Source organism: Catharus ustulatus, chromosome 28 (genome assembly GCF_009819885.2).
Source record: "Catharus ustulatus isolate bCatUst1 chromosome 28, bCatUst1.pri.v2, whole genome shotgun sequence".
Taxonomy (NCBI): Eukaryota; Metazoa; Chordata; class Aves; order Passeriformes; family Turdidae; genus Catharus; species Catharus ustulatus.
This window is the reverse complement of record NC_046248.1, coordinates 214,298-499,081: the sequence shown is the minus strand read 5'-3', so window position 1 is coordinate 499,081 and position 284,784 is coordinate 214,298. Positions and strand designations below refer to the sequence as shown.

General features: G+C 45.5%; 7 protein-coding genes and 1 long non-coding RNA gene across 31 annotated transcripts; 6 read left to right on the top strand and 2 right to left on the bottom strand.

Annotated features, from left to right (window-relative positions):
* Positions 1-48,857: 48,857 nt before the first annotated feature.
* On the top strand, positions 48,858-57,492 carry TMEM45B (transmembrane protein 45B). Of its 2 annotated transcripts, none has more exons than XM_033081754.1 (6): positions 48,858-48,875; positions 53,172-53,373; positions 54,223-54,435; positions 55,468-55,652; positions 56,580-56,725; positions 57,375-57,492. In XM_033081754.1, exons 2-6 carry the CDS (start codon positions 53,190-53,192, stop codon positions 57,490-57,492), a joined length of 846 nt encoding a protein of 281 aa, XP_032937645.1. In that variant the 5' UTR covers positions 48,858-48,875; positions 53,172-53,189. The 2 variants fall into 2 exon arrangements, with proteins under 2 accessions (XP_032937645.1, XP_032937644.1); XM_033081753.1 differs by lacking the exon at positions 48,858-48,875 and adding an exon at positions 56,848-56,850 and having other exon boundaries at positions 53,190-53,373.
* A 5,428-nt stretch (positions 57,493-62,920) lies between these two features.
* On the top strand, positions 62,921-70,037 carry LOC117008144 (transmembrane protein 45B-like). 4 transcript variants are annotated; one of them, XM_033081744.1, is made up of 6 exons: positions 62,921-62,987; positions 66,382-66,580; positions 67,260-67,472; positions 68,101-68,285; positions 68,907-69,052; positions 69,290-70,037. In XM_033081744.1, exons 2-6 carry the CDS (start codon positions 66,391-66,393, stop codon positions 69,417-69,419), a joined length of 864 nt encoding a protein of 287 aa, XP_032937635.1. In that variant the 5' UTR covers positions 62,921-62,987; positions 66,382-66,390; the 3' UTR covers positions 69,420-70,037. The 4 variants fall into 4 exon arrangements, with proteins under 4 accessions (XP_032937635.1, XP_032937636.1, XP_032937634.1 ...); XM_033081745.1 differs by lacking the exon at positions 62,921-62,987 and adding an exon at positions 63,751-63,827; XM_033081743.1 differs by lacking the exon at positions 62,921-62,987 and adding an exon at positions 63,883-63,947.
* A 12,070-nt stretch (positions 70,038-82,107) lies between these two features.
* APLP2 (amyloid beta precursor like protein 2) lies at positions 82,108-131,246 on the bottom strand. Its single transcript, XM_033081494.1, is given in 19 exon segments — positions 82,108-83,655; positions 84,403-84,558; positions 85,006-85,080; positions 85,893-85,975; positions 88,675-88,710; positions 89,204-89,374; positions 89,905-90,004; positions 93,752-93,880; positions 94,332-94,490; positions 95,648-95,722; positions 96,306-96,421; positions 98,386-98,553; positions 100,106-100,323; positions 101,183-101,352; positions 102,845-102,957; positions 107,553-107,682; positions 109,064-109,237; positions 131,006-131,164; positions 131,166-131,246. Coding segments are annotated over 19 exon segments (2,415 nt in total). The 3' UTR covers positions 82,108-83,553.
* Positions 131,247-132,803: 1,557 nt separating this feature from the next.
* Positions 132,804-149,331, bottom strand: LOC117008186. Its single transcript, XR_004420281.1, has 2 exons — positions 149,245-149,331; positions 132,804-136,362 (listed from the first exon to the last, which is right to left on the bottom strand). It is a non-coding gene; the product is annotated as an uncharacterized LOC117008186 (long non-coding RNA).
* Positions 149,285-206,250, top strand: PRDM10 (PR/SET domain 10). Of its 14 annotated transcripts, none has more exons than XM_033081832.2 (27): positions 150,125-151,906; positions 153,169-153,250; positions 156,158-156,237; positions 158,105-158,224; positions 160,428-160,617; positions 162,349-162,516; positions 164,048-164,107; positions 168,661-168,780; positions 169,732-169,939; positions 170,319-170,560; positions 172,776-172,979; positions 175,438-175,510; positions 176,144-176,261; positions 177,215-177,344; positions 185,215-185,439; positions 187,946-187,957; positions 190,449-190,796; positions 195,677-195,832; positions 196,525-196,704; positions 197,573-197,683; positions 198,678-198,878; positions 199,411-199,554; positions 201,430-201,600; positions 202,829-202,969; positions 203,587-203,758; positions 204,719-204,831; positions 205,579-206,250. In XM_033081832.2, the coding sequence occupies exons 5-27, from the start codon at positions 160,525-160,527 to the stop codon at positions 205,813-205,815; spliced, it is 3,627 nt and encodes a 1,208-aa protein (XP_032937723.1). In that variant the 5' UTR covers positions 150,125-151,906; positions 153,169-153,250; positions 156,158-156,237; positions 158,105-158,224; positions 160,428-160,524; the 3' UTR covers positions 205,816-206,250. The 14 variants fall into 14 exon arrangements, with proteins under 14 accessions (XP_032937730.1, XP_032937729.1, XP_032937727.1 ...); XM_033081830.2 differs by having other exon boundaries at positions 152,810-153,250; XM_033081829.2 differs by having other exon boundaries at positions 150,125-152,978.
* Positions 206,251-210,038: 3,788 nt separating this feature from the next.
* NFRKB (nuclear factor related to kappaB binding protein) lies at positions 210,039-228,162 on the top strand. Of its 2 annotated transcripts, none has more exons than XM_033081712.1 (27): positions 210,039-210,098; positions 210,206-210,373; positions 210,772-210,912; positions 211,325-211,526; positions 211,617-211,744; positions 212,846-213,020; positions 213,213-213,314; positions 213,873-213,946; positions 214,354-214,438; positions 214,674-214,854; positions 215,052-215,160; positions 215,600-215,726; positions 216,702-216,767; positions 217,698-217,777; positions 217,858-217,898; positions 218,323-218,380; positions 219,177-219,351; positions 219,680-219,786; positions 220,234-220,357; positions 220,741-220,817; positions 221,435-221,655; positions 222,163-222,442; positions 223,093-223,311; positions 223,728-224,504; positions 225,350-225,456; positions 226,204-226,339; positions 227,055-228,162. In XM_033081712.1, the coding sequence occupies exons 3-27, from the start codon at positions 210,790-210,792 to the stop codon at positions 227,178-227,180; spliced, it is 3,900 nt and encodes a 1,299-aa protein (XP_032937603.1). In that variant the 5' UTR covers positions 210,039-210,098; positions 210,206-210,373; positions 210,772-210,789; the 3' UTR covers positions 227,181-228,162. The 2 variants fall into 2 exon arrangements, with proteins under 2 accessions (XP_032937603.1, XP_032937601.1); XM_033081710.1 differs by having other exon boundaries at positions 218,320-218,380.
* A 6,713-nt stretch (positions 228,163-234,875) lies between these two features.
* ST14 (ST14 transmembrane serine protease matriptase) lies at positions 234,876-256,879 on the top strand. Of its 6 annotated transcripts, none has more exons than XM_033081784.2 (20): positions 234,876-235,027; positions 235,520-235,681; positions 246,009-246,168; positions 246,383-246,510; positions 247,031-247,101; positions 247,488-247,648; positions 248,088-248,123; positions 248,392-248,629; positions 248,765-248,904; positions 249,310-249,407; positions 249,860-249,969; positions 250,778-250,908; positions 251,167-251,271; positions 252,296-252,403; positions 252,762-252,875; positions 253,059-253,187; positions 253,565-253,751; positions 254,392-254,666; positions 254,962-255,098; positions 255,624-256,879. In XM_033081784.2, exons 2-20 carry the CDS (start codon positions 235,676-235,678, stop codon positions 255,783-255,785), a joined length of 2,496 nt encoding a protein of 831 aa, XP_032937675.1. In that variant the 5' UTR covers positions 234,876-235,027; positions 235,520-235,675; the 3' UTR covers positions 255,786-256,879. The 6 variants fall into 6 exon arrangements, with proteins under 6 accessions (XP_032937675.1, XP_032937673.1, XP_032937674.1 ...); XM_033081782.1 differs by lacking the exon at positions 234,876-235,027 and adding an exon at positions 235,038-235,334; XM_033081783.1 differs by lacking the exon at positions 234,876-235,027 and having other exon boundaries at positions 235,371-235,681.
* Positions 256,880-264,480: 7,601 nt separating this feature from the next.
* Positions 264,481-275,120, top strand: LOC117008000 (serine/threonine-protein kinase pim-1-like). The gene is made up of 11 exons (XM_033081500.1): positions 264,481-264,494; positions 264,765-264,923; positions 267,858-267,919; positions 268,796-269,046; positions 269,157-269,207; positions 269,413-269,779; positions 270,383-270,559; positions 270,815-271,072; positions 271,173-271,334; positions 271,644-272,096; positions 272,502-275,120. The coding sequence occupies exons 1-8, from the start codon at positions 264,481-264,483 to the stop codon at positions 270,919-270,921; spliced, it is 1,188 nt and encodes a 395-aa protein (XP_032937391.1). The 3' UTR covers positions 270,922-271,072; positions 271,173-271,334; positions 271,644-272,096; positions 272,502-275,120.
* Positions 275,121-284,784: the final 9,664 nt, after the last annotated feature.

Genomic DNA, 284,784 nt, shown 5'->3' with positions numbered 1-284,784 from the left:
GGAGTGTGCAAATATATATTTGTGTCTCTGTCTCTGTGTGTGTGTGTGATTCTAGGTGTGATTCTAGTTTGCAGAGAAGCTGGATGAGCTGCAGGAGCACAGCCGGTGGGGGGCTGTAGGTGTTGAGTGAAGGACCAGGATGGCCTCAGGTTTCCCAGCTCTCATGTCTCTGTTGCTCCACCTCTCTGAACTGTTTTGTTCCCAAGTGAAATTTTCCTCTCCACCTGATCCCAGGATATTGCCAGGCTTACAACTTGGTATACATGGGGGGATCAAGTTGTATCGTAAAGTTGACAAAAGTGACAATTTTGTATATTTTTCTCCATCAGTTCCACATTGCTGTGGAAGCTTTTTGACTAATCCACTCAGATTTGGAGTTAATCCTCCTGCATTTGGAATATTTGAGTGTAGGTATTTGAGAGATTTAAATGGACACCACTAACCCCTATGGGGTTTCATTTCTTAACATACTTCAGAAACTCTGTCTGTGGAAGAAGATGAGATACAAAGGCGTCTCTTTTTTTTTCTTCTTTTTTTCTTTTTTTGTAGCAATCTGCTTTGATTTTACTCTCTTTAAAGCGTGAAATCAAGAAAACAAGAACTCCATGGCTATGATTTTAATGTTTTGACAACTTTAGTTAATGAAGAACTTCTAAGAGGAAGTGGCCATTTTACAGATATAGAAACTAGAGGCACAAAGAGATGAAACACAGTTCTCAAAATAACAAAGACAAAAGTGGCAGGACTGCAAACCCCAGGGGTCCTCTCTGAGAGCAGCAAGAGTATGGACATGAGTTCAACTTCTCATAAGAAATGTATTTTAATTCTTTTGAGAGGCTTTGACTGGAGTTTGTCTTAAATTCTCCCAAATTTATGTGCTTTTGGTGCACTGGGAAATATTATAACAGTCTTTATTTTTACTACCTTCAATTCAGCAGGTGCAGGATGGGAACAAGCTGGAGAATTCAGGTCTGGAGCTGGATCATGACACCCCACAGTCGAGTGGAGTTTGCCATCAGGGGTGAGCTGGGGAAGGCACCCAAAGCTGAGTGTCAATAAAATCACCCAAGTGCTTCTGTGGGGTTGTTCTTCAGTGCTGGAGAGGTTCAGGTTGAAGCCACCAGCTCTTAGTGTCTGAAGTTGGATTCCTACCTCCAGTGAAACCTTGACAGGCTTTGTTGTCCAATTTGGGTCTGAGCCACTTCAGATACAGCAGGTCCCACCACTGTGTTGTTGTAACTCATCTCCAGGCCACCTTGTCAGTCATGTTCTTGAGCCCAATGAGCCATTAACAGTGGATTTCACCAGGATTTAATGGATTTAATATCATCATTTCTTGATGGACGTTGCTAATGATTTACACAGTTTTGTTTCTCCTCCAGTTTAGGTGGTAGTTGGTTCATTTTGTCAATTCTTTGTTGCTTTTATGGTACACAAAAAATGAGCCCTTTCAAGACTGACAAATCGAAGGTGAGGAAATGAACTTTTTTCCACTTTTATTTTTTGAAATTAAAACAGATATTTTTATTCTCATTTTGATATTTTGATTCTCATTTTATTCTCATTTAGTCTCTTGGGCAATGCTACACAACAGCAGCTTGAAACATTTCTTCCTTTGAACAGGCTTCATCCCACCTGACTTTGACCATCTTGAAGTTTGCTGTTAAGTCTGAGCTGACCATCTCCTTCCATCTGTGGCCCGTGTGGAGAATGAGACAATTTATCCTGTCTCCTGTATCCTCTCTCCTGCAGAGGAGAGTCATTCTTTGGAGACACCAGTTAAGTAACTGTACACAGCATTATGATCCTTTCCCTAATCTCCTTCATGTTTCTAGTTAACAGCTGAAGCCACCAGACCTTGATTTGCATGGAAATTGATGACCACTGAGCATTTTAAGCAAAAAGCAGATGTCTTAGAGTTAGCTTGTAGTTGAAGACTAGCACAGAATGCTCTAGGGGAAGGTGTCCCTACCCATGGTAGGGGATTTAATGAGAGGGTTTTAAGGTCCCTCCCAACCCAAACCGTTCTGTGGAAATGGAGAATATGGAGTAACATGGAGCAGTTTAGAAAAGTGGCTGACTCCAGTGTGTCCAGCATGTGTCACACTGGCTGCCAAGGGGAATACGAGGAGCAGCTCAGACTGATGCAGAGCAATCTTTCCTCCTTTTCCTGACCTCCAGCAGCTGGCTTAACCCTGGTACATGACACCATATCTGCCTTCCAAATGCTCCTTACTCCTGGCTGTAATGACCCTAGGTATCATTACCCACAGAAATTACACTTTGGTTCTTGGGTTTCAGAAGCATCGTCTGGCAGGGAGTCCTGCTGCCTCATTAGGCTCTCAGTGCACCCTTCCTCCTCCCTCCTGTGCTGATCTGCTTCTTGCTCATCGAGGACGGGGACAAGGACATGCCCTGGGTAACTCCTTGTGTGCCTCCAGGTCACAGTCCTGCCCTCCTTCCCTTACCTGGCATTGTGTCATTGTGCTGTCAGTGGGTGAGAGGAGAATTTGAACCCATCATCTCTGTAGTGAGTAGGGTTTGTAAATAATAAAAGTAAATTTTTATCCAGGTTTTTTTTCAGGAGCCCTTAGTAGTTTACGTCACAGTAAAAACGGGAAATCTCGCTGAGCAGGCTGTGAGTGGTGATGCTGTGCTCAGCCTTTGTTTTTAACTTGGGGAAATAGAGAGAAATCAAGGTGCTTACTGAGGTAATAATCACCTGCTGTTAGAGCCATTCCATTTGGAAATAATCGCCCATGCTCAGGCGGTTTGAATGGAGGCAGGGTGAACATGGCAGAGTTTGAACAAAACCTTTTATCACAGGGCTGGACTATGCCAAGCCCCCTCCAAGAAGACCACTTGTCAGGGAGTTCATCAACTCTTGGGCTCCCTTCAGAAACAAAGAGCTGAAATTGCAGCCTCTGGAGAATCGTGTCTTTGAGGACAGGGTTTTTCCTAATGAACGTGAACCTTTTTTCTTTATTTTGCATTAAAATCTGAAATGGCATGCATCTACTGGATTTTCCCTAATGGAGAGGAGGGATAATAGAGACATCAAGGGAGACGTTTTAACAGCGTGGCTAATTGAGTATGGAGAGTGTTCCCAGGGTATGGTGGAGTTTCCATTACTAAAAATATTGATATCCAGGGCAAATTTCTCTTCTTAAGAGATTTCCTTTGGTTAAAATTAATTCTGTGCTTGTATTCTAGGGAAGATGAAAAGAGGGGATCATACTGTTTCCCCCTCATGGTGTTACGTTGCCTCCCAGCCTGACCCTGCTGGGATAACGACAACTGTTTTGGAAAAAGATGGGATAACTCCCAGGAGCTGATGGATGCTCTCAGCTGGGTCTGTGGCCAGTCCCAATCCCCTGGCTGCATGTGATAGGGGATCCATAATTCCTCTTTCCTACAAAATACCCTGGAATTGCTGCGATGAGAGAGGCTTAATCCTGTCTTGGCACTGCACTTGTTTCGGGCGTGCCTCCATGGCAATCTTGCTTTATAAACAGAGGCAGCAGGATTGCCAAAGTCACAGGCAAGGAGCATTTCGGACCCCTGACATGGTGTCACCATATGTGAATCCACCAAAGATGAGGAATGGATTGCACAGAGCTCCTCTCATCTGTAGTCCCCAGCATGGCACATCTCCATCAGGTTTTTGAGATCAATAGCAGGAGGAAAAGAGGGAATGGACAGACATCTGTAGGTAGGGCAGACTGGAATGATGTAAAATGCAGAGAAGGCAGCATCTGTTATTATTGGGGTTCGCATCTCGCCCCATATCAATGTTTCCAGAAAAAAAAGCAGATTAACTTTTCGTTTCATTATCTTGCAACATCCAGTTTCCAGCATTCCCAGCACCCAAGGCCTGGAGTTTACAGCTGAAAAATTGACAGGTTTATGAAGTTCATTAGCCTAGCTGGTCAGAGCATCGTGCTAATAATGCCAGGACTGCAGGTTCAATCCCAGTATGGGCTATTTGCTTAAGAGTTGGATTTGATGATCCTTGTAGGCGCCCTTCCAACTCAGAATATTCTGTGGTTCAGATTTCTTCTGGAACCAGGAATGTTTATCCAAGTGTAAGTCTGATAGGAAATACATATCTGGAGGCGTGGTTGTTGTTTTCTGGTTTGTTTGTTTTTTTAAAAAATTAAGATGGTAATCTGCATTCCATTGGGGCAGGAGAAGGGAACAGCCCCTCATTCTTTTCACCTGTTGCAGTAACTTGAAACTTTTGATTAGCTGGAACCCCTGGTTCAAGAACAGCTCAGCGTAGGGCTGTACAGGAACCAAGAGATGTGGTCAAGTTGTATTTTCAGTTGATGTGAATCAGTGGGGAATCACTTATACCTTCTGGGCCTCTGGCTGGGGATTACGTGTCACCTTCTGTCCTCCCTGTGAGAGGCTCATCCCATGAAGGATGAGCCATGACCTGGAGATGTTCCCAAGAAAGATCAGGGTCACACACAGCAGCTTGTGGGAATTTGCAGCTCTTGATGCCATATCCATGGGAAGTTCTTTGTCTTTCTGTTTTGGAGAGGGAGGGGGAGAAGAGAGCACTCCAGTAGCAGAGACAGCAATGCCCTGGGTTTCCCAGGCTGAGGGACAGGGTTGAAAATCATGGTTTGGACTATATAACTACAAGAAAGGCTGGTGCTGGGGAACAACGTGCAGATAAACACTGGGAAAGCCCCATGAATCACGAGCCTATGAACTGAATTGTTACAAACATTTTGGAGAGGAAAAAGAAGACTCTTAACTGGTGAAGCCTGACCTTGGCAGAAGAAATTGTTCCCATCTATTATTTTTTGAGGCAGACAAAGGCTGAAAGAAAAAGAGAAGAGAAGATAGAAACCACATACAAACATTAATTAATGCTCTCCAGGCTTCTTCTTCTTGGTCATGTCAAACCTTTAATCCCTGGGATTTAATGATACTGTGGCTTTTTATTCATCTCCAGACACTAAGTGTGTAAAGGGAGTGCTGAGGAAAGCCTTTGCATCCAACTCCTCCAGTGGGACTGCCTCCATCCCACTGGAATGCCAGTGCCCCAGAGTGCCTCCACTTAAACTCACCTTTCCTGTGCTTTAACCCCTTCCCTTTCCTGTTTGCAGCAGGTTAAGGGAGTGTCCACAGTCTGTCACCTCCATGGAAAGGTACTAATTTTGGGGCATGTATGATATCCCCTTCATCCACACATAGAGAATCAGGGAATCATTAAGCCTGGAAAAGCCCATCAAGACCAACCATCCTGACACTCCCCCCAAAATGAGTGGTACTCCAGAGTACACAGCTACCCCATGTGGGTAGCACAGGAGCTCCAAATGTGTCCCTGCCACGTGGGTGAAGCACTTGGTGGCTGCTGGCAGGGCAAGCTGGAATGGATTTCTTCTCCAGCGATTACTGCTGCTCCTTGGCAAAGGGAAATGCTCCCTTGCTTGAACCCTTGAGGTTAAGCCACATCATTCCTGAGTGACATCCAGCGCTTAAAGGTGCTGTCAAGAAGATGACACAAGAATTTGTTAAGAAACTGATGTTTCCCCTCATCCCCTGCTGTTCCTCGGGGCTCATAGACACCCAGGCTCAGGAAGTGGTAATGAGAGGGGAGGAATTAAATCACATTCCAGCTGCCCCAGAGCCAGCACGGGGGACTGGCTCCTGCTCTACCTGGGCTGTGTCCTCCATGGGGCAGAGAGGGAAGGCAAAATATCTGGGCACTTTTTCTGACTATATCAAATCGTTTAACCCCAATTATTGTAACTTATGGGACCCCAAGAAACTCCGGTGTTTATTCCTTAACTCCATTTTGCAGATGAGTGGCTGAGACTTGACCACCCAGTGTTTCCCAACCTGACTCACTGTAGCAAGTAACAGATAATAAGATAATAACAGTTTTAAGAGATAGAAAAGAGCACATTTCCGTAGATATTTCTAAGAGCTGAGCATGTAAGAAGTGTGCATCCCACCAACAAGGAGAGAGCACTCAGGAGAGGACACTCAGCCTGAAAGGGTCTCCAAAAGCTTTGCTCTTTTTTTCATGTGCAGAGCAAACCATTAATTTTTTCCAGTAAATAATGATAGTTTGGGGTTAAGATTTATGGTACGGCTGTTAGTATCTTGATGGTAGATAAGCAAGACTATTTAGCTGTTGCCAAAGGTGGAAATTCATAAAGATGATGGAAGAGTTTCTCCCCAGACAGCACAAAAGGTCACTTGTTTTTTTACTGAATATCTCATTGAATGGGCAATGCTGTCAATTTTTCTCTCCTCTCTTTTCCCTTGGCACATATGGTGTACATGACTCTGCTTCTCTGGTTTTATGGGTTAACAAGGGTGCAGGAGAGGTACTTCTCATTTATTTTCTCTCCCTCTCTATTTGTATTTCTCCCCTGACATCTCTCACTCAAGTTCAAAGCTTCCAGCCTAAGCACCTTGGTACCACCTCGCTGCCAGCTCCTTCCCAGGCTCTTTCCCATCCAACTGCTTCACCCCACTCTGAAATGTTTAGATGGTTTTTGCCCCATTGCTTGCTTAGTCCACGGGTTCCCCTCAAAAACAGACATAATATTTCTGTTGGGAAAAAATCCTGAAGTGGGTATTTCAGTTCAAGATAACAATAGCATTAATAAAAGGAATATTAATACTAGTAGTAATGATAATAATGATAATAAAGGAACTTCACAGGAAATTGGGTGTTTTGGCTGAATTTTTTCCACCATCTGGGGTCTCAGGTGGAGCCTCGAGAGCCACATCCTGCCTTGTCCAGAACTCCCCACTCACAGAGCCTGTCCCCAGGTGCTTGGGAGCAGAGATAAACACGGGAATGAGCAATAAACAGAGGTGACCCAGCCAAGCAAAATAAAGGAAGAAAAAGCCCCGATAATCATTTTTACTTTGGAAAAAAATATTGGAAAACACATGCTGAAGAGATGGAAAGTGGGATGGAGCTGATGCTTGGCTGCTCCAGGCACAGTGACAGGGGTGGACACAGCTTTAGGACTTTGGTAAGGTCCCTGCATGTCCCTGCAGGTGGAATTTTTCCTGCTCATGTCCTTCATCAGTGAGGATGCACACTGGCTTCCCAAAAAAATGATCTCCTGAAAGGTAAGTGGCCTCTAGGAAAGGGGGTTAGCCCCATGCCTTAGACATTGCATTCACTCTCTGGAAAAGTGAGACTCACAGCAGCAGAATCAAAAAATCAAAAATTCCCCCTTTTCCAATCTTCTGCTCCAGCAGAAGGGAAGTAGAGGGATGGCACAGCCAACCTTGGATGCTGGTGATGCACCTCTGCCAAAACCTGACCCTCCAGCTGTGAAGTGCTGTCTCCTCTCCTCTCACAGGGGCTCCTTGTGGCTTTCAGACTCATTTAATCCATTAAATAATTGTAACTGCTTCATGAATAGGCAAGAGAGAGCAAAATAGTGGTTTTTTAACCTTTTCCCACAGCCATTGGGTGTATTTTGGATTATCTGAGCAGAAACCCCATCAGAAACCAATCTGGGAGGGCTGGAAAGTGGGGCCATGTCAAGTGTGTGCTCTGGCACAGAGCATTTGGTGTCGGGTACTTGATCACACCATCCCAAAATCTCTGGGTGATGCAAGCCAGGAACAGTGGATGGATTCTTCTTGCACACTTTCTTGGAAATTGCAGCCAGAATGTGCTATGGAAGATGGGAGAGTTTGGAGAAGACATGCAGCAACCCAATAACAACCTCAGGTAAGACCTTTTTAAGCAGAATTATTTCAGGATCTGGGTCCAGTGCTTCAACTCTCATGTTAGAATGGCCTTTAAAGAAAAATGAGAGAATTATGTACTTAGCAAGGAGAAAAAAAATAAAGGATAGATGGATAAAACCTCATTTTGCTTCAAATCCATGAGCAACTGATTTGACCTCCCACGGAATATATTCTACAGAGTTTTCTGTGCAGTGTCTGTGTCAGAAGATGCCATGATGGCACTAACTTGGTATCAGGAGTGATGGACCACTGCAGGTTTTTTGTTCTAGGGAACTCATGGTCTCAGTGGATAAAGCAGGAGGAGAGAAGGAAGCATGGAAAAATGACTCCTGCAAAGCCATGCACCGAAAGAAGGCTCCAAGACATCATCACCCACAGGGCTGGTCAGGTGCCTGGAGCATGGCATCAGGAGGAGAGGACACAGCTCTTTGCTGTGTGGGTGGTCACCACATGGACAAGGAATAAGGTGAATACAGCATCAGCTGCCCACACCATGTCCTCCTTGATCACAGCTCTCCTGCCAGGAACAAGGGATGGGAAGAAGCTCTTGAAGGATCTCTCCTTTGCCTCACCACTTCCCTCTCTAGTGTGATGGACCTTAATTTTCCTACCAAATTTTTGGGGCAACCATGTCTTTCTGTCTCTTACCCCAAACCTGCACACCAAACCTCTGTTCTTCAGAGGCCAGTTAAGAGCCAGGAAGAGCTTCCCTGAGGCATAGAAACCCTGAGTGGAGCACTAGCCCTGCCCGCTCCTGGATGCTTTCTGATAACAATGTTTTAATAAAAGATCTGTCACTCAAATATTATCATTAAAGAAAAATGGAAGGAAAAGTAATTAGACCCCTGAGCCCAAAGGGATAATGTAAAAAAACCCCAGACTTACAACCCAAGAAACAACATAGGGATTGAGAGACCCTAAGCTTGAAGCTAAGCTTCAGAATCTCCTTGGGAATTATTTTCTTATCCAAAATCCATAGGGGTCCATGATTCATATCCTGATCCTGCTCTACAACAGCAGCTGGTACAAGGTTGATTCAGATGTTGAATCCTTTCTCTGTCCTCTACCATCGGGTTTGAGCTGGGAATGGAGCAGTGAGAGGAGAGCCAGGAATGAGTGAAGGATCCCGAGTTGGAGCTCATCATAGCCCAGAGCTCTCATTCCCACTCGGGTAGTGGTCCCACGACACAAGGCCTCTGGTAGCTCTAGGATTCTTTTTGCTGTATGTTGAGTATAGGTGTTCATCCAGAAATCCTTTGCTCTAAGAGTCATGGGATCTCCTGAGAGCCTTTCTTCTTGGGAGAAGAGAAGAAGTAAATAAATCAGAACGTCTACCTCTTGCAGTAGGTGGGAAAATCTGGAAAAGGTGCCATCTATGAATGAAGAACTTAGGAGACAACCTTTATTGTGTTCAGGTTCTGTTGGCTTTAAAGCTGATCTCATTCTCTGTGGCAATGAGTCACAGGGGGTTGAATTTGTGTGGGTGTCAATTAAAAAATTTCCTCTGAGTAAGGAGAGCAGGGTTTGGCAAGTGGGCTCTTGGTGTTTTCTCCTCTCCTCCCACACCAGGACAGCATTGCTCCCAGAGGTGGAGGAGTGAATCATTCTGTCTTTTAATGCCACTTCTGCATCTTCATAACCCATCCCCAGCTAATTATTGCTTAAAACCCATTTGGCAGAATCCTTCAAAAATTATTTTTTGCAAAGGTTTTCCAGTAGGAGAGGAGTTTTCAGGCTGGGGGGGCAGAGGAGGGGTTCTTTCGCTCCTTCCCTCTTGGCCAGGAGCATCTCCTCCATCCAGTGCATGCAGTTAATTCAATGGTGAGAGAAAGAAAATCCTGCTGGGGTAATTAATCAAAACTCAGGCCTCATATGGGTTCTGTATCTGCCCTCACTGCACCTCGGGCAGTTCCACTGTCTGTTTGTAATGTGCCTCATCCTGTGAAATACGAACTTGGGTGGAGTTTCCCTTTTCACCCCTTTGATTGTTCATCTGGAATCCCAGGGGACTGGAAATGAAATACATTGGCTTAAAGTGATGTTCCCCAGATCAGCCACTGGATCCTGGGAGGATCCCCTGGGGCAGTTTTCCACCAGGTGGGAAGAGGGATGTGCCTCTCTGCTGTGCTGACCCCTGTGAAGGCAAGCACATGCTTGAGTCACTCACTTACCTTTATTTGTGTGATTTAGTGCAATAAATCATGCTTGTCTTTTCCAGGCTCCCCCATGCAATCCGGACACTCTTCCATCATATTTTAAAGCCTGGAGCTGAGCTCCCATCAGCCTGCACTGCCTGGGGACTCATTTTACCTGTTGATAGACATCTGCATTGGCAGCACTCATCCCTGGCAGGTGAAGGTTCCACCTTCTGCCTTGCTGAAAGGTCCAAAAGGGAAAGGAGAAAAAAAATTGAGAAAAAAAATAGACTCTACTCAGCTTCTTGGAAAGTAATTTCCATTGACAAATAGAAACATTAAAGCAGGTCATTTATTCCTTGAAGAAATCAGTGTATTGGGTAAAATTTCCACTGTTCGTAGGAAGGTGTTTATGGTTAAAATTTTTTTAACATAGCTAAGATAACAAGGCTTTATCCTTCCAGCCCATTTTCTGTGAAAGAGAATTCAAATTACAGTAATTTCATGACTATAAGGTGCAACCTTTTGACTAAAATTTTGGTCCAAACCCAGAAGGGCACCTTATAGTCCGGTGCACTTTATATACGGACAAAGTTGGGAAATTTGCCAACCCGGAAGTGCGAGCGGTGAGAGCTGGCGGGGCCGCGGCCGGCAGGGGCAGGAGGGGGGCGCAGCGCTGCTGAGCGGCAACGGCCCCCGGCACCGCCGAGCGGGAGAGGCGCCTGGCACCACCAGGCAGGAGAGGCTCCTGGCATTGCCGAGCGGGAGAAGCACCCGGCACCGTTGAGCGGCGCAGGTGCCCAGCACCACCGGGCGGGAAAGGTTTCTGGCACCGCCGAGTGGGAGAAACGCCTGCCACCACTGGGTGGGACAGGCTTCCGGCATCACCGGGTGGGAGAAGTGCCTGGCACCGCCGCGTGGTTCCGGCTTCTGGCACCGCTGCGTGGCTCCGGCTCCCGGCATCGTGGCGTGGCTTGGGCTGCCAGCACCGCAGGGCGGCACGGGCTGCTGGCACCGCTGCATGACAGAGGCACCCAGCACTGGCGGCAGCCCCGAGTGGGGCCGAGCCCGCCCGGCCCCTAGCCGAGCCAGTAAACCCCGCGATCGCGCGATTCTGTTACTAATTCGTTACTTTTTTGAGTGCGGCTTGGATCCTCGCTGCAAAAAAAAAGTGCGCCTTATAGTCCGGTGTGCCTTATATATGGACAAAGTTTGGAAATTTACCAACTCCCAAAGGTGCGCCTTATAGTCGTGAAATTACTGTAATCACTTCCATCTCATCCTCACAGATGTTATTTATGTTTCTGTTGGGTCCAGCTTGGTGGAAAACCACCATTTTAGGTGCTGTCTGGCAAAACAGCAAACAAGATGCCTGGGAATCCCCAAAAATCATTAAGCTCCATCCTTCCAGGACACAGAAGTTGTCTGGTTTTGGTTGTTTATCAGATTAGCTATTCTGGAATAGCGTTGGTTGGAACGTTTGCATTCTAAAAGAAGTGTCTTTTTCCCCTTTATTTTAGTACAGCCCGAAAGACAATTTCTCAATACCAGCATTGGACAAGTCCTCACCAAGGTTGTTACACATCATCATGCATAGTAATATTTCCTTCGGGGGCTGGATCTTACATTCCAAGATTTCCAGGTCTTTGACTGTTCATAGCACCTTCAGTGACATGATTAATCTTGTTTACTCTCCTTCATAGAAAGAGGGAGAAACTGGTACAGCAGTCCAACTTACAAGAGGACCCAAAAGCAAAGAATCATGGAATTATTTAGTTGGAAAATCTCTAGGAATATCAAGCTCAACCATTCCCCAACACTGCCAACTCCACCACTAAATGATGTTCCCCAAGTGCTGCATCCATACAGCTTCAATTCCCTCTAAGGATGTTGAGTCCTGGATCGCCCTGGGCAGCTGGTGGGCAGTCCACCAGGGCTGGACAGCCCTTCTGGGGAAAAAATGTTTCCTAATATGTTACCTGAACTTCTCCTGGCACAACTTGAGGCTGTTTCCTCTGTCCTAAACCATCGTGTTTGGTTTGTGTGACAGCCATGCTGCTCCATCTGTTACTGCAGACCTGTCCATGGCCTGTTCGGGTCTGTGGGAGGGGGGTTTGAAGAGCAGTGATTTCCCCACCCCTCTGAGTTCCTCTGTGCTGTGCCAGGTGATGTTTCGCCTGGTGGCACATGTAAATACTAGCACAAAACAGATGGAGGAGGTTGCCTGCTCTGACTGAGCACAGAGCTCTGTTGTGGTGCCTGTTGCTATAAACATGCTGGCGATTTGCACAAGTATGTGACATTGTAAAAGTTCCTGAAAGATTTTATCTGATTGGTTTTGGCTCAAAGTCCTTTATTCACATAGAAATGCCAGGTAGAAAGACAATACGTGTGTATCCATGTGTATATTTTCAACTTCCTAAATGCCATCAAATTGGAAAGGGAGTGTGTTTGCTTTACTCAAGAGTTGAAGACAAGGTAAACCAGGAAAAGCCTTTCATCTTAAAAAAATATGAATTATAAATGTTGCTTCTCCCTGTGCAGATTGTCTGAGTGATCTGTAACAATCTCTTGTACCTCTGAGTTATTTTGACTTTAAAATATTAGTTCATAACAAATCTTGAGTTGTCAGAATTAAAAGATTCTACAAAATAGCTTCAAGGTTACATAAACAGAGTAGCTGGGAAACAATTAGGCAACACATATTCATCTGGATAGCAAAGATGTTTATTTTTAAAAGAAATTTTCCACCTGAATACTGGCCCTCTTCGCTTTGGGAAATGTTAATTTAATGGGATTGGAATACTTTGTGTCAGGAAGGGGAGGGCAAATGGCAGAAAAGAGAGGAGCTGGGGCAGCAATTGCCAAAGACATGTTTAAGGAGGTTTTAATGAGAAGGAACTGAGGATGGGTGGGAGCTGGGAAGGATGAGGAATATAAATTAGGGTGTGCTTGAACTGGGGGAAAAAAATCAAGCAGAGAAGGTAAGTGAGAGCTACTGAAGGTAAAAGGAGCTGGAAAGATTACCTAAAAGGAAAATCTAGGGTCAAAAAAAACCAGATATGGGTCAAAAGAATGGAACATGAGAATAAATATGAGGGGGATGGGGAATGGGTTCTGGACTTTGTGCTGGAGGGGGAAATGGATTAGTTCAGCACAGGGCTCCTTTGGAGACAGTGGGTGGAGGAGTGACAAGGAAGACAAGATTTATCTGCAGTGGTGAGGGGAACCCATTCCCTCTGTCCTGGTTGGATTTGGGTCCCAACACCTGTGTAAAGAGAAGGATACCCTGCAGCTGGGTGTAGAAAGGACAGAATTAAGACACTGGTTGTGCCTGATGAGCTCACAGGGTTCCCGGGGAAGGAAAGTGATGGGTGAAAATCAGAAGGAGTAAATTGGTATTTGCAATGTGAGATGGAGGAGGCTACTCTGGAATAAATAGTTGGAGTTTGGGGTGAGAGACCTCTGCACTTAAAATTGCTGTGCTGGAAGAGAGGGCTGCTCTTGAAGAGGCAATAGGGGCAGGAGAGAATGTGAGTGTGAGGAACATAGAGCCTGTGGTGGGGACGAGGGGGGCAAGAGGAAGGAGGGAGACAAAGAGGAGGACTGTGATGGGACAAAGCTAGTAAGAGGACACCTGGCAAATTTCTCCATCCTTCAAGGCCTTCTGCAATAGCCTTTTCTTCCTGGAACAGAAAATCTTGCTGCACCAGGGTATGTGCCAGAGCGAGGTGCCCCTTTCCCCAAATGTGAATGTTATCCTGCTAAAGTGACTGGGATCAACAACAGGAGGTACCTCTCACAGTGCCCCTTCCGAGCCAAGGCTCCAGCTGCTTTCTTTCTTTATTATTTTTCAGGACATTTTTCTCCCCAGCTGCAAATCTGCGTTCATTAGATCAAAGTCAGCACAGCTTCCTAGATGCTTACAGGAGTCGTGTATTCACGACCTAATTCAGCAAAACACTTAAGCACATGTCTGACTTTGAGCAACTGAACAGGGCTACTGTGTAATTAAAGCTAAACATAACTTGGTGTCTCGTTTATTGAGGGCCTACTCAACTAATTAGTTAAACCTTCCATGAAAAGTCACCAAGATCCTTAATGAAGCAATGCTCCACAAACAGCTGCTGTGGGACTCTGCCCAGGTTACATTATCTTGTTTGCAGTTTAGATGCTTGAAATATCTTTTTTTTTTTTTTTTTTTAACGTGTGTGGAGTTTAGTGTTTATGAATAGATACCCTCCAGCGAGGTACACTAAAGCCACCAAACATTAATTGATTTAAATCCACATGGCACCTACCAGGTAGATGTGGTAAATCACAGTTTTCAGGTAATTAAACACAACCCATAAATCACATTGGAGCATGTGAACCCAGCATTCAGTGTCAATGCTTTTTAATTAATATTGTAAAACAATATTTTGGGCTTAGATCAAGTGTACGGGGCGGATAACATATCAAATTATGGCTAATAAAGCATGAGCAGTAGGAATGGCACTAGGAACCAGTAGCCTCTGTGATCTGAAATATCCCAGTTGCACCCCAACAAGGGGCCCTGCCTTGGAAGGTGGAATGCAGTGTTATTGCAGGGGGATTAAGGCTGGGCATTAGACTCTCACTGCTCTTGTAACGCTGGATTAATTAACCAGCAAGCAGAATTATCTGCCCCCAGATCCATCACCTGCTAAAACGTACCAGCAGGTCATGAAAGATTAGCCTTGGGAGGAAGGCAGGGAGGGAGGGAGGGAGGGAGGGAAGGGGTGCTGACTCTGTCCTTCCTCCCAGTGTCAATATCTGGGTTGGTAGTGGGTTCCCCAGCCTTGGCTGTGGCAGGAGGGGCAGCCTGGAAGAAAAAAGCAGATTTATGGCATGTAAGGAATGGGGCAGATTTTGAAAGTAACATGAAGGAGTGGGCTATTGGTGGGTGAGAGACTTCCTGTGACCCCAGAAATCCAACCATGATTTGAACTCATCCCACAGCATGGGCAGCACATGAGGGGGAATTCTGCCCATCTGCTCTGGGGAGACACCTGCCTGCAGAGCTGAATTCAGCTCTGCAACCCCAAACAGTAGGATGTGGAGATGATGGAGCAAGGATTGTCCAGCCTGGAGAAGAGAAAGCTCCAGGGAAAACTTAGAGCCCCTTCCAGGGCCTGAAGGAGATCCAAGAGAGATGGAGATGGACTTTGGACAAGTGCCTGGAGGGACAGGACAAGGGGGAATGGCTTCACACTGACAGAGGGCAGGGTTAGATGGGATATTGGCAGGAAATTCTTTCCTATGAGGGTACTGAGGCTCTGGCACAGGGTACCCAGAGCAGCTGTGGCTGCCCCTTCCCTGAAACTGTCCAAGACCAGCTCGGACAGAGCTTGGAGCAGCCTGGGATAGTGGAAGGTGTCCCTGCCCATGGCAAGGGCTGGGACTGGAGTTTTACGATCCCTTCCAGCACAAACTATTTCAGGATTTTGAGTGTGATACCGTGTTCAGAAGGCAAACTCTGGCACGATGGGGTGACCAACCTGGTTCAGTGGTGCTGGAGACACTCCAGGGCCCAGATGGGTGCCCAGGATGCCGAGGGTGAAAGTCAAATGTTGAGTGGCACATCCCAAATCCTGCAAACCCCTTTGTGATGTCCTGCCCAGGTTACAGTAAATCCCCTCCTGTGCATAGGGACTTTGAGGTGGATTAATGAGTGGAAAACCTTTCCTTAGTGAGTGTTTGCTGGGGCAAACAGCCCGTGACCATTTATGGTCTAGACATCCCACTTGGTGCAGGAATGCTGGGAGTCTGGGATAATTGAATTATGTTGCATTTGGGAATTATTGAGCAATCAAGAGGAAAAAAAAATTGAAATGTCCTATAAAAATAATGAATGCTTAATGTTAACAGCCCTGATTTTTCACCAAAAGATTCCTTTTTCAAGCAGAAATCCTTGCTGATAAGTCAGTGCTTTGCAGATAAAGCCATTAGCTATAACTTTTTTTAAAGCCACTGATGTAGAAAAAGCCTCAAATGTTGAAAAAGGATCAATCTGAGCCCTTCAAAATGCGTAACTTTCATATTATGAGCTTCTTTTCTCCACAAAAAGGAAATAACTTCATCTCTAAGCCAGTTACTAGTTTCCTTCTGTCCACCTCCAAACTCTCCCATGCTTGAAAAACCTGTTCTCTTCCCACAGAGCATTTTAATTCCATCAGGCCAGCGTTTCCCAAAATAATGAGCATTTCTAGGGGCTGTTATGCTGGTCTCCTATTTAAATTTGCATCTAATTGATTTCCTCATCTCTTTCCTCTTCTCACTCAGCCATTTAGTTATTAAAAGTATCCAGATAGTCTTTATAACCCCTTACACACAAATTATCTGTAATTTATTAAGGATTAAGGTTTACCTAAACCCCACTACTTTAGTCACATATCCATTACATCACTCTGGATTTGTCTTAGAAGTGCTTTTTGGCTTGCTGAGCTCCCCGTGGGAGGAAGCTTAAGTTCAGACCAAATTTATCGTGTCCTAAATGCCTGGTGGGAAGGAACCAGTGTCGTCACTCAAGATTTCCTGCAGATCCCTGTGATTTAACAGGGCTTAAAGTCCACCATTAAAAATTCCCAGGAATTTATTGTGCAAGTGAAATCCTGACCCAATTATGTTGGTGGCTCAGGAGTGGGTTTTGAGGCAATGCAGGTCCTTTGGAGTCAGGAGGGATGCGATGCTGTCCCAAATTAGAGTGGACTATTTTGGAAGGGACATGTCCAGGAATCCTGGCTCTAGAACTCTCCTCTTCCCTTCCTTGCAGAGCTTTGGCCCTCCTGCCCTGCTCCTCACTCCTTTTCCTCTTCTCCCTTTAAGTAGCAGCTCTGGGTCGTTGGTTTTCACCCTCATTCCTCAGAGCCGCTCAACCAGTCCTCCCACCTGGAAGGCAAGTGGGAACAAAAAGGCTTTGTGTGTTTTCCAGAGGACTGTCAAAGCCCCATGGCATAAATATTATTTGCCTGAAAGGGAAAAGGACTCTAGAAAAAAAAGGTAAATAAATATTTTTGCCTTCCTCTCTTACACCTTTGTTTCGTTCCTTGATGTGTTTGTTGTACAAGCCTAGTGCTCACTTACTGTTTGTCTTGCCAAGGGGTCTTGAACCATTTTCCTCTTCCCTTGACTTTTTTGTTTGCTTATTCTTTCAGTGTCCTTGTGTGAGGAAAAGGTGAACAGTCCTCTGGCCTTTGAAATGCTTCTGCAGGCCAGGTTGGACAGGTCTTCGAGCAACCTGGTCTTGTAGAAGGTGTCCCTGCCCATGGCAGGGGGTGGAACTGGATGGACTTTAAGGCCCCTTTCAACCCAAACCACTCTTGGGGATGCTTGGGGAGGCTGGCCAAGAGCATTTATGTTTGAAGAGCTTTTCTCTCAGGTTCACTGCTCACCTTGATTATGATGCTGCAGCTGGATGTTGTAATTAGGAGGTGTCGATTGAGACACATCCTAACATTGAGGAACAGACAATACAGGGCTTGGAGAAATAAGTTTCAGGTTATTTCCTGCATTTCCACTGTTCCTTGTGCTGTTCCAGGCACATTTTCTAATTTCTTTTCCATGGGCACAAAAGACTGGAAAATAATTGTGAGCAATAGCTGCTTTTCTCCTTTCATTCTCTCTCCTTGCACATGTGAAGGCTGTCTGCTCCCTCTGTGCTCCTCTTCTGAAGAGGGATTTGCTTGTTAGGGTTAGTGTTGTCTCAGTGCTTGGCACAGAGGGGCTATAAGGCTCTATGGGTTCCACAAAAAACAGCATAACTCATAGTGCTCAATGTTCATGTAGCTCCAAGAACTGGGGTATGAGGAGAACTTTCTGCCACAAGTTGAGCAATGCTGTCACAATGGTGGTGATTCTGCAGCAGAAATGTCATGCCAGAACCTCTCCTCTCATTTCTATTCTCCCCCATTTTCCTGCTCCTTTCCTGTCTTTTTTTCTTGTTTGCTCCACACCCCCTGCCAGCAAAGCAACAAAATAAATCAGCCCTGGTGGCATTTCCTCACTCCTCAAGAAGTGATGTTAAACCTCCTGCAACCTGCCAGTTCAACTCAAAGGTGGCAGGACTTGAGGTGTTACATTTAAACTGCCAGAGGGCAGGGTTAGGTGGGATATAGGGTAGAAATTCTTCCCTTTGAGGGTGCTGAGGCCCTGGCACAGGTTGCCCAGAGAAGCTGTGGCTGCCCTATCCCTAGAAGTGTCCAAGGCCAGCTTGGACAGGGCTTGGAACACCCTGGGATAGTGGAAGGTGTTCCTGCCCAGAAGAAGGGATGAAACTGGATGGGCTTTAATGTTTCTTCCAACCCAAACCATTCTATAATTCTATGTCACCCCTTCTTAAAAGGGGTGAAATGCTCAGCAACAGGTTGGCACTAACCTCCTGTGCAAATCCTCAGGATGGATTCAATATCATCACAGATTTTTATTTTCCTTTCTTTTTTTGTCCCATGAGTCAAAGCAGCAGTTTGGGGCTGCTGAAGGTTGGGCACGACTCATCCCCTGTGTGTGTCACACATCGCCTTTCCAACTTCCATCTGCCATAGGGCAGGACTAAATATCTCACAGAGCTTAATTTTCTTCCACAGCACTAAGTAATTCACACCCCAGGGCTTCATGGTTCCTGTGCACCAATTTCCCACTCCAGGGCTTCCTGTGGATTTTGTGGGCACTGTTCATGGAAATGGAAGAGTGGGGACAGATAGGAAAAGAGGGAGTGACTTTTCCCCTCTCCCTTCCCATTTCCTGAATTTTTTCTCTCTCCAGGCACACATGTTGGGGCAGTTCACACCGATCTAGGTGAAGAGCTGGGAGAACAGAAGCCCAAATCTCAATTACCTTCCTCCTCGTCCGTTTGCACAGGATCCTTATCTCCCTCTGCGTAACTCTCTGTATTTAATTATACTTAGTGATAATACTTCGCGCACTAAGTGCACTATTAAGCAATTCCTAAGATAAGTAGCTTTCTGGAACCCAAATTATGATTAGATATTGGCAATCAAGCTCTTCCACTCTTCCTCTTGGGGCTGGCCTGCCAAAGACAGGCTTTCTTGGGTAGGCAAGACACAAGATCCATGTGAGAAGAAGAAATTTAGATAAGAGACTATTCATGGGTAAAAGTTGGCCACACAGGGCTCCACGAAGCTTTTTCAGTCATGGATTGGGGGTTGCTTTGCTGTTCCAGGCTGGTCAGGTGCAGCTAAGTGTCCTCCACAAGTGTTACACATCCCAATCCATCCAGTTGTGGTGGCCACGAACTTCTTGCAGCTCTGAGGTTTTGTGGTTTCCCATGCAACCTTTGCCATGGTGGGCAGGATGGGAGAAATTTCTGGCCACCAGGTTGTGGTGTTGGGTTTGCTGCAGCTTCACGCTCTGAAATTAAAGATCAGTGGAAATTACTTTCTTCCATTTCTTTGCATAGTTTATGTTCCCTGATCCTCTCACCATATCTGTTGAGCTCCTCTGCTCCCTCCCAGTATATAGAATCCTAGAACAATTTAGGTTAGAAGGGACTTTAAAGACCAGACAGTTCTTACCCCCTGCCATGGGCAGGGACTCCTTCCTCTAGAGTAGGTTGCTCCAAGTCTCGTCTTAGCAGTGCTGGGAAGATGAACTGAAAGTTTTGCAACTTGGTGAAGGCTTTGGCAGCACAGAAGGCTTTCGTTTTTCTGGGTGGGTTTCTCCTTGCCTTCCTACTTTATCTGTCCCAGATATAGCAGGGGCAGGGTGTGGCCCAGAGGGCTGGCAGAGGAGCTCCCTGATATCCAGCAATGGGGTGTGACCAGGCTCTGTGGTCAGCCCAACTCTTGTGGCAGTCTTCCCTCTTTTGCCAACAGCATTTCTGGTGCCATCTCAAGTTATCTCTGCAGTTCCCTCAGCCAAGTGATCCCCCACCCTGAATGCACACATGGATCACTATGCTCCCATGGCCAAGGGATTATGGAGACTGCTTCTAATTCTGTGAAGGAAAATGCTGTTTGTAAGTGTAATTGAGAGGGTGGCTTTAGAGTTGATGACTCTGAGCTCATGTTTTAGATGTATCGTGTTTCACCTCTTTCAAAGCATTTAAGAGCTTATCAGAAAAACAAATGTCATTGCTCAATCTGCTCAATCTGTCTATAATGCAACTTGCTGTGTCAGTTCCTTCCCTCCAAAACACAGTGGAAACAGATTTATTTTGCTTTCCAGGCCCTCCAGAGGTGACGGCTGCCCTCACGTTTAGTGTTAATGGATACACGTGTGTATTTGTGTGTATGTAAGGTGCATGTGTCCATGTACCTGCTAAGAGTGTATTCATTCACTCTCCAGGTATTCCTGGTGAAACAAATATTTAGTCTTAGCTGTTCATAGGAAATCTTAAATCTTGGCTTTGCTATATAAGTGCCTCTGCAATTTGCACAAGGACAGACTGGCTCAGTGCAGCTGAACAGTCTGTAGAGCAGGTTTTTCTCCCCATCTTGATATTCATGATTAGCTCAGTCCTGATATTTGCACTTGAGTGTGTGGGAGTAGCTTAGATAACCCCCAACTTTTAGAGCTTTCCACCCTCTATTAAACCATTGTCACATCTGTCTGTAGAAAAGGGGTAAGAGATTCTGAAAGAGGGTGGGTCTAAGTTAGATATTGGTAAGGAATTCTTCCCTGTGAGTGGGGGGTGAGGCCCTGACACAGAGAAGCTGTGGCTGCCCCATCCTTGGAAGTGTCCAAGACCAGGTTGGGCCGGAAGCAACCTGGTCTGGTGCAAGGTGTCTATCCCCATGACAAGGGGTGGGACTAGATGAGCTTTAAGATCTCTTCCAACCCATACCACTCCAGGATTCTGTCTACTGAGGCTGTCCAAACTTTAGAGACCTATGTAAATCACTTGCAGTGGCTGCAGTTTGCAAGTATTAAACAGGGATTTGGGGACAAAAGGGCCAGACCCCTAAAATTTGATGCTGAATTTGCTGCTTGAAGATGATTTACAGATTTGGAAGTGAAGACCTCTCTGGCAAAGATTAGTAATGTCCCTGGTAAAGCATTGCTTTCTCTCTTGAGGATTAATTTTAAAGTGGGAGAGCCCTGGTCTGGCCACATATTTATCCCACAGTCAAGACCAGGTCCTGCCACGCAGCTGAGCTCTGTGTACCCAGCACTTCGTGCCCCAGCACCACCCTCTCTGCTCTGTGCCCTCCTGCAGCTCCATCATTACCTTCCTTAACGAAGGAGCAGTTTGATGGCAAGCAAATCATCAGGTTTCGCACCCCACTTCCCTTTGGGAGGGTAACATTTGTGAAACAGCAGGGAAGGTGAGAAGATAGGGCTCAAAGAGCTGTGCCACTGCTCCCCAGAGTGCCAGCAATAATACACTTTTTGCCTCAATACCTTGCATTTTGTGAGCTCATTTTGTTGCACTTCTCACAGCATTCTGCAAACGTTAATTAATTACAGTCTCATTGCATGTCTGTTAGATCCATATATTTATAGATTAAAAACTCTCCATCCCCAAGCACTCTGGAATCTGTTAATCATTGAAGGCAAACAGCAGGCCTGAAGAGATGAGCTTTGCTGTGAAAATGCTGGGAATAAACACAAAGATGTTCCTGTGAGCAAGGCTCTGGGTTAGGAATTCAGTTGAGGTTTGATTCCTGCTTCTGCAAACCAGATCACTTGAATCGTGCCATGATGTAAATTTTTTTTGGAGAGGATGATGGTGCTCTGTCTCATCCCCTGTCCAAGCACTGTGGTGTGCTCTCCTAATGTGCTGTGGCACAAATTAAAAGAGATTCATTCAAACCACAGCTGAGACAGTAACTTCCCGGACCACTTCTTGTTCATGCCAGGCACGATAGTCTGCGTGAAAGCATCCTTTTTCTCTCCATCTCTTGTTGTGCTCTTTGCACTGAAAGGTCTTTGGGATGAGAAGAGACCATTCCTTATTCTGTGCTTGCACAGCAGGGAAATAGTTTTGGGGTTTTTTTTCTCCATGGCACCATTTGATGCTTTAACCTTCCAGCTTTGAGCACTGAAAGTGCAGAACATCAGTTGGAGAAGTTTTGCTTGATGGTGAGCAGTGAGGCAGGCAGAGGTAACAGCAGGATTATCTGGGTTGACTTTATGTCATCTCCTTGCCACATGAGTTTTAATTCCCACATCAGCAGGGTTTGTTGAACTGCACAGCACAGCTGCATCTGCAAAGGACCCCCCAACTGTCAGACTGGGCATCACTACTGAATTTGGGAACAAGTTTAGCACCCTGGGCTTTCCCACTGTACTCAGGTGTGCTGGAAATTAACTGACCTGGTATTACCCTGATCCCCTCACTGCCCAAGAGGTTGGATCGTTACATGGACATATTTCTCAGGCTCTGGAGAAGTCCCTGGAGAGAAAGCAACCTGGGAGATACTGGGATAAAGCCAGCAGCACACCTCGAGCAGGTTTCCACCCAGGGCTAACGCAAAGACTGGGCAGAGCTGAGGGTCTGGTCATCTGGTCATCTGAGGGCTCTCACTGACCTCACTTCCAGCCTGGTCCTCCTCCAGCACCAACAGGCCTCAGTGCAGATGCCCTGAGAGGCATCATAGAGGAGCAATTAGCTCCTGTGAAATTTTCCACCATTAGGAACAATGGCTGGCTTAGTTCTCATCTGATTGAATTAATGATATTCTAACAAGTGACGTTTTTTTCCTTTTAAATTCTCTCATTTGGAAGGAATTGCTTGTCATAAATTACACTTATAAAAATTAGGCTGGTGTTTTGTATTGTTTACAACAAGCACTTCAGGGTTATGGATGTTACTCATTGATTTATAATGTTTAATTCTTCTCCCTTTCTTTCTCCCTCCTTTGAGCTGTTCATAAATCAAGCAGCCCTGTCAAACCTGTGTCAACATTTCACTCAGCCTGCAAGTTGCAGGCAAGTTGGGACAGTGGATGTTACAGAGAAGGTTGACTCTTCTCCTTCACTGTCTCTCCCATTTTGATGAAACAATAAAAAGGTGAGGCTGGCACTTACCAGTTATTTCTGAGTCACTTTTAATTAGGCCTTTTTCAAACACTCCAGAGAACAATGTTGGAGGCAAGTGATCCAAACAACTCATGTTCCTGCTTGTGCATTTGTGGGTTAGGGCAGCAGCTGCAGTGGAATTACACTGGGAGGCTCGACAGGTGTCTGATGGTCCTGGACCAAATCCGGATGATGTCAGACAGTCTTATCCTGGCAGCCTCCTCTTCCCCACCAACCTGGGGTCATAATTTCAAAAGCCTGGGGAGGTGGTTGGATTTTTTTAAACGGTTCTCCAAGAACTGATGGGACTTTCAGGAGCATCCAAAGTCAGGTTGAGTCCCTGGGGATTTGCAGGTAACCCAGAGCTGGTGCTTGGGTAAACCCCAAGAGAAGGAGAATTAAAGGGGTTTCAGTAATCAACACAGAATCCTAGATTGCAGTGAGTGGGAAGGGACCTCAAAGAGAATCTAATCCCAACCCCCAGCACTGTGGCTCCAATATGAGGGTTTCAACATTGTGCAAGTGGTCTCTGGTGTAAAGGTCTGACATCTGACAAAAATTAATGGGAATTAGGGACTGAAGGTCCTCTGAGAGCCTCTGGCAGCAACTTGCTTAGTCCTTTGGAAAACTGGGAAGAAAACCTTCCTTTCCCCAGACATACTGCTAAGAAACAGCAGAGGTCTGGCAAAGAATATCTGAAGATGTGGGTGCGTTGAAAAATTCCCTGAATTAGGTCATGACTGAGCATGTTCAGCCCTTTCCTCTCCTCAGGTCAAATATCAGGGAGCTGCTGCACCCTCAACATTGAACTGTCACTGTGAGAATTCCCTGTGTCTGACCTCCAAAAGTCAAAAGGTTGGTAGTGATGTTCCACAAAATCCATGCTACAAGACGAACACAGATGTTTCTACTGGGATTGAATGTAAAATGAACAACCACGTCAGCAGGGATGGCTGTCCCCTGTTTCTCCCGCCCATCTGTGCTGTACACACAACATTATCCGTGCTTTGGGAGGAGCAAGGCTTCACATCTAGCCCGAAGTGCCTGCTGGATGCTTGTGTACGTTTGTGTGTGTGTGGATACCTGGGATAATTCCTGCCCACACCATGCTTACACCAGGCGATTTTACCAACCGGCCCCTTTGCTAAGCAGTAGGACTCACCCAGCTGTAATAACAAAAGTAAATAAATATATTTTAATGATCCAATGGTGGTAATTAACAATGCTGAAATACAGATGTCTCCCTGAAGAGCTCACGAGGCAGCCGATTGCATAAGCTGCCCCATTATGTGGATATGAGTTGATTATTAAAAGAAAACATTTAGCTAATGCAGAACAGGATATTCATCTGCTATTACATAATGGTAATAAGCAACTGGATCCAGGCAGAAATAGTCTTCCAGCCCTTACCGAATGCCGAGTGAAATGCATTTATGGCCTCCACTGTGAAATAGTCCTCCTTGTTTTTCCAAGAAGAGGAGAGATCTTTCAAGAGATAATAAATAAAATAGACTCTAGTCGCTTTAACATGAAGCAAGATGAGTCCTCAGGATTAGTTTGGATTAGTCTGTTGCCAGTGGCATGGAGATTTGGCACATGGCCATTTATTCACCTAGAAGACGTACAGCTAATTGGAAAAGCACCTGTGAGGAGATGTAGCTCACCACCTGCACTTTGCTGAAATAAAATAAGCCTACATAATTGCCTGTATTACCTATTAATGTTATGAAATCACCCTGAGGCATTTTCAATATTATTATTATTATTATTATTATTATTATTATTATCATCTCCTCTCCCCCCTCTTCTTCCTGAAGTATTTATGAATCAAACTCTGGTCTCTTGCAGTTTCCTTGGAAGTCCCAGGATTGTGCAGCTGTATCAAGACCAGGACTGCTCTGATTCACTTGCTTTTCCCTGCAGGGGGATCCTAGGAAATTAATCCTTCTTGATAGGGAGATGAAATAGTCTGACATTTAATTCCTTTTTCTCATGGGACACAGCTTCCTCCTGGTCTCTACCTTTTACCCCCCAAAAAAGTCTGGTGGGGGTCTTTTGAGTGCCGTACTGGTTGTTGAGATATCCCAGAGGCTCATGATGATAAATGAAATAACTCCTTGTTGGCTTTTTTTGTTGACCCTGGCCAACAGCACAGGATGGACTTTTCCCAGACACTTGGCAGAAGCTGTTGAGAGCTTGGTGTGCTTGGCTGGTTTGCAGGAGGGCAGATCCCTGCCTCGCAGTGGGTGCATTGGGAAACAGATTGGTCACATGTAGGGGAACCCGGTGCTGTAAATTGCAAAATCTGTGTGCAACAGAGGGTGACAGGCAGGTGGTCACAGGGACTTCCCTGCTTAGAACAGCTCTGCTTCTGGCAGTGCATTAAAAAACCACAGAGGAAAACCTGCTGCTGCATTACTGCGAGGGAAGTGAAGACAGAGCTGGGAAGACTCACAAAGAAGAGCCATCAGAAATTCCTCCTGTTTTATCTTCACCTCCTGGAAACTTAGACACAAAGTTGAGCCACAGGCTTAAATCACACCATCTCAGTGTGTCTGCAAAAAAATAAACAAACAAAAAAACAACCAAACAAAAAACCAAAAAAACCAAACAAAAAAGCAAAGCAAAAAAAAAACCCCAAATCAAAACAAACTAACAACAGAAACAAAAAACAAACAAAAATAACAAGCAAACAAAACAAAACAACACAGATGAAGAGTTTCAGGGCATTTCCTCGGCTTTTGCACATCCTGATTGGAGAGAAAGGACACCTGAAGTTCCTGTGGTCAGAGACACTATGACAAAATGTGGACCTGGTTTCTAAAAATTCAGAAACCTTGTTTGTTCCCAAGTTAGCCAAAGTGTTTAGTTTTGCTCCAATCATGAAACCTTCATCCTCATGGGCTTCAACTTGACTGAGCAAACCCAGTTGTTCTTTGCCATTTCACATCAGAGGGAGGAAAGTTTCTAATTACTGTCCCTGGTTGTTAATTACTGCAGCTCTGTGTCGATAATTACTGATGTTACTGCACAAATTATTGTGTACTTTTGGCCAAAAATCATCAGTGTCAGTGGGAGGATTATTTTAAGCCCTTTTAGGGAGTGATAGAAAGTAAGACAGAGAAGCCTCCTGCTCATGGCATGGAGCATATTATAGGCAGGAGATGGTGAGTTTGGCATGTGAGAGAGGATGCAGAGTGAAATCTTGGGTTGAAAACATAACAAACAGGTTTCTGCAGACACCTGAGCTCTTTGAACCACTGAACTTGTTGAAGTGGCTACAGTGGGTACCCAGAGAAGGAAATCTGAATTTTTTCCTCTCTTACATTGGGGAAAAAAGGTTTTCTGCAAATAAATTATTTAAGTACGAACAGGTCAGCCCTGGCTGTGGAACCTAGTTGATGTACTCTTGTCCCATGGGAAGGGATCAAACCAAGTCCCACCTGTTGACTCACTGGTTGGACCAAGAGATGACCTTAGTGCACCTCTTTGAAGCTCAGAGAAGAGCTCCAGTGGGGAAGAGCCTCCAAATCCACCAGGCACATGGATAATGGGTTATTGCCACATAGCCTGAGAAGTCCTAATGTGTGAGGGGTCCTCTGAGATGAATGGTGTTCGAGTGTGCTTGCTGGGGGTCTGTAGGGGATTGCTGTTCACCTCATCTTGTGCCCAGCCACTGGCTTGGCTCTGCTGCTCACTCTCCTCTGGACAGGGCCTTTCCTGGGAGATGCTTGGAGGTGCCCTCCTCCCCAGGCATGTGTGCACAGGGCAAACTCCAGTTTGGAGCTGGATTAAAACATGCTGCTTCTCATGTCCCTCCAAGTTTGCACTTTGTGGGTTGCACTTAGATGTAGAACCCAAGGACACCAACAGGATCCCCAGGGGATCTGCCTTGCACAGCTAATCTTATCTCAGGTATGTGGGCAGGACTCGGAATCGCAGAACGGTCTGGGCTGGAAGGGACCTTAAAGCCCAACCAGTGTCACCCCCTGCCATGAGCAGGGACACTTTCCACTAGCCCAGGCTTCTCCAAGCCCTGTCCAACCTGGCCTTGGACACCTTCAGCATGGGGCAGCCACAGCTTCTCTGGGCAACCTGTGAACCACAACACAAGGTGCCCAGCATAAGTCTGTAGAAGGCACCAATGGCATCTCAAGATACATCCAGGCAGGAAATCAGAGATGATTAAGCTTTAGCAGTGTTGAATTGCCAAGGTTCAGTCTGAAGAAGACTGCAGGGAGATCTTAGAGACCTTTCCAGTGCCTTTAGGGGCATCCAATAGAGATGGAGAAGGACTTGGGACAAGGGACTGGAGTGCCAGGACAAGGGGGAATGGTTCTTCACTGACAGAGGGCAAAGATAGATGGGATATTATGAAGGAATTCCTTCCTGTGAGAGTGGTGAGCACAGGTTGCCCAGAGAAGTTGTGGCTGCCCCATCCCTGGAAGTCTCCAAGGCCAGGTTGGATGCATCTGGGAGCAACCAGGTCTAGGAAGCAGTCCCTGACCATGACAGTGAGTTGAAACAAGACAATCTTTAAGGTCCCTACCAATCCAAACCATTCTGAGATTCCAGGATGACCAGCAGGAAGGTGGCTGCAGCAAATCCATTTAATCCAGTGTTTGCATCTCATCTGTGGGACAGTGAGGTACTCAAGGCCAGTTTCCACCTTGCAGTTGACCTGCTAAATTGCCACGGCTCTTCTCCATCTCTGATACTTGGATCTCACCTGCATCTTGGAACAGATCCACAGCTACCAGGAACTGACTTACACACACACACAAGTTCAGCACTTCATACCAGGGAGACTAGAACTAACCACTGTGGGCTAAATATTCCATAACTCAACTCCCTGCCATTATTGTGCTAGTCTTTTTCTTCCTGAGGCTCCTAAGTATTTTGGCTCTCGTTATTTTAATTGACTTCTGAAAAAAGAATGGTATCAAAACAGGAGCTCAGATTGCTGAAGTTTTGTGCAATGAGTGATTATTTTGTATGTCGAGATATAGGTATGTATAAATTCTTTTTTTTTTTTCTGCAAAGGGAGCAGTTCGATAAATAATTAATGTTTCCCAATCCTGTAGTTGTTTTTCTTGCTGTAAAAAATTAATTGGTTTTCCATCATCTGTTTCCCTCTGACCTGGAGGTATCTGGCACAGCAGCAGTGCCCCTGCTTAAACACGCTCCTTATAATCTTTGTCATGCCCATGGTGCGGAATCTGGGGGATAAACAAACTAATCAGAGATATTCGAGGCACCTCCAGGAAGATTTAGTCATCGTAACACTTTGCGCTTATGCAGCATCCATCCGTCTGGGAATAATTAAGCCTCTCAAGCCCTGATGAGGTAAATGCTGTGCTCACTGCTGTGGTGGCTGGTAAACAGAGTCACAGAGAGGTTACATGGTTTGCCCCAGACCACACAGAAAGGCAAAATGGTTCTGAGGTAGAAAATGCTTTTGGCACCACCAGTTTACAAAAAAGTAACTGAAATACGGAGATGGATGAGGTGAAATGACTAAGAGATCCCAGACAAGCCTGCAATGAATTAAGGACTAACTTCTGCTCTCTTGGCTGGTCATGCACTTATGACCTGACCCACTGCCTTTTCTCCTTCAGTGGGAAACCACCAGGGAGAATACATGGGCTCTGTGGGAGCACAGGCCCTGACCCCTCCCAGGGGTTATCAGGGTCAGTGTGCTCATATCACACAACAAATCCCCCTCACAAGCTCTTGCTTGAACCTGGGGCCTATTTGGGCTTCACTTTTTTGCCCCATTGCTGCTGAATTCTCCCCCTCTTAACCCCAGACCTATATAATGGCAACTCATGCTAGACCCAGTAGCAGCAAGGAGCTCTGGCAGGAAGGTGGCATTTGCTTATCAATAAGCACGTTTCATTTAAATTTTTAGAGAAAAAGGCATTTTGGGAGGAAAAAGGACTTGTTCTCACCACCTGTCAATTTTTTTCGATGCTTCAGGGCTGCTTTGGTCCCAGTCTGCTCCCCAAAGCATTTCTGGTCCCTATTCTGGTCCCCTTTGTAAACACTGTCATCCTTTTGATCTTCTGTGTCTTTCACCTTTCAACCCTTTTTGACACAAATTTTGCAGGTTAGGTGAGGGAAATGGGAAGCTCTTAAAGTCTTTCAGTGCTGCCTCTGACAGCCCTCAGGTGTTTGCTGCAGGGTGACTTTGAGATATGCTTTCTCCTCACTTACTTTTCCTCTCAGCCATGGGCAGATGCTGAGCATCGCTTTCACCAGGTGGCATTCAAAAATCATTCCCGGGCGCTCCTGCCCTTCTCCCAGTAGCAATGCTCTGCCTGAAGCCTTTGCATGCCCTGGGTGCAGGTCATGAGAAGGAAGAGGAGGACTGCTTGCTGTAGCAATTAGCTGCTGCCGCCATTTAGCAGGTAAAACCATAGAACTGCAGGGAGAAACTAAGTACTGGAAAGCTGAAAAATGTGATATTTGCTCCTAATAATTCATCTTCTGGTTGCTTTCCATCAACTGAAGAGTTAGTCTCGGGATCCAGTGTCTCCAATGTCATAGCCATCTCCATCTCCTGTGTCTGCCATCACTACTGTTGCTTTACCTGTGTCATGGAACTTAAAAATGGGATGAAAGGTTCTATTTCAGGCTTCTGTGGTCTTGCATTAGCTTGTGCTGTCACTCCCATTTTTTGTGGGAGACTGGAAGGCTGAGTTTGCTTCGGTGCCTGGAGGAAAGCAGCTCACTGTGTTTTGCCAGGGGGATTCACTGGTTGGTTGTGCATGGATAGAGCCTGAAAGAGTTAATTGATGATGAAACAAGAGCCAGTTCAGCCTAGGGGAGCCAGCAAGTACAAGCATTTTCCTAATATGAAGCTTTGTTTAATTACATCTGATGAAGGTTTCGGCAGGAGCCACTGCCATTGCGTTTTCAGGAGCAAATTCTTTCCCTTTGATTTGTAATCTGCTCACATCCCTACCAGCCAATCTTGTACAAACAGCCCCATGGGCTATAAAATCAAATGGAAAAAGTGGGCTCACATGGCACAGCTCAAGTCTGAGCTGAAAGGGCAAGACAGGGAGGGCAGGGAGGTTACAAGGTAAAGATTCATGCTCCAGATTGTCTCTGCATGTGTCCAGACTGAACCCTCACAGTTGTCTGGAGATCAGGTCCAAAGCCCAGCACCTCTGAGACCCACAAATTCATCCAGATGGTCCCAGGGTGCCCCAGCCCCAGAGGAATCACAGAGTGGCCCAGTGTGGTGTTTTGTGTCATCTCACACAGCAAATTTTCGTCAGCCTAATCCCTAAAGCAGAGCTTCAGCCTGAGACATCTCTGTAAAGCTGAATCAGGAGGGGCTGAGGCTGGTTCAGAGCACAGATATGGTGGCAGAAACACGAACTGGTTTGGGTTGGAAGGGACCTTAAAGCTCATCACATTCCAATCCTGCCATGGCAGGGACACATTCCACTAGCCCAGGTCGCTTCCAGACCCATCCAATCTGGCTTAGACACTTCCAGAGATGGAGCAGCCACAGCTTCTCTGGGTACCCTGTGCCAGGACCTCACCACCCTCAGTGGGAACAATTCTTTCCAAATATCCCTCCCATCCATCCCTGCCCTCTGGCAGTGGAAGCCACCCCTCCTTGTCTTGGCACCCCATCCCTTGTCCCCAGTCCCTCTCCAGCTCTCCTGGAGCCCCTTTAGGCTCTGGCAGGGGCTCTGAGCTCTCCCTGGAGCCTTCTCCTCTCCAGCTGAGCACCCCCAGCTCTCCCAGCCTGGAGCAGAGGGGCTCCAGCCCTCAGAGCATCTCCCTGGCCTCCTCTGGATTCACTCCAGCTGGTCAAAGTCCTTTCCATGCTGCTGGAGGCAGCTCTGCAGGTGGAGTCTCATAAGGGCAGCATTGCAGCGGGGGAGCCTCTGTCATACAGAATGAATTCCAGCACATCCCTCATCCAGGAGCAGGAATGTTAGGCAGATCAATGCCCTTTTCCAGAACAAAGAGAACAAGAGCATTTACATCCCAGTATTGGGCACCTGGGATGGGCCAATCCCTTCCTACAAACAGGCCACTCAGACAGCAGAGAAGCAGGTTTGGGCCAGCAGGTTATAAACAATGGAGTTGCTTGGACCACCAGTTTATCACCAGTTTATAGGTATTTCTTGGCCAGCACAAGTCAGACAAGCTGAAAGTTTTTAACTCAAAAATGCACAGATTATTTTTCCCTAAGTACATCGACCCTCCCCAAATCACAGCTGATTTTGCAATCCAGCCAGCAGGAAATGGTTGATATGGTCACACTGATTTCACAGCCAGAGCTGTACGAAGCAGAACGACGCAGAGTCCTGAAGCAGGTGCAAAGGAGAAATACTTTATTGCAAAAACCAAGCCTTTTTAAATAGCCCATTATCAGTTACATTCCACTGAAGTATAAAAAATATAATTCAACCAACCACATAAACCACAATGTGAGCATGTAATGGCAATGTAATTTCAACTTTATTCCACCTCTAATTCAGCTGAGTCACTTTCCCATAGTCCTTTTCTGCTTAGCCAAGGTCGCAGGCTTTTACAAGGGTAACAAGGCCCTTATTTTATAAGGCTTTACCTATATGCAAAAAGAAGCAAATGTAATTGGCATCAATAACTTCTTGCTAAGCTCAGACAGGCAAAGAAAAATATTGATTCCTACATTAAGCCAAAAGCTTTGAATTACTCTATAGTAGCACATTTGAAGAGAACATTTTTCTGGAAACTGGCAGAAGTACCTTGTGCTACATGAACTCTTGATTACTGAATTACTTTGTCTTTTACCACTTACATCTTACTGCTACTCCTGCTTCAGTTTTCTGTCCTCAAGGGACTTGGATCATGATCCTGCATATCATGAAGCATGAAGACAGCAGCATTTGCTAGTAGGAGCTAGATCACAGCATCATTCCCCATGGGAAAGCACATCTAGGAAACTTCACCCAGACAGAGAATTCATAGGATCATCCCAGATATATGTTAAAACATAAGCAGAAATTACATATGATCACATAAATAACTGCATTCTCTCATTACTCATACTTTGCCTTTGTATTTTTTCACCTTTTATTGCTGTTTTACAATAGTAGCAGAGTAGTAGCAGTAAATCTACAGCACCTCTTTCTAATTATATCTTGATTTAATTATTGCCCTTCTTCATGTCTCCATCCTAATGAGGTTTTCAGGTTGTGACAGTTGATGATGAAGTGGCTGGAGAGGTGTTATCTGCTCTTTACCTGAACAAGAGCCATCCAAGCCAGAGACCAGAGAGGGCCCTTGATAGGGTGCAGCCTTGCTCTCTCTACCTTGCACACACAAAACAATCCACATTGTGAAACGCCTGTTGGAGATAAAAAAATTGAACAGCCACAGGGCACCCAGGTTGGTGGATGGGTTCCAGAAACATTAGGTCATAGATTAATTTTTTTCCCCCTCTCTCCCAAAATACACTCCGGCACTTTTCCAGCAAACAGCACAGTCCTCCAGATTTTCTTTCATTTGCTTTGTTCTCATCACATTTCAAAATTTTTCTTTATTGATTTTTCTTTAAGGTGGAATGGGTCTAGAGGCAGGGTCACTTATTTCCTTCCAGCCCCCCCAGCCCAAATGAACATCCCTGAGATCAGTACATTCCTACCAGAACAAATTATACTTTCTGTAAGTGCGGTAGATACCTTGCTGTGCCTGCTTGGCCTCTTCGGCCTCTGCCACTTGGGATTTGCTTTCTGTTGGCATCCCAAAGGCTAAATAGCAAGTGGAGAGAAACTTGTTCCATTTAAATACTTATTCCCTTGGAAAAGCCCAGACCCGACTAACAGTTATTGCAACAAAACTGTGGAATTCGCCCATGGTGCGTTACCACACCAGGCAAAATCTGTTGCAAATGCAGAGCAATGAGATTCCTTTCAGCCCAAATGCTGCCTGAACCAGGAGCTGAACCGAGCTTTATAATGCACCTCCAGTCTGGAAAGTGGGAGATGTGATGTGGTTTGACAAGGACTATGGGAATCAGTGGCAGAATTCAGGGGAAATCCACCAGTAATAGAGTTGGCAATGATCTCAGAGTTCACTTTGGGTAGCAGTGCAGAGTCAACAATCTTGTGCTGGTGCGTAAGTGCAACAGTCTAATTTGTGGCTGCTCATAACTCGTTCTGTCCCTAATGGCAGGGTGACATCATTCAGCTCGAGTAAGGAATCACATTCATAGACCAGATACATCACTGGGTGTTCAGTTTCAGAACTTCTTCTAAAGTCCAGTGAAGATTTGGGGTCAGAGGCTGCATAACCATCCTAGTTCTTATTTCTCAGCAACATTCCTGCTGTGTTTTCCTACTTTAATGACAGATCAAAGGAAAGAGGAGGACTGCTTTTATAATACCTGCCATTGACTTTAGTAGTGCAAGGTCTGCAGACCAGTTTAAGAATATGTCTAGCTATAAATATTCACTTCAGTCCCAATATTGACAGTATTGTGGCCAAATGATTTATTGCCAATTTATGAAGCACAGATGGAGAGCAGCCTTGAAACTCCACATAACTTACCTGCCCCACGTTTGACAGTTTTGTCTATCCTATCCTTAAAACCCATCAATTGTTCAAATTCCATATTTTCAAATATTTTCTCTTTCTTTATTATACTTAGATGTTTCTCAAAGTTCAGTCTGAACCCCTTTGTTCCATTTTCACATATTTCTTACTCAACTTACTGAGAGTCAATAGAGGTTATTTCACTACCCTACTTAAATATTTTTGCACGGCTTTAGTTAGCCCTCCCTCTGTAGCCCCCCTTTCTCAGCTGAGCAATACCATCTTACTCATTCTTCAGATGTCACCAATACTCTGTTGCACAAAATACACAGATGATTGTCCTCAATCCACACACTGAAATTTGTTTAAATCGAAGTAGATAATTGAGTCTTGTTGGATCAATATCAGGCAATGATCTAATATATTGACTAGAGATCTCTATCTGGGTAGTAATGGGTTAGTCATAATACATGCAGGAATGATAGGGCACCTGTGGCCAGATCCAACCTGGGCTTACACCATTTTATCCAGATCATCCACATCCATGATTTGGGTTCCCTCTGAGCCCACAAGGACTTGCCCAAGGATGGGAGTAACTCAAAAAAATGGTAAAAGGTTGCTGGTGTCAAAGATGATCAGGGCAGTTTGAATTACCTCCTGTCCATCTACTGTCTACAAAGAGAGGCCAGATCCTGGGGTTAAGCAGGATAGCATGAACTTGGTGAGAAGCATGGGATTTGGGAATGCTTTCACACCTAGCAAAAATCTTCCCCAAAAGTCCCTGCTCCTTTCATCCTTAGTCTGGGCTGAGCAAAGTTCATTAAGAACCTTTGCAAAAAAAGTTGTGTTGCATGCTTAAATCATCAAATCTAGGAGCTCAAAAGCCACAGAGTATCTTCTGCCACCTTAAGTAGTTGGTGAGACATGGGAATATGAACACGACCCAAATAGCCTCAGATATACATGATGTGGATTTAAGAGAAGGAAAAAAAAAAGATATTAGCACACAAAATATTAAGTCATTCATACTTTCTGCAATTAATTTATCTGTCATCAATAGACTCATAAACTATTTGACTTTATGACAGCTTGGAAAGAGAAGATGCCAACTTTTCCTGCAGGTGTGCATCTGTTTGGGAAGACACCAGCAATTGTACGTGCAGGGAGAGAGGATGATAGAAGAGAGACAGAGGGGTTGTGAAATAAGATGAGAGTGAAAGGCTTGGCAAAATGCTGGCTTGCTGCATTTGTCCTCCTTGGACATGGGAAGAAAGGGTTTGCAAAGCCCTGGCTTCAAGCCGTGTTACCAAAAGTAGGTTGAGACCCCCTCACTGTGCATTTTTATTGATCTGGCTTCAGGAAATGAACATATAAAAAGAGCCCAGGGCACTACAGAAATGGTTCAGCACATTTCCAGTATTCAATGTGATACTTCAAATATTTATTGAGGGACAGACACCAGGTGCTTGCACACTGCTGTGATGGTAATTCAGACTAACTTCATAGGATGTGAAACCTTTCTGGGTTTTGCATAATTGCTCTTTAGAGCTTCTCCCTTGGCACCTGTGGGGTATCTCCATGCTGGCCCTGTTTTATGGCCATGACTACAAGGCTTTGGGGTTTGGGAAATTGGGAAGATTATCCAAGTCGAGGCAGATTTGATGAGTCCTTGTAAAAGTCAAGCAGGGGTGGGTGAATGGATGTTATAAAAACACTAGATAGTACTGTGACTGAGCTCCCTGCCTCCTACTAGGCTGAAAATATGCAATAATCCCAAAATATGCTGTTTTATCTTATTTCCAGGGTTTTTTCTGAGCCAGGGTGACATGGCATTGAGGGGATGGGAGATGATCATGGTCAGTGGCCTTGGGGTTTCCAAGTACCTCCAGGTTAAACCCCTCTGTGGCAGCAGCTACTACAATGTAAGTCAACTACAGGCTGCCTTTCCTGCAAGAGCTGAAAAAAACCTGGTAGGCAGGCAGTTTCATCCCTTTCCAGAGTGAAAACTCCCAAGACCTATGATGGGGGAGGCCTCTGGGCCTGGAAGAGGGACCTGAGTCTGCTCTTTTCCCTGCTTGTGCTTGGCTGGAATTTGTGTTTTCCAGATCTCAGTAAGCTGAAAGTTCCTATAAAAGTAATTCAGTGGCTTTATAGGATAACTTGGGGCAAAAGTTTCTTGACCTCCTTTTCTCTTTTTATTGAAGTTAAGTAGCTTTATTAAGCAGAAAGGTTGTGGTCCCCACACTGGGTTCATGTACTTCCCTCATCCCCTGGAGGGAAACTGTGAGGTTGTGGCAATTTTTCCTCTCTGGCAATTTTGGTTGCATAAAGTTCCAGATAAACACCTGCTGATTTTTCTTCATACTTTTTATTTTAAAAACAAAACTGGTGTTTGGATGGATCTGATGCTCAGAAGATTGAAACAATCCTGCTTTCGAATGGTGAAAAGCCATTCATTGCTCACTTGGTGCAAAAGGGGGAAAAAGTAAAGCTATTACAGCCACAGAAAGGAGTAACTGGAAATGTGGAAAAGTCCTGATTTGAAAGCACTCTTGAGAAGAAAAGTGGACAATGAGTCTCAAACGCCAAGGAAAAACTAGTAGTGAGAAGTGCCCTGGTTGTCTTTTAGCAGAAGAAGAAGGGGGAAGGTAAGAGGGTACACTGCTGGGGTTTGGATTCCAGAATGGGGAGACAGGAAAAATCCACAGTGAAAAAAAAAAGAAATTAAGATATGGGCTTATGAAGTAATGAGGATGCTTCATTTCTACTAAAGCTCAAGCAAAGCTGAGGGTGCTTTAAAGTGAAACCGTCAAATAATTTCAGTCTGTGTGGTCTTTTGACAAGGGCCTGGATTGTCAGGATAAGGAGGAATGGTTTTAAACCAAAGAGCGTAAGTTGAATTTGAGAAATAAATCCTTCCCTGTGAGGGTGCTGAGCCCTGGCACAGATGGCCCAGAGCAGCTGTGGCTGCCCCATCCCTGGAAGTGTCCAAGGCCAGGCTGAACAGGGCTTGGAGTGACCTGGGCTAGAGAAATGTGTCCCTGCCCATGGTCCCTTCCAACCCAAACTATTTCACAAACCTCTCCCATTTGTATCAGCCATAGAAATCTGCAGGGAACCACTGCCTCCTTCAGTTGCCTCAGCTCTAGTAGCACATCCCACCCTCAAAAAGGAATTCAATAAAAATGTGGGGAAAGGGGGAAAAGTGAGGAACCAACACAAGGAATTTCACTCCACAAATAGAGAAAGATCTTGAACGTGCCACTGGCGTGTTGCTGCAGACAGCTTAAGCCGAGAGAAAATTCTTTGGCAGTGACATCAATTCAGCAGTAAGTAATGCATTTTCTAGGGCTGAGATTCAATTTAAGGTCTCTCCAGTGAATGGAATGATTGAATGGTACTTGAAAAAAAAATCCAACAAATGAGACTTATTATTAAGCTATTGTCAGCCCATAATTTAAAAGTGGAGGGTTTTACCCTCTTTTTCCATTGAAATGTGATTTATGCACTGAAGTCTGCTAGAAGTGCCTTGAACTTGGCTTTCTCTAGAAATCACCCCCATCCACCAAGCATAGAAGTTGACAAGAATGGGTTTAGTGCTGGGTGACTCATCCAAGGCTCTGAGGATCTTGAGCCCCTCCACCCTCACTCCTTCTACTTACAAGCTGGACCCAGCAGAAGCTGCAGATTCACTGAACACCAAGAAAAGGGACAATTTGGGGGAAATAATATGGAAGAGAATAATCCTTTTTTTTTTTCTTTTTTTTTTTTTTTTTGGTAAACTGGGCAGTTTTCAGAAGTCAGTGTTTTACAACCTCCCTAAACCAAAATCTACCTGCAGAGCTCTGGGTTTAATAACCCCCAGCAAATCTCTCCTCCAGAATTTGTCACATTTTTTTCCCTCTATAATAAAAAAAATAGAAATTGCTATAATTTTACTGAGAGGTCTCACTGCCTATGAATTAAAAACTAGCCTGAATAAAGCACTGGTGAAAAGGCAGTAAAAAACAGTTTTGTAAAAGCAAGGCAAAGGCTTGAAAGTTTATTTTGTTGCTGAGTGACTGGAGTTAGGCAAAACCAATCCCCAAAGGTTTTCTTGCTGGTGATGCAGCTCTGAGGATTGCCAAGTACATACCCAACGGAGGACTACTTTTCTAAAAATAGTGATTAGGTCATTAACTCTATCCCTCTGTCTTGGTCCAAATAGTCTGGAGTGGTGGGAAAGGATGAGGGGATGCCACTGAGCACTTCTCACAGTTCTGTCCTCTTGTCTCCTGCAGATGAGGGCTTGGAGGGAACCTGCTGTGACCTGTTGACACCATCACATCCTCATCATTAAATATGGTGTGGTTTAGACAAAGGAGGGGAAATGGGGAGAACCTCAGATTTGGGGTGTTTTGGGGTGAATATGTGTATACTGTGCTATGTGGGTGACCAGAATCTGCCTATGGCTGGGAAATGGAGTTTCATGTCATCACTGTTTGAAAATTAGCTCTTTAATCAGAACTGGTCATCTTGACTGCATCAAAGGCAGGGAGAGAGAGAGGTTAAGCCAGTAGCACATCCTGGGTCTGTCTGACCATGGTGAGCTCATCCCTGGTGATGCTCAGTGGGTTTCACTCCTCTGGGTATCTGCTGGTGGATTGAGATAGGTTTGTAATGGATTCAGATGTTTTGAGGTGGTCTGCAGGTGGATTGAGGTGTGCTGCAGGCTTTCCCTGGGCAATCCCCAATTGTACAGTGACATCTCTGTGTCACTTGACCTCTGAGCAATGTAAAACCCAGCTACTGAAGGCTTCTAACCTTGCAAAGTCTGCCTGAAAAATCCATAATCTTGGTCCAAGTCAGAATCAGAAGTCTTGCAGACAGGTTTAGGAGAGCCTGGTTCAGAGCCAATGCAGCCGCTGCCTTTGGAGAGGGTAATGTGAGGTACAGTTGGAATGATCTCTCCCAGACATGATCCTTCAGGTTGAGGTTGGAGCACTCCGTGGGACAGGACATAGACGCAGTTTCCATAGCTGAGCTGCAACCCACTCCCAACGTGCCTTATCTTCATCTCTCTCTGTATCTATTCACATGCAATCAAAGCAGAGGGGTTAGGGATTAAACCTGCTCTGACTTACCCTGGGGGAAGCAACAGCTGGGTGTAGAGTGTTTGTTTTGGGTGTTTGTGCCATGGCAGAGAGAGAGGAGGCTTCAATGTGAAGTGGCTGCGAAGTAAAGCACAACCAAGCTTCATGTCAGGGCTCAGCTTTGCTTGACAAGTAATCTCTAATCCTTCCTCGCTTTGCTGATGGCTTCTATGAACACTATAAGTGGAAATTCTGGGCAAAAATTATAATGCTACTGCCAGGATTAGATCAAAATAAAATAGGAAAATCCCATTTAGGAATCAACTACCACTTGTTAATTCATCTCGTTGCCATGGACCCCATTTGTCCTGCCTTGTGCTTCAACAACTAAAGTATCCTGGTTTTTGGAATAATTTGGATAAAAAGGGGGTGGGATGAGGGAAGAAATTTGCTTAAAAAGTAAGTCAAAGGCTCTGACGTGTTCTTGGCTGGTTAAATTCAAGATGAGGCTTTTAGGCTTCCCGCGGGACCTCCCTTTCACAGCTCCCCCCTAATCCTCTGGAAATCGCCTGTTACCTACAGCTGTTGGGTCACCAGATGAACTATTTGTTCAATTATTCTTGGTCGTGCTGGCCCAGGCTGCCTCAAAGCTGCCGGCTCCAACCCTCGGGCCACTTCAATCGCGTCCGGAGGAGCCCCAGCCCGTTTGAAGCCCTCGGTCCTGGCCGCAGGAGCGTCTCCAGTGCCGCCCCCGCATCCCTTTTTATCTCTGACATCCCGAGAGCGGCCGGCGGTGCTCCCGGGCTGCAGGGCCGGGCTGCGAGGGCGGCTCCGGTGTCGGAGCGCCGCAGTGAGAAAATAATTACAAATGAAAGAGAAGATTAGCAGAGGCTGTTGAGACAAATGCTGCCGAAATGGTTTCTGGAGCGCCGGCGGCCCCTTCTAACGGGAGTGATCGGCTGCAGCTGCCGTCCCTGTGGCCATGCGGAGAAACGCGGGTCCCGCTGGGATCCCGGACTGAAAGCCTAAAACCTGGCAAACCTCAGCTCAGAGGGATGAGATGACGGACCGGGGCAGCTTCACGTCATGCAAATGGACTCGTAATTAACACAATTTTTTTCCCACCTTTGTCTGCCCCCTCTTCCTCCGTCCCCCAGTCAGAAGTGTTCAAACCCGCCTAATAAATGGATCACAGCTGCTGAAAGACGGCTCTTGCTTGGCTCTGGGAATCCTCAGAGTTCGCATTGCAGGGGATCTTTGTCTTCAGCCTGTTTGAGATGTCATGAAGTTCCTAAGTGGTTTGTACTGGCTTCAGGAAAAGTCCCATTTCGGTTTGTCAGACTTCCACCTATTAAACCAAATGGTTAGGATAGCACATTCACAGTTATCCAGAAATTCTGGGTGTACAGGACATGCAGGAAAAACCTTGATGGTCTCTAGATGAGACCTGAAATAGTTGACTATTCATGAAAGGACAGGAGATGTCTTTGGGAAGCCATTCCTGGTGGGTGCAAGGCTGAAGGCCTCCCACACATCTGCCTGTGCATGGAGTATTTGATTGACTTGGAGGGTAAATTCACTGCAACAGCCAAGGCAGTGGTGCCACACAGTAAATAGAAAGGTCACGGGGATGGATATGCTGCTGAAGATCTCTGGAAAGCTAAATGTGGGAAGCGTACAGGCAATGGGTTTTAGTGGCTTGCAGAGAAGTGATGGAAAATAGGGAACTGGGTGATAGATCTGGAAGAGTTGTCCCAGCAGGGCAGGCTGATGCCCCATCCCTAGAAGCACCCAAGTTTGGAGGTAGCCTTGAGCAACCTGGAAGATGCCTCTGTTCAGGGCAGGGGAGGGGAATTAGATGATCTTTAAGGCCCCTTCCAAACCAGTAATTCTGTGGTTCTGTGATTGAGCTGTCAGTGACCATGCTGACCCTGGGGTACGACAGTCCTTCTCGCATGAAGGCAGAGCAGCAGAATAAGAAGAGGCCAAGAGTCCTTGTCTTCTCAGCCATCCAGCCCTTTGCTAACCAGAGGGAATGACAGGTTGGGCTCTGATAATATTCTAATCATCTGCTCTTATATTAGAAGCAACATCAAAGTTTTCTTTCTATTCCTGGATCTATGGAGAAGTTCTGCCTGGATGGCCAAGGCATGGCCAAAGCTTGGCTATCCCATGGGATTGTGAGTTGTTAGTGTTCCTCTGTTCTTCCAGACTTTGAGCTTTGCCCTGGTGAGCAGAAGTGTCACCTGTGTCACTGTCAGAAGTGGTACAGGACAAGGAGGAATGTTTTGATGAGATGGATTTCCCTTTGTGTTCATAGAATCCTAAAGTAAATGGTTCTTGTTTCAACCACCTTCCCTGGGGAGGGACACCTTCCACTATCCCAGGTTGCTCCAACCCCCATCCAGCCTGGTCTTGGACACTTCCAGGGATGGAGTAGCCATAGCTTCTGTGGGCAACCTGTGCCAGGGCCTCAGCACCCTCACAGAAAAGAATTTCTTCCTAATAGCCGATCTATCTCCTCATACGTCTCTGTTTCCCCCATTTGGGACTTGCAGCACCGGAGCAGAGGCAGTGCAGCACCCCCTGCTTTGCTTCCCCCCTCTCCAGTTTCTGAAGTCAAAAGAAATGTGCAACCTCACCACGTCTGCATCCCCCACCCAGCCCCGCTCTTGCTTCCCTCCACCTCCCACCCCTTCTCTCTCCATCACTCCCAGGTCTCTTTCAGCTGCTCCTCACATCTCCCCAGTGCACCACTTGCTCTTGAAACATATGAAAACGGCATTAGCCGGTCCTAGGCCAGCCTGGCTCCTTTCCCCGGCCGAGTGGCCAGGCCAGGACAGGCTGGCGCTGGCACATCCCCGCCTGGCACTTTGAAGCGCCCGCCCGCGCTCGGCGGGGACAGCTGGGGCGTGCCACAATCCCCTCGGCCCTTTGGGCTAAGCCGGGCGTTTTAAAATAGTCCCCCCTCCCCTGCCCGGCCGTGACAACTGCACAATTATTTAATTATTTCAGACGCTGTTTATGGACCCGCGGCGTAACCGGAACCCGCGGAGGAGGAATGGAGCTGAAGGGGGAGAAGGCGGCAGCCCCAAGTGGGTTTCACCCTAATTAGCAGCCCCCTTGTTTCTCACCGGCTGCTGGAAAACTCATCCATGCACGTAAAATCTGCAGCAGCAAAGAGATCCGTGGCGAAAACTGGCATTTTGTCAAATCCTTGTTTTTTAAAGGATGCTTTGAACCCTTTACATTTGTTTCAGGGTTCCCCAAAAGGCAATTCCACCTCCTTTCTGGAGAAGAGATGCTGCCAGGTGGGTCGGGAATTGCCTTGGGTAATGCCTCTTCTTGTGCCTCAGTTTTCCCATTGGCAAAACAGGGATGTGATGCCCGGTATGACCCCGGGAAAGTGGGGGAAGGACCTGGGACAGAGCTGGTGTTCCTGAAACCAATGCAGCAGCCCAGCTGCTGCCCAAGTGCCTTTGGAGAGGGAGGAATGTGACAAAGTGACACAAGGAGCTTCTCACATCTGCAGCAGGGCTCCCAACAACTCCAAAACAGGGTTGCAGCCCTTCCACCACTCCCCCCAGGCCTTCACCCTCGCACCCCATAGCATCCCTCTGTGATAGAATGGGATCCTTTCCGTGAGCCCTCAGCACCACCTAGTGTTCCCAAATATTCCCTGGGTTCCGTTCTGGTCACCGTGTGATAACTGGTCCCCAAGGCTGGGGCAGCAGCCCACATGCTTACATCCACAAAGAACCCCTCCAACCCCCAATTCTCACCTCTCTTCAGCCATTTAACAACACAAATCCCAGTGCAAGCTCTCAGCTGTGAAGGCTGCTCCCAAAAACTTCAGCACCTGCTTCCCAAAGCATCCTCCTCTATGGTGATGTATTTACAGGGAAGGCTGGATTGCTTTGACATTCAAAAGTGCTTCTGCAGAGATGTGCTGGTTTGCAGCACATCAAAGCTGTGTTTCCATTGCTTAAAAGTCAATAAATGCCAGGTGTTGAACTTGCTCTTCTTCCCTGACCCTAGGTATGGTTTCTCGTGGTATTTTTTTTGGTGGTCATTCAACTTTTAGGATTGGAAATTAAATAAAAGGCAGTAGAAGTTATAAATGTTTGCTTGGGAAGGATAGTTGGGGCAGGAGTGGTGGAGAGGAGGACAAGAGGGAGGAAGATTGTAAAGATGATGACCACAAGGAAGAAAAACAATTAAATGTCGACATGGATGACACTTCCCAATTCTAATTTCAAAAACTAAGGGTTCTGTGTTAACATGTCAAGGTGATGAACTGATTTTCTCTCTTCTCAGATGAAACTACCCACGACATCTGAACCTTCTGGTCCCTCACAGCTTCACGTCCCCAATAGCCTCACTGTCACTCAGAGACACTTCTTCCAGTTCCAAGTGCTGAAGATGAACGAATTCCTCCCCCCATATTCCTCTTGCTTTGTTAGGTGATCTGGGTATGGGCAGCAAAGCCGAGCCTGGCTGGGGAGGTGATATTCCTCCCTCTGCCACCGAGATGTGCCCTTGCTCCATCACTGCTGAATGGCAGCTGGATGGAGGGGGAAATCCCCAAATCAAACCTGCCAGGTGAAAATTTCATTTTGCCTGGCTCCCAGGGACAACGTTGATGGCACAGCCCTGAGGACTGTCCATCTCCCCAGCTCCCCTGCACCTCTCCTCCATGTGAGGTGTTTTAGGGGAGCGTTTCCTTTCCTTTCTACTTCCTTTTTTTTTTTTTTTAAACTGCTTATCAGCTATAAGTTATTTTTTTATCCTGTTAAAATTTCCAACAGAGTTTGGCCACTTTGTGCTTCCTTTTGGGTGCTGTTTTCATCTTTAGCCTTCACCACCTGTCTCTGAACCTCCCTCTCTGTTTCCTGTCACTGTTTTCTCATGCTCTGCCTTTTCTTTCTCTTCCTCTCCTTTTGTCTGGCTACACAAATTTCCTTTTCTGTCTCTTATTAATGCTTTTGCCATGTCCAAGCATGCTACAGTTCTGGCCTCCAGCTAGGATTGATGCAGTTGGAATCACATTAGGGCTAACTCCTCCCTGCTTTTATTTAATTCTCGCCTGTTCTTACCCAGCTAGGGTCTCGGATCTTTTCACAGGATGTGTAACAGAAACACTTCTGGGGTTTGTCTTTGTTTATGTCACCTTTCCTTGCTCAACTCTGCCCCAAAACAGTCCCTTTTGCTCCTGGCTATGCACAGATGCCATTTGCTCTCTGCAGCTGCAGGTGTGCCGTATTGGATTTATTAATCTCCTCCTTCTCCCATTGGCAAAGTCCTTCCTTGACCTCCTTGCATGGGAACCGGGCATTTGAGAGAATTGGGTCACATTTTGGGCAGAGTCTGGTGGGTCCTTTGTCATCTCGCTGGGGCACTTTGCACTCCCCATCTTGGACTGAAGTGGCCCACAGAGAGGAATAATTTTAGGTGATGGTTCTGTGGAGCAGCTGCAGATCTCTGCCCCTTCCCCTGTTCCAAGGTGCTTCAGCATCACTGTAAATCTGGGTTGCACACAATGGGTGAGCACTCAGGTGACAACACTGAGGTGGGAGGATGCTGTGAGGGATCATTCCCTGGGTACCAGGAAGGCTTAGGAAGGTGCCACCAGGAGGTGGCTCACTTAGAAATGGGAGCATCCTAAATACAAAACCTTTTGCCTCTGCATTACACAAGCAGGTTTTGTGGGTGCAGGAGGAGGGGAAGGAAAATGAGACATCATCATTTTGCTTGGAAAATACATCGATATTCCAGCAAGGGATGAGGTAAATATCTGTGTCTGGCCAGTGTGCCAGCTTGCTTTCCCATTTTCCTGCCTTTTAAAATTGCAGGCAGCCTGTGCAGCTCCTCTCTCCAGATATGTGGCCACATGGCAAGTAACTCCTTCCACCATCCCCTCTGCCAGCACAGGAAAATGAGGGAACTAATTTCCTGGCTCTGACACTCCATCATTTCCCCCATTTCTCAGAGCTGTTAGTTCTGAGCTCTCTCTGAGCATCACTCCTACAGCATGCTCCAGCCTGCATCCCACGCTGCATCCATGGAGACTGCAGACAGAATACTGAGATGATTCCCAGAGAAGTACACTTCTGTTTTCTTGGTCATTCCCAGCTTTGCATGTGGATGTGAAAAGACTGCCAGGGTGTTATTTACTGCCAGATCTCCTGTGGATATGTTTTGGAGCTGCGGCTCTGTGTGAGATAAGCAGGGAGAAAATAGACATCAGGAGGTGGAAAATTAAGGATGGGCAGGACACAAAAGAGCTTTTTTGAGGTCTCAAAAATTTCTAAAATAGGAATTCTGAATTTTTTTTTCAGGACCAATTTCATGGGAAGGCAGTAAGATTTAGAAAAGCTGCTGATCAGGACTGTTTTTTAGGCTGAATGTGCTGATCAGAATTCCCACCTCCAGTGATAGCCCAGTGCCTGTGGATGGTGAGAGCCTGAACTGGACACAGGTTTGAAGAGTTTACAGCCTTTGCATGTTGTTGCAAGGCTGTCTAAGGAACTGTGAAGGTTTTAAGAGTGGCTGAGCTCTAGGAAGTTATGGCTACAATTTGGAGATGACATCAGGTTTTGATGTGTCTTATCAGGAAATGATTGTTCAAACCTCTTGGAAATGAGACATTCTGCTAGGGTTCTGTGTAACCCCAGATCAGGGAGGGTCTTTACTACAATAAATACACCCAGAGAGGTTATTTGTTTCCTTAGAGTAAGATCCAACCCCCTACACACCTGTGATTTTGTTCTGCAAATATTTGAAGGTGCAAATTTCCTGGTAGCCAAGAAACACCAACATGACTCAGCAGAGCTTTGGGTGAGAACAAGCTCTCATTTCAGAGACAGGTTTAACTAAAGGTTTAGTAGCTAAACTCAGCCTTTCTTACGTAACAGCTACAGCAACTTCATCACTCATGACCAAGACTTTTCCAAGGTTTTTTTGGGGGGGATTTCATTTGCATTTTTGGACATCCCCTGGGGATTTTTTCATGAACTTGTAGCAATTCCCAGCTAAATTATTCTTAATTTTTCTCAGGCCCTCCATCTAAACAGTTGTTTTCCTTCCATTTATTCCTCAGCCTCAGTTTTGGTGGTAGTTTTCTGGGGGGTAAATCCTTGTATGTGCCTGGAGCAGGGTGAATGTAAACTCCTCAATTAATTCTCATTTATTCCAGGGTTTGTGGGACACAAAATGTCATCAGGCTCCTGGGACATTTGTGAAACAATTTAATGAAGAGACAAGAAATACCTGCAGCTTGGCTTTTGCCTCTGGAAAATTTGAATTATCCCACCTGAAAAACAGAGAGTTTGGGCATCCAACCCCACCACTGATAAAGGAGAGGATGACTGTGTAACTTCCCTTCCAGTAGAAGTTACCTCTCTGGGAGGGGAGAAAGGATAGACTCATTGATAATTCTTTATTATTTAAGAACTTATCTGTTTAAATAACACTGTGGGACCAGGAGAGGGAATAGATTTGATGTTATATCATTGTTTCAATAAATCAAAATAGTAATATAATAATAAAAGAAAAAAACAAGTTTGGCAGAAAGCACTTCTAAACCCCAAGTCAATTATAAATCTGGGTGGATATATTTAAAACATTAAAATCTGGTTTTCTTACTACAAATTCCCTGTGGCAGGTATAGTTGCTCTCAGTGCTGTAGGTAACTGCACTGCTCCCTAAAAGTGAAACACCCAGGGCTGGAGTACAGAAGGTCCTGTCAGAGGTTCCTTTACAAATAGCCATAATAACGCTTCCCTCCCTCCCAAGGGTGCCATGAGGGTTAATTATTTAACATTTGTAAAGCACTTGCAGAACTGGAGATGAGAGTGGAAAGTATTATTAAGGATAAACTCAGTTTTATAGGAGGCCTGGTCAGAAAATTGCATTTGGATTTGAAATATGGGTTATGAGTGGAGATCCTAGGAGGGGCATCCATCAAACCTGGGAAGCATAGAAAATGGAAAATGAAGTGCTTTGAAGGAGTTAATCCAGTCAATAATTAATGCAGTGTTTTGGGCATGAGGGGTGCAGGCACCTGGGAGTGGGGAGGTAACATCCCTCACATCTCCCCTGTATCCCACCCTGCCTGAGGTGGGTAATGGGGAACTCTGATGGAAGGAAATTGAATCATTGTACAAAATCTGAGAAAACTAAGATCTGGAGGGGAAAAGTCTTGAGACAGCCAGAATTCAGCAAAACATGGATTACTTTTGTGGGGGAAAACTGCAAATTAAAGCAGCTGGTGCACCCAGGAGTGGGGGGTTTCTGTGTCCAGGGTCACCTTTCCCTCCCAGCTGGGGACTGAGTGGGAGGCAGGGAGGAGGCAGGCGAGGCCGGTGCCACAGGCAGGGGAGGAGCACAGATCACCTGGGAACAGGTGCAGCACCAGGATCGCCAGGACAGGTAAGGCTCTGCTGGCACGGGGGGGAGGTTTGCTGGGAAGGGGCTGGCATGGGGAGGGGTCACCCCACACCATGGGATGGGAAGGGACCCCCTGCCTGCCCTTTATGGACCCCTCAATTTGGCATCCAAGCTCCATTGGGAGAGAAGAGAGGGGTCAGGATGGGTGAGGCACTGCTTCCCCTGGGAAAGCAAATTTGGGAAGAGATTGAAGAGTCATCAGCCCACGGGGTGTCCCCCTGCTCTGAGCTTCCCCGGGGAGGGGTTCAGAGGATTGGCTGCTGTCCCTGCAGAGCTGGCAGGCAATGGGACAGCCCAGCAAACCCGCGGCAGCCTTTTCCAAGGAGGAAGTTGAAAAATAAACATGGTTTGTGGGGCCCCAAAGCAGGCAGAGGTGAGAGCAGGTCCGCCTGGAGGCAGCAGGGCCTCAAAACCCCCTCACCCCTTTGCAAGGAGCCCTTGCTGGCTCCCTGCTCCACTCCCAGCCCAATTCAATGGAAACCCCTCTGCTTCACAGCCACCGAAATTGCTGCTGCATGCACTGAACCAAAAACTCCCTCCCCACCTTCCTCTGCCCACAGAAATGCTTAGGAAAGTCACTTCTAGTGCCTAAAACCTCACAGATTGGATTTATAGAGTCCCAGAATAGTTTGGGTCCGAAGGGACTTGAAAGCTCATCTCGTGGCACCTCCCTTGCTGTGGGCAGGGCCACCTTTGCTGCAGGGAAAGATTTCTCTCTCTCTTTTTCTTTCTCTCTCTTTCTCTTTCTCTCTCTTTCTCTTTCTCTCTTTTTCTCTTTCTCTCTTTTTCTCTTTCTCTCTTTTTCTCTTTCTCTCTTTTTCTTTCTCTCTCTTTCTCTCTTCCATGCTTCCTACCAGTTTATCATTAAAAAGCTACCAGCCCATCACCTTGGCATCACAGGGTGTGACAGCCAAGGCTCCAGGTACTTGTGGGGGGGATGTTGAGGACCACAGCTCTGGGGTACCCAGGGACAAGCTGTGGTACTCAGCAGGCTTAGGGTTATGTGTCCTATGGATATTTTGGGTATATATTGCAATGGAAATGGTTTTAATCCTTTGTCTTGAATAGTTTTACTTGTGGGATGTTGAACACACACAGTGCTTAACCTGTGTCACATTCTGCGGCAATTGGGACAATTTGAGGACAAGCATTCACCTCCTCTTTGGAAAACACCCAGAGAAGTTGTGGAATCCAGCAATGTTGTGGCTTTCCCACCCCTAAAAGAGTTCAAGGCCAGATTGGATGGGACTTGGAGCAACCTGGTTTAGTGGAAGGTGTCCCTGGCCATGACAGGGGGTGGAACTATACTATCTTCAAAGTCCCTCCAACCCAAACTGTTCTGTGATTCTAGGATTCTATAAATACTGATTTTTATGGCATTTTTGTTGGTGATAATGCTGGGTTTGAGTTTATTTTGGGTTGGTACCTGTGAGGAGTTATTGGAGTCAGGGCTGCCCCATCACATATTATGGAGCAAGGGAGGCAGTTCAGGGCACAGATGGCACTCACCACTTCAGAAAGCAAATATCTTTACCAATCTCTTTGCCACCATGTAGAGGCAAAGAAAAATGGCTTTTGAGATGGCAAAGTGCATTTTCCCCAGCAGATAATTTTAAATTTAGACCTCACTGTCTTAAAACCACAAATAAACAAATGCAGGTCACAAGAGAAGGAATGACAATGTGCCCATTCTGAGCCCCTGTAATTAGGTTTTGACTAATTTATTTTATTTCTCGGCTTTCTTTGCTGGGATGTAGCTTCTTGCTGCTTCCCTGATCGCATGGCTCAGAGCAAGGATAGGGATGGAGAGTCCAAACCGGGGGCTTATAAAACAGGAGACAAATGGAAGCAGCATAAGGAAGAGGAAGGAGAGAGCTATATAATCTCTCCAACACTAGTTTTTGTATGTCTCTCCCTCAGTGTCTCTTTCCAGGTGGATCCATTGCGTCTATTAAATAGACCTCTAGTCCAGCATCCTGAATTTAAAGCTTTCATCCCTGTTTGAACTTGGACATTGAACTTTCCCATTTCAGGAGGATAGATTATCTCAATTTGTACTCTCTGTCTGTAGCCACTGTATAAGCTCCTGCAGTACCTGATGGTCCTGCAGATACTTCCTGGCAATTGAGCCTAATAGTTTCCAATGATGATGATGATAATTTTTTAACCTGAGTTCAAACCCCTTAAGGACCCTTTAGAGGCAGAAATGTTGCTGTCCTGCTTTTGCAGCTGCAGCTGAGTTCACCAGTATAAGGAAGATGATTGCTCAGTGTCACTGTTAACACTCCCTGGTGTGGACAGAGACATAGGGAAAAGAGAACTCAACAATAATGGGATGAAATGGTTCAGAGTGGAGTTTTAGCCTGACATTAATGCATTAGGGATCCAGCTCCTGCAGGAGCTAATGGAGGTGCTGCTATGATTATAAGTGCCTCTGCAGACAAATAAGACAATGCTGGTAATGAGTGAGGCAGCTCAGGATACAGGAGAGCTTATCACTGTCAGTGATGCCTCTCCCGACACCTTTTGGGTGTCTCCTGCTATCCCTCTGTCCTCAGAGGCAGGGATATCTCACCTCTTGTCTGGACCACTGCCATCCTTGTCAGATGCTGAGGTTGGGCTGTGGGGTTATGTTGTATTCAGGGAGACACACAGGGGACATGCAGGACAGGGAAGGGGCTGACTGAGGATGGTTTTTTGAGCATGGCACCTCAGCTGCTGTCAGTCTGTAGGTCTGGGTTTGATTTGCTCCTGTAGCTGCAGATTCAACACAAGAGCCCCTCTGGAAAGCTGGAAATAGCTTCATTATTTCCAGACACACATCTCAGTGGCATTCCCCACCTCAGCCTGAGCTCAGCCTGAGTGGTTTTTTTGCAAGTCAAGACATTTCTCCTCTTCCCCAAGTCAGGCTTTCCCTGGGGACAATCCCTGTCACCCACATATGCTCTGGGAGCCAAGCACAGGTCCTGTGGTGAGCTTTGGTATGTCTGAACTGCCTGATTCTCACAGGTTGAAGGGCAAAGTTAATTGTAGGGATGATGACTGTCAGCTCTTCCCACTGGTGAACTTTAGACTGTAATTTCCTAGCTGGGGAATGTGGAAGTGATACCCTGACTGAGACACTATCAATGGACTTAAAATAACCCAAAAACAAATAAACAAACTAACAAAAAAAAACCCCTCTGGAAACCAAATGACGCATTTGAAATAGTAAAATGACCCAAATTTTGGCTAAAAAGAGAGATTGTGGCTGCTAGGGTAGTGAGATGAACGAGGGGAAAGTCTAAATTGGGCTCTCAGGCTCCTTACCATCCTCCAGATGCCTCCCCAGGTGGTTGGGTGCATTAGCTATAAACCAGGAAAAAAACAGCTCCTCTGGGAAGTGATAAGAGCAAATGAAACAGTAAATCATTAAGCAGACACAGCATAGGGTGCCATAATAAACAGGGGCAAAGAGCACAAATGACAAGCCAGCGGGGACACAGGGGGCATGTTGCCAAACATGGCTGGGTGATGAGGGAAAGGACAAAGTCACCTTCAGCAGGGATGCCCTGGAATGGTGGCTGTGGCCACCAACACCAGCACCCACTGGACCTTCAGCTTGCTCTTTTCCCTGCTGATTGTAAGCATGTCTCATTTCCTTAGGAGCTACAGGGATAAACAAGAGCTGGTTGCCTCAGGGCACAAACATAACTGTGGTTAGTTTTTTTCCCCTGTGTTCACCCATTGCATGTTTTCAGAGCAGGAGGAGAAGCAGGAGAAATAGTTTTGCTGATCACGTGTCCCAGGTGAGCCACGTGTTCCCTGCTATCAGGCAGGAACGGAGACCAGCAATCCCAGAAGAGTCTCCATCATCCCCTGGGCTCAGCCCAGATCACATAAGCACTGTAAAGTGGCTGTGCATACCCCATTTAGCTGATCTTTTAATTGTGATTGATCAGTGTGTCCTTCAGGTCATCCCAGTTTGATTGCATCGATCTCAGGTAGAAAACCATCAGGCCCCACTTTATATCAGCCTTTACTATGTAACTGCAAGAGCTACATCAGTTATATATTTGACTGTATATTTCTGTGGTCATGTTATAATTGTAGCATTAATACAGCGGTTATGGCTGCAATCCTTCTTGTTGTGGTATTCTGGGATGGATTTGGCTCAGCTTCCAGTTTTTACCCTGATAATACAATCCCTCCTTGTACCTAATCTAAATTTCCCCTCTGTCAGTTTAAAGCCATTGCCCCAATTTCATGTATATTATGAGATTCTCTACTCACCCAGAAAATACAGACTTTTCAGCCCATTCCATGGCTTGGGAATGTTGCTCCCTTAATCACAGGAAAACAGGTGGAGGCTCCCATTCCCCAGTTGCCCCTTTCAAAGGACTACAGAGATGATTGTATTAACCCACTGGACTATGCCAATCCTGCTGGTAAACAGCATCTTGCTTTGATTTTGTTTAATTACCCAATGCACCCATTGTCAATAGATCTTTCCTTTTAAGTCATGAAATAAGGCATAACCCTGCAGTGCTAGTAGTGACCTGCAAAGCTGCCAGCCCATACCATGCCCTTTCCATGCACAGCTTTTCCACTCTTGGATTAAATCCCCCCTAAATTCATCTTCATGAACCCACTGGATAACTCAGAAGTGCTTGGTGAAGACAGGATGGAAACCAGCCTGGTGGCACTGCAGGGACATCGGCCCCATGTGCTGCCATGTGTGGCTGTGTGTAGCAGAGTGATGTTTGCACACAGAGCAATGTTTGCTTAGTTCGAGCTGTTGGATTAGCTGTTTGGTTAAACCAGCTCAGATCAGGCAGGTTGGTTGCAGGATTTAGGAGATTTGTTTTAACCCAGTGGATTTTCCTGCTCAGGGACAAACTCCTGTGGGAGATGGTATCTGCACTAGCCAAGGGCTTCAAGGGATGAAACGAGATGTCCCTGGAACAAACCAACTGGAAATTAGATAATAATAAAGCCAAAGAAACAGCTCCCTTTTTCCAAGGCTGACAGCATCAACTCATGTTTAAACCCACATGCAAATTATCCGTTGTGCAACAGCAGAATAAGATCATTTTTGGTTTCTATTTTCAGCATGTGGGGACTGAAGCCCCAAATGCTGCTGGGGAAGGCAGTTTCAGGATAACCAGGATGTCTGGGATGGAAAGGTCAGATCCAGCTCCATGTGGAAGGACAGCATGCACTCTGAAAGGGAGTTTCTTCCCAGTGTTAAGTGTGGATTGGCACAGAGAAGTTACTAAACAGAGAAGGAAGTCCTGGGCACCAGCAGCACAGCCTTTGTTATCAATTAAAACATTCCTAATGGCCCAGCCTGACACCGCCTCACACCAAGGCAGCCCTCAAACATATGGTTGAGCTCACATGAAAGTGCTGATCAGTTCTCAAGCTAATTAAGCAAACAGCAAACAGGAGCTGTCTGGGTTTAATTGCTGTAATTCTCTCAGGAAATGGGTCCCCCAGCATCCTGCAAACCATGTGTGTGTGTGCTCTGGCACAGAGGCTTCAGCAGCGTGGTGCAAGTCCTGGTTTAGGGATGCTCAGGAGAGGGAAGAAGGACTATGAGAAGGTCAAGATGCAGGGAGCGACTTGATTTGTTTGCCCAAACCCACAATGTTTTGTTTCCAGCAGCTTTTGGGGTATTTTGAAGGTATATTTAAAAAAAAAAAAAAAAAAAAAAAAAGCTTTGGTTTGTGGAATAGATATGGGATATTTTTCACATATTTTTCACTTCTTCCATGGCCTGAAATAATTCCAGAGATTTTAAAAAATTTTGGAGTTCTGTGGCTGTTTATGGAGCTAAAGAAACACTCTGCTGTTTACCCCTAGACATTCCTGTTTTCCCTGTGTATTATCTCTCCTACCTGGTCCCAAAAAGACTACCCTGCCCGCAGCAGATTCTTAAACTCATACTTGCAGAAGAGCAAGGAAAGCAGAGGGATCCTTGGAATTAAAGGTTCAGACTGGGATGTGTCAGACATTTCAGCAGATTTGGGGCCTTTTTGAAACAACTGTGGCTTTTTTAGACATTTCCTAATCTTGGGGCAAGGACCTCAGAGAGGTCCCAGGGGTTCCCAGTGCCCCTTCCTATTCCTATGTGCTTTGTCAAGCCTACTCCAGTCCTCCCTGAAAGGAAAATCCTCTTTTATCCCCTGTGTTATGCCAAATAACTTGTGTAAATTGAATAATGACACTGTTTTTCTTTGCCTTGTAGTCAGAGGAGGTTGACAGGATGGCGAATTTTAAGGGTCACGCACTTCCAGGCAGCTTCTTCCTGCTCTTTGGGCTCTGGTGGTCAGTGAAATACCCACTGCAGTATCTCAGCCAGAAACTAAATAAGAAATCCCACAGGACTCATTATTTCCAGCGTGTGGATGCCATTGAAGGGGGAATCAAAATCCTCTTTTCTCTAATAGGTAAGAGTTATATTTCACTTGCTATGCCAGTATTCACCTAGCCTGCAGTGATGACTGCACAGGAGCCCTGACTCCAGAGTAAGTGGTCTAGATGTGGAAGGAATTTTAAAGCTGATAAAGACCTCTTAGATCATTAAGTCCAACCCCTAACCACTACCAGGTCCCACCATTAAACCATGAACCTGAGCACCACATCTACATGTTTTTGGACACTTCCAAGTACGGTGATTCTAGCACTCCTCTCAGCAGCCTGGAGGCATTCTTGATGTCCATCTTGACTTGATCTCTGGTATAGTTTGATGTGGAAAAGTGAGTCTCATACCCCTTCCCAAAGCCAAGCTGCCATTAAACATAGGCCTGATTTTTCCATCCAGTCTTTTCTCCGTAATGCAAACTCACCAGCTGCTGCTTCAGAACCCCCAGCAGCAAGGAGTAGTCTCAACCATTGCAAATGAACCCCTATGGTAGGACTCACAGCTGGTTTGTGGACCAGAGAGGATTAATGAGTAAGGTTTATTTCTGAAAGGTATTCCTTACCAACGCTGTTGGCATGGAGAATGAGAAGAATGAGAAGGAGATAAGCAGGAAAGAAAACTGCAGTTGGGAAAAATATTTTTAGAAAAGTTTTGTGAAAAGTAGAGGTGGAGATGCTTTTGCACCAATGAATGTTACGTTGATTTATTGTAACCAATGAACAAAGTATAAACTTTGTAGAGAGTATAAAAGACAGCCGGTTGTTGTAATAAAGGAAATATCAGCCTTCTGAAATGTAGTGTGTCTATTCGTATGTCGCGCCTGCTTCAACAGCGACAAACCCCCAGAAACTCCATGCTCTTGGGTGTCCTGCAGGGATGCTGGCAGAGCAGTTCGTCCCTGATGGTCCCCACCTGTACCTGTACAGCGGGGAGAAGCGCGACTGGGTAAAGCTGATGAACTGGCAGCACAGCACCATGTACCTGTTCTACGGCCTCTCTGGGGTGGTGGATGTCCTCACCTATATGTTCCAGGTGGTGCCACAGGGTCTGGATCGCCTTATGTTGTCCGTGGCCGTGTTCGTTGAAGGTTAGTAGAAGGTGGTGCTTTATCTGGGGAAGGATATTGGGAACCAAGTCAGAGAAGGACTGAAATTTGCCTGACCAAGATATGGCTCCAGATGCCTCTGGAGATAGGACATGTTGTAGGGGATATATTATGGCAGGCTGGGATGGAATGAGATGGGAAATACAGTCACAGATAGGTTCTGGTTTGGGATTTCTGGGACTACTGTGGTGCAAAGCAGCAGAATGAGATTCCTTGTTATGATGAATGGCTGGTGGACTCTGCATTCCTCTGCCATCGACAGGCTGTTCTCCCACCCCATGTTCCCACTGAGAGCCATTAATTGCACTGCAGGCATCATTAGCCTCATCTGCTTACATGGCACGTGGCAATTTGAAGTGATTTATTTTGGCTTCAGCACATCATGAATATCATTCCGTCCTCAGTCTGCCATGCAAGTCACCAGCCGGGATTCCAGACCTCTCTTGGATCATACAATCATATAAAGACTTGGCTTGGAAGGAAGCTTAAAGATTATCTAGTTCCAACACTCTCTCATGGGAAAACAAGGTCTCATTTATACGGAACCCTCCTTAATGAAGGCACAGCTCCTGTTACTTTTCCTTTCCTGATCACAGCAGTTTTTGAGGCAACAGCAGCAGAGGCAGCTCCACGTGCACAGTTTGGCATGTGAGACCAGGAAATCTATCATTTACAGCTCCCAAAAAATTGTGAAGTTTAGCAATAGGAAAGAAGGACACAACAGAAGCCTGGCTAGAAGGGAGGGGTCGTCTGAAGAGGTGATGGCACAGATGTGGGAAGAAATCTACCCTGTCCTTGGTCACTGTATTGCTCATATCCCCCTGCCCCAAGGTTGGACATCCCATCCTTCCAGGATGCTGGGATGCTAGGAGGCCTAGGGGATGGTGCTGTGTGGAGTCCCTTCTTTCCATGATGGCCTGTCTCAATTTGCCATCCAGGCAGGTGATTTACTCAACTCTGTGGCCACAGCTGTTGGAGTTAATGCTGCTGTAATCAGGGCTCATATTTTGGCAGGTTGTCTCTTCTATTACCACGTCCTTCACCGCCCCATGCTGGATCAGCACATCCACTCCCTGCTGCTCATCGCCGTCTTTGCCGGGGCTTGCAGCATCCTGCTGGAAGTTTTCCTGCGTGACAACATCATCCTGGTGATGTTCCGAGCCAGCATGACCATCGTCCAGGGAACATGGTTCTGGCAGGTCAGTTCTGCCTTCCCAGAGCAAGGAAGTAAAGGGAAAAGAGGGCAACAATCATATCTACATCACGTATCAATCACACACCTCCCAAGGATTATTTTGCCAGGCTCACTTCTTAAATAGCTCATAACCCAGAATGAAAATTTACTTATCGTGGGTCATCTCTGATGGCTGCTCCTGCTGCAAGAGCTGATTGTTTTGGCTTATTGCTTCTCCAGGGGGATGAGTGAAAGCAAGTGAGAAACACTTTGCAGTACCTAATGACCAAGTAGTAATTGCTTGATGTGTCTAATGCTCGCTGCAGCCCTCCCTCTGGTTTAGTGGAAAGATACAAACTCTACCAGCAGTAAAACAGCTGAGTTAAAATATATCCAGCTGCTTGCTTTGGTAGGAGTTGGGAAAGCAAAGAAATCAGTTGGAGATAATTGCTCTCAAGACTAAGCTGTTAAAAAAAACCCCAAATAAACAAAGAAACCAAACCAACCAACCAAAACCAAACCACTTTGTTTTTTTGAAAAAGAACCCTTCTCTTTTTCAAGCTGCACTAACTCAAACCAGCCTTTATTCAGAGGTGGAAAAACTGGGCAGAGCTTGTAAAATACTAAATCTGGAGTTTTTAAAGGATGGCTTGGAGTTTGGAATGCTGAGGGACAATTGCGTCTGGATATTGAACAGAAAAAGAGATATCTTGGGCACAGACTGGCTTTGTGTGGTCTCTCATTGCAAAGATGGACTTTACTTTCTCAGCAAAAACCTCTATCTGGGTCAGGACTCAGGTTCCTTGGTCACAAAATGAATAAAGGTAACTCTCTGTGAAGGTGATAAGGCTCTGGCATAGGTTGTTTAAAGTCCCTTCCAACCCAAACTGTTCTGGGATTCGATAATTTTTTTCCCAATGTAATTGTTCTACCAACTTCTTGTACTCCCCAGATCGGTGTTGTGCTGTTCCAGCCATGGGGAGGTCCAGTGTGGGATGAGAATGACCACAGCAACATCATGTTCCTCACGATGTGCTTCTTCTGGCACTGGGCAGCTTCTGTGGCCATCCTGACTGTGAACTACACCCTCGCTTATTGGTAAGGCTGGGACAGGAACCGGGGCAGGTCTGGGATAGGCAGGCAGGGTGGGATGTCTGTAGTGAAACCCAGCCCTTCCTGCAGTACAAAATCACAGCTGAATAAGCAGTCCCAGACTACAGCAGGTTTAGGGCAAGGTATTCGTTGAGTGCACAGAATGCAAAACAGTGTCAGTGAGAGACACGGGCATTAAACAGGGACAAGTCAAACAACTGTGTCCCTAGAGGTGCTCCTGGAAGTCACACTGCTTATTTTCCTCTGCACTGAGTGTTGAAGTCAAACTTTAATTTGATAAAGACATCAAAGCATTATTAGTACCCCCTGACACTTCATCTCCTGCCTTGCAAAGACTTCAAAGCCATTAAAGATCACTAAATTCTTCAAGGTACAAAAGCTAAGACATTACCAGACCCCAGTTTGACTTTTCCAAGGGGATGGGAAGATTATCCCACTTTGAGGGACGCTCTGAGGGATGCTCTGTGAGCTGCAGAATGGATAGTTCAGTCCATACCAACAAATAGACTTTATACAAAACAAAAACCACTCAATCCCTCATCAACAGCATTTTTGGACCTCCAGAATGAGGGTTCTGGTGAGTGGCATTAGGTGGGGATTTTTCTAATAATGACTTATTGTTCCTGTGCTACAGCTGTCTTCAGAGGTTCAGGAGAAGCAGTGGAGAGCCCTACATCAGCCTGGGGGTCCGGCAGCAGAAGTGTGACAGCAGCTCCCAAGCTGCCTTCTTGAATTGCTCTGAAGAAGAGTGAAGAGGGTGCAAACTCCTGCTTCAAATCTGTGAACAGTCCTTTTCCCAGAAGAAACAAATCTAATGAAATATTTTTGTTTTGGAAGAGTGAGAGATGCCCCCGTGGTGCTGCTGGGAGGAAGGCTGAGCACACAGGGGTGGCTGCCCTCCATCCATACCCAAATACCTCTGGTTCAGACATGGGGACAGCTTGAAGTGATTTTTAGCAACAAAACAAAAAAATGGAAATTCAATATGACAAGACTACTTCATCCTGTGGGCTCCCCCATGTGTTCCCATAGGGATGGAGGGCATCCTTTGGCCAGCTGACTTTTCCAAGAGCCTGGAGGCTTTGACCTGCCGTGATTGAAGTCAGGGAAATCTCCAGGCTGGGTCATGCACATCTGGAGCAAGGCATGCCCCCAAGGAGGACAAGTAACAGAGTGTTTAATGTGAGATTATGGGAATTTATGCAACACCAGGGCTTGATTGTACACAATACAAATGTTATTACTGAAGCTTTGAAGTAAAGATGGGCTTTGTTAATTGTTTTCACATTCACTTAAAGGCTAAGAGAGTAAATAAATATGAAATAAAAATTCTCACTGAGCTGATAGCCTTACATTATATAAATTATAGAGTGTGTAATAATAGAAAATTCCATCCCTCAGACCTGCAAAGACTGAAGGACTGTAAGATACATGACTGTGCAGTAGGGATTCATGAAATGTCCCAGTTTTCCACCAAAAATAAACCCCTTCAGCTTGGAAAGCAAGATGAAACAGGTACATGATTTGTTTTTAGGCTGCCTTTGCTAACTAATTTCTTGCAAAAAGTGACTGGAATTGTCGCCTCCTAGACAAGAGGGAAATATGCTAGTGGAATGGGGATTAATATATATACACAGTAATTTCACGAGTATAAAGTGCACCAGATTATAAGGCGCACTTCCGGGTGTCGGCAAATTTCTGAACTTTGTCCATATATAAGGCGCACCAGACTATAAGGCACACTTTTTTTTGCAGCGAGGAGCCGCGCAGCACACAACAAAGTAATGAATTAGTAACGGAATCGTGCGATCGCGGGGTTTACTGGCAGGTGCTCAATTTGCAAACATTTTCACAGATTGGTGTAGCCTTTAAACGCAGCCCCAGGTGCCCTTCCCGTGCTGCGCACCCCGGCACTCCCGCCCGTCCCTGGCGCCGGCTGGCGCGGCTCAGCCGCAGCTCCCCCTCGCAGCCCGGCACTGCTGCAGGGCTGTTCCCCCTTGCGGCTCGGCTCACGGCTCGCACTTCCTAGTTGGCAAATTTCTGAACTTTGTCCATGTATAAGGCGCACTGGATTATATGGCGCACTTCTGGTTTTTGATCAAAATTTTAGTCAAAAGTATGTGCCTTATAGTCGTGAAATTACTGTATATATGCATCTATATGTATGAATAAATAAATTAACCACAAGCACAAGGTAAACTGCCATTGTTCATGTCTCAAACCCCAGAGCTGGAAGGATGCTCTGCACTGAGATCTTCTCCCTGCTGTGCAGTGGGGGATGGATCACAGGAGCTTTTTGTGATCATGTTCATGACTGCACAGAAAAGCAGCTTCTGGCAGGTCCAAGGGAAGGCAAAGCTCATTCTTTAACCCTTTCCCCCTTCTGCAAAGAGCCAGTCATAGACTACAGAGACTGCAGCCTGGAATTTATTGCTTATTAAGAGCACTATAAAGAATAGCTTTCCTTGAATGACAGTTTTCCTGTATATCCCCTGCTAAGTTCGTTTATTTTGCAACACTGGATACTGGGAGGTGCAAACAGACTGGGCATGATGAGAATGAAGCAGCAGAGCTGCATCTTGCATCTCTGTAAATCCATCTCATAAACTCATGACTGGGTCTCATGAGTCGTAGCCATTGAACATGAGAAGCATTTTGTAGGTATCTTTTTTTCTGCCAAGGCAGAATAGTTTTTCCAAATATCACAAATTCCTCTGGTTGCTGTGGGCAGACACAACCCATTCTGCAGATGCCACCTGCTAATGGCAGAGACCCACTCCCCACCGTGAGGAAGAGGATGAGTTGAGTTAATGGGAGTGCTGCATGACAGAGATGGATTCATTGAAGAGCAAAAAGGCCTTGTGTGATGCTCTGAATTATTTCTAGTCTTTTGTGAATTATTTTCTTTTAGGAAATAGCCCAAGCATCACTATTCCCATTAAACAGCCAGAGGAGGGCAGCAGCTGCAGTTGGAGTGGGAACGGATCCAAGCTGGATGCAGTCATATTCCTCCTTCCCACCCGCAAAAGCCAGAGGGTTTTTCCATTCCAGGGCACACAAATGACAGCTGACTTTGGTTTTTAAAAGCACTCCTTTCTTTTGGAAGTGGAATAGGGTTTATTTAATTCTTCACAGCTCTTAATCAAGTTGCCCTCTCCGTTCCCCCCTCCTTTCTTTGGTGCCTGTCACTGTATTGTGACAAAACACCTTTTCCCTCCACAGCACCTGGTGTCTGGAATAGTTTCTGTTTACCTCATTAACTCCCTGCTCCCAAAAACATCCCAGGACTGTCAGCAAAGCACTCACTAATTTGTTTTCCAGTTCTGGAGCACATTCTTGTCCAAGGTATGAAGGTCAGCAAATGAGGAGAGGTCTAGCCTGTTATTTAGGAAGAAAATACAGTTTGGGTTCATTTCTGCACGAGAATTAATGATTTTCATTTCAACTAAAACCAGTTTGTAAATAGTTTAGGTAACCAAACAAGGTATGAAGGTGTCTGAATCAGTGGTACAGAGATGGTTTATTATGTAGAGGTGCAAACATTGTTACCTTTATTGCGTGAGCTGTGGATATTTTAGGACAGTCCTAGATGAAGACTAGCTTTTAAAACAACATCAAACAGTTGCTCTGGATCATGTTTTTCAGCATACAGTGTTTGGATGTGATGATCTTGGAGGTTTTCTCCAACCTAAACCATTCTATGATTCTATGAACTGAGTTAAAGTGTCTCTGTACTGGACCCATTGGCCATGCAGCTGGAGTGGGCTGGGGGTGTGTTTGTACCCATATCCACACTGATTTTAAAAAGAGCAGGATGCCCTTGTGTAACTGTGGCCTGATGTTCGATTTTGTCACTCAGATGTCCTGCTTATCCACGGCCGGAAGGAGCTGTTGATCCCAGAGCCCAGACAACACCCCCAAAGCAGCCAAAGGTCCTGGCAGCTGCTCTTCCTGCAGCTGGAAATACAAACCCTTCATTTCATCAGGAGCCAGCACAGCCCATCCACGAGCCACTCATTCCTCAGAGATAGGATCTCCCACTGCCACTTCTACATGAGGCTGAAATGAAGGCGTAGTAGCAGAACAAGCCCTGCCTCTGCTTTTACCACTGGCTTTACCTCCTGTTGCCTGTTTATGAAATCTGGTGTTAGCATTCGTCATAATAATAATAATAATAATAGTACTTTGCACTTCCCAAACAACCATCCATCTGCAGCACTCAAGCTGCTGGCAAACCTTTAATTAGATTGTACCTCCTCCCACCCCCAGGAAGGGGACAAACATTATCACATTTTTTCATTAGCACTGGGGCTGAGGATGAACCTTCAGGGAGATGATGCAGTTACAGCTGAGAGAAAAAGAAAAAAACAAAAATATGAAATCAAATTCAAATCAGGGTTTAGCATGAGGAGCTGGAGAGGGTCAGATGCAGCTCTGCCATCCTCAGTCTTTACCTAGGAGTAAGAAAGGGTATGTTCCCCAAGGAACTGAAATGGAATCACACCCATTTGTGCTCACAGTGATTTTAGCATGCACAGACTGTCAGTGACCTGCTAGGGGATTTTGGGGGATTTGCTATCTTTTCTCCCAACCACCTGTCAGAGTTAATTCCTCATTATTCCCATGGGGACGGTTTAAAAGAAACCACCTTTTCTCAACTGTTTAAGGCACTGAAAACTTTTTTCACTGTCTGTACCTTAAGTTGTCCTTTTTATAGAAGCTTTCTCTCTGGCCTTTACTGTTCATTGGCCCTTTATGGAAAAAGCCACATTGATCCTCTGTGTAGATACTTTCCAGCTGGGCCTTGTTTCCTCCCTTCACTCTCCAGCTGATGCACTCCCATCTCCTTTTCCCCCACTTTCTCCAAGGGCTTGACTCCTACTTCTTGAGAAGCAGCTTCTTGCCTTTTCTTACCCTGGGGTAGTGGTTTGTAGAGGTGAGTGGTTGTAAAAAGGAAAACTGAACTGAAAGAGGCTCCCTGTTAGTAGGTAGTACTGCTGCTTTTTTCTCTGAAAAAAAATATGGTTTTTGTCCTGCATTATTTTCAGGGGTAGGTCTGTAAGGAAGAACTCCAATGAAGGTTGTATTTCTCCCTATGCTTGGATTTAATGTTGTAAGCTTAGCTAAGTTCCTAAGCTAAAGCTTGGGTAAAACTGGATTTGTGGAAGCCCCTTTGCTACTGTGAGCTTCCCAGGACCCTTTTGCAAGTGTTCTCATTCATCCCTGTTGCACTCATCTCAGGCACTGTTGGAAGTGAGCAGTGATGAGTGTATGGCACAGCGTCTTGTTTTCTTTCCTTCCTCCCACTTGATATGAAGATAATAGGAATAAAAGGCTCCTGGCTATGGTGGCTTTTCTGGCTGTGCTGGACCACAGCCCATCACCCTGGGGAGGCTGCTTTGTTTCTGTGCTGCTCGAGCCTTGGCTTTCTGTGGGGTGATGGCTCACGTGTGGCTCTGGGCAGGGCTGGTCCTACAGGCTTCCTTGGGGTGGCTTTGGCAACATGAGTGAGAGGAATACCCAACTTCCTAGGGGAACAGCTGGTTTGGGAATTCGGCTGCCCCAGGGTCAGGGGCTTGGGCAGTGCTCTGGGGTGATGCTCAATGTTTCTGCAACATCACCTCGATGCTGTGAAAGAATATGGGGACATTTGGGTGGCCTGAGGTATTTATTTTCCTGAAGCACTTGCACTGCTCATCACTGTCCATCTATTGGGGGAGAGAGGCCATGGCCCCCCACTTCTCAGCTGCTATGGGCTTGTAAAGCTCACAAAGATTCTGCTCTGGTTTGTGAGCTGCTTGCCCGAAACCTCCTGCCCTCAGGCAAATTTTACAAGATTGGATCCCCTAAAAGTGTTATCATGTCCCTGGCAACCCAGTTCACAGATTTCCAGTAGAGCCTTGTCAGACCTTGCTGTTGCCTTATTTCTGCTTGGCTCTTTCCCCTGTCATCCCCAACAGCTGAATATACATGGTTGCCATGGGAACAGGAATTGACTGCTTATCCTGAATTTTGTGGCAAACTCCAGGAGAGTTGTTGGCTGTTTTTTTAGCAGACAGGAGGTGGCCCAGGTTGTGAAAGGTGGTTGACTCAGGGTGCTTTGAACTGGCCCACGGGATGTTCAGCTCCAAACATCCTGTCTGAGGGACACCTCCCCATGGTGGCTTCTCCCTTTATCTGCCCCTTCTGAGTAATAACCTCCTTGCTGACACATCTCAAGAGGGAGAAGGACAGGCAGGAGTCACAGGTAAATCCTTCTATCCATACATTTGTGAACAGCTGTGCCATGGGATGGACATGGCTGCTGGAACTTGGAAGGAAGGGATGTGGGGAGAACATCCATGAGAGACAAAGGTTCACTGTGATGACAGCTGTGGGTGAGGCTGGTAGAAGTGTTGCTGATGGTGCCAGTAATCTCTGGCTTCAGCCTTTTTTTAGCGGGGGTTATTGTGTTTTGGAGCCGCACCTGAGAAGACAATGGGAGTTCTTCAGCCTGAAGAGGAGAAAGCTCTGGGGAGCCTTAGAGCCCCTTCCAGTGAATAAAGGGACCCCAAGAGAACTGGAAAGGGACTTCTGGAGTGTCAGAACAAGGGGAATGGCTTCCCACTGCCAGTGGGCAGGTTAGATGAGCTATTAGGAGTAAGAGTGAGGATGGGGAGGCCCTGGCACAGGGTGCCCAGAGAAACTGCGGCTGCCCCTGGATCCCTGGAAGTGTCCAAGGATGGAGGAGGATTCACAAAGGGAAGACCCTCCCAAATGTCTGCAACCAGGTGCTGAGCTTGCCCTCTGCACATAAGTTGGTTGTCCTGGAATGCTGATGGGTGCTTGTAGCGAATGCTGGAGTATCCAGAAGGACAGCAGCAACCCCCTCCACTGCAGCAGGTGGGGTCAAAATCATGGATGGTGATGGATCTGGACCTGCAGGGAGAGCCTGGAAGTTGGGCTGGAGTGCTGTCCTTCACAAGCCAAGCCTGAGGAGGCTGGAGCAGTCAGGCAAGGCTCTGGAAAGACAACAAGGCAGCTCCCAGATGGCGATTAAACAGGAGCATCACAGCCTGGAAGCTGTGGAGAGAGAAGGGCAGCTCAGGTAATAACTTCTGTCTGCAGCTGTATTTCAAGTGCTCTGACAGACAGAGCAGCTCCCAGGAGGAATAAATAACCTGGTGTCTCTGCTCTTTGTAGCTGCCACTTACTTGGAGCATTTTCTGTGAGTGTGGGCTCCAAAGTTGGAGTGGGGAAAGATAGTGGGTCAGGGGTGTTGGGGTTGAGCTTGTTGGGCTGGGCTGGTCAAGGGGCTCTGTGAATGTGGGGAGTTGTTCTTCTGTGCTTCAAATACGTGAGCTGTGCAAGTGGACTGTTGCTTGGAAATGTCTGGGTTTTCTGCAGAATAGTGGCTGTTTTGTAAGAGGAGGTGAGATTCTTTGGTTTTTTGTTTTTGGTTTTTTTGGTTTTTTTTTTTTGATGATTGAGTGAGTTACATGCAAGCTTCTGATTGTCTGATGGTGGTTTGGGACATCTCTGCTACAAAAGGAATGCTCCAGGACATGGCTGGACTCTTGGAAATGTTCCAGGCCAGATTGGATGGGGCTTGCTTAGAGCAACCTGGTCCAGTGGAACATGTCCCTGCCCATGGCAGGGAATTGGAATGAGATGAACTCTAAGGTCCCTTCCACCCCAAACCATTCTGGAATCTGTGGTGGCTGTTTCCAGTTGCTGGGAAGCAAAGGAGACTTGTGACACCTCCCCAAAGCCTTGCAGAATTGGGCTGTAGAGGGGCTGCAAAGCAAGAGGGTCCCTGGCATTGCAATAAAGAGTGAGGCTGCTCTGCTGGGGAGAGGGTTGGTCAGGGTAGGATATTCCAGGGACTGCTCTGAAAAAGCAGATTAAGTGTGCTGCTAACTCAGGCCAAGAGGGAGATGGTGAGTGGATGTGGGGTGACAGATCCCTGGGTTAATCCCAGATGCTGGCATGGCTTGGAGCAGTCTCTGCAGCTGCAGGTGGGACACATTTGTCATTTCTGGGCTCTGGGATGTTCCTATTCTCCTTCTCTCCTCCACTTCATCATGTCAGATTAATGCTCCTGACATGTCTCTTGATGAGGGTATGCTCCAACTTCAGGCTGTTGCCCTTGCAGTCACAAGTAGGACAATGGTGAAATTTGGTTATACATCATGCAGTTATACTATGCTTAAATGTGCTTTATTGTTAATGACTTCGGATGTAGATGTCTGTACAGGGAAGTGTCCTGGCCAGGGTGCCCAGGGTATAATCAAGAAAGATATGGGTTCTCCTGGGGCATACGCCACCTCACCCTGATCAGGCACCCAAAAGAGAGCAGAGAGCTATCCCTGATTCCCCAGCTCCTGGATGGGATGTTTCTCACCTACCTGAAAGGCTGTTTAGTAATTTCTATCCTGAAAGGAAAGATTTGAGCCTTTCCCAGACTGCTTGTGTTCCAGAGATGCAAAGGATGACAATAATTTCTACATTCCAATCCTGTGTTTGCCACAGAGAGCTGAGCCAGTCTGACCCATGCTGGCTCTGCAGCCATAACCTGGAACGTCTGGCAGAGCTCTCTCTCACCTCAGGCACTTGCCACGCCACATCCTACCCTTGTTTTGCAGGACCTAATTACTTTCTAGTGTGGGAGGACTCGGAGAACATGCTGGAGTTGTTCATCCAGCCTTTATGATTTGCTTTGGTATTTATAAACACAGTGAGGATGTGATTTGTGATGCAAGGGCAGGTCGGTGTGGAAGCTTTGGGATGAGTAATGCCTTCCTCTGTGCGCATCTGAGCTGCAGAAAAGGACCGGAAAGCCGATGAGGAGGAGAAAAGTGAGTCCTCCTTAGGTGGTAGAAGCTTACAGAGAGCAAGGAGGGAGGTCTTTCTGAAGGGAACAGGACCATCCCCAGGTAAAACAATGCTAGAAACACTTAGATCATTATTTGTTCCTTTGTTTTCTTGCTACACTGGGACTTTTCTAAAGAGTTTTGGTATGGGCTGAGATACTTTGCAGGATATGAATTTGCTGTACCTTTGCTCCTCTCCATCCTTCTTGGTTGGTCCTTTAGGCATTGATCTGACTTAGTCAAGGCTGTTTTTATGTCTTTAGTCTTCTAGCTCTTCCTATGGAAAGGATATCTCTTGTGTCAAATCACCTAGGTGCCACACAAAGGTTGTGTGGAATATGCATGAGGTTCTTTTTTCAAATGTTAATGGTTCCTGGGTTGCCTCCTCCCGAACAGCCCAGAAGCTCTTAATCCAGCACTGGATTCACACCCTGCTAATTGTGTTTGGAACAAGTTTATAGTCTAAGGAAATAATTATCATGTTGCTTTTTATTGGTAAAAACTTGGTTGTGTTTCCTCTTCTAATAGCTATTATGCTTTCTTGGGCACTACTGTATTGTTTTCTGGCTTGAAGTCCTGATGATTTTATGGGCAACCGCATAAATACGCATATCCACAGTGGTGCACAGAGGCAGTTTCACTGAGCTGATATCCCACTTCTCATATTCCCTGTTTGCAGCTGAACCATGTGCACCTGCTCTGTCGGGATGTGGATCCCTGGGGATGCTGAGCAGCCCAACAACTCCCTTGGGAATGCTTTAAGCCCTCAGGCACTCTTTGTCCTTGCAGGTCCAGAGAATGAGCCCAATGCCAGCAAGTTTTCTGGGCAGTGCCCTCCGGGGCACTTTTTTCTTGGCCTTTGGCCTGTGGTGGTCAGTGCGGTACCCCCTGAAGTACCTGAACAGGAAAGGCGCTGTCGAGGGCCAGCCGGGCCGGGGGCGCGCAGAGCTCTTCGAAGGCGCGGTCAAAGCTTTCTTTGCTCTCGTAGGTAAGAGAGGGTGACGATGGGTCTCTGCCCCAATAGCTACTAGCACAGTAGCAAGTCTCTCCCACAACACTGGGTCTGTTTGTAGTGGGAAACATCTGGCTTGGGAGGGCTTGGCGACATGCTTATGGCACGCCCTGGGACAAGGAGCTTGCTGTCGTTCTCCTGGGCAAAGACCACCACAGCTTCACACCCGCACAGGAACATTGCCTCAGGGTTGAGGTTTCCCCATGTATAAGGAAACGTGACTTGTTGCGATGAGGGTGGCCGCAACAAAACTTTTGGGTTCAGAGCATTGAGGGTTTAAGTGGCAAAAATAAAGGAGCAGGAACAACAGAGTTGGCCAAAAACTAAAAAACTTTAATGGAAAATAAAACAGGGACAATGCCCAGAAACCGAACACTGTATGGGGACAAATTCCGAGGACCTGAAACAAGGGGGTGGGGGGAGGGGGGTGTGACAATATATACCCTCGGGGGGAGAACTTTCTAGAACTATGACCATATAAAGGGAACGAGTAACCAATAGTGGAACAGACTGGGGGAAGGACAGTTAGGTTTGCCAAGTTAGCAAATGTTTCCCAGGGCTTGAGCTCAGTGCCTGGTTCTTTCTTGGTGAAGTCTGGCTGACTCTGTGTCCCTGCCAGGCCAACTCCCACAGTGACTTTTCTTTCTTTGGCCAGGGATACTGGTGGAGCAATTTGTGCCCTCTGGTCCCCACCTGCAGCTGTACAGCCCCAAGACACACAGCTGGACTGACCTCACCCACTGGCACTACTCCACCATCTACCTCTTCTTCCTCCTCTCCGGCATCACCGACGTGGTCTCTCACTCCCCGCTTAAGCTGCCCCCTGGTTTGGAGCGGCTCTCGCTGACCCTGGCTCTGCTTGTGGAAGGTGAACTGCACCTGGTCCTAGGGGAGAACACAGAATAAGGAATTGCTGCAATGCTGATGGGTGTGACAGCTCCTGGGCAGCCTGGGGGCCACAAAGGCAGGCCTGGAGGGGGTGTCGATGCACAATGGCACTGGCTATGTGACAAAGCCACCCCCTTCCCTGCTCCTCCTAAATATGGATCCTGCCATAGCTGGATGCCACAGGGGATGTTTGAGAGATCTGTGCTTCTCCTGGAGCCCAGCAGCTCTCTCACTCTGGAGTTACAAAAAGTGTCATTGTCCCACCTTCGTTGGATGCAGAGGGACAGAGCCTTATACAAAGGTCCCCACCATATTTTGAGCTCAAGGTGTCCATCCCTGTGCTCTCCTACAGCCCTGGCACAGGGATCCCCACAGGTACAGTGGCACAGGGACCTCCACAAGTACAGGGGTTCCTCAGGAGCAGAGCCAGTGCTGGAGCTGTCTGGTCATTGAGGAGGGAAGGTGGTGACAGTAGCTGGTGGCTCTCTGGTTCTTCCCCCCAAGAAAGATCACTGTGAGGCCTGGAGCATAAGAGTGAGTTTTCAGATGATTTTATAAAATAACAAATTCCAGAGTGTCCTTTGCTAACACCGGGTGAATCTTGGCAGGTTTGCTCTTCTGTTTCCGTGACTACAGTGATGCTGTGCTGGACCAACACCTCCACTCCCTGTTGGTCATGGCTATCTTTGCTGGAGCTCTCTGTGCCTTCCTAGAGGTGTTCCTCCAAGACCATATCATCCTGGAGACCTTCAGGACCAGCACCTTCCTTCTCCAGGGCTCTTGGCTTTGGCAGGTAAGAGTGTACCCAGTGTATTCTCCTCAGATATTTGCACCCAGGAAGGCAAATGGAGTGGGGCTACTCTGCCCCTTTAGGCATACCTGTTGGGGTTAAACTTGTTGGCTGTTCAAATATCTTTCTAAATAAGAAGAGGAAATGAGGCTCAGTGCCAGAGCTGCCATCGTGAAGAAGTGCATGTGTAATGTAGCAGCATGGACAGACCTGGAAATGAATGGAAAATGGAAATTGGAGCCCACAAGGGAAGGAAACCACAATCATGAATTTTTATTAATTCTATTAAGTCCATTTTCTTCCTCTGTTGGTCCTAAGTAACTGGAAACATCTCTCATGCAATCCCCCAGCTTTTGGTCTAGGTGGAAATGCACAGACTGGCAATGTCACCTTTTTCCAGGATGCTGGGCTTGCACTTCAAGCCCCAAGGATTATCTGCAGAGAATCCATCTCCTCCTGACACCCTTGTGTCAGTGGTTGGGGAAGACAAGGGCAGTGCCCCAGGTGTCACTTAGGGTTGTAGTGCCTCTCGCCCGCAGCCACCCACTGCAGCAGGTGGGCTAAAATCAGGAGGAAAACAGGAGGCATGTTCTAAAGCCTGACTTCTTTTTCATCTGTGACCAGATCGGGTTTGTGCTGTCCCCTCCATGGGGAGGACCAGGCTGGGATGACAGTGACTCCAGCAACCTCTTGTTCCTCACCATGTGCTTCTGCTGGCACTACATCGGTGCTCTCGTTGTTGTGGCCACCAACGCTGTTGCATCCCGCTGGTATGAGGGGTCCTGGCACAGTGCATGGGCTGGGGTGGCCAGGAGCAATACCCACAATCAGGAGTGGACTGGGAGATCCATGCATGTGGGTGTCCATGCGATTTCAAGCTTGACTTGGCTTGGCTGGAAAGGATGGGCTGTGTGCCACCACAGGGCAACCTTCCCAAGCAGGGTAGGGTGAGCCAGTTGCTCTCACTGCCCACAAGTCCCTGACCATTGTCACTGTCTCTCCTGCAGCTGCAATGAGTCCTGCCAGCTGAAATTTGGGGACATCGACGTGGAGTTGGACTGTGGCTTGTGCCTCCGCAGAGGGAAGAAGAGCTCCAGTGGCGCCTTGCTGCCAGAGAGCAGCTCGGATGACAAATGAGGCTGTGATGGGCTTGGAAATCTCTTCCCTGGTGGTTTAGAGCTCTTGAGATGAGGTGTTTAATTAACTACAGCAGCACTTGACAGTTGAGCATCAGAAGTAGGAGGCGGGACCGCAAGGCAGAGTGTGGCAGGGGATGCAAAGACTTTCCTTGTGCATCCCTGTGGTAGCCACGAGTTCTTAATTCTCTGAGCTGCAGCTTAGGCTGCAGACTGCAGGACTGGTTTGCTGTTGGAGTCCAACTGATGTGGCAAATCTGACTATTCTTTTTAACATTTTCCCTTCTGCTTCCTCAGAAGGGAGGCAAGCTAGTGTTCAAAGCTCCTGGTGGCTGTCGCTCACTCTGGTGTTAATGGAGAGGGTTTTGTACAACGCTGAATGTACAGAGTATCTGTGATCACCAATAAAGTGCTTTAACACATCTCCTCCATGGATCTCTTGAACTCCATGCTGCAGGCAAAGGTGATGCGGGTTTCAAAATGGTTTGGGCAGTGGATAAAATATGAGGGGTGGGACTGTGTATATGATTTAACGTGGACAAATCTGCCCCGGGAAGAGTGGCCAGTGGATGGAAAGGCACATGAGCCAGGGGTTTGTTGTTCCTGGGAGATGGCATGCTTGCTGGGCAGGGGGCTTGCTGAAAAAGAGACCCTTGAAGAAAAATTATGGTTTCAGCTGGTTGGGAGTGGGTGTACGGATGGTCTTGGTAAGTCTCTGAGAGCCCTGCAGTGACCTCAGTTTTTGTCCAACACTTTTGGAGCTGGTCACTTCCAAACAAACTTCCCAGTTAGGGGTGTCTGTTTTTCTGTTGGGATGTCCTTTTGTTTGCAGCAGAACAGCGTGAGAAGATCCTTCCTGCGGGGAGATCAAGAACAAAACCAAATTTAAAAGATAGCATTAGGAGGATTAATGAAAGAACATCACTAATCATCATTCAAAAGTTCATCATCAGCATCTAAAATGTTTGTGCCATGCCCTTGGCTGAGGGCTGGGCTGGGTAAACAGGGAAGTACAAACAGCATTGATTTTATTATCTTCCAACACCTTTTCTATATTCCCGTAAGAAATGCAAGAACCAGTTTAGTCTGAACACATCCCTGCTGTGCTGCACAGGCTGGGAGGAAAGAAAAATTACTCCTAACTCAAAGCAGTTGCAATTCCCAACCCCATGGGAACTCCCTGGAAGAGTGAGTACTGCCTATTTAATGTTTTTATATTTGTATTTTATTTTTGTATTTATTCCTATATTTTCTCCTTTTGAAGCAGGGCTGGAAGAAGACCAATGCTTGGTGTCCAGAAAAAAGCCTTGAGGAGAAGAGAACACCAAGGAGGTGCAGTATTCTGGGCTCCCATGTTTGGCACCCACACACAGCAGATGGTTAATTGGGATTCTGAAGCAGGCTGCCCTCCTGAGCAATGGCTTCTCCAGGATCTGGTTGCCTTTAAGTCAGGCTCATGTGTATTCCCAGTACTGGAGTGAGAGCTTGTATTGTGCTCCATGGGGGTGATGTGCTCCCATTGTTAACAATCCTCCTGGGACTAGAGGTGGGGTCATTGTGTCGAGTTGTTATAGACTGGCTGCCACTAATGGGTAGCTCAGGGCAAAGGTTACAACCTGGTGTACTGAGCTTCAATTGAAAAGAAGGGGAAAAACAATCTCTTTCCCGTTTGATCAACTGATGTTACTTTTTTTCTGGGTGTTTTCAGCCCAAATGTTATCTTTACAGCACTGAATCTCCTACTGAGGGTTTTGCTGCCTAAAATGTCAGTTTTGTTGGTGATGTTTCTTCTTTCTTTGAATAAATATAAGTTAAGAGCAAATAGTAATCATCCTGTTGTGTGTTTTGACAGGTTCAGTGGGATCATGCTCTAAGCTCAAGAGGGTTTCTTTGAACAGGGCACCAAAATTACCTGTTACCGTGTTAGGTGATAGAACTGCCCCAGATTTGAGATGTGACTAATGTTTGTCATAGTAGGAAGAAGATGAGGTTGTTGTGGCTGTATTTGTTGAACAGTTCCCAGCTAGGCCGAGTGTGGAATTTATTTTTCCTGTAACATCTTCTCTCACAGTGAAGCCTGAGGGGGATAAAACTCAGCCCATGGCAGGGGATTGGAATGAGATGATCTTTAATATCCCTTTCAACCCAAACCATTCTGGGATTCCATGACTAGACAAGGTGAAGTGATCAGCAAAGTTCCCACTGTCCACCCAAAACTGCTGATGGTTGTGTGCTGGGGACACAGGTAACCCTGAAATAGTGGGAGCTGGAGACGTGCTCCATGGCAGTCCCTGCCTCTCCAAGATGGGTTAGGATGTGTGCCTGCGTGAGTTTAATGACTAGGGGCCTCACTGTTTATCATACATAGACCTGACAGATGCTGTTCCTGTTATTTTCTGACAGAACATTCAATACCTTGTGTAGCTCCTGTGGTCTGTCTGTACTGTTGGTCCCCAGGGAGATGCAGAGATGCGGATGATTTTCTTTTTCCATGGCCTGTGGGCTGTGATTCCCTGAAAATACCATGGCCAGAAAGTGATGCTCTATCTCTTTGTTCCGCACATTGTTAATTTTTAAATAGTGCTGCACAAGCCAGGATCTGAGGTAATTCTTACCTGCATTTTACCTTTTTTCTTGCCTATTGGCACACAGAAACTCTAAGGATGGTGGTTTTGATGACAAATATTCTCTGGTCCACAGTTAAATTTGGAGAATTGATTGAGGTATCCAGAACACACATGCTGAAGTGTTTGGAAGGAATAGGGACTTTTGCACTTCCAGATTGAATTCACAAGTTTTCTCACAGCAAGGGCTGTGAGAGTGTCATAAGTTTTCCCATTTCCACAAATCTGCTGCTGCTGGTAAATGTCAGAAGCAGGCTTCTACCCCGGAGGAACTGGCCACAGAAGCCTTTGGTGGATGTTTGAGTATAATTTGGGTATCCTCTTGCCTCAGCCAGAGGGAAGAGAAATTTCTTGAGAACATATGGAAAAGTGCTGCTGGATGAGCTGAGGTACTTTACAGACCCTCAGTACTCAGATGTGTATGCAAAACCTTTTATTGTTATTGCTGAGAGATTTGCTGGAGATTCATGGTTTTAAATTGAGTTGAAATAAGCACTTTAAGCACCACTAAAATCTATTGTTTCAGCTTAATTACTAAGCTTAACTTCCAATCTTGATGCAATTGCTGTTCAGAGGAAAATTGGATTTTCTAGGTCACTCATCTCTTCCAGAACTTGCAATTTTTCATTACTTTTTTTCCTTTTTTTTACACTTAATTCATTTCTTACCTATTAACTCAAATGATTTAAGAAACAACAGTCAGTAGTACATGGTTATTTTCCTCTGAGGATGCACAACTTGGATCTCATCCAAGGTTGTGGTGAGGCTGCACCTTGACGAGTGTGTTCAGGTTTGGGTCCCTCACTACAAGGAAGACATTGTGGTGCTGGATATTGCCCAGAGAAGGGAACAGGACTGGAAAAGTGTTGCCAGGGTGGGGGAAGGTTTCCAGCTCTGGCTGGAGTAGTTTTCTTGGGAGGCTGGAGGTTCTTGGATGTGCCTGGGGGATGATCATAAAGTGTTTGATGGAGAGGAGGCTGCACCTGCTTCAAGGATGCTCTGGGTTCCAGCGAGAGTTACACTGTGTAACAGGGGTGATAAACCCTTTGTTAATTGTTAGTGTATTTCCACTGTACTTCATAAAGCTTCAGGCCACCAAACAGTTTGCTGAATGCTTGTGTATAATGAACTGCTCAAATATAATGAATCTTAAGAGTTAGAGTGGCCTTATAGAAATACATAGAATTTTCCCCTGGATTTAGCAGCTGTGGAGTCTCATAGTGCTCACATCACTCACCTCTTTCCTGACATGTCTGTGAATTCCTGGTCGGTATTTCTCTTCCTGGCACTGCTTTGAAAAGAGATACCAGTGACTGTTTTGTGGGAGGAAATAAAATCTTAAAATCCAGGTGTGCCAATGTGTTTCACCAAATAAATTTATATAAATTTATATTAAATATATTTTTTATATGTAAATAAAAATATATTTATATAAATATATAAAAATATATTTTATATAAATTTATATTAAATTTATATAACCTTAATAATATTTATTTCCCCTGAAGGCTATGGGGAGGTTCATGCACTGTGTGACTACTGAGGCTGGTGTTAGGATGCTTCACCGTGCCGAGCTTCTGCTGGTTCTATGAGGTGTTCTGAGTTCACTAGGAGCATCCTTTTCATCACAGCAGAGTCTGGCGAGACAGTTATTACACATCCTACTGATCTCCAGAAAGAAACATAGAAACATCTTTGGTGTAACTGTCTAAATCTGGTGAACCTTTTGTCCTCAGGACACCTCAGCAAACCTGAGCTCTTCTTTGGAGTCTCCAAACGCAACAGGAGCCAAAGCTTCCCTCTGCCTTCTTGCCTCAGTTTAAAGTTGGATATAAAGAAAGGTTTTTTTCTAATGCTAAATATCATTATCCAATACTTTCCTCTGGTCTGATTATGTGTTCTGGGTAGACATACCTACATATGGTGATAGCGTGGTGGAGGCATGACTTTACCTGTGTTAGAAGATGAGTTACCTGGATTTGAACCATGAGCTGCCAGCACTACTTGGAAACCAAGCTGAAGCCTAGTAGAGCAAGACCTGGAAAAGCTGCTCTCCAGAGCCGGTGCTGGGATGCTGAAAGAACAGCAGCTGCCTCTTGTTCATCTTCCTACACTGGTGAGTTCAATTGCCCTTCATTTCTCAGGGTTATACGGTTGGAAAATCAAGTCTATAGTTCTTGCACTGATATGCGAGTGTAGAGTAGAGAGGTGTTACTTGAAACTATCAAATAACATAATTTTTATTTCATTTGCAGCATATTTGTGATTAATCTGTTCTGCTGTCCTGAAGTGTTGCCCTACAGTGTGCTACCAGTACTCCATCAGCTGCTCCATGCTCTGGTGAGTGCTGTCACTGCCATGAAAGGGTGGAAAAAATGTCCTTTCTTGCTGGGTTTAAGTACAGTAATTTCATGATCATAAGGCGCACCGGATTATAAGGCGCACCTCCCGGAGTCAGTAAAGTTCACAGCTTTGTACATTATATAAGGCGCATTTTTTTTTGCAGCGAGGATCTGTGCTGCGTGCAGCAAAGTAATGAATTAGTAACAGAATCCCGCGCTTGTGGAGTTTACTGGCAGGTGCTCAATTTGCGAACATTTTTCACAGATTGGTGTAGCCTTTAAAGGAAACTCAAGAACCCTCCTCGTGCTGCGGGCCCCGGCACTCCCGCCTGCCCCCGGCTGGCGAGGCGGGGCTCAGGGCGGCCACGGCTCACACCTCGGGGTTGCTGCGGTTCAGGGCGGCTTGGGGCTGCCAGGGGCTCAGGGCAGCCTGGGACTGCTCGGGGCGGCGGGGGGCTGCCTGCTCCCTCCCTCCCCATGCGGCTCCTGCTGGCTGGGGGCTGCCCGCAGCCGCCTGGTCCCTCCCGGCTCCTGCTGGCCAGGGGCCGCCCCCTCCTGCCCCCCGTCGCAGCCCGGCCCTCCCGTGGCGCTGCGCCCCTCACGGCTCGGGCTCACAGCTCACACTTCTGGGTTGGCAAATTTCGCAATTATGTACATCATATAAGGCGCATCAGACTATAAGGTGCACTTCTGGGTTCAGACCAAAATTTTAGTCAAAAGGGTGTGCCTTAGAGTCATGAAATTACTGTAGTTCTTTTTTCCCTGCTGTGGGCTACTGGCATCTGGTGGACATGGTGCTGCTCTTGCTTCTTCCTCACTGGGAGACTCTATTTGCAGCACAATTGACAAAACCTACCTAATTCTGCACTTTATCAGGAAAAGAACTCTGCTTGACCAAGCTGTGGCACAGCTCAGGTGAGGGCTAGGTCATAACTAATTTACTTCACTAACTTAACCTTGGCCCCCCAGCAGTGTCACGAAACAGAATTTTTTATTCTTAAATAAATGTGAAACTGATTTAGTTTCTCTTAAATTCAAAGTATTTGTTTTAGATTGTGCAATGTTCTACACAGGGCCAGGCATTTGAGTTTATTTGGTTTTAAAGAGAGTTTTAGCAGGGTTTAAAAGAGGAGGTTTGGGGTTTAAAAGAAAGAGTTCTTTAGATTCAAGAAGTTTTTGTATTGTGCTGTAGTTCTGCTTTAACCTAATATTGTATCAAAAGCCTTTGGAAGGTGGGAGCAGAAAAGAGAAGCTGGCCCAAAACCCCTGTCTTTCCTAGGGTTCCAATGAAGAATGGAAGATGCTCAGCTGCTGGTTTTAATTATTGACTGAAGGAAAACTAAGTTACAGTGTACATATCTGTGTACAGTTTAAGTTTCCTGATTGTTCTTTAACAAATTCCAGGTAAAATTTGAATTTAAATGGCAAAATAGGAGCTAGAGATACACTTCCCAGCTTAACTCCTGGAGGTACAGCTGTAGAGTTTAATTAACCAATTGATTAATTATCACTTAAGCACATGGATTACTTGATTGAGCTTCTGTAGAAACCAGTTTTATATTTTCTATCAGCTTTTACAGTAGAGCTTAGAGCCTCTCAGACAGCACTGCATGTGTAAACATGACTGTAAAGGTGTTTTGTGGGCCAAGAAATTCCTGTTCTTCTTTGGGAAGAGAAAGTTTATTCTGTGTTTTGTGTTTAATTGGAAGAAGAGAAGCTTCACAATGAAAGATGATTTAGACCAAGTGCATGGGCTCTTTGTTCAAGCAAGACATGACACCCTTAAAATAATTTTTTAAAATAAAGTAAGTTTTGCTTTACTTTTAATTTTTGCTTTAAGCTTTGCTTACTTTTATTTTTGCTTCTTGTTATTTACTTTAATTTTCACCTTTTTATTTTTGGGGGGTTTTTCAGTTATTTTTATAGTCACTCCTACTTTTTATTTTAAAAATAAGTCTGTATTTCAATTTAAAAAAAAAATTTAAACATCACCAGTTCCCCCCAGACTTGTCCCACCTCAGACAAAATCCAAACTGCTGAGAAAAGTTCTGCCCTGATGTTTACTGCTGTAAAAATGAAAATTGCAGGGTCTGCCCTCTCCTAGAGTTTATACATTTGAAAAAAAAAAAGGCCCCCCACGAAAATAAGTAGGACATGAACTACCTGGAAGTGTGGTCCAGAAAAAAATCACCATTATTTCCATGCTGAAGCTCCTTTTTTGAGCAAGATATTCAAAATATACCAATAAAGTGTTGTGGTAGATGGACACATTGCAGGTTATATATAGTATACATTATATATATATATATATATAAACAAATACATATATACATATATGATAGTCTGTAAAAGTAAAGAACGCTTGAACATCCTCAAATATGCAGTGTCTTGGAAAAATATGAACTGACAGCACAGGAATAGATGCACCATGTAAACCTGAGTGTGATTCAGAGCACAAACTGGACCATTGGAAATAGAAGTATTCTCTGCTTTTTAAAAAACAAACTTGAGCAAATAGGCCTGAAATTATATTACAGGGACTTATCTGTGGCTTTTAGTTCTTGATGCATTCTGAAAAACAAAGGGTGCTTCAAGTTCAACCCAAAAAGCTGGTTTTGGTGTTCACTCTTCAAAACAAGGAGAAAGCAATTAGCAAAAGGTGAAACAAACAGCATCCCTAGAGCTATGAGCAGAGAAAGGAACTAATTAATAATCCTTTTTGTACAGATTATGTGTTTAAGTAACTAGAATAGCAGAAGGTTGGATCTATGACCAAGCCTTGGGATAGTCCCAGTCTAGTTCTTTGTTCTCAGTACCTGGAGTGAGCTTCAGTAATTTATTTGTGTCACCAGCAAGGGGTTAACCCAAAATTCAGTTCTCAAAAACCTCAAACCACTGGGAATCCATCCCAGCAGAGAATGGCTGGATCATTACTTTACCTGCAGTTTGTCTTTCCCAGTGTCCAAATACTCACATGGCCACGAGGAGTGTTTCCTTCCTTGTTCCTGCTAAAAACTCATGTCCATAATTGCACCTTCACAGGATAACACAAAATCTAAAACAGATGGTCCTGTTACATCCAAAAAAGTGACACCAAAATGTGGCTCAGCAAAGGCTGAGCCCCAGAAAAAGGGCTGCACGCAAATGAGTTTGCCCAGAGGAGGCAAAAAGGAATATTTCCCTGCAGCCTGCACTCAAAGCAGAATAGGGATCCCCTTTTAGACTTTCCTGGCCTCAGATACTCACATTGATTTTCATGCCCCAGAGCCCATGGATACGGGCAGGAGAGCTGCTGCTGAAAAAGACAGCATTACATTTGACCACCCAGAGACCTGCTCTGATCCAAGCTGGGAGTTCAGTGTGATGCCCTCCAGAAGTTTCTTCCAGCCTTCGTTTCTCCATGAGCCTACATCAGCTTCAGGATTACTCCCTGCCACCACACTGAGTAAACAATTATTCCCTTGCATTTGGTGAGGCAGTGCCAGCCCCGGGAGAAGCAGCTCCACTCTGCTCTCCACTGTGGGAAGCAGAGGCCCTGGTCAACACACAGGAGAGCAGCCTGACCCCTCCCCTACACACATACACCCTGTAAACCCAGGCAGCAATACCAAAAGCCCAATCTGAAAGGCCTTTTTTCAACCAGGCTGCTCTGCCAGATGTTCACAAACACACCTGGAAGCACCAAGCCCAGCTCCAGGATGGCAGCTCTGTGCCAAGTCCCCATCCCAGCAGCCACCCAGGGAGCAGCTGGAGGAGCCAACCCCTCTGCTCAGAAGCCTTTACACCACTTTCTCCCTGCAGGTGGTTTCTCTGAAGTGCCTGTACTTTCAGCTGAAAAAATAAATTCACCCCGGCACCATCCTAGAGGCTGGAGTTGCCCTCTTTTTTGAGCTTGGTGTAGACAGAGCCCTTCCTCTCAGAGCCCTTGCAGGACGATACACCAAACAGCTGCTATGATATAATCCAGAAGGGATATTAAATCCAAATCGACCATCTGCATCTCACTGACACTGTCCAGAGCACCAGAACTAGAAGCACCCTCTGCCTCCTCAACATCAGAGCAATATGTTTCACAGGGAGAGATTCTTCACAGCCACACACATGGGATGAGTAGAAAGTTCAAAGTCAGGAGTAAACACATTCAAAATCTCGGGTATTTCACTTCCCGCTGAACAGTGAAGCAGAGGAAAGCCTCTGGTGTGCAGGCAGGGACTCAGAGGAGGGAATAGATGTGCTCCCTGCCAGGAAATGTTCCCAGGGAGCAGGTGAGGAGGAGGAAGAAGGAAATCCCTGCTCTCATATGAAATGGGTGAAATGCTCCTGAGAAGTTCCTCCCTTCAGCATGGCCTATAGCCCATGTCCAGAGGATGGATTTGGACCAGCTCACGTTGCTGTGGAGGCAGCAAAGATGTTGAGGATGTCAGGAGGATCAGTTGGATTCAGGTAAACTGACTCCCCTTGCTCCTTCTGCTCTTATATTCAGGGATCATACAAGGAAATCTAAGGCATGGAAACAGAACTTCGGCTAAGGTTTCTACCTTCCCACAGCACAGCCAGGCTGTGATACCAGAGCTCCATGAAGCTCTAACATGGGAGGATGAAGAAGCATTCAGAAAACTGGGATACCCCCAAGCTGTTCCAGTCAGACACAGCAATTCAGGTATTAAGTTCCACAGATTCTGTCTCACAACCTCATCCATTTCCTTAAGAGTCTTCACCCCCGCCCACTGACACACACCAGGGCAAGATTTTAGGGAGATGAGCCCACTTCCCTCAGGTCCTGCTCCTCCCACCACCTTCAGCCCCATACTTCAAGCACCAGTCTGTTCAGAGATGGGCCCAGGGAACCTCCCTGATGCCATCCAGAGACTGATGATACTAAAACAACCAGCTCGTTCAGCCCACAACCAGTTCTCAAATTGCTCTCAGGAACACAGTGCTGCTGGAAATAAAATTTTTCATTAACCCATCCTGGCAGCACACACAGAGCCTCCCGGTCAGGGGTCAAGTGGTCCTGCTACAAAGCACAGTCTCCACACAGGTGGAGACTGGTATATGCAGCAAAATGCTCACATTTTTAGCCCACTCATGCCTGCAGATCCACATATACATTCATTAAACACTTATCTCTGTCAGGTGCTGTGCTCAGCAGAATCTTCTCCCCACCTCTGCAGCAAAGCTATCAGTGCCTACTGGGATCAAAATGTGAATTTATGGAGAGGCACCCAGAAGATTAAGGATGCTCTGACTCCTGCACTGGAGAAAGTTTTTGAGCCAGCTGCTTTACAGTTCCCTGAGGCTTCCATCCCATGATGCTGCTAAGGATCACAGCCAGATGGTCCCACTGAGACCTGAAAGCAGGAACAGCTCCACTCAACCCTTGCTTTCCATACCTTAATCTACTATGTCCTATAAAAACTGTCTTTTTTTGGCTCATCACTGTTGCCCCTCGCTGTGCACATCTGGCAGCCTTTGTCACAACAACAAAGCCACTGATGCCACTGACTGAGTTGCACCTGCTCTGGAGACCACCCAAATCCTGTGTGGTACCACCAACTTTAAGCACCACACTCAGGCTGGACCAAAAGGACATCTCACCTTGAGACTTGCAGCTCTCAAACATCTACCTGAAACAACCTAGACCAGAGGATCAGGAAGGCTTATGTACTCCATCAGGTGAATGTAACCTTTTGACGGGGCAACAGGGAAAGGCTCCAGGCACTGTATCACCACTTGCTTGAGCTCCTCATGAGCACCTTTAATCTCTTCTGTTGGCAAGGGCTGAATGATAAAAACTACACTTCACACAAGAGTTGCTCTGCACATCAGAAACAAGTAAGGCTGGCAAAATCAATCCACCCACGTTCCATCCACTTGATCCTGTGCACAGAAGAAATCTGATGTTCATCATTGTGCCCTTGCAGGAGGGCTACAAACAGCTCCAGGAGAAGAGATACAAACTGACCCAGCACTTTCTCTGCTCAGCATTCCCAAAGCCCCCTGTCAAACATCCTGTTTCCTTACCACAGAGTTACACTGCTCCTCCTAAAAGCACTTTTTCTTTAAAATCAGTTTTTCTGTTGAAATGCAGCTCTCTACAACACACTGCAAGTCTTCACCCAACCAACTGCTCCACTGTGCTCTGAATCATTTAAGCATCTTATTGCCACAAAACAGCTGATATTTTCCTGAACCACCCTGTCACTTCTTTGCTGGGATTAGCCCCTCCACTTGCACAGCTGATACAGGAACACTTGGGACATGCCTTAGCATCCATCTTCAAGCATGTAAGTTTGAACACGATTTTTCAGAAGCTGTGGTCAAAATCTATTCTAAAAAAATCGATCCCAAGTGCTTAGCAGTCTGTGCCAAAGCATGGAACTAATAGATGTTGATTCCAGACTGATGCATTTATTTTGCAGGACTAATAGAATTTATCAAAGGAAAAATCTAATACCCAAATTCAATTCTGGAATTCAATCTGCAGCCTCTGTAATTTGTTTCACTTGCAGGTCACCCTACCTGAGGGTGCAGTCAAGAATGGCTTTGGGCTGCAGATATGCTTTGGCATCACTTAAATTAAATTTAGTTTAAAATCAAAACTCTTTCCCAAGTAGTTGTGACAAGCCAACAGACAGCATTTTTCTAGGACAGCATCTGCTCTTTGCTCAGTGTCTGAATAATTTAACCAGAATATGGAGGTTCCAGTGGAAACAAGGAGCCCATGTTTAAGGAGAAACAGGACATGCAAGTGCTTCCTGTTCATAATTGCTAAACCTTCTTGTTTTCCTTCTCTCCCTCTCTTCCCTCCAGACCTACTGGGAACTGCACAGATCAATACAGAAGAAAATTAATTCTGTCTATTGACCTCTAAAACAACATTCAATTGGCAGTGACTCTTTGGACATTTCACTGAGATAAGAGAGGAGGAATCTGTGCTTGAGGTCACACTTCAAAGGAGAATAGAGAGGAATGACACATGAGAGCAGAAACAGCTTTGAGCTTTACAGGCTGTTAGTTACAGGTGTTCTGCAAGAGAGACTTAAACCAAACAGTTATTTCCCCTCAGAAAACAGCAGCAGCAATACAGCAAGCACTAACTTTCATTAGCTGACTCCTGCCCTGGGCTCTATGACTTTAATTATTTCAGATCTGGCCATCCACAAGAAGAATCAAAAACTGTGTCACAGAACTGTGAAGTCTTTTTCCATGACCTCATATCTAGGAATTTTAAGACTGCCCTTCTGCCCAACCCCATTCCTGAGGTCTGCGGGTGTCACAGGCTCTGAGCACACAGCCAGCACAGGGTCTCTGTGGCTCCCAAGGAAGTGCAGGTGGATGGCCAGGGACAGAACAACTTGTCACCACAGACAGCCTGGGTTCTGCTTGCTCCCACAGGCTGTGCCAGCAGCCACCTGCATCCTGGGAATGGGGAGAACCATATGCAGGATCTTCCACAACAAGCAAGAGGCAGTGGCAGCCCCAGCTCTCCCTGACCTGCACTCCAGTAGCTGCTTTAACTCAGGATCTGGCCTTTGGTTTAGCATCCTGCCCCCTCCTCTCCACAAAGGTCATCAGAATCTGGAAATACCACAAAAGACTCCACACATCAGTACCTGTACAGTCAATCTCACCATCAGGGAAAAGTCACCACAAGTTCAGCAGGACGTGGTGGGAGAAGGGGGAATTAGAGTGACCCCACGAATAAAGAGAAGAAACAGTCTGGAAGTTAAAGTGTTTATTGATGTGTTTAAACTTTGTACATTCCCCACAGACCACACTAAGGAGTTTGCAGGTAAATCTGTGCATAGTGGGAAGAAACACAGAAAGGGAAAGAAAAAATAAAAGTCACAGGAAAAATAGAAAAAATACACCACAGGTTACCAGAACCCCCAGATTTTTTAAAAAAAGCTGTGAGCATTAACACCAACTATACAAGCATTACAAAGACATGATGATGGTGAGTGGAACAATGCCCCTTTTGGTCTTCTTGGGGCCTATGCATCCCATTTCCCTTAAAACAGGCAGCATCCCCTTCCCAACATGTCACTCTCATCCCTCCTCAGCTGAGAGAGGGATCTGTGTTTGTCAGCTCCCAAGGTCCCAGTTACTGCAGTGATTTATCATTTCTGGCCCAACACCATCCAAGGAGATGCAAAGGCTCAAAAACCTGCAGCTCTTAACTACTTACCATGTTGGTGAGGCAGGAGAGCTGGGGAAATTAGGAAGTAGTAGCAAGAGGGGGTTGTTAATGCCAGGTGAGTATTGAAGGAAACTGGCTGAGAAGAGAGGATTTCAATTCAATACCAGAACTTCCAACTCTAGAGCAGAACTGAATCTGGAAGAGGAATGTACAGACCCCAGTATGCACAAACCGTGTTCTAACATTCCACTAGAATAACTATAAAGAGAGATGCTAGAAGCCTTTTAACTCCTTGCCTCCAGGGAGTCCTGATTCCTAGAGCCTGAGCTGCTAAGCAGCAGGGTGCACACCACTGGCATATGAAGATGGGGGATTTTTTCTGGTTTTTTTCTCTTTTTTCTTTTTTTTTTTCTCTTGTTATAAAGAATTTTGTTAGTTACCATTCCCAATTGTTTCCTTGCTTATGCTGTAATAGCTCCTATACCTAAATTAATCTCTTTGCAACTCCCAGTGAAATTCACTTAAAAAAAAAAAAAAGGAAAAAAGATTAACGCTTTATACATAAAAGCCAAAATTACTGAAGAGCCACAACTGTTTCCTTTTTTCAAGGTGGGCTGGTACAAATGACCCTCAATATACAGGTGGTCTATCAGAAATAAAATCAACATTTCCCATTTTTTATATATAGAGCTTGTATCAGACAACAGTACAACAGAACTGGTATTTTTCAGATTATTTAAAAAAAAAGAAAACTACATCTCAGTCAAATATCTGCAATAGATCCATTTTTCCCATTTAAGGAGATTGATATATCATAGTGTTATATTATCATTTCTTCACCCATTTAAAAGAATGGAAATTGCAACTCTACAGTAGTAATTATAGTCTTAATGATCCAGGAGTTCTGAATGTAAGATGAAGTCATCTTGAAGTAACTGTTGGTCAATAGTTGATCCAAAACACTGGACCACTTTGGCCCTTCACCCCGCACCTTCTCCCGTCGGGGCTATTCTGTCTTCATCTCTTTTATATCTGCATCTGCTCCAGGTATTTGTAAGTGGGATTCTCGTAGCCATGGTTTTGCATCTTGCTCAGATGCCGCTCCTCAGGGGTGAGCATCGGGTCCACCTTTGGAAAAAGCACAGGATACCGGTCGAGGAGACACTTCCAGGATTGATTCCACAGAACAAGAGGCAACAGACAAACACTGAGTGAGTACTGTGGTGAGCAGTAAACAGGGGAAAAAAGGTAAACTGCAAAATGTAATGTGTTTAATGGAGCTGCTTGTTCAGGAGCTGATGCTTCCCCTGTGGGGATGTTTCACAAATCTGTCATTGCTCACTGCAATGACACTGCAAATCACAGACCCACTTCTCTCATTAAAGAGCTTATTAGGATCTCCTGCATAGGACAAAAGGAAAAGGAGCTTTCTCTGGATTCCATTAAGTTGTCATAAAAATGTGCAAGGAAGAAGGAGCTGCTCTTCACCATTTGGCCAATCACAACATCTTAATTGTCAATTACCCAGGAGGACAAATTGCTATGGATTGACTGACTGACTGCCCTGCTAAAGCTATTGCCCGAAAAGCTCATTTACTGCTAAATCCTACCCTGAGCCAGCCAGTGAAGCCTAACTGAATCCTATCTGATAAGCAAAAGCAACTCTGGAGTGGCAGGTGCCAGCACAGCACACCCAGGACTGGCAACTGCACACTGAGGAACGAGCCATGATGGTGTCAGCAGGGACAGAGTTAATTCCTACCCAGCCAGAAGCAGAGCTCTCCATGGCCTGGCAGCTCCTGCCATCCTCTACCCCCACACACATGTGATTCAAAAGTGACTATTTTCATCTTCACTCATGGAGCTGTTTCTCACCTCCACAATTCCATGGCTGATGGTCCCATACTGCCTCTTCCTCAGCATCACCAAGCTGATGACTATAACAGTAGCTATGGCAACAGCAATCACCAACAGCCCAATAAGGGCACTGCTGCTGAAGCCGAAGTCATCACGGAGGGAGTTGTCATTATCCTGGAGGAAAGAAAAAGAGCAGGCTGAGGAGGAGCAATGAGGGAGACGCACTGCTGATTGACCATCTGTGGTATCAAGATACGATCAATTATACCCAGACAGAGAATATATATCATACCTAAGTATTCCACTCCTAAATATTTCACCTCTAAATATTCCATTAAAAGGATAATATACACAAAATTCTTTCCTCACCTAGTAGCTTTGGACAGACACTGGCCCACATCACTTCCCTATCCCACAAAACACTTTTGCAGTAGGAGTCAAGTTAATATCTAACGTGTGTTCATTGTTCACATCTTTATGCAGAAGGGCTGTACCATGTTTCACTCTGCATGGGCCCCCAGAGCAGCATCCAAGCACCAAACCCTGAATTCAGTAAAAATGGGAATCAAAATCCAGCTTTAGAATTTGCCCAGTCCCTGGATTCAGCAGGCACAAACATACCGGCTCATCCACCAGCCCTCCAACACGTTCTGCGTTGAAAATCATCTCCTTCACATCAAGGGTTTCATCAATTACCTAAAAACAGGCACAAAAGTGTTTTATGGAAGGATCCACATAAAACAGGAAGGAGAAGGAAGAGGAAGACAGACAAGAGACCTTTAATGAACACTAGCAAAGGGTCAGGACCACTTACCATCTCCCCTCTGCTCTCAACAGCATGGAATGTTCTCCAACTCTTGTACAGCCTCCAGAGATAGTCTGGAGGTAATTAATTAGCTGTAATACTAATCTCAAAATAAAGCCCCAAAGAAAAAAAATCTTGCTAACTCGGACCCAGTATTTCTGTAAGATCTAACCTGTGGCTTTAAAACAGTATTGAAAGCAAATTCAAAAGTTGACGTTTTAATTTTTTTAAACCCATAGAACTGAGGTGAAGTGGCTATCACTAGAACCTAGAGAATTCTTAACACTGTGGACAGAGAGAACTCCTGCTAGATTGCTCACCTTCAGAGGAAGGTGAGGCCTCCCCTGTCATGAAAACTAAGTGGGAACACAGATGGAACACACCAGCATTCAGTGTGCTCAGATAGTAAGCTACCTAGTAAAAATAAAGGGACAAAGGGTCTCTGCTTGGGAAAACCATTCCAAAATCAAAGAGTTCTCTGACTCAGAGATCTGAAGCTCTTTCCTTCCCTCCCCCCTCCTACCCTTCTGATGCTAATCAGTATTAAGAGCCTACAACAGTCACCAAACTAACTCCCCCACACCATATGGATAATGAACACACTGACATTCTGTGAGCTGGAACAAGACATGGAAACAAGTCACTGCTATTAATTAGTGTCCATGGCAGGTTTAGTTTCACAAAATAAAGGTGGAGAGCTCACCACATTTTCATCCACCTTGTTCTTGCTGTTAATCACTTTTTCTTCAGCACCAATCAGCCCATCCAGCTCGGTCATGCCAGAACCTGCACCAAAAGAGCAAGGAGAGCCCATCAGCCCTCAAGTACATTCTGGAAGAGTCACCTACTCTGTGTAGAGCTGCCATGGATCGTGTGTTTAACTGCACAGACTGCTGAGTATTAACCTGTCCTCATGCTGCTGTGTCACATGGCAGTTCACAAGCTACAGTGACAAGTGATTAGGAGGGCTGTTAATGAGGGGAAATGAGGTGGCAATGAGAGGAGCAGACAGGACTCATCACCAAAATCAGGCTGAGGTGTCAATCCAGACAAACCGCACTGTTAAGTGCTTCTGTTAGATGGCCCCAGACAAGCCATAACACACAGTGAGTGCAGTAACAGCTGCAGATGTCACCCCAGGTCCCCAAGACCCCTCCGTGACCCTGGACACAAGCAGACACACATCCATCTGCCAAGAGCCAGCACACAGGGAATGCTTCCAGCATCACCCATTCTGATGGAATCAGGCACCTCAGGAATGAGAATTCCAAGGTCACCCAGCACAGCTCTGCAATGAGCTGCTGTCCCATACCTGGCACAAGCCCAGAAACAATAAATCCCAGGGCAAGGGAGGAGCAGAGAACTATACCAGCCTCTGTATCAGAATACTACTACCCCATTTCCAGGCTGGAACCAGCACTAGCTCAATTAATAGAAGGCATAAACTGTTTTGATCCAAAGCATTTATAAATAGATCAGATCAGTATGCGTTCAGAGTCTGATGCAAACTGCCCTGATCTGACAACACAGCATGTTAGGAGAACACCAGTGCTCTACTGGCAGTAGGGACAACATAATGACCTCTGATGCATGAGAGCAAAAACAGGATAGTGAAGCCTCAAACCTGTAGTGGGATCTTTCCAATGACATGGGGGAAATTCTACTACAGCACTTCAGGCTTTGCTGGTGACTGCAAACCCCCTCTTTCTGCACAAACTGCTGAACTTGCAAGGTGTCCAAGCCATTATGTCAACTGCTGCTGGAATTGGCAGCATGTTCTTTGATGAGATGCAAGGAAAGGCTACTTGGATTCAAGGCAAGTTTTTACAGTGACAAGTTTGTACTGCCTGAAAATGCCACAGAAATAACATTTCAATATGAAGCATCTCAGGTTTTAGTGCATCCCATTTTTCTTCAGAGGCAGTAATCAGATTCCAAGCACAGCCAAGACTGCCAGTCTGACTTCTCACAACTGTCGAAAGCAGGTCATGTTATTATGGAAGTCAATGATTGGGATTTTCAGGAGAAATCAGTCACAAATAGTTTATACAGAACTACTGTATCAGCTTTTGGCCTATAGCTGCTTTATTCCAGTCTCAGGAGCCAACTCAACACAGTCTCCAGGACTAGGAGTTCAGCTCCTGCACTGAGCTCTGCTATTTGTCTCAGTGCTGTACCAAGTAACAAACCCAGTTCTATGTAGCTCAAAGGCATACTTTAAATTATATACTTCATAGGGGAAAAAACCCAAAAACACATGCCTGCACAAAATCCCCTCACCCACCCTGCCAACCCAAAACTCCTTCAAAGCCCTTGAGCAATTCAATGAAAAGGGAAGGGAGAGGAGGAACAAGTGTAGGACAATTGTTGTCCCCAGGTCATCAGAGACTCTTAGATTTACCCAGACAGGGAAAACTAGCACAATTTTATCATCCAAGTCAACAAAGCAGTTGTTCAATAATTTAATAAAAAAATCAAACTAAAGTCTGTCCCAATTCTTGCCAGAGCAGTCAGCTGTACACTCTTCCACTAGAAGGATGAAAGTGACTTACATGTGCAGAGAAATGCAGATGAGAATAGTTTCAAGCTATTTGGCCTTCACCATGTTACAGAACTATGTACTCACGTTAAATAGTTATTAACAAAATCTTTTGCTTTCCTTTGAGATCTACACAATACATTTGGAATCAAAGGCAGATTAAAACACTGGGTTTACTCCACACACAGTTCATGCAGCACTAGCCTGCAAGAGCCTCCCTTCTCTACTGATCGCCCTGATTCTGTACCATTAACAGAGACTTTATTTAATGCTAATATTTCTATGCTGCTCTTAAACCTGCTTTTTAGCCAGGCACTGAGCTACTGCAGAATTAATCCTGAGTTAAGGGAGAAATGGAAAGCCACACAGACTTTGCTGGTATGGAGAGATGCTACTCGTGGGAAGGTGATGCCAAGGAAAGCACAAACATGGAGGAGGAATCCCCTGATTTATCTGTCCCACACTAGCTGTACTCCATAAGGACATTTAGATGGGAAACAGCCTGTGTCCTGAAGAACACAGATTCCTTGTTTAGTCATGAGGCATCAAGGAAAGGTTCTACAGGAGGCAAAAGAGCCTCTGGACTATTCCCCACCATCACAGCAGGGTTTAAACTGAGAAGTGCCACACATGGAGAGATGCAAAGCAACACTGCCGACACTGGCCATAGCTACCATTCCCAAGGGCTAAGAGCCACTCCAGGCACTCTGAGACCCTTGAGCCCAACAGGGAAAGATACACATACACACACACACACAACTAGATGCTCAGACTAGCTGGTTTCTTTAACACTAGACCTAAACAAGCAAAACTGAACATTACTGATCTAAGTGAAAGCAGGGAAATGAAAATCAAGGTGAGTATGGAACTAAAATGAAATTATCAAATACACTGAGGAAATAGGAGAGTGATTGAAAGCACTGTGAGGGAGCAGCTTAGAACCAACCTTTTTTCATTGGATGGTACAAATCCGGCTGAGGATCTAGCAGGAAGGGAAACAAAAACAAAAATAGCAGAGAAAGGAGATTAAGAGAGAAAGGAAAAAAGGCTTGTGCATGATTTCTGACTCAGACCCTGGGAAAAGCTTTTAGTCTACAGCTTTAAGCTCAGGACTCTGTTCAAGCATTTTTAAAATAAATACACACGCACACACCAGCTGTCAACACCCAATGGTACAAAAAAATAGATATATGTATTAAAAAAAAAAAGGGAATTCCTTCAGCCGGTCACAGCACAGAGATTTAACGTTACACAAGAACATTTCTCTTAAAGACTGAAAATTAATTCCAGAGTCAAGACACACTGTAAAAACTTAACACTTGCTGCAAAATGAAAAGAGAGGACAATTTTGCAAAGAGAAGGTCAAGGTGACTGCTTTACTCTACATCACCCAAAGGGATGGAGCTTTCTCTGCTCCAACTGAGACTACTGTTCAAGGAAAATCACCAGTGAACCCAATGCTCAGTTCTACATACCTTCACTTTCAGGCAAGGCTGGGAAGGTTTTCACCTGGAATGGGTGGAAAGGTTTGCCATCCAGGGGAATTTCTTCACTCTCCTCAGAGCTCACTCTGACATCCACCTGAGACTCAGAAATGGAGGATGTGAACTGATCCATGTCTGCACGCTGCTCCTGAAGCAGCTCATCTGAAAGGAATAAGAGGAATTATTACACAAACTGCATGAAACCTGGCAGCGACAGAGAAGGGCAGATGGTTTGAACCAGGCTGAGGCAGGACTGCAGGGGAACACTGCTCTCAGGGCTGCCAGGTTATTTTATCTTGCATATCTCATCTGGAATTCTCAGTAAAGGCGTTGGTTAGAAATATATTCAAATAAAGGCCAAGAGGTTTGATGTGGCAAGTGGTTTTGGCAAGATAGGATTAACCTCTAAAGGGAGAAAAAATCTAATGTTTTTTCACGGATCTTTTTCATCTCCCCTAGAGACAGTTTTGCTGTTCTGAACATTGTTGATTTTTTTTTTTTAATGGACAGTGAAAATTCTTGGGAAAAAGCTATTCTGACTGCTATTTTGTAACATCCAGATAGTATCTTCCCTGAGCCCAAGTTCAAGCACTTGTTGCCAAGGGTACCCCCTCAAAAGAGAAAATTATCCTTTGGGAGCTCAGTAGATATAAGAACTTTACACAGCAGCATAGGGGCTGGCACACACTCACCAATCTCATCCTGGATTTCTTCAGCCACATATGGCACCTTGTAGAGCAGAGACAAGCTTTGATTCATCCGTTCCTCAATCACATGAAGATGTGTCATCACCTGCAGATGTAAAAGTGTGTTGGAGTAAGCAAAAACTGTTAGTCACTTCATAGTACCAGCTTCTTCCTTACTCAATAAAATATCTATTACTGGTGCATCTGCCATGGCAGGCAATAGCGGACACAGATCTATCTAGCCCAATTCTGTGACCGATGCTTCACTGGAACTGGCCGTCTGTAGAAGGTGCTCTCAGGAGTTTGGGAAATGTAAATAAGAGAGGATTCAGCTGGCTCTCACTGTAACCAGCTCTCCAGTGGAAACACTAAAATGCCACCAAAGCTGGTATTTCCCATGTGCAAACATAGCCATAATTCATCTCCTGTAGCAGCCTTATTAAATGGATTATCACTACTGACTGCTAGAAAGATACAGGAAAAAGGAGCAGACAAGATATCTTATCAGCTCTGGTTTCAGAACAAAGGTGCCTTTCAAATCAACTGTGGCATTACATTTGTCCTACACCCACTCATTGGCTGCAGTGCTCTCCTTTCCTTTGAGAAATGCATTCAAGCTCTGGGCAAGCTCAAACCACTCCTCCCAAGCACATTAAATCCAGTGGTGAAATCAGGCCTGACCTGAAGAGGGTGCTGCATAATCAGGGATCAAGGAGTGCAAGAAAAACATTTATATGGATGGCCAAACATTGCAAAAAGCTAGAGTCAGATGGACCTGTTTCACAGTCTGATGTGTGCCTGACCTTTAAGAGCAAGGATGAAAACAATTTAATTTTGCATGTGGCAGCTTGTCAATCAAAGAAATTGACTGAGGAGCTTAAAGTGCATGTGAAAAGTAAAGGGAATGGAAATTGAACTGTACCACCCACATCCCTTGCATGTCAATTTGTTGACACTGCAGCCTTCAGAATGAATTAAAGACTGTTTAGGGGTTAGCTTAAGAACACAGTTCACACACTCTTCTAGGCTGTGGCAGCAGCAGAACAAAGCACTGGGCCAGTCTGTGCTTCACCTGTCTCTGAAAACATGACCACAAATTCCACATGGAGAGTCAAGCATCATCACAGCCACCACAGTTGTCACCATATTTGCCAAGAAGCCCACAGGCAGAGGGAGACCAGGAGACAGGAGGTGAATGTTCACTACCACTATCCAGAAACAAGGTCGAACCCATGGAATCTGCCACCTCATAGTGTGAGGTTTGCTTCTGGAAAATCACTGTGACAGCATTCTACCCCTCACCAGAGGTGACAGTAGCAGGCTCCAGCTGCTGTCCTACCCTTAACCCAGGATATTACCACCTCTTGATTATACAGATTTTTCTCATTTTTTCCTTGGTGCCTATTTCTTCCTCTTGGCGGCACTGTGCTCCACTGCACTGTCTCCCTGCAGCTCTCCATTCTTTCTTCTTTCCTATCTTTTGTGCACTGGAGAATTCACAGATACTCCAAAGCAGCATACCAGCCATAAATTGGGACTAGGAAAACATTGCTAAAGATGCAAGAAGACAGGGAGTTCTCTGTGAACCTCAAAAAGGGTATACACTTCCAAACATATCTTTCAGTGTTAACAGGCCATTCTTGATGTGAATTTTGAATCAGTTGGTCCATTCAGAACATCTTCCAATATTTTAAAACAAGTGAAAACAAGTATCAGTCTAATTCCAAAGACTTCTGAGTATCTGCAAGTACTCTTGCAAGTACAATGACCAGGTTTGAAGTAACATATTCACATACACTACTGTTGCAGAGGGAAAAAGATTTTCTGGTTGTTCAGAAGTAAAATACAGTGTAATGGTGTAGTGGGTCTAGCACTGGCAAAACACCAGTGCACCCACCAGAATTATTTACTCTGCTGCAAAATAAGTATTAGGAGGAAAGCAAAGCAGGCTCAAAACTTTAAAGGGTATAAAGAAAACTTTAGTAACAAAATTAAAAGAAAAATAGTAAGAAATCAGAATAAACCTTCAGAACACTTCTCCTCCCAACTTTTCTTTCTTTCTCCCACTGAGAATGCAAAAAGACAAATTTGGTATTTTCAATCAGTTTACCACTTTCAAAATAATCTCTCTTCAGTCCACTTAGGGAGAAGGAGTCTCTCCTACCATGCCATGGACACTGCTCCTCAAGAAACAGTTATCTCGTGGTTTTAATTTTCACAAATAGCAGCTGCCTGGAAATCCGCAATTGTCAAGTCCCTCCCACGACTGGGTACTTTTCCCACAACTACCACCATGGGTCAGTTCAGCTTATTGGGGTGCAAGTTTAAGGATGAGCTCTGCTAGTATAGAAACAAAAGATTCTCTTCTTTTCTCTCTAGGAACAGAGGTTTTCTTCTTCTATCCCTGGGGCAAGGTTTCTCATCTCTCTACTCTCTCTCTGTTCAAGCTCCTCATTGGATCACAGCTACTTTGACATCTGCTTGCTTCAACATGGGTGCCTCTACTCATAGCTGTGCTTACAACGCTACATCCCCCAATGCATTCCATGAGTTACGGAGGGGGGAAAAAAAAAACGGATGTATCGAGCATATCTTCATCACAGTCTTACAAGAGAATTTGAGTCCAAGACTAAGGCATCTCCTCAATCTCCTCCCATCTGGGATTTGACTCCTTCACTGACCTCGGTGTCTCCATGTTGTGCTCTTCACGTGACTTCACCTTTCCTTTGTCTCCCCCTCGAGAGAGGATTGATGGCTGCAAGTTTCAGCTGTGCAATGACAGTCAGGATCTCGCCAGGGCCTGCACAGGGCCGTGTGATCTCTGCCAGGCCCCTGCTCTGCCTGCATGGATGTTTGCCAGCCCCGGCCGAGGGCAATTCCAGCTGCGGGGCTGTCTCCACATGGGGCTGCACAACTGCCTCTCTTCTTGGCTGCAGGGTTGCCCACAGTGCCAGCAGGATGGCTCAGCAGCTCACAGCCGGAGCAGGGCCCAGCTCGGCTCAGCCCAAAACTGTGCCGGCCTGGCCCAGCGGCCATGGTTGGAATCAGTAGCGGCCAAATCTCGGGTGGAGCTGGCCAGGTCGCAGCTGAGCCAGCCCAGTGCCCAGTTACCTGGTCAAAGGTTGGAAGCCACAGAACTTTTCCCAGGGTTTGTTTTTAAATGTGATTTCACAGGAGCATTCGGCTCTCTTAGGTGGTTTAACAGGGTGCAAATATTCAAAACTAGCCAGCTGATTGGTTCTGTCAGGTCCAAAGCAAGCTGTTAGCAGTCTTTTTAGAGAATCTCTTCCTGAATTGATGGGTTTTCTCTTACAAATGGTACAACATAAACTCATGAAAACCAGACTTTCTGCTAAAGCTAACAACATTGATCAAGCGCTTGAACAGGGCTATGAATCATGCTTTGGAAACCTGGCAATAGCTCTGCAGAGCCATGAGAGAATTCCCACAAACCCCAAACACAGGCACTATAGTATGAAGAACAACCCTAAGGAAGGAAACACATAGACACTTGGAAGAAGTGAGGAAGTCCAGTCAAGATAACCAAGTCCCCAGCAAATAAATTTCAGGGGTACTTGATAAATGGAAACACAGAACTGATACTGACCTAGTTCTAAACCCCTGAGCTTGTTACTGCGACCAACAATGTACAAAACAGAGCTTCAATTTTTAACACTGAGTCAGGCGCTGAGGAAAACCACACTGGGAGAGTCTCTGGTGACAGGAAGTAAGCACAGGAGGGAGAGCTCCGCAAGGATGAAGTTGCTGTAGTACCCAGCAACACACAGCTTCCAGAGCCTCTGACAACCATGGCTGGGCAACAATGGCTCCCTTGACAGAAACCCCCTCATACCTGAGATTTCATCTGTGCAGCCTTCTCTGGATCCACTGCCAGGACGTGCTGGTAGTGGCGGATGGTGTGCAGCCTGTCCTTGTTCTCAGCACGGACATAGCGCTTCAGGGCCTGCAGGATGCGGTGGGGCTGCAGGACGGGAGCAGGGAACAGGTCACTGGAGCACTGGAGTCAACTCAAACCCGCAGTTGAAAACAGCACTTCAGATGTGAGCCTACTTTGGTGCTGGACAGATCTGTCACATGCACTCATCCTCTGGATTTTTAAAATTTTTTAAAATTAAGCCTGTTTCACCCAGAAAACTTAATTTTAAGTCTGTATGACTCAGAACACCACACCTAATGAACGGTGCCTTACGACACCAAACAAAGCAGAGCTTTCTTCCCCAGGCAGGAAAGAGAGGGAGTCAATTACAGACCCTCTGCTAAGTCTGCAGCACCAACTTCCACAATACAGAAGCCTTCCTAGGAGCCAATTCCCAGCTTCTGCAAGTCACAGGCAATCTTTTCACCAGGCCATTTCCACCTGCCATCGTACCCAATGCTATCCTACTGGAAAAATGAGTTGGGAAGCAACTCACTCGTGGTGGGTCAGCCTGCAGGGCTGCCAGGTAGTTCTCCAGGGCGATGCGACGGCGATCATTCAGCATGGCTTCCACACGAGCCAGGTGAGTCTCCACCAGCTGCTGCTTCTCACTCGCTGCTTCTTTCTCCAGAGATTTCACCATGGCCTGGAAGTGCTAGAACAAAGAAAGTTATCTGTGTGAAACGCACTGTGTCACCAACAACTCCTGAAACTCCTTAGAACTAACAAAGACTGTCAAACTCCATATCCAACCCATTTACAGTTAGGAGAGAAAGGCATGGAGAAATGCTGATGCAGATTTCATCTCTGCAAATTCAGTAATGATAATCTGTCTTCCAAACTTCCTCCACAAGCCATTTCAAAGGTCTGAAGAGTGAAAAGGACCTTGCACATAAAGACCATGTTGAGGTTGGGAGATACAGGTTGTGTTGAAGAACTGATAAATATTAACTCTTTCCCTTGACCCTGCAATATGAAAACAGGATTCATCCCTTCAGCCTGGAGCCACTAATTTGAATTCGCAAAAATTTACAACAGAATTGCATAGGGATTTTTCCATCAGCACACCTTCAGATCCAATCTCGCTGTATTCTTTTAGAAAGGTCATAACCCTCATTTCCAAACCAACCAGAACAGTCCACTAAATCTTATGTTTCAGGAGAGATAATGACAAACTTTTGGATTTGCACATAGTTCTAAACAGGGACTTACACTAAAAATGCAGATGGAAAACTGTATTCAGGATAAAATCCAAAGTGGGCTTAAAAGCTGGAGTCAATCACACAGTTGTATATTGGTTTGAGAGAAATTCACAGAGTTGTCACTGCCAGTAGAGTCTTCCCCTAATGATCCCACACTGCAATCTCTCATTAACTTCACAGTCCAAGTGAACTCTCCTCATAAGGCACAAGATCAGCGTTTTTGCACCAAACCAGCTTCATCTACCATCTAAGCTGTCTGCACTAAGTCTGCCCGAGCAGGAAATGTGCGAGAGCTAGAGCTGACTGTGAACCGGGCTCTGAGGCCAGTGGTTAGTGCAAAACAGGTCAAAGGTTTGAAATTACAATTTGGCTCCACTGTTGCTACGCTGGAGGAGAGAGATCACTTTCTACTAATGTCTGTAAGAAAGGACCTGGCATAGTATCAGATCATCTCTAGTTTTAAGAACAAAGTAAGCAATTGAATCAAACCTCCTCTAAAAGGCAGGTGTTCACAGAGCAAGAAGGCTGCTCCTGCATCTCAGCTGTCTTCTGGCTCTGAATATTGCAACCTCTCTCAGTAACTTTCCCCTTTAGGTCCTTCCACTCTTACCTGGATCAGAGTCTGCCTTTCTGCCTTGGGAAGATTTACAGCCTGGTGCTCCGCTTCCTCCCACTCCTTTTTCACCTGGATAGGGAAAGGACAGAATACATGAACATGACACAAATTTAAATCTTACCTTTATGAGTTGATTCGCCTTCACATGCAGATCCTAGCACAGCCTGGTTGGGTTTTGAAGGCACAAAAGAGTTGTTGCGGGGTTTAAGCCTAGCACTTAATCCCTCTGAGTAACAAGCCAAGCTTCACAGAATCCCAGAAGGGTTTTGGCTGGAAGGCATCTTAAAGCTCATCTTGTTCCACCCCTTTCCGTGAGCAGGTACACCTTCTACTAGACTAAATGGTTCCAAGCTCTGTTCAACCTGGCCTTAAACACTTCCAAGTATGGGAAATCCACAACCTCTCTAGGTAACCTGTGCCAGGGCTTCAGCACCCTCTAAGTATTTCTTCCCAGCATCTAATCTAATTTCTCTTTCCCAATACCAGAAAAATAAAAATCAGACTCCAGTGGTGTGGTCATACTGAAAGAAACACACAGAAGGTTGGACACCGGAAAGCAAGTCACTCCACCACCAATTTTTCCAGTAAAATGGGGGTAGCAACCCAACACACTAACAACAGCACAGCACAAAGCCTGAAGGCTGACACTCACCCGGTCCATGCGGTTGTGGTGCCTGACTTCCAGCTGCTCCTTGGCCTTCTGGAAGCGGGCATGCTCATTGTCATCAGCAGGGGTTTCAAAATAGACATCCACATCATCAGTTGGCACTGCATGAAGAGGGAAGGGTAAGCAGAGCATCAGAAACCGAATCCTGGATTGCAGAGGACAAGGAGAGGAATCTCCATGCCTGCCTAATTAATAGTCTGGCAAGCTGAGCCTACTGAACCACCACCTTTCAGAGTCTGTTTTGGAATCTTTACGGCGCCAATTTCCTGTCCAACATAAGCTCCATCAGCCCAATTGGTAGCGATGACCACAGCTCCCAACACTGTTTGGCCTGTACAGCGCTGAGGTGAGCAGCACTCAGCTCCAGAAACACTGCACCTGGCATGGCAGGACAAAGAACTCCTTTTCCCTTCCCTTCCATGTTGGCTTGGGATGGCTTAAATGACATCCTGTGCATTAGCTGTTCGCTGACAAGCTGGCTCCAGACATCATTAATACGATTAGGGAGTTTGACAATAAATCTGCACAAAACCAGTATTTTACACTTCAAACCTACCTTCCCTACCAGACGCACCATGCAGGACTTACAGGCAATGATATTAGACAAGACAGCAACAGAAGGAGGCTCAGTGTGACAAAGTGACTTGTCCAATACACTGGATGGTTTGTAACTTCAAGACATCCAAATTCAACAAGGGAAAAAACAAAATTTCAGAACTGATAAACTTCAAGCATCTACAGCATCCACATCAGGGGTTCTGTATTCCATATACTGCAGTTCAGAAAGCACTGAAAGTGCTCCTGATACAGTTTTAGGAACTACACATCCCAGAGCCTTTCTGAAAGATCTGCGGCAAACACGATGCACTCTGTTGTTGCCCATTGCCCTTTGCCTGAGGAAAGGCACAAAGGGACAGTTAAGACAACCTGCCATCCATATTAGTTATCTGGATGGGAAAAACTCCAGCATGTCATTAAAGACAGTATGCTTCAGAAAAAAATTACCTGGCACTTCAGCATGAACACTGGGTAAGAGCTCAGCATGCACTACACCCACCAACCTTCCCTCGAACTAGGGGGAAATAATGACAACATACAACACAGGCACTATTGTTGCGTGCAACGGACAATGTCATATCAGTCCCATATTCTGGTCCTGCTCCTGGCATTTCTGAACCAGGCTTGGACACAGAGAACTCTCTTCCCAGCTCCAAATCCTTCTGTAACAGGACAATCTTTTGCACAAAAAGCTCTTAACATCCACATCTTTTCTTTCACGGTCTCAGATCAGCCCAATCTAAAGCACTTGCATGAAGCACATTTCGTAAACAGGATTATGGCTGTATAGTCAGGCTGCCAAGCCCCAGATAACACAAAAAGCCTTTCAAAAGCTTTAATGGTAGCTGAAGTGGAAGTGCTGGAGTTCAACAATAAGATTAATAAGGAGGTTAAAATGTTTTTGGTAGTTTTATCATCTGACATAAAAGCCAGCTGAAATTTGTGCCAAAAACCTTAAGCACTCAAAAACACAGAGACTGAGTTGTGATTTGTATTTCATACCAAGCTGAAAATGGGAATCTGAATTCTATACTACTGGTCTGGTCTTTAATTTCCAAAATTAAAATAGCAAGAAAATGCCTACTATCAGGAGAACAGTAGCCTGCTTTTCAGGACCTGCTGTCAAATGTATGCATGGTAACACAACTGGAGAAAGCAAGGGTTTCCTTAACACATATTCTGATTAAAAAGCCAGTTAGGCAAGAGGTCAGAGACAGCCCCTGGTCCCTGCTATAGATCTGGAGGAGGACAGCTGAGCCCTTAGCAAGAGCTGCAAGTCACCAGCGAGCACAGACAGCATATGGTGAGGGGCACTTTCCCCAGCAACAATCACCCTATGTACCTAGGGAGGCAGAGACAGGAGGAGACTGCTGCAAAGGGACAGACACCAGAACCAAAGGGATAAGCTACAGATGGGTCCTCTATTACCCAAGGGAAGGAAGAGGAGACACCACACGCCAGACAGACAGCGGCCAGCTGCAAAAGGCCAGTGGGAGGCAGGACTTACTCATCATTTTACACACAGCCATACAATACTCCTCTGACTCAAAATTGTTCCTGTTGCCTCCGCAGCCTCCATATATAAAGCGAATGCATTTTCTCTTGTTAGGATCGAAGTACCAACGAGGCATCACAGCCCGGCAGGGCCCTGTCATGGCCTCCTGGGAGCAGACAGCTGTGTGGAGACGGGTGAGAACATGAGCTAGTGAGGAGCACAGGCCTTGCCGAGCGATTTACATGATGCAGAGGTGGCTCTACTTCACCCTTTCCTTTGAGGCACCGGCCTCAGCATTGCTGCTGCACCAACCCAAGGGCTTCTGTCAGTTTTGGGGGGTTCAACATTCCAAAGCATCCATCACAAGTTGGTGAGAGAGATGCCTGCACGTGGTGCTTTGGAGATAGCCAAGCAGCTCACTCTGTCTCTACATGGAGCTCTCATCCGTGAGAGATTTCTCCAGAGCCAGCAGGAATCTGTTCTGCTGATACCACAGCATTATGCCCTGGGTGGTCCAGTGGGAGAGCCTCCACTCTATAAAACCAATGGCAGCATGGAAAGCCAGTCAATTAGGGCTGCTTAAAGCATCAAAGGATGTCCAGTTCATAGCACTCCGCCTGGACAGACACCCCACATCTTACAGGGCAGGTGTAGGAGTAAATGAAAAAGCAGGCTAAAGAAAGGGAGTTATCTCCTGCCAGACTCAAGACACTGAGGTGTTAAGGTTTGAAACATCTATGCACCAAACATTAAAACTTAATGTAGCCATGGCACAGGGTGAGCGAGCAACAGCAGCTGAGCTGTTTTGAGGCAAGAGAGCAGATACAGTGTATAAATTAGCAACTGTTCATGGTACTTCAGGAAAAAAATATGTATACCCCCAAAACAGACACCCCAATCATATTTCTCCAAGCCTCTTACAACACTTGCAGATCTGCAACAGCCCTGTACACGTATGAGTTTAGCCTTGTTTCAGCAAGGAAAATTATCTGCAGCATGCTGGCATTTTACCAAAAAGAGGCGAGAACTGCTGGCAATGATTCAGTGATCTGTAGCTAATTGAATTTCATTCCCTCTCTGCTCCTCCCTCCTCTGCAGACATTTCCACATGCAAAGTGGACATCACATAATGCTGAGGCACCACACTATGAGCCTTCTGCAAGGGCACCTACCAGCACAGTAGATTCTACTACTGCAGAAAGTATACCTTAACACATAATAAAGTTGGGTCAATTGTGCTGGCTGGTTTTCTTTTGTGGAAGAGAAGTGTTTATGCAAGGCAGCACCAATGATTAGATGGCACCTCTGCAGAGTATGTCCCACCACTTTCAGCTACCTCATTTTAAGCTGGTATAAACCACCAGATTTTAAATTTACAGTGCACCCCAAATGGCCCTTGAAGATTTTCCAAAATTTGCAGATATGGCTTTTCTGACTCATCACTGCGCACCTTCATGAGGTGGCACATTCAACATGCCAAACACTGGGCTTCCTGCCAGCAGAACTGCTGTTTACTGCAGAACTGTATCTAGAAACATATGGCCCATGCTCTAGAGAGTTAATTTCAACACTTGAAACAAGCATCATCAGCTTTCCTCTGTTTGCTAACTTATCTGGCAAATAAAACTTCCAAGTGGCACTTATTGACTTGATCAAAACTCCATCACTAACTGACAGCCAACAGGAATGACCTTAAGGGAGCAAGAGGCCTGTAGTCTAGAATGTGTCTTACATTTCATGTCACTGCTCACTTCTTTTTCAGCCATAGCCTTGTCACTGCTGGGCTCAGTGGGGGTCTCTTCATTGTAGTCGGCAAGCTTGTAGCTGTCATAGTAGTAATCATGGTCTTCCACCACATCCTCCTCCTCTTCCCCTTCATCATCCTCATCCTCATCTTCCTCCACAGCTGTTCCTGTGAAGTCTTCTACACCTGCCTCTGTAGGGAACTCACTGGAGGGACACAGATAAATTAGGGAGTAAAGTTAAGGTTAATCACTTGGAGGTATCAGAGTACTGGTTCTTTCCATCTGTTCCAGAAACATCAAAAATGGGAAAAATAAGTGTACCAACTATTGATTAGCCCATCACTCACAGCAAGGGCACATTCCTCACTACAGACAATCCTGCTGCTGCAGGCAGAGTTTCTCCATGGCTCTGGCTTCATCTGACCTCTTTCCATTTTTCAGTAAGTGAAAGTCTAATCTTGGGGCAAGTTCCTACTGCAGAATCCCAGAACAGTTTGGGCTGGGAAGGACCTTAAAGCCCATCTTGTTCTACCTCCTGTCCTGGGCGTTCCACTGTCCCAGGCTGCTCCAAGTCCCATCCAGCCTGGCCTTGGACACTTTCAGGGATCCAGGGTCAGCCACAGTTTTTCTAGGCAGTCTAGGGCCTCACCATCCTCACAGGGAAGAGCTCCCTTCCAACATCCCATCCAACCCTGCCCTCTGGCAGGATGAAGCCATCCCCCTTAGTCCTGCCCCTGCAGGCTCTTTTCCAAAGACCCTCTCCAGCTCTCTTGGAGCCTGTTTAGGTATTGCAAGGGGCTCTAAGGTCTCCCTGGAGCCACCTCTTCTCGAGCCTCAATGACCCCAACTCTCTGAAGGGATGAAGGGAGAGCAGGTGTTTAGCTCCTCCAATAAAAGGGGCACTGCAAAGTCAATTGTCCTCTTCAGGATCAGAACACTCCTTTAGGCAACTCAGAAGCACAGAAATTTGCTCAATCCTCACAAGGGAGTTACTGTGTGAAATACTCCCAAGCAGCAGCTTCATTGTACAAAGTTGTCATTATCTACACCAGTAAGAATTCTACCTCTTGTAAAGGTCATAGTCTTCATCCTCATCCTCTTCCTCTTTGGACAGAGCCTCATCCACAACCTTAGTCTGAGGACAGCACACATATTCTGTTCCGTGAAACTGGTCTACTCCACAGGGCAGCAGCATCCCATAGCTATGCAGGATCATTCCTTCTGTTAGACAGGCCTGAAAGGGGAGCCCATTCATGTCAGTCCAACATCATGCCCTTCCCTTGGATAAAGTTCAAGTCAGCCTATCAGAGATCCCAAGAATGGCTTAAGTTTTACAGCAAAAACAACAGCATTATATGACCTAAATCTGAACATCAGAGGAAAGTGGATTTGAAACTCATACTGCAAAAAAAAAAACCCCCACAAAACTCCCAGATTCAGAAACATCCAGTACTTCCTGGTGTTAACATTTCACACCCTGACCCCCTGCTGGTTTGTCAACCTGGCAAAACTCAGGGGAAAAAACCAAAACACTTTGTGTGCCAACTCAAGGGATGTGAACTTGAAAGAACCAGAAAGCGTGCTTGCTTTTCTGGGTTGGCCATTTTATTAAACTTTATCTATTAAACTTCATATTGGAGCAAGTGAATAATTGTTCAAATGGACTTTGTGTCAAGATCATTTTGCCATGCTGCAGATGAAAATCAATCAGATAATTCAAGAAAAAGTCAAATGTAAACTATGCTTAGACATTATGTCTATACACTTCTTAAGCTAAGGAAATACTTGGCTTTAAGGTGCCCAGAAAAGAATGAAGAAAAGCTTTATTATACCCATCAGAATCCTTTTGTGCTTTGCTTTGTTACAAGACTGATTTTAAATGAGCCAAATATTACGGGAAAAGTTCTCCAACTACAGTTAAAGTAAATGATTTTCCAATTTGCTAGACATTAACAAGTTTACCCTCAATTAAAAGACAATTCCTCTAGTACAGCTTTGTTTAGACGGATTTTTGCTCACAGGATTTTAAAGAAATAGGAATTTTAAGTGGAGTATCCTTAACCTCATCTGGTTAACAACTGGTTTTGTGTTGCTGTTTCTACAATTGCTGCTTCTACAAAATAGAAAACATGCACATTCCGTCATGATCTTGTTTTTATTACCCCAGATTCAAATAGGAGTGCAGAGTTTTTGCAACAGTTTAGCTAGTCAGATAAAAAAAAAACCACAAAACCACTCCCCCAAAACCATGGGCTGGATTTATTCTGAGAATATAATCCATCTCTTATGTAAAACCTCCACTTTCAGTGCCAACAACACTCAGATTACTCCTAGGCAAGCCCTCCCAACCAAATCCCCAGCAGCACAAGTCACATTAAAACAAAATGTGCAAGAAAAATAGGGACTATCCTATGCCCACTGTATCTCCCAGGAAAGAGAATAGAAAGAGGGATGAACCATTGGTTAAAGAAGTATACCAAGGAGCTGATTTCAATTCCTAGCTCTGTGATATGGATAAGCTATTTAGGACAGTTTTTCATGACAAATAACTCAATTTCTACACAGGGCTTTTAAGTCACTTGAGTACTTTTAAATTTTTATTTCCTTGCTGTCTGCCTCAGTTTACTGAGTGGAACATGGGAATAGCAATACAGAGACAAACAGTGCTATACTCCAACACTACAAGCATCCAAGAATACACACTGCTGTCCCAGTGGCTCCATTACCTCCTTTGCCACAGTGTGCCAGTGCTGGTGGCTTTCACACACATCCATGCGCTCCTTGTGGAAGAACCGGCACTTCTCAGGAACCAGCAGGACGTCACTTACAAACTCACCCACTGAAAAACACAACAGCCACAGTTCACACTCTTCGAGCTTCCAAGAGCAAATAAAGCCTCCATCAGAACACCCTCAAAGTGCACTCTGTGCATGTGTGAGGCAGTTTCAGTTGAACCAGGGAGAAAAAGCAATTTAAGTGGAGCCATTTTGGTGCACCAATACAAGTTTCCCGGTCAATGCAGCAATTAAAGTACTGGGTCTAGCACTGGCAAAACACCAGTGCACCCACCAGAATTATTTACTCATTTTCTGCTGCAAAATAAGGATTAGGAGGAGAGCAAAGCAGGTTCAAAACTTTAAAGGGTATAAAGAAAACTTTAGTAACAAAATTAAAAGAAAAATAGTAAGAAATCAGAATAAACCTTCAGAACACTTCTCCTCCTCCCAACTTTTCTTTCTTTCTCCCACTGAGAATGCAAAAAGACAAATTTGGTATTTTCAATCAGTTTACCACTTTCAAAATAATCTCTCTTCAGTCCACTTAGGGAGAAGGAGTCTCTCTTACCATGCCATGGACACTGCTCCTCAAGAAACAGTTATCTCGTGGTTTTAATTTTCACAAATAGCAGCTGCCTGGAAATCTGCAATTGTCAAGTCCCTCCCACAACTGGGTACTTTTCCCACAACTACCACCATGGGTCAGTTCAGCTTATTGGGGTGCAAGTTTAAGGATGAGCTCTGCTAGTATAGAAACAAAAGATTCTCTTCTTTTCTCTCTAGGAACAGAGGTTTTCTTCTTCTATCCCTGGGGCAAGGTTTCTCATCTCTCTACTCTCTCTCTGTTCAAGCTCCTCATTGGATCACAGCTACTTTGACATCTGCTTGCTTCAACATGGGTGCCTCTACTCATAGCTGTGCTTACAACGCTACATCCCCCAATGCATTCCATGAGTTACAGAGGGGGGAAAAAAAAAATCGGATGTATCGAGCATATCTTCATCACAGTCTTACAAGAGAATTTGAGTCCAAGACTAAGGCATCTCCTCAATCTCCTCCCATCTGGGATTTGACTCCTTCACTGACCTCGGTGTCTCCATGTTGTGCTCTTCACGTGACTTCACCTTTCCTTTGTCTCCCCCTCGAGAGAGGATTGATGGCTGCAAGTTTCAGCTGTGCAATGACAGTCAGGATCTCGCCAGGGCCTGCACAGGGCCGTGTGATCTCTGCCAGGCCCCTGCTCTGCCTGCATGGATGTTTGCCAGCCCCGGTCAAGGGCAATTCCAGCTGCGGGGCTGTCTCCACATGGGGCTGCACAACTGCCTCTCTTCTTGGCTGCAGGGTTGCCCACAGTGCCAGCAGGATGGCTCAGCAGCTCACAGCCGGAGCAGGGCCCAGCTCGGCTCAGCCCAAAACTGTGCCGGCCTGGCCCAGCGGCCATGGTCGGAATCAGTAGCGGCCAAATCTCGGGTGGAGCTGGCCAGGTCGCAGCTGAGCCAGCCCAGTGCCCAGTTACCTGGTCAAAGGTCGGAAGCCACAGAACTTTTCCCAGGGTTTGTTTTCAAATGTGATTTCACAGGAGCATTCGGCTCTCTTAGGTGGTTTAACAGGGTGCAAATATTCAAAACTAGCCAGCTGATTGGTTCTGTCAGGTCCAAAGCAAACTCCCAAAGTCCTTACAGGGAATCACTCCTATAGCTCCTGGATTTTTCCTTAACTAAAAACCAAACTACATTAAACCACGACAATGTGCCTTGAGGGTTTGGTATATTCTTAAATGAGACAAGTCATACCAGCTCTGAAAATTATTTGAGAATCTAAAGAAAAACAGAGTCTCAGGGATTCAAAGGTAAAACCCTGACCATGGGGTGATCCCTAAATCTGAACTGAAAGCAGAGTTTATAGTGGAAGTTAATAAATATTTGTTCTTCCATGAAAGCATTGCCTAAAAAGATTTCATCCAAATCTTTGTGAAGACTGTGTCTACACCAGCACGTTTCAAACTACTTAATCACCTATTTTCAAATGAGTTGCATCATACTATAGTTCCTTCATGCTGTCTGCTGCTGTAACAGCCTGGAAATTTTAATATGCTAAGTGTATTATCTGCGTTTTCAGTATTTGAGCAAGTCTCATTTGGTTTTGTTTTTTTCCAGATGGTTTAATCAAGATCAAGTGCAGCACATTCACTGCCCTAACCAAAATACAGAGGGCTGGAAAATAAAAACTATACAGCCTGAATATCAGAATACAACCAGAGTCAGGAAATACACTACATTCCAGTATCTAGATAACCACAACCTCACCAGCAAGGGAAAACTTTGACACAATCTTCCTGCAAAATCCACATGCTTTTGACGAAGATAGGAGAGAATCTCTGCTGTACAGACTCTACTTTAGTTGGACTTAAAAGTTATTTAGCCTAAATTTCTACCATCACTCAATTTGGTACCAACATGTACGAATTAAGGATCAGAACTAAATGAGCATCACTTCCCGTTCTCACCCTGGACTGTCACTGGAATCCAAACGTGACATTTTCTCCCAGCTGAGCTTTCTCTTTCTTTCTTGCAGATTCAAATGCTGCATTCAGTAATTTTAAAATAAGGAGAGAGCTAGATACTCTCAGATGACCAAAAAAAGATCTTCAGCCCGAGTGTTTCAAAGCAGCATTCCCCTGCACAGATGACCAGAAGCTTTAGGAGTCATTTGTCAAAACTGGAGAAAAGGTTTTAAGTCAAAGACTTCTTCTCGCAGTGTACAGAAAGCAGAATTCTTTGTCCAACCAATCTTTCGCACTATCTTTTCAAAATAAATTTTAAATACTGATTGCATGGCCAATTTTTTTTGCAGCTCCTTACTGTTGATACTAAAAGATCATGGACACACCTACAAAATATGGAGAAGTTAAGTAGTTTAGACTGCCTGATAGTTGAAGACGATGAAATCAAATTACCTTCATTATCCCTTTGCAATTACTTACACTTTAAACTAACAAACACAGACTGTATTTTTCCCATTTTGTTACCTCAAAACAGGCCAGATAGAATTTTGAGTTAATATCTATCATCAAAAGTTTAAATGCTTCTGGTAAGAAAAGTAAAACTGAGCAAATTTTAAAACCAAGAGACTGTGGTTCTGGGGGTTGAGGCAGAAGACTGATGGATTCTTCTCTTCACCTTCAAAGTACAAAGGAGTTTTCCTTGGTGGGCAGAGGCAGAGAAGATTGAACAGGGTATGGTGATGGGATCCTACCTCAAAGTACTCTCTGCATTAATGTATCAAGGAAAACACAACCAGAAAAGGAACAAAATCCCACAGTTTGACTATAATCCCAGAGAAATGCCTCATCCATTTACAACAAGCAATTTGTGGAGTGCTAAAGACAAAGAGATTTTATAGATATATGTACTCTAGACTTGCAACTCAGATCTGAAAACCAAAGCTGCCTCACAGGCTGGGGCCTGCAAGTCAGGAACACTGTGAAATACACTAATGATAAACCTGAATAAATAGTTTAATGCTTATCAAATTTTGGGGCAGTGTCAGTAAAATTAGCTTATTTCTCAGCTGAAGAATAGGCTTGTGGGAGGATTATTTCTAAAAGAGATGACTCTTTATAAATCCAGGGATCTTGCTTTCATCCTTATTTCCATCAGAAGGTCTCCCCATGATCTCAGTTGCTTCCCAAACCTCAATTTCCACATCTATAAAGAAAAGCACCTTTCTCCCAGGATGTGCCCACAATAAATTTTATGTTTAATGAAGTGCTTTATGATTGTCTAGTGGAAGGCATTACATAAAATACAAAGTACATGCATGGTTCTGCTGCTTTGCTGGTGTTCTCCCATGTCAATCACACAGTAACCCGAGATACGGACACAAATTATGAAAACTGGTTCCTACTGAATGCTCCCAGCAATCAGACTCTCCCATGACCTCTCACAAGTCTTTTCCAGCAGATAACTGAAAAGAAAGTGAGTCAGCTGAGACTAAGCTCACTGCTAAGAGCACATGTGGGGCAGCACAGTGTCACCCACAACCCACAGGTCAGAAGTTACAAGTTAAGCAGTTAAAACATACTGCCTGATTCAAGTGGGTGGGGAGATTCTGGAAAGCACCATGAAATCCATCACAGTTTATCTCATTCTTTCACAGTTCAAAATGGGGACAGGGGATACAGCTGCAAGCAAAAGGGCCTCTTTGAAACAGTAAAGTTTAAATATAGTTATTGAAACAGAATAGAGATCTCTTGCCAAGACCAAGCAGGAAGCCTGAGCACATTGAGCATTTAAGTCTCCAAGGCAACAAAATATTAAAGCTTCACAAAAATAGGATCAAAGCATTAAATCCCAGTGTCTTTGTGGTACTCAGATACAATAGCCTTCAGGTTTTTATGGCAGTTGCAGAGAGAATGGGGATTTGTTTTTCATGCCAGGCACCATTATTCTACCACAGCTGTTACCAAGCTGTCAATTTGCTCCAGAAAGGCAGAGTTCCATCTTGTGGAAAGAAAAACATTTCAGTGGAATTGTGGAAATGACAACCTGACACAAGACAAGTCTTACAAACTGAGTTGTTTCCTCTGTAAGAATCCAGAAAGCAACTCCTTGCTTCTCCCACAGGAATGCACAACACACCCACAGCACACACTCACCCAGACACTTGTAGGGCACAACGATGTGAGTGTGGTCCTTGCACTGCTTCTTCCCACGCTTGCACCAGCTGTCAATGCTGACAGGCTGGTTGGCTTCTACCACGTTGGTGATCTGAAGGTCTGGGTACATCTGGGGAACAGCACAGATACAGAGGTTTCTCTTCAGAAAGGACAGAGAATGTGAGGAGCGGTTCCTACCATAGTAGTGAGGCTGATTCTCTACACAGGAACAAGTTGCAGTTTACACATGGACATACACTCTGCTCTAGATCAAGTTCAGAAAAGCTGGAGACAAAAAAAACCTCCAGTTGTCTGTCACACAGGGCATCAGAAATAGATTTCTTCTGCTTTGAAGCAGAAGAAATATTTTTCTAATATTCTAATTAATTTTTCTAATATTCTAATATTTTTCTAATATTCTGGCTAATCTGAACATGTCACTGAGAACAGCCGTATTCTACCTAGAATAGGTGTCAGGGTCCATTTTACACAACAGGGAGCAAATACTGGTTAACCAGCTCAGAGGCAGAACATTGGGGTAAAGCCCTGCAAACAGGTCAGGGCAAGAGTCCTCACTGGCACTAAGATGAGAGGTCTGGATTTGCACAGCAGTAGAAGAGGAGCATTTGGGTTTGGAGGAGATGTAGCTGTTTAATTCTTTCTGGAGCAGCAGTCACCAACAAATAGGGTGTAGTAACATCTTCAGACTCTCTCATCACTTGTCAAGTTATGCACCCACCTCCTCAGGTTTCCTCATGCCTGGTCCATTTATGATGTATTAATTTGATCTTTATGCCCTGTTCAAGTTCTTAAGCCCAGACACTGACTTCTATTTAGGCTTCTACCACATGAAAAAAAACGTAGTCCCAGATATACCAGCCTTGTAAAACAGTTTGAAAAATCTTCCAGCCTAGTCATGATACATTCTGTTTCTTTCCCATTTAAAAAAAAAATACATTGCTTGTGGTATTTCTTGTGCCTGCCACTGAAGAGGAGCAATTAAAGACACTGGAAAAGACCAATATGTTACAGTGTATCTGGTACTCACTAGCAGACAATTATACCTTCTTCAATAAAGTCTGAAGAGTTTAAAAATACTGCCAAACTCTGAAAATATTTTTCTAATATTCTGGCTAATCTGAACATGTCACTGAGAACTGCATAGTTGTTCTACCTAGAATACATGTCAGGTTCCATTTCACACAACAGGGAGCAAATACTGGTTAACCAGCTCAGAGGCAGAACATCGGGGTAAGCCCTGCAAACAGACAAGATACCTCTGACTTACAGACCAAGGACCTTCTGTGGCAGTGTGAGCTGATCTGAGGTAGCTTCTAAATCCCACTGCAGTGTCCTCCCTGCTCTTTCTGGACAATAACAGGACAGTGCAGGGAATTGGACTAGGCAAAAGCAAACTCATCTCCTGCAGGGTTAGTTTGCTTCCGAGCAACTAAATTGGAATCCAATTCCTTCACAGTAGTGAAGATTCAGGATTACACAGAAAATCTCACCTCTTGGCAGTATTGCAGAATCTCCTCCTTTCTTCCAAAGCAGCTCTTGGTCCCGGAAGTGTCAGGTTCCCACTTCCCAGTCTGGATGTTCACATGCATATTTAGCTTCCCGCAGAACATGGCAATTTGAGGTTCTGCCACTGCAAACCCTGTCCCAGCATTGGCTGCAAGGGCCTGTGAAGACAAACCAGAACAAAACACCTTGACTGCATTATCTGATCAAAGGCTGAACAACTCAAAGAACCAGAAACCTTCTTGCATCTTCTCAGACAGCTCCTGCTTGATCAGGGTATCAGTGGAGGATATCTTGCAAACTATCTTATAACAACTTGAGATGCTGAGCCCACCCCAAGTTTTCACCAGCAAGGCGTTTGTTTTCCCAAACGCTATTTTTATAATTGAAACAATAGCTCACCAAACCCAAGAATAATTCTCACTGAAAGGCTGCACCTACATAGGCTAAACAAGATGTCTGAAAAACTTACTAAATAACTAATACTAATAACTTTTAGCAAAAGGACCTTGGTGAGGTATTAAGCAGGTATTACTACTACCAATAAAGTAACTGCGTCCCACTGTAAGAATTCTGCTCAGTGTTAAAAGCCACGTGTTCATCCTAGTATCACTGAATATTTGGGATAGAAATACCTAGGATTTTTTGCTCAAACAAATAAAGATAGTTTCTGCTGAATCAGAAAAAACAGCTGTGACAACCAGCTTCTCAAAGTCTGTTGTGTCCCATTCAGTGCACTCTTACGGGGCGTTGTTTCAGATGTGCGTTCTGTGGACTTCCCAGACTGTACCAGCAGACAAGAACCTGACAGGCCAGGTCCACATTTGGAAAACTGCAGACTGATCAATGGAAACAAGGTCAGAGTCCCTTTCTGAAATCTTGCTGGCTAACCAAAAGAGGAAAAGAGGAGTAAATTACATTGCAGACTTTTTTTTTTTCCTGAGAAGACCAAGTGGACGCTAAGAGCTGAACACGCTCTCCTTAAATAACTACTAGCTGTTGTAAAACAGAAAGAAGTACAAGGCACAAAAACCCAGATGAACTCCAAAAGCTATTTAAGGTGTTTAGGGAATGGGAATTCATTTCAACTACTCCAGATAGAAATAGCAATGCACAGAGTCTGCTGGCCTTAAGTTGCTTTTCTGCTGGCAGGTAACACAACCCCAGGCTCCCAGTCCTGCCTTCATATTTGACTTTTTGTGTACTGGAAAATGCATGAATTAATGTGGGCACTGTTCATTCCCTAGTGTCTGCAGCCCCCCACCAATTCATATCTGTATTTGTATGTTTAAAGGAAATAAAGGAGCAAAGAGTAGAATTCAACTGGACAACATCTTTGTGCAGCTCTTAGTTACTGGGTATTAGGAAAAAGAATAACCCCATTACAATTAGATCATTTCTTCCCCTCCCCTTATCTCTCTGCCTGGAGGTAAGACATTTCAACACTCAGCAAGTCAAGGATTGTTTAGTGCTGAACACAAGATTAGTGCTTGGGGGAGAAAACCAACCTGAGGCACTAAAGCATAAAGTCAACCATTAACTGCAGAAAAACGAGCCCTTGAGTTTTAAGTACTATTCACCCATGCATCACTTGAGAGACAGTCTTATACAATTGGTTTCTACTTACTCTGACCCTTCCAACCAACAGGTGCTCACGACAGCATAGCACAGACCACAAAGTAATGAAATACCAAAATACATGTAAGAGATAGCAGCACTGATGTCCCAGTATCAAAAGGCTGACAAGTTCACATATATTTTCCAGTTTACTGTAGGTATGTTTGTTGTACACCCTGTCCTAAGGAAAAAAGTCATGTAGCCCAGGTACAGGAGGAACTCTGAGGAATAGAATAAGGCTGGTAATATGGTGCATTAACTTGGTTCTTTCAGAAATCAAGCTTTTAATAAACATCTTACAAGCACACACAGCAGAACCTGTGACAAGTCTTGCACCACCCTCCTCCCTGATGTGTCTTTTCAGAAGAAAGAAGCAAAAGTAGAACGATCCTTCAGAACTCTCTGAACATACACAAACTTTTTAAGAGGCCCTTTTTACCTCTTGCCAAACAAACACCACTTTGGTACCAACAACCATTTTCCAGAGAGCATGGAACCTGACACACTAAAAAAAAAATCTCAAAACAGTTTTGTTTGAAGGCAACATTACAACTTCATCCAAGTGCCACTTCTGGAAAAAAATGAAAATAAATGTAAGAACAAGAACCCAGGAAGCAATAATCCCTGTAAGAAAGAATACAGGGCACCAAAAGTGAATAAATGTATGTGCTATGATGGCACTGATGATGCCTAAAACCTGGCTCCTTCAAAGCAAACTTAACAAGTCTGCAGCACAGTAAAGGAACTTCCTGAGCAGGAGAGTGCAGGCTCCGTGAGAGGCAGAAACATCCATAAGTAATCCATTCATCACATCTCCTGCATGAGCAAAACTCCTGTTCAAACACCTATCAATCTCCTGAAATCATGACTACCCCGTATTTACATACTGATGTGAGCCAGGGTTTGTTTTTCTCTCCAGCTCGCTCACTGCAAAGGTATCATTCTCCTCCTTCTAGGATTGCTCACATAGCTTGCATATCAGTCGAGTGCTGTTACCCTAGCTACCAGAACATGCTAAGCTCCAATTCACAGCTGAACAAATGAGACTAATTGCTTGATTTCATCACTTTTAAATCAACCAGCAGAAATCTTCTCTTGAATTGTGCTGTTGGGTGAGTTAATTATCTTCAAGATACACCAGTTGATTCTTTAACCCCAGGACCTGCAAGGCAAGATTTTTGAGCAGCGGGCTTCAATTTTTCCTCCACCGGCAGTCCACTCCAGCCCTCAATCATATCAGTTATTTAATTTAGAACTTTCATCTCATTTTAGCCGTAATGAGAGAATACAGGACTTCCAAACTTCATGAAAGCCACACCTTTAACACTGAGACCAAGTAAGTTTCTGGTATTTCCCACAACTGCCTTCAGTGTATGAAAACTGGAAGTGGATCCCTCAAGCTACACTCAAACATCACTCTGCAAAAGGAAGGCAGCGGAACATGTAAACCAGCATGAAGCTTGGGATAAAGCCATGTCCTTAGTTAAGCTCTTTAGTACTTCAGAGAATTCACCCATTCCACATTGCAAAGGGATGAACAAACCGACAGCACATTCTTCTGTGGGAATTTCCCAGCCATAAATGGAAACAGCTGCTTCTTTTAGAGCTAGGGAGCAACTATCCAATCCCTTAAATAAGAAGCCTGACAGATTGGGAGGGGCAACATACATGAGTTGAGAGAGAGAGTTCATCCAGTTGTGTACATCCTTGCTGAACATTATTTTAGTAGCTATTATACTATTAATACAAACCCATAACATGAGAGCAAGACAAATGTTATTTGAGAAAAGATTGTTCCATAAATTGTTACTTTCCTCACTGGAACTTACATTTGCAAGATGTTTCAGGAGAAACTGGGCTCTGCCTTTTGGTATAATTCTATAATCCCATTTGCTTTCCAAGACCAAACAAGTTTTTGATTCCATAAACACAAATCGTTGGCCAGTTAATGTCAGTTAAATTCCTCGCTCTGCCATCCAGTGACTGATTTATGGTCCTGAAACACTGGAATTCAAGCCTCTAAATCTTCATTTTCTCTGATGGAAGTGTCTGCCCAAGTATTCTGGCTTTTATTTACTACTAGCCTCTTCAGCTTGTGACACAGGGTTTGATGTATGAGCATTACCTACCTGGAAGCCTGGGCTCCAGGTTCTAAAAACGATCATATCTGTTCTTCCTGCAAGCATACCCCATCGCAAAGGAGGGACACAAGTCCTTAGTAAAATAAAGAATATTTTACATCTACCCCTGGAACATAAGCAATACACTGCAGTTCTGGGTATAAAGATCTAAACATGAAAACCACATCCATGCCCTTTGCCTTTTATTGCCAGGATCTGCTAAACCTCATCACAACAAAACTTATTTCACGTGCCATCCATATAGCTCCCTATGGAATGCTATTCTGGAAAATCTTCTGGTATGCTGCTAGGGACTTGAGGATTGAAGGGTGATTGAAGTTTTTCTCTTGTGAAGAGAAGCTGATAATTCACAGAAATTAGTTCCTGAGAGCCTTCCTTAATAGCACAAAGGTATCTGCAAAGTGTCATATTTAACTGAATTGTGCATTTTTAGTGAGGTCAAACATGACCATAACCTCGTCCATTCGATCAGATTAGCCAGAATGAGCCTTTATTCCAGCAAAACCAGTATAGATGGGAGCTTTAGAAGCATGGAGAGCCTGTGAGGAAAACCCACACCACCCACAATCTCCATTAGGCTTCCTCTGCAGCAAAACGAGTAGCTCTCTGCCTAAAAACGTGGAAGATTAAGCTGTTTTAAGACTGAAACTCCAACCTCCAGCATTTATCAGCTGCTGAAGAAAGCTCCAATGGAAAACTGCAATGACTTGATGGCCAGAGAAGAGATAGATTACTGGCTGCTGAGGGCATACCCTGCCTTCAGTAACAAGGCAGGGCCCCCTTTGTAAGATTCTCTACAGGACAGATCAGATTTCCTGCTCATGAGAGCTACATGTATTCCACAACCAATTGCTGTTACACTGACAAAAAAAAAAAAAAAAAAAGACAGGCAGCACTTGGAAAGATTACTTGCGCTGCTTGTTTTTAATTAAGCGAAGGTCCTTGAAAGCAGTACTGGTTATTAAATCAGTGTCCAGGAGAACCACACGGGACTTCAGAACAGGCTGTTAAGCACTGTCCTTATTCAGATAAATGATGCTGCCCACCTTAAAGGAAAGGAAGACATTTTTCTGGATTTTTTTTTTTAAATTACATTTCCTACTCTGAACAACTCTGCAAATCTCTGCAAACCTCCCCATTTCAGAGCAATACCCGCAGATATGGAGGATATATATAGTGAACGCTTTCAAGACCACTGAGGAATTCTAACAATTCCTTTGACACAAAAATGAGCCCTGTTACCTTACCAGCCTTCCTATGAACACAACCCTCCATGGCTACTGCTTCTGAGTGTGTGAGGATTCTAATGCTGTTCCTTTCTGGACTGAAAAATCAGTGTGAACTCGACTGCTTCAGCTGCACTCCCCTCATATTACTGCTGCCTCCAGCTGATGTCCATGGGCCTTTTTCCTTCCACAAGGAGAAGCCAGCCCTTGGCAAAAATGAAAATTAAGAAAAACTGCAGTCACAAACTGAAGCTATTGAAAGGAGAATGGCTGGGCTGGCATTGTAAAGTTCAGCCCTCCTGGATCACAACGTGCCACAAGGCCCCTAAATCTAACATTCATTGCCATGAATCTCACCTGGGAATTAGTGGTAAGTCAGTATTCAGAAAACCAACACTTCAACTAAAAAGTGAGGGAAGTTAGCAGAAGGACTTTACACACAAGAACTTCTGGACAGAATACTTAAAATTCCCCTGGTTTTGGATTTCTAACTTGTAAAACCAAGTAGAGCTCTCAATTCATGCTTCAAATGGTTTTTCATGCTTTGTTTTCCTTAGCTCCTCTTCCTGCTTTTATTCAGCAGATAGGTGGCTTGAACCCAGGAAGGCTAATGAATGCCTGACACAGCAGGCAGTAAATCTACAGACTAGCAGCTCATCCTAGCTTTATTGCTTTATTTTTTTTTAAATTGCTGATAATTACAATAATGCACATGGGCAGGGGTCCAAGACAGGAAGAATTACTGTCTGCAGGCAGATCTGGTGTGAGCTGATAATACCAGCCTGTGTTTGCTTTTGAATTTAAATGGCAGAAATCTCACTAAAGCAGTCTTTGGCTTGCTTTAACTTGCTGGAAGGGGTGGAGTTCTCATCTGCTTGTCCTTTATTGACTTTTGTGGTAGAGGAGTCTGCACCAGCAGAGAACTGGGAGCCAAGGCAGGAGCTGCAGTGGTAGCTGGGGTGCAGTTTATATTTAGATGCCTGTGTTTATGGCCAACATGAAGCCTTGAACACTCGGAAGTTCAGTGAAAATAATTCATGTACTTCCATATGTGCTGACAGCAACCATAGGATTACAAAGACATGCTGCAGCCTGAAACATTCCTTAACTGCTTTTCACATTCCACTGCCTTTCTACAAGGAAAAAGGGAGACTTCCAAATACCTTCGACTCATGGGCAGCCTTTTGCCCCTGGAATTTGTACTCAGGAGGTATCAAATTATTTCCCCTCCCCCTCTAGTTTGTCATGCTCCATAAGGGCGTACATGAGTCGATGGGCATGTAATCTGCATGTGAGATATTTGCACTGTGAACTGCTGCATTTCAATAGGGAGTGCCACACTGCCGGCAGTGCTGGTGCACAGCTAGGCTGGGGGAGTGGTGATCAAATCCAGGAAAGTCACAACTCAGCACTGCCTCAGCTTCCTGAAACTGCTTGTGTAACACGGTTGCCTTTGGCATCCTCTTTTCTATCCCTGGAGAGACAAAGTTCATAACAACTCCACTGGAATATTCCCTGAACAAATGTTACTGTACCCAGAATTGTGTCCTCTGAAAAAGATTAATTTCAGGGCCTCAAACTTTCAGAAGTACAGCTTGGGTGTAATGGCTGGGACTGGAACAGTTTAATACAAAGCCTCCTTAAAAATAAGGGCGAGAGAAGAGGAAAGCACAAACACTGATAATCCTCACACAGCACACAGGTAGTTCCAAATAGATTTAATCAGCTATGTTGCTTTCCACGTGTCACAAGGACATCAGGGACAATTTCCAAGCTGTGTCAGACAGACACAGTCACAGTCACTTCCTTCCCCTTGCAGCAGAACACTGTCACGGCACTATTTAAAGTTCCCTTTTTACAGCACCACCCTAAGTCCTATCCCAGCACAGGGAGCCAGGCCTATTTATCACTGGGCTAAACTGAGGCACAAAGTCAAGTGACTTGTCTGAAGTCACCCAGCAACAGGCTCAGTTTAATGATCTCCTCACTCCAATCTGTGTCATCACTGTGTCTTGCATGGCCCTACTAATTACTGCTTTCCCACATTAATTATTTGGGCATCTAAGGCACAGAGACCCAAGATGTCCTGTTAGCCAGTCAGCAAGTGAAAACATGAGTCCAAGTTAATGTTTTCACATTCACTAATATTCTACCAAAACAATGGCCATGGGGCAATTTTGCCTTCCTGGACTACCAGAAGGGAGATCCAAACCAAAGCTTAATGACAGCAGCTATGGCTTCATGGTGTTTGAAAAGTTTAACTCTCAGGTCTTTCTTTTCTGAGCTGACTGTTGATATAAACCATCACTGCTGATACCACAAAAGCATCACTGAGATCAGCACATATGGAGGAGTACTGAGAAATGCTATTTTGTAATTAACTTCTCCATGGTTTGATATGAGAATTCATGCCATCTTAAGACACTTCAGCTACACAAGAGTTAGGGAATGTAATCACTATAGTTATCAGGATACAGATTCCATAATATATAGGAAATATGTATTTCATCACTTCAAAGCAATTTGTTCAAGGCAAAAGTAACTCCTGGACTAAAACTCATCCCAAGTCACACACCCACACAAGTTCTCCACTAACTTCCCTAGTGGCCAAAACTGGCAGAAAGGAGACAGAATAATTTGTTAACATTAGGCAGACAGAAAAATAAACCCCTTACTGCTGATTCAAAATTATTTAGCATCCCAGGAGGGAAAAAACCAAAATTCCTTCCTCAAAACAGCACAAACATTTGTTTTACAGATCTTGTGATGCTCACTGGGAGTTGCACAGAAGAGCCAGTACAGGAACCTGCAGTTCCTCACTCTATCCACTTGTCTGACCACTAGGCTGACTCCAGATAAAAAGGTTGCACAGATTGTGTTTTTATCTAAAACACAATGATCCAAAAGGCAAGCAGGAAACCGAAGGATGCATTTCAGAGAATTTGAAGTGGCAAGGAAAAATTCCTGAGGGGGGGCGTGGGGAGCAAGATAAAAGAAGGATAACAAGCAGGAATGTGGTTTGCAATGCAATCTGAGTTTGGTTCAAGTATCCAGCCCCTTAGAGATGGTTTTCAGCATCACTGATTGATTATTTGTGTGCACAGACTGCACTTGTTTTTGAACATGATAAAATACTTTGGATTTTCAAGCCCTGCAATTTGGCTACACAGCAACTTCCTGACAGCACACAGGAATGATTCAACAGGTCCTGCTCTGACCATGCTGGAGCACTGCGGGTCATGCCTATTGCTTTCCACCCCTAAAATCACGATCTTCTCAACCAAAACTCCAACCCAATTAATCGGTAATTCTGTCCTGCAAACAATTCAGATCTTCAGAGTAAACCATGAGGTTTTTAAGTCTTCGCTTTCCAAACCATGCTAATGGCCACCTTTTGAAAACTGGAAACCACAGCTAAAAAACAGGGCTGCTTTTGTCCTTGCTGCTGCTCCCTGAGCTCTGCCAAGCTTATGCTGATCCAGACCAAAATTAACAAGTTACCAAAAAAATTATGGAATAGCCTTGTTTCCAGCATAAAAACCAAGAATACTTTAAATTTTTAAAGTTCACCCAAAAGCACAGGTTACTTCTACAAGTTTTCAAGTCTATGAAAATAGTCAGTAGGTAGTACTTGTTCCTGAGAATAGGACACTCAGGACAACTCTGGTTTCCTGGTAAATCTATTTTAAAATAATGGAAACTGGGATTTTAAACCAAAACTACCTTCCCATACACCTCCTCCTGTTACTTATTCAGAGTTGGTATGGAGCATCGTTCAGGCAGCAGCATACATGACTGCTCACATACAAAACAAAATCTTTGAAGAACCTTTAATGTCTAGGTGTGCAGAAATCAGTGCTTTAAAGAGATTCCTATACCAATGCTATAAGTTTGTTCAGCTCCAGTAAATAAGATCTTTTTCCTTGAAGAAAACTTCAACATGAACAGTGTACCAAGAAAGTTTAGTTTACAGTTAGCTGCTCATTAGGAAAAGTTCCAACTACTCACAGCAAAAAAATTAAAAATTAAAAACAAAGCAAGAGAATTAAATTAGTAAAACCATCTCATCAAAACAGTCTTCCATTTTCCTGACTGCAGTTACTTCTGATCCCAGCAATAAAAGTGGTGAAAGGCTGTCAGCTGCCTTCCACTGCTGCCAACAAACTGAAGGTGAGGGAACAAGACCTCAAGCAAGGGCAGAACAAGGAATGCCAAGCACCACCCTGGTTGAGTATGGAAGAGGCTGGAGTGCAGGAAGAAGGCTCTCAGCAACACTTCTTGCTCCTAGAAGTCTGAGGGCAAAAGATTCATTGGTTCATTTTTAAGCTTATCACACACAGCCAACCAGTCCTCAAAAGATCCTGTGACTATCAGCAGAATTCAGGCTCCAATCTCCCAATTTACCTTCTTCCAAAGCAGAGGATGAAAAGTGGACTTCCATCCATTCCCTGGAACTCAAACACCTGGATTAAGCAGTCTGACACACAAGAAATCAAATGACAAAAAGCCTTTTGAAGTACCCCAAAATTTGTCAGCAACAGGGTCACAGAAAGTAAAGGACCTCAGCAATGGCTTAATGTATTTCAATTCTTTTCACTCTTTAAAAGCAATCCTTAGTAATTTAGCAGCATTTTATTTCTGAAGTATTAATTCATCAGCTGGGGTTTAACAGTCACAGCACTACCCCACAGCTAGGCTTGCAAACAAGCTCTAATGGACATATTAACCAGTTCCTTCACAGGAAACAGCAGAGCTCTACTTAGAGCAGCTGCCTAATGCTATTAGAAAATTAGGTAGTAATTTATAGAACACACTCAAGATGGCTGGGCTGAGATGGCCATTACTGATTTTGTTGATTCAGAAAGTAAAACTAGCTCCACAGAAGCAAGCCTAGAACCTCCAGTATTTCAGAGCTATCACTGCAGAATATTTACCTGGCTTTGCATGAATGAACACCTGAATTTCTTATGCTGAATTTTACAGCTCTTCACTCTATTGAGCTATATCAGATTGTGTAGCACTGCATGGAAATAAAACAAAATGGGAGAGGTGATTTTTATCTTTGATAAAATGAGACTGTAACTTGTTAATAGTGTCTCCCAGGTTCCAGTGGAAAGAATGAACCCTGTGTACACTGATAATTTTTTATTTGATGTTTCTTTATGCATTTTCTGAAAAATTTCAAGGTAGGGGAGAGAACATGGTTCTTTTCTGTCTGCTTAGCTGAAATACAATTGACCATAAGATTAGTGGAAGCATTTACATGCTGCAGCTGCACCCACCTGATGGTGGGGTCCTTGATGATTTTTAAGCAATCTGACACTTCACTGAGGGCTTCTAAGCACAAAGCCATCAGGTGCTGAAAGCTTTATTCCAAAGGTGGAAGCAAAACCTGCCTGTTCTCCAACAGGAAGGGAAATTGCTCTCTGAAAAAGAATGGGCAGAACAGTTTTACACAATCTTGTTATGCTTTAAAGAGGTGCTATCCACGGAGAATTTCCATCACTTCAACTGATATTCCTCCTCAAGGTCTCTAAATGTACTAGTGTTTTTTGATTTGTTTTCTAAACCCTTTGCTCAGGCTATCCATCATAGCAGCTGCTTTTTTTTCTTTTAATTACTTTTTGGTATAAAGAACAGCTGGAAGAACTGTTCTGTGAAGATATGTTATTTTGAACACCAGCATTCCAAACAATTCTTTATTTTCCTGCTTGGAAAAAGCTATCAGGCAGGGTATGAAGTGACTATTGACTTTTACTTCGAGATGCTTTTCCTTCACCTGCTCAAATGCTCTTGGGAGACACGCTGGAATGAAAAAGAAATAAATGGCCAGCTTTCCAAACAAGTTTTACTTTCCTTGACCCCACAAGCAGACAAGGACAGTAATGGAAATGCTGACTTAACATGCAAATCCAATTGTTGGAATGGTGGTTGGAGGGTAGATTGATCTGCCTATTGATGTAATTGGCCACTCACCATTTTCCTACCCATGGGCTGAGTCATTTCAGTACTGCTTTCTCAAAGTCAAAGGACAAAAATGTTGCATAAATTTTTAACCCTGGGGAATGGTGGTTTTATGTTTCACTGGTTGACTTCAGACATGGCCCACTAAGGTGTTTTTTTCATTCAGAAACCTGGCTATGCACACATCTCAGCTGGAAATATTAACTTTGCCAGAATCTGGCAAATCCCTGATGTGGATTAGCCCCATAGAATCTATTCAGATGTCTCAAATTATAAGAGCAGCACACCAGAAAGCTATGCTAAAATCATAGCCTGATGACACAACAGCATGAGACAGCCAGAAGCATACCTCATTCTAATATTCTTTGGATATCTTACAAAAAAAAATCCTTGAGAGCACAAATGAATTCTTTATCAGACCATGCTTTAATTATCCTGGAGGCTGCCTCTCCCTGCACAATTCCCAGCCTGCCTGGACAGCAGTGGGACCAGTACTGCATGGATTTGTGTTATGAGGCTGGGACCATTCTGAGAATATTGCACGGAGAACTTTTGTATCTCACTGTAGTACCTGTTGGAGGAGGAAAACAGGTTTGGCAACCAGCACAAAATGGATTTGTGGGTGTAGAGGCTGTGTGGCAATTCTATGGCCTGGACAACAAAGGCAAATGGATCAACTATTCAGTCACACAACTGCATTAGAGGCTGCCCATATTTTCATAGTTATGCCTCTCAATTAAAGGATGTGAATGTTAACCCAGAGAGGTTGGAATAAATAAGAACGGTCCTCTGCTTTGGGTTGTTCCCAAAGTTAATTCACTGCAGGAAGCATCCTAACTAGTAGTGCCAAGCACACCCTTTTGAGTGGCACTCAGGAGTCAAGCTGAGGCAAATGGGACCAACTATCCATTCAAACACAGCAGAGAAAAATGAAAGCAAAAAAGTGTGTCTACAGAAAGCACTAGGCCAAGCATTTCCATATGCAAACTAAGCCCTGTTTTCATCTTTCTGTGATATGAGCATTTCAAATCTGGCTCAAGTTAAAGATCTTCCCATTCTGATGCATTCCAACAGACTGTATCACTCCAGCATGTTCAGTCTGTCTGTATCTTTACTTACAGGACAGTTGGTATATTCAGCAGCTTAATGACTATTTTAATCCTCTTCATCAGTAAAGAGCATCATCCTGGACATGCTGGAGAGAGGGATTGTGAGATGGATGCTGCTCAGAGATCTATCTGAAGAGGCACTCCAAAGCACAGCAGGCACTCCAAGGCAAATATCACAAAACAAAAAGAAATCTCTGCTTTGCTTGATCTAATGTATCTAAAGCTTGCTGTTATCAACAGTAAAAATCAGCCTTCTTATGGCCTGAGAAACAGCTTACAGCAGGTCAGCAGCATCCTCTTAAAAAAATAAAGGACAAAGGACTCTTAGTGGCAATGGATCACCAAGACAACATGAGGGGAAGAGCTGCTGAAAGTTTAGCACATTAAACCCATCTTTGCTAATGCTGCTGCCAGCTGTGGCTAAATGTTTGTTATGCCACCAGTTATAAGATCAAAATAAATGTAAGAATCACAGCCTAATAAATAAAATAACAGAAAATTATTCGTAAAGTTACCAGCCACCTAAATAATGAAGAATAATGATTCACATTTTTGCAAAAATCTTTAAAGACAGTGACATAAAGCTCAAAAAGCCAAACTGAAATTAAGGACAGCAAAGCAAATGAAATAAAGTCATCTTTGCTTTTGCCTGGAGCCAAAGGCCATTTATGGTCTTGGAAAGCAGTGCTCCTCATGTCTCTGCCACAGCATACATGAAGCTTGAAGCTCAAAACTTTCCTGGGCGTCTCCATAATATTCTTCCTTGGAGCAGCCAGTTTAGAAGTTAGCACACACACCAGTAAAAGTATGACAGTGGCCATTTCAGAACAGCACCGCTCCTGAAATCCATCAGCATCTATTACAAAAGGATTACAATGCTGCATTCTACTCAGGGCCCTGCAGTGAAAGAGGGAATTAGCATGCTGTAGATGCTCTGTGAAGGCCTCCCATATAGTCATACTTAGAAAAGTATTCTCCTCATCACACTAATTCCCATGTGAAGCAAGTTGCAAAAGCTTGCTCACTAGAATGGAGCGCAACAAATCCATCCAAATCCAGGAATTTCAGCCTCAACTCCAAAAATGCCTTTTGCCTGTACTGTGGATTTTACATTTAAACAAATTTGAAAGAAGATTTCCTGCCATTTAAAAGCCCTATGATGTGAGGAATCCAGCTCTTTTAGTTCCTCTTCCTGGCAGCCACAATGCAAAGGGGAAGACCTGTTATACAGGGAGAGATCAGCTGGTTTATGCTTATTTCTTCGTCTCTTAACCTGAGAACAAACATATGCTCTGCAGTAAGATACAAGGATTTAAAATTAGGGATTAATTAAAAACACCATGCATAAAACACAGAACTGTGGATTCAAACACAGGTAATAGATTTCAGCTCTTGTGATTAGTGCAAGTCCTTACAAACTCAAACGTGCATACAAGACAAAAAGTGCATGAGCACATAGGCAGAAGGAGAGGGACTGAACAGGTGACAAGCAGTGATCCAGCCCACAAAGCCAGCTGTGGACAAGGCAGGGATACAGCAGCGCAAACCCTTCCGTTACATCCAGCCTTTGCTCTGGCAGGTCATTCATCTCTGCCTCAGCTATTGGGAAATTGCTTCCGAGAAAGCAGTTGTGCCCTAAACAGGACATCCACATACTGATTGACTTTGTTGCAGGGCAACTATTGATGCAGTTTGAACAAGACAGCATTTATCAGGAGTGACAGGGGCAGGAACATGCTTTTTTTCCCCTTGTTTCCCCAGTGTCTCTTGCAGTGACACAATGCTCTGTCCCAAGCCCAAACTTCACACACCCACAGAAGTACCACAACTCCATTCTGCAACCCCCTCAAGAATCTCTTCAGCCTCTCCTGGGATCTGGCTCTTGCTCAGGAAAGCCACAGCATCATGTCCATCCATGCACAAAGGCTGAGCTCTAATACATCAATACACTGCAAATGCAAAATCTCAATTTTTTTGGCTGGTTACCAAGGGAAAAACCTTCTCCACCACCTGACATTTCCAGCACTGAGGTTCTACTTAAAGCCTCTGAAAATTAAGTGGTTATTGAAACCCTGCAACACAAACTACTTAGAGGCACTTAAATCTTATCCCAAGTCCAAATGGGAGCTGCAAGCACCCTGCTCCATCCAAGAGTAATAACCGGTTTACACGATAACATGCACCCTCAACAATTTTTCAGTCTCCTTTTTCCTGGCGGGCAGCACATTTCAGCCCACGCACAAGCACTGCTGTATCCTGCATTTCAGAATTCATCCTCGACCAAGGCTGCTAAGGCAGGCTCAGTGCTCTGCTCGGATCCTGACACCATTTCATTCTTCTTTAGGGTTTCTAAACATGTTTGTGACCTTGCAGCATAAAACAAAACACCTATCAAATTCAATTTCTTCAGTGAGCGCTTTAATAAATTATGCAGGGAAAGACTCACATTCAAATGCCAATACACTCTCTGGGAACACCAACCACAGGTTTGAATCAACATTTTGCATTTAATCTTTTGAGATGAAGACATACAAGATGAAAGCAAATCTGCTCCTCTCTATATCAGGTCACAATTACTGTAAGACAACCAGCATAAGAAGTCAACCAATACTTGGTATTAGTGAATTATCCTAATTCACGCAGATTCCTCTAGGATCATTTTTGGCAAGTTACTAGGCCTGATACGAATGACAGAAGATTTAATACTGATTAAAAAAAACAACTAAACTTAGACCTGGCAATGTGTCATGTCAAATCCAAAACCATATAGAGAATTTCATGATTAAAAGCTTTATGCTAGAGGGTACCATACGTCTAAGCAGAGACAGCTTCTGTTGTGAATACGCAATCCAAATCCGCTTGGAATCCAACAGGAGTGCGTAATATTTTTTGTAACAGATGGTATGGGTAAGATTTTTCTTTTTGTTGCTGTCATTTCATGCTATGCAATGACATCATAACTAGTGGGATTCATCAACACAAAATCCAAAAGAAAAGGAACAAAGCTTTTGACACAGAGTTGGAGCTAAAAATAACATAAGAGCCTTTAAAGAAAAGCCCAAAGATTAAAAATGCAAATATTTGGCTTTTGATTTAAGCATGTCAGTACTGAAGTCAGCATAAGGCAACTACTGGAACATACCAAGTAGTTTGCTAAACCACTGTTTCATCTCTGCAACATCACCAGGTGATGAGTTCACCTCACTGGCTCCATTTAGAGCTTTGTGGTGACGAGTTAAAGAGCCCAAGCACAATATCTTCATGAGAAAATGCAAGCCCTGCTATAGCAGAGTGTTAACAGAATAATAAAATTCTCACTAATGCAAGAATTGAAAGAAACCTGACCCACACCTCAGAACATCTCAGACATTTGAAAATATAACATAATCAGAAAATGTTTGTTGGAGGAAAAGAAACCTAAATGAGAACAGGAATTTTCAAGGTTAAACACTGTTTTTATTTAAACAAGAAGTCCTCCATAAGGAGATGGTAATTAGCTAGTCTTAAATGGAAATTTCACTGAGTATCAACCTGCTGTTAGAGTCAGGTACAGCACGGCCCCAGATAGCTCGGTGTGCCCATGAGTGTCTGCCTGTCCGTGTCCTTGACCTAGATCAAAATAGACTTTGCACTGCTGTAATTTTGTTAGAGAGAAGCTTACTGTATGAAATTACCTAAATGTATCCCTGTCACGGAGCCAGAGTCTGGGATCTGAATGCTGAGGCATGTTTATCACCTGCTGCACCTCAGCATAATACCACGGGGTGGTGACACTGCCAACAGCTGTAAGACACCAATGACTCAGTGCCTCACCCTGAAGCTTCTCCAGCACAAATGGGAACCAAGGCACAGCTCCCACCTTCTGTGGGTTTTGTTGCATTTTTTCAGGTTGCATCTAAGTTATGCTGGCAATTTTAATGCCCTTCATACTTGGTGGCTTGAAAAACTTGAGCTCAAAGTCATCATTTGATAATGATTTTCCATTAGTCTCAAAGCACAGTGAAGCCATCCAAGCCACACAATTATTGATTTGTCTTCTCCATAAGTGTCTCTGAAGCTCACAGGCTGCGTGAAATAACTTCAGACCCTGCTTCATCAGCTGAAGGCCTTGTCTAGCCACAGCATTCTACCCCACAGCTCATCTGTGCAGGAAATCCTGGCACTAGAAATAACTGGCGATACTTTTGAAGGTGCGGAAGAAGAATCCCCCAAGAAGGCCCTGGCAAAGAAGACTAGACTAAACTGATCTGCAGGCTGAGAACTAAAAATTCCCTCAAACCACTCCTAATGTATGTTACCGCACAACCCAACATAGTCATCTTGAGAAACAAATCATCAGGAAAAAAAACAGCTCAAGTGAAGCCACTAGCATTGCAGTAAATACATCAACATCAGGACAGCCCAGCTGCTCCAGTCCTCACAGATTACTGGGCTATCTTGCCAGAAGACATCTCTAAATCAAAGGAACATATACATATGTTCATGAACCAGGACAGCCTGTAGCAGAGAACAAAAAGCTTTCTGGACCATGCTTCACCCAGCAGTGAGTTTTCCTCAGGAAAAAGAGTGCCAACATGTGATTTGACTTCCCATTGTCACCAGAGAAATGGAAAGTGAACTAATTCACCAAATGCCACACAGAGTAGCAGCATTTGATTGTGCACACTAGTTAAGAGTGACTAAGAGGCTACTGAAGATATTAACCAAAATTAAGGTCTGCAACACATTCATTTGTCCAAGAGCATTATCACAGCAGGCAAATATGACAACAAGGAGTTAGAACTCAATTTAGTTCATCTACATGTTGATCTTTCAAGAATAAGGAGTACATCCTTTTCCCCACTGGCTGTATAGAAAACAGCCCTGTAATACCTCCAAATGAAGAGCTGGTAAGAAGCTTAGCCACATGTGCTCCTGATCAGGTGGACACCTGATTACATAAAGCCAAACAGGCTGGGTTTGGCTGCTAGAGAGATTAGTTTAACATCATTTGCAGAACATTGGCATTTTGATCATTCATCTCAAGTTTGACCTTAAAACTCCCACAAATGCACGTAAAGACAAAATTCCGCATTTTAAACATCAATCCTTCTGAGCATTAGAACTTACAAACATTTAAAAGCCAGGCTAAAAGGTGGATTTCACCCCTGTATTCTTTGGTACGTGGGTTTTCCATGTTCTCACAAAAAGTAATATAGCTTAGAGAACACTCAATCGCAAGTATATATTTAACTCCAACTGAGAATGCAGATGGAGGTGCAAGTAGTAAATCTAGTGCTGAACAAACTAAAAAAAAGTGTCATTCACAAGCTAGGTTTCCATGTGAAACGTGTGTGTGCACATGCATATATATCTCCCTGCTTACAGTTGCAGGAATTAATAAATTAAAAGAAGTCAAATCTAATGTTAAGAAATTGCTTTCAAAAAAAAAACCCAGCCAAACTATGTCTCCCAAAACACACTTTTCCCTGTGCACTGCCCTTCACAAGTGAGAGTGCTGCTTCTACAGCACCAACCCTGAATTATCACTTGCCCTATACAAGTAACAGTATTAACAGGCCAAAGTTACTCCTATCCTATTGTATCTGAGGAGGAGCCATCAGCCCTTCCAAACAAGAAAAAACATGTAATTTTGGTTAATTCACAATAAAGAAAACCTGACCATTTACTCCACTCACATCTTCCTTCTTACTACTGTATAATTCACACTAGTAAGCACACAATAAGTATATATCTACATATATGTAGATATGTATATTTACATATGGAAATTCAGACATATATTTACATATATGTATGTGTGTGTATATATATCTGCATATGGAAAAACTGTCAGAGTTTGCACAACACTGTCATCTCATTTCTCCCCACAAACCTGATTTACTGGCACCTATAGGAAAAAGCTGAAAAGGAAAATATCCAAAAGCAAATTATAAAGTTAATATAGCTAATGCATAGTCACAGAGCCCTTAGTACTGCATTTAAGAGACCCAGCAAGTAAAACCCGTGGTAGGAGATGACATTTCACTGTGACAAACTCACTGCAAGTAGAGAAAGCAGAACATGCGCATAATGGGTGCAGACAAGTTTTGGAGAAAAAAAAAAACACGGAGGCAGGGGGCATAATCTTGGAAGTTCATGAATTAACAGCCTCACAGAATCGTTGCCAGGCCATTGTGAGTATCCTAAGTCCTCCAATTAAGAGCAGGCATCATCTTAAATTAACACCATGTTTCAGAGGTGTTGAAACAATGACACCAGGTTCTACTGCACAGAAGAAGCACAAGAGCAACAGTCTGAGGGATTGCATCAATTTCAAAAGCCTGAGGAGTTCAGGAACAGTGTGAAATGCCCAAGTGTAGAAAGAGAGGGAAAGGCTTTTCCTTCTAACAAGAAATAATTGGGGATGGTGTATTTCTCCTCTATTTTCAGCTGAGGAAAAAGGCTTTGGTTTAAGTGCATGTGTAGAAGCTGATGCTGCAAAGTGACTTATGCTTCCACGATTGAGCCCATATGCCTCCAAAAGACACACAGAGGTAAAAGGAATGGCAGAAGCTTTACAAGGCACATCCTGTGCAGAGCACAGGAAACTGCACTAATCCTTCCCTGCACTCCCAGGTGCTAGAGGAACACCAGTGTGTAATTATAATACAGCTAAAGCCACCTACAGAACAGCTTTTCAATAACTTGCAGGTAATGCAATGACCACATTAACAAAAAAAGTCATTAAATCCCTGGTAGAGCTATTAATGCCTAAATAGCATTTAACAGAGGTGGTAATTATTTCACAGGTGAAACAAGGAGAGCTGAAGGCATCCTCCAAAAAGGAGCACTTACCTTCATGTGCCATCTTACAATGCAGCAGAAAATCCAGAGCCTCTCTGCAGTATCAGATTTGCTTTATTTCCATATCTTTGCTTCAGAGAAGCTTATTGAAGCTTAGAAGAGGCACTGCATATAATCACTCTCATAGGAAGCTGCATTTCCTAACACTGAGAAGCAAAGTTTTAGGAACTGAGAGCAAACTAAAGGCCACCGGCTCAAGACTGGAATTTTCCTGAGCTGTTTCTGCTCAGGACTCAAACACCGAAGTGGAAATTTCCCTAGGTGGAGTTCTTTGTTCGATGCAGCAGGCAATTAGAAGTCCCCAAGGTCTGCAGAAATGGCACAAGGCTGATATTTTTGTCAGGGAGAATTTAAGTAATACAAGACAAAAATAATAACATGAAATTCTGCTGCAAAACACACCTTTTTTTTTCCCTCCCCCAAATCCTGGTGATTTCAAGTAGGCAGGTAACAGATATAAGCATCCAAGAGAGGTTTGGAAAAACAGCAAACCTTATTTAAAAAAAAAGCAGTATCAAGTCTGTATTGCCTTAGATCTGATTACACAAAAATGCAAAGTAATAAAAAAACCTCTGCACCTTTAAAAAAAAGCCTTGAGGGCACAGCAGAAGTAGCTTATCATTGGGATACAGATTGAATTAGCATAGATTTATTTTCTTTTTCCAGTTAGCATCAGTGTCCTGTTTGAGGTTCTTGGCGACTTCACAAGCAAAACAAGTAAAATTCAGACACATACTGCTATGGAAATACATTAATTGCTGGGATCCATGGCTTCTCGAAACGCTTTTATTCATATTCATTTGGAAGAGCGACTGTACGAGGTTATCTGCCATCCCCACACTACGATCTGAAAGGGATCACTGGCACCAACCCTTGAGAACACCCTAAAGCATCAAGAGTTCAGATACAACAATTTCAGAGGAAAAAAAATAAACTGCCACTCCCCTTGCTCTGGGCAGGACAGAAAGAAAAACAGATTGTAGTCGATAAGATGATTACCGGGCGTTCTAGGGACAGGGAATGAGAGCTAAGATAATCAAGAAATAGAAAATCTACCTAATGGGACAGTGCCAATCCAGCTGAACTAATAATTGCAGACATTGTTGCATGTTTTTCATAAATTTCAAATGGCATCTTGGTTATTGAACAAAAGCAATTGCTTGCATATTTTTCATCACATTATCTGATAAAATCCAGTAATGACCACAGTGTAAGACCCAGAACAGAACCACTTACTTCCTAAGCTCAGCATCAAGAGCTGTTCTTGAGCAAATCTGGCAGCAATAAAGACTTGAGAGCTGCAGTCCCCCCACCAAGACAACGAGAGAGGATGCAGCAAAAATAAGGATTAAAATGCCACAATTGACATTTTATGCCAGCAGACAAAGGTGGATATCACGCCTTTCGAGGATGCAAACTGAATTGCAGGAACGTTTTCATTTTAATCCTTCTCAAAAAGGTCAGCGACCCCCTCTCCGGGGCTGCTGGCCCCTCCTGGACTGTCAAGGTGTGATACGGCCGCTCTCCCTCTATGCCTGTCCTGGGATGGGCAAAACCCAGGATCTGTTTCATCACACAGACAACAGGCTTTGGAATAAAATGACAACTAGATTTGTTTTCCAGGCTGATTTTTCATGGCACATGTCCCTAAGCAGCAGATTCCAGAAGGTATGTGCATAGCAGCCAAATCTGTCTCGGATGTAGGAGAGGAAGTGACCTGCAACTAGAGGAGGTGCCAAACAGGTGCAAAGAGATTTGCTCAGCGGCAGCCAGGACAGTCCCCTGCAATCAAGGCAATGCCAAGGAACCCGATCTGGGCATCAGCTCCATGCTCTCAGAGCAGCTCCACCATCCCACCATCCTTCCTGCAAGATAACCTCCACACGAGTGGTTCCACTAATAGTTATCAACCACGTTCCATTGATTTACAGGAATTTAACCGAAGGATTGGTACAAAGCATGTGGAATACTATTCCTCAATAGCAACCAAATAAGCAGAAATCATGGACTAGACCAGTTCCACACAATACACATTAAAAGTACCCAAGAACCACGTTTACTCCGAGTTAGGAATTATCACCAGCTTAGAGCTTTGGAATTTTGTGTCCTGCTTAACCAAGCTTGCTGTAACAGCCACAAGCCTGTTCTTTATCCAGCCCTAAATAACCCGGAACCTCCCCAAGACAGATGCAGCTGTTTTGCATTTCCAAACAACATTCAGGCATAGATTATTAAACTCTGTTTACATACCATTTCTGAAGCTCAGCACATACTTTGCTCCTTGTTTTGCTTCATCCCTCTCATAAGACAGGTTATAGCATCAAGTTTTTAAACGCACAAGATTTTTCTCCTACTCATCTTGTTGTCTGGAGAGCTAGATTACTCCGAGATTTTGGATTTAGGATAAAGCTGGAATTCCCTTTGTCCAGTTATTTTCATACATGCAAATACAATATGTATTTCATACACACAGAAGTAATATGTACTCGCATATGTGTCCGTGTGTGTATATACATATATATACACACACAGACCTCCATGGGCATCTAAGCCATTTCTATATGAAATGCATAGCCTTTATACTTGGCTGAAGCATCTTCCCCGAAAAACGAGGTACCAGTTCCAACCCAAAGATTTATTTCGGATCCATCAGCAACCAAATGTATTCGTTTAACCGAGGTTTTTCTCTAGGGAATGTTCCTCTTACAATCTTCTAAGCTTCTGGACGCATCTGAAGCTGGCCCCTCCTGCTCCCGTGCCAAGAATGCCGAGGTCACGTCCCCAAGAAAACAGCCCCAAGCATCCCGGTGAGACGCAGCTCCCTTCCAGATGAGCGGCCTGAGGGGTACGGCTTCCCCGAAAACATGGGGAAAACACAAATTCATCACCCCGGAAAGGTCTCGGAGAGGCTGGACAATCTCCAGGTGGCTCCACACCAGCAGAAACACCCCGAATACCGCTTACCTCCCGCCTGCGCATCGGGTACCCCCGGGAGAGCCCTGTCCGCCCCCGCACCCCCCACACACCTCGATGTATCCGGCGAGCGCGGCCGTGGGCCCGAGGAACGCCAGGAGCAGCCGAAGCACAGAACCCATGGCTACCGCCATCACCCGCCGCCGCCCGAGCGCAACTGCGGCCGCAGCGCCCCCGCGGGGACCCGCCTCGCCAGGCCACGCCCACGCCTTGAGTGACAGCTGCGCGCACCAATCGAGAGGCGCCGTGTAGCCGCACCCCTGCCACGCTATCAGCCAATGGGACGAGGTGCATGGCGGGGGGGCCGTCCCCCGGCGGGAAATGGCTGCCGGGAGCCGTGAGGGGAACAGCCGGAGCTGGGGCGTGGCCGCTCCTTGTCACCTGTGGCACCCGGGGCTGCCGCGGAAATCAGTCCCCAGGTAAAACTGCATAGCCGGGACCCGAAAGGGCCGTGGCCTGTATGGCCGTCTGTAGGCTAAATGCATTATCTCATCAATGCGGTGAGCAGAAACGCTCTAGGGTAATAAAAGCAGGATGAGACGTTTTCCTCATCTAAAAATAATACAACGATGTTTCCCACTCGAAAAACCATCTCTACATCTATCCTCGAAGTCTTAAAGCCCTTGACCCATGTGCAAGCAGCAAGTTCTCAGCCCACCGAGTTTCATAATAAAACTCAACACGTGTTCTTCTTTATTTTTTGTTCCCTTAAAATGCAGCTATTGAATGATAAGAATGATAATCGTTGATGGATTCATCTTGCTGCCAACACTGGGTGCTCACCAGGCACTACCTGGAAGACATTCACGTGCTGCCACACATGCTGTTCAGTAAACACAGCACAGCTCTCCATAAACTTTAAACAACATGCACGTATTTAATTAAAAAACAGACACATCACCACCACCTCCAGTTTGTGTTTCTTTTCAATCAGAGCATGGGAGCAATTCTTTCCAGTGCAGATGTTCTGCCACTCCTGGTACTGCTATTTCAGGACACATTTCTGGCTTTAAAACCAGATTTTTGTGCCAAATTTGCACTGAGGATATTTCAATTTCACCTTGTCACTTAGAAATTTTAAGTAATTAGAATTTTAAAATAAGCAAACCCTTCAGGAACAAAGTAGATCTACCAAGTGCAGTTGCTGATACCACAGACCTTGTGCCTCTGTGCAGAGCATTTATTAGCCCCTTTTCTAAGTTTTCTCAATGGAAATGTACATCAGTCAGTTCAGGGATGACAAATGCCCACCGCTAAAGATCCCACTGGTTTCAAGAACATGAGATCTTTAAAAACACCAATATATTTTAGACTCCTTGGATTTTTTTTTCACACTGACATGCAGTGAGTCCATTGGCATTAAATTAGAAAAGCAGTATCATGGAATCACAGAATGGTTTGGGTTGTAAAAGCTCATCTCATTCCATGCCCTGCTATGGCCATGGACACCTTCCACTAGACAAGGATAGAATAGATAGATTCCATATATTTGCTTTCATTTCTGTGTGAAGATATGGGTGCTCAAATGGGATGGAAAAGACCTTAGTATAAAATGTCACAGTTATAAAAAACTTCCATTCTAAACTTCCATATTCTTTACTGGCTCTTACAAGTGCTGTTTTCTGAAATGGGAATATTGCTGAAATGTTGCAGATGGGGTGAATCTGTATGACAGATCAATAAGCAGTTCAGTTTTAATTAAAATTGCTGACCAGTCCATTGGTCACTTATTATAGTCTCTTTCTTACACTATTTGAAAACCCTTAAATCTCTTTTACTGCAGTCCTCCGGCATATATAATTTTCTTTTTAGCCTGGCCAAGTTCAGTTGAAAAATGAAGTAACAAGTTGCTTTTGAAAATGGACACATTTTAATGTAAATATTTTAATGTGCAATATGAATACAGCAATAAACAACAAGACATTCTGAGATAGGCTTTTCCTTTACTTAAAAAGCAGGGATTTTTTTCCTACCCAGTCCAAAATGTACAAATTCCTTATAAATCTTTGGGTAGGGGCTTTCATGCAAGGCTGAATTTATATAGTATTTAAAGTGCAACATCAATTAATTTACTTTTAATATTTATGTAGTGCTTAGTGAGAATTTATGTTCACAGCACTGAATCCAACAGTGTTATCCTTGTTTTTCTGAAAAACTTTAAATCTGGTGACTCTTGTGGAAGTCTCTCAGATAAGTAAGAGGTAAAACCTCAACTACATTCTCACATGCTCCTAGTCCTGCACTGCAGATACACCAGTGTGTAAGAGCTGAAGTCTTGCAGCAAGGCTGCAACACAGGATATTCCTCTTCAAGAGCAAGGCCATCAGTGCTCAGTTCACTACCTAAAAAGCAAGTGAGAAATCAAGGTTTGAAGAATAACACATTTCCCTTCATACAGAGATCAGCCCCACCAGGACAAAAAATCCCCAGAAAAAAAAAAGGTTTAATCTCTCAGATCTTGGTCATTCCTTGGAGATGATCAGGAGCTCTACATGTAACTAAATTTATATGACTGCAGGGTGGCAGGGAGAGAGATTGAGATAAGAGCCTCCAGCAAGATGCAAATTGAATTCCATCAGTTGGAAAAAACCCAAAGGCTTTCAGCATGGCAAGGCTTTGGGGATGGCTGTTTTCAGGTGCCTCCTGTCCACACAGAAGCAGCGGTCACTGCAGGCATGGTGACACGATGGCTGCGTTTAATTCAGTGCACAGGTCTATTTCAGGTGAGCACTGGTACTTGTCTATTGCCTGTGACAGCAGCACCTCTTTGAATCAATGCTACAAGGCTGCAGCATTCCCTAGGACACCTCTTCTGCTGTTAAACCTGTTAGGTAGGTGACAGCTTATATTTACTTCCAAGAATCCCATCTTACCCAAATTCTGGAGCTCTTAGTGCCCTTTTCCAGGACATCTGTGCTAATGAAGCACTGAGAACCTCATCCTTACCTTTGGCTGCCAATGTTTATTCTGTAAGAAAAGTTTCAAGTGAAACCCCTTTTCACTTGCAAGATTTCACTTGGTTATGATTACAAAAATGTGCTCTGTAAGAGTAATGTTAAAATCATGATAAAAGGAGCAAACAGAAGTCATCAAGGAATGAATTTGGTACCATTAAAGTCTCTAGGAGCAGCAACTTAAGTAAACTGACGCATTAAGATCCTGTCAGTACCTGGAGAATGAGTTCAGAGGAGTGAGGAAATCTTTGAAGATTCCCACCATTCTTTTAACTCCTGAAATTAAAGCATAAAATTAGTCTAGCCAGTGATTTGTAGTCCTGTACAGATAAACTTGATTGAAGATTTAAATGGTGGTTCACATCATTTGTAATTGTTCTGTGTGACAGGTATGTGCAAGGTAGAGCTTGCAGAAGTAGCATTGAGTCAGTCTGGGGTTTAGGAGATAGAATGAAAACTGAACTTGGAAACAACTAAAGAAAGTGGTGGGATTAAGCAAAGAACTCCCTATTGCTTTTTATTGGAGTATCATAATCATACTCCAATATTATTACTGCTGAACACAATTCAGCAATATAAGAAATGTATTAAGCAGTGCTTCTAGGAAAAATATAGTGCACAACTGGCACAAATGATGCCCAACTAACTGCCCAAACTCACCTGGAGCCATCCTGCCCTTCGGAAAAGACCTCTACCTGTCACCAAGGCTGTGTAAGGGGCAGAAAGCAATGCAAAACTGTTATTAGCCAACTCAAACTTGATCCAACATCCAGCTATTTAAGTGCCTGTGGGACATAATATTTCTCCAGACCCATAAATACCAGAAGATTCCCAGCCTGGCTGGAATTGGACACCTGTATTTGGCTGCAGCACTTTTGTGGGGAAGTCCAGGGTTTCTGCACCCTTGCAGGTCAGCCTTCCATCTGTGACTCAAAATGACAACACACAGGGACAAAATGTAGGAAGTCTAGCAGCCGTGAGATGAAGGAAACTGCTGAAGAAACTGGGCATAAGATATACAGTGAGAAAAAGATGCTCCCTAGAAAGAGGGTAACAAAAAATGCAGAAGCCTTGAGAGGCAGACAGGAGCCTAAAACCAAAAAGGTGATTTTCAGGGGAATACGGTGAAGTTAAAAGAGTGAAAGGATGTAGAATAACTAAGAACAAATGCATTGCAAGTTGGGGCCAATACCATAAAAACAGGGATAAATGGAGTAACTGCAGACGTGAGGAAAAGCAGCACAGAAATCTGTGAAGTGACAGAGTAAATGGTGCTGGACAGCAAGCCTTTATGTTTCTGCTCAGAGACTTCTTTAAAAGGGATTGGTGAGGAAGGGAGAAAATCTACCCTTCATTATACCAATAAACCCTTAACTCTTGATGGCCATTTTCCCACTGCTCTGGTCCATGCCTGAAACAGTGTCATTCATCTGGCTTCCACTGAGGTGTTTGAAGTGGGCAGATCTGCATAGCAGTTTGTGCTGTGTTCATCTCAAATAGCACAATCCTTGCCTACAGCATGTAACAGACTATTAAGGAAACAAGCCTGGTATTAATACTCCTGTAAAACTGAAAATTTCAAAATAACCCTTCTGTTAGGTTTGGAGATATTACAACTTTGCTGAAGCACTAGCACAGAAAGGTGCAATTGCCTTGGAAAATGAAAAATGCATCAATCCAGGATGCATAAGGGCAGCACATGTGGCTGCTAAAGAAAGCTGCTGCTCCTTCAACACTCTGCATATGAATTTCAGCATCCAGAAAATGTGCTAAATCTATGATCTCCTCTCGTTTCTAGATGGGAGGCAAAACCAATGGTGAACTTAACTGGACAGTTTGTTTTTCTGAAGACAATCCAAGGCAAAAGCAACATCTGAGAGACACAAGGAATCCATTTTGGAATAGAATTGCACATGTGTAGAATTCACTTCCCAGGAAAAGAAATTACTTCTGATCATTCAATAATCATTCAATAGAATAATGAGCCCACACTCAGGATCCCGAATGCAGAAATAGCAGAGACTAATCACCTTTTTAGCTAATACACAAACTGGGAATTTGTGCTGCTCATTTTCTCTCCCCACATGAATCTGAGGCTTTGAGCACTGGCAGGATCTCACTTGAAGAGCAGTGCCTGATGCTTCTCCCAGGAACTGAACACAAACATTGAACCTGACACACAGAACTCAAAAGATGGAGGGTATAGAGGTCTACAAGTAAAGGCACAGTAAAAACATGGTGGGGAGAGAGGAAGGAGAGGCTGCTTTGCAGAAAATATTTAACTCTCATCCTCTTGCTTGGTGACACATCTTCCTGCAATGGCATGCTGTCTCCTTTATCTCTTCTAGTCCATCTGTGAACACTGAAGAGGGCAAAATCAGTCATCCATGTATCAAGGCAACCAAACCATTCCAACTTTAATAAGCTGAGCCCCACAGCTGTGGTAGAGAAGCCATCTGAAAGAGAAGAAGCCCACAGTTAAAAAGAATCTATCAACAACTGATATTGGCTCATTATGGTGCTGAGATTTCTCCTGTTGTCCTTGGACGTTTCTTCCCTCACCCCTCCTCTACTTACCCATCTCAGTCATTTCAGCAGTGTGAAAGGTTGTTAATTTTATAGAGGTCTTTTATGAAAGATGAAAATTCAAATATGTTATAATTAGCTGCAGTTCCACATAAGTCAGTATTATTGCAGCTTTTATATTAGATCCTAATTTGTCCCACAAATGTATGTGTCAAATATTACAGTAGAATGATTAATGACATCAGACATAATGGAAGGATTAAGCATTGATGCAGGAGACTTGCTTGAGAAGAATAATTTTAACTTCTTTTCACTCAGAATTTATTTTTGTCCTCTACTGTAAAAGAAACCTGAAATTGAAAATAAAAATGGCTTGTGTTACTGGCAAGCAACAGAAGAGATCTGATTCATGATTTAATTCTTCATTCAGTACTCATTGGTAGATTAAAAGCCAAATCATCGTAACAAATGGCACAGCAATGAACAACATGGAATATAAAAACCTCAGGACTTGTCCTGCTGAATAAATGTGGAATCATTTGCATCTTTGAAGATAAGTGTAATTCAACAGCTAAAAACTGATCCCTCCCTCTGCAGTCAGGTCTGATTCAGCACCCATTCCATCAGGCATCCTGGAATTGCCTGGGCAAACAAGCTGTTTCATGGTACACCAAAGTTGACACTTTTTTCACCCACAATCACTTGTTTGAACAGTTACTCAGTTTGTAAGAAAAGGGTGTATGAGGAAGGAACTTATGACACAGGAACAGGCAATAAGGAATTTAAAATGTCCAGGAGACACATCATGTCTGATAATAAGAACTACTGGGAATATAGTTTTCCATCAGCTGCATGGTACCTTTAAGTGGTTTTTTTTTCCTGTTGCACTTAAAAGCAGAATAACTCCAAAAATCCCCTCCTTACTTTAACTTGGTATCAGCACAGAAGGCTGCAGTTTGCATTATTCTATTTAAACAAATATTAAGTCATTTCCTGTTACAATCATCATTGGGGCCTCACAGTTCTCAAACATCAACATCCTTCTTATTTCAACACAGGAATATTGACTTTAGGTGCTGGAAATCCACACCTGGAGACACAGAACCTGCAGCTTTGCCCTCTAGCACTATCACCAGCCCAGACGCTGGGAAGCAGCTGTACAATCTTTCCTCAGTAGCAGCCTAGTCTTCAACTGAGAGTTGGAGGAAAATCAGTAGGAAACAGGAATTCCCAGGCACAGGAATTCATATTTGCAGACCTTGCTCTACAAGTTTTTTATTTCAATCCCCCAAATACACCCAGGGCTCTACAGGACTATTGACTTACAAACTCATTCAAGAGAGAGGCTTCGTATTGTGCTCCGGGGTTTTTATAACCTTTGAAAGAGAGTTCTTTGGAGTGCACAAGAAATGAGATGTAGCAGTACTTTGGCAGCTTTTTAACTCCTAAGCCAGCAAGAAGTTTGAATATAGGTTCTCTTGGTGATAAGAAATAAAGAAATACATGTATTTGAAGTCAGTGTCAGTGAATAAGGGCAAAGAGCAGGACACAGCTGGAAGAAACTAGGACATGTAAGTAGAAGCTGAATCCCAGTGTCTCCAAGGGAAGGAGGGGACTGCCTACAACTTCCACCCCAAACCCAGTGTGTGGCCTGAGGGGGAGAACGGCCTCTTTCTGAATCACTTTTCTCAGAAGATGAGTCAGGTCCTGAGAGATCTTTAACAAAATCCCTGTCCTGCAACTTTCCAATAGTCTTTTCCCATATCTTGCAAAGGGCTGAATTTGAAGTTGCTGCTTTTATTTTACCATGATTTTTCCTTATGGAAAGAGAGAACAGCCTGAGCCTTTTGCCATCGCATCTTACCAAGGCTTGAAGATCCCTTTTCTCCCCGAACATTAAAGACATTTTGCAGGAGAGCTTCACATTGATATCACTGTATTCAGCATTTTTGGAAGCAAATTACAAGGCTTCCTCCAACTCGAGGCTTTCCTGCCTTGTCCCGATCACCTGGTTGACTCCCCAAGTTCTCCACCAAGATGTAGCTCATTGGCTAAGTTACAGAAAAATACTCTTAAGTAGAGCACTATTGAGGTTTGAGTTTTCACTTTAAAATGCAAATAGCTGGTAGTTAATTCCCTTTTGGGATTTAAGAGCTGAATTTAAAATGGGGAATGATGATAAAAAAATATACATCAGAAAGCACTGCAGTATGAGTAATGAATCGTTTGCCACATTAATGCAGACTCTTGAGGTCAGCAGACATCTTCACTTTTCTGTATTTTAATAGTTTCCCTCAAAACTGCTTCTGGCTAAATTCTTCCTCAACATACTACCTGGTACACTCTCAGTGGACAACAACAAGGGCAAAATTTGACCAGGTTTTCTATTTCTTAAAATCTCACAGATCAGCATTTAAACACATCAATATTTTACTGGGTATGATAAATAACACCCTCATTTCTGTTAAGAAGTCTAACAAGACCTTTTCCACGCTTACTGAAAATACAGCTGGATGACAGGCCTATTTGCTAGCTCCTTGTTGACTGGGAAGGCTAAAAAGCAATCCAAAAAAAGTAGCTGCTTAGCAAAGATGTTAAATCAATATTCACTATCCAATTGCAAAGGTCTTCCATCTCCCTTTCTCCCTTTCTTTTTCATATCTACCATTTTACTTCTAACAGGGGGAAAATTAAGCATATAATTACAGTAATTTCACAATTACAAGCTGCACCTGATTATAAGCTGCACGTTACAATACAGAGTGTGATAAAAGGTATCTGTTCTATCACCATCTGTTGAGGGTGGGGGCAGTGATCCTTATCTCTGCGGTAGATATTCTGCTAATGGGCCATCCATTGAAACCAGGCAGGGCAGTGTTCTTTATCTTTTCACAACCCATCCTTCCCCCAGCCAGTCATTTTCTGCTCATGGCCATTGAGTCCCACTGTGGGACTGATAAAATTACTGCATCCCATTGGAAGTTGCTCCAGCCAGGGGAAAGTGCCCAACATTTCTTACCAAGATAAAAACAGAGGTTTTGGGACACTAAGGGAGCCCCTTCTCCACTGGACTCCAGAGGAAAACTGGATTTCTCCACATCACCACTGGACCTCCAGAGGGAAACTGCACCTTGTACAGGAGCACTGCTCCAACTGAGCCACATCTGTCACTGCAGGAGGATGCAGCCACCATGGAATGGGACTGCTGCCAAAACCCTGCCTGACGGGTGTCAGGTTGTACTCTTACTGTGTCAGGGTTTGGGGTTTGTTTCTTTGTAGTGCTGTATTTCTATTTTAATTTCCCTAGTAAAGAACTGTTATTCCTAATTCCCATATTTTTGCTTGAAAGCCCCTTGATTTCAAAATTATAATAATTTGGAGGGAGGGGGTTTACATTCTCCATTTCAAAGAGAAGTTCCTGCCTTTCTCAGCAGACACCTGTCCTCCAAACTAAAACAGCAACTTTTCGTTCTTTGTCCATCTATAAGCCGCACCTGATTATAAGCCACATTTTGGGTTCGGACCAAAATTTTAGTCAAAATGGTGCAGCTTATAATCGTGAAATTACTGTATGTCCTTAGAGCAATTTATGCTTAAACATATAAACACACAGATACACCCCTGCAACTTTACAGGGACCTGGGGATGCAAGTGCTCTAGTATACATTTAAAATTCAGAGTGCTCCACTCCTTACATCATCAGGCCTTAAGTAAGACAACCAGATTCCTTCTATTTGTTCTGTCTTCTGGAAAATATATCTTTACATAACCCTTCAAAAGAATCACTTCTGTGCTCCCGAACACTGACACAAACACCTCTACCAGTTTTCATAAACTTTATCTCAGCAAAGGATGGAATTGCATCAGCATGAGATGAAAACTGCAGATCACAGCAGGCAACTGCTAAGTTCCTGGTCTATGTTTAGAAGGGTGTAAATCTGGGATCAGGTTGATAAACTAGAAATTATTTGTATTTGGATACAGTTCCTTTGACACATGGGTGCAGAGCTGTGGCAGGAAGCACATGTGGGGGGTGAAAAGGGAGCAGCCCCCAAGCCAGGTGTTTGCTTGGACAACACCATTTTGAAACAGGTTATGCTCTGTGCTAGAAAAAGCACATGGGTAGATCTCTTGGCAGGGTCAGTAATTAAATATCTGTACCACCTCAAAGCCTAAAAGACAATGACTTATGCAAGCCTTATTTCAAGCTTTCCCTCTGTCTGTACAAGAATATATCAAATAGTCAAACTTTTAATTTTTGCCCTTTTTTTGTTTTGTTTTGTTTTTCTGTACACTGCAAACTGTCCCAGTTCTCCAGGCTGTGTTCTCTTTTTTTTTTGTTTGTTTCTTTGTTTTTGTTAAACTGATTTCAGTCAAACCCTAGATCTGAAAGTCCCCAAACAATCAACAAAGAATGTATTTCAGTGAGTTAAATTTGAGAAGTCACAATAAGGGCTGTGGTATGGTACTATGATATCACTCACAGAGGACTGTTACTTCATTGTGAATGGAAACAGCATCTGGCATGGGGCAGGAAATCATTTACCAAAGGAGCATCCAAGACATAGAGCAATGAAAAATAAGATTCAAATGAGTTTATGGCTATGTAAGTTGTGGTCTTTGTTGGGAAGACGTTTCTTTGAAGTCAGGAAAGAAAAAAAATTGCACATAATGTCTTTTTTCCACCTTCAACTCCAGTGTTTGCCAATAGTTTTTCAACAATTGCATGATTCACTATTGAGTATTCCATGCTGAGAGAAGCCAGCACAGCACAGGGCTCTTTCATTCCTTTTTATTCCTTTTATTTTCATACCTTTTTATTTCATTTTTCTGTTATCAACCAACACGTCAGCTGTGAAATAAAACCAGAAGAAAAACTTTGAAAGGAGCTAAATTCCCAGCAGGTGTCACAAAAATGCTGAATTGACTTTTAGTCTTAATTACACCTTCCATGTGGTTTCGCTGTGTTTCTGTTGCTCTGTACTAAATGAAATACTGTTATTTTAAAATACTTTTTTTCTACACTAAAAAAGAAAGTGAACAGGTCAAAATATAACTAGGTAAGTGATGGAAAAAAAAAAGAGTAACAGGTATCACCAGCACAGTTCCTCAAAGTTCTGCAGGGAATTAAAAAGGAAAGAGCACACAAAGGGAGCCAGGATGTGGAATTCAGTGCAAATATGAATACCGGAAATCACAGAATCCCAGAATGGTTCGGATTGGAAGAGACCTCAAAGCTCATCACATTCCACACCTGCCATGGGCAGGGACAGCTTCCACTAGACCAGGCTGCTCCAAACCCCATCCAACCCGGCTGTGAACACTTCCAAGGATGGGGCAGCCACAGCCTCTCTTCTCTGCTTATTTACACCCCTTTGAGGCTGAGGAGAACCACTAGGATGTTAAGCAGCTCGTTCCACTTTTAGGGTATTCTCAGGTGAAACAGAACTCACCAGGGAGATGAATTCAGCTCATACCAGACCCACGTAGTGAAAAATGACCTTGTCATCTTAGGCCTATTCCTGTCCTAAGCCTTCCTGAATATCTCAGCAACTATGAGAATAACTTTCAAGATAATCTTACCACAGCAGCAATGTCATTTCACTGTAAAAATTGGCTTCTGAGGGGCTGGGCCTGCAGCTGGCAAGTCTCTTGATTAAAATTACTTAAATTTTGCTTTGAGAAATGCCTCTGCTATTACCATGCTCTATTCTTCAGGCAAATTCACTAAGCAGCAGATTTTGGAAATCAGGGATCAAAGTCTGGGATCTTTTGATAAACCTAAAGTGTTCAGATCCTACCTGAGCTCCCAGTGGAGTGTACTGGCTTTAGAGACAGTCTTCCCAAGCAAACAGATTTTAGAGCCCTGGGAAATATCAATTGTACTCTAACAGCAGAACTCTGGAAACAAGTCTCCAGGGGGATCTCTGCAAAATGAAGGCAGGGCAAACCCAATACGATGCAGTACACATGAGCATTCTCAGATGGAACTGCAGCAGACCTTTCATTGTGAACTGCAGCCTCATGCTCGGGCAAGCAAATCTGGAATTTTTCCATTATGTGCAGGCTGGGGTTACAGGAGTTCAGCAACAATTTAACAATTCCACAGTAGCAGAGAAATGCAAAGTCCTGTCACAACTTTATCATGTAAATCTGCTGCTTTGAAGAAAACACCTTTATTTTGGATCAGGGTTGCCAGGTGCCTGGGCACACCTGGAATACGTAACATTTGGGTAACATCCTGGATACGTAACACCTGGATAACATCACCGGAGCTTTGATAATGAGGATTACATCCTGAAAAAAGACTGGCTCAAAATAATTAGGTTATGTTCTGTTCACTAAAATAGTTTGGGGAAGCAAATTTGTTATTTCTTCCCAGGCTACAATGTCTGCATCCTTCCCCCAGCGTTGTTTCACTGAAGCACAGCAGAAGCCCTGCCAGCATTCCCTCTTCTGGGCAGCTCTGTGCAGCTCTGTGCTTTTCCCCTGAACAGCACATTCTTATGTTTTTCCTGTCTGTGTGACTACAGAAGTTTCTTATTTGTACCATCTGCACCCAGGCAGAGGCTGCAGCTTCAATCTTAATGGCTGTCTGGGATGATATCATTTGGGTTTTTATCAGCTTCAGAGATAAGGGCAGCATTAACTCCCTGAAAAATCCTTGCACTTGCTCCATTTGATTCCTCCTGGTCTCCTAAACCAGTTGTTTTCAAAGGCATTCAGATATCTGTCTACAGCGTGGGTGGAATAAACTCACCTTCCAACTCAGTTAAGTTGGAAAACATTCCCTCCTTTTAAACTAAACACTCACTAAACAAACATTTCTCTTCTATCCAGACAACTACCTTCTTGAAGGACACATCCAGCTGCAAAAATACTTTGAATGCAATCCAAAATTGCACCAGTCCCAGGGTCTGCTCAGACAGCACCTGCTGCAGGGTCACAACTCACAAAGGAAACCCCACTCCCCAAGATGGTGACAAGCAACATAAGCCCACTCACATGCCATAAGGGGGGATTCTTCCACTTAAAATTGAAGAACACTGTAAGAAAATGTCAGCACTGGTTTTCTTTCCAAAGACCTAATTTTTAATATGTTATGATAAAACAATCAAAGAAGTTCTTAAGACCATGGTAAGTAAAGGCTTGAAATTAAGAAAAAAAACCCCAATCACAACTGTATTTTTTTTGTGTGCAGCAGTCATATAAGCTGTTAACAAATAAAATTATACAAATGATACAAATATTTGATTTAAGACAGACTCAAATTACACCTTTATGGAAAAAAAGCCAAGCCAACTTCTCCAAGAGCCCTTGGCTAAATTAGGACTAAGATCTACCTTCAGCATCTGAACAGCAGTACAGCACTAAGTCAGACTTCAGAGGCCACTAATAAATTCTCCTGATCCTGAGCAGCTTCACCTAGGACTATCCCCTTACAAGCACAGGAGTCCTATTTAAGCTGAGCTCAGGGCCATTGCTTCTTGTTCAAGTAATTCTAGAGGAGTATAAAGTTTTAGCTTAGTATCAACTGTAACTGGCTATGGATTTTGAATCTGTGCTATTGCTCTAGGCTAGCTAAATTACTAATGGATTTTGTCTTACTTTTATTAGCAGCCTACATCATGACATGCAAATTTGATTCTAATTTTGGACTCAGGTCTGCCTTGGCCTCTTGAACTTGCCTGCTGACCTGTATTTTTGAATGCTCTCAGGATGCCATCTCTAGATGAACCTTAGTCATCTTCTATAGGTGCAGAAGTATGGAATGGGAACTGGTGAGTATTTCCACAAGTTTGGAAATCCGGACATTTAGGTAAGAGCTGGAGATGTCCCAGGGGATGTTTTTGGCCCTTAAAAATCAACCCATTTCTAAAACTGCATCATCTATAATGAAATCTCTGTAAAAGTTCCGTTGCCCCACTACAGCAGAGGGGCTGGGTAGACAACTGGGAACAAGCAATGTGTTAGACAGGAGGAAACAAAGAAACACAGTTTGTGTAGTCTGACAAAAACCTTGGGGAGGATGTGACTGCTCTCTACAAATACATCAGGGGAGTAAACACTGGGGTAAGGATAAAGACCCTACTTAAAAGGCATAAAATAAGTGGGAATAGACTTTAGAAAAAAGAACCAACTTATCTTCAATGAAGTTTTTAGTCTTGTTCAAAACTGCAAGAACAAAAGTCTCCATTTCTCATCAGGGAAAGCCTACTCAGGTTATACTGAGGTATCTGTGATGGAGAGGACTTGGTAGCTTGGAAACCTCTGCCAGCTCCTACATCCATGAGAAAGTCAGACTTCTAATTTCTAACTTTTGCAGAAGGAGGAAGACTGACCATCTGACAGATAAGTATTTTTACCCTTATACATACTGAAAAAGAATACAGTTTTCCCAGCTAGGAGACTTACTTTTAGCTGTTGTATAAAAAGCCAAGATAAACAGAGTATAGAGTTAGTGCATGTACTAAATTAAATCTTAAAATATTATTTTTAAAAAAGAAAATGTGGCTGCTGTCTAAACATCTACCATAAGTTAACACTGAATATGTTTTTATTTTTATGCCTCTTTTATTCATCTACCAAATGCATGCAGGAGCAGGAGGAAGCTCTCTGAAGATCCCTTCTTTCCCAACAGAGCTGGGGGAAACCTGTCATCCATCTCATCACCATGTTTTGAAAAAGGTTGTCAAAGGCTGCGTCAAATCCTTTCCCAGTGCTGGAGACAAATCTTCTGGAAAAATTAAAAATCTTGTATAATACACTGCAGGAATAATTTTAGTAGAGAATATTAAACCTTTGTTTAACTATCTGGTGAACTCAGAAATATCCCAAAGCATGAAGAGTTTCCTGAGTCATTCTGGCCTGCTTAATGGAAAGGAAACCCAAACATCCTCTGTGTTTACTTTGCTGCTGATGCACAAATTATTTCCTACTAATGGCATTGCTTCTACACAACCAGAGCTGGGCCATGGAGACACCCAAACTCCAGTGGGAAATCAGCCAGTAGTGTTGGATAATCAGCAGTTTAGTGCTGTCAGGATCATGGTAGCAGAGATCCTTCCCAGAGAAAAAATGTGTGCAGTAATCCCAGCTAAAGAAGTAGCTGACTTGGATTTGAACTACATCTGTCCAGCACAGATTTCTGGGAAATGCTCCAAGAATGAACAAGTCTGGCAATGCAGAGAAGAACTGGGTCACACTGGAGTTCCTATATTTGCCTAAACTGGGCTGACTGGAACCACAACCTGCTGCCTGTGGAAAGGCTGGGGCTCCACAGGAGCAGCCAAGCACAAGAAAAAAAATCCCCTTCTAACCCTGCAAAATCTTGCAAAGAGACAGTTTGCAGCAAAAACTGTGAAATGCCAAACTCCCAGTTGATTTCTGTCTCCTTTAAACCATGGGATCTCAAGGAGTCATCAGGAGCAGCAGCTGTCATTATAAATATTGTTCTAATGGAGTCAGTGTGAATGGCAAAATATTTTCCCTGCAGGCATTTTGGCATCAGGACTCACTTTTCGTATCCCAACATCCCAGCAGGGCTTTGCTAAAAGGATTTTCAGCAAACTGAAAAGCTGCTTTTTCCTTAAACTTGCTGTATCTTTTACCAAATGACCAGTGAAAATTAGAGAGCAGGGGGCAGTGATGCAAGTTGTTTCCTGCCTTATTTTTGTGCCTCCTTATAATTAAATATTGGAGGATAAATGCCACTTGGTTGGGGACAAATCAGGCAAAAAGAGAACCAATAGTGAATGCATGAGGTGAAATGCTTCAGTTAATGGTATGTTTTTAATTTAAAATAAAATTTAAATTTTTGAGTTGATGCAGATGCTATTACAATACACACAAACTTTAGTCAATTTTTTTTCTTGCAGTTAAAGGAATTAATTCAGCATGTTAAAAAAAAATACTAATTTTCTGGGGGAAGAGTGATCCTGAAAACCAAAATAAAATAACTTTATTGTACTTGTATGTTAATTAAATTTATTGTGACTTACTCCAAACTAGTGAATTCATGTTTTGTATTCTCTGTGCAGGATGAAAAGCAATTACATTTCAGTTGCATTATAATTTAGCAGGTTGTAACAGACACAGGGACAGAGCTGAAGTTTTTCCATCTTCTAGATTGGAGTTTTAAATCACAGCCAGCTGCTGACTTGCATGGGGGTGGGAAGTGGATGCCACAAAGCATAGCCCAATTCCATGTGCAGTTTAATTTGGGAATCTAGACCTAAGTACCTACTTGTCATGCACAGAATGAGACACAGAGGTCACCAGGGCCAGGGAGGCAGTGGCTGCTTCTATAACTCAAATGAGTTTAGAGCACTTGAGCATTTTTCTTTGTCATGTTTAATCTCTATGTTCCTCAAAATGGGATTATGTCATGGAGAAAAATCCAATAACCCCAACAAAACCTGAAACATCCATACAGATGCGGAGAAACCAGAAAAACGTTCTAGGGGGTCCGAGAGAGGGTTGGGGAGCAGATTTAGGGAGTGGAGTCCAAGTGTGGGAGGTTTATTTTTAAGGCATAAACTTAGGAGTGGTTTTTTCTAGGTGAAAGGAAGGGGTGAGGAGGTTCAAGGGAAAGAGGGCAAAAAAAGATACTCATGAGTAAACTAAATGGGGTGGAGTTCCAGTGTGCTTTTCTACCTGGAATCTGAAAAGGGAGGAGAAGAGAGTCAGTACACTTGCTTCCATGTGTGAACGTTGGAGTGACCAGAGAGAAGAGACAGAACAGGCAAGATGAGAGAAATTGCTGCTGCTGCAGCATCCAAGTGAGATGATGCAGGGATGGAGACATGGATCTGATGACCTGGGAGCTGGGCAGGAAAAGAGGATTTTCAGGAGGGTTATAGCATCTTCCAGACTGGAGGTGAAGGGGGTATTTAATGTAGTTCACTTGAACTACACAGATTAGAAATAAGTAAATTAACCTCATGTGAAGGCCTCTCTCTCTGCCAGCACAAGGCTGTGGGGAAAACAAAGCCTGCACTGGAGCATCAGAAACAACACATGAAATGTGGGAATTACAATAGGCATTATATCAGATGCCGGATACTGCAAGGGATGAATCAGAGCAGCATCTGGCAGCTTGGTGCAACCATGGTAAAGTTGCACTGATTTGACTACAAACGGATAAAAAATAACCTGTGAAACAACTTCCAATGTGAGCCCTGTTTCAGGAAAGGGCACTATTCTGTATTCCACCATGAGACTACATCTCTTGCACTGGAGCCACCAAGTCTTCAAAAATCTTAGGCAGACTTGGAAAACCCAAATAAAAATGCACTTTGATTTTTTAAAAAGTAACACATGCAGCTTTTAAAATTTAGAAGAAATAAACCAGTTTTGTTTGCTTTTATGTATTTCCTTGTAGCACTTGTTTCCCTGAAGTTTCAGCACAGTATAATCAAATTGAAACTGGTTCTATGGACAGAGAAATAAATTGCTTCCATGACTCCCATAATATAAATTAAGGCCACTGCCAGGAGGGGAAACCCCAACAAATTTCTAAATTAAACTAATTCTGCTGACTTGAGGTGTAAAACCCATATCTAACATTTTAAGACCAAGTTCATAAACACAATTTAGAAAATTTGTATCTCTGTGGGCTGGTTTTGAAATTTTAATTGCTTATGGAAGAGGGGCATGATTTCATACACGATGCAACGGGATGATTTCAATTTGCAACTGCAGCTCTTAATTTAAAAGACTAGTCCAGGCTTTAAAAGGACAGACCTAATGGAGAGTTACACTTAATGGCACCAAGATCTCACAGAGACTGAGCAGAACCAGTTCTGTAAAAGTAGTGATTAATATTTAACCCAAATTTCCCCTTCCTGTCTCCTGGGATTTGGTCAGTTGGCCACAATGGCCCATTGCGGGATCTGTAGCTGCCCACACTGCAGTGAATAGTGGTTTACACAGTCCATAAAACCATTTAGCATAAAACTAAAAGGTTCTAAACACAGAGACTGTCTGGCTTAAATATCCACTGACCTACTTGATTAAAGAGCTACCCAAGTATGTGCTAATGGCAAATGAGTGATAACAAAGGGATGTTTTTCCTTGCCACCATAATACAAATAGATAAATACTAAACACAAGTATGGCAGTAGCCGCACTGGAATGACCAAGTAGTTACATTTTTGAACAACAGCAATTATTATCCTTCTTTAAGCAGACATTTAGGACTCAGACACGTGTACCACGAAAGAAATTACGTAGCAACATTTAAGGCAGAAGGAGCCCTTTAGTGGGCATTTTGTCATGGGTTGATATTAATAGCTCACGTTTCAGCTTTCAGTTTATCAGCTTTAAGTAAAATTCCAGCGGAATCCGCTGTTTTTGAGACGACTCAAGGTAATTATGTTCAAAGGGGCTGCAGAGCATTGCTGATGGGAGCCCACGAGAAGTCTGGGTGTCACCTCCTTGTCCAGGAGGGAGCGGGGGATGGGCCCGGCCCTACCTGCCCTGGAAAATTGGGAGCGAGGGGTGCGGGTATCGCCGCTCTGCCCCTTCCCGCCAGCAGGGGGCGCCCGGCGCACCCCCCCACCCCCCCAGCAGGGGGCACTGCCCGCGGCGCCCACACCGCCTCCCCTGGGGGGGCGGAGCCCCGCAATGAAAAGCGCGCTCTGATTGGCGGAGATACCCGTAGAGGGGATAAGAGCGGGGCTCTGATTGGCCGCTAGCACCCGAAGGTGGGAGCAAAAATCCGGCAGAGGACCCCCCTATCCCGCTCCCCTCCTCGCGGATCGGGGTGTCGTCGTCCCCCCCCCCTCCCCACCCCCCCCCCGATCATCGACCTGAGCGCTCCGAGTCTTTCCTTGGGGGGGTTATGTGCCCCATCGTGGCTGGCGCAGACGTTTCAGCCAATCAGCGCGCGACGCCGCGGCTTGTTGCCAGGCAGATTATGGTAATGAGGCTTGGGCGGCCACCCCACCCCCCCCCCCCCTCGCGCTCTGCAGCTACCATTGTGAGGTGAGGGCAGGTGGGGGGGTTCAGGGCCGCCGCGGAGCCGGCGGCGGCGGCTGGGGCGCGGCACCCGCACGGGACCCCCTCAGGTAACGCGATGGGACGGTCCGGGAGGGCAGCGCGGCCCGGGGAGGCCGCGGGGACCCGCCGGGGATTTTAGACTTGTTGTTTTAGTCGCACCCAAGATGGCGCCCGGTGCTGGCGGTGCGGGGCCGGGATAAACCGTTCGCTCCCGCCAGTGGGGGGGGATTAAGGGGAAGTAGGGCGTCCTCATTCCCCTTCCCCCCCCACCCCGCGGGAGAGGTACAGTCCGCTTCCCCCCCTACCCGCCCCAGCCGGGATCCCCCGACCGCCCCGGACACGGGGAGAAGGGGGTGTCCCCACCCTTGTTCCCCCCTCCCTGCGTGGTACGGTCCGGATCCCGGCACCTGAGCAGCGGGGGGGTGCCGAAGCCATCTTTTTGCCCCCCACCTTCCCCCCCCCAGCACTGCGAGAGGGTCTCATCTCTCCATAATTCTGGGCCGCTCAGCCCAGCTGCCCCGCCCTCGACGACCGATCCGGCCCGTCCCGTCCGCTCCGGCCGCCCGCCCCTGTCTCCCCTCGGCCCTCAGTGGTTTGGGCTGGCTGGCCGCCGGGCGCTCTTACGAGGGGCTGATGGCGCCGCTGCCCTGAGGCGGGGGCGTGTGGGGGGGGGGCGCGGCGTCGCATCGCGCCGGGGCGCGGCGGCGGGAAGCGGGCGGTGTGAGTGAGGGGGACACTCACGCCTGCTGATTGGCCGCGTGCCTCGCGCCCCTGCCTCCTATTGGCTTAATTAGGGGAGGGGGTGTCTCATCCCATCTTCGGATTGGCTGTTGATGGCCGTGGAGACTATATTAGGGGGTTGGGGGTAGGGGTCCTCCAGTCTGCCGTGTGAGGGGCAGTGGCGGGGTGTGTTTTTGGGGCTCTACCCTCATGAGGTTCTCGTGCCCCAGGGTGCCCATTGCACATCAGTGTGGCCTTAGCAGGGCAAGGCTGCTGGCTTGAGGCTTGGTGTGGAGGGAAGTTAGGCCCTTCCCCACTGCCCTAAGGTGATTTCACTCATGAAGGACCTGGTGTGAGTAGGAGTAGATGCTGCAGTTGGAAGCTGTGGGGTTCACTGCTCTCCTTACAGTGGTCTTGGTGCCAAAAACACTTTCTGTGATCTTGGGTACAGTTTTAGCAAGTGGATGCTTTATCTTATGAGTCTCTGGCTCTGTGAGTGTTTGTGTTGAGTTGTCCTGCTTTCCTTCCTGTGCCCCAGTTCCATTAAAAGTGAGTTGATGTGAGTTTGTTGCATGGTTGAGTTGGAATGGAAGAATGAGGTCCTGATGATGTGCCTTTCAGAATTACTCATCCTAAAGGGGTAGTTCTCCTTTTTAGGGGTATTTCCCTGCACAAGAGCTATGTCTGATCACTATTTACCTCTCAGCTGTACATTGCAGAGCCTCAGGAGGGCTCTTACAGGGTCCCTAAATTAGAATTTAAATTTGATTTAGGCTACTGACAGTAGTCATGGTCCTGAGAGTGAAATGAAGGGTCGGTATTTGTGATGCACTTTTTGGTACATCAGCATCAACCTGTTACTATATGGTTCTTACAGACCTTTAAAGAATGATCAAGTGCAAAGCTGGATGTGTAAAATGCCTGTCGATGTTTCACTGTGATTTTCAGTGGGAGTAAAAAATATACTGAACTTTTGCTTTCTTCTGTCAGATTTTTAATAATTCAGGTTTTTTTTCTTGTAGTTCAGTTAGAAGATGAGATGCTAATGAGTCACCAGCTGATTTTACAAGAGGATTCTTTGCATCTTTTGTGGATACAATAAAATAATTGTTAGTCTTGACCTTTCTAATGCCTTCATTTTTAGGAAAAGTAGTACAGGAACGTATATTACACTAGTTTGTCCTTGGATGGAAAACTTCTCTCTGAAATTGTGATGGTTTTTGGCACTTTGCTACATGGATGCTTCTCTTTTGTGAAAAGACAGCTTTATTACATTGTTTATACAATGAGATGTCAGTGTAATTATTATTATTATCTGATAGAATAGTTGACAATTTGATTTTAGAGAGAAATGGGTCTGTAGTATTGTCTGCTCTCCTCTGACACCCTTAGTCTTACCATTTGCAGAAAATCCCTGGATGAGCTTTCCTGGGGTAAATTGCCCTGCAGTGAGCAGTCACTTCCAGTGTGTTCCTGACCACCTGCAGCTTCTGCAGCTGTGTACACTGAATTCTAATGGACTTCTAAGTGTATCTAATTAAGGAGGCTGGTTTTGTGTGGTGAATTTTGTTTGGACTCGAACATGAGATTCGGTCTAGTTGTCACTCTTATCTCCTGCTAGTAAAACATGCAGTTGTATTGTAGCCCTGATATGGCTCTATATGTCAGTCCCCACCTGTTTGAAGGTGCAGGTACTCCATTTGTTCTCTGGGGTAATGGAGAGCAGCAGCTGTTCTGAAGGAGCCATCTCAGGTATGTGTTTTTATGTGCAGAAACAAGGTAGTTTTCTTTTTTCTAATTTTATGACAGGTGATTTAAGTTCAGAGGAAAGGTGCAGGGGGGATGGGAGAGGGAGAGAGGAAGCCGCACTATCTGCATGTCGGAGGGGAAGAATCCCCTCCAACTGACAGCTCTTTTGGGAAGAGTTTATTGGAGGAGGAGAAGGGATGGGAGACAAAAAAATTGGCAGGAAGAAGTTGGAGGGGGAATGGTTTGTTTTCTTTCAGTAACCCCTCACAGAGCCATCTGATGGTTGTGTGGGCAGAACTGTAGAAGACACTGATACAGACATTTATTTTCCTTTTATGTCATCCTGTACTTTAAATGCATGTGTTCCCTGCTTCCTTGCTTTATCAGACTTCTCTCTCTGTGATTTATAAGGCAGGGTCACTGCCTCGAGCAGCTTTAGCCCAAGAGCTGCAGTATGTGATTCAACAGCCCATGATATCACAGGGATCTCAGAGGATGAAACACTGGGACAACAGCAACATGAGGAACATGGCTGTAGATTAAAGAAGCTGAGAGTGGGAGGCGGAAGTTGGTTGCGGGAGTGGATATTTAGATGTTGAGCAAATGGGAAGAGAGGTGACTAAAGAAGAGATTTGCATATGTAGAAAGTAATAAAGTTGTCTTTGTCTACTGAGAGAGGGGACAATGTGAGAAACATTTTATTATACAAGAATTAAGGCAAGAGAGATGTCCTTGGAGCATCTCTGAGTAGGTGTCTAAACCCATCCTCCTAGTCCCTAGGAGGATGTTAACCTGTGCTCAGGCTGGATTCTCTCCTGTATTCTGTGGTAGAAATGGATTTTCAGCTACTTACCTGCTAAGTTGTGAGAGAATAGTTACATCAGACTGTTGTACTGTCACCTTCAGTGCCTGGGCACTGTCCCTTTAGGATAAGGACTGTAACATGTGATGGGCATAGCAGCAGAGGACTGGCCTTTGTCCAAGAGATCGCTTCCAGCTCGTTGTTGCTTTGATGATGGATGTGCCGTAAGGATATGGATATACATAGATTCATTGTACACAATGACAGTAAAAAGTGAGTTGGTGTTTGGCTGAGCTTTTCTATTAATTATACGACAAAATAAGTTGAAGCCATTTTTCCCTGTGTGGAAATAAGTAATTCTTGCTGTCCCAGTTCTAGTATGATTCCCATTTTTAACTCGCCAGTAAAACATAAATGTTGTTTTATATCTCCTGATTGACAACATTCGCACAAAATGCACCAGGGCCAGAGTTCCTTGATACAGTGCCTGTGATGGATGGGAATGCAGAGGAGGTGACGACAGTGCTGACTCAGTCCTCGATGAGGTTAGAAGCCTTCTTGCTGCAATGAAAGCATGTTCCTACTAAAGGATCTCAGGAAATGCACTGGCTCTGTCTAGGCAAACTGGGATAATTAACTTTAAGTGTGGGATAAAGATTTTTGCAGGCACATGTGGTGTTTCTTTTGAGTACAATAAATCATTTTCATATTAAAAGCTGGAGGAAGACTCAGTTGTAAAACCCCTTTTGTACCAATCTTACTGCACTTGCACATGGCTGGGGTGACGCACAGTTATCAGTGAGCTAAGTCATGGGAGGATTAAGCCAATAGTCCCTGCTGTTATTGCTGCAGGGGACCTCAGGCTATGGCAAGGCTCTTTTACGCTGGGGAGTAAATCACATTAGCTGGTTTATGCACCATTATTGCAAAGTGGGTTCTCGTTTGAGGTACTGAGTGGCCTTATTGCTCTCTGAGCAGGGAGGTGGTCTTTTCCCCTTGCTCAGCTTTAATATTCCCCCTTTCTCATCCTGGAGAAGGGACAAAAATGAGTGTTTGGCAGCCTCTGGCTTGGATTTTTCAGCAGAATGCCCTTAGTGAGCCTCACAGAGGTTGTTGCAGATGAAGTCCCCAGAGATTTTGTCTCTGCATTTTCTTTTGTCGCTGCAGCATTGAAAGAAAGTGTCATTCTTTAATAGCAGGTTTGCCAAGAAAATATGATTATTCTTGATTTTAGTTTTTTTTTGGTGGTACTTTTTTCTGACTTTCAGAGCTTACCTTTGAAGCCCTAGGTGAGTTCACTGGGTTTAACTTGTGTTTAAAACACTTAGACACCAAGTACAAACCAGCAGTGACTTTGCTGTAAGTACAGTAAATTCACGAATACAAGCCACACTGAGTATAAGCCGCATCTCTGGGTGTTGGCAAATATTTCGTTTTTTGTCCATAAATAAGCCGCACCTGAATATAAGCCGCTCTGTCATTCGCAGCGAGGACCTGCGTGCAACAAAGTTGCCAAATAGTAACAGAACGGCGGCAGGGCGGGGTTTACTGGCTCGACTCGGGCTGTGCAGGCTCGGCCCACTCGGGGCTGCCGACGGGGCCAGGTAACCCAGCCCGGCGGGGCCACTGGGGGCCAGCCACCGCTGCCACTGGGCTCGGTCACCACGGCCCTGCGCTGCCCTGTGGTGGCAAGCAGGGATGGAGCCCCCCGCCGCGTCCCAGAGCCGCGGCAGTGGCGGCCCGGGTCCCCCCCCTCCTCCCAGAGCCGCGGCAGTGGCGGCCCGGGTCCCCCCCCTCCTCCCAGAGCCGCAGCAGGGGCGGCCCGGGTCCCCCCTCTCCTGCCCGAGCTGCGGCAATGGCGGCGCGGGCCCCCCCCCGTCTCTCCCCTGGGCTATGGCAGAGGAGGGAAGGAGAGACCTCTCCCTCCTCTCTCCCTGCCCCCTGTGCTGCCTGCAGGCAGCCAGGCTCCACCCGCAGCGCTACAGAGTAGCAATTTGTAACAATCGCAAAATGCCGACTTTGCAACTGCTCGGCTGGGCACTCTGGCTGGCACTTCTGAGGTTGTAAATGTCAGAAAATTATTCACATATTAGCCGCTCCTGAGTATTAGCCGCATTTCCGGTTTAGGAGCAAAATTTTAGTCAAAATGGTGTGGGTTGTATTCGTGAAATTACTGTAGTTTTCTCTTACAGCCCCCTTCACTCCTGAGTGTTTGTGGGGGGATCATGGATGCACCTGTGAGGGGCCACATGTGGAGCTGTGATGGCTCAGAGTGCCTAATGCTGAGGCAGCAAAGCTAGCAAGGACATTGCTGTTGGATAGGCAATGGGGTGCTTTGCCCCTCTGAGCAGTGCTTTCCTATCCTCTGGAGCTGAATGCAGCTGCTGATTTAATAACAGTTCCAGAGAAAACCCCATCCCACAGGAACAGGAGGGAGGAGTTGAAGAATGTCGCAGAGGTCAAAAGGAGGTTTTAATAAAGATTTAAAAAAAAAAAAAAACTGAAACTGTCAGACAATGACATTGAGGTGCTTTCCAGGTATCAGGTGCAGCAGAAGTTTTGTCATTAATGACATTTTCTAAACTGGATGTAAAATGCAAAAAGCTAAAGAGAGATTACTGTAGGTCTGTGACAGCAGTAGGTTTCTAGAGGTGTTGAGAAAAGGAAGGTGAATGTAAATAGTGTCCTGAGACAAACCTGTGCTGTCCTGAAGGGATGGTTAATTTACTTGCGCAGCTCAGAATGAGCTAATGTTCCACTAGAGGAGATATTTCAAAGTCACAAGAGCTGTGCTGGTTTTTGGATCATGTTGTGATTTGCACAATGTACGGTGACAGACAGTCACTGCTTTACCACGGCCATACTGGAGTGGTACTGGACTATATTTGTACTCTCTAGTTATGCCTATTGCTGTTTCAGCTTGTGTTACCACCCGGCATGGACAGTGTGTGAGGCATGCCTGTTATTTGGGGAGGAAAAATGCTGTGTCTGCAGTTACTGTAAATGTTTTAACACCTCCCACTGGCATTGCTTCTTGCTTGTGTTTGTGATGCACATTGTGTTGAGTGAAAACATTGGGATGCTGGTGGAATTTTGGGTGACTATTGGGTGATATATCATAATTGACTAATTTTTCAACTTCCAGAAAAGTGAAATTTCATCTTCAAGTTACTGAAATAACTATGCTATCAGCATACAAAAGAAAAAAAAAGATGGTATATTGGATAATATTTGAGCCAGGCCTCTTCTATTTTGTAGTGGAGAGAATATAGTTGTGACAAACATAGCACGTAAATTTAATGTAAGTTTAATCAAACTGTTTGGATTACTTTTTTACTAAACCTCTACATGGATTTTTATTACAAAATGTAGCCTACTTCATACTGGGGAAAAAACTGACTTTATCCTATCCCAATGCCTTTTATCTTTAATTATCTTTTTTTTTCTTATAGGATTTCTACAATTGAGTTTGAATTTCTGTTACACAGATTTTTATGGTAATTACTTGGACATAGCAGAGTTTCCTGTTGAGGTGCATGTCCTGGTGTTTATTTAGCTTGTCTGAAAATGTCTGATGTGTACTATACGGTGAGAAAAATTTGCAAAGTTGCAAAGGATGATCCATGGGCAAACAGTGTGGAGAGCAAGCAGAGAGCGCTCCCTGCATGCCAGTGATTTGGCAATACTTATGTCCAAAATTTCACATTTATTTCTGCTAAAAAACTACCAAAGATGAGAGAAGACCACAGGGAAATTGTTAAAGTTTCAAGACACTGTGGCTGTCAGTATCAGGGCTGTAATGGGTATTGAGAGCGGGATCTAGGAAAGGAAGTAAGATTGTGCAGGATTAACGAGGAGCAGCATCCTATGGAGAACCAGTGAGCAAAGTTAGCTTGGTCTTCTTGTCATCAGTGTCAGAAAACTTGTCCAGGTGTTGGTGTTTTGTGACAGGGATACTGTCAGTGGCTTTGGATAAGATTTTTGCAGCTCCTGGCCTTGACTGCAGGGCTTGTTTCACAGCTGAATTTCAGCACGTGCTCCTGCCTCCCACCTTCTTTATTGCTCATCACTGGGATCTCTCTGGGATGTGGCCTGTCTCCTCCTGCATTGTCTTTGCTCTCAGCACATCTGTTATTCCAGGGAAAGGTACTTTCATTATTCCATTTTCCAGTGAAAGTGTATTTTCATGATTATAGACATACTGAGGAAACGCATACCAGAGGCAGATTCTAGGATGAATTTGGAAGTACAGAAGTTGAAAGCATCAGCAAATCCTGCAGTTCCTACTATTGTCCCATATTGCTGCACAGTTGGCTGAGTTGAGCTGTTTATTATTTTCATTTCTGTCAGGAACAGCAATAATCAGACTGTTTATAGAATCTGCAGCACTGGGGCACTTACAGTAAATTCACAAATACAAGCCGCACTGAATATAAGCCACATCTCTGGGTGTTGGCAAATATTTCGGTTTTTGTCCATAAATAAGCCGCACCGAGTATAAGCCGCTCTGTCGTTCGCAGCGAGGTCCCGCGTGCAACAAAGTTGCCAATTAGTAACAGAACCGTGGGAGGGCGGGGTTTACTGGCTCGGCTCGGGCTGTGCAGGCTCGGCCCGCTCAGGGCTGCCGACGGGGCCAGGTGGCCAAGCCTGGCGGGGCCGCTCGGCACGATCGCTCGGCGCCACCGCTCGGGGCCGGCCACCGCTGCCACTGGGCTTGGTCACCCTGGCCCTGCGCTGCCCCGCGGTGGCAGGCAGGGACGGAGCTTCCCCCGCTCCTACGGCAGCAGCGGCGGGCGGGGACAGAGCACCCCGCCGGCTCCCCGAGCCGCGGCAAAGGCGGCACGGGGCCCCCGCCGGCTCCCCAAGCCGCGGCAAAGGTGACGCGGGGCCCCCGCCGGCTCCCCGAGCTGCGGCAATGGCGGCGCGGGGCTCCCCCGTCTCTCCCCGGGCTATGGCAGAGGAGGGAAGGCGGGAGCTCTCCCGCCTCTCTCCCCGCCCCCCGTGCTGCCTGCAGGCAGCCAGGCTCCACCCGCGGCGCAACAGAGTAGCAATTTGTAACAATCGCGAAATGCCGGCTTTGCAGTTGCTCGGCTCGGCACTCTGCCTGGCACTTCTGAGGTTGTAAATGTCAGAAAATTATTCACATATTAGCTGCTCCTGAATATTAGCCGCGTTTCCGGTTTGGGAGCCAAATCTTAGTCAAAATGGTGTGGCTTGTCTTCGTGAAATTACTGTAGTTTGGCTCAGCCATGCTTTTTTTTCCTCCCCAAGATTTTAAGTTAGTGCTAACTTTCAGAACCATGAAATGGCTGTCTTCTGCTTTCCTTCTTTCCTTTCCAACTTTATGGTACCTTTTTTTTTCAGCGATGAATCTTAATACCCAGTCTTGTCTTTTAAAGGCCCTGCCTGAACCCTTCGGTCTCCTTTGTACTCAAGTTGTAAGTTATCTGTGCCAAAATGACACTGCAGGAGTGAGTCAGCATCTTCCTTCAGACCTTCAGTGTCTGCTGGTGGGGAAGGTCAGCCAACATTTCTACTACTTGTTGCACCATGTGGAATTAGCCAGAACTGTACTTTCCCCTTAATTCAATTAGTAGTTAATGTAATTGCATTCTTTTTAACAGGGTAATTATATTTTTTTTAAAAAATCAAACCACCTCAAATTGAAACCTCTAATGTTTGTTTTTGTTTTTCATTTTCTAAGCCGTTAGATAATTGATTAAACTTCTGGCTACTGTTAGCGAAATTACCTGAATTGCCTCTTGGTTAATAATGGCAGTCTAGGAAAAGAGCTATTGTGGATAAACCAGCTAAAGAATATCAACAGGATAGGCATTTGATTTTGCGAAGTTGTTCACAGTGTGTTAATGACATAAATGCTGTCATGCTTCATATGGGTAGAGGTCATCATACACCTGATGTATGTATATAGTTATATATTCTGAAAGAATATATACCTGATAAAATGAATGAAGGAGGTCAGTGAATGAGGTAGGAATAGATAGGAGAAAATTTAATACTTAATAACATAACAAGTAGCTAGGAGAAAGGTTCTGTGTAGGGATGGATGGTATTTATTATAATCAGCGCATGTGTCCACTTGGATATGTAAATAATACTTATCTGTGAATTGCCCTGACTTTCCACACTTGGAGAACAAGGTTAGTGTTTATCACTCCTAAATGTTTGCTGCAGTTAATTTCTTCATACTAAGCTCTGGCATTGAATGCTGGTACATAGATCTCATTTTAATTTTTCTCCTAAGTGTTTTTTGCGGATGTTTATTATCAAGCAATATTAATGGAGATGAGATTTCTGTACCTGTATTCCCATAACTGGAGATGTTTGGATCTAAGAAAGTTAGAAGAGTTCATCAGTGTCTGCTTTTGTGGGCCCCATATGTGCTAGGTTGCTCAGCATAAGACAGCAAGTGTTAACTCCAGTCACTAGTAACAGCATGACTTGTTGTCTAGCAATGCCCAGAAATATCTTTCCCACTGTTTTTCTTTGTTTATATGTAAGCAATATGATTTTTTTTTTTGCTCCACCACGCAGTTCAGTGACATTAGTCTGAGACTTACCTGCCCTTGTGATTTATCCATGCCTGCCAGGCCCAGTGGAACAGTCGGTGCTCAGGTCTGCACAGCTTAGTCCTTGCTGGCAAAATTAGGAGGAGACAGAAAGTGCCTGCTGCTTTTTTTACCTCTCCTTATCTATTTTTCAGTTTGTCAATGACAAGCCAAATGCTAGCATTTATAGGGATAAATTATGACTAAAATAATTTGCATTTAAAATGCAAATGAATGAAAGCATCAGCAAGGAACCCGCTGCTTCCTTCCTGATGCACAGATGGATACTGGCGTTGGATCAGCCCAGCAAGGCACTGGATATAAAATAAAGTTAATTGGAGTAGCTGAGAAATGAAATGGGCTCAGCCTCATGCTAGTTCCTGGCCTGTGATTTAATACGGCATTAGAGACGAAGGATTGGGAAGGTGCTGAACCACCAACTAAACCAATCACCAGAGCTGTAAATTACCCTTCTGGGATTGCAATGGCAGATTGAGAGGCCCCAATAAAATTGCAAGAGGTTAATAAAACCAAGCTTGGAAGCAGTTTGTCAGGATCTTTGAGAGTTTAAGTTTCATAGTTCATTTTTAGTAGTTGGCTATTGTAACACTGTATTAACCTGGGTGTGGGGATTTGTCCAAGGTCAAATCTGTGTGTATGTGGAAAACCAGTTGGTGCTCAAACAAAACCTCATTCAGGCAAACTGAGAAACTGGTGATGCATCTCTATGCATAGTTCTTTCCTTGTTGGAAGCCTCAGGTCCATTTTTTGCATTATTTATTGATTTCTATGCCTTTAGGTGCCAAAAGGACAATGAGGAGAAGGTGGTGTGGATGGCCTGTGGCCAAAGGAAAGACATACAGAAAGAATTCAGTGTAATCTTTCAGTGCAATCAGTGCAATGGTTGATTCATATCCTCCTTAATGGGACATGGAAAGTGGTGAACAGCAGGACTTGACATGCTCAGTGAGAAAAGATTTCTGTTCCCCTATTCCCATAACTTAAGGTGTTTGGGTCTTGTAGGAAGTGTTTGTAAAGCCAAACCTGCTTTACTCTGTTACTAAAGTGTGGTAGCTGATAATAAATCCTTCGTAGCTCTGTGCCATGTGTCATGTTGGTCTTAATGTCTGTTCTGATTTTTTTTTTTTTACAGACATGTTGCTGAACATCACCTCGTCTTCTGGAAGCAGAAAAAAAATGAACAGATGAATCTCTTCAGCCAGACATTCCTCCAGTAGATCTTTCTCCTCATGGAGCACCCAGGCAGGGAGGAGATGGACTTGAAAGAGGAAAGTCCTCAGGTGTGGACTGAGTCTGCAGCACAGGAACAGAACACTGCTCAGGTGATTAGTCAGAGCTCTGCCTCTGCTTAGGTTGGATTTGGATTGGTGGGGAGGATTAGTTCCTGTTTGGCCCTGATTCAGAGTCTAGAAACTCAGCTTTCATTTGAGCTGAAATACAAACATTTCTGTGGTGATTTGGGGTTAAAGCTTCAGAAACTGAGTTGTGCAAACTGCAGCAGTAAGATACAGAGCTCTGAAATGTGATGAACAAAGTCAGGCAGTGGCTATAGAAGTTTGTGTCCAAATATATTTATAACCATGTGGGAGAGTAAAGGATGTTCAGAGTAGTGAACATGAACAAAATCTGTGCTCTGTGGCAGCTGCTTTTGATGGCATCATTCAAATCAGTTGAAACTGTGGGTGGACCTTGGGGAAAGTAATACGAGCATTTTTTTCCAGCCAGACATCTGGGTATGAGGAAGGGAGAAATGTTAATTTTAAGTGACTAATGCAGTCAGGTTCTGCTGTATTCAGTTTGTCCCTCTGCCTCTGAGGCAACGCAGCTGGGAATTTCTAGAATTCTGTGAATTGATTTGCTCTGTTAGGTATTGGTAGGAAGTGGGTGCTGCATGGAATTTGACCCACAAGCTGAGAAATTCTGCCTCTCTTGGTAATTTCCAGCTTTGAAATTTGCAAAGAAAGGCAATTCTCAATGGCCTGTGTGCCCTTCTCTCTACAATTGAATAACCATGCTGCTGTTTGTGCATGGCAGTTTTAAGGCTTAATGAATATTTGCATAGTGCTCTTCAAATGTGAAATTGTAGTGTTTGTGAGAGGTTTATTGTACAGAATCAGCACTGAACATCCATGGGGGGAGTGCCAGTTCTTGTCTGAAGCATAAGCTAAAAAGTGAAACAAAATAAAATACGTAACTGTGGCATCATTTTATACGAAAGAATTTTATGTGACTGTGAGCACTTGTACTCAAACTAGGTTTGTCCTGTTTTTCCCATATGCTGAAAATGCTTTTCAACATGTAAAGGATGGAAAAAACTAAACATGTTCCTGTTTTCACTGGAATTCAGTATTCTGGCTCATTTAATATAGGCCTCTGATCATCAGTTATGATCATCATGTTCTGGTAAAATTGACTTGCTTTGATTTAAAGTGCTGTCCTAAACATGATTTTTTCCAGTAGTCCTTGGAATCTGTGCCTAATGTTTTCAGGTATGGGTTTGTCTGTTTAAATATTTGAATTTTCTACTGATGCTGAACATACATACTACAGAGAAACAGTCTAATGTGCCCTGCTGCTGCCTCTGAGAACTGCAGTACTATAACTTGAGGAGTATGACAGTTAGTAAGTTCTGTTAGCCTCTCATCGGACAGTAAAAATTACCTTAAAATACAGAACTAGCTGAATGAAGTCATTATCATAAATCCTGAAAGGGATGTAAGCATAAAGGGAAACAATATTCCATTAAATTTAATAGATACGTTGTTCAAATATAAGCTTGTTCTCTTACAAATTTTCGAAGTATCATGCAAGAACTAAGTATGGGTGTAGCAATTACATCTTGAGTTGCAATGCAGAGTAAAACCAGAGACTGATGGGAGTTGTGTGCAGATTTCTCTTGATAGACTAATTGAGTGAGATTTGAAATAGATTTTTCAGTGCATTCAGATTAGTTGGGGCACAAGTTCTCTCTGCTTCCCAAAGCACCCCATGACTCTGGTACTGTGTCCCACTGGCCTGTGTTGGTGCGAGTCCAGGCTCTGTTTGTTCCCCAGGTGCGCTTTGTCCCCGAGGGGGGGGCAGTGGCCCAGATCATGTACAGTGACGAGCAGGAGCGCGGCCCCACGCAGCAGGTGGTTTACACGGCTGATGGCACCTCCTACACCTCTGTGGACACCTCGGAGCACACCCTCGTTTACATCCACCCCGTGGAAGCTACACAGGCACGTGTGGTTCTGAGCCCACCCTGGTTTTGGCACCTAGAAAACACAACAATCTTGTTTGGGATGAAAGCCAGTTACCAGCTAAGTGGTATGACTGGAAAATAGCAGGCAGTCGCTCTCAGCAGTTTTCTCTGCCCACTGCTGAGCAGGGATTTCATGCTGTTCATTTGTTTGATGTGCAGATCCGCTTATCAAAGGATGGTGAGGCTATGAATTATGAATGCTGGTTACTTTGCTGAAGGTGGATGAGATTATAATTTACTCAAAGAGTTTTCTAGAAAAAGTATAATCTCACCAGAAATTCTGCCTCTTGTATCCAATAAAAAAGCTAAAAGCCATCTATGTTCCTTCTGGGAGAGTGTTTTTGTGTAGTACAGCTGTCATAACTGATAGTTACAATAACAGTTGTGTATTTTTGCAGAGCATATCTGTTTATTCAACGTAATTTTGTAGTCTCTGCAGAGTTGCTGATTTTATAGGCCTTTTATATTCTTTTTCTTTGGCATAATCATATCAAATAGCCTTTATTCCCTTGCAGCACATGTTTGTATGGGGTCAATATGCTATGCATCTCTGCCTCTGTGTGGACAGATGAAAAAGGAACAGGCTTGCTTTGTCGAGAGTGTTTTATAATATCTTTACTGACAGGGCAGATTAACTGTGCTGCAAAGTGCATGTACCTGACACCCCCATCATGCTGGCAGGGCCTCATGTGGCACAGTGTGTCTTGTGCAGCTCTCAGCTGTCCCAGAAAACCAACTTCTATGTGAAGGGATGTCCTGAGAGAGTATCTCCCAGGAAGTTACTGGCCAGCTAACTCCAAAACTCTGAATACTGTCATTGTGTCAAAAGATGTGTAGTGCTCTGACACTCTTCTGCATCTAAGATGAAATTGTCACAATGCTAAAGGAATTTGTATTATACCATTCTTTATTTTGTTGTAACCAGGTTGCTACAAGGTCAGATGTTTCAAGTTTTGGCTAAGTAAGGCTAGCCTCAGTCAGTCCTTAGTCTTGCTTTTCCTGGGATTCTGTCCCTGTCCTGACTATTCTTGCAGACTATTGAAGTGGGCATGGCTTCTATGAAATTAGACAGCATCCTTACCATGTCAAAGTCCTGTATAGTATGTGCGTGATAGTCCCTCAAAAGAAAGCATGCAGCAGTGTTGTGAATTTTCAGGAAGAAAAAGCTCACAGATATCTTCTATCCTTAAGTGTTAATTGTGATTAATTGTAATTAATTTTTAAGTGATTTTGGTAAATAAAAAAAAATAAACCCTGTGAAACACTGTAGCTGTATAGATGCAAAGTACCACATCAATATATTAACTCTTTATGGAGCATTACCTAATTTTTAATTTCTATATGTGTAGGTCTGCTTGGGTAAGTTGAGTTTTCTGTGATAACAGGCAGGTTAGAAGCTGACAAAGGCTCAAATGTGGGTTATTTCATTGTGACAGGGTAACTTTTGTGTGAGTTGGAAGTAAAAACCCCCGGGGGCTGGTTTGATAAGCCTTTTTCACTCTGTTTAGACTCTGTTTACAGATCCATCCCAAGTGGCTTACGTCCAACAAGATGCTACCACTCAGCAGGTAAGGAAGAGATATTATTCATTTTGGGCCTAAAACCGTGAGGGAACAGTTAGGGAAGGTAAAGGCCCATTCATGTGGTGATGGAGGGTACTGGGCTGTCTCTGAAGTTGTCCAGTGAGAATCTTGTGCTGTCACCCTGATCAAGATCAATGGCCAGCTTGAGCATGAATGACCGTAAGAGTTAAGAATGATTTTGGGTTTATTCTCTGTAATTCATATTCAACAAGAATTCTAGTTTATTGTCCCAGATAGTCTAAAAAGTCTTTCAACAGTGTCCCTGCAGCAGATGTGGCTGATGTCATCTGAATGTACCATTTTGGAAAGACTGGGTTTTCAGCATTTTCATGTCCTCATACACCTTCTGGTCCAAATGCCTTTAAGTCCACAAAGGAGTCTCAAGGGATAGAAAAATTGGATTAAATTCTAGGTTTACTAGAAACATCACAGGAAATTAAGTGCAGATCCTGAAAAAGTTCAGTGGCTCGCTCCCTTATCACGTGTGCTGGGCTTACCAGTGTGAGGTGGACTGGGAAGAGAATAAAACTGCAGACCATGCTTATAAAGTTATGATGAATTTTCCTTATTCTTTTTACATCCATCATGGATGGGGAAGTTTTGTTGTTAACTCTTACTAGTGTCTTTAGGCACTGCACTGTGCAGTAAGTAGACAGTAGACAGATCAGATCAGCTGTAGACAGGTGCTTTCAGATCTCTCTGGATGGCATTCTCTGCTTGTCATAGACTTACTGCTTGGTGGATCTTTAATGGCATGTGTGAATGGATGTGTTTGGTCCAAATAATCACCAAAGCCATCATTAAAATGTGTGTTTATCAACAGTCTTGAGACAAAGTGAGGGATTGAATGTATGCTGAAAACAAATTTTCTTGCTAGAAGACCTTCTAAATGGTTGAGGCACAGATGGGAAGCAATGACTGGCACAATAAAGGTGTTACCTGTCTTCTCATTCTTCTCTTTCTCTGGAGTTTTGTTCTGGAATTTTTTGTTCCATCAGTTTAGAAGCCAAAAATTCCTATTTAATTGTCTTAAAGCTCATTTAACAAATAAATGACTAGTGAAAAATAGATTAGTTGTGTGCAGTGCAGATAGCAGTGACAGAGGTAATCTGCTGTTATCCCAGAAGCACTTGTCTGTGTCCTCAGCCTGTCCTCCATTCTGCACTGTCTCCAGCACTGTCTGACAGTAGTCCTAACACATGTATTAATTTTTTGGTGAAAGGTTAATCCCTCATTATGTCAACTCCTGCCTTTGCAGCTGTTTTTACATCAGCATTTCATGTGGGACATCCCTAAACTGACAGTTAATGATAAAATAATAATTAAAGCTTCTCTTGTCTTTCAGAAGAAACTTTATTGTAGAAAGAAAGTGGTTTATAAAAATAATGCCCATAATCCATGCAGTGCCTGACATGGAAGTGCAAGTAAGGTTATGTTTGGTGTGATTAGTAGTAGGCAATGCTAATAGGAGGTACAAATAGATGCAAGTCTGTGTGACCTGCTCCTTGCTGGCACACTGGAGGAATAATGATGCCTCTTCTGTTGTCACTTGGCATCAGAAGTGTCAATATCACACACTGTCATGGTGACTTCCTCCTCACTGTCACACCATTCGTTGAAGTCTTTTTGCTGTACTTTTTCAGGAATTTCATAAATTATTCTTAATACCTCTTTAAACAAAGCAACTAGTTTGGAGTTCAAACATTATATTTTGTTGTCTGCTCCCTTACTACTGGCCCAATTCACTGTTCTCAGTTTTATCTGATATTTATTAAGCACCCTGAAGAGAGGCAAGAGCTTGGATTTTAGCATAAAAGCTACTTAACAGTCAGAGGCACAAACTAGAAGCCAGATGATGTCAGCTGTAGAGAAGGATGAATAGTCACATGGACTAATGGTGCAAATTCTTGTATAGATAAGCAGGAAACAAAAGACAGGAAAAGTGATTCCTAGGGTCTTAGTTGTGCTTTGTTTTATTGCTGAATGGATGAGAACAGTGTGGTAATATGCATTAATTGCATTGGTTGTTACAACACCAAAAAAAAAAAGAGTATGTAAACAAAATATGTAGTGTGACCAAATGTAAAGAAAAGTACAGTAATTTCACAACTATAAGGCGCACCCTTTTGACAAAAATTTTGGTTCAAACCCAGAAGTGCGCCTTATACTTCGGAGCGCCTTATATGTGGACAAGTTCAGAAATTTGCCAACCCGGAAGTGCGAGCTGCGAGCCGAACTACGGGGCTTGGTGGGTGGGTGTGGGGGGCGCGGCTCACGCAGGGCCGCGGGGCTCAGCACGTGTCCTGGTTTGGAGGACAGGTGTCTGCTAAGAAAGGCAGTAACCTCTCTTTGAAATCGAAAATGTAAACCCCCTCCCTCCATATTATTATAATTTTGAAATTAAGAGACTCTTTGGCAAAGATATGGGAATTAGGAATAACAGTTCTTTACTAGAGAAATTAAAATAGAAATACAGTATTACAAAGAAACAAACCCCAAACACTGACAATGTGTCTTGGGTTACAATACAGGATGTGATCAAAGTATCTGTTCTATCACCATCTGTTGTGACTAGGTGGGGCGGTGATCTTTATCTCTCTGGGAGATACTCTACTAATGGGCCATCCATTGAAGCCAGTAGGGCATTGCTCTTTATCTTGGCACCCCCCATCCTTCCTCCAGGGAGGTATCTTCTGCTAATGGCCCATTGAGTCCCACTGTGTGACTGATAAAATTACTGCATCCCATTGAGAGTTGCTCCAGCCAGGGGGGAAGAGCCAAGCCTTTCTTACCTAGATAAAAACTGAAATTCTAGGACACCGAGTAGTCCTTTCTCTACTGGACTCTAGAAAAAAACATGATTTTTCCACATCACTACTAGAGCTTGGGAAGGAAACTGCACCTTCAACTAGACAACTGCTTCAACTAAACAACATCTGTCACTGCAAGAAGACTGCAGCCACTGTTCAATCAAACTGATACCAACACCCTGCCTGAGGAGGTGTTAGGTTGTACTCTGTCAGGGTTTGGGGTTTGTTCCTTTGTAGTAGTGTATTTCTATTTTAATTTCCCTAGTAAAGAACTGTATTCCTAATTCCCATATCTTTGCCTGAGAGTCCCTTGATTTCAAAATTATAATAATTTGGAGAGAAGGGGTTTACATTCTCCATTTCAAAGAGAGGCTCCTGCCTTTCTTAGCAGACACCTGTCCTCCAAACTAAGACACAGAGTACAACCTGACACCCCATCAGGGTGACACCCGTCAGTCAGGGTGTTGGTAGCAGTCCCATTCAATGGTGGCTACAGTCCTCCTACAGTGGCAGATGTGATTCAGTTGAAGCAGTGGTCTTGTAGAAGGGTGCAACCTCCCTCCGAAGGTCCAGCGATGATATGGAAAAAAAGTCTCGTTTTCCTCTGGAGTCCAGGGAAAAGAGGGCGACTTGGTGTCCCAGAATTTCAGTTTTTATCTTGGTAAGAAATGTTGGGCTCTCTCCCCTGCCTGGAGCAATTCCCAGTGGGATGAAGTAATTTTATCAGTCACACAGTGGGACTCGATGAGCCATTAGCAGAAGATAACTCCCTGGAGGGAAGGATGAGGGGTGCAAAGATAAAGAACAATGCCTACTGGTTTCAATGGATGGCCCATTAGTAGCAGAGTATCTCCCACAGAGATAAGGATCACTGCCCCACCTGGTCACAACAGATGGTGATAGATTAGATACTTTGATCACATCCTGTATGGTAACCCAAGGCAGCACAACTGGCGCCTTTGTTACTAATTGGTTACTTTGTGTGCGGATGCTCGCTGCAAAAAAAAAAAAAAAAAAAGTGCGTCTTATACTCCGGTGTGCCTTATATATGGACAAAGTTGGGAAATCTGCCGATGCCCGGAAGTGCACCTTATACTTTGGTGCACCTTATACTCGTGAAATTACTGTAATTGTTGGGCTCTTCATGTTTGAGAGCTTGATCTTCTCATTATATCAGTGCACCATCTTGATTTTTTTAATGGATTCTGGATCATGGAATCACTGAATGTTTTGGATTGAAAGGGACCTTAGAGATTGTCTAGTTCCGGCCCTTCAGCCATTGACAGGGTTTACTTGAGGAAAAAAAAAAAGTCATAAAAAGAGGAAATGTTTCTTAGTCCTTCTCTACCTTTTCTCTTGAAAACAGAAGTAAATTTGGGCATAGAGAAAAAGAGACCCCAAATCACTGGTTTTGCCAAGAGCTGAAGAGCTCCTAACACCTGTTTTTAGTGCAATTTGAGCCCAGGCTAGGTAGGACCTTAATTTAAAAATGTGTAATAGATAATTCACAATTTGCAAAGTCTGTGGATTTGAAGCCTTCCCCTTTGTCCCAGGAGCTGCAGGTCCTGTCCAAACCCATCATCCTTCTTTGAACCCCAAAAATCATGGGAATGCCACAATTTTTGAGTGAGTGCAGGGCTCAAGGGAGCTGTGCATGCTGGGCTCTGCCCGTGTGTTAAGTGACTGATGGAAATGTTGCAGTGCTAAAATGAGTGCCTGTGATTTTAGGTAACTGTGCTCTTGCCTGCTGCTGCTCAGAGCATGAATCCCACCAACCTGTCTGTGCTCGGCAGCGTTGCTGACCCCCCCCAACCAGTGGCTCTGGAGCAGGGGCCACAAGCAGATAGAGTAAGTTGCCAGGCACCCTTTCCTTTTCCGTGTACAAATGCACTGATTCCATTGCTCCATCATCTCTGGGGATGAAATGTGGCTGACTGATCCGGGAGGAAATGTGAGAAAGCTGTAGTGCAGATTTGTACTGTCTTCCATAGTCTCACCATGGAATGTATGGGGGCTTAGGAGATCATGTATTTAATATACAGAGAAACCTGTATATTAAAGGAGCAGCGACCTTAAAATTCTGTCAGTGCTGAAAACTGTAGTTAACAGAAGGTGTAGTGCTGACTGTCATAGCAACATCCACTGGGTTTCCTTACCATTGTTTCCAGACAGCTATGCTGCATGTAATATTTCTTGTTCTCTACCAGAGAAATCTGTGTGGCTGATGGAATATGTACCAAACTTCAAATGTTGCAGTTCTCTTAAGGAAGGAGAGGGCTAAACTTGAAAATTAATGGAAGAATGCAATGTCCTCAACTGTTCATGTTCCATTGTTTATATCTAGTCTCCACATTATCTCACCCCTTATTGACCTCTGCCTTTGTACTCTGGAGATTGCTTTGGTTGGATTGTAAAGAGAAGATCATGTGCCAAAAGTTCAGGATTCTCTCACTTGTACAAAAGAAGTTAAAATACAGCTTTAGGCTCTGGGTAGTATCCACAGAGCCTGGACTTTGTTTTGAACTTCCTGCAAGGGTCCAGTACTTCTGAGTTGAGTTTCTTCTGAGAACTGAGTTCTTGACAGGGTAGAGCCAGGACATAATACAGATGTTTTGAGTGAGGGCATCAGTATCAAGAGCCATGCAAAACATTCCTTGGCAGTCATTTAGTACCATCACTTCTCCTCTCCATTACTAGAGGCAGCAGGGAGGGTAGACTAGCAAGGACCTTCATCACTTCACTTTTCTTTGTGGTTTTCTTCATGAATCAGCTTGAATTGTTTATGAATTTTCTGCTCAGGCATCATTACCGGTGCATAACCAGGTGTTACCTCCCATGGAGGCTGTGGATGGTTCTGATCCTTTAGCACCTCTGCAGAACGAAATGGAAAGGATAGAAACAAAAGAGGAAGATGATGAAGATGAAGATGAGGATGAAGATGGGGAAGACACTGACATGGATGAGTGGGATCCAGATCCACCTCGTCCCTTTGATCCCAATGATTTGTGTAAGCATGTGCAGTAATATATAGTGTACTGCCTGCCCTCACCTTTTTTCTTCCCTCTCCATCAGCCCTTTAGTAAAGAGAGGAAAAAACTGTTCAGATTTTAGCAGTAATGAGTATATGTGAGTCTTTATTCCTAGACATGTAAACTCAACTTGGGCTGTTTTACTGAAAAGGCAAAATTCTGTCCTTAGTGAAGTTTCCACGCTGCTTTGTTCCTATTTTGCTGGACACTGGCCTGTCTACTATTTTAAAATGTAGACAGACTATTGGTATAAGTGTTCCCACAGCTGAGCCAGAGATGTTTAGAGAGTGATAAGGCTGTCTCTGAGCTGGTGTGTGTCTGCCTGAAAGTCACATACTCTCTGCCTTTGTGTTGCAGGGTGTGAAGAGTGTAATAATGCACATCCCTCAGTGTGTCCGAAACATGGACCTTTGCATCCCATCCCAAACCGGCCTGTGCTGACCAGGGCAAGGGCCAGCCTTCCCCTGGTGCTCTATATAGACAGGTTTTTGGGAGGTGTGTTCTCCAAAAGGCGTATCCCAAAGCGTACGCAGTTTGGGCCTGTGGAAGGACCCCTGGTCAGACAGACTGAGCTCAAAGACTGCTATATCCATTTGAAGGTAAGGGTGTGAAAAGGAGGAATCAATTTGTGCCTCTGCTTTGATTTCCATTAATTTGTCACTCTGCCTTGATCAATTCACTTGAGATGTTTTGTTATTTCCATCTCTGAAGGTAACTAAGAAATACCCAGATTGCTTTGGCTTCAAATCTACTCTGTTACTCAGGATGACAAACTAATCCTGGTGAATGTTCTGGCATTGTGGTGGTAGGATACACATAGATATACATATATATATATATATACACAGGGTACGTGACATGGAAGGCAGTGAATTACTCTCACATTAGCTGAAGCAGCATCTGGACATAAAAACAGCAGCCCCTTTGAGGATGTTCTGCAGTTATTCTTTTGTGTCATATTGTACCCTCAGTTCAAAATATTTATCTTACCTTTCCCTTCATAAGATGTAGGGAAGAGGAGATATTTTTATTCCCTTCCTCTTGCCAAGTAGTTGGCATGAAGTAAAATGGATTTGAGTGACTTATTCACTTACTGGTTTCACTATTAAAAAATTGGTCCTTTATTTGTTGGAGTTTAGATCCACAGTCTTAGGAGGGCTCTGATGGTCAGTGTCTGACAGGCAAGTTGTGACCATAGGCAGATTCAGCAACCAAGAGAAGTTCAGCTAAAGAAATACTGCTTCCTACTTGAGGCAATGTCATGAGTCAAGAAATGAAAGGAAAAGAGGGTCTGTCAGTTAGAAACTTCTGACAGATGTTTCTGTAGCCTACTAAAGCTACAGCTACTTATGAGTCATTTGTTATAGTCACATGTTCATACTGTGCCTGACCCCTTTAATGAATGATTCTTGTCCGTGAAAGCCTTGGCAGGATGCATTGTGCCTCCCTAGTTAATCTTTACGTGTTGCTAAATATTTTTTCTACCCCTTTCTGGATCCATGTTAATAAAGAGAGGAAAAATAGCTATGCCTTCATTGCTTCCCTAATGTAACAGTTGCATGGGCACAGTAGTTTTCCTAGTACAGTAATTTCACGAATACAAGCCGCACCAATTTGACCAAAATTTTGGTGGAAACCCGGAAGTGCGGCTAATATTCCGGGGCGGCTAATCTATTAACAAAATTCTAAAAGCTGCCAACACGGAAGTGAGAGCCCGTGGCAGCCCCAAGCCAAGCTGGAGCCCGGCCGGCCCCGGCAGAGGTGGGAAAGCCTGGCAGAGGCGGGGCCAGCAGTGTGGGGGCGGGCGGCAGAGCCTGAGCCAGCAGGGCGGGGGAGCCCGGGAGAACTGGGGCTAGCAGTGCAGGGGAGCATGGCAGAAGCAGGAAGGCCGGCGGGTGGGGCTGCCTGGCAGCGGGGGAAGCCCAGCATAATCGGGGCCAGCAGCGTGGGGGAACCCGGCGGTGCGGGGGCCTGCAGTGCCGGCCAGGGCGAGGAAACGCGGCGGCGGTGCAGACGGGAGGGGGCGGCCGGCGAGCGTGGTGGCGGCGGCGGCAGCCCTGCCGGCGGGGCGAGCGAAAGCGGCGCTCGCGAAAGCGCCGCTCGGGAAAGCGCCGCCGCTCGCCGCGAACCGCGAGCCACGAACCGCAAGCCGCGAACCGCGAGCCGCGAAAGCGCCGCCGCGAGCCGCGAACCACGAGCCGCGAAAGCGCCGCCGCGAGCCGCGAGCCGCGAACCGCGAGCCGCGAAAGCGCCGCCGCGAGCCGCGAAAGCGCCGCGGGGCGGGCGCGGCGCGGGGCGGGCGCGGCGCTCGCGAGGCGCGGCGCGGGGCGAGCGAAAGCGGCAGCGGGGCGGACGGCGAGCCCGGCGGCGGCAGCCCTGCCAGCCGGGCGAGCGAACGCGGCAGCGGGGCGGTGCTGACGGGAGAGGGGGGCCAGCGAGCCCGGCGGCGGCGGCAGCACCACCCGGCCAGCCCCGCCGAGCCGTGGCGCTGAGCTGGGCCACCCGGCCCCGTCGGCAACCATGAGCGGGCCGAGCCTGCCTGGCCCCGCCCCGAGCCAGTAAAGCCCGCTATGCCGCGATCCTCTTACTAATTGGCCAATTTGTGAAAGCTGCGCACGGATTCTCGCGACGAACGAAAGTGCGGCTAATATTCGGGGTGCGGCTTATCTATTGACAAAGACAGCAACATTGTCGAGGCACCGGGGGTGCGGCTTATAATCCGTGCGGCTTGTATTCGTGAAACTACTGTAATTCAAATTCTTTTGAATGTGCTACCAGGCAGTTACAGTCACATGTAATTGGATTTTGCTACAGGTTTCTCTTGATAAGGGTGACAGAAAAGACAGAGACTTGCAAGAGGACCTATGGTTTGAACTTTCCAGTGAGGCTCTGTGTAACTGGATGATGTTTGTACGTCCAGCTCAAAACCACCTGGAGCAGAACCTGGTGGCCTATCAGTACGGCCACCACATTTATTACACCACCATTAAAAACGTGGAGCCCAAGCAGGAGCTCAAGGTATGTCATTGCTTTTGTGTCAGGTTTCTCTGCTTCTCCTGATTAAAAAGTATCTCAAAAGTTGCTGCCTAATAAGTGCCAGAAACTCTTTTTGTGAATAGTTTTAGAGTTTTTTTTGTCTGATGGCCTGGATTGAATGTCACTGAAGTCAGTAAGTAGTTAGTCACCAACATAGGTATTTTAATGACCATTGGCTCATGAAGAAGTTTAAAATACAAATATGTAAACTATTTGTCTCTCCCTGTCGTGCTTTACACAGTATATGTTTTGCCTATTACAATCTAATTTTTATTGCAGCAGTTGTATTTTTTTAATTCTGGATGCCCTTCCCAGTCAGTTAACCCTGTGTGATCCTGGCTTGTTTTCTGGTGCCTTAAGTGATTATGGTTTCTCCTCTTACCTGGAGTTCCTGGAGCTTTTGAAACTTTGCATGTGAAAAATGATAAAGAATATTGTGACTTTCCTGTGGTTTGCTTTTTCTTCCCTCTAAAATTTTATTGATTACATTGAGCTCAAAGCAGCGTGGCTGGCTGAGATGGCCTTAATTTTCAACATTTTTGGAGCACTGGGAGAGGGACCAAAAAATTTTGGTATCAGGGAATTTTGTTGTTCAGATCTCTTCTTGCATGTAGATTTCAACAATTTGTCTGGAGAAACAATTGTTTAGTAAGTGTAGTTACTAAATCAGGGCAAAAGGCTGCTTAATACCCTTTAAGAGCAGGACTATGTAATATCAGTCCTTGGTTTTTTTTTTTTTTTTAAGCTGAATTACAGTAATTTCACTATTATAAGCCGCACCATTTTGACTAAAATTTTGCTCCCAAATCGAAAGTGCGGCTTACATTCAGGAGCGGCTTATATATGAACAAATTTTGGAAATTTCCCAACCCGGAAATCCAAGCCAGCAGCAGCCCTGAGCCAGAGCCGCCCAGCCCCAGGTGGCGGGGCAGCGGTGGCACAGCGGCACCACCCGCCGGGCACGCCCCTCTCCCGCTTCCCGGCAGCATTGGCCGGGCACGCCCCTCTCCCTCCTTCCGGCGGCAGCGGCCGGGCACGCCACTCCCTTGCCTCCCGACGACAGCGTCGAGCAGGGCTGGGGCTGCTCCCTGGCAGCCGCCCCGAGCAGGGTCGAGCCAGTAAAGCCTGTGATCCCACGATTCTGTTACTAATTGGCAACTTTGTGAAAGTTGCATGCGAATCCTCACTGCGAACAAAAGTGCGGCTTACAATCCGGTGCAGCTTATTTATGGAGGAAAAATAAAACGTTGCTGACACCCCGGAAGTGCGGCTTATAATCGGTGCGGCTTGTAATTGTGAAATTACTATACTAGGAATCTTAAAAATCCATTTTAAGTGTATTCAAACATCATATTCTCAACAGTGAAAACAATTTGAAATCAGACTTTAGATCTGTGCTGACCTCCCTGCGGGAGCATAATTTTTCTTACTTTGTTAGTGTCTTTTGGGGTCAAATGGTTTGCTGAATGAAAGGCTTGGTAATGTGATTCCTTCCCCAAGTGGATGTAGAGCATTCATGTATATTTTGTCCAGAGATTTGAGTAGTTGAAGCTGGGAAGTTCCAATTTGCCTGCCAGGTGTGTAGTCCAGGAGCTCCAGGCTTTCGTCTTTGTCCAGCTGGTGAGATTCCTGCAGAGTGACGCACCTGCTGGAGAGTCTTTGAAATCGTACTTACCTCTGCCTGTGGCCCACTGCAAGTTCAAACTTGTTTGAGTTTTTCATGCTGAAAAATCTGTTGATGCGTTCTTTGAGAAATCTCTTCTAAAATCCACTTTTTTTCATCAAACAGATGAAATGATGGAAGAATTCACAGCTAAATGTGAGCATCTGCTTCTAGGCTTTAATAAACTTTGTCTTCCTGCCTCTTGTGGTTGTCTTTGCTGAAGGCTTGAATTCCTTGTATGACAAAAGTGGGTCCATCCTGCTAGTGCCTGGCAGATCTTTGTTTTGGAATGCAGGACTATATTGCTCCAATCCTTTAGAAGCATTTTAAATGACTCTATGTGGATGGTGCTGCTTATTGTTTATGTAAAGGAGAGCAGGAAAGAAATGGGAATTCCCCCAAGATGATAACCTTTGCATTCCTCTTGGTACAAGTATCAGTATTTGCTGATATCCTTCCTTTACAGTCATGTAGCTGGGTTTGAAGAGATTGATCTCATTTCCTGTAGAGCTACTGGTAGCCGTGTGCAAGATTAGCGTTTGTGTTAGGAAGCTAAACCTTAAAATTAAATGGATATACTTCCTGAGCAAAGCTCTTTCATTCCTCAGTGGGGGCACATTGATCTTATCCGACTTTATTATTGAGGATGAAATGAGCAGTAAGAGTTAGTGATTGAGGCAAGTGAAGTAAATGTATTGCTTAAAACCCATTTTCAAATAAATTTCCACTAGTTTTGGCTCCACCTAAGTGTCCTATTACCTTGTGCTCCTGCTGCAGGTGTGGTATGCTGCCTCCTATGCCGAGTTTGTGAACCAGAAGATCCATGATATAACTGAGGAGGAAAGAAAGGGTAACTTGGGATCTTCTGCTTTCAGTGTGCCGGTGGTAGCAAATTGTACTCCTTTCTTTCAAGTATAGCCTGTATAGCACTCCCAAATTTTTGCTGGGCTGGGAAAAGTTAAACCAGATCTAGATTGTGTTATTGGGGCTTATTCCCGATAACTCTTCTTATTAGAATATTACTTTAAATTAAGCCTTTGCTTCAGTTTCTGGGATGTATTAGATTGATTCTTTCCAGGAAGAAGTCTGTTTCTGTACTCACTGTCTACTGTGTGTCATAAACTGAGGTGTGATTGCCTTAGATTTAGAAACTTCCCTTGATCTCCCTTAACTTAAGCCAGTGGCACAATCCTGTAGGCTCTTCCATACAAGGGTGAATTTCAGAATCTCTCAGTTTCCAACAGTGTTGATAGTCCATGGGAATTGTCCCTAGTGATCTTTCTGTGTCTCTGTGATGAGCTATGGTCATGGCACAGCGCAGAGGGCATAAAAGCACAGACCAGTGGAGCAGGGCTGGGTATTCTGCAGCTTGTCTAACCTTTAGGGGAGAAATATGGCCCACAGAGGATAGAGAGCCTGGGGGCAAAAAAATTAGGTGTTTAGTTGGTGATGAGTGAAATGGTGTTATTGACATTTCTGATAGTGCTCAGGGAGCAGGAAAAGAACTGGCCATGTTACGAGTGCAATCGGCGTTTCATGAGTTCAGAGCAGCTCCAGCAACACCTCAACTCCCATGATGAGAAGCTGGACTTCTTCAGCAGGTACTGAGCCTTAGCTTCACTTGTAGATCACTGTGGTACTTTCTCAAACTTGCAGAAAGGAAGGTCTTTGTCCTGCAAATCTAAGTGACCAACTCAGGAGAGATCAGCTCGGCACCAGAAGGAAAAATCATGGCAGCAGGAGGCTGACTGGTATAAGAGATCCTGTGAAAGAAACAGCTTGAGAGAAACCTCTGTTGAAATTGGGGAGGTTTTTTTTGTTTTATGCCTTTTTTTGACAATGACTTTAAATAATTGTAATGTTTCAATATCATAGTTATTGAAACACTGTGTTTCTCAGATGTATGGAAGTACAGAGCTTGGAAAACAAGGCTTCTAGTGCCTCATTGGCCTGGTAAGATAGTTTATCCTGACATATTAAAAACTGCATCTACAAATACCTGTCACAGCACAGAAGACATCGGTGCCTTCTTTCTCCTGAAATGTAGCAAGTGACTCTGTTTTGTTTTGCTTTTTTGACACAATATTGTTCCCTTCTGTTTAGTGCCTGACATCAATGATGGAGTGCTTTTTGGGGAGGGATGTTATGGCTTCAGATTTTAAATGGGTTTCCATGTGCATTTGTTACATCATTCTGAAAATGTTTCCAGCACACTATAAACTGGGGTGTTAGAAGTGGGAGGCTTGGTGTGGCAGAGGGCTGGATGGAAGCAAGTAGTCCTCTTAGTCCCATGATTACTGATAAAAATTTTAGTGTGTTCTGAACCTTGGTTTCTCATAAAACACAAAGTAAATAGATACCAGACAGAAACGCTTTGTTTTTGCTGCCAGAATTTCGTCAGTTTTTATTATTTACTGCATTTTATTATTTACTGCATCATTGTTGCTGAGTTTCATGGGTGACTAGGTATGCTGAGAAAGAAAGTATAAAATCAGTGGAGAATCCAAATACATCATTTTTTGTGTTGAACCTGGAGCACTCTTGTATTCTGCAGAGCCAGAGGTCGAGGTCGTGGGCGAGGGAAGAGGAGATTTGGACCTGGCAGACGCCCCGGGCGCCCTCCCAAATTCATGCGCATGGAAGTAACCAGTGAAAATGGTGAAAAGTGTGAAGAAGGGACACAGGTATATTTTTGGAGATTGGAGGGCAGGGGGGAATAGCACATGGAATGTAAACTCTTGACTAAAAGAATTTGGGGCATCAGCGCATACTGAGCGTGTACTTTGAACTTACACATGAGTAATTCTTGGTTTCTAACTGGAATACTTTGCCAGGAGTGCACAGTGCTTCTCTTCTATAAAACCTGTAAAATCACTTGGATTTCTGCAGTAAGTTTCACTCCAAAGCACTTAGCAGTGAGGTGGGTTAGAGCAGCAGTTTAGCAGCCTCCCAGAAGTAATTTAGACAGTAAAACTGTAATAGGAATTTAGGTTCCTGTTTGTCCTTTCTGGAATGTGAGATCAGCCTGCTCTTACAGCTGTTAGTGGTGGAATCAAATCAGTTTGAGATATGATTCTCTGTCCTAACAGAAGGGCTGCCTGTAGGCAGGCTTATTGCAAAATGTTCTTTTGCTTGTAGCTGTTGGTTATATTCTGCAGGGACATAATATGATGCATTTAAGTAAAAAGCTAAATTCTCTGATGCTGACCATGATTAGGTTACCACTAAGTCCTTTTATGAGAATGACAGGAGGGACCAGTGCTCTGGTTTATGACAGCTGAAAACTACTATCTGGAGTGGTAATTTTCCTCTGGCACCTCACTGGGTCGTGGCTCTATGCTGACTCAGAGGGAGGGATGTGTACTCTCCCTGTGAATTCCTGCTGCAATGCCCTAAATACTGCTTTAGGTGCAGGCAGTGATGAGCTCACCCTCCCTACAGGCTGACATGACACATACCAACCTCATTTAGACAAATAAACCTAATACTGGACCCAAACCCTTCCCTCTGGGGAGATGGTGCAGTCCAGTGTGTGAGTGGCCTCTGGACTGGAGGTGGGTTGTGTCTTCCCAGTTTGGATCATGGCCCAAGGCTGGCCTTGTGTGTCTGTGCAGTGGGACAGGGTGTTGTCCCAAGCTGTTGGAGGTGTGCTCACCTCACTACAGCTGGGCATGAGTTCTGCCTGGCAACTGGAGAGTCAGGATGCTGGGAGCACAGCTAATTGTAAGCAAGGTGGAAACTTGCCACTCACACCTGGGCTGGACACTGAGGTGGTGTATTTTTTACTAAGGGTCTCTTTCTGGTAAGCACTCATACTTTGTAAAGGCCTCATTCCTTGGTTTTCTTCTCCCACACTGGCTTTTGTGTTTTGATAGCACCAGCCTTCAGCTAACATAATTCAAGATTAATTCTGGTGCATGTTCCCTAGTTAAGTTTCTTCAGTTGCATTATGTGGTGTCAAATAAGGATGCATGTGTGTTTTTTCATGTAATAGAAGATTATTCCATTCCAGAAGAGTTATTGAAACTTATAGAGAATGTAGACTTTTGGCATGTGCTTCCTGCTCACAATACCTCCCTTTTATGTTAATGCAAAAGGGGAGGAAAAAGAGCTTTGTATGATAGATGGAAGTGATGTGTGCAGAGCTGGAAACTGGATTTTAAAAAAACCACATATAGTGCCCAGTGTAATCACCTGGTTTGTCCAGTTCAGCCTTCCAGGTAGTTTGTTGGAAAGGAGAAGACACTGCAAAATAACACACAACGATTCAAAGCAACAACAGCTTCCGTGAGAGAGAAGTCCTCTCTTTTCCTGGGACTGCACTAGTTAAAGCAGAAATAGTCCTGAGTGCAGAAGAGCCTTCTTGGCTATTGTCTTGGTTTGAAAGACAGGTGTTTCTTTAGAAAGGCAGAAGCCTCTCTTGAAATGGAAAATGTAAACCCCCTCTCTCCAAATTATTATAATTTTGAAATTAAGGGGCTCTCAGGCAAATATATGGGAATAGGAATAACAGTTTTTACTAGGGAAAAAAAAGAAAATAAAAATACAGTAATGCAAAAAAAAAAAAAAACCCTAAACCCAAAACACTGACAGTGTCAGAATACAATCTGACACCCTGTCAGTTAGGGTATTGGTAGCAGCCCCATTAAATGGTGGCTGCAGTCCTCCTGCAGTGACAGATGTGGTTCAGTTGAGGCTGTGCTTGTGTAGAAGGTGCAGTTTTCTGCTGAAGGTCTAGTGATGATGTGGAAAGGTCTGGCTTTCCTCTGGAATCCAGTGGAAAAAGGCTGCTCTCGTGTTCCAAATCTCAGTTTTTATCTAGGTAGGAAAGGCTTGGCTCCACCCCCAGCTAGAACATCTCCCAATGGGATGATGTAATTTTATCAGTCATGCAGTGGGATTCAGTGGCTCATTAACAGAAGATATCTCCATCTAGAGCTAAGGATCACTGCCCCACCTGGTTTCAACAGATGGTGATAGAATACATACTTTTGGTTGCATCTTGCTTTTCAAGCCAAGACATTATCTATCCCTTATTCCATTACCATCTGCATCATACCTAAATCAATTACCTCTTTAAACTCTACAGTGAAGCCTTACGCACATTTCTCACTTAAGATTAGGTTTCCCTGCAGTACACAACGGGTTTCTCCATCTCTCTGCATTACCCACCAAGTGTAACCAGGTCCTTTTGTCTTTACCTGAGGTGGGACTAATCCAAACAGTCTTTCCTAAAATACCTTTCATGTGTACCACAGGGACCCTATCTCCATCCACTGTGTGCAAGGGTTCAGACTGGGAGGAACAGCTCGATGGATGGACTCATGGTTGTTGACCATCCAGGTGGCCTTTGCTAAGTTCATTTCCCAATTCTTCAAGGTTCCCCCGCTAAGTGCCTTTAGGGTGGTCTTAAGTAGTCCATTGCACCGTTCAGCTTTCCCAGCAGCTGGTGCATGATAAGGGATATGATATATCTATTCAATGCCATGTTCTCTATCCCAGGTGTTTATGAGGCTGTTCTTGACATGGGTTTGTAATTATCTCCAAAATCCCAGGGCAATTCAAGTTTCCAGTACAGGCGTATTGTGTGATGAGAGCAATCCACTTGCTCCATGTGGTGGGTAGCGGGAATCTTTCCTTTAAACATCCATCTCAGCACCAGTAGTCAGGGTGCCAAGAGCAGTTGTGCTTCCATGCCAGTCACCTCTGAGATAACTTGGACTCCTTCATAGGCAGCCAAGATTTCCCTTCCTATTGGAGTGTAGTTGACTTCAGACCCTTTGTAACTTCAGCTCCAGAATCCCAGTGGTCGGCCTCGAGTCTCTCTGGGCACTTTCTGCCAAAGGCTCCAGGACGGTCCATAGTTCCCAGCTGCAGAATAAAGCGCATTCTTCACCTCTGGTCCTGTCCTGACTGGGCCAAGGGCTACTGCATGAGCGATCTCCTGCTTGATCTGGGCAAAGGCTTGCTGCTGTTCATCACCCCAATGGAAATTGTTCTTCACGGGTGACCAGGTAGAGAGAGCTTGCAATCTGGCTGTACTCAGAATGTGCATTCTCCAAAAGTCTATGGCACCTAGGAAAGCTTGTGTTTCCTTCTTGCTGTCAGTAGAGACATCGCAGTGATCTTATTGATGACCTCAGTGGGGAGCTGGCGCCGTCCATCTTGTCACTTCACCCCCAGGAACCGGATCTCTTAGGCACTTTGCTCTTCTTGATGGTGAAGCCAGCTCCCAGCAGAATCTGGATGATCTTCTCTCCTTTCTCAAATACCTCCACTGCTGTGTTGCCCCACACAATGATGTCATCGATGTATTGCAGGTGTTCTGGAGCTTCACCCTTTTCCAGTGCAGCCTGGATCAGTCCATGGCAGATGGTGGGGCTGTGTTTCCCCCCCTGGGGCAGACGATTCCAGGTGTACTGCACACCCCTCCAGGTGAAAGCAAACTGAGGCCTGCACTCTGCTGCTAGAGGAATGGAGAAAAATGCGTTGGCAATGTCGATGGTGGCATACCACCTTGCTGCCTTGGACTCCCAACTTGTACCGGAGTTCCAGCATGTCTGGCACGGCAGGGCTCAGCGGTGGAGTCACTTCATTCAACACACGATAGTCCACAGTCTCTCCATTCTCCATCAGACTTGCACACGGGCCAGATGGGGCTGTTGAAGGGTGAGTGGGTTTTGTTGACCACCCCTTGGCTCTCCAGCTCACGGATCATCTTGTGGATGGGGATCACGGCATCTCGATTTGTCCGGTACTGCCGGCGGTGCACTGTTGAGGTGGCAATTGGTACTGGTTGTTCTTCCACCTTCAGGAGTCCAACAGAAGAAGCATTTTTGGACAGTCCAGGCAAGGTGTTCAACTGCTTAATGCTCTCTGCCTCTACAGCAGCTATTCCAAAAACCCATCTGTATTCCTTTGGGTCTTTGTAATAGCCGCTCTGGAGGAAGTCTATGCCTAGAATACCCAGTGCTTGTGGGCCAGTCACAATTGGATGTTTCTGCCACCCTTCCCAGTCAGGCTCACCTCAGCCCCCAGAAGAGTAAATTCCTGTGATCTTCCCAATCACCCCAGCAATGGAAACAGGTTTTGCCCCCACATGTCCTGATGGTATTAGGGTGCATTGTGAACCAGTATCAACTAACACCGTATATTCCTGTTGCTCTGATGTACCACACTATTGGATCCACACCATCGAAAGGACCCTGTTATCCCATGCCTCTCCCTGGCTAGAGGCAGGGCCCCTCTAGCTCTGGTTAGCATTTCTTTCCTTGGCATATATAGTAGAGGTTCCTTCAAGGGGATCTGACAGATCATCCTCCCTTCTGTAATACCTGGTAGCTTGGTTATGGGAAGTTGAGGCTACCATCAGTTTAGTGGAATTTCCTTGGTTAGCGTTTCCTTCCTTGAGTTGAAGCACCCATGCTGCCAGGACAGAAGTGGGTTTCCCATCCCACCTTCTCCTGTCTTCTCCATGGTCGTGCAAAAAGAACGACATGTCAGCTCTTGGGTTGTACCCTCTCTCCCTAGGTGGGAGACATTGGGCTTTGACTTTGGGGCCTGTGACTTGCACAGGTGCCATGTGGGAACTCTTCTTCCTCACCTCCTCCCTCATTTCTTCTTTGAGTTCCTTAATTACAGCAGAGACATGGACCTGCATCAGGCCACTGATCATACTCAGAGTTTCTAAGCTTGTTGGCAAGAGAACCCAGTGCCTTTCAGTTGTTATCATCATTAATTGTTGCAATGAAGGTGGTGTATTGTGATGGCCCTAGATTTGCCAGATTCCACAACATCTGTCCTGTGCACCTGACCTTGCCAAGGTTGTTATTGTGCTCTCTGTCTCTCCCAAAAAGTACCTCCAATACCGCCACTTCTCTCAGCTGTTGGATCCCTTCCTCGAGGGTCTTCCATTGCTTTCTATGATGGTGCTCCTGCATCCTCTCTTTGTGGACAAACCTCTCTCTTATACTCATTAAAAGCCACTTCCAGAGAGAAAGGGGGCCTGTCTCTCCTATGAATACCTGATCCAAACCTGAGCCCTGGGTCAAGGGTCCCAAATTCCTTGCCTTGGTACCATCCAGTTGCACATCTGTACCCATAAGGTCCCATACCCACAGTAACCAGGTTGAAAAAGCCTCAGACCCCCTTCCTACAATGACTTTTTGCAGATTACGGAGACTTTCATACGACAGGGACTCTGATGATTTCAACCTCTGGCTCCCTTGTAGGTTGACTGCCCTCCTTTCTTATCCTTATTAACTAACTGGTCTGATTTAATCTTAGACTTCATTTCCACAGGGGTGACTTGCTGCTGGCTATGACTGCCCTTGTGGTTCAGCTGGAACCTGGGCGGTTGTAATATCTATGGGTTCCACAGCAGCACCATCGGACTCTCCCTCTTTGAGGCAGGGGGAGGGTTTCTCATCAGCTGGAGAAATTTATTCCTTCAGCATCTGGCCCATCTCACGTATCTCCTTCACCAAAACCCCTATCCAATATGCATGGTTCATTTCTGAGGTGGGCTGTGGGGCAGGATCAGGCTCTGGGGCAGCATCCCTATTCTCTGAGGTAGGTATCAGGGTGGTTATCCAAGCCAATCTCCCCTGATCTCTGAATGTTAAATAGAACAGGCATATCAGCAACACCAGCCACTGTATGACATCATTAGCATTTAGAGAGGATTTGAACTCTTTGAAAACTGATGGGGTAGACCCAAAGAGCTGCGAGAAGGGTTGGGAGATAATTTCCCCTTGTGTCATTTCCTCACAGTAGGTACCATTATTGAAGTAACCCCAAACCCACACAGTTAGTGTATGATAGCCCTGAATCCACGTGGCTGCCTTCCAGAGGAAGTTAAAAATCCATGAATTCCTCACCTTGTTAACCCATAAAGCAAACTGGATAACTGCCACAGTAACCTTAGTTATAGGGCCCATGTTTAAATAAGGCCCTGTAAATGGGAGAAATACAGCCACAACCACGTGCCACGTGAACCAGGGTAAGCTCGACCACATGATGCTGCCTAATGAGATTTCTATATCTAACACACAAAAGTTAGGTTACTCAAGAACTGTTACTACTTTTATTTCTTGATGCCCTCATGCCCCACATTGGGTGCCAAAATCTGTCTTGTTTTGAAAGACAGGTGTTTCTTTAGAAAGGCAGAAACTTCTCTTGAAATAGACAATGTAAGCCCCCTCTCTCCAAATTATTACAATTTTGAAATTAAGGAGCTCTCAGGCAAGTATATGGGCATAAGAAAAAAACACTAGGAAAAAAATTAAAATAAAAATACAGTAATACAAAAAACCCTAAACCCAAAATACTGACAGAGTCAGAATATAATCTGGCACCCGATCAGTCCAGAGTTGGTAGCAGCCCCATTAAATGGTGGCTGCAGTCCTTTTGCAGTGACAGATGTGGTTCAGTTGAAGCAGTGCTCCTGTAGAAGGTGCAGTTTTCTGCTGAAGGTCCAGCGATGATGTGGAAAGGTCTAGTTTTTCTCTGGAATCCAGTGGAAAAAGGCTGCTCTGATGTTGTAAGTCTCACTTTTTGTCTAGGTAGGAAAGGCTTGGCTCTTCCCCCTGGCTGGAGCATCTCCCAATGGGATGATGTAATTTTATCAGTCATGCAGTGGGACTCAATGACTCATTAACAGACGATAGCTTCCTGGAGGAAGGATGGGTTGTGGAAAAGATAAAGAACACTGCCCCACCTGGTGTTAACAGATTGTGATAGAATTCATACTTCTGGTTACATCTTGCTTTGCAAGCCAATACAGCTATTAACAGCCAGATAATGCTGAGTGCCTTTGGCTAGTCAGACAAAGGGATGTCCCATGGAGTGTCACCCACCTGTAGCACTGCCTCCCTGGTTCTCTGTGTGATGCTGCTGTAGGTGAAGGTGACGTGCTGAAAGCAGCAGTGGACACAGTAGAACTGTAGGAGTTAATATAGACACTACACTTCATTCTTTTGTTTATAGCTTGTGAATAAATGTGTAAGCTATTATCTTGTCTCTGGTAGGTGTTTTACCAGGACCCAAGAGTGCTGATATTGATCAGAAAACTCTCAGCAGCTTACATTAGCCAGCAGAGAAAGACCGGAGGCCCTTTACATGATGTGTTTCACAAGAATTTTTATTTCGTGCGAAGAGTGGTGAAACAAGGATGCCTAGAAACAAAGGAGAGACAGTCATATTTATAGGTTCAAGTAGGATTGAAACTACAACCAATAGAAAGTTGTGCAAAGGACAGCATCCAATCTAAGTCAAAAGTTCCAAAGGTGAACTGACCAATTACACAAACAAATTTCTAGCCAATTATCTTCCGAAGTGATAGGAAAGTGACCAAATTCTTAAGGAATTCAGCTCAGCCTTAGTATCTGAGAGACCTTATCTATTAAACTAAATGCCAGGGGCCCGGAGCAGACAATTTGGGGGGAATTGTATCATCCACAAATATGTACAAATCTTGTTGTCTGCTGAGTATTATCAAAGTGTTTTTCAGTGGGTGGGGGGAATAATCACTGGTTGTATGATTTGCGATTTCAGGACTTGCTGCATTTTTCCAGCAAGGGGCAGTTTGATGAAACCGGACAAGCCCCATTGAATGGGCTGGAGCAGCAGGAGCAGACTCCGGTGCCACCAGAGCCTCAGGCAGCACTGGAGCAGCAGGAAAACCACGTGCTCAACATACAGCCACAGCACGAGGGGAGCACGGTGCCCACGCAGAGCACCATGACAGCAGATGACATGAGGCGAGCAAAGCGCATCAGGGTAAGCACACAAGATGGGGGATGATATCCATTGTAACCTAGGGAATGCCATGCCTGCCTGCCAGGGCCAGCTGGTGCTCCTTTCACTATTGTATCCATTTCTAAATCCCAAATAAAGCATCTCAATCCTAGCAGTTTTCTTTGCACTGAGAGGAAGATAGGTTTCACTTAAAGGACCAGTATCTCAGAGGTGCTACTGAGAACTGGTCAGAAGCTGGAGCTGATTGAATTCCATCACAGTAATTCTTGCATGGAAACACAGACTATCCAAGCTGGCAAGCAGGGGTGCTTCAAAACAGGTGGCAGAATTGTGGTGCTGTGGCACAGACTAATGACTCTCTCGGAGCACGATCTGTGTCTCTCAGAACTCTCTGGCAATTATTTGCAAAAGCGAAACCTCAATCTCAGTTTGGATCCACTTAGTGATAAAGTCCTTTTTTGGGGTAGAAAACCCTGCCTTTGTGAGCGAAACATGTATTAAGAGCAAGCACTTTGAGCCTGAGCTCTGTGTCAGCTGGCTGGGCTGTTTTTTCTCTACTATGTGTGGGAGGGAAATGGTCCAAGCAAATAATCCTTGGAGCTTTGTAACTGGGAGATCAGTTTATTTAGCTTAAAATCTTTTTCTTCCATGTGTTAACTTTGGATTAAAGAAAGAAACAGCTGCAGTACAGGTAAAGGTTCATTTTTAGGGGATGAGGAAGTATTAGAAAAGAGTTGAGTAACTATTCTGTATAGGACGATGTTGAACCAAATTTTGCTTGCATTTTACAGCAATATATATGCAAGACCAATGGTGGTGTTACCCCAAAAATGCTGTGGCATGTCTTGAAGGAAGAGTTCAGCTTGGGCACATTAAGACTGCACAGTTTTTAATCATCAAAAATGCTTGCAGTCTCTGAATGACAAGTTTCTACTACTGATTTTATTTTCATATGTTAAAAACTTGGGGGATTTTTTACTGAATGTATTGACAGGTGTATAATAGAATACAGAGAGAGATGCTGAAGTTTTGATGGAGCATGGGATTGTTCTGCTTACAGTGTGCTACAACATCCTCAGTAAGAAAAGTGCTGGCCATTTCCCTGAACTTTTGAACCTAATATGTGAACTTAGGGTCCTCTGAAATAATGAATATGGGAAGAAAAGGACAGAAATTCTGAAGTCACCTCTTTCTTTTGTGACTTAGCTTTTGTTTTTTGTAAATTCATCACAAATGGATGACAACTCAGAGGAGTGCAGTAGTGGTTCAGTGATATGTTTGTACTTCAAGTCTTCCGAACTTCACCTGTATCTGACTGCTCGTGTTCAGCAGAGTCCTGGAGATCTTTTGGGCCAGGAGCACTGACAGAATGGCAGATGCAGGGTTGCACAGACCTTTCCATATTGCATCAGATTGTGAGCAATGAGCACTTGAGATAAGACTAAACCAGCAAGCATCATTTTTTAAGCACTGAGAAACCAGCCTCTGAACACTCACTCACACAGCACCTGCCTACAATAATATGCACTTCATAATGAAAGCAAGCAAACATTTAGGTTTTAGATATGTGGTACATTATTCACTTCCAAAGAACAGGTATAAAGTCCTGACTTCTGGTTATGATTCTAAAACCTGTGTAGCTCTAATTCTTTCTTATTACTTAGATAGGATTTAGTTTTCAAAACCAGTTGTTCTTTGCAAATTGCTTCAGCTTTTCTAAGGCTTAAGACAGTGGTGCCCTGAGACTCTCTTCATGCTAGCTGGAAGTACTGATCTGTTCTGCCCCAGAGTTTAAGTCCTGATAAGATCAGTTCATTTTTCAGCCTCTGCTTTAGAGTCTGTGGGGTTTCTTGGAGATCAGACCTTAACTATGGCAGTTGTGTCCCTAGTTTTTAAAAGAGATACACCCACCCTTCAAGAACTCTTGTAGAAAAGTAGAGCAACATTGTGGTCTACAGCCAAAATGAATATTTGCTTTTAGTTCTGTTCTGGGCAGTATGCAAGGGTGTCTGTATGCTAATGCCAGGAACAGGAGGAATAGGAATATGATTTAGAAAGCAGTCACTTCCTTCATGGTGAAAGGAATGCAATTGGTTGTGTAACAAGGAACACAGCCTGTAAAATGAGGTTATAAAAAGTGCCTTCTCCTTAACTTTTTTACTCTCCCTATCTCTACCCTGTTGTCATCCTGCTTTAATTATTCCCTTCTGCTGAAAGCATTCTGTTCTCACTGTGGTTCTGCAGTGTACATTGCATCCTTGTTAATCAGCCCTAGGAAAACAGGAAAGGTCACAAAACACCTTCAAGATTATCTATGGTTTTTATCTTTGCCCTTTAACTCTCTTCTTGAGCAGTTACTAACTACAGAGTAAACCTTGAAGACCTGTTTCCTGAAGCAAAAACATCAAAAGCAGTGAACTCTAGTTGGAAGAGCCCTTGTAGTGACCTGCAGAAGTCAAGGCTTCTGTTTTCTCAAGTTCATTGCATAACATAAGTATTTTTCTCTCTCTCAATGCTGCCTGCTCAGCTGGAGCTGCAGGTAGGTTTGGGTTTTTGTTTCATTGGGTTTTTGCTGTATCCAATCCAATGGTACGTATCAACACTACCTTCCATGTTGTTTTGTCGAGCTCATGTTTAGTGTTTCCTGATTGACCCTGAACCACAAATTGTTACATTCATTCTTCTTTAGGTAACCAATGTCCAGAACTAAGTGTTACCTGAATAACAATTTGCATTTTTCTAGTTCTTTTCATGCCAGTTCTGTGTAAATTTATGGTGGATTTTACACAAGTAAATTGCTTGGATGAAGAACCGTAATATCAGTCCTAAAGTTTTGGAGGATTTGTTTGCGCATTTGTTTGTGCCGGATCAATGCTACAAGTTAATGAGACAACACTTTGTTTTTTTGTTCTGTTTTTGTAGTCGATAAATTACCTAGGCAAAGAGCAGTAAAACATTTCACCTTCTGTAGCCCTTGAGATAACAACAGGGCTATGTTGAGTCTGGCCTGCTGTACTAGCAGTCAACTTCCTGCTAAGGTACCAGTGATCAAAACTCAAATTAATAGTGCAGTTCAGGACTTGAAATACATCTTTTCACCTTTGTTTTATTAGCATCTCCCTGTGGTTAAGGGGGTAATTTTATTCTTTGGACTCTAAGCAGCACATCAGTTTTTGCACAGCACATGGCTGTCTTTCCAATTCCCAGTGTGAATTACAGCAGAACCCTGTGTCTCCCACTGTCTCCACTTGTGAAATAGAAAATGGTGATGATGACAGCTCCTGGGAAGCCCTATTGGGAGCTCCTGTATTAAAGTGTAAGGTTTTTTTGGTAGCAAAACATTTGCTCTCCTATTCTTTCCTGGAATGAAAGTGTAGGTTTCCCTCTGCAGTTCAAATGGTGAAAAGGATCTTTCAGGTTCACAAATTTAATTCTTAGCACAGCATTTCACAGTATTCTCAAACTGTTCCCTCATTCCAGCAGAAGAGCTCCTAACTTTACTTAATCAGTGTCAGCTGTTGATGTGCACTTAAGGAACACAGCATATTTCAATTGTATCAGCTACCATGTTCCCACAAGCAAAGGAGACAGGAAACCAGGGAAATTTGCAGAAGTTTTGAATGTGTCTCATGGAGAAGTGGAGCATGTGAGCAGAAGTGTCAGCAATATTCTAGTGGAATCCAAATGGTTTGGGTTGGGAGGGACCTTAAACTCATCCAGTTCCACCCTCCTAAAATGGGCAGGGGTACTTTCTACTATCCCAGGTTGTTCCAGGTCCTGGCCTTGAATACTTCCAGGGATGGGGCAGCCACAATGTCTCTGGGCAACCTGTGTCAAAGCCTCACAGCTGAGAATTTCTTCCTAATATTCAACCTAAACTTATGCTCTTCCACATTACTTCTCTACCTATCATAATGTAGATCTGTGTGTAACATGAAAAGACATCAATAAATAATGGTTTATAGAAGTATTTGAGAGAAGAGTGGATATTGCTTAAACTTGCAGAGGAATGGAGCATTGCAGTGTACTTTGGGTGCAGTGTGGGTGACAGTGTGCTGTGGGGTTTCATAGGACTCAATTCTAGCTTTACAACTATCCAGCATGAAAGTTCTCATCCAATACTGAAATGCAGGTGCAGGACCCTCTTCTCTTTTTCTACAGGCAACGCATTGAGCAGCATCTGTTCCTCCAGCAGAGTGTGCTGGGTCAGGAGTGGGATGGCTCTATAACATTTATCTAAAGGGCAAGGGAAGAAAACAAAGACAGGACGATCAGGAAATGTTACAGAAAAGGCAGAGTGCAAGCAAACACACCAAAACAAAACCAGGGCTGAGAAGAGACATTATGCACAGTAGGAATGGAGAATTGCTCACAAGTTCTTACCCGCTCCTCATAAAAGCTGCCATTCTTCCCTTGCCATCATGTTTTGAAACTCTGTTCTTCTTTTTGGCAGTAGTAAAAGAGTTCAGACCAGCATTTCTTGAATTTATGTTCCAGTAGAAGTTCTCCAGGCAATGCTAAACCACTGCTGCGCATCTCTGTGGTGATCTTTGATGCAGAAGGTGTTCTTGTAAAGGGCTGTGGAATTTCATAAGCCCTGCTTCTGAGGGCAACACAGGGTGCTGGCTCACCATTCATTTGTGTGGTAGCTGAACTTATGATGTGATAGCCAATACTCAGCTGGAATTGCAGCTTTTCTCAGGCCTGGGTCTGTGCTTCAGAGAGGGCTTAGTTTTATTTTACAGAAAAATGGCATGCTTAAAGACAAGTCAGCTAAATCAGAAGAAGTCAGGGATGGAGAGAACTCCTGCACTGTGTTCTGCTAACTCAGGGGGTAGCTGCAGGTATGTCCCCCAACTTCTGCCTGTCACAGCCTCCCCTGCTGTAAATTGGAGGCAGCATATGATGGAAAATAATTTCTTGGAAGTTTAGTTTCACCGATCATCCAATATATTTAATCCTGAATATATATGGATGTGGCATCTATACATGGTAATGAAAGCCAGTGGTCTCTTGGATACTTCTTTCAGAATGCAGCTCTGCAGCACCTGTTCATCCGGAAATCCTTCCGCCCGTTTAAATGCCTGCAGTGTGGGAAGGCCTTCCGGGAGAAGGACAAGTTGGACCAGCACCTGCGGTTTCATGGGCGGGAAGGGAACTGCCCTTTGACCTGTGACATCTGCAACAAGGGTTTCATCAACAGCGGTGCCCTCGAGAGCCACATGAAGTTCCACATGGACCAGAAAACTTACTCCTGCATTTTCTGCCCTGAGTCCTTTGACCGCTTGGATCTGCTTAAGGATCATGTGGCCATCCATGTCAATGATGGCTATTTCACCTGCCCCACCTGCAAGAAGCGCTTCCCAGATTTTATCCAGGTGAGATGCTGTACTGATTTGAAGCGCTGCTTTGGGGGGTCTCTCACAAGGCTGTGGGTTTCTCAGTGCTCTCCCTGTGTAACTGCACAGCAGTTCGTTCCCACAAGCTGCAGGGAGTCAGAAATTGAAAAGGAGGAGTGACCAAGCACTGATAGATGCTGCTAGGCATATTGGTTTCTTCCAACATTGAAGTGCTTTGTGCACTAAATCATCAGATGTGATGCTTCAATCTGGCATTAGAAGGCACTGTATTGCAAAAGGGTGGGTACCTTATTCCCAAAAAATGCCTGAAGCAGAGGTCCTGACTACATCATCTCCATGAAGCAAAAAAAATTTGTGTTTTGCTGTATTCAGCTTGTACTTGAGCACACCTTACCCTTTGTCATTAAAACTCTGAACAAAAAAATGAGTAGTTTTACATCTTTAATCCCTTGCCTGTTTTCTGTCAGGATAATTCATTTGAACAGCTTGAAGAAATGCCAGAACAGATCAGGATACTCTGCTTCCTGACTTCCCCCCTGGGCTTCAGCTGGGCACTTTATTCTGCTTCCCTGCACACTGCACTGGAGCAGTGAGTAATGCAGCGCTACTCTGCACTATGCTTGAGCACTTGGACAAGGTCATTGGTAGAATTTAAAGATTCTATTTCCATGTCCAGTAAAAAAAAAACTGAGATGGACCATGCAAATACTCATTAGCCTTCCTAGGAACAAAGCAATTGATGTGTCTTACCAAGCTGCCTGACTAAAATTGTAATATAGAAATCCAGTTTAGATCAGTAATAGGAACAGATAGTCTATCCAGTAGATTAAAAAACAGAGGATGGGGAAAGTGATTTACTAATATAATTCTGTCCTGGCAGAAGTCCTTTATCTTCTGTGAATGTTCAACAAGGAAGAATGTTGATGATTCAGAAATGCTGTGCTGCAACTTAATTCTCTGTAAACTTTCCCGTGCAAACAATTGAAAGATCCGTGGCTTTTTTCCAACTGTTCATTTGTGGTTTTGACATTTAACAATGATTTTTTTTCTTGCCATGTGAATAATTAAGACAAGTGACTGCTGCCTGCTGAATACTTCTAGGTAAAACAGGTAGAGATGCTAAGTTGTTCCATGTATGATCAGTGTTAGAAGATGGTAAGGATTTAATTAGAGATCCATTTCTTGCGTAGTGCTTGCATTTCAAATGTCAAACCTCATTAGTTCCTTTATTGGAAGGAAGAAAAAAAAAAAGCCCCGCTAGATGCTCATAGAGGTGAAGGACAGTCCCAGAGTATGGAGAAGTAATTGCTGTTCAGGAACGGTGTGCAAATGTTCTTCTGATTAAGTTTTTTTGTGGGTTTTTTTTTTTTCTTTGCCAATTCTAATTGCAAGTTCATTGTATCTGATTGAAAGGAATTAGTCTCCACGTTTTGGTTTCTTATAAATGAAAGGAAGATAATGAACCTCAGATGAATATGTTAACTTGAGGGCGATTGTGTGCAAATGGTACATTGTGAACTTTCGCTGCCCGTTAAGTGCAACTGTGCAATAGCTGATGCCTTCAAGAATCAGTCTTAAGGAAATCAAATCACCCATCCAGATGAGTACAGTCATTTCACGAATACAGTAATTTCACGACTATAAGGCGCACCCTTATGACAAAAATTTTTCCCTGAACCCGGAAGTGCGCCTTATAGTCCGGTGCGCCTTATCTGATCTACAAAGTTGCGACATTTGCCACCCCGGAAGTGTGAGCCCGCCGGCATCGGGGCCTCCCCCGTGCGGGGCGGGTCCGCCGGCATCGGGGCCTCCCCTGCGCGGGGCGGGGCGGGCCGTCCCCGCCGGCATCGGGGCCTCCCCTGCGCGGGGCGGGGTGGGCCGTCCCCGCCGGCGTCGGGGCCTCCCCCGTGTGGGGCGGGGCGGGCCGTCCCCGCCGGCATCGGGGCCTCCCTCGCGTGGGGCGGGGCGGGGCGGGTCGTCCCCGCCGGCATCGGGGCCTCCCTCGCGCGGGGCGGGGCGGGCCGTCCCCGCCGGCATCGGGGCCTCTCCTGCGCGGGGCGGGGGGGGCGAAAGCCGCAGGAATCGGATTGGCTGCCGCGCGGGAAGGGGCGAAAGCCGCCGGAATCACAGTGGCCGCCGCGCGGGGGGGGCGAAAGCCACTGGAAGCACAGCGGCCGCCGCGCGGGGGGGGCGAAAGCCACCGGAAGCACAGTGGCTGCCGCGCGGGGGGGGGGCGAAAGCCGCCGGAAGCACAGCGGCCGCCGCGCGGGGGGGAGCGAAAGCCACCGGAATCGGAGCGGCTGCCGCGCGGGGAGGGGGCAAGCAGCTGGAATCGGGGCAGTGGTGGCACGGGGCAAGCCTGCCGGCATTGGGTCACCCGGAGCGCCATGGAACTCCCAGAACAGCGGGGCCCTGGGGATGCTGCATGGAGCGGCGGTGGGCATAGCCCGGCCCTGCCGGGTACAGGCAGGCCCGGGAGCCAATGGCTGCCGGATTGAGGCGGGGCCTCGGCCAGCAAGCGTGCGGGAGGAGCTGGGGGCGGAGCCTCGCTGCAAAAAAAAAACGGTGCGTCTTATAGACCGGTGTGCCTTATCTGATCTACAAAGTTGCAAAATGTGCCGGCTCCCGGGGGGTGCGCCTTATAGTCCGGTGCGCCTTATGGTTGTGAAATTACTGTACAAGCCGCACCGTTTTGACCAAAATTTTGCTCCCACACCAGAAATGCGGCTTATACTCAGGAGCGGCCAATATGTGAATAATTTTCTGACATTTTCAACCCCAGGAGTGCAAACCGAGTCAGTGCAAACCGCAAAGTCGAGCACCTGCCAGTAAAACCCTTTATGTACGCAGTTGTTACAAATTGGTTACTCTGTTGCGCGGCAGGCGGAGCTGCTCGGTGCAGGCAGCACAGGGGGTGGGGAAGGTGGGGCAGCTCCCTCCTGCTGGCCCCGCGGCTCGGGGGGAGGCAGGGGGCTCCGTGCTGCTGGCCTGGCGGCTCGGGGGGAGGCAGGGGCTCTCTCCTGCTGGCCCCACGGCTCGGGGGGAGGCAGGGGCTCTCTCCTGCTGGCCCCACGGCTCAGGGGGAGGCAGGGGGCTCCATGCTGCTGGCCCCGCGGCTTGGGGGGCTCCCGTCCCCGCATGCCGCCGCTGCAGGAGCAGGCAGGCTCCATCCCCGCCTCCCACCGCCACTGCGGCTGCCGACGGACTCTGTGCCCACCCTGCCACCACGGGGCAGGGCTGGGGTGACAGAGCCCAGCAGTGGCGGCAGCTGGCCCCGAGCGGCAGCGCCGAGCTGGGCCACCCAGCCCTGTTGGCAGCCCCGAGCCCTCGTGGCCCGAGCCGAACCAGTACAGTAATTTCACGACTATAAGGCGCACCCTTTTGACTAAAATTTTCCCCTGAAACTGGAAGTGCGCCTTATAGTCCGGTGCGCCTTATCTGATGGACAAAGTGGCAAAATTTGCCAAACCGGAAGTGCGAGCCGCGAGGGGAGTGGCCCCGCAGCAGGGCTGGGCTGTGAGGGGGAGTGGCCCCGCAGGGCCGTGCTGGGCTGTGAGGGGGGAACGGCCCCGCGGGGCCATGCCGGGCTGTGAGGAGGGAGTGGCCCCACGGGGCCGTGCCGGGCTTTGAGGCGGGAACGGCCCCGCGGGGCCGTGCCGGGCTGTGAGGGGGAGTGGCCCCGCGGGGCCCTGCAGGGCTGTGAGGAGTGAACGGCCCTGCGGGGCCGTGCCGGGCTGTGAGGAGAGAGTGGCCCCGCGGGGCCGTGCAGGGCTGTGAGGAGGGAAGGGCCCCGTGGGGCCGTGCCGGGCTGTGAGGGGAGAGGTGTCCTGTAGCAGCGTCAGGATGTGACTGCGTGGGGGGGCCTGCCACCATCAGGGTGGCCGCCGCGCAGGGTGGGAAAGCCGCTGGAATCAGGGCAGTGGCGGTGCGGGGTGAGCCCGCTGGCATGGGGGCACCCAGAGCACCAGGGAACTCCCGGAGCAGCGGGGCCCTGGGGACGCCGCACGGAGCGGCGGCAGGCCTTTTCTGGCCCCGGGGATGCCGCACGGAGCGGCGGCGGGCCTTTTCCGGCACCGGGGACGCCGCACGGAGCGGTGGAGGGCTTTCTCCGGCCCCGGGGACGCCGCACGGAGCGGCGGCGGGCCTTTTCTGGCGCCGGGGACGCCACACGGAGCGGTGGCGGACCTTTTCCGGCCCTGGGGACGCCGCACAGAGTGGCGGCAGGCGTTCCCCGGCCCCGGGGACACCCCACGGAGCGGTGGCGGGCATTTTCCGGCCCCAGGGATGCCGCATGGAGTGGCGGATACAGGCGGGCCTGGGGGCCAATGGCTGCCGGGTTGGGGCGGGGCCTTGGCCAGCAACCGCGCGGGGGGAGCTGGGGGCGGAGCCTCGCTGAAAAAAAAAAAAAAAAAAAGTGCGCCTTATAGTCCGGTGCGCCTTATCTGACCTGCAAATTTGCAAAATTTGCTGACTGCCGGGGGGTGCGCCTTATAGTCTGGTGTGCCTTATGGTCGTGAAATTACTGTAAACCCCACCCTGCCTCAGTTCTGTTACTATTTGGCAACTTTGTTGCACGGGGTCCTCCCTGCGAACGACAGAGCAGCTTATACTCAGGTGCGGCTTATTTATGGACAAAGAACGAAATGTTTGCCAACACCCGGCGATGCGGCTTATACTCAGTGCGGCTTGTATTTGTGAAATTGCTGTAATAAAGATGTTATGGCTTTATAGAAACTATTACTGAATTATCAGCTGATCAACTACTTTTTAAACCAAAGCAGATTAGACACCTTCAAAACCTTTTCCTTTTCTTTCATATTGCGAAGAGTTTCCTAGACTGTGTTACCACTCACTTTTCTCTTAAATAAACTTCATTTTTCTGTGATCTGCCATTTTAGGTCAAGAAACATGTGCGCAGTTTCCATTCTGAGAAGATTTACCAGTGTACAGAGTGTGACAAGGCTTTCTGCCGCCCCGACAAGCTGCGACTCCACATGCTACGGCACTCGGACCGCAAAGACTTCCTGTGTTCCACTTGTGGCAAGCAGTTCAAGGTGAGGTGGCTCTTGGCTGGATCATTACTAGTATAAAAACAAGAATTCCTTACCCACCTTCGAGGAGATAAGCTCATGTTCTCAAAGGTGAAAGGAAATAACACATGTAAACACACTAGACTTGCCTGTGAGTTGCATACATTGCTTGGTGTCCTGTGTAAGCTATGACATCCATTTCTGAAAGACAAGGGGCAAGGTCACCTCATCATCTTATTTCAAACAGATCTTACTCCTAATAATTTAATAGCAGAGGAACTTTCTATCTACTCATTAAGAACTGGGACCTCCATTGCCAGGTGTTTGGGTTACATTGCTTATATCAGTTCAGAAAGAAACTTCTTCCTGATGCTAGTGGATTAATAATGTTCCTGGCCAAGATGCCTGTGTCCATGGCATCCATCTTGTCAGCACACGTCATCCAGATGTCTTTCTAAATCCCACTGGAACAGATGGAGCAGACTGTGACAGATGGAGGTAAACTGTGGTGGCAGCAGCCTGCTCCCTGACTTTGTGATGGGACACTGAGGGACTGAATACTTTGGGTGAAGGAACACATTTTTTGGAAAGGAAGATTTCTCTCTCTCTGGAGAGAGATTCCTGAACAAATCAAACTGTGGCTCTTACACATAACAGGCAGTATGGCAGTTTCTGTGACATTGCTGACATGTTTCTCCCCAATTTCTCCTTCCCAGAGGAAGGACAAGCTGCGAGAGCACATGCAGAGAATGCACAACCCAGAGAGGGAGGCCAAGAAGGCTGATCGGATCAGCCGCTCCAAAACCTTCAAGCCCCGGATCGCATCCACTGACTATGAGAGCTTCATGTTCAAGTGTCGCCTTTGCATGATGGGCTTCCGCCGCAGGGGCATGTTGGTGAGTGCCTGGGTGCTGTTACAGCCTCTCTGCTCTATTCTGATGAATAGATAAAGAATAAAGATGGAATTCCGGCATTGGAACACAAGGATCAAGAAAGGGTTTGGGCTGGAAGGGACCTTAGAACACATCTCATTGCACCTACGTGCCATGGGCAGGGACACTTTCCACTACACCAGGTTGCTCCAAGCCCTGTCCAATCTGGTCTTATCCAGCCAGGATGCTGGGAAACAATTTTTGGCAAATTTTAGCTGAGTTGAGGTGATACATCGTTTTTTTTAAACCTGTGTGTTTTACTACTTCAGCAAATTTGCACGTTTTTACTGCCTGTGCTATACATCTGGTTGTCAGTACCATATTTCAACACTAAGTAAGGCTGACTGATGGGTGCTGTATTTAACTGGACATGAGATGAAAATACTGCCTTACTACCGTAGTTTTTCTGACTGTCTTTCCTGGTTTTTGTTTCTCTCCCTTCTCGAGGACCTCTTCTGGCCATGTCTTGTAACTGCCTCTGAGCAAAGGCTGTTCTGCAGGAAGATATTATTTGCAAAGGTTTTGTGGGGGTTCTCATCTGGGCAGAGGCCTTTCACACTACCTCATTCACAGCTATCAGCTACAAGACAGTTCTGGCAAACTATTTCACCGCTTCCTATCTAATTTTGATTAGAGAAACTGTAAATGAGACCTAGCAAGACCACATTTACCTTCAGCAGTTAAATGTGAGTGCACCCTTGCAGCAGCAAATGCTTCCAGTGCTGCTGGCTTGCATCATTCAGTTTTGGTTTGGCTGTTACCCATGTCTGGAAGAAGCTCCAATTGTTTGGCTTCCAGCTGTAATACATTCTTGTTCTCTGTTTCTCCTAAGGTGAATCATTTATCAAAGAGACATCCAGACATGAAAATAGAAGAGGTGCCAGAGCTCACGTTGCCCATCATAAAACCCAACAGAGATTACTTCTGTCAATACTGCGATAAGGTGTGTGGGAAGTCACCCCTCGGAGGATAGCTCAGTCCCAGTCCTGGATGCAATCAGTTTGTCTCTGCATAGAAATCTCTGGCAGGGTTTGTAGCTTTTCTGAGGTGCTTGCCAGCAACAGTCCTGCAGTACTGTCCAAAAAAAAAAGACAAAATGCACTTAAATGCTAATTGAAAGCTGCAGTTTTCCCCTTTCTGCTGTGTTTGGCATTGGAAAACTTGAATACTGCTATCCAGCAGACAGTCACTGACCCCTAGTCTTGTGTTAGCCCAGGACAAAGTATCCTGTCTAATTCCTGGCCTTTGGTTTCTATATCACTTTTAAAAGTTAGTCTTTCACACCTTTTATTGTAAACTGCTTACTAGGTTATGTGACAGTAATTCCCAGTGGTCAGTGGAGCCTGAAGCTGCTTCTGCAGGGCCTTTGGGTTTTTGCTCTTAGTCTCCTTTGCCCTTTATGCCTGGGGGTCTTTATTTACCAGGGAATGTATTTTGACTGCCTTTATCCTCAATATGTCTTTCTGTGATGTCTTTTTCCTTTTGCTTGAGGGGAGAAAACAATAGTTTCAATAATTAAAATTTTACTTGTTTGTTAACATACCTAAAAAGAACTAAAAGGCATGTTGATCACTGAACTAAAACAGTTTGATGCTTTGTGTCAAGTAGACACATCAACCCTCAGAACAAATTAACATTGGGCATTTTGATATTCAAAAAGAATTTTCCTCTTAACCTTCTTTTTCTGCTTTGGTGTTTGATTGTGGCATACAGTATGTTCTCAAAAGGCTTCTCTGTGCTACACAAGGAGTCAGTTGCTTTTACATGTTGATGAAACACTGAAAGGCATATGTTCATGCCTTTTGTTGTAATTGTTTGGGGATTTAACTAAATGCATTCTCTAAAGCAACATGCAGACCAGATCAAGATAACTGGTAGCTGTTTCCTGGGCAGACACCAGAGTTGCACCATTTTAATTCCAAATCTTTGCCCTGCAGGTGTACAAGAGTGCCAGCAAACGCAAAGCACACATCCTGAAAAACCATCCTGGTGCTGAGCTACCTCCAAGCATCCGGAAACTGCGTCCTGCGGGCCCGGGAGAGCCAGATCCCATGCTGAGTACCCACACCCAGCTGACAGGCACCATTGCCACCCCTCCAGTGTGCTGCCCTCACTGCTCCAAGCAATACAGCAGTAAGGTATGGGGAGTTCTGGTCTCAGACAGCCTCTCTGTGGGCATGCTCTTGCACCATGGTCTCTTATCACCTGTCTGTCCACAAGCAGAGCTCTCTTCTTCTCAGTCAGAGTGCTAGTTTTGTGATGTGTGTGCTGACAGTGCAGGCACAGTCTGGTTGTTTTAGGGCCAAAGGATGCCATGTTTGTGCTGAAAAGTTACCAAAGCACAATCATGAAGAGAAGGGCTTGGAAACTGCTCTCTGATAGTTACAGGGGAGATGAGTAGGGAAACAAAACACAGAAAAGATGACTTTTGGAAAAGTCATAAAACACTTGGCTATGTTGGGGTAAAAAGCTGTTGAGGACAATACTTCAGTGTTAGCTTAATCAGCAGCAGGTTTTCAACTTTGTTGACCAAAGGATCTCACAGTGCGTTTCTTGATGCTGCTTTACTGAGGGAAACCTAAAACCTGTGTTTGGCCAGGCTGTTGGATTTCACATGGCCCTGAGCAGGGTTACTGACCATGCTTTCAATGCTCCTTTGCTTCTCTGCAGACGAAGATGGTGCAGCACATCCGCAAGAAACACCCAGAGTTTGCTCAGCTCCCAAACACGATCCATGCACCACTGGCGACGGCCGTTATCAGTTCCACGCCAGCTGTTCTCACCACTGACAACACAACTGGAGAAACTGTTGTGGTAAGGGCTGGAGGCACACAAGGGCAGTGCAGGGAAACACACAGAACAGGAGCCTTCTGCTATTAGTAACCCTGGTTTGTTTGGCAGACATAACTTTAAAACCTGTATTAGGACATTATTTGAGATCGCTTCTGGTTTTGAGCCTGTGTTGTCCAGTTTTCAGGACAGGAGCTATTAATTTCTTTCTGGAGTGTTAAAGATTTGTCTTTTATCCCCAAATCCATTTTTTTCTTTCATTCAGACCTACTGACTCCACATAATGAACTCAGGGATACACATCTCTTGGATTTTCACTGGGAATTTTCTCCTGAACTGAGAGATGCAGTTCCTGGCATCAAGAGGACAAGTTTAACAGTGACTGGGGACTGGATCAAACTCTGTTCAGGGAGTCAGATCTTTTTGTAATCCTTTGGACAGCACAGCACTAAGGAAGATGAATCTCCAGTGGCTCTCTCTGTTAATGGATCAGCTGCCACAGAAGTGAAAGCTAAGACTAGAAAATGTGTCCTTCAGTGTTGCAGGATGCTATGTAGTTTTAAAAGTCCTATTGATCATAGTTTAAAACTTCCTATCTAAAGACTAACTGGATAAAAGATGGTTTTGCTTGAAAATTGAGAGGTTCAATCAGGATGCTGTTGGCTTCGTAAACCTGATTAAGTTATGTACTAAATGTCTTTACACGTTGGAAATATAGTTGTCACTCTGATAGGGGAGGAAGAAAGGTTCATATATCCATGAATCACTTTCTGACTTGGAAACCAAGTCAGCTCTTCACAAATACAGGACTTCCGTTGTTTAACAGAATACTGGTATGTCACAAGATGAAAATAATTATTTTTATTGTGATATGTTAAGTTAGCCGTTAATGGTCCTGACTAGGATTTAGACAGAAGAGAGCAAATCTAGTTGATGATCCCTAGTGACTACAGTAATTTCACGACCATAAGTTGCACCGGACTGTAAGGCACACCCCCCGGGAGCCGGCAAATTTCGCAACTTTGTACATGATATAAGGCGCACTGGACTATAAGGCGCACTTTTTTTTTGCAGCGAGGATCCATGCCACGCTCAACAAAGTAATTAATTAGTAGCGTGGAGTTTACTGGCATGTGCTTAAATTGGAAAAATTTTAACAGATTAGTGTAGCCTTTAAACGCAGTCCCAAGTGCCCTCCCCGTGCACGGGGCCCGGCACTCCCACCCGCCCTGGCGGGGCTCGGGGCGGCGGTGGCTCGGAGCAGCCGGGGCTCGCCGCGGCACGGAGCAGGCACAGTGCACCGCGGCACAGAGGGGTCGGGGCTTGCCGTGGCACGGAGCGGTTGGGGCTCGCTGCGGCGTGGAGCAGGTGCGGCTCAGAGCAGCTGGGGCTAGCGGCGGCACGGAGCAGGTGCACCGTGGCACAGAGCGGCTCGGAGCGGGCGCGGCTTGGAGCGGCCGGGGCTCGTGGCTTCTGCGGCAGCCCGCTGCCTCCCTCCCCGCACTGCTCTGGCACCCCTGTGCAGCTCTGGGAGCCCCACGCACCCCTGGGCTTTTGCCCCGCGCTGGCGCAGCCCCGATGCCACTGCCGGGCGGGCTCTGCTTGGCTCAGGACTGTTGCAGGCTCACACTTCTGGGTTGGCGAATTTCACAACTTTGTCCATTATATAAGGCGTACCGGACTATAAGGCGCACTTCCAGGTTCAGGGGAAAATTTTAGTCAAAAGAGTGCGCCTTATAGTCGTGAAATTACTATACTTATGACCCCAACATCTGTACACATTAAGCTCCTGTAAATAAATGACCAGACCTACCGAAGTGTAGATAAAAACTACAGCCCTGAAATAGTACATCAATATGATGATGATGTGTATATATCTCTCTCTCTCCCTCTGCTCAGACAACAGATTTACTGACCCAAGCAATGACAGAGATATCCCAGACCCTCACGACAGACTACCGGACTCCCCAGGGAGATTACCAGCGCATCCAGTACATCCCTGTGTCTCAGTCCACAAGTGGCTTGCAGCAGCCTCAGCACATACAGCTGCAGGTTGTTCAAGTGGCCCAGGTGAGTAACCTGGTGGGGATTTTGCTGTGCTTTTGACCCCTTCCCTACCAAACCTGTGTGTTCTTGGGGCTCTAGCACACAGAAGTGTGGTGAGGAGTACTTGCAAAAAGTGCTGAGCTATTTTTTTACAGATAAATCAACTGATAAGGCTTAGGGTTCCCTTCATAAGCACTTGTACCAGGCATAAATAACCCTGCCAGTCTTGGTCAGCTTGCTGGAGACGCATTGACACAGTCCTGAGTTAATTCTACACATTAGGGCAGCCTTGCTCATGTCTGCTCTAGGAATGTTTTCCAGCAACTGGAAAGGTGGATCAGTGAGTAACCCATTTTCTGCAGTTTAGACTGATTTGTGCTTCCTTGTCCTCAGTGAGTCAGAGCCAAAATTTGAGAGTACAGAGAGTGGTTGCTTGTTCCCTTCATAGCAGCTACTAGAATATTCATTCTGTTGATGCTCACCAGCCTCCTGAAAATGAAACCGGAGTGTAACTGGAGTAACTTATCTGAGGAAAATATCTCAGGCAGCTTTAAGAAATATGATACCCACTAGAGGAAGCTGAAACTACCATGTGCTTATATTTTAATCTGAAATTCTCTGTTCTCTCTGGCCCCTCATTACAAATCAGGTTATGAATTTGGTTCATAAAGGCCTAAACCATGGCCCCAGTTGATAGTGACCGTGGCTGTTGTAACAATACAAGAGCATGAACACTGATTCCTGCAAGTAATATTAGCAACATCTCCATTTTATAAATATCCAAGACTTGTAATTCAGTTACTGCAATTGGTATCATTAGCAAGTGTTGCTCAGAAAAACCTTTAAAAACCTCTGAGCGCTTATCTTGATGCACAGCTGTGTCAAACTATAGAATTGGATATGCAGATCTCAAGTATGCATACACTGTAGAGAAAGATGCTTACAGAGCAGTGGTCAACACTAATGCTGGCTTTTGAACCCTTTGGTTTAGTCCAGCTGCTGCCACAAACGGCTTGTATGATGTTAGTAAGTCCTTTCCATTGGTAACACTGAGATAGTGCCATCTCTGTGCCATTGCATCTGTTAAATGTGCTTTATCTCCCAAGGTGCAAAGAAACTCAACAACGTTCAAGAGGTGTGCTCCACTAAGGCTCCTACTTCATTATGCCAGACCTTGTGTCCCAGAAGAGCTTTAGATGACTGCTTTTGTAAAGAATTTGAGGTATAGACCTCTCTTTAATTTTTTCCCCAGGCTACCTCACCTCACCAGTCCCAGCACTCCACAGTGGATGTTGGGCAGCTCCATGACTCCCAGACATACACCCAACATGCCATCCAGGTGCAGCACATCCAGGTCACAGAGCCATCACCAGCAACTCAGTCATCATCACAGGTATTTCCCTCTTCTCTTCAGAAAATGCTTTCCCTACCAGCCTGCTCAGCTGGCATATTGTGTATGCTGATGCAGGGGATAGTGCTTTCTTTGCCTTTTAAAGGACCAAACATGAAATGACTTTCACATTGAGATCATCAAGCAGTGCTCAGATGTCTCAGGGTTTATGGGAGTGTTTTGTTGTGGGTTTGGGTATTTGTTGTGTGGGTTTTTTCATGTGGGGTTATTTTCCCCCCTAACAGTATGTACAAAGGAGAGATAAATGATTGGAAACAGACATATTGCGGCTTAAATGAAGTTTGTCAGTTGGAAAATGTAAATGGAAACTGGCATTCCTCAAATATTTGAAGTGCAGCTCTTCATGTTCTTGGGTAGAATTTAGCCTCTAATCTCAGGTCCCTGCCATAGACTCACTTTGGCAAGCAACAATATCACTATTTCAGTTTCCTGATCCAACCATAGAGTGAAGCAAGCTGGAGGAGAGAGAAGAGAGTTCTTGTGCTTGATATGCTCTGGAACTTGTCCTGTGTTTTCCCTTAATGAGAAGGTTGTATTTGTGACAGCACAGAGCTATGCAGTCTTTACTACACTAAGAGAACCCTGCTTTTTTTATGTAGATTGGAGGTCAGCCTTTGAGTCCCTCCTCACAACAACCTCAGCAGGAACTCAGCCCCTCACAGATGCAGACAACTACATCGACACCAAACCAAGCCCTCCAGCAGCAGCAGCAAGGCTCCTCAGTCCAGCACACATATCTCCCCAGCAACTGGAACTCATTTCGGAGCTACTGTAAGTGTCAGCAGTAGATCTAACTACTTGTCTGTAGTGTGTCTGACTAGCATGTGCCCAGCTACCAAATGGAACAGTGTTTTCAGAGTTCATTCAGCTTTGTGGTTAATATTCATAGATATCAAGAAGATAAAGCTTCAGACAAATGTAAATGGTTGTACCAGCTCTTCCACTGTCATCCATACTGATCCAGTATATGGTTTGGGCAGCCACACTGGTCTCCCTTGTTCCAAGAAACTTGCATACAGCAGGGTTCCATGTGTTAGATAGCTACTTGTTCAAACTTGGATGCATGATTGAAAGAATTGTGTGGAAGAGGAGTGTGACATGAAGATAATTTCTCATGTCCATGCAGTTCTGGATGGTAATTCTGTGATGATTTCAGTGAGAACAGGATGTGTTTTCTCTGCATGAATTGCAAAATCTCCAGCTGATGTTAACTGCAGCTTATGTTAGCTGGCATAATTCTGCTGAGGCCTGTAGGGTTCTACAAGGCCTCGTATCACCTGAATTTCTCTTCAATACCCACTGTTTCAGACTGTAAATCTTTCTGACATGAGATATGTGTTGTGTCTGGCACCCAGGTCCCTGGGACAGAGATACAAGCACTCTGAGATTCATGCGACAAAAAACCTCTTTATTGTTCCGACCTGTCCTTTTATAACCTCTTTAATGTTTCTCAGCAAGCACTTGTGATTGGTCCAAAGTTCAGGCTGCCCAACTCTCTGACCAATAGCCTCTGCAGCCAGGCAGGAACCATAGGTCAAAATCCTTGTATGTTCCCAATTCTGTCCTATCCCTGTTCCCTGGAGGACTGTTTGTCCCACCAGAGTCCTTCTCCCATATATGGCAAATCAATTTGCTCAGTACAAGCCAGCTTGTACTGTGACAGATATGATCTTTGAAGGTTGTCTTTGAGTTTGACTGGAGGTCTTGATTATCCAATTTGCAATTTTTTAGCATCAGAGATTCAGATGATGACCATCCCTCAAGGGCAGTACGTAATCACAGAGACTGCTGTGGGTACCCCGGTCACTACTGTCAGCACAGGGCAAGTGAAAGCAGTTACTCAGGTAAGGAAAATAGTCATGGCTCCTTTTCATCCAGAATATTATCAGGCATAAAGCTCTTCAGCTTGAAGGTTTAAAGAATGCCAAAATCATGACTGGGGCACAGAATGGAGGTACCTAAAGAGGTGCAGACTGCACAGTATAGGCTGCATGTAACCTTTTGCAAGGCTAATGCTATCTGGCTCTTGTATGTATAACTCCTTCCAATTTATAATCTTCACTTAATCACGTTTTCAGTATTTAGTCTTAAAAATATTTATTGTTAAGTAGTATCCATTAAACCAAATTTCAGAACAGCTTCTGGAAACATTTCAGTAGCTTTCTGTTATCTGTAACATTCAGAAAATAAGAAGAGTTCCTGCTATTCCTTATAAGCAATCCAGCATATGGAGACAGGTCATTGGCCTGTGTTGATCTTGGTCACTGGGAATGCAACTTCTGCTAGAACATATGTAATACAGGAAAAAAACCTTTCAAAATAGCTGAATTGAAAATTGATATTTTAATCTGTAGTGATGGTCTAATTGTGTAATGAGTTTAACCATTTGTAAATTAACCAAAAGTCAAGTAAGTCCAATGTCCTTTGAATCAAAAGACAGGCGTTATGTTGCTCTCAAATACATTTAAATGAAACAGAGCTTAGTTTAAAAGTTCCTTGTTCACACCAAAATGTCTGCCAGCAGACTATCGTAGCAGAGAAGTTACAGAAGATACAATGGTTATTAATTATTTTCTGTATTCTCCATGCAGACGCACTACGTGATATCTGAAGGTCAGCCTGATCTGGATGGTAAACAAAACTCCTCACTCTCCAGCGAGGTTCAGGTGGGCGTTTCCCAGCCCACAGCCCACACAGATCCCTTGGAATCCCAGACGAGCAACCAGCAGCAAACCACCCAGTACATCATCACAACCACTACCAACGGGAGTGGCGGGAGCAAAGTACACATCTCCAAACCCAGGACTTTCTCAGCAGAGCATGAGTGAAAGAGCCTCATGGTGCCATTTGCTTGTCCTTGTCATCTCCCTGACAGCCCAGCTGTGGGGGTATCCTGGGGCTCTATGTGTTTTAATGTATATGCTCTCTTACCTTCCACTAAAATCCTGGAGCTCTTGTTAATGCTTTAAGAGGGTTTAATTCACAGTGACTATGAAATACCCTCAAAATCCATCTGGGATGCTTTTTATGCGGCTTTTAAGAAAAAGGACAAGAGAAGTGAAACCTCTTTGGCCCTGGACTTTATTTTTGGCATGTCTGCTGACCCTTATTTATCCTTTTTGGAAGTGTGTCCAGCAAACAATTTTATTTCAACTGTATGAGAAAAAGAATTGCCTAACTGAAGGCTTCCTGGCAGATTGTCATATGTATATTTTTAAAAGGAGCCATTAAACAGGAGAACATCATGTAAATTGCTAGAATATAGCAGAACTGCTTCCTGTGGCTTCTAGCAGCCAAGGTGAAGGGGAGTGTCCCTGCACCATATGAGCAGACTGCCTGCAGAAGGGAGCAGCAGCAGCCAAGCAGTGGCTTCTGATGTCCCTTTATGGGGATGGATTGAACAATGAAGCTGTGAAGATGTGCCGAAGCAGTCCATTAAATTATTATTTTTCCACCCCTCCAGAACTGTTTACATGCTGTCTGCTCTGCCCTGTTTTACCCAGCAGTGCAGAAAGCAGCAAAAGCACAGTCTTAAACCCATGTTGTTTGGAACAGATTGAAATCCTAGGAGCACCTAAGGGTAATACAGAGCCACTGTTACTTCTTTTCCTTCCAGTGTTTGCAGGGAAAATTTCTTTTTTGCCTGTAAACAAAAAACAAAACAAACAAACCCCCCTCAAAAAAAACAAAAACAAAAAAACCCCCAAAACAAACAAAATACCCAAAAAGAACAAAAAACCCCAAAAGGGGGCTCAGCTAAACCTGCACTGCAGCTCCTGCTGTGATCTAAGATAGTTGTGCCAGGAGAAAACAAGGAAACAGAGCACTCCTCTGAAGGGACAGGGTCATTATCTCTGTGGCCACCTCAAAGTAAACATATTTCTCCTCTTCAAGATTAGATGGAGAGTTGGTTACTTTGATTTTTTTTTTTTTCCCAAATAACCTTGTTAACAATGCACTGTAACTCCTTTGAACAATTCCAGAAAACAACCAGCCCTGGACTCAGGAAACACACAAGAAACATGCTAGTGGACCACTATTTATGGGACATGGAAAGCTGTACATGAGGGTTGCCTGATGTAATGGACCTGGTCTATGTACAGAACTCATGTTGCATTTAGGGACCAGGAGAAAGGGAAAGAGAAGATTTATCTTCTAAGGCCATGTAATGCTTTTCCTTACGTAGTTCTTCACAGGTTGTCTTGGTTGGTTGTTTAAGGCATTCTGGTGGTGGCAAGAACATGACTAGAACTCCACTGACTCCTGGTGGGATATACCATGTATGTCTGAATTTCCATTCATTGCTGGAAAACTCCTCCCAGAACACCTGCGTGTAACAGCATACATTTATTTATAAAACGAATGCAAAGAAGGATGCTGTGTCTTAGAGGCCCTTGAGACAGAAGAGCTTGAGAGGTTTTTTTTGTTTGTTTTCTCTTGCACTGCACTGAATGTGAATGTGGGACTTTTCCTGAGTCCCATGATTCAGGTGTGGATTACCCATGTCTGTAAGAACTACACATTGCAGAATCAGGTTTTATGGAGTTAAAGCTCTTTGACATGAGGGAGCTCCACACTCACACTGCACAAGTGCAAATCTGGTTCCTTGTGGGCAAAACCTTGTAGCAGGTATTGCTTTGGTAATTAATGTATCTGTTAATGTGGTGTGGAAATAGTAGTGAGATAAATCAGTTGGCAAATGCTGGCCAGCTCAGAAGTGTTCTGAGGTAATTTCGAAGTGACTTGCCAAAATGTGGGTTACTTTGTTTCTGGGATTTCTCTTCTCTTGCTGTACCACCATACCGGAGCACTAATGAGCCAGGTAGAATTAACGTGGACCAGAGCTCCCATTTGGTCAAGTGCAGTGATGAGAGACATTAAATTCTGTGGCTTTGGCAGCCTAGCCACTGTGGCAGTGTGGGCAAGCAACCACAAAGCCCCAGTAAGTGACTCGAATTTGTGTTGCTGAGGATGTTAGAATTGGGGAATTTAGAATGTTGGGCCTTGCAATGTTGTTCATGTGGGAAGAGAGTAGGGAGAATTTTGTCTTTGCTTTTTTCAGGCTGCTGCTGATGTAATAACAAGCCAGAAATACTACAAGTAGTAGGAAAATAATAGACTTGGAAATGGGAGACTGGGAATACTGGGATACTGCCCTGCAGGAACAATTTTAAGACTTAAAAGTCTGACAATAGATGAACATCAAACACAGTCACATTAATGATGTTGCAGATGTGGGGTTTAAAAACTATTTTGCTCTATTCACCTTTGTTGGAACGGTTCATGAAATGAGGACAGTTATACCGGTTATTTAACTGAAAGCTATTTAAAATAGAAAACCATTTTAAAATAGCCTTTTTGAACTTAAAGCTTCTTCATCACAGTTTCTCTGCACTGCAGTAGCAGCACACTTGGGCTATCGACCTGATTCCAGGTGCAGTAATTTCTAGTTGAATGAATTGTAATTTCAAGTTGAATGAATTGCCTGCGAAAGAAACATGCCTAGAAATGGAAGTACCACAGATTTTCCTTCCAAAATAAGGAACTACAGTGATTGGACAGATGTCAAAGGTTGTACGGATTTTTTTCCTCCATTTCTGCAGCCTAGAAGGGTATAGGATGTATTATTACTGTTTTTAAGCCAGGGCAACCCAAAGCTAAGTCATGTCCCACAGAAGTAAGTGTAAATCCAGAGTCCTCTCAGTTGCCTGTAAGGTCCGTGTTTTGTTTGGAGATGCTGTTTCTTGGAGGCATTTTGGGTCAGATTCTGTATTTTCTTGGAGGAAAGAGAAGACAACCCCAGCCCACACACCCTGATCTTGCACCTCTTGGACTGCTTGGGCCCCATCTATTATTTAACTGTATATGTTTATTGTACATTTGGTGACTGTTGTTGTTTTCAGAGTCTTGTGCAACCTGGCAGGTGTAAAAAAAAAACAAAAACAAAACAACCAAAACAACCTGAAAATAATAAATGTTTCTCTTTTTTTTTTCTTTTTTTTTTTTTTTTTAAATCACTCGCAATGACCAATCTGTTTATTGGGGTAACGTATTCAGTGGAGGGTGAGTGAAGTGGGGTGTGGATAAATGGGATGATAGCAGAATTTACAGGGAAAAATAAATTTGCTACTCTCTGGATGGAACATGGAATTTCTGACCTCCCACAATACAATCCAAGGGAGGGTAGATGGAGAGTGGAGTGGAGCCCGTGTCTTCGTTGAAACCCTTGCGCTGTAAGAAATTTTTTTAACTGCTTTTAAACTTAAAAGGTAGTACTTTCTGGCTGATCAGCTGCACAACATCTGAAAACTGAGGGAGATAAGGATGATGTCCATTGGATTAGCAAACCATGCCAAAATCCCTCTAGGAGTTACACATGTCCCTATGGCAGGGTTATCTCAGGTACTATCCACTCCCAAGGTATGACCATTGCTCACTAAGATGTGTGATTCAAAGTTACTCAAGCTCCACCTAAACGCTCGACTTCTCCATTGGCATGACCTGCGTAAAGGAAGTATAAAAACGAGTTTAAAAACAGGGAGAAGTTAGGGAAGAGTCCATTGTACCTTCTGCACCGAATCTGTCTCTTGCTCAGTGGGTAAGACCTGCACTCTATGATTTATCGTGGGCCAGATTTTGTCACGGATTAGAGTTTGTCTGTACGTTGCTTTACTGTCGCCTGCAATCCTAAACATTAACCTGTCAAGATTTTATTAAATGAGTGTTACCCTGGAAACTGTTAATGTGAGTCCTTGGAGGGGGCTGGCAGTGGGTAAAGGCGTGGAGACCCAGGAAGAACCTCCGTTTGCTGTATGAAAATTTGTTGCAATAAAATTCAAAATATTCAGCCTTTCAACACTTCACTGTAATATTAGCACAGCATATCAATGGCTAATACACGGCCCAGGACTGCAGTCAAGCTCTATAAATCTGCGACTGCTAGGTGGCTTCAGCATTCCACAACTCCCGTATTTTTAGGGCGCCTGTCGCAATTCACGGCTCTGTCGTGGCCTGTCGCGACTCGGGGTCGCGCGCAGCCGCAGTACGGCGGGGTGTTCGCGCAGGCGCGGCAGCGCCGCCGCCTTCCGCTTTCGGCCGGGCCGCGTGAGGGGTATGAAACAAACCTGTTTTCTCGGTTTTCTTCGCTATCCCACCCGTTTTTTAGCGAATTTTTATTGCCCTTTTCTTATTTCGCCTGTTTCATGCGTTTCTTCGCAGCTCAGAGCGGCCCGGCTGTGTCGCGCCGGAGGGGACGGGGCTCCTGGCCCTGTCACACGTTCAACCTGAGACAAACTCGATCTTAGACCTGACCTTCGGTTCTGCACCTTCAGATCACCTTCAGTATTTAAATGTAGTCCGTCCTGGTGTTGAAAACAGTTCCTGCAGGTGGGAAGGAAAGTGAGATGGGTCAGCTGTACTTCCCAGTCTACGTGTCTGGAAAAGTACTTCTCCATTGGCATGACCTGTGTTGTAATTGAAGAGTAAATGCTTCTATGTTTGTGTTTTATAGATATATGTGTACATATGTGTGTGTGCATGGGTCATATATACACATATATGTATATATATATGTGCATGTGTATGTGTGTATATATACATGTGTATATATGGATATATATATATATAACCTTGCTATATATGTGTACAGGTATTGCAGGCCAGCTCTATAGCTTCCATTTAAACAACCACCCATCAAAGGGGCTCCTCCATCACTCCTCACATCGGGATGGATGTATCTGGGTTTGGAATCTTTGTTTGTTGAGGGTTTTGCTGTCGTTGTCCAGGAACAGGAAGGGTGGAGGATGGATTCCCTGGATCACATGCTCACAGACCCCCTGGAGCTGGAGGGCAATTGCACACGGATCATGGAGGATTGTATGTTGGGCACCACCCGGGTCAGTCTGCCCGAGGACCTCCTGGAAGATGTGAGTAGTGCTGAGACACCACCTTATCGTAACCTCTGTATAAATGACATGTTTAACTCCCTTTTGGGGCTTACAGAGCAAACTGAAAAGGGCAGGTGTTCCCGACTGCCTTGGATAAAGTATCAAGAAGGTCTTTGGGAGGTCTTTGATTAATCTCAGGACAATATCTTTTATATCAATTTTGTTATGTTCTTATTATTTTTAAATTACCTTTAGGAAGATTTTTACAAACTTTGAATTTATTTTCTGTTTAGTAGTATCAATTCCTTGACCTTTCCTTTTTATGCTCTGTTGTTTCCTGTGTTTCATAAAACACTGTCTCATGATTGGTGTTACTTAAAAGCATCAAGGGCTAGAAAATGGTCAAGGGCGTGGCTGCATTTTCTTTACTGTTGTTTCTTGCTTTCTTTAGCCTGAGATCTTCTTTGAGGTTGTCAGCTTATCAACGTGGCAGGAGGTCCTAACAGATGAACAGCAAGAGCACCTAAAGAAATTCTTGCCTCATTTCCCTGAGAACAACCGAGAGCATCAGAACAAGCTCATCTCAGCACTGTTCAGTGGGGAGAACTTTCGGTTTGGGAACCCACTGCACATTGCCCAGAAACTCTTCCGGGGTCAGTCAGCCTCATGAGCTTCTCTGTGGATTTGGGGCAAGTTCTCAGCTAGCAGCTAAAAACCCAGTGTGTGTTTTGTCTTTGTTACAGATGGACACTTCAATCCCGAGGTGGTGAAGTACCGGCAGCTCTGTTACAAGTCCCAGTACAAGCGCTACCTGAGTACCCAACAGCAGTACTTTTACAGGCTGCTCAAGCAGATCCTCGCTTCCCGCAATGTGAGTGTGCTCTGCGATGAATTACTTGTCTTATAAAAAGTGTCTTGGTGCAGTCACAGTTCTTTGAGGCATTTCCTTTAATGAGCTGAATGAGTAATGCTTCTGGATTTTCCAGTGGCCCAGAGAGAACCCCAGACCTCTTGCTATGTTTGCAGATTTCAGGCTGTGTAACTCTCACAGCTCTCACTTGTGTGTACCTGTCTTCTTTTCACGGTCACTTTGTACCCGCTTCCTGCATTTGCCCCCTAACAACTTACTGTTTTGTTAATAAGTCATTCTGCCTTTGTTTACCATTTCTGAAACAAGTACAGTTGCTAAATGCAGTTAGAAAATATATAGATCCAAACCTCTGATTCTCATACCTGCAAATCCCACATAAAGTCTTCCCCTATGGATACTTCTGTGTGCAAATTGTTTGCAACTGAAATGTGTTTGTTGCTCCTTTATTTTTCCTTACATTTAGACATTGAAACATATGGCATGTAGGGATGAAGAAGTCTGTCTTTTTTAAATGCCCTACATTGTTGTGGGAAATAGAAAATCCCAGAATGGTTTGGGTAGGAAGAAACCTTAAAGCTCATCTCATTTCAGTCCCTGGGCAAGGACACCCTTCACTATACCAGGTTGCTCCTGGCCTTGAACACTTCCAGGGATGGGGCATCCACAACTTCATTGGGCAACAATATGGAATACATAGGAATATATAGGAAGTTATTTCCTCTGTAGCCATGACAGGTAAAATGTTTTTTTTCAAAAGAGACAGTGTTGTTGTTATATATTTGCGTGGAAACTACACCTCACGCCAATGATTTAAGTTCTTCTCAACAGTCCACATAAAATGACAGATTATATGTGCAGAAGAAGGTTAAGAAATTTCACCTGGTTTTTTTTTATCCCCTTTAAATGATGGTCTAGAATGCTAGATTTAAAACGCTGCGTGTGGCAGATACTGATCGTTCCTAAGGTTCCACTCGCACAGATCTGAGGTGCTGATGGCACCACATAGTAACCTTGCTGGGAAGTATTTGAGCTGAGCTTGCCTGTCCTGGCTTACAGCACTGTAGCTGACATAGCTAATGTCACATGAATCTCTTCTTTCAGCACTTGCTGGAATTAGCCAGGAAAGGAGGCCCTGACATGACCTTAAGGAGAAAGCACTTCCCACCAACATATGACTCAGAAGAACGAGACAGACGGACACATCGACGCTACTTGAAGATCCTGAGGGAAGTGAAAGAGGAATGTGGAGACACTACCTTGTCTTCTGATGAAGAAGGTAATGCCCTGGGCTGAACTAAAGACTCCAGGCATGAATAGAAAAAGACACGTTTTTGGTGTGGGGACAGAGCCTTTGATAAAAGATTGGATTCTGGGCTCTACTTCCACTTGTTGGGATCTAATGAACACATGGTAATAGTTTTAGGTTGGTGATGGGTCTTGCAGAAGTAAATTTATATCTCTGTTTTAGATCTAATCTCTTGGCCTCCAAGTTCTCCAACACGTTGTTCAAGTCCACCAGTTCCCCTGAGAGTGATCCCCACACTGTCAACCTTGGACATGAAGACTGCAGGTAAGAACCAAACAAGGGGTCAGTATGAATAGAGCGGGGAGAATTACCTTGAGACCTTGCAAGAAACCACCTTTAAAATTTGTTGTTTGATGGGAAATCTTGTAATGCTTCATTTTTGCAGTCTCCACAATAGTTGGCTTTTTTCCCAGTTTAATCTTTTTCTTCTTGCAAGGCCAGTATTTGAACACAAGATTCATAGTTTTTGTAATACTACTGATTCCTCTGATGTTTTTTGCCTTTAGTGGTTGAAGCATTAGCATAGTCCAGTTCAAAATACTTGAGAATCCCTCCTAAAGTGTCTGTAATCAATTCTGCAAACTCTTCAAGTTGCTTCTGGCTTCTTTTCTGTTCCATGTTTGCATCAGCAATGAAATCTGATGACTGAATGAAGCATTGAAATGAATGAATGAATGAATGAATGAATGAATGAAATTCATATATGGAGAAATTAGTTACTGAAATTTGGAGATTGATGGAAGTGTAAATGGATAGAAGATGGCATTCTAAGAAGTGTGGAAGGTAACAATAGTGAAAAACTACAAATAATTTTCATTGCAGACAAGATAGAACTTGGGGAAAGCGATTTAAAGGTGATGTTGAAGAAACACCATGAGAAACGAAAACGTCAACCTGTAAGATGTCAAAAAGTCTTGGGGGGTGGGACCACATTTTATCTTTGGTGTTTTTATCTCTGCCATAAAGATCAGGGTACTTCTGAGTGACAAAATGATTGCTATTTTTTGTGTGCACCCACCCATCAGCCCTTTATTGTAACCTGGGTTCAGTTGCCAGTACAGATGCAGCTCCTGGCCACGTTTATTTGGATAGAAGGATTTTGTAATTTTGATTGTGTTTTGGGGAGACAGAATTTTGGATTTCAAGGTTAGAAGACTTCCCAACTTTTATTGCAATAAATAATTTAATAAGCTGATCCTGATTGAGTTTGGTGCGTTTTAGTACTTGGGTACTTCTTCACCTTGTTGCTGTCTTAACACTTTGTCTTTTCTCAGTTTAATTTCTCTCCCACTGTCCTGTGTAGGATCACCCTGACCTAGTCACGACAGACCTGACTCTTGAGGACATCATGACTCGAGTGAATGCTGGCAGGAAAGGTTCCTTAGCAAGTCAGTGGATCCTTTGCCTTTTTCATTTCATATATGTTGGTCTAAAAACTAGAGGTTTTCTGTTGAGGGGAAAGGTAAAGATTTATGACAGCAGCTGGGAAGGTGGAATAATTGAGGTGTGAATGAGTATGCACAACATATATTTCTAGATACATACTCAAATAGTTTATGATTCTCATTATGGTATAGTAGGAAGCTGTCTAATTTTTCTTTTTAACTTTTATCATATTTAAAGCCTTATTTGACCTTGCGACCCTCAAGAAAAAGGTGAAGGACAAGGAAGATAAGAAAAAAAAGAAGCCGAAGATTATTAAATCTGAGGTGGAAGATTTGGCTGACTCTCTTGGCAATACAGATGGACTCCCATCAATGTCTCAGGATTTTTCCCCCCTCCCTCTGTCGTCTGTCAAAGAGGAGTAAGTGCTTCAGAGGGTCCTGAATACCTTGCATGGATGGAAAAAGCAACATGTTTCCGCTCACATTTTTGTGGGACTGTTGCAGGCTGTGTTTTTTTCGGTTTGGGATGTGTGAAATGTATGGTGTTCATCTTTGTGTGTGGAGGTGAATATTTACCCAGGGAATTTACTCTGCTTGTGTTCTCTTTCATCTGAAGACCTTTTGAAGATATTAAACCATGCCTTGAAATAAATGAAATATCATCCAGCTTCTTTTTCCTTCTTTTGGAGATACTGTTTCTGGAAGGACCTGCTACTCTCTCTGTGGTAAGGAACCACACATATCTAGGAATCTTTGCAGGAAACAAAGAATAGAGGAGCTTATAGCTTTAATAATAGTAATTTTTCTCCAGACTTACTCTGCTGTAAATTATAATAAGATTTAAATTACATATTAAAGAAATTAAACCCTGTGGAGTGCTACCACATTCTGGTTTTAACATGTTTCTTGAGTTTAGTCAGTTGAATCTGTGAGTCTTTCCATACCCATTCTATAGATCATAGTTAGATGTATTTTATATATTAAGGGCAGAGATGGGGAAGTGTTTTCACCTTCTTTGGTGCTGTGGTTACTTGAAAAAGTCAGGCAATTATTTCCTAAAAGCCTTTTTGCCCCCTGCATGTATTCATCTGGTTTGTCTTCTGTGAAGACAGTCATAGTTTAAAGTGTGAGATCATTAATAAAATAATTCTTTTTCCTCTTCAGCTTGAAGATAAAGTTCTTGATTGGCAATCTTCTCATGCCAGTGCACTAAATAACTGGTTCTCCTTTGCCCCTAATTGGTCTGAATTGGTTTTACCTGCCTTGCAGTATTTGGCAGGTGACAGCAGAGGTAAGAAGAGATGTTAAAAATACTAATGGTGCTTGTTCCTCTGTTCTAGTCAGTACTGGTTTGCATTATAGTTCAAATCAACTTTTCATTGAGCGCCTCAGTACTTCTTATATTTCTGGCAGCGTTTCTGTGATAAGCTCTTTGGCTGACATGTGTTGGTTGTGGTTGTCGACTTGTTTTGCATGTGGATAGTAGATAAGACTCAGCGTGATTCTCAAGTACGTGAAAACGTCTGTGAAGTTGCATCTAGACAGACAGTTTCTTGTGTTCAGATCATGGCTTCAGGCAGGGTGTTTGAAGCAGGAAGGACATAGTCTCTTCCTCCACAGTGTGAAATTGTAGTTGTCTTTGGAGATAATAAGAAATGAACTAGATGATGCCCCGAGCAATCCACTGAAACATGAGGTTGGCCCACCTCGGACTTGGGCCAGCTGAGTTTCATCCATTCCTTTCATACTGAATTATGCTGTGGTTCTGATTTGCTTAGTGGGAAGTTTTAAAGGCAGAGACAAGAGTAGATTGTGGTGCCCTTGCAGCATATTGTCCATAATGCTGGTGCATACTGTAAATCCCAAGTTCTCTTCCCACGAGCCCATGAATTTTCAATGTACAATAACAGTCCCTGGGGCCTCATATTTCTTTTTCCTCTTCAGCTTGAAGACAAAGTTCTCAACTGGCAATTTTCTCATCCCAGTACATTAAATAACTGGTCTGGACATGGTGAACAGCTGACAGCCTGTTGTTGGAAGGCTCATTATCCTGTTCTGTTCTTTCCTTGTGTTCCTTGTGTTTTCCTTTATATTCTGAGACGCTCACCTTCCCTTTGGGCAAGAATAAATTTAGAAATGCATTTACATAATCATTTAAAATGCTCTGTCACTGTGAATCTTTAACTTAACAGTTTGCATTACCACAGTGGGATTTTGAGGTTGGACAATTGTATCATGTCCCTGAGATGCACATTTGTCATTGTAGATGCACCTTCCAGCTTCTCACCTTTTGTTGAATTCAAGGAAAAAACTCAGCAGTGGAAATTGCTTGGTGAGTACCTTGTGTATCTTCTATGATGTGTACTATAGTAAAGGTTTGTTGTTTTCTCCAGGACTTTACTTTTCATCTTGCTGCAGCCTGGAGAGAAACACAAACAGAACTGTTAATTTCATGGTTAGGAATTTTCTTTTCTTTTAGCTGAGCTAATATGTGGTTTGGATTTGAGGTGTTCACAGGATGTCAGTATCAGCAGCAAACATACCATAAATGAACAAAGACACTGGGCTGTATTTCCTTCTGTTGCTAACTTAACCAGTTTGTCAGCCTTCAGATTTGTCTGAACACTTTCATGTTTTCCCTTCTGTAGAGCATACCTTCTGTTGATTCAGAGTAATTAGTAACTGCAAAGGAATTAAGCTGCTCTGTAGGGCAAACTGATACTATTCTCATTTTTAAAAGTGGGAACCAAAGAGCAAATTGATGATCAATGTGCTCACGCTCATAATGATTGAATTACAGATTTTATGTGTTTATGTTCATTCCTTTAGTTACTACACAGAATTTTCCATTCTTAACTATGGTAATTCTAGTGATCATATTTTCAGGCTTAAACTGGCAGAGATTTGGAGTCAGGAAGCTTTTCCTCTGATCCCTTTCACAGGTTTTGGTGGAGGTTATGTAGGCAAGTGTTTCTGCTCATGGATTTAATAACTGGGTTTACTTTGGAGAGAGGGAGCAGGTGACTGTGTCCCAAACAGCATCTTGCCTTCTGTGCTAGGAGTTGAAGCACTGTCCTTTGTACCAGCACAGGGGAATCACTGGGATTTAGCACGGGAGGTGTTCAAATATTGCAGTTTGAACATCTGTGACAGGTGATGCATCAAGGAGGGGAGGGAACAGGAGAGGGCTGGGAGCTGCAAGCAGCTGGCTTCCTAACAATTAAAAGATTTCCATTTTTACATTTTCGTGGTTTCTTACTAGGTACTTACCAAGATCATGAGAAGGAGCTGGCAGCACTGTTTCATCTCTGGCTGGAGACCAAAGACCAGACTTTTTTCAAAGTGAGTCAGACAAAAATCATCTTCTAGGAGCACAAAACCTGACTATGTTCTACCTAACACTGACATTTCTTTCTCAATAGGAAAATGAAGACAGCTCGGATGCCATGCCACTGCCCAGAGTGTAAGCGTGTAACACTGCTTGAATACGTGTGTAGTGCCGCTGAAACTGTGAGGTTTGGGCCTTGTGCCTCTGGATCTTAAAATAAAACAATTTTACATGGAGCAGAAGAAAATTTGATACTTTGATTTTATAAATGCAGTAACTGGACTTCATAAAGTCAACTGATTTTGTCCAAGTTCACATATATTATCAGAGCAAAGCTGCAGTCTAGCTTAGGTTCTGCTAATGAGATCATTTATAGTCCTTGCTTGCCTTCAGGTAGGGCACGCAGCATATTTTAAGATCTCCGCAGGCCTTACTTTTGTTACCATAAATGCTTTCAGAATTTGTTCAGAAGAATTTGCAGAAGGATGAGGGGATTCATCCTTTGGGACTATTTTGGGCTTGTTATGCTTAGAACTGATGATGCCCTTTGTTTCAGAAGGACTGACTATGTAGTCCGGCCTAGCACTGGAGAGGAGAAACGGGTGTTTCAAGAACAGGTAGGAAGAGAATCTTCATTTTAAAGGCACTTGCTGAAACAGTTGGCCACTAACCCAGGAGAATTATACTCTACGCAAATGTTGTTAATGTGAAGAGTTGATATGTTGCTTCTGCCTTGAAGTCAGTATCTTGGCCTTGCATAAAACTTGCTAATGACATAGCCTAGCTGCTTATTTCAAAACCATCAGTATTTCCAGTGGGTAAAATTAATTTGGTAAAAAATAACAAAATTGATAGTGTCAGTTGGTTGGTGCCAACCCTGCTGTCTCCCTTGCCATCCCCCACCATGAGACAATGATTTGCCTCTGTTTTTTGGGAATGTATGTATGCAAGCAAAAAGTAAATGTCAGTAAGTGCACCCATCCACTTAGTTACCTGTAGTAGATGCAAGTGGGAATTAGAGGGAAAATATCACACAGATTCTCCTCCCTTCTCTCCATGTGCTGTCTGCAGGACAGAATTTGTAAGTTAAATTTTGGAAATCTCTCTTTAGACAGGTAAAGGGAGGAAGGGGAAGGGGACAGACGGTATATCTCTTGTATTTCTGGCACCTCTGCAGTCTGTGCAACTGCTTTGACAGTGAACACATTGCACCTGCACATCTTGCTTAGGTGGAGCATTGTATTTTGCATGAAGTAGTTTGCGATTTTCTTGGTCCAAAATAAGTTTATACAGCAGTATTTGAGCCTTTAGTTTTAGTTTCTCTAGAGAATGATAACAACTTACCTTGTAATATAGCATAAGGCTTTGCTGTATGTTTCCTGGTAAAGTCAGTGCTGTTGTGTCCACCTCCAGGAGCGTTACCGTTACAGCCAGCCCCACAAAGCCTTCACCTTCCGCATGCACGGCTTCGAGTCAGTTGTTGGTCCTGTGAAGGGGGTGTTTGACAAGGAAACCTCCTTAAACAAAGCCCGGGAACATTCTCTCCTGCGCTCGGACAGACCAGCATATGTCACCATTTTGTCCCTTGGTAAGGTCATGGCCAAAATAACTTTTTTAAAGAAGAAAAACATTCCTCTGACCCCCTCAAACAAAATCTTAGGAATCTACGTTGGGGTTGAATGCTGTTCCCGAAGTTCATCGCTATTAGCACAAAGTTGGCACAGTTGATGTGCTTTAAAATGGTCCTTTATAATCTCTACTCATATTTTTGAGGGATTTTAGGGGCTGGATTTTAGTGAGCAGGTAGGCACTGTGAGAGCAAGGTAATAGAGCAGTCCCAAAACGTTTCTGATAGAGTTCGTGAGTACCGCTGCCCAGTAACAGCTGGAAGCTTAAGCTCTGGTTTTGTGTTTCAGTTCGTGATGCTGCTGCTCGCCTTCCTAATGGAGAGGGAACTCGAGCTGAAATCTGTGAGCTTCTCAAAGATTCCCAGTTCCTAGCTCCAGATGTCACAAGTGCTCAGGTAAGCTGGATATCCTGTCTGGCCTCAGATTCTCGTAAAAATACTCTGCATGGACCCAGGCAGTATTCAGTGGCAAAGGCCCGGTAGTTTTTATGCTGTGATGAGCAAAAGGGAGCTGTGTACTACTGACATGAGCTGCTGCAAATCTGCACCAACTTTGAATGATGAAAAACCAGCTAGAAAAGCCAGAGTTAACATGGTCATAGAGGTACTCACATTTTAGATTGAGGAAACAGTCAATTTTCAGAGCTTTGGTGGAAGCTCCATTTAACCCAAAGTGGCAAACACCATCCTGTGCTGCAACATCTGCTCTCATTCAGTTCTCACTCAGATGGAGATTCCTCGCAGCTTACTCAGGTTTTATACCAAATAGAATCACTTTTCTATTCATCAGTTTTGGCTAATCCAGCGGGGGATATCTTGTAATCTGTGGATTCCAAACTTCAGGTAAACACTGTTGTTAGTGGTGCTCTGGACCGACTGCATTATGAGAAAGATCCCTGTGTGAAATACGATATTGGGCGGAAGTTGTGGATCTACCTGCACCGGGACAGGAGCGAGGAAGAGTTTGGTAAGCCTGGGTTGGTGATATGTTAAAAATTAAAAATGTTTATAAAGATGGATAATGAGCATTAGTTTGTCATTCTAGCTTTTTTCCTAGTCGGTTTGCTCATTCTAGTCCTTCAAGCACTCAAACCCAGTCTTAGAAAGTAATGACTTTGAAGCATTTGTTTGAAAAATACCATCCCACATGCAAGAACTGCAGATGTATGTTCTTATGTGTCGTATTTTCAGCCTTTTTGGCTAGTTTGCTAGATGTTTTTCTTTGCGCTGTTACATGACTCTGTGTGTTTAATTCCATATCTGAAGAAGAATCTGCAGCTCTTACTTAACCTCTTCCTTAAATCTGTTTACTTGTGTTCAGGAGCTCTAACCATTAATTTGTCCTTACAGAACGGATCCATCACGCTCAAGCTGCTGCAGCAAAGGCCAAGAAAGCTCTTCAGAAGCCAAAACCTCCAGCTAAAATGGTAGATTTCTTTCCTCAGGGTTGCACATCTGTTTTTGGGATTGAGAAGGAGATTAGTCTTAATTTAATTGATAAATTCTGCATCCATAGCAGGTGATGAAAATTACCACATGTGAGTTAACAATTCCTGATGTATATGAATGTCAGTGCACAAAATGAACATGGAGAGAGGGAACTTTTCCTCCACCCAGCTTCCACTGCTATCTTCTCATTTGTGCTCCCTATCAAAGGGATGATCTTTCAGATCTAGTTTTGAGGTTAATTTTTAACAGAGTGTGTGGAACACCTCTGTTCTCCCCTTTGCTGTGCTGAACCTGTCAGAGTTTTGTTATCTGAATTAAATATGTCTGAAGTATACTTGTCTATTGGCACATTAACCAAGGTGGAAATGTTTGTCACACCTGAGGTGCACTTTTCCCTAAGAGCAGAAGCAGCCAAACACACCAATTCATCCGTGGTTGCAGCTGGGGAAAGGCAGTGAGACAGTTGTTTGATTTCAGGATTTAGCAGCAGGGCATCATTCACCACCATGCAGAACTCAGGTTGAAGTGCTCAGCCTACTGTAGGGTGCAGCAATCAACCCCAGATTTTGTGATGCTGGATGTGGTCTCTTTGTAGAAGTCGAGTAGCAAGGAGGGTGCTGTGAAAGCCCTCCCCACCAGCACAGCAGAGCCTAGTCAGCTGAGCCTCAGTGACTCCAGCATGCCACCAACTCCTGTGACTCCCGTGACACCGACTGCACCTGCATTGCCAGCAACAGCCATCTCATCCCCACCAGTGTCTGTGGTCAGCAAGAGTGTATCTGGTGCTGGGTCAGAGCCAGCAAAACCCAGCCAGAGGTACTGCTTCTGTACCCTATGTCACTTGGAAATGCTGCTGGCTGTTTTTCAGTAATTTGTATAATTCAGTAATGAGGGAGTTGGGATCATTTAGCCTGGAGAAGAGAAGGCTCAGGGGTGACCTTATCACTCTCTACAACTCTCTGAAAGGAGGTTGGAGGCTGGTGAGAGTTGGACTCTTTACTGAGAAAGCAGCAATGAGACAAGGGGGCATAGTCTCAAGATGTGCCGGGGGATGTTCAGGTTGGGCATCAAGAGGAATTTCTTCACAGAAAGTGTGATTAGACATTGAAAGAGGTTGCCCAGGGAGGTGGTGGAGTCCCCATCCCTGGAGGTGTCCAAGGAACAAGTAGATATGGCACTTGGTTTTCTGGGCTGGGTGACAACATGGGGATCAGTCACAGGTTGGACTCAATGATCTCAGAGGTCTTTTCCAACCTCAGTGATTCTGTGATTGTGTGAATTTCCTACATTTTTGCTGACCTACTGGCTCTGTGTTTTCCATAGTGTTCTCCTGGTGTCTTCCCCCACCATGCCCCAGCTGGGGACGTTACTGTCCCCAGCTCAGAGCTCACAGGCGCAGCCAGGGCCAGCACCCACTCCACGTGTGGTCAGTCACAGCTCCTCAGGCTTGCCACAGGTCCGCATGGTCACTGCCCAGTCCAGCCTCCCAGCCATGTCCCAGCAAGCCCCCGTGGTCACCCAGCAGCAGCAGCAGCAGCAGCCCACATCAGTGCCTCAAATCCGTGTTCCAGCTACAGCCACACAAACCAAAGTGCTCCCTCAGGTGAGTTGGAAGGGGTAGAGTAGCTCTGACATCTGATCTGACTTGCAGTGTTTTGGTGTGATGCATTCTGTGCTCATTTGGAGCATGCCCTAGCTGCAGACAAGAGCACAGAAACAGTTTTACATACGCAATACTGTTCAGTGCTCTGTTTCTCACCTATTTACCTGACATAATTAAATTGTTCATTATATAAAAAGTGCGTGGAACTTAGAATCACAGAATTGTTAAGCTTGGAAAAGATTGTCAAAATCATCAAGTCCAGCCATGAACACAGCAACACCACCATGCTCACTACTAAACCATATCCTCACATGCATCTTTCACACATTTTTTTGAACGCTTCCAGGGATGTGACTCTACCACTGCCCTGGGCAGTCTGTTCCAATGCTTTACAATCTTTTCAGTGAAAAAAAAAATCCTGATAAGTAAGTTAACCTCCCTGGTGCAACTTGAGGACAATTCCTCTTGTCCTGTGATTTGTTACCTGGAAGAAGAGACTGACACCCACCTCACTCTATAATTCCAAGCAGTTGGAATCCTTGCAAGGGAATTTTTGTGAACTCTCCCGAACTTGCAAGCTAACACAATACAATCACTAGACTGTTCCTACTGTGGTAGTCTGCTTATAGTCTTCCTCCTGTCTTCTGTAGGCTGTGATGACTTTGCCTCTAAAAGCTCAAAGTAGCCCTGTGCAGGTACCGAGAACAGGAAGCTCCATGGCCAGCCAGGCAGGTATCACTGTGACAGGGCTGTCTGCTGTACCAAGCCCTGCTGTAAAGCCAGTGACCAGCTCTCCAGGCAGTTCTGCTGCCAGCACCTCCTCCACCACTGTCATTCAGAATATGGCTGGCCAGAATATCATCAAGCAGGTGAGAGGGAGGGAGAGAAAAGGAATTGGGCTTCACGACCTGATTATTTCCTGTTTGTTGTGCAGATGTGAACATTTGGGAGTTGTAATGTGTGAGTTGATGGGCAGTGTTGATTTTGTGTGTTTGAGCCCTGTTTTCACATACAGGTGAAAGATGTGTTTGTGCAGGTTCTTTAGTGATCTCTCCTTCATTTTGTTTGGAAAAGAAACCAGCCCCACAAGTATTTCCTATTTCAGATCGGATTGGGAATGCCATCTGATACACAACCAGAACCATTTTCAGTAGTGTACTGAGTGCTAGTCTTACTCCTCTTCCATTCCAGTGGGAGCAAATACCATCCTGTCGGGAATTTCTGCTTTGAGTATGCCTTGGACTTTGTCTTAGTTTGACGGAACCATTTTTCTGATCCCTCCTAGGTAGCTATTACAGGACAACTTGGCGTGAAGACCCAGGCTGGAAGTGGCATCCCACTCACAGCAACCAATTTTCGGATCCAAGGGAAGGATGTGTTGCGCCTGCCCCCATCCTCCATCACCACGGATGCGAAGGGACAAACGGTGCTGCGCATTACTCCGGACATGATGGCCACCCTGGCCAAGTCTCAAGTCACTACTGTCAAACTGACTCAGGACCTATTCACAGCAGCTGCGGGAAGCAGTGCTGGTGGGAAAGGCATCTCCGCGACTTTGCACATGACATCCAACCCTATCCAGACTGCTGAGTCTCCAGCCAAGACAAGCACAGTGTCTCCTGTCTCTTCCAGCCCAGCTGGAAGCACCGTGGTTAAAGTGACTTCTGACTTAAAGACTGCAGAGCCAACAAGCTCGGCTTTCCGCCTGATGCCTGCCCTGGGTGTGACTGTGGCCGATCAGAACAGCAAAGCCATAACCACGGTGGCATCCACGGAGGCCAAGCCAGCTGCCACAATCAGAATCGTGCAGGGGCTGGGGGTGATACCCCCCAAAGCCGGGCAGACCATCACTGTAGCCACTCATGCTAAGCAGGTGCCATCATCTTCGGCAGTGAATGTTGCTGGCACAGGCCACACCTCCTTACCCACCATGAGTGCCACAGTGTCCAAAGCAGTTGCTGTGGCCTCAGGAGCTGCAGGGACCCCCATAACGATCGGCACAGGAGCCACGGCTGTGCGGCAGGTGCCCGTCAGCACCACAGTTGTATCCACATCCCAGGCGGTGAGTAATGCTGAGCTCTCACTGGGGGTGGGGAGAGAAGGGGGGTGCCAAAGTACACTGATGTTTTATAGCTGAAAACTGCTCTTTGCATCCACAGATGCTCAAATTACTATGGCAGAGTCATACAATGAATTAGGTTGTAAAGGACTTTAAAGCTCATTCAGTCCCACCCCCTGCCATGGGCAGGGACACCTTCCACTAGATCAGGTTGCTCCAAGCCTCATCCAACCTGGTCTTAAACACTTCTGGGTATGGGGCAGCCACAACTTGTATTCTGGGTATAGGTCTGCAACTCATTTTACAGTATTCAAATTGCAGCTAAATGCCCCCAAAAAGTCAGATACTTTCTTTATCTCCTCTTGCAAGTGAATGAAATAAACTTTGCATATCTGAAGTCCTGCCTCATGCAGCTCTGTGCCTTACCCCGCACCTTGGCAATAATTTCCCTTGGAATGGTATCATAGGACATTCAGAACTAGAAGTGCTTGTTACTTGTATTAACTTTTTAACTGATATTTCCCCCTCTAATGCTATTTTAATGCCAAATCTAAAGGCACCATAAAATATATTGCGGTTACATAAGCTAAATGACACTATGGTATTTTCCTAAGGATAAAAATCATGAATCCTGTGGTGCAAAGATGATGTGGATTTTCAGGGTTCAGGCAGCTGTCTAGTGAATGAAAAGGTGGTGAATTTTAAGGAGCCTGAACTGGAGCACAGATTTCATCAGCAAAGCTGCTGCTGGTTTCTGCTCACAGGACTCCCACAAAGCAGCCCATGTTGTCAGGCAGTTTCTCTGCTGAGCTCCCCATGGCTCCTCATGTGTTCTTCCCATTCCCCAGGGCAAACTTCCAGCACGGATCACAGTGCCCCTGTCAGTGATCAGCCAGCCAGTGAAGGGCAAGAGTGTGGTCACTGCCCCCATCATCAAGGGCAACCTCGGCGCCAAGTGAGTGCTTTGCATCTTGTAGTTCTGCTTTAGAAATCAGCTGAGGAAGGTCCATATTCAGTGGGTTCCTGGGGAGCAAGCAGGCAGAGGCTGGAATAGGATTACAGTCTGTTAACAGGTCCATCAGCTGCAAGAAACTGAGTGGATATTGTATATGCAATGAGATTGTAAGTTTTACTTATTTAATTTGAGACACAGGTTCTAGCAAATACACTGAAGAAAAAACATTCTGTGCCTTGAAACCTGTTGAAAGCTGTTCAATTAGTTCTGTGTGTTTGAGCAAGAATTAACATACTGAAAAATATCCATAATCTGAAGCCATCTCTTTATTTAAGAGAAGTTAGCTGCCTTAGTGAGAATTCCTCTGACATTTAGATATTGAAGGCTTTTTGTTTATTCTTCCATAAATTCTTGATAGTGTACTCCCTTGGTTAATATTTCAAGTGCTCAGCTGTTTTCTGCATTGAGAAGTGTTTAGGTCTGATCAGGCTAACCCAGTGATGTGCATGGTCCAGAGTTAATGGGTGTGATTTTGTGTGCTAAATTAATTCTCTATCAGTTATAAATACTGATTTAAATTTGTCACTAGTGTATTTGCCAGTTTTATGGGGGGAAAAAACCACTACTTAAAATGGTTAGTACATGTGGTAGAGCTATAATCTACTAGCAATTGAAGAATGGTTTGGAGTTAGAAAGATCAAACCTGCTGTGCTGTTTACTAACCTTTCAACAATTATTTTTCCTTAGCATCAGTGGATTAGGCAGAAATATCATCCTGACTACAATGCCAGCGGGGACTAAACTAATTGCTGGGAACAAGCCCGTTAGTTTTCTGACTGCACAGCAACTACAGCAGCTGCAGCAGCAAGGCCAAGCCACACAGGTAAGGACACCTAGAATGATCAATCTATTTGCTTTTTTATGATGTTAACATCTCCACGAGGACTCCATGTGTGTAACTGGATGCACGGGGTTACAAAAAAAAGAGCAGGCACACTTGATTTTAGTGTCTGCATTAAGGACATGGAATCTATCATTACCTTTACCTTCTCTCCATCCTGATAAAGTTTTTAAATGTTTTTGAAGCACTGCCAGTATAATTAATGAATGTAAAGCCAAAGATTCTGTCAGGATTTTTGTGTACACTCAGCTGTCTTTGTAGGTTTCTGTGGGTCACTTTTTCTTGAAGAAATCACGTAACTGCTTTGCATATCCATCTTTCTGTCTGGAAGCTTAGTGTTCCGTAATTGACAGTTAATAGTAACAAGTCCGTAGAAGTGAGGTATCCAGTGGATCCAAGTCCTTCTTCTGAAAATGTGCAAAAGTAGATGACATGCAGGTTTTTATTCAAGCTAGTTTTCAGGCTTTCCTTTCTAATCTGCAAATCTCCTGTCACCATCTCATGTGGGCAGTGGATGAAATGATCTTCTTATGAGAGGTTCTGTTCTGGCAGTGGTTTTGGTGCTTGGTGTTGTTCCGATAACTGAGCTTTCATTGGCAGCAGAAGCAGATGCTTTACCAGAGCACAGCGCAGGTGCAGTCATTGTGTCACCAGATCATTCTTGAGATTAGGTTTTTTTTCTTTTCATTTCACGCAGGTACGAATTCAAACAGTTCCAGCCTCCCATCTGCAGCAGGGAACAGTCTCTGGCTCTACTAAAGCTGTGTCCACTGTGGTTGTGACAACAGCTCCGTCTCCAAAGCAGACACAGGATCAGCTGTGAACACTGGTTTGAACATGGAGCACTTTCTAAGAACGCCCCTGAGCCTGTTGTCATCCTCCATCCAACCAACCACCTGAGGCTGCCTAACCCCAGCCATGGCTTGGGATTGGACTGGTTTCTGCCCTTGCTTCTCCAGGGTCAGCACTGCAATGTCTGTGTAGAAATTCCACAGAAAAAAACATGCTGTACCTGCAAAACAAAATGTTTCAAGCCAGATGTGTAAATCCATGTTCTTTGGAATTGATATTTAAGAAATGTCTTCCCATTCTTTGTTCTTTTTCCATCCAAAGGACTTTGGCAAATACAGTTCCTGTGCATTTTCGGTTGTAGACAAAGCAGTTATCCTGGATCTTCATTAAGCAAGGAAAGTTGCTTGGAAGGGGTTATTCAGAGTCATGGAGAAGATGTTTCCTTTTACTGACATCTGCCTGTTACTACGGTTACCTAGTGACTCAGGATGGTGTCTTTGATACCAGAGTTACTGTATCTCACATCCATGTCAGCTTGCTGTCAAAGATGGGGTGAGAGTCAAGGTGGTTTTTTGCTGTAACAGAGTGAGTGTCTGTGGGAGAAAGGGAGAGGAGATACAGAAGGTCACTGTGTGAACAAGTCTAGTCAGCAAATGGGACTGTAGTGGAAAGGAAAAAGCTGATGTTCACAAGAAAGATCCTCTTTTAATTTTCCTCAACAAATAAACTTTTTATCAGTGGAAACAAACAGTACCTTGGTTTAAAAGGTTGGACTATGTTTTCAGATACATCCAAACTGTTGTCTCTTGGGTTCTGAAGAAATATTTTAACCCACAACCCTGGCCCTTAGTTTTGGTTTTACTTTTGCAGTTTTATCTCTCTATGTAAATATCTCTGAATTTTGCACATACTGGAGATGAATTTGTGACTGTTCTGACATGACCTTGAAGCTGAATGAGATCAAAAGATGTGTTGGACCAGAAGAAGAATAAAAGTGTAGAAAGCCTTACAGATCTCTGCTGTCTCCTTGTGGTTCTCTACAGCATGTTTTGTGTACAATCATTGTCCAGCTTACCAAAGGCTAATAACCTGTCCATCTTCTTGGTAAGATGGTTCTTTTTAAACTGGTCTTTTTTTCTAGGCTTTTTTTTAAAAGATGGGGTTTTCTCCAAGTTATATATTATAGAATATAATACAGTTAAAGAACCATATTGTACAGTTCAGGACTGTTGTGGTTGAAGCTCTGTGTGTGTTACTCTTTTGCTGGGCTTCAGGCTGGGCTTGTGGAGCTTTCTGTGCTGTATCCAACCCACTTCAGAGCACCTTTGAAGGAAACCAGGTATTTTGGTACGAAAAGTAGCTGGATGTAAATACTGAATCAGCAGGACACATCAGTTCAGCATTTGAAAGCAAGTGTTTGAATTATGGTATATATGCTTAAGGAACAATTTGGAGTGATAAATGTTTTCTGTCCTGCTTTGTCATGTTCTGTACATGTTCTGCACATTTATCAATCAGGAGCCAGCAGAAAGGTTGTGGTTTGAAAGTAAAGACATTCCAAAGTCCTTTTAGTTGTGAAGTTAAAAGAAATTAAGGAGGCAACAAGCAATTTCCTGCTATTGCTTATGTGAAAGAGCCTCTAAATTCAAAACATAATCAAGATAATCCTTCTAATAAATTATTAATTAACCTACAATCAAGTGCTGAAAGATGGTTACATTGTGCAGATCCTTTAATTTCTGTCAATCCTTACTAATTTTTTGCTGGACACAGGAGGCTTTGGCAGTATTAAGCTTAAGAAAACGAACCTGCATCTAATCCCAGAAGTTTAGTGTGTCTCAGGTGGTTGCTGCTGATTTTAAGTGATTTTAAGAATTTAAGATCTTAAGATTTTGCTGCTGATCACCATCCTGCTTTTGAGTAACTTTTGCATCCTGGCTGCTTCTTTTACGTTCCTCCTCTTTTTATTTTGAAGTCAGATTTTTGGGGGAAAGAGCATCAGGCACCGGATGGGCTTCTGATTTTGAATGGCCATGTGCTGGCTTGGGTAGGAGGTGTTTACTCCTAGCTTTCAAAAACAAAGTACAGCCTGTTATGATACAGCTGCCACCTGATGAGCTGCTCCACTCTGGTTGATAAACAACCCCTAAACTACTGCGAGTCAAGAGCCTTTGTTTTTAATAAGTAACTTTCAACTTCTACACATGAGGCAGAAGGGCAGAAAAGGTCTCCTGTGGTTTTGTGGGATGTGCTGAGACTGGGGGAGGGTATCTAGACTGTGTTCTGGCTGGTGTATGCTCCCACATCCTCTTGCTCTGCAGCCTGAAAGCTGTTCTGGATGAATCCTGCAGTAAGAGCTGCAAGGACAGCATGCAGGGGAAGAGGACCTAGAGCATGTACAGTAATTTCACGACCATAAGGCGCACCGGACTATAAGGCGTACCCCCCCGGGACCCGGCACATTTCGCAACTTTGTAGATCAGATAAGGTGCACCGGACTATAAGGCGCACTTTTTTTTTGCAGCGACGAGCCGCGCAGCGCGCAACAAAGTAATGAATTGCTGGCAGGTGCTCAATTTGCAAACATTTTTCAAAGATCGGTGTAGCCTTTAAATGCAGCCCCACGCGCCCTCCCCGTGCAGCGGGCCCCGGCACTCCCGCCCACCCCCGGCGCCAGCTGGCACGGCTCATGGCACCTGGCTCCCACCGCACGGCCGCGCTGCGTCCCAGCTTGCCAGCGGCGGCGCTTCTCGTTGCTTCCCCGCGGCTGGCGGCCATGCCGCTTCTCTCTGCTTCCCCGGGGCTACGCCACTTGTCGCCGCTTTTCGACAGCCGCGGGGGCTCCGCCAGCACCACGATTTGGCGGCTGCAAGGGGCTTCCCTGCCGCTGCTTTTTGGCGGCCGCACGGACTTGGCCACCGCCGCGATTCGGCGGCCAAAGGGGCTCCGCTGTCGCCGCAATTCGGCGGCCGCAGGGGCTTTGCCGCCGCTGCTCCGATGCCGCTGCCGGGCGGGCTCTGCTCGGGGCTGTTGCAGGCTCGCACTTCTCGTTCCCTCTGCGCCCGGGCCAGGGCCGCCCGGGTTCTCGTTTCCCCCTCGCCCGGGCCGGGGCCAGCACCGCCCGGCTTCTCGTTCCCCCTGCGCCCATGGTGGCGCTGCCCGGCTTCTTGTTCCGCCCAGGCCGGGGCCGGCGCTGGCTCCCTCCCTCTCCTCGTGACTCCTGCCGGCTGTGTCCGCCCACTTCCGCCCCACCCCTCGCAACTTGGTACTCCCGCGGCACGGCGCCCCCATTGCAGCTCGCACTTCCGGTTTGGCAAATTTCGCAACTTTGTCCATCAGATAAGGTGCACTGGACTATAAGGCGCACTTCCGAGTTCGGGGAAAAAATTTAGTCAAAAGGGTGCGCCTTATAGTCGTGAAATTACTGTCTTTATACTGACATTACCCATTTTCCACCTGTCCTGCCTGAAACCAAAGGGACATTCAGCCTGATGAATTTTTGCCATTACCTTTTCTAGTTAAAAAAATTAAGTACAGCCTGTTTTTGTCACAGTGAGATGCTCACTAGTTGTCAAAGAGCCTTGATTATCTCCTAAAAGCTGTGGATTAATTTATTTTATTGGTTTTTTTATTAGTTTTTATTATTATTCTCATGAAGAGAATATTGTGTAAAAGCTTCTCAAAAAAACTGAGCATGCTACGCAAACAGCCACAGGCCATTAAAAACCTTTCTAACATTTATTTTAACAACTGCTTTGTTTTATTTAAATCATGGTGGAAATCCGTATTTATATAACTCAGTAGGATACCTTCATAAGCCCATGAACTCACTTTGAGGTTACCTCAGGTGTTCCTTTCAAAAGAGTAATTAATTGGACATGTTTTAACAGTTGACCTTAATTTTCCTAATACCTTTGAAAACACTGGCATTGTTTTTAGTAAATGCAAAAACCTTGTTACCTGTTTGTCACAAGACAAACCTGAACCACCTCACAATAGACCCACTTCTTGTGCCTGCCACAAATTGAGTACATGGTGCCTGAGCTCAGGACTCTTCTGGCTAGGTGCTGTTCATCCTGTAGGATGGCAGTCTGCAATTTAGATTTTGGCCCATAACCTAAACACTAAACACCACAGTTTATTGCAGAGCTGTGGGGAAGGGACAATCTGCTTCTGGGTCCATGCTGGAAACTGGCTTTGATAGAAAAATAGTTGAATCCTGTGTTTACCCCCTTTGCAACTGACTCATCTCAATCTGAGATTTATTGTTAGTTACGTGGATAGAACAGATGTGTGTTGATCCAGAGGCGGTAGGTTGGAATAATCTTTCTTAAGTTGTGCTTTGAATTTCTCAATAGATAAATCTGAATTTCTCACCCCAAGACTGCATTTGCAGCTGCTGATCCCTCTAGAGAATTTGTTTGACCTCCCTCCTCTTCCTGTAGGGTGAATCACTCTGGATAGAGCCATTTGGACTTGTGGACTATTAAAGGAATTCTGCATGACTACTGCAAATTTGGACTATTGATGATTTAATTTAGGGATGACATAGGTTATGTCAAGTGACCCATTGAATGTGAATGAGTTAATTCTGGCCTGGATTAATTTTGTACACAGCATCCTGCATTGAGGCCTGAAAACTGAAACTCAGAGGTGACTATTTTAAGAACCAATTTGCATCTTTATGTCTGGAAGTGTTCAACAAACCCATTTGGCAAGCCTTGCACCTATATCTCCTAATGTTACTTATTCTCACTGTCCTCCAGTTTGCACCTAGAGCAGAACAAGTCACCTGGCAGACCCAAGTTCCTTGAAGCAGAAACATGCTGGTCCTTCAAAGCTCCAGGACCAGGTGGTTTTGCAATGACACTTAAAGAAGGTGCCAGCCAAATCCCACAGGAGCATCGATAAGTGGCTGTGCTGACCCACAGCAAGGCCATCAGGGCCTGGAAAACAGAAGAGCAAATCTTCAGGAGGTCACGGTATTCTCCCTGCATACTGACACTGCTTGAAAAGTTAACTGGGACCTGCAAGGTGCTGGCATTATTTGAAACTTGGTAAATGGCTTTAACGTTCCTATTTGTCATTCTGAAGCAATTTATAGCAACAACGGAAAATTTAAATTTTTCAGTTTGTGCTTGGGGAAGCAATGGCTGCTTGGTATTTACAAGACGTGCATGCAAAAATATGCTTCTATATATAGAAAAATATTCTTGATTACTCAAAAAATTGCACTGAGGACTTTTAAAATGCTTAAGCAAAGTGCTTGTAAGTCAACCTGTGGTGAGAATTATTCTTGTGCACTCAGTTATACAGTGAAATTATTGGTATGAGACAGTAATAAGCCCTCGAGTTACTACAGCTTTATGAATGACTGACCTCCCTTTTCACTTCCTTTGTTTGTGTGTGGAAGTAAGTTCTGTTTCACGGTTGGGAATGTCCTGAGTATTTTAATGACAATCAGTAACTTAGTAAGCTGAATTTTTGTTTCTGTCAGTGCTCGTGTACAGAGAATGGTTTCCAACTTAGGATGGCCCCTGAAATGGCTGTGAAGGTGCTGGTGCAAAGGCTGCTACCTGTCCTGTCACTTTGATCATTTCAATGTCTTATGCAGCCTCTGTACTTTACCAAAAATCCTAAACTTAGCTGGGCTGTTGTTCCAACCTCTGCTAGAGCAGCTGGGAGAAGGGAAGGTGTTAATGTGCAAATCTCAGTATTTCCTGAAAAGTCCTAAATACTTCCTTGGCAGAAATTTAGCACCCTATTCCTTTGAAAGGCAGGAGGAAAGTTTAGCCTGTTTTCAGGCAGCTGTGACCAGGAGAGCCCCCCAGTCAGAGGGATGAGTCCTTTGTAATTATAATTACAAAGCTGAATTAGGTTGATAGGATTCATTGTATTCTTATTTTTCAACTTGTGTTGTGGAGGTGAGTCAAAGAGATGTGGGGAGGGTGAAAGGGCACAGTTTTCTCCCCACGTAGCATACCCAGGCAGTCCTTCCAGTGGGAAGGAAACTTCCACTGACTGTGTTTATGCACCTGAATTTTAACCGTTTTGTCAAGAATTGCAGAGTTTGCATTAGGACTGGATTTAATCCCTGCTTATCTTTTTCCTGTTTTTTTTATGCTCTAAGTCAAACATCATAGAGAACAAGTGGGTGGAAACAGTCGTTCCAGTTCATAGATTCTCCAAGGGAAGCGCTCTCTTCTCTCGGGATTTGAGATGGGTTGCAAGGTGAGGCAGGCTTCCCAAACATCTCCCTGCCATCTGATGGAAGGAATCCGAGGGCTGTCCTTCAGCCCTTGGGGGTCAGCAACAAATATATGAACTTCAGAGAATTGCTCAGTTCACCAATTTTTCATGCAGTGAGAGAGATGTATTTTGGATATTACAAAAACTTAAAAGACACCCTAATGCTAAAATAGATTGTTGTGACAGGAGGAGAGTTTCCAGACAAATGTTATACCTAGATATGCTGCTTTTGGGGTGGACGATGGAATAGAGCAGGTCTGCAAGCATGATCTGTCCAGCAGGGAGTTCTAGCACTATCCAGGAGAGCACGGATTGATTCTCATCTCTGCCAGATTGAGATCTGGGGGAGAGCTCACAGCCTGTTTTCCCGCTTTAGGTGGGCACATCAACAGTATGTGCAGTGTCCAGCACCCTGGGACAGCTGGAACATCAGGCAGTTCGTTGTCTGAAAGACAGCAGGAGCTGAACCATGAAACAACAAAAACACTCCCTTATATACCCACATCCCTGGTCCTGTGCACCAACAAAGTCAGGGAAACAATGGGAGTTTGTGAAAATCCAAGCTGCATGCTTTGTCTTTAGTTGTAAACCCCGACACAAAGTCTGAACTTGTGGAAAATAAGGAGGCAAGGCAGCTGAGCTGGGGCAGCTCTGCCTGTTTGTAATAAATGAAAAAGAAATGGGCAATTCCAGTGCATTGTCTGCATCTCTGCTTTAAGCTGTCAAGGCCTCAGTTGACACATTCGCAGCTCGTTAGAAGACAGACTTTACCTGATTTGGAGCCTTGGGCGTGCCCACCGGTTTCGAAACACACAGTGCCAGAAACCAGGCGGTCAGGCCTGTCCACTCTTTGCATTTACAGTTGGAATGGCAAACACTGCTGCTGCTGATTCACAAAAGAGGTTCTCTGCTTTCACAAGCCATTGAAGAGCTCAAGAAGACCAGGCTGTCTTTATAGTCCTGGAAGCAAGCTTTCATTCTAGTGTTTTCCTAGTGCTTTGTATTCCTTTGGGAGCCCCATGACTGACAGGTGGTCCACGCCAGAAGCGAAAGCATAGGAAATGACCCCCTGGATTTTGGAAGTGAGTCCAGGAGCTATCTAGGGTGTGTTGGAGGCTGTTCTCATGCCCATGTCATCCCTGGGATGGAGCAAGGCACGAGAGCCATTGCTTCTGGCCAGCTTTCATGATCTCAGGAGGATAAAGCTACTTCTGATCTCTGCCAAAATCATACTTTGGGAGCAGGGCTCTCATTCCCGAGCACCTGAGAGAAGCATTTGAGATCAAAGGAGAAGTTCCCATCCAAATGGCACAGTAATCCTTGAACAGCTTTGGGAAGAGGAGTGCCACCTCCCTGTTCTGCCCCAAAGCAGCGTGTGGCAAATTGAGGGCAACTCACGACACTTTTCCAGCTCTCATTCTCCACAGTCAGTAATTATTCCCTTGCATTGCAGATGGAGAGGCTGGATCAGCTCAAGATGACTGTGCCAATCCCCAGGGGTACTCAGCCTTTGCTCCGGGAGCTGCCTGCTCAACTGGAAAGCACAGCACTGCTGGATGACGTTCTCCTCTCCTCCCACTGAATCAGCCTTTTATTTACTCTTTGGAATGCAAAGTAACAGGACACCCTGTGAGTTTTATCTCTCTCCCAATCTTTTGTAATGCTTTAGAAGTTGCCGGACCGGATTGAGAAGGGGTTGGTTTCGGGATTGCCTGGCAGGAATCTGGGTGGGAGGGCACTGTTGCTGAAATTTGAATTTGGGAGTCGCTCTAAGGGCACAATCCTTGAGCCACACTACAGGAAGGAAAAACCTTTGTTTCTGACTGAATCCGGCCCGTCGCTGGTGTGGATGGATGATGCTTCCATGCTAGAATTCCTGGCAACTGTCTCCACCAAAAGACTTTTCCCCCGCAGGCAACCGGCCTTCATTCCTTATGTAAGCAATTCTTCCCTTCTTTCACGAGCATGGAATTCCCAGGGCTGGGAGCTGATGCGGAAGGATCCTGCCTTCCAGACCGTGTTTGCTGCTCCTGCAGCTGATCCTTGTCCGGGGTTCGAGCTCAGGGCGATTTAGGTCTTGCAACTCGCACAGATTCTGACCAAGCCGGATTTGGTTCTCAGATTTTAGGGCTCTCCTTCCTCCTAAACCTCGGATCTACTCTCAAGATGCTGTTGTGGCTACACTGAGACAACGCGAGGAGGAGGTGGCGGCTTTTATTGGATAAACTGATTCCAGCTGGAACAAACAGAGCTTTTGCAGCTGACTCCTGCCATTGCATGCGGGTGAGTGCCTTGAACTCTTTATTGCGTTTTCACCGTGCCTCGGCTGGGCTCAGCATCCTTCAGTCAGCCATGGAAGTCTCTCACCAAGAAAAGCACGTGGCAGACAGGTTGGGAATTGTTACTGTATGTTTTGGGGCTGTGCAGTGCCCAGGAGGGGACCTGCTTCCACCACGGTGACTCGGTCGTGGCTGCAGCACAGCCGCGAAGGAAATCCCTGTGCTCCAGCAATAGAGAAACGGGAATCCTGGTACTGAGGCCTCGAACCAGCTGCCTCCCAGCTATATAATATTTACATTTAGCACGTGTATTGCTTGCTGGTTTTCCCCACGGTGATTGTATCCCCTTGTTCAAAGAGGCCTCATGAATTAGTTTGTAAAATATCAGTGGCTTGAATGGCAGGAAACAATGAGCATTCACAGCTCTGTGTCGGACTAAGGATTGTGGATCTTCTCATTTTGCCCTCATCATCCACATCCCTGAACACGGATGTTTACCTGGCATCAGCCTGGAGGAGATCAGTGGATGCTGCAAACATGAAAAATGTGTAGAATGCAGGAGCAGTGGGTCAGCCGGGAGCAGCTGCTTTGGACCCAAAATATGCTGTTTCACGGGGGTGTTAAGACAGGCTGCAGCCAGGCAGGTGAGGGAGTGGCTGTTAAAACAGGGCTGGGCAGGGCTGGGTATCAGCGGGAGCACTGAGCGCCCCGGACATCGGCAGCCTGACTAACACGCCACCTTTTTAAGGGGAGTACCTTAAATCCAGGGGTGCTTCCTCCTGTGCCGTGTTCCGCGGTGGGTGAAATTCTGGCAGCTGCTGAGGGGGCAGGTTATATGTTTCTACAAGAGCACAGAAGTTATTTTGTGTTTTTCACCACAGCAGGATCAAAGACCTCACTCCATCTCTACTTTTTTTTCCCAAAAAAGCAGCTGCAAAAAGTCTGCAAAACTTCTTCTCTGCAGGAGACAGAATTTAGAGCAAGGGAAAACAAAGGAGATTCAGCAAGGGATTTCCTGAGTGTCATCAGCAACTCTTGTTGTACCAGAACGGGATTTCTGAGAAATTTTAAGTGTTCAAGTGTTTAAAAAATTCAGTTTCAGGGATGGATGCAATTGGCGTAAAAAGGTTTGGATCAGGGGTGGAGTGGCCAGTTCAGCTTTTGATGGGCATATCACATATTCATATGGACTGCCACATTTAAGATGGAGAAAGGAAGAACATTTCTATGAAAAAGAGTTTGATCCAGCTCTTTTAATCCTGACTTGCTGTTGAATGTGAGAAACCTAAATATTGGACAGTGTGTGTATGAATCATCTTTTCAAGAAGGGGTAAATGGTGAAGTAGGACTGAATGCAGCTTTCAGTTTTAGAAATTCTTTCAAACCTGCATTAGAGCATTTTCAGAACCCCAGTTCCTCCTTTCCCTCTCCGTTGAATATTAAACCACACAGTCCCCCAGGGGCTGTTGCTGTGTGAGCATGGGTGCCGCATTTGTGTGCACGTGTGCAGTTTCTGCAGCACTGCTGTGTTCACTTTGGATCCGGTCTCTGTTACTCAAGAGAAAGCTCATTCCTACAGTGCTGTAGTCTTGCTGAGGGCAGGTTTCAGGCTGGGAAAAGGAAATCTTTTGCTTCTGAGTGTACCAAATGTTTTTGGGAGCATGAGGCTTGTCCCTGAGGTAAACTGTCTGTTCGTGCTGTGGGTGCCCTCTTTGCAGCCGGGTTTCTTAGCATGACAATGTTGTCACCTGAGGAGGGATGAGACCCTGGTTACACAAAGCTTTTCTTTAGGAGCTGTACTCTCTGTATGCCAGCCAGCCCTCCTACCAGCTGCGGGGCAGCTTCTCTTTTCTTCCTCTTTTTTCTCTTTTCTTTCTCAGATTTTTCTGGTTTCATTTCCTAAAGCAAAGCTTGTGGCTGAAGGATCTCTTGTACGATGCAGAGCTTATGCGGGACTTTTGGGCGCGGCTTTTTGGGCACGGCGTTTTCCCTGATTTCTGTGAAGAGGAGAGGCGGGAGCCTCGGCTGGACGCGGAGTGCCGCACACACAGCGCGGTGTTTCCGGCTGCCCTCACCTGCCAGGAGCACTGAGGGAGGAGCCGGGCACCGCGCCCAGGCCGCAGCCAGCGCGCCATGGCGGCCTGAGCCGCGCTGACTGCCCGGCCATGGAGCGCGGCCCCCCGGCCAGCGGGGCTGGCGTGCGCTACAGCGCCCAGCTGCAGGTGAGAGCACACCTGGGCGCGGGGAGCTCCCACAGCATCTGACAGCCTTTTGTCGAGCTGCCTCGTCCTCTGCTCGCTCTGGGTTCTTCGAGCCTGGTGGGTTCAAGGCGGCTCTGGATCCCTCAGGAAGGGGGAGATTGCAGCTCACCCTTGGGTAAGGTCAGGAGAACCTGTTCGGGGGACGTTCTGCAGAGCGGAAAAAAACCAGAAACCAGCTTTGGGGAAGTGGAGATCTCCACCTGTCGTGGAGCCCTCCACCTGTCGTGGAGCCGGCTTTGGATTTCCTCAGTGTCGGTGCTGCCGTTGCTCCAGGGCTTTTGGTTTCAGCTTAAGCTGAGGGCATTGGGGTTGTGAGTAAAAATAAACTCTACGCTGGTGAGCTGTGTGCAGAGCCTGGCTCTGGGCTGTTTAGCAACAGATCCAACTAAACCTGTTCAAGCGTCGTAAGTGCCAATTTTAATCGAGGGCTGTGGGGCTTCATTAATTAACCTCTGCATTATCAGTGTGTTCTGAGACCTTAGCGAGCTTCTAGAGTAGATCTTCCTGCTTGAGGGTCAGGCAGGGATGGCTGAGTTTCGGTTGCACCTCCAGAGCCTGTTCTGTGCCACAGAGCTGTTCCGAACGCGGAGTTTTGGGTTAAAGCAGGACAGCAGCATTTCGCACCCCACCTGCAGGCTGTGTGGTGTCTGTCTCCGAGGCCTGGCTTTAGTAGTTACTATCTTGTAGCAACGAAGGAGCTGCTGGTTCTGGCACTGATCAAAAAGCTGGCCTGCAGCAAAAAGTTTTCCCTTGCCGCTAGACACACTGTCCAGTGTGTGCCATGGCTGGGAGTGGGAAGGAGATGTTCTCGCTGAAGCAGTTCAGCTCAAGCTCCTTGTTCCTGGCCAGGTTGCAATGGCACTTGTGAACTTCCCTGCCTGGCTTGTTCTCCTGGCAGAAGGTAACTTTGTGCTCTGATTTGTCTTTATGCAGAACTGAGGGCTCGAGCAGGTCCCTTCCCTGGTTCTGGATCAGTTTCCCCCCTGTATCAGTTCAAGAGGGGCTGATGTGATACAGAACTACTTCCCTGAAGACAGTACTTGCCTCCTAGCAGGAAACAACCCAAGGAGTTTGTCCCCTGTGGACTGTTGTTGGAGTTGGCCCCTTACAAACATGAGAGTGGAGGAAATTAGTGGTTTTATAATGTCTTTTTTTTCTCCTTCTGTGCTGGTAAAGCAGCTAATAAAGGCTGAGGAGAAGCTGCTGCTCTTCCTTGGAAAGGTGCAGAGTGTTTCTGTGGGGTAGTGGCTGGCAGGTGAGCTGCTGCTAGGGCCAGTTTGGCTGCAGTTGGTGCCAAAAGCAAACAGGAATAAGGAAGACACAATGACAAAAGGGCTGAGGCCAGACCTTTGCTCAGCAAACAGAAGATCACTCTGTAAGATGGCTTCAGGGAGCAGCGGGAGTGTTTTGAGGGCCTGGCTGTGGGGAAGGTACTGGAGCAAAGGTTCTCCCCTTGCCCGGGGTAGAATGTATCATTTCCATCCAAAGGCCGCCAGGGACAGACTGGGAAATAATGCCCTGCGATATGCAGGCCACAGGCTGGGGCGGGGGGGGAGCAGCCAGCAGGGGTGGGTTTGGCAGACTTTTCTGGTTGGAGGTCCTCATGTTTTCCTTGGTGTTGGCTTCAAACATTGGAGACTCATGGTCCTTATCCACCTTAGAACTGTAGGAATAAGTGAAGTGTCAGAAGGATTGTGGAGATCAGGTCTGGGGCTCAGCTGCTTTGTTTGAGCTGCTGGAGATGGCTGTGTTTTCCAGACAGTTCTGTCTGTACCAGGAAAGACATACAAGTGATTTAAATGAGCCGTTTGCATCTGTGGTGTGTTTCTCTGCCGCTCTTGGGACATCAGTGTGTTGTAAGGAGGAATTTCATGGCTCATAGCTACACAGATCAGGGCTGTAGGGTACCTTTATTCCCAGCTTCTCCACAAGAGTTAGTAAGAATAAGTCCAAAATTCTCTGCTACCGCAGACACACAGAAGCATAGTAGGTTTTTCTGAGCTGCTGTGATGCAGGACAGCTGCACCAATCAACCTGGATGGGGCAGCAAGCCCAGCCTATGCTATCCCTGCAAACATTAACATGAGTTTCTTCCGTAATAAACCTAAAGGAATTTGGTTTCTCGTATGACTCAGGGTGGTCACAAGACAATCAAATGCTGTAGAGGGTTAAGCTCAAACTTGTTGTGTGAAATAGGTGTGTGTGACCTGTATCTTTCACTATTGCTCCTGCCCTCCCTTCCTGAAAGATACACAGTCTGGAGGACTCTGTCCTTGAGCTCTTGCCCCATATTCCCTTTTTAGTTTTGATGTCATCATTTTATAGCTTCATTACCCTTAATACAGAACTGAAGATGAAAAATAACGTGCTGGAAAAGTTTCTTTAGTGCTTTACTGCCCATGGTGGGGCAACACTGCACGAATATGCCTTATGTAGGCTTCACTCCCATGTGAGCTGTTTCCATGTGTTTCTTATCAAGCATAAGAAGAGAAGTGAGGAGATGGTTCTTATCAGATCTTTTTCCAGAGGAGTTATTGGGGTTTGCAGCAAGAGTTAGTATAGGAGTTGATTTAAGGACGGTATATCTGTACTTGAGCTACTTGGGTGAAGTGAGTTGCACTTGCTGTTTACATTTGTTTTACTTTTTCTGGTGGGTAACAGGCTGTTTCTCCTCATGCCAGCACCACAAAGCTGGTGTTGGCTTCCAAGGTGATGCAGGAATTCTCAGCTTTTGAAAATAAGACTTTTCTGGCTCGTTTTGCCACACAAGTCCACCCTGTTGGTCTCCTGAGCTCTGAAATGGCTTACTGTATCCTGAGATTGTGGTTGAAGTCAACAGGTTTCATTCATCTAGTTTCTCATGTGGTATTTGTTTTAGTCTTTATTGAACACCACCTGAGGCAGGTGTGGCTGGAAAAGGGGAGGTGGGAATTGTCTATTGTATACACAGGCTGGGATCTGCAAGTTGTAATTACGTTCAAGAGCCTAACTATGCTTCCATGACTCTGCTTCATCTCTGACCTCCCTATGCCTCCTCCAGCCTGGCATTTTTTGGGTTCATTTTCTTGGTTGTGTACACTGATGTTAGACAGTGATGGTTTTTTGCTGTGAGATTTTATTTGGTTGCACACCTGCTCTTACCTTGTATGGTCTGGGCAGCTTTGGCCCTGAGCAGTCCTGTGGCAGACCAGCAGAGTCAGGAGTTGGGAAAGTCAGAGGAAGTAGTTGAATCTCATGTCTGGCTCTGGATGAACAAATTCCCTGGTGGTCATAAGGGACAGGTGAACCTAATGGCAAGGAGCCCAGTCCTTCTGTGGGTCAGGGTCCAGTGAACCGATGCAGACACTGAGGCAGAGATTTAGCAGCTGTTTTGGAGGAGAGGGGAACAGTGAGGGGTTTGGTGCCTGGGACACATCACCATCTTGGTGGGACTGCTAAACAAGGCAGAAACCAACCTCTGTGGGAGATGCTGATCACAGAGGGACCCCTGCTTTGCACAAATCATGCTGGAGAGCCGTACTCCATGGCATATTCCAGCCTTTCCATGATCCCCCACTGTAGGAGAATCTCTCTGCTTTCCTGTAATATCTCCAGTGCAGGGCTGGTTCCCATCACCCCCGTGTGCCAGCTGCATTTCCTGCTGACAGAATGAGTCACTTCTGCATCTGGTTTGTCCAGTTGGACAGAGCACAGTCACTGTCTAAAAATACATCACGTGGCTTACAGAGGAGGAGTGGGAGGTCTACTCTTCCCAGGACTGAGCTTGGACTCTGCACGGAGGAGCAGGAGCCCTCCAAGCGCTCTATAAATCCATCTATGTGCATTTCTTTTCCAAGTTTCTTAATGGAATTGGAACTCCAGGGGAAACTGAGGCATGAGAGAACTGAGGCACTGGGGCGGTGCCTGTCTGAACCTTTCCCTGGATTGGTTTTTGCTACCACAGCTGATGCTATGACCAGATCCCTCTGACCCTGTGTGGGGAGTCTGGCCGTACCAGCAAGGACTGAGTGAGGAGGAGCAGGAGGAAGTAACTGCTCCAGTGACTAAGGCAGAGAGAATATCAAGGGAGGTTTTCTGTTAATAATGTTTATTGGAGCAGTTTCCTTGAGAAGGGTGAGACAGTCAGACCTTGAGTCATTTGGGGCTAGAGACGGTTTCTGGAGGAGCCATGGACAAGGTGAGAGCAGGACATGTTCAGCTCCCCTCTAGTTTACAGCTGCCACTGTTCAGAGCATGTGAGGGAAATGTGCAGCAGCCATCAACTAAAGGGGATTAACATTGCAGTTGTTTTTTTCTTGATTTGACTGTGATCTTTGAGCCTGTATTGCATGTGTTTTTGTCTGGTTTCCATCTAGCTCAGAGGATGGTGACGGTATTTTTCCTCCCAAGTGTTGGGAGCAAAGGAGATGTGGAGCACAGGGAGTTAGAGGGGCAGAGGCTGAGCTGCACTCGTGGGGCACAGGCAAGTCTGGTCCTCAGGTCAAACGAGTGGTTTTTGTGCTGAATGTGGGCAGAGGGGTTTCAGCCTCTTTGAGCTTGGGACACCTCATCTGAGACCTTCTGTATGGCCTGATTCATCATTCCAGCAGTGCTTGGGGGATGCTTCACATCCTTCGCTGGATATTGGGAAGAGTTTGCAGAAATGGCTGTTGCTTACCCAGGCTGTGGTGGGTGAGGGCTTTTCACACAAGTGTCTGTATTGGCTAAGGAGCATAAAGGCATCCATAAGGTATGGGAATGGGAGAGGATGAGAGCTGGAATACAACAAAGAGGGCGAGGAGGGAGGGAAACCTCTTTGGAACCTGTCTCCTATCTGCCTGTAGTCACAGAGTAACTTCTGGCAATAGCAGTGTCAGTGGCTGCTTGTGTACCTTGTACTGCAGGTAAAACAAAAGTAACTTTCCCAGAAGTGCCTGCACTCCTGTCATTTCTCCTGTGTTGCTGCTAGCTCAGCTTTGGAGCAAGAACAAACTGACAAAGGCATGCGGTAAACTCTCACAGTTTAACATTTTTCATCCTTTTTGTTTTCCAAGGAAAGCAGAGAAATTTTCTAAAGAAAGAGCAGATGGTGAGTTTTCCTGACTGATTTCCTTGCTCCCAGGAGCAGTGCGTGTGCCTGTGTGTGCTGGAGGCAGAGGGGAGCTCTACTTGCCTTCTGATTTAATCATAGCAATGATTTTTCTCCCTGGGGGAGTTTTCTCTCTGCAGAGACACAATCTTTAGCTGAAAGGGGGATGTTACAATGCATCAGCCACATTGTTGTGCAGTTTTGTACAGGAGCTCCTGCTTGCCGCTGAGCCTAATATTTTTCTGGCAGTTTGGTGAAACTGAAGTGTAGGAATTCTGCAGAGGGCTGAAGGTCCCTGCAGCTGAAGGGTTTTCTTATGGAAAATTGGTTTTCTTTGCAGTTCTTCCTCATTGGCTCCAGGAAGTCTGGGGAAACTGATAGATCATTTAAGCCCCTGAGACTGCCTTCTTGTCACAGACTCCTGCAGATGTTAATAAAGGATTAAATACTTTGCTTTCTGCCAACAGCAGCAATATCTTGGAAGTCCTGAGAAGGCTCACCATTGTAAGCAGCCCTGTGGAGAGAGAGGATGTGTTTGCAAGTTTTGTGGCCAGTTTCTGCTCTTTACCAGGTTTGGGGCGGGGGGTGCGGGGGCGGTATTACGTGATTGGAAAACTGCTGGGAGCCAGATGGATGTTTGGAAGACATCCATGAAGTGTGTCAAACTCCAGGTAGTCTTAACTTTGATTGAAGAGTTTATTGATTTAGGATGTCTCTATGTATTTAAGCTTTATTTTGTGTGTCATCTGTTTCAAAGTTTCCTTGGGTTTTTCCCATATGATCAGAACCCAGACAAGATTCAGAGTATTCCCCATGGTATTGTCCTCTGCAGCCCTGCTGGGTCTGTACATTTTGGAGGTGGGGGATTTTAGGAATGGAAACAGTTCTTTCTGCCTATCCTTAGGCAGTAAAACTCAAAAATAACAAAGGCTTCTTCCCTGAACCACCACATAAGAAACTGGGAGGATTCTGAGAGCAGCTGGTGTGAAAACTGGTGGGTTGCTCTGGTCTTGGTGGTCTTCTGGTGTTTGCAGAGGATTTAACTTACAGAGTCCTTGACAAACTCGGAGTAAGGTGCCCTTCACTTCCCTTTCTGTTGTGAAGGGCCCTGGGCAAATACCGCAAGGAGGAGAGTCTGTAGTGGGGTGTGGTGGGTGGGAAGAGAGCACAGGCATTGGGTGAAGAAAAGGGCAAAAGAAGTGGGGGAACGGTTCAAGTGGGAGCTGGGCTTTCCTGACAGGCGAGGCTGAGGAAAGACAAGATGAAGCACCTACTGGAAGTTCAGTGAGGAAATGCAGGGGGGATGGCTTTTTCCTTATGTCTGCACAGCAAGCTCAGAGGTCCATCCCTCTGTTAGCAGGATCCTCTTTGCTAGTTGTTTTTCATAGAATACCAGAGTGGTTTGGGTGGGAAGGGACCTTAAGGCTCATCCAGTCCCACCCCCTGCCATGGGCAGGGACACCTTCCACTGTCCCAGGCTGCTCCAAGCCCCGTCCAACCTGGCCTTGGACACTTGCAGGAATGAAGCAGTCACAGCTTCTCTGGGCAACCTGTGCCAAGCCCTCACCAGCCTCACAGGGAAGAATTTCTTTCCAGTATCCCATCTGATCCTGCTATCTTTTCATTTCAAAGCCATTCCCCTGCATCCTGTCAAGCTATATCCCCCCATATTTTTCCTGAAATTAGGGGCTTGTGACATTTTCATTAAAGTCACCCCAGGACATTAGCTCAAGCTGTTGGAGTAGCTTTGTGTGAGCCCTGGGTTGAGAGAGGACAGGCAAAATCTGATGCTGTGTTTGTGGAGACATCATTACCCTTTGGGAGCACAGAGCACATGGAAATGCTGCGGATTTGTGCAAGTTGGAACTTTGTGCTGTGATATCCGTGCTCAGGTTCCAGAGCCCAGGAAACCACTGAATACCTGCTAAGGAGAAAATAGGAAGGTGGTGAGCAAAAAGGGACCCTCCTCTTTTGGGCCTTTGCAGCAGGTTCAGAGCACTTCCTGCCCAAGGGAGCGCAGATCGGAAACAGATGTGGTGAGCTCTGCCCACACCACTGCCAGTGCTGGGAGGAGAGAAGGTGCAAGGGTAGGTGCAGATCCGGGCCCCCACAATGTCCAGCAGTACCAAGGATGCTGTGTGGGATGCTCTGAGAACATCTGGGGCTGCAGCTGCTCCAACCCCCCCTGGGTCAGAGGTGCAGATACACCAACAGGGCAAGGATGGAGGAACAGAAGGTGGGAGAAAGTGAATGAACCCTGGGGCACCGAAGGTTTTACAGCTGATACAGAGCTCGATGCTTCAACACATCTGCTACTTTCTTACCCTACATTATGGGGTGGTGATGACAGTGAGAGCTGTCATTCCTCATTCCTTTCTTTGTCTTGTCCCAAGAGCATGACTGCTTGTGGGCTGGAGGGATGTTTTGTGTGTTCATCTTAGCTTTTTGGTTTATTTCTTTTAATGAGTGTTTGTGCTGGATGGGAGATTCCAAGCAGAAACACAGGAGTGCTGGTGGCCCAGGAGGTATGACCGAGAGCTGAGAAAATGTAAAGGAAGGAAACAACTTGATCTCTTCTTTTAGGGAAATGCTATTTATAGCATGCTGTGCCCCACGAGCTCTGGGTGACACACCTGCACACAGCGAGTGTTTTATGCGGGTGAATTTTTCTCTGCAGTTTCATCTGCTGAGGCAGATCTTGGGGCTTGTGGGCTTGTGACCTGCCATGGTCACAGGAGGGGGTGTGGACTTGTGCCTGAGTTTACTTGAGCTCATGACCTTATATTAGGCCTAAAAAGGAATTAGGTGTGTGCAGAAAAGCAAAGAAGAAACCTTCAGGGTTTGTCCTGCCATGGCTGGGGAGCTGCCAGTGCTGAGGTTTGCCCTCAGTGCTACCACATTCCTTGTCCCCAAACCTGCTTCAGGCTGCTCTGTGGCTGGACCTCCCGAAGCCAGGCTTTGGAAACAGCCTTCTCACTGTCCTGCCTTCCCTCCTCTCCCAGGACATGAACAACCTGGATGAAGGGGTGGAGTTCCTCCCTGCCATGAACTCCAAGAAGATGGAGAAGCGCGGCCCAAAGCGACAGGTGGTCATCACCATCCTGATCATTGTTTTTCTGCTTGTCTCCCTCACCGCTGGCCTCCTGTTTTGGCACTTCAAATGTGAGTGTGGTGTCTGGTGGGTGGTGACATGTAGGGTGACACCCTGGGAATGTATCCATCTACATGGAAAAGCTTTGCTACCTGATGTTGCTCACAGGTACCCTCTTAAGCTCTGGAGGCACCATTTCCACTGCCTGCCACAATTGCTATCACTGAGGATCTGCTGTGACACCAGCCCTGATGCCTTTCCTGACCCTGAGCTGTTCTCTTCCAGATAGGAACACGCCTGTCCAGAAGGTTTTCAATGGCCACTTGCGGGTTCTGAACTGGGAATTCCTGGATGCCTATGAGAACTCTAGCTCTCCAGAGTTCAGTATGCTGGCCAAGAAGGTGAAGAGCACGGTAAGAGGTTCCTTGCCTCCCTCCTTCTACAAGCAAGGAATTTTCCTCTTGCCCCATGGCCATGGGGCTATGCCATGTAAGAGTCCTTGGAGCTTTCCCTGCTCACTCTGACACACTGGCTGGGAGCAGGGACCTTCTTTGGAGCTGGATCTTGACATCCCAGCTCCAGCCTAATGCCACAGCATCTGCCTGTGCCATAGGAGCTGCTGGGGCATGTCCCAGAATCACTGGATGAGTCAGGGCCAGGAACAGGCAGAAGGGTGTCTGAAGGAGGCTGAAACTGTGGCTGGTCTTGCCTCTTCCCTCACGCTTCGGGATTCACTTCCCCCAGGGAAGAGTGGGGTGAGCCGAGTCAGAACAGGCTATGATGGGCAGCTCTGGGTTCTTCTGGGGCTCTCAACTCTCCTTCTTTCTTTCTTTCTTTGTGCCCTGGTTTTCCTTCTCATGCTTGAAGCTCTGTCTGTCTTTAGCCTTTTCCTCACTTCTAGACATGCTGAACACCCCTTTTTAACCCTTTCAGGTGGAGGAGATCTACAAGAATCATGCTGATATTGGTCCTTACCACAAAGAGACTGTGATCACTGCCTTCAGGTAAGTGTTAGGCACTCCCTGAACCCCATCTGAGATGCTGGGATATCACATCAGCTATTTACCCTCCTTCCTGGGATGCTGGGGTGGAAGCACCCCAGTAGTCACCCTGAGTGACACAGGAAAGGATGAGCAATAAAAAGTGACCTGAAGACGCATTTTGTTTTCTGCCAGATGTCTTGGGAAAATCAAGGTGTGGTGCAGTGAACTGTAGTGGGTGGTGCCTGGCAGGGGTCTCTGCTGTTTGCTTAACTTGTCATTGAAACTCTCCCTTCCCTGTAGTCAGGCTCCAAAAATGGCTCATCAAGTACTCTCACCCCTTCTTCTAGTGTTATTTGAGTCCTCCCATGTCTGCCCTTGCCCTCACCCCACAATTGCCCTTTCCACAGTGAAGGCAGTGTCATTGCCTACTACTGGTCAGAATTCCTTGTGCCCAAGTACCGGGAAGAGAGCTTGGACAGGGCTATGGCTGACAAGCAGAGCCTGGTGCAGAGGTGGAACCCCCGCTTGAGAAACCCCATGCTGAAGGTGGAGTCAGTCATCGCTTTCCGTGAGTATTGGTTCTGCTGTCCCCGGGCCTCTGCATGGGACCAGGTGGGATATTTCCCTGGAAGGAGAAGGTGCTGGTAACAGCCCTCCCTTGGGAAAGCCAGCCCTCAGGGTGGTGTAAGAACCTGCATATCACAGCACAGCTTAATTGGATGTACAACCTGAAGGGGGCTGCACAGACCTGCTCCCCTTTGCTGGAATGCTCTGTGTTCTCCTCTGAGCCCAGGGAAGAGGAACAGGGATGAGTTCTCCCTCTATAAAAGAAAAGTTTGCTCCCTCAGCTCCCAGAGTCCAGGCAGGAGCAGCCTCCACTGCCAGTTTGCAGGGGGAGACTCCACAAGCAAGACCAGATCAATGATGATCTGAGGAACAACCTCAGCTTTGTGCCCCGTGAGTTCCCATAGCCCAAAGGGTGATGCCAGCTCTGTTTTCTCCTGCAGCTGTGGACCCCAGCATAGCTCACTCTGCCCGGGACAGTAAGTACAGTTCTTCTTCCATCTCAGTGTTCTCTTTAGGGTGGTGTTTCCCTTGCAGGATGGGGAAGGGTCTGGAGAGAGGTGCTCTGCATGTAAGGCAGACCCCAGTGTGCTCCTTGGTGCTGGTTTGGGGTTGGATAGACTGTGGCACAGGCCTTGCTGTTATCCAGGAAGAGCCATCTGCCCTAGGATAACCTGCAGGAATTAGTCTGTGCATCCCAGGGCAAGGCTTGTTTGCCTTGTTAACTGTTCCCTACTCTCTGGGCAGACAGCTGCATGTTCTCCCTTCACGCCAAGGAGGGGGAGGTCACCAGTTTCACCACGCCAGGCTTCCCCAACAGCCCGTACCCCAACAATGCCCTCTGCTACTGGGCATTGAGGGCAGATGCCAGTTCCACCATCAGTCTCACCTTCAAGACCCTCGAGCTGGAGCCATGCAGAGATGACAGTGACTACATCAAGGTGTACAACTCTCTGAGCCCTGTGGAGCCCCACGCCTTGGTTAGGTGGGTGTTTGTGTATGGCACCAAGTCCAGGGGGATCCTGAAATGTCCTGCTCCTACTCTTGCTCAGAGCTGAGCTGTGCTGCTTGAGGCTCCCTGTACAGCAGTGCCTTATGGATTCTGTCCTTTGCTTCCTAGGCTTTGTGGGAATTATGCCCCATCCTACAACCTGACCTTCCTATCCTCCCAGAACGTCATGCTAGTCACATTGGTTACCAACAAGGAGGGGCGATTCCCTGGCTTTAAGGCTGAGTTCTTCCAGCTCCCAAAGATGAAAGGTGAGCAGAGGCCTTGGCCTGTTACCCCATCTCTCCCTGCCATGGGCAGCTGAACAGGGAGGTGGCTGTGGTCAGTTTGTCAGGGATGTTTCCAGGGCTGGAGCACCTGGAAGCAGGTCACCTCTTGGTGCTTGCCTTGCCTATGGTGTTCTTGGCTGTGGTAATTGTGTTCCCCGAGGAGGCAAAAATAAGAATTATCTTGGATTAGACATGCAGACTGATGTGTACAGGAAGCACCTAATTGATCTCCTGGGTTCTCTCTCAAGCCTTGGAGCAGAGCTGCTCTGTCCAGAGGGTGACTTAACCTTGTTAGAAAGTGTTGCTTCTGCCTCCGATGACAGCCAGCTTGAGAAAATTACCTCTACATGTAAATCTGTAACTCATTACCTTCCTGCTTGTGTTTAGCCTGCGGTGGGACCCTGAAGGGAGACAGCGGCACCTTCACAACTCCCTATTACCCAGCACACTACCCCCCAGACACAGACTGTATCTGGAACATTGAGGTGAGATGGGCCCTCTCTTTCCCTTAACAAGTCTGTCAAATGACCCTGGTTGTATAGGACATGGTGCAAAGTCTGGCATGACTGAGGGAGCCTTTAGGAGCTGGGAGCAAAGGCAGAAGAGGTAGTGAGAGGCCTGAACCCCTTAGGAGCCCATGAAAAATCCTGTAACTTCACACAAGAAGGATGAGAGTGTGGGCTTTGGGACAGGCCAGTTACTGGTAGTTGACCAGAGGTGTGGCTTCCACCCCTCTGTATGCCCATTCCACTGGGGATTTTGGGGCTGGGATCATTCAGTGACTGTTACGAAGCTGTTTCTTTTCCTGCTGGAAAACTGACCTCTCCTTTTCAGTTATCTTCTTTCCTCTCCCCAAGCACAGCCCTCTTCGTGTGAAACTATTCCTTTTTCCTTGCTCCAGAAAGCAACATCCCACTGACTGTCCTTCCTTTTGCAGGTTCCCTCTATAAAGAATGTGAAGGTGCGTTTCAACATGTTCTTTGTGCTGGAGCCTGGGATCCCAGTTAGCTCCTGCACCAAGGACTACGTGCAGATCAATGGCACGAGGTGGGTGTTGGGTGGCTGAACCCATGAAGGGGCACAGAACCTTGTGGTTTTCCTAATCTGCTGTGGGAACAAGTGTGCTGGTGCTGTCAAGGCTGGGAGGAGGCAGGATGATGCCCAGTACTGCCCCATGATGAGTGAGGAGCCCCACACTTAGATCTGTGGTGTGCGGCAGCTGAATCTCCCCCCAGATGCTGTGGAGCATCACAGCACACAGCTCATGTGTGGTTAGGCAGGAACATCTGCCAGGGATGGGTTTGCTTGAACAAGCAGCTCTCCGTTCTCAGGGCACGCATATCTTGTGATGCATTTCCTGATGCATTCCCCAGCCTGATGTAAGGCTGTCTGTCTGGGCCAGACAGAAAACTTGGTACCTCACAAGCAGGTGATTAATCTTGTTTCACAATGTTTTGGACAAGGAAGCTGACCCTGCCTCAGAGAGAGGGTTTCAAAATCAGCACCTGCCTCTGCAGTGCTGTTCACATACATGATCCCATCTACCCATGGTGAGATGGGATCCTGCACAAGTCCAGTGTATCTGAGACCAGACACATCATGGGGCAGGCAGGGATGTGGAAAAACTTGTTCCAGGTCATTCCTAAGGTCACAAGTTGCTCTTTACAGCTGGTCCAAACCTTCTACCAGCAGCAGAATTTGGATCCTGAGGCCCAGCAGTCTGTGCTGGGATCAGACCTGCTCCCTGTTCTCCTGCACCCTCAGCTCCCGGGGTGTGCAGGGAGATCAGGGATAGAAGGAGGTTTCCTTGGTGCTGGCCTCCAGCCCTTTGACTCCCTTTGCTCTCTCCTTGCAGGTACTGTGGGGAGCGCTCCCAGTTTGTGGTGACCAGTACCACCAACAAAATTGAGCTTCGGTTCCACTCGGACCAGTCCTATACAGACACAGGCTTCTCTGCCGAGTTCTTGTCCTATGACTCCAGTGACCGTGAGTTGAAACCCTGGGGCTGGGGTGGGTGAAGTGATCTCCCTGAGATCTGGAACAGCGCCTCCTCTGTGCTTACACTGCCCTGTAAACTGGGAAGCAGCCTTTTCCAGAGGGATAGCAGCGCACCTTGCTTTCCTGCAAACCTCCTGGTCTTCCTGCTCTGTTCTGCTGTAAGCAGACATAGTGAACTCGTCGGAAGGAATGTAGAGGGGACACCAAGAGGGCTCATGTATGGTTTTGTCCCTTTCCCCCTCTCAGCCTGCCCTGGGAAGTTCACTTGCAATACCGGCCGCTGCATTGACAGGAGCATGCGCTGCGACGGGTGGCTGGACTGCGTGGATGGCAGTGATGAGAGGTCCTGCAGTAAGTCCAGCCTTGGTTTCCCTTTGGCACAGCATGGGAAAGGCCACGGTGCCTCGGGGTGGTCAGGCTTGTTCTGAGTAATGTGACTCAGTGTTGGCTGGAACCAGCACTGCCACCTTCCTCCAGGCTGGAATGAGACTTGGTGCACGATTTGGATCCCTTCTCACTATAGGAGCTGTGGGCTTCTGCTAATCCAGCCCTCTGCCAGTGGCATTGCCCTCCCTTTTCGGTTCCTCCCAGCTGGGAATGTGTTCTTCTGTGCAATCCTGCTGGTTGTAGGTTTGGCTGACCTGAGTGGTGTGGAGGGACATGTTTCATTACTCAACTGGGCAGGCTTTGCAGAGCTCCTCTGGAAAACCTGTGGGACACAGGGGAGTTGTTTCTTTGTGCAACAAGTTTTCCTCTTGGATTAGCTGAGCTGTCCTTTAGTTAATATTACTGTCCGGGGTCTGCATGCCATTAGAGAGGACAGGATGCCCTGGTTTGGGAGGGGCAGTTTTCTGAGAAAGAGGGTGCTGATGGCCCATGATCCTGGTTTCTCAGGTGCTTTCCCACTCCTTAAAGCAATTGCTTTCTTCAGTATTGCCTCTGGCTGTCCTGCTGTTGTGATGTCAACTTCACCTTCCACTGCCTCAGACACGACAGCTCCAAATGGCTTTGTTCTCTAGAAAAGTAGAAATACCGTGATGTACTGAGTGTGTCATGTATTTATGTACATGTGCACGGTGCTGAGCTGATTGCTGGGGGTTCCCAAGTGCTTGCACACCTACTGGGAGAGCTGCCGTGGTGGGTGGGTTGCTGGTGACTCCACAGATGCCTTTGCAGGCCTCTCCCCTAATTTCTAGCATTGGAGCAGCCTGGCCAGGGGAGTTACCATCCCTGGAGGTGTCCAGGGAATGACTGGACATGGCACTCAGTGCTGTGGTCTGGTTGACAAGGTGGTGATTGGTCTCACGTAGACTTAATGGTCTTGGAGGTCTCTTCCAACCTAGATGATCCTGTGATTCTTACTCTGCTCTTCCAGCCTGTACGGAGCAGCAGTTTAGGTGCCAGAACGGCTGGTGCAAGCCCAAGTTCTGGGTCTGTGACAACGTGAATGACTGTGGCGACAACAGCGATGAGCTCCAGTGCAGTGAGTGACTCACCCCGCAGGCACGAAGGGGGCAGTGTGGGTGGTGGAGGCTCGTGGGATAGAGGGAGGCAAGTGCTGTGCTGGAAATGAGCAGGCAAAAAAACCTCAGCATGGTGAGGGCTCACCTGGTACCAGTGAATGAGAGCTCAGAGGAAAGAAGGATGAGCAGAGGTGTAGGAATAGAAAGGGCTGAATAACTGAGTGGTGGTGTGTAGTCTGGAGAAGAGATTGCAGAGGCTTTACTTTCTCTGGGAGGGGAGCTGGGCACAGCCATATGCAGGATATGCATATGGATATGCAGCCGTATCCAGTGCTGCAGGATCCATGCCCAGCCCTCAGAGCTGCTCTCTCTCCCCAGGCTGTGCAGCTGACAGCTTCAAGTGCAACAACGGGACGTGTATCCCCAGCACACAGAAATGTGATGGCAAGGACGACTGTGGGGATGGGAGCGATGAGGGCAGCTGCGGCACAGGTAAGGTTGGGCTGCGAGGTGACTGCCATCAAACGCAACCTCTGACTGAATTCTTTGGGGCTGGGCACCCTCCTGTATGTGTTTGCATGGGGTGGAAATACCCTGGGGGTGGGCAGAAGAGGTGAAGGTGATGTGACCTCCCCAGAACAGGGGCTAACCCCTGTGGCTCCATCCTGCCTGCAGCAGGCCTGACCACAGTCCCCTGTAAGGAGTACACGTACAAGTGCCGCAGTGGACGCTGCATCAGCAAACAGAACCCTGAGTGCGATGGAGAGCAGGACTGTGAGGACCACTCTGACGAGGACAACTGCAGTGAGTGCCTGAGGAATGGGGAAGACATGGGATTCTGGGCTGGGCCTCTTATAGAAACACCCCGGTGTGGCAGAGGGAGGCCCTTGGTGTTTCTGTGCAGGAGCTTGATCTGGAAATATCCAAGCCACGTTCTTTAGTGGCCTGTGGAGTGTCTGTATTGTTCAGGAGGGTTTAGATGGGTAATAGAGAGGCTTATCTCCCTTTTACACAGTTGGCCAGTAAATGTTTCAGCTAATGTAGCATCTGTACAGAGAGCATCAGCCCTTCCTGTCATGGGTAACAGGGCACTTGTGCTGTCAGATGTCCTGAAGGAAGAGAGGGGATTCGTGGGATGGGAACAGGAAAAACTAAGCACCCCTTCTCCTTCTCTGCCTTAGACTGTGGGCTCCGCTCCTATGTCAGGAAGTCACGGATCGTCGGTGGGCAGAACTCAGATGTGGGAGAGTGGCCATGGCAGGTCAGCCTGCACGTCAAGGGCCAGGGCCACATCTGTGGGGCCTCTCTGGTGTCAGCAAGCTGGCTGGTGTCAGCGGCACACTGCTTCCTGCCACTGCAAGGCATCAGGTACTGGCCTCACATCCATGTGCTTCCAGGTATTTCACAGAATCACAGAGTAAGCTGAGTTGGAAGAAACACTCAAGGATCATAGAGTCTGGCTCCTGGCCCTGCACAGCACCATCCCCAAGAGTTGCACCATGTACCCAAGAGTATTGTCCAAGTGCTTCTTGAGCTTGGTCAGGCTTGGTGCTGTGACCTCTGCCCTGGGGAGTCTGTTCCAGTACCTGACCACCCCTTCGGAAAAGAGCCTTTTCCTAATATCCAGCTTAAACCTCCCCTGACACAACTTCAGACTATTTCCTCTAGTCCTGTCACTGGGCACCACAGAACAGATATCACAGTCTGCCCTTCTTCTCTCCCTCACAAGAAGTTGTAACTGCAGTGATATGTCCCTTCAGTCTCCTCTTCTCTGGGCTGAACCGACCAAGTGGCTGAAGCTGCTCCTTATACGGCTTCTGTTCAAGGCCCTGCACCATCTTCACTGGCCTTTGGAAGCTCTCTAATAGTTTATCATTATATTGTGGCAGCCAAAACTGCGCACAGTATTCCAACACTGAGAGGCATTCCTCAAGGAAGCTGTTTAAGGTAGTGAGTGGTGCTCTCTCTGAGATGAGGTCTCACCCTGTGTTTCATGGCCCCCATGTAGGTACTCAGACCCCAGTCTATGGACAGCCTACCTGGGGCTGACGGACCAAGGTGACCTCAGTGGCCCCAATGTGCAAACCCACAAAATCAAGCGCATCATCTCCCACCCCTTCTTCAATGACTACACCTACGACTACGACATTGCTGTGCTGGAGCTGCAGAACCCAGTCACCTTCACAGCTGTCATCCAGCCCATCTGCCTGCCTGATGCCACCCACAACTTCCCTGTGGGCAAGGACCTTTGGGTGACCGGATGGGGAGCAACTGCAGAAGGAGGTGAGCACTGGCATTGAGGCTGCATTGATGTATTTTAAACAGGTTGCCAAGAGAAGCTGTGGCTGCCACATCCCTGGCATTCCAGGCCTTGCTGGACAGGGCTTGGAGCATCCTGGTCTAGTGGAAAGTGTCCCTGCCTGTGGCAGGGGATGGAATGAGATGGGCTTTAGTTCTCTTTGAATTCAAACCATTCTTGGATTCTACGTGTCTATGATTTCTGTGTTTCTTGAGGGAAAAACAGGGAGCTGCTTAAAAATGTGTATTTTTACTTAAGCTGCTCCTCTCATCTTGGCAGGCACAGGAGCCTCCATCCTGCAGAAGGCAGAGATCCGGCTCATCAACCAGACTGTGTGTAACCAGCTCCTGACAGACCAGCTGACACCACGCATGATGTGCGTGGGGATTCTGACAGGTGGTGTGGATGCTTGCCAGGTAAGGCAGCACCTAGATTTAGTGCTGTTTATTGGATATTAGGCAGGGAGACAGGCCTTTGCTCAGCCCTGCTCATTCTGATACTTCCACTTATATTTACATTTTTAACATAAAACAAATGTATGGGAATCCTCCTGGATTCAGACAATGGACAGATAACAATGGGCACCAGCAGCAAATTGGGTCAGTGCATGACTTAGACTCAAAAACTACAACCCAAAACCACAGGATTTAGACTCCATCTCACCAGGTAGGACATGCAACCATACTCCCAATTTCTGACTGTTATTCAGTCTTAGTTAGCAAGCCAGGCTGCTTGACTGGTATTCTAAAGCTCATTGCTCTGATACTGTGGCTCTTACTGCCGTGCTTAAATATTTGTTTGAGAGAATGGCCAAAAAATTGTAATGACAGCTGACATAGATGGGGATTTACTGATTGATTACTTTTTGCTCAGTTTTTGTGATTGACTTTTAACACTGTGCATGAGAGGTTGGTACTTATGTTCTGTGTGGTCCTGTGCAGGGAGACTCTGGCGGGCCTCTGGTCAGTGTGGAACCCAGTAGTCGGATGTTCCTGGCCGGCGTGGTGAGCTGGGGTGATGGGTGTGCCCAGAGGAATAAACCTGGGGTGTACAGCCGGCTCACCAGCCTGCGAGACTGGATCCGGCAGCACACAGGCCTCTAGGGTTTGATCCCTGCCTGGACACCTCTTGGACAGCACTGGCTGGAAACACTTGGCAGTGCCAGCCATACACAGCCTCTACTGTGAAATTCAACCCTCCCTCTACCTCGCTGCAAGCGCCTGGGACTCCATGTGCAACCAGGGCTGATGGTTGGGTTTAGCCCTCAGTCTTAGAAATCCATGCTTGAAGAAGTTTCCCTTGCGGGGTAAGCTAGTTCAGCTCCCATGAACAATTTAAATGAGCCATCATTCAAGATTACATATAGTAATAAACTTTAAAAAAAACAAATTAAAAAAAAAAGACCAACAGTTTTGTGTTTAGAGGCAAACGTTATCGGACAAGTTCACAAACAAGGTTTCAGCATATATTCTAAGCTGTGCATTTGTTTTCAAATAGCCGTCCATACCCCTTTCTCTGGTGTTAAGCCATAGGGAGGTTGAAGGGAGGATTTACCATAGTTTCAGGGGGATTCCATTTGGGATCCCTCCCTTGTCCCACACCGTGCTTTCCTCCTTTTCTCTGTCCAACTCTGCTTCTGGCATGGCCAAATCTAGGACTGGGGGCCTGAAAGAGAGATGTTGGACTGAAACACCATCACTCACCTTGAGGGAAGCCACAGGCAGAGCTCAAATGCCATCACTCACCCCAAAGAAAGCTATGGGCAGGGCTCGAACACCATCACTCCTGTGAGGGAAGCCACAGGCAGAGCTGCTGGCACACACAGAGACCCAGAGCCATTGGCGTTACCACACTGTGCCTTAACGTCACACTGAGCTGAGCTGCTGCAGCTTCTGCTGAGCCCCAGGTGCCTGGAGTCACTGTGAAGAGCAAAACGGCTGCACTGAATTCTTCCTGGAATGCTCCCCACAAGGACACCACCAGTCAGCTGTGCACACCAGCCTTATGCCTGTCTTACTTTTGTAAAGAAAAATGTGACTTGTGAATGTGCTGATTTTCTTCCTTTTTCCTCTGTAGTCTGTTCCTGCCCCAACAAAGTACACTCCAGCTGAGTTTGTCCCTTCCTTACCTGTAAATACAGTGTTTTGTAAAACTCTCAGATCTGAGATGCTGCAATAAACTGGGATTTTTCTAATACTGTGGATGTGTGATTCTTCCTGAGCTTCTGTGCAAGTGTTCCTGAAATGGACAGATCCCCACTGCTAAGGGGGAAGCTGAGCCTCTCCCACTAAAGCCCTTCACTACTGCTATGCACAGCAGCTCCACTGTGGTGGAGAGACATGCAGAATCTGGGGAGAAATCTTCACAAGGAACAGCTGTAAGGGCTCATAGGAACATGGTTTGTGCCTCAGCCCTCTCTGCAGAGTTAAGGAACATTATGAGATCTGTGCTTAAACAATACTACAGCAACACAAAAAGAAGTGGTCATTCCCTTGTCCAGGGACCATTAGTTTTGCAGCACTGAGCAAACAGAAGTACAAATGTTTTCGTGACACATTCCAGTTTCCCACAGTTTGCAGTTAAGCTCCTCAGACATATGGCTCACTAAAAGCTTCCCTAAACATGAGGTGTTATGGATGATGGTCCCCAGAAGATGCCTGGGATAACAACATCCAAAAGGATGAAACAATTCATGAGAAAAGCCCAGCAGTGCCTGTACCCATGGGAACTGCAGAGGGCTGTTCCATCACCTGAACACCAGATCAGTATCTGCTCTCTCTCTCTTGTACTCACATGCAGTTTGGGGATCCTGCCAAAACCATCAGGCCAAGCAAGAAGAGGGTAGGAGATGATTTTCCAAATCCAAGTGCAAACCCTGTGCAACCAAATCCACAGAGAAGTGTGTTCAGACAAGTTTTGTTTTACTGAGCACAGTGTCACCTACCACAGCACCTTTCCTCCCACAAAAGCCCCATTCCACAGTCACTTCTCTACGTCTGAGTACAAAGATAGAAACAGCCCATGAACTGGCCACCAAAGGTCCACCCTGGTGCCAGGACTATGCAAAACCTCAGTTCCTGCTCTGTCATAAGGTTTGCAAGTTAATAAATAAAAATGCAAGAAATAAAGCCCAGGTTCCTGAGCTCCAGCCCCCGAGATGTCCTTCTTGGCCAAGGCACAAGGACTCCTGAAACAGCATTGCCAGGAAGGAGGTTTGGGAAGGGACAGACTGTAGCTCCCAGATCCCTCTGCTGAAGTCCAGAGGAAAGGGAGCCAACAGGAGAAAGTAAGAATGAGTAGGCAGGGAAGGGAAACAGGTGTAGGCAAGATGGAGAACTGAGCCAGGCAGCTCAGAGCAACTGGCTTCACCTGCAGGGTGCCCAGGTGGGCCTCTGTGGGGCAACAGCAGCTCCAAATCACCCTGGAAAGTTCATGCCTTAGGAAAAGGTTCGAGTTTGCTGAGAGCCACTAGTCCATTTGAGTTTTATTCCCTCATCAGTCTATCAGCAGCTCCCTGGATTTCCCCTCTGTGCCTCAGCACTCAGGCATCAAAGAAAACTCCTTTACTTGTTTCATGTGAAAAGAAACCCCTTGTCAGACCCCAAAAGCTGCATTTCATGTTGATGCAGCACATTTCTGACAATTCAGGATTCTGGCAACACAAACCAGCTCCAGTTCATGCTCAGTTCTGGTCAGGGCAAAATACCACTGAACTGGGAATGGGAAACTCAAGAGTCCCATCAAATGATGGCAATACCAGGGGTTTGTCCCCCTGCACAAAATACAAGGGGCTGACTTTTTGTCTCATTGCACCCATCTTCTTAGAAACTGTTAGAAAAGTAAAGAAAGCAGGCAGCCAAATGAATTCATGGGGGTAACCTCAGCCTGAGAACACAAAGAATAGGGTCAGGGAAGAGGGATCTGAGAGTGTTATGTGCTGGAACACTTGGGTGGAAGGAAAGGCTGCATTTCCTGAAAGTGAACCCAGGCAAGGCTATCCAGAGGTCTCCCGAGTGATAACAGCTGAGTTACAGGAGGTAAGCCATGAGAAAAGTACCTCCAGGAGGAATTACAGCTGTTGAATCAAAGGAAAACATCTCACATGATTGCTTGGAGAGCCTTTCACACCCCCTAGCTGGGGCAGCCCAGCTGCTCCTATGGGTGTGAGCAGCAACAAGTCCAGGCTGGGGTGCTTCCCCTGAACCTTGAACTACACAGACCATCCTGCTTCACTTGTGTCTTGGATGCCACAGGCTGCTCCCGGCAGCTCCACACTCACAGCAGTCTTAAAAGTGCTTAAAAGGTCCTGTTGGCATCAAAGAGGATTGGCTCTCTTCCTGCTTGGCTAATCCCCACTTTCCTGCCTCCTGGCCTTCTTGACTGACCTCAGGATTCGATTCTCACTGGGAGTCCCTAGTTCCTCCACTCTCTTGTGGCCCTTACACCAGCATATCTCCTTAGTACTCCCAAGACCAGCCCTCACTACCATCCTGGATCGATTGTGTTGTCCTCACATTCATCAGCAGGTCTTGCTCACTCCTGCAGAAGAGCACAGCAAGGTTTAGGGGAGCCCTCACTTCCTTATCTAGCACAGGCACCCAGCCAGTTTGGTGGGGATGGAGAGCCTTCATGCTGCCTGAGAAATGTTAAAAAGGGGTAAAAAAAAACGCTACAGGCATTTTGGGACCTGTGTTATCTGGGAGACCAGAGTCTTTTACACAGACACCTGCGCCTGCTCACCAGCACAGCAGGAGCTCAAACCAGTAACAGCGGCCTGTCCCCTCTACTTAGGAGCTCTGAAGAAATCAAATATGGAAAACCTAAACCAGCTGTACAGTATACAACATCCCTCACAAACCAGCTGGCTCAGGTTCTCACCACCTTCCTCCAAACCATTTCAGGGCTTGCAAGCAAGTAAGCTACGTATTATCTTTGGACTTCAAATCACCACCGGTGTTACTGCCCCTGGTCCCACTCATGCCAGCAGGAGTGCCATGCCATGCTTCATGTCCTACTATCTGCTGCTGATTTGTTTCCCACACATATTCCCCAGCTTGCTGATGGGGAGAGGAGCAGGGGAAAAAAAGGAAAAGTTACCCTGCACAGCAGCCAGAACTGTAAGTGGACTGCCTCTGTAACATCCTTCAACAGCAATCACTAGACAGACTCTGCCTCTCAGTTACTCAGATTCTTATCAGGGCTGAAGGTTCACTAATTGCTAAATTCCTCACCCCTGCTTCATTTTTCTGCCCAGTGGCTTCAGTCTAGTTTGTACTTCTAATCTGGGGCTACACAGCCTGGGAGGGCAGGTCCCCCCAGGCCCAGATCCTGAGGTCACAGGGCAAACCTGCTCCCATCTCCTGAGTGCTGCAGCATGACCCCAACAGTCAAAGGGAAACACCTTTCCTCCCCTCCAGCCCTCGGGAGACATCAAGTAGCCACTATTTACAGCCATGGCAGCTGCCAGAGTTCCTATAAAGCACCTGATCCAATACACTCCAGAAACTATCAGGTACAGTTGACAGGTAACTCAGCAGAAACCTAAGCCCAAGGAGCAGAGGGGAGGGTCTACCCAGGTTTGGGAGCATGGACGGACAAAACTGCAGCAAGAGGACTCCAGGGGAGCAAGTTTGCATCAGCTTCTGCTCTATGTGGAGAAGACAAACAAACCACTTGCATGATGAAGCCGAGTTTGCACCTAATCCAGCAACCCCTCCCAGGTTTCACAGCAAGGGACAGGTGTGACAGCAACTCCTACAAATCACCAGTGCACTGTCACCCACATGGAACACGAAATGCTTGGGGTGAGACATTGCTCACCATCACTCCAGCTGTCAGATGGATCAGGTGTACCAAGAGTTCTAGCTTTCTCCCAAGAGATGGGAGTCCTGGAGTCCCTCACTGCACACCAATGACCCCACAACCAGGAATGTTCAGTAAATTCCTGTTTTCAAGCACACAAAGCTGGTGTCAAGTCCATTAAAATTAACAGGGGGTTCTTCCACACAAACAGCATAAGGAGTTTTCCTCTGACATTGCTTGCCCCAAAGTACAACCCCAACAACAGCAAGAAAATACTAAGTGCCCAGAGAAACCACTTTGGGCCACTGCTGATGAGTTGTTTCCTTACTGTGAGCATTTTAGTGCTACTGATTTACCAAAATATGAGTATTGGTCTAGTACCGATACTCAACTATGATGGACAAAAGACTCTCTAACAATTTAAAGTTACAAAGGGTATGTTTATTCAGCACTGGGCAGCACCGTGGGGTAGCCCCCTAATACGCACTGCGAAATTACAGGTGGTCACAGAGTCTATTTATTGACAAAAGGTTTAAATAAATACATATTCATAATACTAGCCCCTGCCATCCCCTGCTTCCTATGGTAATTAGCTGGAATGGCTATTAAACTTGCGCGGTTGGCTTCTTGAATTAAATCTGAGGTCGTTTTTGTGGGGAGGGGTCTTAAAAGGAGGAAGTAAGGCGAGTCTTCCTCGCCCTGACCTTTTCTATTAATGACAATACAAATGGCTTTTGGGGCAACTCCGGTTTTGCAAAGAATGAGTTTCTGGTTGCAATTGTTTCTGTTCTTTGGACTTATCTACTAGTTTCATCCTTTCCCATTGCAAGCACAGCTGAACAAACATAAATTGACAGGCAATTAATTATTTAAGTTTCAGGTAACTATCTCAAGCCCAGTTTCTTTTAACTTTTAACTAAAATCCTAATTTCTTTAAGATTAGTGTTTCATTCCCGACTTCTCCTTTGAAATGAGTAAATTCTTTTACTCAGTGTGAGGATTTCTCCTCTTCTATTCAAGACACATCGTGGCAATTTTTTAAGACCAAGATATACACTTTCAATCGCTATGCTGAGTTTGCTATTTGTAATAGTATCCTCTAGTTCCAAACAAGTAAACTGTTTGTGGTTGGTGACCATCCAAATAACACATCCCACCAACGATGAGACAGGTGTTTTTGAATAAAATCCTGTTGTATAGTCTCTGTGTCATGATGTATCATGATCAATGTCTTTCTCCTGCTTTAAAATTTCCTTAATTTCTGATGTTGTAGTAGCCGAGCAATTAGGGCTCCCTTGATATGATTTGATCGTCTATCATTATGGTGGGACATGCTGTTCTGAGACAGACAGAACCTTGTCTTACATACACAAGTGAAGTTGTCTGGTTGGCTAGATGCATTTCAAAGTGGTAAATGCTTTGTTTTGTGTTCTGGCAAATATTTTGTCATATTCTAAAGTTCTTTCAAATATATATCTCAATTGTTTTTTCATAGAACAGGGCTCTAGGTTAATGGTTTGCCATTTTCCCTTAATTTCTCATGCCCTGAACATTCTATGTTCAGAAGCCTACAATACAGTCCCTTCATGATTTAGTCTTAAAACAGGGCTCTATTGGATGTATCAAGTTCACAGATGCATTGTGTATAGTTAAATTGAAGGCTGCTGTCATATTTGTTACAGGGTCATAGGTAAAATTGACCAAGACTTACTAAGATTGAAGCTCTTTTTTAATTTCAGAGGCATTATCCCAAACAATTTTGCAAATTTTATCAGGGAATGCTCTTTTCTTACCTTCTTTGATAACTGTGGCAGCAAATAACTGCATCCACATTTGTGCTTGAGTACATTTAAGAGCTAGAGAAACGTTCACACTAGCTGTGCTTAGTGCTTTAATTATTACTTTTTGGTCTCGCTCTTCTATATTTTCCTATTTTGGTAATATTCTGGTAAATTTTAATAATTGTTTCTTAATGCTAACAAAAAAATATTGCAAAGGTTGCTATAATATAACTAAATCACTTTTCATCACAGCCAATTTGTTCATTAACCCTTTTGAATTTATTGTATTTAAAACTCTCAATTTCGTTTTTAATGTCTCAGTGAAATCTCTCTTTTTCTTAAAACTAGAAGGCCTATAGCTTTGAAGCCAAGCATTCTAATCAGTACAATTCATAAAAGTGTTTTGAGAAATGGGGCACATTCTGGCTAAATGGCAGAAGCACTTACTTGCATTCTCATTTCTGACTCCATTTTTGTTCCTTTCCTTTTGAAATAATTGGAGTTTACATTGTTACTGTCCTCTTTGACACTGGTGGAGTTGTTGGGCTTTGTTTTGCCAAACTCAATTTAGAGCTGTGCACCTTTCAATTTTAAGTCTAAATTTAGGACACGTGGTCAAGCATTTGTCACAGCATCTAGGACCAACCTGGATGAGTTCCATAGGTGGATGGTGAGCTTTATGGAACCCATTTTTTATGAATGCAAATTCACATACCTTAAACATTTTTCCTTCCCACATACTTGCATTTATGACCCTTAACATTTTGCTAAAAGCCCTACAAGAGTAGGGATTGTAGTTGTAGCAATGAGCACAAGGGTCACAACTGTTCACATTATGTCCATGATAACTTAAGTCCATTACTCGTTGTTTTTGGTGAATTTCAGCCTCAGGTCTCCGTCACCTGGTGCAACCTTCCAAATTTCTTTAGGAGTTTTCTTCATTCAGGAGTGATGGATCTAAGCTTTTTGTTCTTTCATCTTGACTGCTGTGAAGGTGGTGAGGAGTGCCTGGAATAGTCCTTCCCACTGTGGTTCTAAAGTTTTTTCTGCAAAAGACTTAACATATACTTAATCCCCAGGTTGTACATCATGTACCATTTCATGTAATTATCTGCTTTGGGCCCCAGTCACATATTTTCCAATTTCTTTAAGTTGTTTATTTAGGGCCACCATATATTTGTGTAGAGTTTTTTCTTCTACTTGAATGGATGTCATTCAGTGGAAGAGCCTGGGGCCAAGGCAAATTGGCCTCTTGCCCCAGCCTAACAATTTATCGACTAATTTGCTGTACAATTTTTGAGATAGGATGTGGCCCTCTATCGGAAGATATAGTAGCTGGGACTCCAAAATGTGGTGTTATTTCTTGTAACAATGCCTTGGTCACTTTCCGTGCCTTAGCTGTCTGGGTAGGGAAGGTTTCTGGCCATCCCGAAAGGGTATTTGTTAACACTAATAGGTAGCTTTACCCCCCTTTCCTGGGCAATTTCGTAAAATCAATTTGTCATTGCTGCCCAGGTCCACAGTTCTTCCCAATTTGTCCAGCTTTAGGCTTTGGAAAGTTTTTAGTATTAGTTCAGAGGCAAAAACCACACTGACAAGATACTTGTGCTACTGTGCCTTATAATTTTTTAGCTAGAATTCTATCTTAGGGCATCTATCTCTTAATGTGTTTTCTCATATTCTTTTATCACTAATGACCACAACAAGTAGAAAGGTACTACAATTTTCCTTTTTTGTTACAGCTCACCCCTCTTGGTTATAAATTGCTTCCTCTTCCTTAATAAGTTTCTTATCCTTTTTGTTATATATTGGCTTACCTTCAATAGAGATCTTTCCATTTGGAATTAATGTTGACTCGACCATTTCATTGGGTACCTCACCTTTGGCTGCATCTTTTTCCTCTCTGTCCACCAGCATATTTCCTTCTTCCAATTCTGAGCTCACTTTTTGGTGTGCCTTGATGTGCATAACAGCTACCTTTCCAGGTAGCTGAACTGCATCTAATAGTTGTAGTATTTCTTGTGTGTGTTTACTGTTTTTCCCTTGTGAGTTCAGCAGTCTTTTTTTTTTTTTCCCCTCAAAAAGTTTTGTGTGCATGGACCACTTTAAATGCATACCTTGAGTCTATATAAATGTTGATTTCTTTTCTTTTGCCAGCTCTAAGGCTCGGGTTAGGTAATTATTTCAGCTTTTTGTGCAGAGGTGTTTGTTGGCAATGGTCTGCATGTGGTAACCACATACCCAGCATGTCCTTTTCTACTGATGATTGGTGAACCAGGTCTCAGCGTCTTCAAGAGGGGTGTTCTTCAGATCCGGGTGACTGGAGTAGGTCAATGGTCTCCAGGCAGTCGTGGATCACTGGCTCTCCCTCCCACTGAGGAAAGAAGTTGGGTTCACAATGTTAGGTATTACAATTTCAACATCATTTTGTTCTACCAGTATGCCCTGGAACCTTAGAAATATTTGTGAGGAAAGCCAATGTCCCTCTTTTGCCTCCAGGACTGCAGACACTGTGTGGGATACTAGCACGGTCATCTTCTGGCCTAGGGTGAACTTGCTTGCCTCTTGGATGTTCACTGCTACAACAGCTCTGAGGCACCCTGACCACCCCTTGGCTGCTGTATCTAGCGGTTTGGAGAAGTTGGCAACTGCCCTCTGGTACGGCCCCAGATCTTGTGCTAGTACTCCCAGAGTAATCCCTTGTTTTTCGTGAGAAAACAGAAAAAATGGCTAACTCACATCTGGAAGTCCCAGGGCTGGATCTGACATTAGAGCCTTCTTTAGTTGGTCAAAGGCTTGTGTTGCTTCTGTTGTCCACTGAAGATCCTTGCTCCTTTCCATGATTAAGGCATACAGGGTTTTAATGAACAATCCACAGTTAAAAATCCACAGTCTGCATTACCCATCATGCCTAGAAAGGTTCTCAGTTCTCTTACTGTCTGGGGTTTTGGGGTTTGGCATATTGCTTCCTTGCAGGCTTGCCTCAAGGTCCTTTGTCCAGCACTCACTTCATAGCCCAGGTAAATAACTGTTTGTTTCACCATCTGGGCTTTCTTTTGGGATACCTGATACCCCTGCAGGCCCAAAAGTTTAGGAGGCTTACCATCCAATCCACACAAGCCTCCTGGGTCCAGGTGGCTATTAAGAGGTCATCCACATACTGAAGCAGTTGTCCTTCTCCTGGTGGGGGTTCCCAAGACTCCAAAACCTTTGCCAGCTCTTCTCCAAATATGGTAGGAGAGTTCTTGAACTCCTGGGGTTGTACACACCATGTGAGCTGAGTTTTACATCTAGTTTTGGGATTCTCCCGTTCAAATGCAAAAATTTTCTGGCTGGCTTCATGGAGAGGGAGGCAAAAGAAAACATCCTTCAAATCTAAAACAGTAAACTAGGTTAATTAAGGTGTCAGATAAGTTAACAAAACATCAATTATTTTATTAACATCTCTTAAATCTTGTACCAACCTCTTTGAATTCCATTTCTGTCTGCCCTTTTCAAGGGATATTGTTCAACCCTAACCAATTGTTTTCCTTCTTTAAGCCAGATTTGTGCTAGTAGAGCATTCTTTGCTCTCCCTGGTATATTAGAAGCTCACACTCTAAGGAACACCTCATTCATATTTTCTTAATAATTTTTCTTTATTTTCAGCTTCAATTTCTTTGGTTATTAACCTTAGGCTTAACAATTTTACATATTGATCTTTTACCTCCAAACTAATTTCCCCATATTATTTTTTTTCCAGCTGCTCCAACAGATCCCTGCCCAAAAGTGCAGCTGGAGCTTTAGGCATATACAAAAATCGATGAATTCTCTACTATTTCTTCAATTTATACTTCAGTGGTTTGTAAAAATATGCTTTTTCAAACTGGCCAGTAGCCCCTTTTATTATAACATAACTATTTATTATAGGTATCTTTAATTTAACATCAAATATGTTGCTTTTGTGTTTACTATAAATTCCATTTTTAGGTATCCTTGACTTATATATTTATTAAATTTACAATTTTCAACAAACTGCACAACAAAACACAACTCACGGGTTAAAGTCACAGCTCTTTCTTGGACAGGGAAGTTCCTTTAGCTTGGGATCATTCTCTGAACTTTTTATTCTTTGACATATAATTATACCAGCAAAGAGAAAAGGAAAGAAATTAAAACAACCAACAAAAGAGGGGTTAACATGAAAAAACAGTGAACCAACTCACTTAAAATAACTCTTTTAAAGCTCAGGTCACCGACCAAGACAAATGGTTATTTTTTTCAATAAACCAAAATTGTTTATTTTTTCAAATTGGCAATCGTTTTTGTTTCAAAATGTTCACTACATACACTGTACAACTAAAGAGAAACTCTTTTTATTCACCTCTAAGTGAACTCATATCACAACCAAACACTCTCAAACACTTTACTTACAAAACTTACATGAAATAACAAAGCAAAAATTTATTTTTTCTTTCCTTTAAATTGCTCATTACAGATTGCTAGTAAACCAAACCTTTCTCGTTATACCTTGGGTTAAATATTCATAAAACTATGCCAAAAATCTGTCAAATTTTGGCCAAGACACAGTTTCTCTGTGGTGGGTGGGGGCAGCAGCTTTGGACTCATGTCGCTGCCTCACCCCTCTGCACTTAGAAACTAACTCTTTACACCAGCAATTCTAAAACCTCACAAATAACTAGCTATATTTTTCACAGTTAAAACAAACAGCCAAAATTAAAACTTTCCAAGGTTGAGCAGAAACAGAGACGTTGTATATGCAAAAACTCGGATCCCCCCACCAATGTCTGTTGCTGGGATTACACTGGACTATGTTGGGCATAATTTTTAGACCGTGTCGCACTGCTCACTTCTTTTAAACACAAAACAAACAGCTCAATCACACACAACTGCTGCTCTCACTCAATAATATGCTGTCCACAATTTTGCTGCTTACACACACACAGAGTCAAATTACATACACACAGCTTAGCTCATGCAATTCACATAATGCAACTGCTCCAAATTCCTCCACTTTTTAGGTGTCTACTACTCAGGTGTAAATTCTTTCACAACTTACACATACAAAACTTTTGCCAACACACTCTCAAAAACGCACAAAATAAAACACATACAGCACACCACTAATTCACAGTTGAAGCACACAAAGCTCATAAAAACAAGTTGCACACTCAAACACACACACACATTTGGCGCGCACAAACTGCGATCGCTGTATTCTGCAAAGTAAAAATGCAGTCATCACACCCCAATGCCCGCAGCCGGTGCCTCAAGCTGGAAATCACCACTGCACTGCCTTTAAACCACAAACAAAACTTACTACAGCTACCTAAGCTCCGCCGACCCACTACTGCACGAGCTCTACCATTGACAGCTGCCACTGACCTGTCAATGCACCCCCACTACGGGGCACAGGTTCCAGCCTCACCTGGAACACAGGCCAGCTCAAGCTCTGCGGAAACTTACAAACAAATCCACTTTAGGCCTTTCCACTGTGCGCACGATGTCTTGCAGTGTCTTATGAGTTTGGTTCTCTTAAAGGTACCTATCTTTAATTTTTTAAACATACCTTTTTGTCTGTGTCTCCGGCAGTTCTAGTTCTGCTCCCCAGGGTGCTAGCGAGGAAAAGGAGCCCTCTCCTAGGAAGATCCCAGGTGGGCGCCCTAGAGGGGTCCCGAACCCGCTGGCCCCTCGGCCAGAGAGAAGTGTCCCACCAGAGTCGCCAAATGATTTACCAAAATATGAGTATTGGTCTAGTACCGATACTCAACTGTGACGGACAAAAGACTCTCTAACAATTTAAAGTTACAAAGGGTATGTTTATTCAGCGCTGGGCAGCACCGCGGGGTAGCCCCCTAATACGCACTGCGAAATTACAGGTGGTCACAGAGTCTATTTATTGACAAAAGGTTTAAATAAATACATATTCATAATACCAGCCCCTCCCATCCCTTGCTTCCTATGGTAATTAGCTTGAATGGCTATTAAGCATGCGTGGTTGACTTCTTGAATTAAGTCTGGGGTCGTTTTTGGGGGGAGGGGTCCTAAAAGGAGGAAGTAAGGCGAGTCTTCCTCACCCTGAACTTTCGACCCTTTTCTATTAATGACAATACAAATGATTTCTGGGGATATTCCAATTTTTCAAAGAATGGGTTTCTGGTTGCGATTGTTCGTGCTTCTTCAGGCCTGCTTACTGTAAGCACAGCTGAGCAAACATGAGATGACAGACGATCAATCAATTATTTAAGTTTAACTAAAATCTTAATTTTTCCAAGATTAGTGTGTCACACCCCGGCGCGGTCTCGTCTCCGCCCGGCTCTGGCCGTGCTGGCGGTGGCGCTGCTGGGCGGGCATCAGTGCATCGGGCTGGGGCGGCATTGCCGCCCTTTGGCTCCGCCTGTCCCGAGCCCAGCCCCAGCCTCAACGCGAGCCCGAGCCCCAGCCCCAGCCCGGGTTCCTCCCGGGGCCCGTGGAGGGGACACACAGTGCAGCCGCTCCCGCCGCCTCCACTGCGGATTCCCCAACCCTAGCTCCGTCGCTCAGCAGCGCGGCCGCCGGCCCCGAGCCGCCGGGGCCCGGGGTGGGTGGGGATGCCTGGCCCGGGACGGTCGGGCGGCGCTCGGGGGCCGGGTCTGGCCCCGGGCCGAGCGCTGACGGCCGCGTGTCGCCCGCAGGGCAGGCGCAGGAGGCCTTGCAGGAGCTGTACCGGCTGGGTTCACTGCTGGGGCGCGGCAGCTTCGGCAGCATCTTCTCGGGGACCCGGCTCACGAACGGCGTCCCGGTGAGTGGTGGGGCGGGCGGAGGAGGCGGAGGGCAGAGGAGGAAGAGAAGGAGGCTGGGGTACGTTGGGGCGGGCGACGAGCTGAGCCCGCTGCTGTCCTTGGTTCGCAGGTGGCCATCAAATGCGTGCCGCGGGATCGCATCCATCGCTGGGGTGAGCTGGTGAGTGAGCAGGGCCAGCGGGTGAAGCCAGGGCGTGCCGGGCGGCCAGAAGCCGGGGCCCGGCAGGGGTGGGAGCCGCCAGGAGCCCTGCAGGGAGAGCGGGCGTGGGGTGAGTGGGGCCTGCAGAGCATCCCGGGCTGGCTGAGGAGCCCCAGAGCCCTGGCACGGCCTCAGCCCCACTGTCCGCATCGTGCTCCTCTCGCAGCCCAACGGCGCCCGTGCACCCCTGGAGATCGTGCTGCTCGACAAGGTGTCCACTGGGTTCTGTGGAATGATTCAGCTCCTGGAGTGGTTTGAGCTCCCCAGCTGCTTCTTGTTGGTACTGGAGCATCCGGAGCGATGTCAGGACCTCTTTCATTTCATCATGGCTCGGGGGTTCCTGCCGGAGGAGGAGGCGCGGGGGCTGTTTCGCCAGGTGCTGGAGGCCGTGCAGCACTGCAGCAGCTGTGGGGTCCTGCACAGGGACATCAAACCTGGCAACATCCTCATCGACCTGGCCACCGGGCAGGTCAAACTGATTGACTTTGGCTGTGGCACCTTCGTCCAGGACACAGTCTACACCCAATTCGCAGGTGAGCTGAGCCTGGGGGATGTTCCTGGGCATCTCATGGCCCAGCCTGGCTGTGGCACCAGGGATTCCCCCTGTTGCTGCAGGTCATGGGATTGTTTCTGCAGCCAAGTTGCTTTTGGGTGGGGGTCAGAGGAGGGCCAGCTCCCAGCCCTGCATTCACCACCTACTCATCTGTGGCTGGAACTGGGGCAGCCAGCCCAACACAAACCCCATGGGAGTAGCAGAGAGGGGGGTCAGACCCTTGCACCGCTCAGTTTGGTGTGCAGGCGAGGAAGGGCTTGGACTGCTTTGCTGCCCTTGTTTGCCTTGGCTTATTAATGTTTTCTGGGGGCAATGCAGGCAGGGAGGAGAATGGATTTTTCCCAACACTGGGTGGGTTTTTCTTCTCGGTGTCATGGTTGGGCCTTCACAGGGCTTCTGCTGCCCTCTCCCAACACCAGTGGCTTCTTTTCCAGCCCCAGTTTTGTACGCAAGAGCCAGGTGCTGGCAAGGAGGCAGCAGATCACCCCTGTGCCACTGGTGCAGCCCGCCTGTGCCCAGGGATGCTGGGGCGAGGCTCTGGGAGCAGCAGCATCCCCTGATAAACTCCATCTGTATTCCATAGGAACACCATCCTACAGCCCCCCAGAATGGACCCACCTCAAATGCTACCACAGCAAGGCAGCAGCGATCTGGTCCCTGGGTATCCTGCTGTACCAGATGGTCTGCGGGAAGCACCTGTTCAGGAGGGGCCAGGACATCATCTGGAGCCAGCTCAAGTTCCCACAACGGCTCTCTCAAGGTGGATCCTCATCTCTGGGCACAGGGGAAAACCAGTGCTGGGAGACAGCAGTGGGCTCGTGAGCATCCCACTCTGGCAGCTGATGAGGAGGTGGCTCATATTCTGCTCTCCTGCTCTCCTCCAAGACAGGGAATTGACTGGAAAGTTTAGGCCCAGCTTGGAGCACATCCAGCAGAGCCTGGGCATGGGAACAGTGGGGCAAAGCGAACAGGATCCTTTTCCAACTGACTGGTGATTTCTGGTTTCTCTCCCCAGAGTGCCAAGATGTTATCAGTTGGTGTTTATCCATGCACTCCTTGGACAGGCCATCTTTGGAAGATCTGTTCTATGACCCTTGGCTGCAGGATGTTCATCTGCCCTAGAAGATGGGAGAGATTCACAGGCACCATTTGATCCCAGAGCCTGGATCAAACAGCTCCACACGTCTCTTGGTAATAAGAAGCAAAGTCCTGCCTGTACCATGGAGCAGGGATCATCAGATGGGAACATCTGTTCTGGAGCTGAGCTGGTCTTGTAAGTGCTGGTGGCCACCATCCAACCTGGTTTTACTTGTCCTGGTTCAGTGATGGCTGAGTCCCTGGGCAGAGCACTGACAGCCTGGTCTGGTCCCCAGGGAAGGAGAAACAGCCCCTGGAGAAGCTGGACCAGGTGGGGCTGCTGCAAGGACAAGCTCAAGGATGACAATCTCTTCCTCGACCTGGCCACTGGCAGCTGGAGGTGATCGACTTTGATTCTGGCACCTTCTTCAAAGACATGATCCATGCCCAATTTGCAGGTGAGTCCACAGCCAGGGGGATGCTCCCAGATCTGGGCATGGCACAGCCTGGCCAGGCACCAAAGGTTCCCCTCTTTACTGAGGTGTATGCAACGAATTCTTCAGTGGGCTGCCAAGCTGCTTTTTGGCTCTGGGCAGCTGCTGAGGGGCTGGATGTGCCATGGCTGGCTGCAGGCTGGGCACATGTGCTGCTCCCAGAGGCAGCAGTGATTGGGGGGTTTGTGCCCAGCTCTGGGCACCACGGGTGGCTGGGACAAGGGGGACAGGAGCCTTCAGCTGACAGGTGGGTTCTGGTTTCTCTCCTTGCAGCCGGGCTCTGTGGATGCTGAGGCAGCTCTGGGCTTTGCCAGGGCTTTGCTGGGCTCAGCCCTGGGCACAGCTGGGCCTGCTCTGCCCTCACATGGCTCTGACAGCTTTGCATCAGACGAGCCCGTTCTGAGCACTCCACCTGAGCTTTCTGCTTTTGCAGGTGAGGGAGACTCTCCTGCAGGCCAAGACATTTCAGTTAGGGACACACGCCCAGTTGGCAAGAACCCAAATTCTCCACTGTCCCAGCTGAATGCCTGGATCTCCACAGGATGTTTTGTCTGCCCCACTCTTCATTCCTTTTTGGCTGGAATGGTGCAGTTGCACTTTCTTCCTCCTCTAGAAGTGCCATGAGTGGCAAAACCTGGCGAGTGGGCCGTGTTCCTAAGGCAGTGCAGTCTGGAGCTGATGGATGGAGAATTGCCCTTTTGCCCTTCCAAAGCAGAGCAAAAAGCTGTAAGTGGGACTTTCCATCCTTAAGAAATCACTGACAATTTCAAAGGAAATGTGCACCTCATTTGAAGGGTGAGAAGGAAGGGCATCTTCTAAAGGATTTGAGGTTTGACAGAGTTTAGATTCCCAGTCCTGCTTGGAGCTGGCAGGGCCCAAAGCAATTTCCTCTTGCTTCAACCACAATTTAAAATAACAATATTGGAAAGAAACCCCAAAATTGTTTTAAAAAGGCTGCTGAGGTTTCATACCATCAGCACATTTGCAAAGTAAATAACTTAGTTCTTGTTTAAAAAAGATCAGTTACCCCTTTATCCAAAGGTATGAACTATTTTTCACTAACAATTTGTTTTGTTTTTATCTTTCACATTTTTTTCCCTTTATTTTTTCTTTTTTTTTTCCCTACAACAGGAAACTTGTCCTAACAAAGGAGTGTCCTTTGCTCCTGGTTCCCATGTGGAACAGCTCCCTTCCTGCTGACTGAGCTGTTCAGGGAGAGCCCAGCAGCTCCAGGCCCTGCAGGGCAGAGGCTTTTCCCTGTTGCTGGGCACAGACTGATGGAGCAGCACTGCTGAACACGGGGACACATGGAGGGACCAGGAGCAGCTGCCTTTGTCCACCTGGAGCTCCAAGGCCCAAACTCTGAGCAGACAGGGCTGGAAGAGACTCACAGGCTCCCTGGTTGCTGTGCTGCCCCACTTGTGCCCGGCCCAGCTGTGTGTGGGGCAGAGGGAGAACAAGGGGCAACTCCCTCTCAACCCCCAGCCCAGGGACCCCTCTGGCCCCGGGGCTTGGGGCACTGTCAGCACCCACTGCTCCAGCCACTGCTTCTGCTGGCACTGACAGCAACACCCAAATTGTGGCTGATCCCGAGGGAGCAGCAGCAGTGCCTGGATCTGATCCCTGACTCTGGGGCAGGGCTGGACAAATGCCCCCACAGCAGCAGCAGCACATGGACCTGACTTTCAGCACAGCCCCTGGCACTCTTCCCTCCCATGTGCAGGGGTGTCACAGCAGCCTGGAGCACCTGGGAGCCCCCAGTGCCAGCAGGAGCTGGAGATGACAGCCCTGGGCTCCTGGAGCTTGTGCAGGGAACAGAGGTGGGGACTCCCTGTCCATGTGGAGCTTCCAGATGGAAAAGGCTGCTGTGCGCGGGCAGCTCCAAGGACAGAGAAAGGAAGGGCTGATACCCTTGATCTGTGCCAGTTCCACAGTCCTGGGCAGCAGCCACCGAGCACAGGGGGAACAGAGGGCAGAGCAAGAGGGACAAAACCAGCCAAGGTCAGAGAGTAGGAAGAGCCAGAGCTGGGAGCAGGAGCAGCTGCTTCACTGCACTCTTGGAGGAAGCTCTTGGCTGGTTCAAAGTGCTGAAAGGTGTGAAGGGCACAGGAGGCCACACCAAACAACACTCCTCGTTCCATACCCTCCCCTCTCAGTGTCCCAGAAGGAATTGGATGAAGTGTGTTCTTCTGAGTTGTCTCGTTCAGGGTAGCAGCTCGGCACCAGGAGCTAAAGGAGCTGAAGCCTCAGGCCTCAAGAGCTGACCAAGAGGGGACTTTTGGACTAAAGTAATGCTGCTAACATGGGCCTAGCTGAATGTAGCAGATGGAATCCTGGAATTACAAAGTCCTTTCTGTTGGGAAAGACCTCTGAGCTCACCCAGTCCTGCTGTTCACCCAGCACTGCCAAGCCCAGCACTAAATCACATCCCTGAAGCCTGGACAAGAGGCCCTGACTGAAGCCTGGACAACAGGCCCTGAGCCAAAGGTGATCTCTGGATGAACCTTCCGACCAAATGTTCTATTTTTATCTGCTCATTAATGAAATATGCATGGTCATTAGCACTGTGATAGATGTATGCACTCAGTGAAATATGGAATGACCTTTCTGTATTTAGAAGCTGAGCTAGGCCATTGAATCCAACATCTGGCCTTGTTTGGGACTGTATGGTCAAAGCCAACTCCCTTGGTTCCTCCTTGAGCTCTAGCCAGGCTTTGGGAGGAGCCCAAGAGGAGGATGAAACCAGATGCTCCTGCACTAGAAGAGCTGTCGGTTTGTTTATTCAGCACTGTCAAAGCTGGGCCCTCTCCCAGCAGGGCTGGAAGCCTCACCTGTGGCCGGAGGCACCTGCAGGAATTCCCAGTGTCCGGGAGTGGCTCTGCAGTCCTTGGCTGTGCCAGCATCCCCCAGCTGATGTGTGGGTCTGGGTGATGATAAAGCCTGGGGGTAACTGATGATGGATCATTCTTAATCACTGTGGGCAGTCTTTGGTAGTGATGGTTGGGTGCATTGCTGAGCTTCTCCTTTTGTGATTCTTTGCTGCTTTGAACTTTAGAAAATTACACTGATTCCTTCAGTTGGTGTCTGTGTCTTTGGTGCTGACCCTGCCCACTGGTAGAACCAAATTGGCATAGTCTGGCTGGATTACAACAAAATGTCACTTTTTAAATGTCAGTGCAAGGAATCAGTCCTATCTGAAATTTCTGGATGCAAAACCCTTCCCTAGAGTTCGCTGTCTCTGGAGTGGGCTGAGGTCCGAGCACCATGTGAGCAGTGGAGCAGTCAGTTAAAAGAGGCTGAACCACTGGAATGGTTCACATGCATCCAAAAATTGCATAAGGAAAAAGGAAAAGAACTTGTGGGTTTGGGATGATGAGGATGGATTTTGTTAACAGCATATTGGAAACAGCACCAACAGAAAGAACAATTTTTGTTGGAACACTCCCACATGGAGCCACAGAAGAAGTTTTAATCTTGAGATTGAATTTCTTTGTGCTAGTGAAATAATAATGATTTAATATTATACATATTTATCTATTAAATATAATCAAATAATATTTTAATTTGTAGATAAAGTAAATAATAATAATATGAAATAATGCTGACAATACTAATATGTTAGCTTTGGTTGCTCAGGGATGTAACACTGAATGCCCTACAGAAAAGCATTAGCAAGGATATAAAGGTCACTGGTAAACTTTGTGAGATTTTTTATATTGAATAAAGGAGGAAGGGATGAAATTGGCTGTTTAATGGGGTTTGCTGATACTGTGATGTGGAATGTATTGTCTGTTACTATACACAGTGATTAAGACTGCTGGGTTTTTCATGTACCAGACTATCCACAAGCTGCAGGATTGGTTGAACAGACGAATGTTTGTTAAAAGAGCAGTTGAAAAAATGAGGAGATGAGAACCTGTCCCAATGGAGTACCCATCTCCCAGATGTGCTCCATCCCCTTAACAATGGGCCCACTGGGAAATGGAAAGCCTCTGGATGCACGTCTGCACCCAATTTGCAAATGCAGCCATGGCCAGTGAGATTTGGACTTGCTGGGAAATTGTTCTGGGTGTGATGGCACTGACAGGGCTCCCCAGAGGCTGCAGGGCTGGACTTTGATGCATTGGAATTAATTAGGATAAATCAGAATCAAATGAGTGTTATCGATACAGAAAGAGGAACTTAGATTCCTCCAGGACACTTTGGTTGGGGAGCTGCACACTGGAGCTTGGCCTTGCAAAGTGTTCATGTCACAGGAAACGTAATGGATGGAGATTGTCAAAGAGAAATCAAAACACTGCTTTTAAACAAAAGTGAACAAGATTGGATTATTTAGCCCTATGGCACAATAGCACAATTATTGATATTGAGGTTTTCAACACAATAGTGAACAAAGGACATGCACCTCAAATCAGCAGTGTTTGGGAGATAAAGGGTTTGGATCCAGCAGTCCTAATAATGGAGCCAAAGTGTGGGTGGAGACGCCAAATGGCCCTCCCAAGCCAGCTGAAGGAACAGCTCTGGGGAAAGACAACACTGTTTGAATCCTGAAACCTGGGCAGGAGCAATGGGAATATGTCCCTGCAGCTGAGTGCTCTATGTGAGAACAAGTGGATGTTACGGGATGTTGTTTTACAGATCCTGCCAGACCAAATCTCCCTTTTGCCCCAACGGTCCCTTTGGTAAATGCTCTGATCCACAGGGCTCCCTGTGAAGGCTGATGTGACACTGAGGGACTTCCACAGGAATTGCAACCAGGAGCCTGGGACTCCAAAGGGACTGGGACCCAGCACCTCTCCAGCCAGAGGGGAAAGGACCCCACCAAGCCTTGTTACCCGCAGACAGCATGGTAAAGCTGAACAGAAAAAGACCTTGGGGACATTATTTTGGAATCAAAAAGGTGCCAGCTCCATGGACAATGGAATTATTGTTCCTAACCTGGATGAGATTGAGGAAAAAGAATGAGTAGCCTTGTCACTAGAGTACTGCTTTATGTCTGTAAGTTGTATCTTGAGAGTCAGCCAGAATCTTTGCTTGCCAGAAACACCTCTGGAGTTTCACCAAGGATTAGTCATGAAATTATGATGAAAATTTAAATATCAAAGTAGCCAAATACTCGATGTAACTAATTTGTATTGTATGTTCTCAACAAATTTTGGGAGGAATGGAGTTCCCTGGAGGGCCCACCCTGTGGGGTGGCCAGAGCTCTGTCAATGGACTCTGACTCATAACGGAGTCAGTGCAGGGACAGTTAAAGAAAACTGTGCTGTGGAGAAAAGGAATACAATTATCAGTTTTACAAGATTCACTAAGATTTCCCTTCAGTAAAAACCGAATGCTGTTGGAGGCCACAATGTGAAGGGATTTCTGTGCTTTACCATCACTCCCAATGTCAGTAGAACTCAGGGTGCTGGAGCTGCTCAGGGTCAGTGTTACAGCACTCCCAGCTGCAGGGCTATGGGAAACTCCTCTGCCCAAAGGCATCGGAGACACAACAGGAGCACAGGGAGGAGCCCTGGATCCATCAGCAGCCCACAGTGGGAAATAGGAAATCAGACCTTTGGTACTGGCAATGGGAGCTGCTGGATGTGCAGAGACATTGCCTGTAAATGGCATCCTAAAGGAAGGTTTGGGTCCTGTTTCCAGGCGGTGTTGATGCCTCCCTCGAGGATACTTCAGCAACAACCACCAGGAAGCGTTAGGGCTGAGGGAACATTTTCCCCCAAAGAGTGCCTTTGGTCTCAGAAAGCCAAAGACTCTGGTTCACCCTGTGCCTCATGTGTACTGCCTCATCCTGTGGCATTTACACAAATGAGTTGAATTGATTATTGCAAGAAGTAGAAAATGATACTGTGAAAATATCCAATATTGGATTATCTGCTTGCTGGCCAAGGAGGAGCCTGGGTATCATGGGACAGAAATGTTGCACTTCTTTCAGTGATAAGTTTGAAGTCCAACAATCAGGAATCACCTCAATAGAAAGAACAGTAGAAGAGTGGCAGAAAGAAGAAAATTCTTGGTGAGATTGGCTTCGTGGCTGCCAAATTGGATGCTGCTGTTAAATGCATTCATGGCAATCACTGCAATCATTGCAGTGTGAGTACAGTAATTTCACAATTATAAGCTGCACCATTTTGACTAAAATTTTGCTCCCACCCTGGAAATGCGGCTTACACTCAGGAGCGGCTAATATGTGAAAAAAGTTTGGAAATTTCCAACCTCAGAATGCCAGCCAGGGTGCTGAGCCGAGCACCTGCCAGTAAAACCCGGAATTGCGCGATTGTTACAAATAGGTTACTCAGTTGCGCAGCGGGTGGAGGCGGGCTCCGTGCCAGGAGCGCAGCAGGGGAGGCAGAGAGCTTCCTCCTGCCGACCCCCGGCCCAGGGGGGAGGTGGGGGGGTCCGTGCCCACCTCCCACCGCAGGGCATCGCCGGGCCAGAGCGAGCGAGCCTGGCGGCTGCTGCCGGCCCCAAGCGGCCCCGCCGAGCGGCTGCACCAAACTGGGCCACCTGGCCCCGCCGGCAGCCCCGAGCGGGCCGAGCCCGCATGGCCCCGAGCCAAGCCAGTAAAACCCGCCATGCTGTGATTCTGTTACTAATTGGCAACTTTGTTGCATGTGGGTGCGGCTTATGTATGGACAAAGAGCTAAAGGTTGCTGACACCCGGAGATGCGGCTTATAATCAGATGCAGCTTATAATTGTGAAATTACTATACTTGGTATGCTATAATTCCATGTTGTTGTGACAACTTTGTGTTGGGAAATGGAGTATTGAGACATGTCTAAAAAGAGGCACAGTCTCAAGAAAAAGTGGGGATTTGATAAACAACAGAGAGTAGCAGCTAATTTGGTCTGTTTTAAAAGGAACGCAACTCATAGCTCTGAGTAATGAACTTGAACAGCGCATAATTGAAGAACAGGAGGTGATGCCTTTATGCCTCCTACCTAAATCGGACTCAATTATTGAAAGAATTGTGATGAAGGTTGTAGTTCATGCCTCAGTCAAAGCACTGATTGAAGTACCAAGGCCTGAACACCAGGACCTGAGCCAAAGCTGACTTCTAGATGAACCTTCTGACCAAATGTTCTATTTTTATCTGCTCATTAATGAGTCATTTTTAGCAATATGATCTCTGTATCTCTGCATTGGTGAAAGATGGATTTACCTTTCTTTCTTCAGAAACCAAACAAGGTCCCATCTGGCTTTGTTTGGGGGTGTTTGGTCAAAGTCAACTCCCTTGGTTCCTCCTTGAGCTCTGGCCAGGCTTTGGGAGAAACCAATCAGGAGATTTAAACCAGATGTTCCTGCACTAGAAGTGCTGTCAGATTCTTTATTCAGCACTGTCAGAGCTGGGCCCTCTCCCAGCAGGGTTGGAAGCCTCACCTGTGGCTGGAGGCACCTGCAGGAATTCCCAGTGTCCGAGAGTGGCTCTGCAGTTCTGGCTGTGCCAGCTTCCCCCAGCTGATGTGTGGGTCTGGGTGATGGTAAAGTCTGGGGGAGACTGCTGATGGATCATTCTAAATCACTGTGGGCAATTTTTGGTAGTAATGATTGGGTGCATTGCTGAGCTTCTCCTTTTGTGATTCTTTGCAGTTTTATGTTATATAAATTACACAATTCCTTCAGTTGGTGTCTGTGTCTTTGGTGCTGACCCTGCCCACTGGTGAAACTGAGTCCCATCATGCCTAAGTGTTACCTGTGAGGACAAACACCATCACTCCAAATGTCCCCTCCTTTCTGCCTTCTTCCCCCCACGTTGTACACGGAGCATGATGTCCCATGGTCTGGGATATCCCTGGGGTCAGTTGGGGTCACCTGTCCTGGCTGTGTCCCCTCCCAAGCTCCCCTGCAGCCCCAGCCCCTCCCCAGCGTGGCTGGATGAGGGGCAGGAAAGGCCTTGGCTGTGTGCAAGCTCAGCAAGAACAAAAGCATCTCTGTGTGATCAACCCTGTGCTCAGCACCCGCCCCAGCAGTGTCTCAGTGCCAGCGTCCGTGGCATCAGCCCCTCCAAGGGGTTCCCATGGCAGCTCCATGCCAGTGACCCAGGTGTCCTGTCCCAGGGATGGCTGCCATGGAAACAGTGCCCACTGACCTTTCTGTCTGGCTGAGCTGGCCTTTGGGCCTGGCCCTGGGCTTTGCTGCTGGTCCCGCTGCGCCTGAGCAGCCAGCGCGGCACGGGGCAGGTGGCCATGGCACAAGCCCCCAGCCAGGGATCCCCTCTGGCTCTGGGCAGTGACACCAGCCCTGAGCAAGGGGCCCAGGGCAGCTTTCCATGGCACCCAGCCAGCACAATGGCTCCAGGCCTTGGTTGCTGTGGCTCCAAACTAAGGAAGGGTCTCTGTGGCTGTTCCAGGGCCCCTGAGTGCATCAACGAGTGTCAGTGCAATTGTACCTGGAACAGCCCCGGCACCGCTCTGGCCTGAGCCTGCCGTGGCAGCCGAGGACACAACAGCTCTGCATGCAAGTGGCCATGGAACCTGACTGCAGAAATGGGTCCTTGGGGTGGTTTCCAAGGAAACTTGAACTGATGAGGGTTGGCATGGCACCCAAACCCAGCAGTGGGGTCAGTGCAGGGTCCACGGCACCAGTCCCTTGCAATGGCCCAGTGCAGGTTGGGATGATGATCCACCCTCCCAGCTGGCCCAGGGCAGCTCTGCAGTGCTCTTGGCTGTGCCTTGGGCTTGGCACACACTTGAGGAGGGTGTCTGTTTTCAGTGGAGAAACTTCTACTTTGGAGCAATGGAAACTGTTTTAGACTGCTCCAAAAAAAAAAAAAAAAAAAAAAAAAAAAAAAAGAGGGATGAAGGCAGATAGTCTGCTGCTGCTGAGTGATTTTGCATCCTAGGTAGCCCACAGGGCCTGCTGCTGTCCTTTCTCAGGTGCAATAAGTAACCCAGGTGGTTGAGCTGCCTGAATGCCAGCCACTTGTATGGAACACAAAACAGAATGGTCTTTAGCTGCAAGTAAAATATCATCCATGTAGTGGGATCTGGTTGCCTCAGGATATTGGCAGCACACAGGTTGCAGAGTAAGGTGTACTACTTTCTGGCATGTAGTTGGGCTGTTGCACATGTCTTGTGGAAAAACTGCCCAGTGATACCTTTGCATTGGCTCTGCATGGTTTAGGGTGGGCACTTAAAAGGCAAAGCGAGGTGCATCATTGGGTGCAAGGGAATGGTAAAAAAGCAGGCTTTCAAACTATGACTCTGAGGGGCCAGTCGAGAGGAATCATTGCTGGAGAGGGAAGTCCAGGTTGTAAAGCACCCATTGGCTCAATGACCACATTTACCACCTGCAAGTCATGAAAGAGTCTACATTTACCACTTTTCTTGGGCATGCAGAATACAGGAGTGTTCCAAGGGCTAGAGGATGGCTGCATGTGCCCAAGAGATAGCTGTTCATCTGTGAGGTGCTGTAGGTTTTGAAGCCATTTGTGACACGGGGCATTGAGAGACACAGCAGGGTCATCTGCCCTCCATGTGAGCTTACATATGTTCAGTATTTGTATTCAGAACGGCAGCTCAGTGCCCCCTATGCAAAAGAGTGTGATGTGAATCAGGGTCTGTGCTCACAGTGGTTTCAAACTGTCCCAGGGCATCCCGTGCCCATAATGTCCACAGGACCAGAGCAATGAATGGTGTGATGCAGCCCTCCTACCCCAGTCAGAGTCGAGGCAGGGTCGGGTCAACCACGGGCCAGTCACTGGGCCAGTCACTGCTTTTGAGAATGAAAACGTCAGCCCCGGTATCAGCAAGTCCTTTGAATTCCTTACCATTTTTAGTGCATACTATGGTTGGCTGAGCTGCTGTGGTAGCACATGCCCAAAAATTGGAGGTTGGCCAGTGCTGTTGAAGCCAGCAGTGTCACGCTTAACTTCTCCGCCCTGGATTGTGCTGCAAAATAGAACAAGCTGTGCCAGACGCTGCCCAGCGGGTATAAAGCAAGGTGGCACGGGCATCCAGAGCATAATCTGTGTGTCACACTCAAAGTGGCAGTTGATGACACCAGGTGACACAAAAAGCCCTAGTTTAGTGGTAGAAGAATGTCCAATTAGGGAAGTATGCATACTACTGCCACAAGGTCCCCATGCGCCTCTAGGGACTAAATGAACCAAGGTGGTCTCCAGAGTCACTGGCTGGCTGGCAGCCAGGCCCAATCCAGCACTTCTGGAGGTTCTGGAGACTAGAGTTTGATTCTGTGGAGCACATGAGCATGTCCCCCAGAGTCAGTTTCCCAAAACTGTGGGTTTACTTTCCATAGCAGGGTGAGTGTGGCTGCTCCATCTGTTTCAAATGACTTGTCTTTTCCCGATGGGTGCCAGTTAAAAGCATGGCTAAATGTCTTGAGCCATGAATGGGGGCGAGGATGGATGTTATCTCTGAGCACTGTGTTCTAATTTTTCCAGGTTTCCTTGCTGTATCCCAGTGGTGGGGATATGAAGAAAGGGTCACTGGGACCGCCTTTGATCCTACCCTATACACAAGGCAGTAACTCCTCGTGTTGGCAGTGCTGCAGGGTCTCTGAGCAGCTCTCTGCAGCTGGATGTCCAAGAGTTCAAGGAGATGAGGTAAAGCCAAGGTGTCTGCTGCTTCACTGGGCTGTTCTGCTCACTCTTCCCCTCTTCTGAGGTTCTTTTGCACAGTCAGCTCTCCCACGTATTTAGACCAACCTCTGGGTATTTACCATTTTGCCCATGTATGATGGTCCAGCTCAATGTCAAACCCCACATACTACGTCCCAGGAGCAGAGGTGGTGGTAGAGAAGAGGAGGTAGGACTTAGAAGTATCTCAAGATGTATCCTCTGCTGGGCTTGGTTTTGATTCCCTCTGTAATGTTTGTGGTGTCATTTGGAACCTGTATTGAATAAGTCTGGATCCTGAAGGTCATTGAATACTTGTCATCCTTGGCTGTCACCTTCAGCACCCACAAGAATATGTTTGGACAAATATTGGCTACTGGAGAGGTGTGTGCAAATTCTGGTGCTGCTTCTTTTAATTTGACCATGGGTGTCGTTTATGTGCAGCACTTAATTTTGTAATATCAAAAGTATAAACAAGCAACTAAACCCAACCCAGAACTTAGTGGGAGTTACAGAAACAAAACTAGCCATGAAAACTAGCTTTGGAAAGCAATTACTTGCCGAGTGTAATCCTGCAGACCACTGTGGCTTGTCAACTGTTTGGAAGGAAAGAGAGCCCGAAGTCAATGTGAGGCATAACTTCTCAGAGTCTTGGCCTCCACTGTGAAATGAGATCCCAGATAAGTTTTGGGGTATAGGTATATAATCCAATCAATGTTTTGTATTTTGGTCTGGGCTTAAAATTAAAGATGGCAAAGTGCTAGAGAAGAGTTATAGACTCTACCTGATGGAAAGATATTGGTTTGGGTATGTGTGAGAAAATACAGCTATCAAGCTTATCCAAGTGATAGCGATATAGAAGGAGTCACAAAAGTTTCATTCCAATTAAAAAGTTTAGGTGGGGCTTTTAAAGTGTAATCTGAATATCCTTGTGTAGTGGGTCTAGTGCTGGCTAAATGCCAGCACACCCACTGGAATATATTTACTGATGTTTCTTTTGTGAAATAAGCAATTAGGAGAAGGAGGGCAGAACAGGCGCAAAATTTAAAGTGTGCAAAGAAAAACTCTATTAACAGAAAAAGGATAAGAATAATCAGAATAAACCTCCAGAACACTTCTTCTCCCCCCTACCTTCTTTTCTTTCCCACTGACAATGTACAGAGATACACCAGCCACTTTATCATCTCTAAAGTAGTCTTTCTTCAGTTCACTCAGGGAGAGGAGTTTCTCTTGCCATGCTATGGATACTTCTCCACAAGAAACAGTTCTCTCGTGTCTCTAATGTCACAGTGAATCAATCTGCCTGGGAAAGAAAAATGTGCTCGCAGTGTGAAAAGTTGCTCCCATAGCTGCCAGCTATCTCACAACTACTTTTATGGGCCCTGTCAACTTATTGGGTTGCTGTTTTAAGGATAAGCTGTTCCAGTATAAAACAAAAGTTCTCCTAATCCATCTGTGGGAACAGAGGCATTTCTACTGCCTATCACTGGGGCATGGTTTCTCATCTCTCTCTCTTTGTTCTAACTCTCATTGAATCAAAATTACTTCAACATCTGCTCCTTCAGCACTGCTGCCTCTGTTCGTGGCTGGGCTTAGAACGCTGCATCCCCCCAATATATTTTCATGAATTACAGGGAAAAAAAGGGTTTGATGTATCAATTATGTCTTCTCTATAGCCTTGCAAGAGGATTCCAGCCTCAGACCGAGGCATCGCCTCTAATCCACTCCATCTAGAATTCTACTCCCTCTTTACTGACTTCAGTGTCCATGTTGTTGTCTCTAAGTGTCCTTGTAATAAGGGTAAAACACAGTTTGTTCATCAAACTTAGTATAAGTTTTTACTGCAGCCTTAGAAACTTAGTTTCTTTTTACTAACAAAACTCGGTTTACTAACAAAGCTTAGTTTGTTTGCTAATAAAGTAAAAGCTTTAAGTTGCTTAAACTATATAGCTTTAGAAGTTCTTTTTTTTTTTTTTTTTTTTGCTACTCATTATAACTAGGGCCCCAAAGCTTATCAAACAAGGAATAGGTAATAATGTAGAGCAATTATCCCTAACCATATATGGTAAAGTTATTTCAAGTTTACCAGGACAGCGAGACCCGAGATCCAGCCTCCCCCAACCACCTGAAGGAATACTACCTAGCAATAAGACCACGCATGCGAACAAAGAAGCTGAAAGAGATAACAAATCCAGGAAACGAAATCCAGATAAAAGGGGCTGGAAGAAAAAGAAGTGTGTGAATTGCTGGAGAAAAACGGAATTGTAACGGTTTTTCTCAGCAGCACCCAGATCTGTTTGCTCACTTGTTATTGCTTGCTCTAATTATAATAAATTATCTTTAATTGACTACTGCCGATTCGCTTCAAAATTTATCACATTACGTGTAATTTCTTGTGCATGAAGATCCAGGCGAGAACAGCAGACTGAGTATCGCTTGGTTGGGTGGTGTGTGATTGGTGTATGCTTGAGACGTAAGAGTTATGGGGCGAGTGCGGAGTTCTCCTTGTGTCCAGTCTGGACCTCATCTACTGCCCTTGGCATTAATTTTTTCTTTCTCCAGTTGATTTCTACTATGTGAAAAGGATCCAACATCTCTGAAACTGCCCTGCAATCCCTCCCAGGGCTCTCCTCTGCTGTCCTCAGTCTCCACCCTACTGAGCACAGAGCTTCTTTATCCCCGTATAGTGGTCATGTTCTTGCAGCCTCCAAACTCCACCTGGGAAGATCTCTGAGCCCTCTCCAAGGTGCTGGCAAACGAAAACATTCTGCTCATAGTCTAAGGAAATCACCAGAGGACAGGGCCACCAGACCTGTGTGTCCTGGTTACTTTTG

Excerpts from the sequence above, each read along its gene's own strand:
- ST14 (XM_033081780.1), top strand. The coding sequence starts at position 237,843 with ATGGAGCGCGGCCCCCCGGCCAGCGGGGCTGGCGTGCGCTACAGCGCC. Across the intron at positions 250,909-251,166 it reads GTCCTATGACTCCAGTGACC|CCTGCCCTGGGAAGTTCACT; the intron begins GTGAGTTGAAAC and ends TCCCCCTCTCAG. Across the intron at positions 253,752-254,391 it reads CTGCCACTGCAAGGCATCAG|GTACTCAGACCCCAGTCTAT; the intron begins GTACTGGCCTCA and ends GCCCCCATGTAG.
- LOC117008000 (XM_033081500.1), top strand. Across the intron at positions 267,920-268,795 it reads CTCTCCTAGGAAGATCCCAG|CTCCGTCGCTCAGCAGCGCG; the intron begins GTGGGCGCCCTA and ends CCCCAACCCTAG. Across the intron at positions 269,780-270,382 it reads AGTCTACACCCAATTCGCAG|GAACACCATCCTACAGCCCC; the intron begins GTGAGCTGAGCC and ends TGTATTCCATAG.
- LOC117008144 (XM_033081744.1), top strand. The coding sequence starts at position 66,391 with ATGAGCCCAATGCCAGCAAGTTTTCTGGGCAGTGCCCTCCGGGGCACT. Across the intron at positions 66,581-67,259 it reads AGCTTTCTTTGCTCTCGTAG|GGATACTGGTGGAGCAATTT; the intron begins GTAAGAGAGGGT and ends TTCTTTGGCCAG. Across the intron at positions 69,053-69,289 it reads AACGCTGTTGCATCCCGCTG|CTGCAATGAGTCCTGCCAGC; the intron begins GTATGAGGGGTC and ends TCTCTCCTGCAG.
- TMEM45B (XM_033081753.1), top strand. The coding sequence starts at position 53,190 with ATGGCGAATTTTAAGGGTCACGCACTTCCAGGCAGCTTCTTCCTGCTC. Across the intron at positions 53,374-54,222 it reads AATCCTCTTTTCTCTAATAG|GGATGCTGGCAGAGCAGTTC; the intron begins GTAAGAGTTATA and ends GGTGTCCTGCAG. Across the intron at positions 54,436-55,467 it reads CGTGGCCGTGTTCGTTGAAG|GTTGTCTCTTCTATTACCAC; the intron begins GTTAGTAGAAGG and ends ATATTTTGGCAG.
- NFRKB (XM_033081710.1), top strand. The coding sequence starts at position 210,790 with ATGGATTCCCTGGATCACATGCTCACAGACCCCCTGGAGCTGGAGGGC. Across the intron at positions 211,745-212,845 it reads AGATCCTCGCTTCCCGCAAT|CACTTGCTGGAATTAGCCAG; the intron begins GTGAGTGTGCTC and ends CTCTTCTTTCAG. Across the intron at positions 213,021-213,212 it reads CTTGTCTTCTGATGAAGAAG|ATCTAATCTCTTGGCCTCCA; the intron begins GTAATGCCCTGG and ends TCTCTGTTTTAG.
- PRDM10 (XM_033081839.1), top strand. The coding sequence starts at position 160,525 with ATGGAGCACCCAGGCAGGGAGGAGATGGACTTGAAAGAGGAAAGTCCT. Across the intron at positions 160,618-162,348 it reads AGGAACAGAACACTGCTCAG|GTGCGCTTTGTCCCCGAGGG; the intron begins GTGATTAGTCAG and ends TTTGTTCCCCAG. Across the intron at positions 176,262-177,214 it reads AAGCTGGACTTCTTCAGCAG|AGCCAGAGGTCGAGGTCGTG; the intron begins GTACTGAGCCTT and ends TGTATTCTGCAG.